General features: G+C 33.4%; 2 protein-coding genes and 2 long non-coding RNA genes across 17 annotated transcripts; 2 read left to right on the forward strand and 2 right to left on the reverse strand.

Annotated features, from left to right (window-relative positions):
- Positions 1–14,575: 14,575 nt before the first annotated feature.
- LOC127731254 (polypeptide N-acetylgalactosaminyltransferase 11-like) lies at positions 14,576–61,684 on the reverse strand. Its single transcript, XM_052240282.1, has 12 exons — positions 61,128–61,684; positions 58,832–58,913; positions 57,434–57,600; positions 52,794–52,921; positions 45,860–46,104; positions 43,078–43,195; positions 36,979–37,131; positions 35,494–35,625; positions 33,013–33,099; positions 27,715–27,828; positions 25,466–25,612; positions 14,576–22,206 (listed from the first exon to the last, which is right to left on the reverse strand). The coding sequence occupies exons 1-12, from the start codon at positions 61,444–61,446 to the stop codon at positions 22,072–22,074; spliced, it is 1,827 nt and encodes a 608-aa protein (XP_052096242.1). The 5' UTR covers positions 61,447–61,684; the 3' UTR covers positions 14,576–22,071.
- LOC127731255 (uncharacterized) lies at positions 47,002–50,271 on the reverse strand. 12 transcript variants are annotated; one of them, XR_007995576.1, is made up of 9 exons: positions 50,010–50,271; positions 48,615–48,753; positions 48,523–48,568; positions 48,337–48,382; positions 48,104–48,195; positions 47,870–47,915; positions 47,777–47,823; positions 47,503–47,688; positions 47,002–47,126 (listed from the first exon to the last, which is right to left on the reverse strand). It is a non-coding gene; the product is annotated as an uncharacterized LOC127731255 (long non-coding RNA). The 12 variants fall into 12 exon arrangements; XR_007995583.1 differs by lacking the exon at positions 48,337–48,382 and having other exon boundaries at positions 48,104–48,149; XR_007995579.1 differs by having other exon boundaries at positions 48,104–48,149; positions 48,523–48,753.
- An 11,965-nt stretch (positions 61,685–73,649) lies between the features above and the next one.
- LOC127731257 (integrin alpha-4-like) lies at positions 73,650–144,831 on the forward strand. 3 transcript variants are annotated; one of them, XM_052240286.1, is made up of 23 exons: positions 73,650–73,967; positions 82,594–82,730; positions 85,974–86,062; positions 91,255–91,467; positions 94,267–94,324; positions 95,042–95,158; positions 102,290–102,402; positions 104,145–104,213; positions 109,692–109,832; positions 110,393–110,504; positions 111,258–111,437; positions 112,997–113,203; positions 113,556–113,731; positions 119,311–119,445; positions 120,660–121,159; positions 122,612–122,783; positions 128,166–128,396; positions 129,924–130,052; positions 133,122–133,214; positions 134,355–134,550; positions 134,586–134,620; positions 135,143–135,177; positions 142,725–142,803. In XM_052240286.1, the coding sequence occupies exons 1-22, from the start codon at positions 73,819–73,821 to the stop codon at positions 135,164–135,166; spliced, it is 3,276 nt and encodes a 1,091-aa protein (XP_052096246.1). In that variant the 5' UTR covers positions 73,650–73,818; the 3' UTR covers positions 135,167–135,177; positions 142,725–142,803. The 3 variants fall into 3 exon arrangements, with proteins under 3 accessions (XP_052096246.1, XP_052096245.1, XP_052096244.1); XM_052240285.1 differs by lacking the exon at positions 134,586–134,620 and adding an exon at positions 134,898–134,932; XM_052240284.1 differs by lacking the exons at positions 134,586–134,620; positions 135,143–135,177 and having other exon boundaries at positions 73,654–73,967; positions 134,355–134,480; positions 142,725–144,831.
- LOC127731258 (uncharacterized) lies at positions 122,802–124,361 on the forward strand. The gene is made up of 2 exons (XR_007995587.1): positions 122,802–123,479; positions 123,688–124,361. It is a non-coding gene; the product is annotated as an uncharacterized LOC127731258 (long non-coding RNA).
- Positions 144,832–232,675: the final 87,844 nt, after the last annotated feature.

The raw sequence follows: 232,675 nt of genomic DNA on the forward strand, positions 1-232,675 counted from the left end.
GATTTCTTGATTAACAATATATTTGTTACGTTTGGAGGACGTGTTTTTCAACAGACTGTCGGAATTCCAATGGGAACCAATTGTGCCCCTCTTCTTGCCGACTTGTTTCTTTATTATTATGAGGCTGACTTCATACAGGAACTTCTTAGGAAGAAAGATAAGAAGTTAGCAATATCCTTTAACTCTACGTTCCGCCATATAGATGATGTTCTCTCACTAAATAATACAAAATTTGGTGACTATGTTGAACGAATCTATCCCATCGAACTAGAGATAAAGGATACTACAGATACACTTAAGTCTGCTTCATATCTTGACTTACATCTAGAAATTGACAATGAGGGTCGGTTGAAAACAAAACTTTACGACAAAAGAGATGATTTCAGCTTCCCAATTGTGAACTTTCCATTTCTATGTAGCAACATTCCAGCAGCGCCTGCATACGGAGTATATATCTCCCAATTGATACGATATTCCCGGGCTTGTGTTTCATATCATGATTTCCTTGATAGAGGATTGCTGCTCACAAGGAAGCTATTAAGCCAAGAGTTCCAAATGGTGAAGTTGAAATCATCCCTTCGTAAATTTTACGGAAGCCATCACGAGTTGGTTGACCGTTATGGAATAACCGTTTCACAGATGATATCGGATATGTTCCTTATGTCGTAACTACAATACCCTTCCCTTTTCACGAATGTGACTTACCGAATTATACTATTTACCGGATTTGTAATAACATAAGCAACACGACGGGTGCCACATGTGGAGCAGGATCTGCTTACCCTTCCGGAGCACCTGAGATCACCCCCAGTTTTTGGTGGGGTTCGTGTTGCTTATTCTTTAGTTTTCTATGTTGTGTCATCTGTACTATTATTTGTCTGTTTGTCTTTTTATTTTCGGCCATGGCTTTGTCAGTTTGTTTTCGATCTATGAGTTTGACTGTACCTCTGGTATCTTTCGTCCCTCTTTTATTAACTGGTAAAGAACAGAGCTTGGTTAATAGATAATGTCTACCGTTGTTTTTTGAAATAGAAATTAGGTCCGAAATATTTGTATTGTTGGTACGAAATTTTCTTTGATTGCGATTTATTCTATGCCCATGGACAGGGTTTTTACGAACTGGTTTAGAAATTATATCCAAAATATTAACATAATCTGTTCTTGATATATTACCAATTCCCATGATATTGTCATTAAGACCGAGTTTCTATCTGTAATTTTTTAATCCAATTTAATTCAATAATTTTCCGTGATCGTACAAATTTTGAATGAGATTCCCCAGGCTGCTTATTAACTACTTCTAAAGGTTGAACTGTTAAATATTTAAAAGGATGATTGTGCTTCTTAAGATGTTGATAAATGGTACTTTTGAATTTATTGGGTCTTTTAAAACGATAAAGGTGTTCTTGCGTGCGTTTAGATAAATATCGTCAAGTTTCACCTACGTACAGAATACCGCATCCCGGTTTTTTCCATGTGAGTAAATATATAATTTTATTAGTTTTTCAATTGATATCAGCTTCAAAATTTAAGGAAAATTTGCGACCATTAAACGTGGACAGTACCGTATTGTTGGTGGAAAGACGGGGACATGTAAGTCATTTTTTGGCATGACACTTATAGATAGAAGGGTAATTGCGATTTTTGTTATTAAAAATGTTAGCGATTGTAGTGTTTTTAGATAAGCGACTTTGAAGATTGAGACGTGTAGATACCATTTGAACGAGTTTAGTATTAAGTATTTTTCCATCTCGAAGTTTCATTATTTGTTCCAATTGAAAGTAACAAAGAATGGCGTCCAGAATTTAAACCAGCACACAGGAAGAGAATAAAGTAAAAAAAGATAAAACTGTTCGGCTAAAGACGTCATCAAGTACCCAACAAAATACGTTTAACAACAAAACACGAGGACAACAAACAAAAGACAGGGTATATCAGGGTAGCGCCTAACGTACGACACAATAGTATAATGGGGCTGAATAGTGAAAACTGTGTTTTAAATAAATATTCCTAAAGTAATGAACATAGAGATGTTCTCGCTCGGACACACACTCCATTAACTAGTATATTAGAGCATAAACCCGAAGCACGGGGAGGCACTCTACTGTCTCCATACGGCACTAAAGACAAAAAATTAAAATTGAGAATGGAAATGGGGGATATGTCAAAGAGACAACAACCCGGCCAAAGAGCAGATAACAGCCGAAGGCCACCAAACGGTCTTCAACGCAGCGAGAAAATCCCGCAACCGGATGTATTAATTTGTTTTTAAAACAGTTATCTGTTTGTGTTTTTCTGTATGTGTCTTTGATGATACGAATATCAGTTTGTTATAATACAGATACCTGTTTGTGGTTTTCTGTATGTATCTTTGTTGATACGAATATCAGTTTAATGTAATACAAATAGCTGTGTGTGTCAATATTGCTATCTGTTTTCTTTAAAATGGATATCCATGTATTCTAATATCGATATGAGTTTTTGTTAAACTTGATATATGTTTATGTTTAAACGGATGCCTGTTTATGTTAATACAGATGTCTGTTTCTGTAAATACGGATGTTTGTTTATGTTAATACGGATGTCTGCTTCTGTAAATACGGATGTTTGTTTATGTTAATACAGATGTCTGTTTATGTTGTGTTAATACCGATGTTTGTTTCTGAGAATACGGATGTCTGTATATGTTAATACGGATACTTGTTTATGTCAATACGGATGTCTGTTTGTCAATACGGATGCTTGTTTATGTTAATAAGTATGTCTGTTTAAGTTATGTTAATACGGATGTCTGTATATGTTAATACGGATATTTGTTTATGTTAATACGGATGTTTGTTTCTATGAATACGGATGTTTGTTTCTATGAAGACGGATGTTTATTTATGTAAATACGGATGTTTGTTTCAGTGAATACGGATGTCTGTATATGTTAATACGGATGTCTGTTTCTGTTAATACAGATGTTTGTTTCTGTGAATACGCAAGTCTGTTTATGTTTAAACAGATGCCTTTTTATGTTAATACGGATGTCTGATTATGTTAATACGAATATCTGTTTATGTTAATACGGATGTCTATTTATGTTAATACGGATGTTGATGTTTTTTTATGTTAATACGGATGTCTCTATCCGTGAATACGGATCTTTGTTTATGTTAATTCGGATGTTGTGAGCCTGTCGATGACCCAGTGGACTATGATTTTCATATAATCGTTTTTTCTTAATAATTTAATTCTGATTTCCAAATATATTCAACCTTCGTTATATCAGTTATCAGATAAATGTTTATAATATTTGTTTTAAAAATCAAAATAGATAATAGTTATCTAAACAAATATTTGTGTTTAATGTTTGTACAGATATGGTCTCAAGGTCGCCTGCTCATTTTTTTTCAATGATCAAAGCTGATATAAAAATAATCATTCTACAAAGTTCTGTTCAAGGCTGAAGTTGTTAGCACGAGAGAAATCTTTATCAATGTCTTTTCTTCTGTAGCCCCGACTTTTTAGGTGACAGCGAAGTTCTTGTAGTCGCCTTTTTGCAGTATCATTGGTGGAGCAAATCCGTTTTATTCGTATGGCCTGGCTATAGGGAATGCTCTTGGTGCAATGTTAAGGATGACAACTCAAAGGAGAAAGATATTGATGTTTGTATGTGGGCTTGCAATACAGATCAGTAAATATGATTCCATCCTTCACTTGCGTACCATTGTCAAGAAATGTGATCTTAGAGTAAGAGATTCCATAAGTGAATTTTATTGCGGGATGGGCATCGTTGGCATGTTGAATGAACACATTGAGTTCTTGTTCAGTATTATCCCACTTCATGTCAATATCGTCGATGAATCGGAACCAAGAGAGAGGTTGATAAAGAGAAGAATTGAGAATTTGCTGTTCTAATTTGCCCATAAAAATATTGGCATTAGACGGGGCCATCTTTGTTCCCATTGCTGTTCCATTAACCTGTAGAAAGTGTTCACCATTGAATGTGAAGTTATTGCATTTCAATACCAAAGTTAGAAGCTGGACTAGACATTCAGTTGGTGGGTGTAAGGTGTTGCGAGAGTTCCAGACTTCCCTACAGGCTTCAATACCATCGTCATGGGGGATGTTAGTATAGAGAGAGGTAACATCAAGAGAGACAAGGATTGTTTCAGGTGGGAGAGGGTTCAAGGATTCCATTTTCTAAAGATAATGTGTTGTATCTTGTAGCTCTGTAAAAAAGTCAAAGTTTTTAGTGGTGAAAGGGGACTTTATCGTCCAATAAGTAGTGGTTAAAAGCACTAGAACATTGTCCTTGTTTTATTGGCAAAATACAAAACTCTAATTACTGTATTCAGCGTTCGTCAACAGATTGACCACCGAGTCGGTCCGCTGCCATCTTGGAAAAAAGTCAAATCCAAGTACTAGTAAATATTTCCTTTTTACCGGAACAATATTAATTCAACCGGCAACATATATAATATCTTTTAAACTCATAAAGAACATATTCATCGTCACCCCCCAACCCCACCAAGCCCCAACGTAATTAACAACTATTATACATGTCTGAAAAGAAAATCCGAGATTACTTGCAACATGTGCAAACCCCAGGATTTGTAACAGTAGGAAAAAGGTAATTGAGACCTGTCATACTATCCGACAGCAAAGGGTTCTACCTAAAAGACCAAGTCCGTCATCCAGAGGAACGTCAAATTATCTGGTGGAACAAAAGAGTAACCAATATACAAAACTCCCTACACTGGCTGGAGAAAAACATCAAAAGCAAAATAAACGAATTGGGAAATATTCATCTCTATATTTGGCTCGGAACATGTGACCTTACAACCAAGAATAAAGACCGCACAATATCCTTAGCCAGTCAACACCCAGATACTTCAAAAATACTACAGCCATATCCTAATTCTAAAATAAATTTTATCGAAATTCCTCTCTATTCTATAACTAAATGGAACAATCAGAACAAGAAGTCACCATCCGAAGACCGAATCAACCAGGACCAAGAGCTACACCAACAAATTGTCAATTTAAATTCACAAATACAGGAATTAAACTCTTCTCTTCATGAATGATCTCCCTTGCTCAACCTACATCTTAAAGCAAGCAAACAAGTAAAAAGGGGAAAGAACAAACCATGCAAACAGTATATTAACTACCAGCTCTACTTAGACGGTATACACCCTAAACCAATCTTGGCCAAAGCTTGGCTATCAGAACTATCAACTGTTGGCACTAAACAACCAGAGAAAATTTGGTGTGGATCAGAAGGCATGGGATGACCAAGCCACGCTGTTGAAACACTAAATCTATATGAACATTGTAAACAAACAGAAGTGAACCTAACATTTATAGCCATGTCTTCCCTAGTACCAACAAATAAATCCCGTGCGAGATCTAGAACGGAGGTCAATGGAGAGACCCATGTGAAAAACTATACACTGAATATCACAAAAGCATTATACAAATAGCTTGAAGCGACTAAAAGAAATCTTAGTGTAGAATATAAACACAGAAAGGGTGGAATTGTATTAACAGCAGATGCAGTAACATTTGAATTACTTAGACCGGCAATTCTAAACTACTTTGAAAACCTTCTTGAGATCAAAGGACAAGCAAATATAAGGAAAATAACTGATAAATCGCAAACTACAATAGTGCAGCATATAACCAAAGTTGCCCTGAACAGCAATAGCTACAGAGTTAACATATATAACACAACCAGTCGTCTTCTAATAAATGGAACTGATGCTAACTAATTTTTAGCCAATGATATCAACAACATACATGAGATTGTCCTCAAGGGGCTGCAAGAACAAGGTGTTAAAGGATTGAACACTGAAGCGTTAAACAGGCAACTAGGCAACCAACTACAAAATCTCCTGGACAACAACGACCTTACCAAAGGAAGTAGGATGAATGAACAACTAAATACAGATGGCAATGAAACTTGTACCAAAAGAGGGACGAAAGATACCAGAGGGACAGTCAAACTCATAGATCGAAAACAAACTGACAACGTCATGACCAAAAATAAAAAGACAAACAGACAAATAATAGTACAGATGACACAACATAGAAAACTAAAGACTAATCAACACGAACCCCACCAAAAACTGGGGGTGATCTCAGGTGCTCCGGAAGGGTAAGCAGATCCTGCTCCACATGTGGCATCCGTCGTGTAACAAAAAGTGTAGAACTAGAAGCACTTACTGTGATACTAGAAATCACTGGATACACTATAAATGCCAGAAACTAACACAACAAGAGATCCAAGCAGCGATAACTCAACGGCGAGGAGTACTTTGATTGCAAGCTATGCTGTGAAGCAAAATCTAGCCTCCTAGCATTGAAGAGGTGTGCACAGAGTAACACCCATGCCCAACAACTACTTGAAGAAGAAACCGAATTATTGAATGTTTGCAACAAAGACAAAACATCAACAAACCGCCAACCAGAGAAGAATTGTGCAGTATGTGACACTATACTTACAGATCCAGCCTGGGACATATGTGAAGATTGCAACAACAAATGCCACATGAAATGTATGACCGAAATAAACGAAAAATACATATGCATACCCTGTATCATACTCCAAGAAGAACTTAAGCTACAAGAAAACATCAACAAAGATCTAGTTATTGTAACCCATAAACAACACAATGAAGAGTCAACACCACTAGCTACCACAAAGCCAATACCTAAACCCAGAAAAACCAAAATGAAACACCAAAACCTGGATGATCCAACACTACCTAAACTAAGTGAACTAAGAGCAATAGAAATTAAAAGTTAAACTAGAGGCTCTCAAGAGCCTGTGTCGCTCACCTGTATCTACTGTGGTTTTGGAAATCATGTAAAATAAGGTTTAAATCATAATTAATAGTATTAGTTACCCTAATAATGATTGAGGCCAAGTTTGGTTTAATTTGGCCCAGTAGTTTAATTAAAAGCAGGTCATCCCATTGTAGTCTTACAATAGTTACTGAAGACCCCTTATCATTATTTTAATTAGTTTTCAAGTTGTGACCATTTGCAATTAGTTTTATTTTACAATTTTCCCTTAGATTTCTATAGTAAACCCCTATCTTCCATTTTTAGCCATGGCGGCCATGTTGGTTGCATGGCAGGATCATCGGATACATTTTTCAATCAAGATACCCTATTAAAATTGTGGCTCAGTTTAATTCTATATGGCCCAGTAGATTAAGTGGAGAAGAATTTTGTAAAAGATAACAAAAATTTACGAAAACTTTACTATAAAGGGCAATAACTCCTTAAACTAGATACCCTAACGATGTTTATGGCCAAGTTTGGTTAAATTTATCTCAGTAGTTTCAGAGGAGAAGATTTTTGTAAAAGATTACAAAAATTGAAAAAAAATTTTTTTTAAATTGACTATACAGACAGTGGTTACAAGAGCTCATAAAAGAAGAGTCAATCAAAACAAAAGTTGCTACCGACTCCGAATTTAAATTCAAAGATAGAGAAGGAAAAATGGTACCAATAAAAATATTTTCCTCGAAAGATATCTACATCTCGCTTTTAAATAGATATTATGAGAAAGCAATAGGATTTCAAAAATGGAACAGAATTCTAAATTTAGATAACAATACAAGGAAAAGAGAACAAATGTTGTACTTCATCTTTAACTATATCCAAGATAATAAATTGAGAATGTTAAGATGGAAATTTCTACATTACATTTTACCAACCAAACAATTACTTTTCTCTTGGAAAATAACTAAAACTCCTCTATGTAATATATGTAATGTCATTGAAGATTATGATCATTACTTTCTGACATGCAAATATCTAAAATCATTTTGGGATCAAATAAAACTAATACTAGACAAACTTAAAATAGGACATCATATAATATCACTGGCATCACTTTTGTATGGATATAAGATAAACGATACAAATTATTACAATATCAACGGTTTTCTAACAATCGTACTTTTTACTATATATAAAGTGTATTACATATCCGAGCAGAAAACAAAACAAATTAATGTGTTTGAAATTTTTAAAGGTGAACTTTCCCAACATTACGAAATATTGACAAATAAACAAGGCAAATATAAAAACTTCTACAATTTGGTTGCAGAAAAAATTAATTTATCTTCTTAACTAAGATTTATAATATATCATAGTAATTTCTTTTTATTCTGTTATGCATTATTTATTAGCAAAATTGTATGTTGTGTACTAACAAGTACTAACCTTATGAAATGCTATATACTAACGTCAACGAGACCGGGATAAGGTACCGGTACTTTATGTATCTCTAACAAATGTACATTTCAAATAAAATTATACAGAATTAAAAAAAAAAAAAAAAAAAAAAAAAAAAAAAAAAAAAAAATTGACTATAAAGGGCAATAACTCCATAACAGGTCAATTAATAATTTTGGTCATTTGATTTATTTGTAGATCTTACTTTGCTGAACATTATTGCTGTTTACAGTTTATTTCTATCTATAATAATATTATAATTATTATAATTATGATAATAACCAAAAACTGCAAAATTTCCTTAAAACTACCAATTCATGGGCAGCAACCCGAAAACGGATTGTCTGATTTGTCTGAAAATTTCAGGGCGGATAGATCTCAACTTGATAAACATTTTTACTCCCATGTCAGATTTGCTCTAAATGCTTTAGTTTCAGAGATATAAGGCAAAAACTGCATTTTACCCCTATGTTCTATTTTTAGCCATGTCGGCCATGTTGGTTAGTAGGCGGGGTCATCGGACACATTTTTAAACTAGATACCCTAATGATGATTGTGACCAAGTCTGGTTAAATTTGGCCCAGTAGTTTCACAGGAGAAGATTTTTGTAAAAGTTAACGGACGACGACGACGACGATGGACGACGGACGCCAAGAGATGAGAAAAGCTCACTTGGCCCATTGGGCCAGGTGAGCTAAAAAATAGAAGAGCAACTTAAAATTAAGGAAAAATCACTAAATGAGATACGTAATGAGAAAATATTGCTAGAATCAAGATGTCAACAGCTAGTAGCCAGGAATTTCGAATTAGAACAAACTGTTAAAATACTCAAAAGAAGGCTTGAATCTGACTGCAACCTAGCTATGTCTGCTTCACCCAACACATGTGAAGCCCCAACCAGTAGTCAGGACGTCTATCATAAGATGAAACAAGAGCTTAATCAAAAACTAGCAAATATCCATACAAAAGATTAAGCCCTTTGATGGTAATCAGCAAGCAGCTACAGAATCACCAAAGACGGACAGTATTAGGCAAACTGAAAAAACTGTAAATCATACGAAAAAAGAAAATATAGCTCCAATAACACGAACCACAGTACAACATCTTACTGGGCAACCACTGAGCTACAAAAAATCAGCAGACCAGAATTTGCCAAAACAGAAAGATATGCATTATAATATCCCACCGCCAATGCAAATGCCGACATATGCAGGCAATAAGCCAAATAAAGACTATCATACTGCTTACCATCAACATATGTGGCCAAAGACTGCGTCATACTCTGCAACGCAAAATAAACAAGAACTTAGTGGCAATAGAAATATTATACCAACTTCAGCACAACAGTCTTTTTTAGCACTACAAAGCCTCAACCTGAACCGTATGTAACAGAAGAAACAGGCGTCGAAAAATCAGAGAGTTCTCAACTACAACTTGTCTCATTCAACTATAAAAACATAAAAACGTGTGGAGCAATCGTACATAAACTTTTACAAAGTAATGATATGATTCTCATTCAGGAGCATTGGTTGTTCCAAACACAGCTACATCTACTCGGTGAACTTAATGAACATATAAACTATATAGGCAAGGGGGTTGATATGAATGATCCGCTATTACCAATATATATGCCTCGAGGATACGGAGGAGTAGCCATACAATGGAAGAAAAAAATGATCACATGATAAAACCAATAGACCTAGGATCAGAAATAATACAGAATATAGAAATCAAGGAAAACTCCATCTTCGCTAGCCAAGGGTTACGATCCACTTCCCTCCTCTCCACCCTTGGCGGATTGAGATAGAATTTCAGAGACACAAGGTATTGATTGTCATTGGTTGCAGTCGAAACTCGCTGCATCCAATCAAAAAGCGCCTATAACATGATCACGTGTAAATGTAGAAAGTGTATGTAAACAATTGCCACGTGCTTATTGTGCAACAAGTCTTTACATCCCTAAACATACGACTATATTTAGTGACAATTTGAATGTTTTTAATCAACTAATAGAAGTTCCTGTGTATTTTTCTTGCACAAATGCATGAATGTCAACTTATATTTTCGTTTCCTGCTTTACCAAGTGTGTAGAATCTAGACGCTACCGTGTTTTTACCTCCAAATTGAAGAGTTCAAGTGCTACCATTGGTCAAGAATAATGTATTCGGAATGGGCGTGACTTTAATCTAACGATAGATGGCGCAACATTGTTATCACAAATGTTGGCTTAATCTGCCAAGGGTGGAGAGGAGGGAAGTGGATCGTAACCCTTGGCTAGCGAAGATGGGAAAACTCCAACTCCAACATACTCTTAACATCAGTATACCTACCAGCAAAAGGGAGTAAAAAACCATCTATCAGAATACCAAGACGTAATTTATCAATTATAGGAGCTCTACCAAAAATACAATGAAACCCATAAAATTATTATTGGAGATACAAACGAGGATCTGAATGTACATACAAGCACAAAAATCTATACCTGCGAGACTTTATAAACGAATGCGGCTTAAATATGACAACAAGGCAAACACTTTTGTTAATTCAATATGACAAGAATCCTCAGAAATTGATTACTTTTTGCATAACCTTGCTGATCAAGACTTTCAAGCAAAACAAGTCCTGAACGAACTGATAGAAAATACATCAGACCACCATTCTACCATACTGCCCACATTGATACACATATTGACAGTCTGCAAATAAACGTAAATATGGTAAAAAACAGCAGTAGAGGAAGCCATACTAAAATTGTGTGAACTACTTAAGGGGAGACAGCCGACCTCGCCTCATCATCAAGGGCAACATGCAATGCCAAAGCAAAACTGAAAGTGTGGACACCAGAAACACTGAAACAGCGAGGAAAAATTATCAGGTATGGAAAAATCATGGGAACCCAACAACAAAAATAATAAAATGCTTATGGAGAAGAAGCAATCTAAAAAGGACTTCAAACTTGCAGTACGAATTGAACTAGCTAAACAAACAAAAAACAAGAAGTAAACTATCCTCGAAACAAGGACAAAAGATGTGAAAATGTTTCATAAATTGGTCCGTAACAACAGGAAAAAAGGAAATGATGCGATAATGGAACTAGAGGTCAATGGTGAAAAATATGTTAAGAACGATAATATTATCTATAGATTTCAAGGACATTTTAGCAGTCTGGCAACATTCAATGAGAAACCACGTATAGACAGCCTGTATCACAATTAAGTTGAAGACGATATTCAATCAATAAACAAGCTTGTACAACAAAATAACACCAAAAAGTGACATCTGAAGAAATAACAAAAGCTATCCGTTCTATAAACAAAGGAAAATCGGCAGACTACCATGGTATAACAATAGAACATATCATCTACGCAGGATCTGATACAGAGAAACTTCTTGTTCTCCTGGTACAGTGCATATTTAAACATGGGAGAATATCAGAAACACTCAAAATGGGCCTTTTAACACCAGTATTTAAAAACAAGGGAACAAGGCAGCAAGCTATCAACTACAGAGGGACTACTGTGTTGCCAGTAATAGGAAAGATTATAGAAACTATCACCAAAGAACGAACAAATGACCGTGTCCTGGAAACACAAAACAAAAAGCAAAGATGTTTTACAGCAGGATCATCGCCACTGAATTCAGCCTTACTCTCTACCTTGTACTCCTAGATGCAAAAGCAGCATTTGACACAGTAATACATAGCCACATGCTTCGAAGGGTATTCTTGGCAGGGATTGATGATGGACATTGGGGACTGATTAAAGACCTGCACGAAAACGCCAAAAGTGTAGTCAAATGGGAAGGAAATATCTCTCAACAATTTGAAGTTAACCAAGGAGTCAGACAAGTAGGTTTACTCAGCACTAACCTGTATAAAGTCTACATCAATCAACTTCTTAATATGTACGAAACAACTGGAGCTGACTATAAAATAGTGTTAATAGTACAGCATGTGCAGACGATATCGCACTAATCAGTCAAGACCCTGATCAAGCACAAATACTCATTAATATGGCTTATGACTATACATATATGGAAGGCTACGAACTACAACCAACAAAAAGTGTAGTCCTGAACATCTCCCATAAACAGCGAAAACAGGAATCTAACAACCAGACCTTTAAAATGGGACCAAACGATATGCCATCAATTGAGAAAGCCACACATCTAGGAATCATGAGAACTACATCACGCAAGGGCAACATGAGAGCAAATGTGGAAGAAAATATTAAAAAAGCAAGACGAAGTGCTTAAAGCCTGCTTGGGGAGGATTCCATGGCAACAACGGTCTTGACGTAGAGACAATTGTGCACCTGTACAAATTTACATCTCTCCAGTACTACTATAAGGATTAGAGCTGATACTACCAACAACAAGCTCACTAACACTTCTTGAAAACTTCCAGAAGAAACTCCTAAAGCGAATACTTTCTCTACCAACCTGTGTAGCAGACATAACTGTTAACATCCTAACAGAATACTACCTATTGAGGCACAAGTACACATCCAAGCATTAGGCCTATTTAACAACATCTGCAACCAGCCTGACGACAGTGTAGAAAAATCACTTGCAAAACGCCAACTTCTTATAAAAAACGATGGAAGTTCTAGCTGGTTCATTGCTATTAAGCATATGCTACGAAAGTATGACCTGCAGGAGGCAAGCTGGTATTTGAACAACCCAGTTAGAAAGACCGTATGGACCTCAACTATCAAGAAGACAATATACAATCACTGGAAAAGGTCAATAGTTCAGTTACAGCCATTATATAAAGGGCTCAATTTCTTAACAACTGAAAATGTGAGAACCGGAAATATACACCCTCTACTCAAAATCAAATGCCACTCTACTATTGATACAGCAAGATTGCCAGTAAAATAAAGCTGCTTACAGGCTTGTATATCCTTCGGAGCAAAAGGATCAGAATGTACAAAGATGAGACTGCTCCGAAATGTCTGTTATGTGCAAAGTAAGAAGAAAATATAGAACACTTTATTTTGAAATGTGAAAGCTTGAGAATAGTGAGGAACGCAATACTTCATGAAATAACTACAATGCTGAACACAATGGGAATTCAATTTGATGAACTATCAACGAACGAAAAACTACAACATATTCTGGACTTAATGCCGGTAGCGAAAGCAAAGAAACTCTCTCCAGTCAGTGTAGTACAAATAGAACGCCTTAAGAACGCCTTACTCGACGCCTGCTATACCAACTTCATATAGCCTGTTACAAGATGGTATGTGGACAGTAATAAATCTAGTGCGAAGTGACAATAAAATAAGCGATTCCGTTATCTCAACATATATAAGGGCATGGTTGGAGGAACCACACAAATTTCTGGAATCAAGTGAACTAAACTGAAAAATAAAGGATTTTACGCAAATTATTTGGGGGTAGGACTTCAATTTAAATATGCGCACATCAGATATCGAATGGTGGAGGGAGTAACTGCACTGTATATAGAAAGCACCCGAGCTGAGCATGTAAATATGGTTAGATGCCCAATGGTGGAAGGAGTAGCAGCACTGTATATAAAGAGAGCACCTGTTCTACATATGAAAATATGGTTCCTCTACAAAGGGGGTTTAAAGATAAGTTAGATTAGATTAGATGGTATATTTTCTACATGTGGTCTTAAAAGAAGGTCAATAAATTCTGATATTTTCTCTGTAGGGTGTTCATTGGCAGAAACATTTGAAGATCTAACATTGCTGGGCCAAATTTTAGACGAATTATATATATATTATGGTGTTAGCCCGGTATAACCACGTGTTATCCGATAGAGAATGTCTGTCATAAAGTTGTCATACGTTTCGACGTGTATAATAAAATCAAAACTTGATGTGGCGGCATGGTTATTAACATTATCATCCTTTACGACAGACAAAATAGCTGATATGAAAAGTGCACCATCTAGTTGCCACTATACATCATGCACTGTATTACAACCTTAGATAAAGCCGACGAGGAAAGGTATTACATCGACCACTGAAAGCTATATTTGTATGTAGCCTAGGTGGTCGAGTGGTCTAGGGTCTAGGCGGTGTTGCCACGATGTCCCAGAAGCAAGGGTTCGAATCCCGCTGAGGGAAGAACAAAAATTTGCTAACGCAAATTTGAAGATCTAACATTGTTGGGCTAAATTTGAGACGAATTATATATATATATATATATATATGCACATTGTACCAGACTTTTAAAGGTAGTAAGTATTTCATTCTTGTTAAAAACTTGTAGTATACATTTATTTTTAAACTTAGGTTATTCAGGGATTTGTTAAATGAAAGTTCATTATATTCAAAACAAGATATCATTGTTTAATTAGAACAACTTAAGATTCATAATTTTATTTGAGTATATTATACATCGTCCACAAAGCACCATAACATCTCATGATAACGTTCAGATCTACATTCTATTTGAGTATATTCTCCAACATAGCACCGACAACTTCACAATACTTCACATGGTCAGGAGTATATTCTTGAGTGTCAACAGAATCAGATTACTGTTAATCAAAAATCTCAAATTAAACTTTGTAGTCTTCATTTAAATTATAACTATTGAAATTTCTGTCATTTCAAATATAATATAATGCTACAATTGATAAAAAAGTATGGTTTAAAATATCTTTAGATTTCAGTTAAATATGTAAATATATATTAAAACTTCAGAATCAATAGTGTATGATTCTGATATAACAAAAAAATACTATTTTCAAAAGAACTCTAATCAATAATGAGGAGCAAAATGCCTCTTTTTTTGGTTATGAACAATAACACAGCATCCTCAATAAAAAATCATTCAATGTAAGCATTTAATAAAAAAAACCCACACTAAAACTTTGGTTATTAAAACTTAACAGCAATATCTGATGATGATGATTATTTTCACTTTTTTTTAAAGGAAGGCATTAAATAGCCTAGTTTCAAGTAGCTGAGGAACTGTAGCTCTTATGGTCCTTATGATATTTTTTGACAATTTGCAGACCTCCAAATTGTCAAAAAATATCACCAGGACCATAAGAGCTATGGTCCCACAGCTATGTTTTAAGCTGATTGTCCATTTTTCACCCTGAATAATTATATAAGTCTAAAATTTGTCTAAAATGTGATTAGAATGGAAATTTAATTACTACAGAAAACAGATTCCTGAAAATCTCTTGTCAAGCTTACAGATATCTTTGGAACAAACAAGCACAAAACATTTCATTGAATACAGTTCTTACAGAGAACAACAATAAAAATTGATAACTTATCTTATAATATGTTGTGTTATATTTATTCTTCTATAGTTCATACCAGAACCATGTATCACTGAAATCAGAACCACAATATATCCAACATGTCATCACAGGAATTTTGTTTTTACAGACAAAGCAGTCTCAGTTTATATTTAGTCCATATTGTTTAGTAGAATAGACAACTAAAAGTTGACCTTGGAACAGAGAAATTCTGTAATAATGATTTTCATAGATGACAATCTAGGCCATTGTTTCCTTTTCTGATGTCGAAAATCTTCAAAATGAGCTGAGTTGAGATCTTTATTGGTTTCATCAAACAGTTTTAATGTTAAATGGTTGGAAGTCTTTTTCACATAACACTTAAAAAATATAATATAAGTTTGATTTATGTCTCAAAAGGTATTGTCTCCAAGCAAAACTTTTCCTGAACTTTACATTTACTGTGGCCATGACCTTTGACCTATGGACTAAAAAATTGTAAGGGTGTATTTATTCCTAGTAGCATTCTCAAGCTAAGTTTGGTGAAGGTTGGACATGTGTTCAAAACATGAAATCTCAAAACAAACCAAATGTTTTGCCCAAAGTTCAGTTTATAAATTGTTTTATCTTAAACCAAAATCTTGCCAAAATTTTGTTGACCTATTGACCCCATAATCAGTATATTGTTCTCTTCCCACAGGGCATAATAGAACCAAGCTTGGTGAAAGTTGGACATATGGCTCAGAAGATAATATCTGGAAACCAAAAATTTTCCAAAATTTCAGTCTAGCAATAGCTGCTGTAATCTTGACATATGGACCCTAAATCAATAGATATCTTCCTCCTTCCATCTGGATAAATTAAACCAAGATATTATTTATGACTTGAATGATTTTGTCAGGGATATATTAAACCAAGATATTACTGATGACTTGAATGATTTTGTCAGGGATATATTAAACCAAGATATTACTTATGACTTGAATGATTTTGTCAGGAATAAATTAAACCAAGATATTACTTATGACTTGAATGATTTTGTCAGGGATATATTAAACCAAGATATTACTGATGACTTGAATGATTTTGTCAGGGATATATTAAACCAAGATATTACTTATGACTTGAATCATTTTGTCAGGGATAAATTAAACCAAGATATTACTTATGACTTGAATGATTTTGTCAGTTAACTTTAATGTGGACATCGATCATCATATTATAAGTCAAGCTTGACTTTGTTGCAACTGAGCTATAAAATAAACCCAGAACCAGATTTAGCAGCGACCTTGGAACATTTATTTGTAAAATGGTGATATTCAGACACCTTTTCCAAAAAAACACAAATAGTTATTATAGAAAAAGCATGAAGTTACTAGATAATCCAAGGAGCCTATTAACGTTACTAAAAAAACACTTAAAAAGAAGAATGGATAAATTTGTCATATAAGGGCATTAATTTGTATATGGAGCTACAGAAAATTAGTCAAGGCCATATTAACTTAGTAGTAGATCTTGTTCATCTGATGATTTTTCCTACTCAAAATTTCTCTCTTTCTACTATAATTTTGACAAAAAACACAGAATTTGCTAAAAGTCATCATTTAAGACCAATAATTCCTATAACAGGTTTACTGGTCATATTAACTAATAAATATGGGTAAAAATGGTTATTCAAGGGCAGTAACTCCTATGAGGCACTGACAAATGATTTTGGCCATGTTGATTGAATTGAAGGTCTTGTCCTGCGAATTATACTTATTTATCTTTTTAAGTTTCTCTATTTCTATTAGTTTTCAAAATAAAGCCAAAATCACAAAAAATTGGTAAAATTCATCATTTAAGGGCAAACATTTCTACAAGAAGTTTTGAGTCATAATTGACAGTCTCTACATTCTGAAAATTTCTGTCAAGTTTTATAAGATTTTACAAGAAAATAGACAATACATTTGTACTTGCATATTAAACCTTTTTCTATTTTTAGCCTTAGCAGCCATGTTGGTAGGCAGATGGGATCATTGGAAACATTTTTAAAACTAGAAACCCCAAGGATGATTGTGGTCAAGTTTGGTTCCAATTGATCCATTTGTTTCAGAGTAGTTTTTGTAGAAGTAACTTAAAGTGGAAGATAGTGAGCTAAAAGTGGAGAAGAACAGACAAATTTTAAGTTGTTCAATGTTCCATAGTAATTTTGTAAATTACATCGGCTTAGCAATGTATAGTAAAATTAATCTTGATTAAGAGTAAACCAATACATTCACTGGTGAATATAAGATGTCATGGTATTAACTCATCATGAAGTAAGGCACCATGGTTTAAACTCCTGATGAAGTAAGGCATCATGATTTTAACTCCTGATGAAGTAATTAAGGCATCATTGTTTTTTAACTCCTGATGAAGTTAGGTGTCATGGTTTTAACTTTTGATGAAGTTGGGTGTCATGGTTATAACCTCAGATGACATAAGACATCATGGTCATAAAATGATTATACTACACAATTTACATCTAACAAAATTCTCTTCCTAGATTGTATAATACTTTCATATAAGAAAAATCAAAAGAGAATAAATTGTTCTGACATCAAAGTTGATCCATTTTTTACAAGTTTCTTTTAGGCTACCAAATAAATGATAATAAAAAGCCTTACATATAGCTGCATAATTATAATAACCAAAAACTGTATCTTATATGTTAGATTTAAACAATTCCATTGATGTTTGTTGCTGCATTCATAATTAACTTGAGTATAATACTTACATATTTCAAATCTTATTCTTGCAAAAAATTATTTCTATTTGAGGACGTATTAAAATTCATATTTTGATCATAACCTTTATACAAATTGCCATGGTAACATACTAATTGCTTTACAAACAACTTCTTACTTTTACATGATTTGTGCATTATTTGATCATCTTTATTACACTATTAAAATTCATGTCACTTAAATCAGTTAAATCAAAAGAAAACTTATATTCAATTTTTGATCAAACCTAAAGATTAAATTAAACTTGAAACTGACATGTTAGCAGGAGCCTTTCATATTTTTATGTAAGGCACAGACAATTTTTTAATACATTTTGAAAATGATCCCCAAAAGATATTTTTAAAATAGGAGACTATGGATTATTTTCAACAAGAAATCAATTCATATCATATTCTACTTGGATATCAAATTTAGTTTAAAATGTCTACATTTTTGGCAGAAATGTTCATATGGCAACTGACAAATGAATGTTGACACCTGGAATTAATTCAGGATATCATGTTATTTAAAGATATGAAATTTTGTTAAATTCAAATCATATGAATTTTTCCAGTCATTTTAAAAATGTTGTTCGATGGACAATTTAATTTGGTTTTCCATATTATACCTACATATCAATTATCATTTCAACCTTAACACAAAAAGATGTTTCAGAACATTTACAATCACTTTTTTTATGATCACTTGGTTGTATCCATAATATGTAATAAAACTATAAAAAAAACTTTAATAAAGAATCATATCATAATTATTTGGTCCCACGAACTACAGGGAGTTTTATTGCATAGACATATACTATATAAAATAGACAGCATCAAATATATTGCATACTTAAAACTCAGTATTATAAAAAATATGGCAATTTGGAGTATCATAAGGATTATGTTAAATAACATTGATGTGTCATCCTTTTATCACAAAAGATCTCTTATGTATTTGAGAGTTTGATTTATAAAATTAAACTCTGAATTCACATAAATTTTACATGTAAAAAACATTTAAAAAATTCACAACTGTTTACATTTGAATGTTAAACATAAAATTCATTATCAATATTTCAAGTTAACTGTGTATGTTTCCTATTTAAAATTCAAAGTATAAACATTTAATATTCACTTGAAATATCAACTTTTAACTGCATTACACTTACAATTCACAATAAAAGATACAAGTTTATGGTATGTTTTCTTAACGTCAAATTGACAATAAATGATACACAAATTATTATTGTGTATTATCAACAATGTTACAGATTCATTAAAAATAACATGAATACATTAAGTGGCCATTTTATATGCATACTCTTAAATAATAGTTCATCAATGTAATAATATAGTTGATAAGTACTGAACATGCAGTGGAAAGTATTTCACACATATTCAGGACAAATCCATTGATAAATGCTGTTCAAAATCTTATTGTATTATACCTCTGTAAACTTGAGGAGAGATCATAAAGAATAATGGAAATCTCATGAATACAATATCATATTATATCTCTATAAACTTGAGGGATAATTTACAATGACTAATGACAGCTCATGAAAGACAAAATCTGACTATATCCCTGTAACTTAAGGATGATAACATAGACTAACGACAGACTAGAAACAATTCAGACATCATACAATATACTGACTAGTAAACTGTGTCTTAATACATACATACACATTCAAATAATTAGTTTACCAAGATCTACTTGATCTATACAGTATCACATCTTTTTATCATGCACTCATTTACTATGCAATAAGACCTTCCTCAAAGACACTCATCATAATGTTTATCAGCTGTGTCCAGCTAGTATGCCCTATTACCAAATATTATCACCTGTGTCCAGCTTGTATGCCCTATCACCAGTGTCCCCCTAATGCGTCCAGTTAATATGCCTTATCAATAAGCTTTAACTTTATGAACTTTTAAATCACAACACAGAATTTACAGAAAGACAAGATCATGTTATAAACAAACAACCAAATATATATATATATACACAAGTCTAAAGATTTGTGTTATGATACAATAAAATATAATTATATATCAACAAAATTACATAATATACTGACAAATATTTCAGCACAACAAATGGCCTTCGTCAGTATCAATTGTTTTTTCCAAATACAATTATACAATATATATATATAGTATGAAATGAAGTTAAATGTGAATATAATTAAGAATGTTATATGGTCTATAGATAAACAAACTATGTACACAAAATTTTCTACTTGAAGATGAAGGAAAATAAGAAAACAAAAGGAGGAGATATGATGGTCAATACTTGGCCACATAAAATTGTAAAACAGTCAATTTTTTAAACCTTTCAATTATGTAAGTTTTATCAATAAATAAGACCCAGTTCACACTTGGACATTTAGATCAATTTAAACTAGATCAGTTCACTTTAGATCAATTTAAGACCAATGTGAACGCTTTGAATCCATCTTGAATCGGTCTTAATTAAAACACCAAAAGAGGTAGTTTAGTTTGAATCGATCTAAAGTGAACTGATCTAACTTTAAATGTGAACTCAGAGATCGATCTAAACTAGTATGATTACATCGAAATTAATTTGTGGGCATATATGGCGGCAAAACTACACGTAAAATTTATTACAAAATGTATGACCAGCATTATAGGGCTGAAAATTAACGAAAACTATATGAACAGCAGTATCTACAATAACTCCATCCATTATTTTTTTGCAAGTGTATGTATCAACACATTTATTTGATTAAATATTTCTATTTGTATACAGTGTTTACAATTTCACGGATAATTTGGGCAGATCGATTGCATTTTTACTTGTAGTGTGAACGCAGTGGTTCAGATTAAATCAATAGAGATCATTAGGATTAAACATAATGTGAAAGCAAACTGATTTTATTTAGATCTGATTCAAATTTAGATTGATTCAAAAAATGATAGAGTGAACGGGGTCTTAGTCATACCCATAATCTAAACACTTTAGTGTAGAAATGTTATGTGGTTTCACTTTAAGACAAAAACCTATCGTAAACGGGAATATTTTCCTGGGTTGTTATTTTTGCAACTTCAGTGCATAAATGTTTTGCACAGTGATACATTCCTGTAGCAACCATAAATGTTTTGCACAGTGATACATTCCTGTATCAACCATAAATGTTTTGCACAGTGATACATTCCTGTATCAACCATAAATATACTTCATGCCAATAGTTTGGCTCTCTGACAATAATTTGCACAGGGGATACTTTTTTGCAGATTTGAAGCATATGTGAAATAAGTGACAATAACCCAAGCATGAAAATTCTAATGCTTACAGTATTCAAATTAGTATATTGTTCTAAAATGGTTATTTTTCAAGTAATTTTGATAGCTTAACTATGTATTAGCCAAAATTATAGCCCCAAAAATTAATTAATCAAAATCAACAGCCTTGTTTTGACATCTCACAGTAAAGTTTAGGTTACTTTTGCATACATATATTTTTTAGTAATGCTGTTGCTAATATCCATTTTATAGGCTTCTGAACTGACATTTCAAATGCTGTATCTGTGTTGTAGGCTACTGAACTGAAATTTCAAATGCTGTATCTGTGTTGTAGGCTACTGAACTGACATTTCAAATGCTGTATCTGTGTTGTAGGCTACTGAACTGAACTGACATTTCAAATGCTGTATCTGTGTTGTAGGCTTCTGAACTGACATTTCAAATGCTGTATCTGTGTTGTAGGCTACTGAACTGACATTTCAAATGCTGTATCTGTGTTGTAGGCTACTGAACTGACATTTCAAATGCTGTATCTGTGTTGTAGGCTACTGAACTGACATTTCAAATGCTGTATCTGTGTTGTAGGCTACTGAACTGACATTTCAAATGCCATATCCGTGTTGTCTTGACATATATCTAATGTAAGATAGATACGTTTACTTTTGTTGGTTGCCTTCAGACATTTTCCTGTTGCAGGATTGTACAGCAAAGACACTCCACTCTGTAAAAGATTTAATATTTGAATAATTATACATTTGTCAAGTACCATTTAAGGCAATACAAATGTATAAATCAACTTTTGATGGATAAATATATATATATCAAATATCCTTCATCAGTATGAGCAGCCTGGTGTAAAATGATGTCAATAGCTATGCAAATTAAAAAAAAATCTTGACCATTATTATGCAAAATTAAACCTAAACATTGGAGAAAAGTTTAAGTTACAATTCAATAATCTGGAACCTCATACAAATTAAATAAAAACAAAAGATGGAAAGTTAAGAATTTTGTATTCTATAATCTATTGACTAAGCTACAAATTAAGTATTTAAATTAAACACCGAACATTGTAGAAAATTTACAATTTCAATTCAATAATCTTGAACTTCATACAAATTAATTAAAAACAAAAGATAGAAAGTTAAGAGTTTTAGTATTCTACAATCTTGTGAACTAAATATACATTAAGTATTAACAACTGCAGGGAGTGTGTAGTTATACATCTCAAAATGAAATAACACATCTAGTACTGCTTGATTTAAGCTTTCTCTTTACGTTGATCCCATTTGGTGCCTACGTTTTCAACTTTTGTATACAAAATCTTTCCTGAGAGCTAGACTCTCTCCTCTTTAGTCCATGAGTTTTGTGGTCAATGACAATGGTAATCAATCAGTTCAGATCTGCCTTAGAGTGACCAGGAGATCTCAAACATTGACTGAGAGGGAGAGGGAGTCATTGTCACCACAATGGGCATTCAAACATTTGCCACATTTATATTGAAGAATATATACAGTGTTTGTACTCTTACAATTAACATTGCAAAATATGGTGCATGTCATGTCAGTCGAGTGACTGTTGAAAGTCTGGGTGTGCAGCATTTGCTTGCAAGTCAGACATGGCTTGTTCCCACAACCCTTACAAGAACCTGCTGACGAAAATCCTGGTTTGGATGATAAATCAGCTCTCTCCAATCTATCTTTAAGGCTTTTGGGCCTACAGAAGCCAGTACGGGAGGCTCGGGAAAGATCTTTTTATTTAGATATATTTCCTGTTTTTGCTGATAAGGTGTGACAATTTATCAGATTGTGATTGATAAGTCAACACAAACTGAACTCTTGGGTTGACAGTTTTCTCTTTATACTGTAAAAGTTTGTCTCGGCTGATGTTCTTTATCCATTTATTTTCTTTTGTAGTCCCTGTTTATTAGGTGGCTGCAAAGTTATTGTAACCACTTTGTCATAGTATTTTTGGTGGAGCAAATCCACTTAATCCTAATGGTCTGACTGTAAGGAATGCTCCTGGTACAGTGTTTTGGATGACAACTTTGGGGAGAAAGATATTGATGTTTGTCTGTTGGCTTACAATACAGATCCTTAGATATGATTCCACCGTTCACTTGTGTAGAAGTGTCAATGAATATGATCTTACAGAGAGAAATTTCATGAGTGAATTCAATTGAAGGATGAGCGTTGTTTGCTAATGGTCTGACTGTAAGGAATGCTCCTGGTACAGTGTTTTGGATGACAAATTTGGGGAGAAAGATATTGATGTTTGTCTGTTGGCTTACAATACAGATCTGTAGATATGATTCCACCATTCACTTGTGTAGAAGTGTCAATGAATATGATCTTACAGAGAGAAATTTCATGAGTGAATTCAATTGAAGGATGAGCGTTGTTTGCATGCTCAATGAAAACATGAAGTTCTTGTTCAGTATTATCCCACTTCATGTCAATATCGTCAATAAATCTGAACGAAGAAAATAGTTGGTAAAGAAAAGTATCTATAATTTGCTGTTCAAATTTGCCCATAAAAATATTGGCATAAGACAGGGTCATCTTTGTTCCCATTGCTGTTTCATTAATCTGGAGAAAGATGGGTACACACACACCATTGCCTGCTGCCTGATCAGCTAGTACTAAGCCATGTTAATTATTTAAGTCTCTAAGTGTAGATCTTATTCTAAGTACAAACACACCATATTGTTTGCTGCTTGATCAGCTGGTACTCAGCCATATTATTTATTTAAGACTCTATGCATAGATCTTATTCTTGGTACAAACACACCATTGTTTGCTGCCTGATCAGCTGGTACTAAGGCACATTAATTATTCAAGAGAGAGGTGAAGTCCTTATTTTAGGAACAGAGAGCTTTCCAGTTTTAGTTTATACACAGTAATCTTTATATACAATTGAAGATTATTTTGAAGGGGTTTATGGATATTAAAGTAAACCTGGCTGACTCAATCATTAACTGAATAAAGTCTAAGAGAAAATTATGTTCAGTTTTTGACTGAAAGGCAGAGTTTACACATCAATAAATTACTTAAAAGTTACCTTTATAACTTACAATTCCAATAAGAAGGAACTTCTTCATTAAGTATGACCACTGGGATAATAGATATAAGGTGAATTTGAACAGTTGCATGTTGTGAAATAATTATTAAAAATATTTACACATGTTTAACATGAACAAGCATTCTGAGAGTATTGCATGGCAATACATAGTCCTCTACCGGTTAAAAATTCATTGTACTGGAACAAAATGCGTATTTGATCTATAACTTGTCATGGTGTAAACTATATAACAAATATCAAGTCAATTATTCTTAAGTAAGACTAAAAAAAAGTGTGGAAAACTGATTATTTAAGTGAATTTTCAAAGTCCAAGGACCATAACTCTGCACAAAATCTTCAGACCGGAAGAAAATTCGAACTTGATCTGTAACTTGTCATGATAAAACTATATAACAATTATCAAACCAATATCTTCAAGCAAGACGAAAAGTGCGGAAAACTGATTATCCGGACTGACGGATGGACAGACAGACAGACGGACGGAGTGCAAACCTAAAGTCCCCTTCGACTTCGTCGGTAGGGGACTAATAATTGAAGATATGACCTCTGCTTGCATTGAACATTTATATGAGTATAAAATTACTTGTAGACCAACATTATAAAAATATATAGGTATCAAATTTTGACCCTATAGTGGTTTAATTAATCATTTGATATTGTTTTTGAATACTGTGGATTCATTATTATTCGTTGGATACCAATTTTTTCGTGGGTTTCGTGGGTACAGGTAAACCACTAATTTAAATGTTTAACAAATAACAAAGTTTCTATGGGCTTGTATGCAGATATTGGCTAAACCAAATATTCAAATATCCATGAAAATGAGCAATATATAAACCTTGTTTGTCCAGACCCATGCTCAGATCCTTTAGAACCATGGCAATTCTGAGCAATATTACCTTCTTTGTCCAGACCCATGCTTGAGATCCTTTAGAACCATGGCACTTCATTAATCTGGCAAAAGAATGTCCCTGTTCCTTGGATTCTACATCTAAACATAGCACAGATGCTAGGATCAGTTCACTGTCAACTGTCTCGTGCCAAATCTAAAAAAAAACATTTAACCAAATATAGATGCTTATATCCCTTAGTGTTAGCAGCAATGTAGTATTTTACATTAATATAACCTGAGATTTCTTCTCTTTGCCAGCCTGCCCACAATGTAAGAATATTTATATCAATATAACCTGATAATTCCTCTCTGTGCCAGCCTGCCCACAATGTTAGAGTATTTTACATTACTATAACCTGATATTTCTTCTCGTTGCCAGCCTGCCAACAATGTAAGAATATTTATATCAATATAACCTGATATTTCCTCTCTGTGCCAGCCTGCCCACAATGTTGGAGTATTTCTATCAATATAACCTGATATTTTTTCTCTTTGCCAGCCTGCCCACACTGTAAGAGTATTTATATCAATGTAACCTGATATTTTTTCTCTGTGCCAGCCTGCCCACAATGTTGGAGTATTTATATCAATATAACCTGATATTTCTTCTCTTTGCCAGCCTGCCAACAATGTTAGAGTATTTATATCAATATAACCTGATATTTCTTCTCTTTGCCAGCCTGCCCACAATGAGTATTTTACATTGATATTACCTGATATTTCTGCTCTTTGCCAGCCTGCCAACAATGTTAGAGTATTTATATCAATATAACCTGATATTTCTTCTCTTTGCCAGCCTGCCCACAATGAGAATTTTACATTGATATTACCTGATATTTCTTCTCTTTGCCAGTCTGCCCACAATTTTAGAGTATTTACAATGATATTACCTGATATTTCTTTTCTTTGCCAGTCTGCCCACAATTTTAGAGTATTTACAATGATATTACCTGATATTTCTTTTCTTTGCCAGCCTGCCCACAATGTTAAGAGTATTTTACATTAACATAACCTGATATTTCTTCTCTTTGACAGTCTTCCCACAATGTTGGAGTATTTATATCAATATAACCTGATATTTCTTCTCTTTGCCAGCCTGCCAACAATGTTAGTGTATCTATATCAATATAACCTGATATTTCATCTCTTTGCCAGCCTGCCCACAATGAGTATTTTACATTGATATTACCTGATATTTCTGCTCTTTGCCAGCCTGCCTGAAAATGTTAGAGAATTTTACATTGATATTACCTGATATTTCTTCTCTTTGCCAGTCTGCCCACAATTTTAGAGTATTTACAATGATATTACCTGATATTTCTTTTCTTTGCCAGCCTGCCCACAATGTTAAGAGTATTTTACATTAACATAACCTGATATTTCTTCTTTTTGCCAGCCTGCCCACAATGTTAGAGTATTTTACATTAATATAACCTGATATTTCTTCTCTTTGCCAGCCTGACCACAATGTTAGAGTATTTATATCAATATAACCTGATATTTCTTCTCTTTGCCAGCCTGCCCACAATGTTAGAGTATTTATAACAATATAACCTGATATTTCTTCTCTTTGCCAGCCTGCCCACAATGTTAGAGTATTTATATCAATATAATCTGATATTTCTTCGCTTAGCCAGCCTGCCCACACTGTTAGAGTATTTATATCAATATAACCTGAATTTTTTTCTCTTTGCCAGCCTGCCAACAATGTTAAGAGTATTTATATCAATATAACCTGATATTTCTTCTCTATGCCAACCTGCCATAATTTTAGAGTATTTTACATAAAGGATTAAGTCAGGTCAGGTTTATGAGTTTTTGTCAGATGGTCAGACTATTAGATTTTTTTTCTCAATACAGGTTAAAATATTTGGCCCATATCACCGAATTTTCTTTTTATAGAATACTTCAATAGCTCATAAAAAGGTCATTACCAAAATTAAAGCAGATTCTAGATTTTTTTCTTAAAATATGAGACCCAAATAATGCCACGCTAAAAATAAGGTAAAAGTCCAAGTCAGCCTTTTCCCACCATTTTCTAAAAATCAAATATCTCAAAAAGGAGTTCCATAACCTATCAATATTTTTGTTTATTTTGTTCCTTAACCATGTTAACTAATGCTGTTCTGCCTTATAGTATCAATTTTAAATTCTATATCTTTTTTAATTTCCCCTAACTACATCCTCAATATAACCTGATATTTCTACTCTTTACCAGTCTTCCCACAATGTTGGGAGTATTTACATTGATATTACCTGATATTTCTTTTCTTTGCCAGCCTGCCCACAATGTTGAAGTATTAACATCGATCTTTTAGCATAAATATCTTTCTCCCCTTGAACACAAAGACCTGACGTTGTATGTACAATCTGAAAAGTAATAATTACTTACAACAGTTACAAGTACATACTACAATAAAATGTTTCGCTGAGCCCAGCCTTATACAGTTAAATAGGATTTAATAACCACACCAATTGGTTTTGTAGTTATAGATAATCTGAACAGTATCCCATCTTGATGAATATACCAGCCTTATACAGTTAAATAGGATTTGATAACCACACCAATTGGTTTTGTAGTTATAGATAATCTGAACAGTATCCCATCTTGATGAATATACCAGCCTAATACAGTTAAATAGGATTTAATAACCACACCAATTGGTTTTGTAGTTATAGATAATCTGAACAGTATCCCATCTTGATGAATATACCAGCCTAATACAGTTAAATAGGATTTGATAACCACACCAATTGGTTTTGTAGTTATAGATAATCTGAACAGTATCCCATCTTGATGAATATACCAGCCTAATACAGTTAAATAGGATTTAATAACCACACCAATTGGTTTTGTAGTTATAGATAATCTGAACAGTATCCCATCTTGATGAATATACCAGCCTTATACAGTTAAATAGGATTTGATAACCACACCAATTGGTTTTGTAGTTATAGATAATCTGAACAGTATCCCATCTTGATGAATATACCAGCCTAATACAGTTAAATAGGATTTAATAACCACACCAATTGGTTTTGTAGTTATAGATAATCTGAACAGTATCCCATCTTGATGAATATACCAGCCTAATACAGTTAAATAGGATTTGATAACCACACCAATTGGTTTTGTAGTTATAGATAATCTGAACAGTATCCCATCTTGATGAATATACCAGCCTAATACAGTTAAATAGGATTTAATAACCACACCAATTGGTTTTGTAGTTATAGATAATCTGAACAGTATCCCATCTTGATGAATATACCACCAGTTATTAATGACTACACAAAATTGTTTTTTGTGGTCAAGATTAAATACAATAGCTATTTTGACTGATATTGAAAAGGCATTTTACACATTATGTGTGAGAAGGATTACACAAACATAAGGAATGCAACAAGATTTTTGTGGATGTAGAAAAATTGAACAGCAAATTGGTGACATATGTACATGAATATAACTGTTTTTGGTAGCATTAACAGTGATAACACTACATGTATGTGACTGTATTGTTAGCATTAACAGTGGTAACACTACATGTATGTGACTGTATTGTTAGCATTAGCAGTGGTAACACTACATATATGTGACTTATCGTTAGCATTAACAGTAATAACACTACATGTATGTGACTGTATTGTTAGCATTAACAGTGGTAACACTACATGTATGTGACTGTATTGTTAGCATTAGCAGTGGAAACACTACATGTATGGGACTGTATTGTTAGCATTAACAGTGGTAACACTACATGAATGTGACTTATTGTTAGCATCAACAGTGGTAACACTACATGTATGTGACTTATTGTTAACATTAACAGTTATAACACTACATGTATGTGACTGTATTGTTAGCATTAACAGTGGTAACACTACATGTATGTGACTGTATTGTTAGCATTAACAGTGGTAACACTACATGTATGGGACTTATTGGTAGCATTAACAGTGGTAACACTACATGTATGTGACTTATTAACATTAACAGTGATAACACTACATGTATGTGACTGCATTGGTAGCATTAACAGTGATAACACTACATGTATGCGACTATATTGGTAGCATTAACAGTGGTAACACTACATGTATGGGACTGTTTTGGTAGCATTAATAGTGGTAACACTACATGTGTGTGACTGTTTTGGTAGCAATAGGTTGATAGGGTGTTTGTCCCTTTAATAGCCGACTTTTTCCTGTACATGTCCGGGGATACAGTTATCGTCTTTTGATTATTCGTTGTCTTCAAATAGTCCCTAGTGTTGACAGTGTATAACTTGCAAATTTTTTTCATACACCTTCCAAATTTATTTCTTTATGTTTTATGCATAAAATAATATAAAGTAGGGGGATCAAATCACATTTTAAAAAAAAAATTTGGGGCATGAATTTTTAGGTAAAGTAGTGATTTGGTCCAGTTTGAAAAGGTCAAAAATTAGTATGTCTGAAGCTGTAAAACTGAATTACAGATCCCCTTAACTTAAAATTGTCCAAATTTTGTGTTAAAGCTTTTTGACTTTTCTATAATTTTGACATGATTTCTCCCAAAAGTAGTACACTACACTGCCAAAATCTTTTTTGGATAGAGCAGGTGCAATTTTTATAATTTGCATTTTTTGTCTAAAAGAAATGCACTACGAAATAACTGTGTTCTCTGGCCGTTATGAATCATAGTTTATATGACCAAGCTCAGTAAATAACTGTGTTCTCTGGCCGTTATGAATCATAGTTTATATGACCAAGCTCAGTAAATAACTGTGTTCTCTGGCCGTTATGAATCATAGTTTATATGACCAAGCTCAGTAAATAACTGTGTTCTCTGGCCGTTATGAATCATAGTTTATATGACCAAGCTCAGTAAATAACTGTGTTCTCTGGCCGTTATGAATCATAGTTTATATGACCAAGCTCAGTAAATAACTGTGTTCTCTGGCCGTTATGAATCACAGTTTATATGACCAAGCTCAGTAAATAACTGTTCTCTGGCCGTTATGAATCATAGTTTATATGACCAAGCTCAGTAAATAACTGTATTCTCTGGCCGTTATGAATCATAGTTTATATGACCAAGCTCAGTAAATAACTGTGTTCTCTGGCCGTTATGAATCATAGTTTATATGACCAAGCTCAGTAAAGATCCACATTAGTTACATTTAATTGAACAACACTTACCGTTATTTTGATGACATTTTTTCGTTAAATTATCAAGAATTCTCTAAATATACTGCCGAAATTAACCCAAAAGTACTTACTTTAAATAAATCAAATATTAACAGCCATAACTGTCCTTTCCTAGATTTAGATATTTCAGTTTTGCACGGGAAACTCTAAAATTTATGATAAAAGGGACGATTGTTCATTTCCCTATTGTTATTTTCTATTTTTTGGACGTCTTATGGTGTTTATTTATCCCAACTAGTTACTTTTGCCCGTGTCTTTAGTGACATTTTTGATTTCAATGAATGTTATCTATGTATAGCTGGTAAATCATTAAGTCAAGGATTTCGTTACCACAAATTACTTAAAACCTTAACTAAATTCAATCATAGATACAAAGATTTGGTTTGAAAGTTTGGCTGTACTTATAGAAAACTTTACAAATGGTATATAGCACATCCTTATTTTTACGAAGATGTTGTTTACTGAACCCATAAATTTAGATACGATCAGGATAAAGTTATCAATCCTTTAAGTAAACTTATTCTATAAGGTTACAAATTCAACATTGTCATTAGATCTTTGAATATTGTTTTTATCGGTATAAATTATATATTGATTTAGTTATGACTAACTTAAATCCCAACTAAATGTTATTGTTATACACGCAAGTCCATACACGGTCCTACAAACTGTGGATACCTATATTTTGGCATTCACAAGGTCATGTTTTTATCTGACTGTTAATGACATCTTTAACCTAAATCCATTGGATGTGTGCTGATTGATATCTTAGTCTTAGATACATGTTTATAAGTTTTTATTGGCTTTGAAGTAGCTTTCAGTAACTGTGAGTACTCTCAGATCTGTACTTTGTGTATTTTGCATTTTTTTATTTTTTTTGTGTGCTTTGTATCAATCTGATGAGTTAAGCCCTATTCAACTGATTTTTATGGTTCATTCTTATGTTGTATTGTCACACCACTGTCACAGATTAGGGGAGGTTTTGGCACCAGATGTGCTTGTCCCAAGTCAACAACCTGTATTTCTGTGGTTGCTGGTTGATGCTGTATATCATATTTGTTTTTTGCTTATTGTTTTGTTCATAAATCAGGTTGTTAGTTTTCTCGATTGAACTGTTTTACATTTGTCATTTTGGGGTCTTTTATAGCTTACTATGCGGTATGAGTTTTGCTCATTGTTGATGGTGGCATGGTGACCTATAGTTTTTAACTTCCACATTATTTGGTCTCTGGTGGAGAGTTGTCTCATTGGCAATCATACCACATCTTCTCATTTTTATATCATATAACATATATTTTTTCTGAATACCATACAATATACGTGTTGCTGTCTTCCCATTTCACCTAAATAGAATATAACATACCGTTCTACATCTTAGTTAACATTCCATTCTACATCTTTGTCTACCCTATTTGCTTAGGACATAGAATATAACATACAGTTCTACATCTTAGTCTACCCTATTTGCTTAGGACATAGAATATAACATTCCATTCTACATCTTTGTCTACCCTATTTGCTTAGGACATAGAATATAACATTCCATTCTACATCTTTGTCTACCCTATTTGCTTAGGACATAGAATATAACATACAGTTCTACATCTTGATCCAAAGTGGGACCAACATCATGTAAATTTGGTAAAATCATTAAATAACCAGTTCATTTAGAGTCTTCTCTGTTATCCCAAGAGACGAACTTCAGAAAAAGTGAAAACCCACTAAATTTAAAATGTATTTGCTTAGGACATAGAAAATAACATACCATTCTACATCTTAGTCTACCCTATTTGCTTAGGACATAGAATATAACATACCGTTCTATATCTAAGTCTACCCTATTTGCTTAGGACATAGAATATAACATACAGTTCTACATCTTAGTCCACCCTATTTGCTTAGGACATAGAAAATAACATACAGTTCTACATCTTAGTCTAACCTATTTGCTTAGGACATAGAATTTAACATTCCACTCTACATCTTTGTCTACCCTATTTGCTTAGGACATAGAATATAACATTCCATTCTACATCTTTGTCTACCCTATTTGCTTAGGACATAGAATATAACATTCCATTCTACATCTTTGTCTACCCTATTTGCTTAGGACATAGAATATAACATACAGTTCTACATCTTGATCCAAAGTGGGACCAACATCATGTAAATTTGGTAAAATCATTAAATAACCAGTTCATTTAGAGTCTTCTCTGTTATCCCAAGAGATGAACTTCAGAAAAAGTGAAAACCCACTAAATTTAAAATGTAACATATATGTCCAACCACAACACTTTTGGCTATCCTCTTTTCTCTAGAAGAATGTACCACACCTTCTGAGCTTCATTATAATTTATAACATACCTGTCCTTTCCGTAACACTTTTGTCTTTAGTCTTTTCTCTGGAGGATGTATTACAGCAGGAGCAATCCCTTCTGAGTTTGGTAAAACCTGGATAGAGTATATTGTACAGGACCATCATCGTTTACTAATTAGTCTTACGTTTGTTAATTAGTATTTTTGACTCATTTTTTCAGATATATAATTTTTTTGAAAACATAATTTAATCAGCTAATCCAAGTTATAGGAAGTATGACTAATAATCAGCTACATTAATTATAAAACATGTGTTTAAACCTCTTGACATGATTATGTGTCTGTCCTACTTAAACCTCTTAAGGGTTGCACTTTGTAAATACAGCTATTTCATAAACCACACCTATTTTAGGGAGATATAATATTCATAGATATTTTGTTTTGTTTACCTACTGGTTCCCAGATATGATCTCTATGTTTCATCGCATAGAGACACAACTTGGGAATTTTACCAGTTTAAATACACATGGATAGCAGCCAAATTGAATTCTGAGGAAGAACCAAAGTGAAGGCATGGATAGTACAGAATTTTAGTATAAGTTTGAACTCTTAGAAGTTGGTTGCATATAAATGCTGAAATATGCCGTACAGACCTATGTTTTGACCTTTGAAAAAAATAGTAGTGCATACCGTATAAACTTTCCATTCTAGGATATACTTTTTTATGAAAACTTCATTGTAAAAGTGGCACAGTTTTAGCCGTAAAAGGAGTTTCTATGGGAAATTGCATTGTCTATATCTACAGAAGTGTCACCTTTTTTAAAAAACAGTTTAAGAGTCTGTCCTGCTTAAACATCTTCACAAATGTATGTGTCTGTCCTGCTTACACCTCTACTAATGTTTATGTGACTGTCCTACTTAAACCTCTACATAAGTTTATATGTCTATCCTACTTAAATTTCTACTCAAGTTTAAGTGTCTGTCCTACTGTCCTACTAAAACCTCTCCACAAGTTTATGTGTTTGTCTTGCTTAAACCTCTACACAAGTTAATATGTCTGTCCTACTTAAACCTCTACCCATGTTTATCTGTCTGTCTTACTTAAACCTCTACACAAGTGTATGCGTCTGTCCTACTTAAACCTCTACACAAGTTAATGTGTCTGTCCTACTTAAACCTCTACACAAGTTAATGTGTATGTCCTACTTAAACCTCTACCCATGTTTATGTGTCTGTCTTACTTAATCCTCTACACAAGTGTATGCGTCTGTCCTACTTAAACCTCTACACAAGTTAATGTGTCTGTCCTACTTAAACCTCTACCCATGTTTATGTGTCTGTCTTACTTAAACCTCTACACATGTTTATATGTCTGTCTTGCTTAAACTTCTTCCAATGTTTAGGTGTATGTCTTTCTTAAACCTCTATACATGTTTATGTGTCTGTCCTAGTAAAACCTCTACCCATGTTTATATGTCTGTCCTACTTAAACCTCTTCATATGTCATGTGTCTGTCCTACTTTAACCTCTTCACACATTTATATGTCTGTCCTATTTAAACCTCTACACATGTTTATGCATATGTTCTACTTAAACCTCTTCACATGTTTATTTGTTTGTCCTACTGTGTACAACTTGAAAAATAAATTGCTTTGCCGGGTGCAGCTGGATACGACCGCAGAGGTCCAACCCTGAACAGTTGGGGCAAAAATGGACACAATATTCGTGCTTGATACAGGTCTGAATTTGGATTGTAATTAAATATTTGACACATAATAGGTTTCTGACACAGAATAACTGTAGTCAAAGAACTTAGAATTGGTTATATGATTTGAATTTATATTCATTTTTTTGCTTAAGTGCAATACACTGAGCCTATGCAAATTGACCCCCCCCCCCCCCCCCCCAAAAAAAAAATATATAAAAATTAACCCATTTTTTTTTGTTGCTTTTGTGCAATACACTATGCTGTTGTGTATTGACCCCCCCCCAAAAAAAAAAAAATCCCCCCCCCCACCTTTTTAAAAAAAAAAAAAAATATGTGAAAAAATTATAATTTCTGAAATCTGAAATGAGAAAAAATTGCCCCCCTCCCCCCCCCCCCCTTTTTCAAAAAAAAAATTCTTTCCATCAAGATATGGTCATAATCTCAATTCAAATTACCAATGGAGTTTGCAACCATAATTACCCATTTAAATACATCATAAAAGTCTTAAATAGATAATTTAAAAGCAGTGTAAGGGAGGTAATCCAACATTGTACAATTTTGTTTTTGGATTACCTCCCTTACACTGCTTTTAAATTGTCCATTAACCGGGAAACCCTTGTTTTTCCCCCTTTTTTGCCCCTAATTCCTAAACGGTTTGAGTCATAACCCCCCAAAGCCAATCCTAACCATCCCTTTGTGGTATGGAAACTTGTGGTATAATTTCAGAGAGATCCATACAATTAAACACAAGTTATTGTCTGGAAGTTACAAAAATGCTTATTTTTGGCCCCTTTGTGCAGTCGTATAATAATAACACATACCTGTTCAGGATAAACATTACTGAGATACCATTCAAATGATTTACAATGAAGTCTTTTCCTTAATGCAACTCTGTCTGAAATATCCCCATAAGACACATCTGTAGGCTGTTGTCTCTGTTTATAAAAATATTTCTGAAAAAATATGTGAAAATACAATCAATAATGTATTATGATTTACCTATATATACATATATATACAGCTCACACCTTCTTCTTAGTCAACAATTGTAAAAATACAAAGGAAATTAAATACTGCCAAAAACAATAAGTTTACAGGAGACTGCATGTAAATTAGAATGACAACATGCCAAAGGTTACAGGAGATTGCAGGTAAATTAGATTGACAATATGTCAAAGGTTACAGGAGACTGCAGGTAAATTAGATTGACAATATGTCAAAGGTCACAGGAGACTGCAGGTAAATTAGTATGGCAACATGCCAAAGGTTACATGAGACTGCAGGTAAATTAGATTGACAATATGTCAAAGGATACAGGAGACTGCAGGTAAATTAGATTGACAATATGTCAAAGGTCACAGGAGACTGCAGGTAAATTAGTATGGCAACATGCCAAAGGTTACATGAGACTTCATGTAAATTAGAATGACAATATGTCAAATGTTACAGGAGACTGCAGGTAAATTAGATTGACAATATGTCAAAGGTTACAGGAGACTGCAGGTAAATTAGTATGGCAACATGTCAAAGGTTACAGGAGACTGCATGTAAATTAGAATGACAACATGTCAAAGGTTACATGAGATTACAGGTAAATTAGATTGAGACTGCATGTAAATTAGAATGACAATATGTCAAAGGTTACAGGAGACTGCAGGTAAATTAGTATGGCAACATGCCAAAGGTTACAGGAGACTGCATGTAAATTAGAACGACAACATGTCAAAGGTTACATGAGACTGCATGTAAATTAGATTGACAATATGTCAAAGGTTACAGGAGACTGCATGTAAATTAGAATGACAACATGTCAAAGGTTACATGAGACTGCAGCTAAATTAGAATGACAATATGGCAAAGGTTACAGGAGGCTGTAGCTAAATTAGAATGACAATATGGCAAAGGTTACAGGAGGCTGTAGCTAAATTAGAATGACAACATGCCAAAGGTTACAGGAGATTTCATGTAAACCAGAATGACAACATGTCACTGTTTTTTTTTTAACATTTTTGTTACCATCAACCTTTTGAAAGAATTACAAGTAGCTATGCACAACTTTCTTCTAGTGATTTGTTAAAGTTTTACATTTTTTAAATACATGACTATTTCATGTTTACATCAAACAAAATAAATCAGGAAACATGATGAAAGACATGTATCTCAGTAATCAAATCACCTTTAATGTGTTTCAACAGGTAGTAAATTTCCTGAATGTATCATTTTATATCAAAAAGATACAGTAGTATTCAATATATCAGTATGTTGAAATAATAATGTAATCATGGTTACAGAAGTATAAGCTTTACCTTGTAGTCATCCATCCAAACATTGGCCACTCTCAGAGAATTCTTCAACATTGTATCTCCTTCACCATAAGATCCATATGGACGTCGCTTCCTAAAAATATGTCCAACATGGGAGCAAGGTACTATCTCCAACCTCCCTCCACACTGCCAGATCTAAAAAAAATGAATAATCATGAAACTTTCTAAAATAGTAAGGTGTTGGTGGTTCATCATACTGTCCAGTATATTTGGTGGTTCATCATGCTGTCCAGTATATTTGGTGGTTCATCATGCTGTCCAGTATATTTGGTGATTCCTTGATGGCTGAACCAGTCGGAATGGCCCTTGGTAATGTCTGTTGTGGATATATTTACACAACAATGGGTCAGATAGATAAATCCATAATTTGTTTTACTTTCGCAGAAAAATGTAATAGGCACCAAATTTGGAAATTTTTCTGTTTTCTGATTCTTACTTGTGCTTGGAGTAAGTAATTGTGGGCTTTCTTTTTCTGTAGATTATAATAGAAAATATTATTAAAATTGGCCATCCAAAAGCAAATACGTTAAAAAATAATAAAATCTAAAAATAAAGAATTTAATACGAAATTGTCTGTTAGTTTTTCCCTCAGTTTTCACAGATACACTTACACCGTTAAGATTTTATATATTCTACAGAAGTAAAAAAATATAATATGCATGATATGTATCTCAACGTTAAAAAATATTTCATGTCTAGATAGCCATCCATTAAGAAACTCTGTTTTAACTAATAAGATTGAAGAACATTTAATGACATAATAGTTTTTGTGTCTCACACATCAATATCTACATCTGAATGTACACAAAGTTAGTTTGTTGCTAAATGCACAGCTGTTTGAAAGCAGTTGTGAATTCAGCTGTGAGTTTGTGTGGATCAATTCTTCACTTTCAGCATTGAACATGTTTTATCTCAAGTGAAACAAAAAGGTAAGATAGTTTTATACTGTCTGTGCACAAGTTAAAATAAAGATGAAAAAAAAAAAATCAAAATTCATTCATTGACACTACAAGATATTTTGGAAATAGAATAGTATATCTTGCATGCCCTTTAGTTTATTGATATCTATGCTGAACTTGAAAAAGTGTTTACTGTTAACTGTTAAAATAAAAGGGATAAATAAATTGCAATAAATTTTAAAGTATCTGTGATTGACACTTTTAGTTATTTGTTTAACAATTTTATTGATGTGGAAATATGTATTACTGTACTGATATAAATATTTTATGAATTTTGTGAATGATGACTACTGTAAAAGTTTCAAGTGAATACCAATATTGCATGTAAAATGGTAGAATAAAAGTCTTAGTCTTTGGATTTAAAACAATCTCTGTCAGACTTGCACTTTAACAACTCTTATTGAATGAAACTAGACTGGCATTTTCATAATTACAACAAAAAAAAAGTTCAGAACAGAAAAATTACTTAGCTCTAAAAATACCTCACTGAAATAGCCCTGTATATTTTTGTTAAATGGAAAAAAGGAGGTAAGATTGAATCTTTATTATTAAAATTTTTTTATCATTTATGTTTCGTTTTACAATTTGAGATAAGATTTATAAAATTTCAATTTAATTAGTTTAATATATATATATATCTATAAAAAAGTTTAAATTGAAAACAACAATCAAATCTATGATTGTAAACATACAGATTCCAAACAAATTTCATTTTATTCTACATTTGTTCTAAATTATATTTTTTATGAATAATTTACATAGCTTTGATTATTACTTCTCTTAATATATATATAGATATAAATATAGCAAGGGAATTCCACATTAAATCTGACATTTAAATAATTGTCTACATTAAGTATTTATGGATATTTTTGCTAATCCTAAACTTTATGCAGTAGAATTTTATTTGGTGTCATTATAGTACAAATATGTTCTATTATTGTCAACAAAGGGATGTAACCCATAAATTACTATCAGTACCACTTCGTCAGAAGTTCGACAGATCAAAGTGGTATATTTATTTATTACAGCATGTTAAGTGGCACAAATTGGACACAAACCCTTTCATAAAAAGCTCATCACATAATTTAAATTCAGCATTACTTTCCCAAAAGTTAAGAAAAGAATTTCAACTTTGTAAAAAAAATTGGTGCAATGGTTGACAGGCTCATGTTGATGTTTCATATTCTAGTTCAGAACATTAAAACAATTTTTACATTAGAACTTCTAAAAAATATTTAAATATTTACAATTGTCATGTATAATGTAGATCATGCTTTGATTTGAGAATTCAATTGCAGTGTCTGAGAAAGACAGTTGTAAATTCTATGGAGTGTTCATATATATATAAACTAAAAAAAATCAAATGACCACGTTATCTTGATGTATAAGAATAAATCAGCAAGACTCTACCCTGAAAGATAATTCTAAATTCTCTCCACCCAAGATATCTATTCCACACATTTACCCTGAAAGACAGTTCTAAATTCTCTCCACCCAAGATATCCATTCCACACATTAACCCTGAAAGACAGTTCTAAATTCTCTCCACCCAAGATATCCATTCCACACATTTACCCTGAAAGACAGTTCTAAATTCTCTCCACCCAAGATATCCATTCCATACATTTACCCTGAAAGACAGTTCTAAATTCTCTCCACCCAAGATATCCATTCCATACATTTACCCTGAAAGATAATTCTAAATTCTCTCCACCCAAGATATCCATTCCACACATTTACCCTGAAAGACAGTTCTAAATTCTCTCCACCCAAGATATCCATTCCATTCATTTATTCTGAAAGATAATTATAAATTCTCTCCATCCAAGATATCCATTCCACACATTTACCCTGAAAGATAATTCTAAATTCTCTCCACCCAAGATATCCATTCCATACATTTACCCTGAAAGACAGTTCTAAATTCTCTCCACCCAAGATATCCATTCCACACATTTACCCTGAAAGATAGTTCTAAATTCTCTCCACCCATTTACCTTGAAAGACAGTTCTAAATTCTCTCCACCCAAGATATCCATTCCACATATTTACCCTGAAAGACAATTCTAAATTCTCTCCACCCAATATATCCATTCCATACATTTACCCTGAAAGACAGTTCTAAATTCTCTCCACCCAAGATATCCATTCCATACATTTACCCTGAAAGACAGTTCTAAATTCTCTCCACCCAAGATATCCATTCCATACATTTACCCTGAAAGATAATTCTAAATTCTCTCCACCCAAGATATCCATTCCACACATTTACCCTGAAAGACAGTTCTAAATTCTCTCCACCCAAGATATCCATTCCATTCATTTATTCTGAAAGATAATTATAAATTCTCTCCATCCAAGATATCCATTCCACACATTTACCCTGAAAGATAATTCTAAATTCTCTCCACCCAAGATATCCATTCCATACATTTACCCTGAAAGACAGTTCTAAATTCTCTGCACCCAAGATATCCATTCCACACATTTACCCTGAAAGATAGTTCTAAATTCTCTCCACCCATTTACCTTGAAAGACAGTTCTAAATTCTCTCCACCCAAGATATCCATTCCACATATTTACCCTGAAAGACAATTCTAAATTCTCTCCACCCAATATATCCATTCCATACATTTACCCTGAAAGACAGTTCTAAATTCTCTCCACCCAAGATATCCATTCCATACATTTACCCTAAAAGACAGTTCTAAATTCTCTCCACCCAAGATATCCATTCCACACATTTACCCTAAAAGACAGTTCTAAATTCTCTCCACCCAAGATATCCATTCCATACATTTACCCTAAAAGACAGTTCTAAATTCTCTCCACCCAAGATATCCATTCCACACATTTACCCTAAAAGACAGTTCTAAATTCTCTCCACCTAAGATATCCATTCCATACATTTACCCTGAAAGACAGTTCTAAATTCTCTCCACCCAAGATATCCATTCCACACATTTACCCTGAAAGACAGTTCTAAATTCTCTCCACCCAAGATATCCATTCCATACATTTACCCTGAAAGATAATTCTAAATTCTCTCCACCCAAGATATCCATTCCACACATTTACCCTGAAAGACAGTACTAAATTCTCTCCACCAAAGATATCCATTCCATACATTTACCCTGAAAGATAATTCTAAATTCTCTCCATCCAAGATATCCATTCCACACATTTACCCTGAAAGACAGTTCTAAATTCTCTCCACCCAAGATATCCATTCCATACATTTACCCTGAAAGACAGTTCTAAATTCTCTCCATCCAAGATATCCATTCCACACATTTACCCTGAAAGACAGTTCTAAATTCTCTCCACCCAAGATATCCATTCCATACATTTACCCTGAAAGATAGTTCTAAATTCTCTCCACCCATTTACCCTGAAAGACAGTTCTAAATTCTCTCCACCCAAGATATCCATTCCACACATTTACCCTGAAAGACAATTCTAAATTCTCTCCACCCAAGATATCCATTCCATACATTTTCCCTGAAAGACAATTCTAAATTCGCTCCACCCAAGATATCCATTCCATACATTTACCCTAAAAGACAGTTCTAAATTCTCTCCACCCAAGATATCCATTCCACACATTTACCCTAAAAGACAGTTCTAAATTCTCTCCACCCAAGATATCCATTCCATACATTTACCCTAAAAGACAGTTCTAAATTCTCTCCACCCAAGATATCCATTCCACACATTTACCCTAAAAGACAGTTCTAAATTCTCTCCACCCAAGATATCCATTCCATACATTTACCCTGAAAGATAATTCTAAATTCTCTCCACCCAAGATATCCATTCCACACATTTACCCTGAAAGACAGTACTAAATTCTCTCCACCAAAGATATCCATTCCATACATTTACCCTGAAAGATAATTCTAAACTCTCTCCATCCAAGATATCCATTCCACACATTTACCCTGAAAGACAGTTCTAAATTCTCTCCACCCAAGATATCCATTCCATACATTTACCCTGAAAGACAGTTCTAAATTCTCTCCATCCAAGATATCCATTCCACACATTTACCCTGAAAGACAGTTCTAAATTCTCTCCACCCAAGATATCCATTCCATACATTTACCCTGAAAGATAGTTCTAAATTCTCTCCACCCATTTACCCTGAAAGACAGTTCTAAATTCTCTCCACCCAAGATATCCATTCCACACATTTACCCTGAAAGACAATTCTAAATTCTCTCCACCCAAGATATCCATTCCATACATTTACCCTGAAAGACAATTCTAAATTCGCTCCACCCAAGATATCCATTCCATACATTTACCCTAAAAGACAGTTCTAAATTCTCTCCACCCAAGATATCCATTCCACACATTTACCCTAAAAGACAGTTCTAAATTCTCTCCACCCAAGATATCCATTCCATACATTTACCCTAAAAGACAGTTCTAAATTCTCTCCACCCAAGATATCCATTCCACACATTTACCCTAAAAGACAGTTCTAAATTCTCTCCACCCAAGATATCCATTCCATACATTTACCCTGAAAGACGGTTCTAAATTCTCTCCACCCAAGATATCCATTCCACACATTTACCCTGAAAGACAGTTCTAAATTCTCTCCACCCAAGATATCCATTCCACACATTTACCCTGAAAGACAGTTCTAAATTAACTCCACCCAGGATATCCATTCCACACATTTACCCTGAAAGACAGTTCTAAATAAACTCCACCCAAGATATCTATCCCCAATATTTATCCTAAAAGACAGTTCTAAAAACTTTCCATCCAAGATATCCATTTAACATATTTACGATGAAAGACAGTTCTTAATTCTTTAACCTCCAGATATTTACCTTGAAAGACAGCTTTTTAATATTCTCCACCCAAGATATCCATTCCAGATATTAACCCTAAAAGACAGCTTTTAATATTCTCCACCAAAGATATCCATTTCAGATATTTACCCCGAAAGACAGTTCTAAATTCTACCCACCCCAGAAATCCATTCCAGATATTTACTCTGAAACAGTTTTAATTTCTCTACCTCAGATATCCATTCCAGATATTTACCCTACAAGACAGTTCTTAATATTCTCCAACTCAGATATATTCCTTCCAAATATTTACCCTGAAAGACAGTTCTAAATTCTCTCCACCCCAGATATCCATTCCAGAATCATATTCACCCAATTCAAAGTAGTAGCTTCTGTCCATAGCAAATAAACCTCCAGCCATAGTGGGGGACCTGAAATAAGATAACATTATGATGGTCCCTTGCTTTGTAAAAGTAACCTTGATCTGTTGACACCAAATCACTAGGTATCCTACTCTTCCCTTTATAAAAATAAGGAGATGTGGTATGATTGCCAAAAACTAATAAAATTGAGAATGGAAATGGGGCATATGTCAAAGAGACAACAAACCGACCAAAGAGCAGACAACAGCCGAAGGCCACCAATGGGTCTTCAATGCAGTGAGAAAATCCCGCACCCGGAGGTGGTCCTCAGCTGACCCCTAAATAAAATTGTGTGCTAGTTCAGTGAAAATGGACGTTACACTAAACTCCAAAACATATAAATGAACTAAAATTAAAAAACATACAAGACTAACAAAGGCCAGAGGCTCCTGACTTGGGACAGGCGCAAAAATGCGGCGGGGTTAAACATGTTTTGTGAGATCTCAAAACTCCCCCTATACCTCTAGTCAATGTAGAAAAAAGAAACATAGCAATACGCACAGTAAAACTCAGTTTAAAAGAAGTCCGAGTCCGATGTCAGAATAGGTAACAAAAGAAGTCCATTTATCAGTAATGAAATACAGAAAAATTAAAACTGTAATGTAAATGGCCAAAAACTCAGTCCATTTATCAGTTATAAAATACAGAAGAATTAAAACTGTAATGTAAATAGCCAAAAAATTCAGTCAGTTTATCAGTAATAAAATACAGTAAAATCAAAACAAACTATTTTTCACACGCTATTTTCTTTTATGAAGAAGAAACTTCTGTCCACATTTCATTAAGGTTTGACAGTTATTTATGTCTAAAATCCCAAACCGTGTGTAAATGTTAACTGCAAGCAAGCTTGTTTATTATAGGTAGTTTAATGTCCTTCACTACAATGTAATGCTCTTAGTCGGGACAGTTAAAAAAAACCAAGTTCATCCATCAGTCTAAAACCCCAGGACCAGGTTGTTCATCTCTTGGTTAAATATAACCCTTGGTTAAATTCAACCCTTTATTAAATCATTTAACAGAGGGTTACACATCTTCGCTAGCCAAGGGTTATGATCCACTTCCCTCCTCTCCACCCTTGGCGGATTGAGATAGAATTTCGGAAACACAAGGTAATGATTTTCATTGGTTGCAGTTGAAACTAGCTGCATCCAATCAAAAAGCGCCTATAACATGATCACGTGTAAATGTAGAAAGTGTATGTAAACAATTGCCACATGCTTATTGTGCAACAAGTCTTTACATCCCTAAACATACAACTATATTTAGTGACAATTTGAATGTTTTTAATCAACTAATAGAAGTTCCTGTGTATGTTTCTTGCACAAATGCATGAATGTCAACGTATATTTTCGTTTCCTGCTTTACCAAGTGTGTAGAATCCAGACACTACCGTGTTTTTACCTCCAAATTGAAGAGTTCAAGTGCTACCATTGGTCAAGAATAATGTATTGGGAATGGGCGTGACTTTAATCTACCAATAGATGGCGCAACATTGTTATCACAAATTTTGGCTTAATCTGCCAAGGGTGGAGAGGAGGAAAGTGGATTGTAACCCTTGGCTAGCGAAGATGAGGGTTACATAACCAAGGGTAAAAATTCTTTGGTTCAACTTCTTTTTAACCCTTGGTTACATAACTCATGGTTGAATTTTCAATACAATTTATATATTATATGATTAGTTGATAAAAATCAAAGCATAAAAGCACTGTAAAGGCAGTTACTTACAGGTTTTATGATTTTATAGTCCAGATTGATTATAATCAAACATATTACTTTTCAGGAAAGGCTAACAACATAAGAGATTTAGATATTTTTCAATTATTATGGCATGGAAAGGGTAATTTTACATTGCATTTCAAAAGAACATATTATTGCATGAGTATATTAATGCACTAATAACTCAAAAATGTTACCAGCTACAGAGCAACTTAGGATGGACTTTTTCTAGAAACAAATTGATTTTGATTTATACTAAACAAAGTGCAATTGAATATTTAGGGTCAATTTTGGTTTTCACTATTTGTGGATATTCACATCTAGGGTTTAAAAAAAAACAACACATCCCAGGTCATCAAGATGGCTTGGTGTGAATTTATCTCAAGAACATTGAGTTATATGATGCATCTACAAGTGTGCATCTTTTCCATGAAAATAGTTTTTCTTAAAAAATTAGTCCAAGCAAAATTAATTTCCAATTTAATAATTTTTTAATGTTTATTTATGTGTGAGTGACTGACCTAGTACAGTACATTTTGGTGTTTATTTATGTATGAATGACTAACCTAGCTAGTACAGTACATTTTGGTGTTTATTTAAGTGTGAATGACTGACCTAGTCCTGTACATTTTGATGTTTATTTATGTGTGAATGACTGACCTAGTACAGTATATTTTGGTGTTTATTTATGAGTGAATGACTTACCTACTTTGTCTTGTTTTGGTATTTTAAAATATTTGGGTTCATTTATATGTTTCAGAGTTTACAGTGACGTCCATTTTCGCTGAACTAGTATACATTATTGTTTAGGGGCCAGCTGTACCACGCCTCTGGGTGCGGGATTTTCTTGCTGCGTTGAAGACTCATTGGTGGTCTTGGGCGGTTTTCTGCTCTTTCCTCGGTTTGTTGTCTCTTTGACACATTCCCCATTTCCATTCTCAGTTTTATATAACTTACTTTACAGGATTTGAGGCTACATCAGGGTTATCTCGAACATGTACAGGTAGTTGATCCCATCTAAAATGTAGTCCCCAGTTAAATCCTCCAACCACCAGTGGTGAAGTTTGAAGCTCCATGGTGTCAGCATTGATAATATCAATAACTGGTACAACAACATTGACACGGTTGTCAATGATTCTGGTTAATAAAGGCTGTAACCAATCTGTATTAACTTCACAATGGCTGTCAAGGAATACTAAAACCTGGAAAAAAAAACAGGAAATTTCAATTGTTTACGAATGGGTAGTCTGAAATTGTATCAATGATTGTACTTGGTAGGGCTGAGGAGGATAATGTAACATACAATATCAATTTTTTTCAAATGATAACAATGTTAAGACTATATTGAAAATCCCTTCTACCTTTATAACCTAAAACAGCCTAACTCTGATGTGTCCTCATCTGACTTCATTCTTACCACACCTTCTGACTGATTACCAGTCCCCCATACATCCCGACTCTTACCCCACCCCATACATCCTGACTCTTACCACACCTTCTGACTGATTACCAGTCCCCCATACATCCCGACTCTTACCCCACCCCATACATCCTGACTCTTACCACACCTTCTGACTGATTACCAGTCCCCCATACATCCTGACTGTTACCACACCTTCTGAATTATTACCCTACCCCCATACATCCAGACTCTTACCACACCTTCTGACTGATTACCCTACCCCCATACATCCTGACTCTTACCACACCTTCTGAATGATTACCCTACCCCCATACATCCTGACTCTTACCCAACCTTCTGACTGATGAACCTTCCCCCATACTTCCTGACTCTTACCACACCTTCTGAATGATTACCCTACCCCCATACATCCTGACTCTTACCCCACCTTCTGAATGATTACCCTACCCCCATACATCCTGACTCTTACCACACCTTCTGAATGATTACCCTACCCCCATACATCCCGACACTTACCCAACCTTCTGACTGATTACCCTACCCCATACATCCTGACTCTTACCCCACCTTCTGACTGATTACCCTACCCCCATACATCCTGACTCTTACCACGCCTTCTGAATGATTACCCTACCCCATACATCCTGACTGTTACCACACCTTCTGAATGATTACCCTACCCCCATACATCCAGACTCTTACCACACCTTCTGACTGATTACCCTACCCCCATACATCCTGACTCTTACCACACCTTCTGAATGATTACCCTACCCCCATACATCCTGACTCTTACCACACCTTCTGACTGATTACCAGTCCCCCATACATCCTGACTGTTACCACACCTTCTGATTTATTACCCTACCCCCATACATCCAGACTCTTACCACACCTTCTGACTGATTACCCTACCCCCATACATCCTGACTCTTACCACACCTTCTGAATGATTACCCTACCCCCATACATTCTGACTCTTACCCAACCTTCTGACTGATGAACCTTCCCCCATACTTCCTGACTCTTACCACACCTTCTGAATGATTACCCTACCCCCATACATCCTGACTCTTACCCCACCTTCTGAATGATTACCCTACCCCCATACATCCTGACTCTTACCACACCTTCTGAATGATTACCCTACCCCCATACATCCCGACACTTACCCAACCTTCTGACTGATTACCCTACCCCATACATCCTGACTCTTACCCCACCTTCTGACTGATTACCCTACCCCCATACATCCTGACTCTTACCACGCCTTCTGAATGATTACCCTACCCCATACATCCTGACTCTTACCACACCTTCTGAATGATTACCCTACCCCCATACATCCTGACTCTTACCACACCTTCTGATTACCCTACCCCATACATCCTGACTCTTACCACACCTTCTGACTGATAACCCTACCCCTTACATCCTGACTCTTACCACACCTTCTGAATGATTACCCTACCCCCATACATCCTGACTCTTACCACACCTTCTTACTGATTACCCTACCCCATACATCCTGACTCTTACCACACCTTCTGACTGATTACCCTACCCCATACATCCTGACTCTTACCACACCTTCTGTCTGATTACCCTACCCCCATACATCCTGACTCTTACCCCACCTTCTGAATGAAAACCCTACCCCCATACATCCCTACACTTACCACACCTTCTGACTGATTACCCTACCACCATACATCCTGACTCTTACCACACCTTCTGTCTGATTACCCTACCCCCATACATCCCGACTCTTACCACACCTTCTGACTGATTACCCTACCCCATACATCCTGACTCTTACCACACCTTCTGAATGATTACCCTACCCCATACATCCTGACTCTTACCACACCTTCTGAATGAAAACCCTACCCCCATACATCCCTACACTTACCACACCTTCTGACTGATTACCCTACCACCATACATCCTGACTCTTACCACACCTTCTGTCTGATTACCCTACCCCCATACATCCCGACTCTTACCACACCTTCTGACTGATTACCCTACCCCATACATCCTGACTCTTACCACACCTTCTGAATGATTACCCTACCCCATACATCCTGACTCTTACCACACCTTCTGAATGATTACCCTACCCCCATACATCCCGACACTTACCCAACCTTCTGTCTGATTACCCTACCCCCATACATCCCGACTCTTACCACACCTTCTGACTGATTACCCTACCCCATACATCCTGACTCTTACCACACCTTCTGACTGCTTACCCTACCCCTTACATCCTGACTCTTACCACACCTTCTGAATGATTACCCTACCCCATACATCCTGACTCTTACCACACCTTCTGAATGATTACCCTACCCCATACATCCTGACTCTTACCACACCTTCTGAATGATTACCCTTCCCCCATACTTCCTGACTCTTACCATACCTTCTGAATGATTACCCTACCCCATACATCCTGACTCTTACCACACCTTCTGACTGATTACCTTACCCCATACATCCTGACTCTTACCACAACTTCTGACTGATTACCCTACCCCATACATCCTGACTCTTACCACACCTTCTGACTGATTACCCTACCCCAAACATCCTGACTCTTTCCACATCCTCTGAATGATTACCCTACCCCCATACATCCTGACTCTTACCACACCTTCTGAATGAGTACCCTTCCCCCATACTTCCTGACTCTACCACACCTTTTGACTGATTACCCTACCCCATACATCCTGACACTTACCCAACCTTCTGACTGATTACCCTTCCCCCATACATCCTGACTCTTACCACACTTTCTGAATGATTACCCTACCCCCATACATCCTGACTCTTTCCACACCTTCTGACTGATTACCCTACCCCATACATCCTGACTCTTACCACACATTCTGACTGATTACCCTACCCCCATACATCCTGACTCTTACCACACATTCTGAATGATTACCCTACCCCAATACATCCTGACTCTTACCACACCTTCTGAATGATTACCCTTCCCCCATACATCCTGACTCTTACCACACTTTCTGAATGATTACCCTACCCCATACATCCTGACACTTACCCAACCTTCTGACTGATTACCCTATCCCATACATCCTGACTCTTACCCCACCTTCTGAATGATTACCCTACCCCCATACATCCTGACTCTTACCACACCTTCTGACTGATAACCCTACCCCATACATCCTGACTCTTACCACACCTTCTGTCTGATTACCCTACCCCCATACATCCTGACTCTTTCCACACCTTCTGTCTGATTACCCTACCCCCATACATCCTGACTCTTACCACACCTTCTGACTGATAACCCTACCCCATACATCCTGACTCTTACCACACCTTCTGAATGATTACCCTACCCCCATACATCCTGACTCTTACCACACCTTCTGAATGATTACCCTACCCCCATACAACCTGACTCTTACCCCACCTTCTGAATGATTACCCTACCCCATACATCCTGACTCTTACCCCACCTTCTGACTGATTACCCTACCCCCATACTTCCTGACTCTTACCCCACCTTCTGAATGATTACCCTACCCCATACATCCTGACTCTTACCCCACCTTCTGAATGATTACCCTTCCCCCATACAACCTGACTCTTACCACACCTTCTGTCTGATTACCCTTCCCCCATACATCCTGACTCTTACCACACCTTCTGACTGATTACCCTACCCCATACATCCTGACTCTTACCACACCTTCTGACTGATTACCCTACCCCATACATCCTGACTCTTACCACACCTTCTGACTGATTACCCTTCCCCCATACATCCTGACTCTTACCACACCTTCTGACTGATTACCCTACCCCATACATCCTGACTCTTACCACACCTTCTGACTGATTACCCTACCCCAAACATCCTGACTCTTACCCCACCTTCTGAATGATTACCCTTCCCCCATACAACCTGACTCTTACCCCACCTTCTGACTGATTACCCTACCCCATAAATCCTGACTCTTACCACACCTTCTGAATGATTACCCTACCCCCATACAACCTGACTCTTACCCCACCTTCTGAATGATTACCCTACCCCCATACAACCTGACTCTTACCCCACCTTCTGAATGATTACCCTACCCCCATACAACCTGACTCTTACCCCACCTTCTGAATGATTACCCTACCCCCATACAACCTGACTCTTACCCCACCTTCTGACTGATTACCCTACCCCCATACAACCTGACTCTTACCACACATTCTGAATGATTACCCTACCCCCATACAACCTGACTCTTACCCCACCTTCTGAATGATTACCCTACCCCCATACAACTTGACTCTTACCAGTCTCCATCAATCTCAATTTAATTCTTACCTTCCCTTCTATCAAATAAGCCCAACACATCATGTCACTTACATGTATATGTCATTATATAATTATGAGTTATGGCTTATGTTCCTTCTGTCAAATAAGCACCATTACACTGGCCTTCATTAGCCATCACATATTTGAATTTATTGTATAGACACATGTCTATTGTTGAAGACTATGTTAACCTGTGACACATGTCTATTGTTGAAGAATATGTTAACCTGTGACACATGTCTATTGTTGGAGACTATGTTAACCTGTGAAACATGTCTATTGTTGAAGACTATGTTAACTGTGACACATGTCTATTGTTGAAGACTATGTTAACCTCTAAGTCATTTTTTTGTTGTTGGTTTTATTGTTCTAAACCTGTATAAGGCATTCCTCAACTTAAGAATAAATACCATTCCTGTCTTTATAAGCTAAAGACAACACATAACAGAATTTAGGCTTACCTCCCCTTCTGCCTGACAACCCCATACATCCTTGCCCTGATAAGTCCTTGTCTTGTGGCAGTCCTCATGTATCTTACTTTATTAGGCTTACCTCCCCTTCTGCCTGACAACCCCATACATCCTTGCCCTGATAAGTCCTTGTCTTGTGCCAGTCCTCATGTATCTTACTTTATTAGGCTTACCTCCCCTTCCGCCTGATTAGCCCATACATCCTTGCCCTGATAAGTCCTTGTCTTGTGGCAGTCCTCATGTATCTTACTTTATTAGGCTTACCTCCCCTTCCGCCTGATTAGCCCCATACATCCTTGCCCTGATAAGTCCTTGTCTTGTGGCAGTCCTCATGTATCTTACTTTATTAAGCTTACCTCCCCTTCTGCCTGATTAGCCCCATACATCCTTGCCCTGACAAGTCCTTGTCTTGTGGCAGTCCTCATGTATCTTACTTTATTAAGCTTACCTCCCCTTCTGCCTGATTAGCCCCATACATCCTTTTCCTGATAAGTCCTTGTCTTGTGGTAGTCCTCATGTATCTTACTTTATTAGGCTTACCTCCCCTTCTGCCTGATTAGCCCCATACATCCTTGCCCTGACAAGTCCTTGTCTTGTGGCAGTCCTCATGTATCTTACTTTATTAGGCTTACCTCCCCTTCTGCCTGATTAGCCCCATACATCCTTGCCCTGACAAGTCCTTGTCTTGTGGCAGTCCTTATGTATCTTACTTTATTAAGCTTACCTCCCCTTCTGCCTGATTAGCCCCATACATCCTTGCCCTGATAAGTCATTGTCTTGTGGCAGTCCTCATGTATCTTACTTTATTAGGCTTACCTCCCCTTCTGCCTGATTAGCCCTATACATCCTTGCCCTGATAAGTCCTTGTCTTGTGGCAGTCCTCATGTATCATACTTTATTAAGCTTACCTCCCCTTCTGCCTGATTAGCCCTATACATCCTTGCCCTGATAAGTCCTTGTCTTGTGGCAGTCCTTATGTATCTTACTTTATTAAGCTTACCTCCCCTTCTGCTTGATTAGCCCTATACATCCTTGCCCTGATAAGTCTTTGTCTTGTGGCAGTCCTTATGCATCTTACTTTATTAGGCTTACCTCCCCTTCTGCCTGATTAGCCCCATACATCCTTGCCCTGACAAGTCCTTGTCTTGTGGCAGTCCTCATGTATCTTACTTTATTAAGCTTACCTCCCCTTCTGCCTGATTAGCCCCATACATCCTTTTCCTGATAAGTCCTTGTCTTGTGGTAGTCCTCATGTATCTTACTTTATTAGGCTTACCTCCCCTTCTGCCTGATTAGCCCCATACATCCTTGCCCTGACAAGTCCTTGTCTTGTGGCAGTCCTCGTGTATCTTACTTTATTAGGCTTACCTCCCCTTCTGCCTGATTAGCCCCATACATCCTTGCCCTGACAAGTCCTTGTCTTGTGGCAGTCCTTATGTATCTTACTTTATTAGGCTTACCTCCCCTTCTGCCTGATTAGCCCCATACATCCTTGCCCTGAAAAGTCCTTGTCTTGTGGCAGTCCTCATGTATCTTACTTTATTAGGCTTACCTCCCCTTCTGTCTGATTAGCCCCATACATCCTTGCCCTAATAAGTCCTTGTCTTTTGCCAGTCCTCATGTATCTTACTTAATTAGGCTTACCTCCCCTTCCGCCTGATTAGCCCCATACATCCTTGCCCGGATAAGTCCTTGTCTTGTGGCAGTCCTCATGTATCTTACTTTATGCAAGTTGTTTTTCACATAGGCTTCTATCTGACATGACAGGTTGTCTAAAATTATAAAATTCAAATGAAACTAAATAAGATTTTCATTCTTTACTTATATAAGATAGGAACATTACTTCAACTACAATTATATTACACCTGTAAGGGCATTTCTAAAAAAAAAATTTATATTTCACTGGAATTTTCAGTATTGCAGTTGTTGTGTTTAAGATTTTAAGAGAACTTTGTGAAATTTTGAAATGATTCATAAAGTCTTAAATATGGCTGAAAGCTATAATTTTGGCAATTTTTAGTAGTTACATCAATCTACAATAAAATGAACAGGATTCAAAACCAAGAGTAGATTCTATCAAACATGTATCTAAACATCAATTATTTCCTGCAATATTACCTAACTTAATATGTGCTTCCTGGTTGTCTCAGTGTTTGAATTATTTCTTCATTTTGAGGTGAAATTATTGGGCAATTTATGACAGTATTTGTTAAATTATTTTTCCCTTTATGTATATAATTATATTCATAATTAGATGTCAGATATTATCAAATGTACAAATCGACAGATGTCACCTGGTCACTTGATTGACATGTAGCCAAGTTACCCCTAAAACTGGTGCTAGGGGCTGTGATGAACTTGCTGTGAGGTCAGTGTGACTTTCAAATGAAGAACAGCAAATGACAGTTGTTTCTTTGCTTTTGTTAGTTTCCGCATGTTTTGATTTTGTGCCAATATTAAATTCTCCTTATTAATATTTCCAAATGTGTGGTTATTTAAATACAAATAATTTGTTCATAAAAAAAAAGATCAATTTGTTATAAATTTATCTTGAGTTTAAAAACTAGAGGCTCTAAAGAGCCTGTGTTGCTCACCTTGGTCTATGTGCATATCAAACAAAGGACACTCTCCAACACTAGTACTGTAGACGAGAAAAGATTTCTATTTTTGTTGAGGTGTAGTACCACCAAATCATAGTACGTCACATCCGATTGCATCCGAAAAAGGGTCGAAAAAAAATATTCCCTTGAATTTGACAGTTGTAGGAAATTAATCCTACATTTCATTGCAGTAAAAAATTTCTGAGTCATAAACATATCTCTTGGGTGTTTCAAAGCACCCATATTTTTTAAAATCAATGGTGGTATTACACCTAATATGGGAAGCTGTACATGCACCTTTGATCTTGTGTGTACTCTCATTTGTTAAAATTTCATGCTATTTAAGTAAAATATTACAAAAAAGGAAATATTTTAAGTGGATTGAGTCTCAAAAACACATTTTATGAGAAAATTTCCTTGAAATAGGACTAGTACTCTACCATGAATATTAGTAGACAGAGCAAGCCATACTCAATGTTTTGGGGAGCTTTTTCTAAGTTTTTCTCCTTATTTCTTATATTTTGCTATATAAGAAAACTTTTTCCTAAGTAATGCTTTAATAAATATATAGTTATTAGTAAATGAAATTATTTTTGAAGCAGTTACAACAAATTATTCACTAAAAGGGAAGCTTTTTATGTCCCTCTCTGGAACGTGGCGTAAATTTAAGCTTTACGTAAAGACTTTTTGAAACCTCCATGGAGTCAGTAAACTTTTATATGGAAAGTTCATTCATCTTGAATACTTCAATTACTCATTTATTATCACATTTCTTTCATAAATGAGTGAAAGTCACCCCAAAATTTTTATTTATTGGCCTAAAAAGTTGAAATTTGAGGAAATGAGAGGCATACTGTGGATTCATTATTATTCGTTGGATACCAATTTTCGTGGATTTTGTGGGTACAGGGGAAGAACGAAATTAAATGTTCAACGAAAAACAAAATTTCTATGGTCTTGTAAGCAGATTTCGGTAAAACTAAGAAATTAAGTATCCACGAACATGTAAGTTTTCCTTAATCCACGAAAATTGGTACCCACGAAAATAAATGAATCCACAGTAAATGGACCAAAAGGGACCTTATAATGAAGACATAGAGGTCCATTAGTGGTATTTATCATCCTAGAGTAATCTTTTGTATCATATTCAACTGTTTGTAGGCAGATGAGATAAATGTTTGATCATTTATTGGTCCACACTACATTCTATCATGATGCACCTTGATTTTGATTTTTCGAAGAAATTTTGCTCGAATCGCTGTAGATGTCGTCATACATTATACTAGATTTTTCTCAAACTATTGAACTGATTATGACAAAACTTGACAGCAATGCTTGAAATAACCAGTTTTACGAAGGAAAAACGATCACATTCAGTTTATTCAACAAAAAAGTCTTCTTTAGGTGTAATACCACCAAATCTTAGTACGTCACATCTGGTTGCATCTGAAAAAGGGTTGAAAAAAAATATTCCCTTGAATTTGACAGTTGTAGGAAATTAATCCTACATTTCATTGCAGTAAAAAATTTCTGAGTCATAAACATATCTCTTGGGTGTTTCAAAGCACCCTTATTTTTTTATTTGGTGTTTCTATAGAATATTTTGGAAACTTAAGGTTACATGGTTTCTAAAGCTTGTACACAGGAAGAAAAGGGGTGAAAATTTGACTGGTTAACTTCCAGTGATGGTTATTTTCTTATATGCAATGAAATGTTACGTGAAATTTTGTCTATAGTACTGGACAGGATAAAACTTTACTCGTGCCAAGTAATTCTTTATTTGAAAGAAAGATAAATTTTGCACAATTTTTTGAAAAGTGCAAATTTAACATAGACTAATAGGGGAAAATCAATGGTGGTATTACACCTTGATCTTGTATAAGTGATCTTTTAGTCTGTTTAGTTTCTCTCTATCTTCTTTAGTTTTTGCTCAAAACACAAAAGACAGTAAGAAAAATTCCTCATTTAAGGGCAATCACTCTTATGAAGAGAGACAGTCTACTAACTATATTGGTAAAATTTGACTTTTTAATAGATCTTGCCTTGCTGATCATTTTTGTGATTTTAAGTGTTTATTTATCTATTATAATTTAAATCATATAAGACATAACGGAAAAAAATGTTTTCTCTCTAAATATCATAGTTTTCATGATAATAGACAAAAATGAAAAACTAGAGGCTCTCAAGAGCCTGTGTCGCTCACCTGTATCTACTGTGGTTTTGGAAATCATGTAAAATAAGGTTAAAATCATAATAAATGGTATAAGATACCCTAATAATGATTGAGGCCAAGTTTAGTTTAACTTGGCCCAGTAGTTAAATCAAAAGCAGGCCATCCCACTGTAGTCTTACAAAAGTTACTGAAGACCCCTTATCATTATTTAAATTAGTTTTCAAGTTGTGACCATTTGAAATTGTTTTTTTACAATTTTCCCTAAGACTTCTATAGTTAACTCCTATGTTCTAATTTTAGCCATGGTGGCAATGTTGGTTGGATGGCAGGGTCATCGGATATATTTTTCAATCAAGATACCCTATTGAAAATTGTGGCTAAATTTAATTCTATTTGGCCCAGTAGATTAAGTGAAGAAGATTTTTGTAAAAGATTTCAAAAATTTATGAAAAAAAAAATTGTTTAAAATTGACTATAAAGATTCAGGAGCAGCAACCCAACAATGGGTTGTCCAATTTGTCTGAAAATTTCAGGGCAGATAAATCTAAACCTGTTGAACATTTTTACCCATGTCAGATTTGATGTAAATGCTTTCGTTTCAGAGATATAAGCCAAAAACTGCATTCTACCCCATGTTCTATTTTTAGCCATGTTGGCCATGTTGGTTAACGTTGGCAGGCAGGGTCATTGGACACATTTTTTAAACTAGATACCCTAATGATGATTGTGGCCAAGTTTGGTTAAATTTGTCTCAGTTGTTTCAGAAGAGAAGATTTTTGAAAATTACACAAATTTACGAAAAATTGTTAATAAATTGTTATCACAGAGATATGTCTCGCCTTTTTGTAATTTTGATAATGCAAATGTTGAAATTAAAATAGCAATACTTTAACATGTAAGTTATGCAAATATTCAAAGTCGATGAACCATGACTGAAGGTACATGGCTGAACAATCTCCATGGAAATGAGATGTGCCAATGCAAAATTTCCTTAAAATTACCAATTCAGGGGCAGCAACCCAACAACAGGTTGTCTGATTTGTCTGAAAATTTGAGGGCAGATAGACCTTAACCTGATGAACATTCTTTTCTCCTGTCAGATTTGCTCTAAATGCATTAGTTTCAGAGATATAAGCCAAAATCTGCATTTTACCCCTATGTTCTATTTTAGGCCAGGTGAGCTAAAAAATGACAATTTCTGTCAAATGACCTTATCTATATATCATGTTATGATGATCAATTTTGCTGTACAAATTTTGTTGTTTTTTGTTTTGTCCATCTGTTACAGTTTCCAAGATAAAACATACTAAATTTGGTCAAAAATCATCATGTTATTTGTATTGTAAGAACCTTCAAGATTACTGTTATAGTCAACCAATAACATAGAATTGAGAATTGAGAAAATTCATGGTCCAATATATAGTCATGATAGAAATATAAGAAGTCTTATTGAAATCTCTTTTATGAAAACTGTTACATGCCATCTTACATGCTATAAACTACATACATACCAAGGTCACTGTTATCATCAACCAATAAAATCTCTTGTAACAAAAAAGCTGGTGTACGGTCCAACACACTGTGGACTGTACGTAGCAATGCTGAAGGAGCTTCATTGTAGAAGCATATTATAACACTTGCCCTGGGAAGCTTTGTTGAGTAGATCTTACTCTGACAACTGTAAAATATAATAAGATCACTGGCATGTAAAAATTGTCAATGATAAATAAAAATCTGACAACTGAAAATTATAATAAGATCAATGGAATGTAAAACTTGTCAATAATAAATAAAGATCTTACAACTGAAAAGTACTGTATTGTACTTTTCTTTGCAATTTGTGTGCACTCATTTTCATCAATTTGGTATTGCTGAAGAACTCCCATGTTTTTAATTTCTTGGTATTCAAAATCAAAGTGTCATCTGTGCTGTGGTCCAGCTAATTCTATAGCTCGTCAGATATTTTTTTCTTATCTCATTTTCAATATATTTTTCTATATATCATTATTTCTTATTTGTAACTTACTTTGGGTATCTGTTGTCTTGTAATCTTCTATGGTAACCCATTGTCTTACCCATGCAAGGCATGAGATTTGCCTGTATCAAAGACATGAGATTTGCTTGTATCTAAGGCATGAGATTTGCCTGTATCTAAGATATGAGATTTGCCTGCATCTAAGACATGATATTTGCCTGTATCTTAGACATGAGATTTTACTGTATCTAAGACATGAGATTTGCCTGTATCTAAGGTATGAGTTTTGCTTGTATCTAGGCATGAGATTTGTCTGTATCTAAGGCATGAGATTTGCCTGTATCAAAGGCATGATGTTTGTCTGTATCTAAGGCATGAGATTTGCCTGTATCTAAGGCATGAGATTTCGCTGTATCTAAGGCATGATTTTTGTCTGTATCTAAGGCATGAGATTTGCCTGTAGCTAAGGCACAAGATTTCCCTGTATCTAAAGCATGACATTTATCTGTATCTAAGGCATGATATTTGTCTGTATCTTAGGCATGAGATTTCCCTGTATCTAAGGCATGAGATTTTCCACATCTAAGGCTTGATGTTTGTCTGTATCTAAGACATGATATTTTTCTGTATCTAAGACATGAGGTTTGCCTGTATCTAAGGCATGAGTTTTGCCTGTATCTAAGGGATGAGATCTGTCTGTATCTAAGGCATGAGATTTCCTTGATCTAAGGCTTGATATTTCTTTGTATCTAAGGCATGATATTTGTCTGTATCTTAGGCATGAGATTTGCCTGTATCGAAGGCATGATATTTGCCTGTACCTAAGGCATGAGATTTGCTTGTATCTAAGGCATGAGATTTGCCTGTATCTAAGGCATGAGATTTGCCTGTATCTGAGGCATGAGATTTGCCTGTATCTATGGATATTACTTACTTTGGATGTCTGTTGTCTGGTAAAGCTCTATGGTAACCAAGGCGATCACTGATCAATACATTAAATGCATGAGATCTATAACCTATGAAGACAATAATCTATATATAATGGTAATCAGATATAATATCTTTACATAGGAAATAAAAGAAGAACATGTCCATGGGAAACAGATGCCCCCGCTTGTAAATATGCAAGAGCCAATGTACTAATTCAAACTTTCGAGCATGGAAATGAAACGTTCGGTCAGTACATACAACAATTAGAGGGTGGACATAACCCAAGAACAGTTAAATCAATAGAGTGTGTGCAAAACAGTAAATAGGGCTATTCTGTTTATAAAGGGACATAACTCAAGAACTAAAGGTGACGCCACCCTAACCTTGATCTGTGTTTGGTGGTAAAAATCATTGTGTATAAGTTTCAGAACATTTGGTTGAGGTTTAGTAAAGTACAATGTAAGAGTGTGGAATGACAAATTAAGCAATTTTTCCATTTATAAAGGGACATAACTCAAGAACAGTGAAAGTTATGCCACCTACATTTTTGTAAATTCAAACTTGATCTGTGTTTGTGGTAATAAGCATTGTTTAAAAGTTTCAGAAAACTTGGTTATAATGGCAAAGTAAAGTAAGAGTATGGAAACTGTAAATTCAGCAATTTTCCCATTTAAAAGAGACATAACTTATGACCCCCCCCCCCTAAATTGGAATAAAAATTAAAGGAAAAAATATATATTATAATCTTTTTTCTTTTTCATTTTTTATTTGTTTTTATCCTTACATGTATATATAATTATCATTATTCTTTAACCTGACTACAAATACAACTAATATAAATATCAACTTGCCATTCTTGATTATGAAAGAAAGTAAATAATTTTCCAATCTAGCAAGAGAAACAAAAACAAATATTAATACATACTTTTATAAAAATAAAAAAAAAATCATTTCATAACCTTTTTAGATATTTCAGAAATAAAACTTAATAGGAATTAATTGAAATAGTAATTAGAATATAAGTTGAAATTACATGTCACTGTAATTAATTCATGTCAGACCATACAGTTATGCTTTGTTGATTTTTATTACTTTTACCTGCAATCAATAGGTCATAAAATCCTCCCAGATGGGAGTAATTACTGGGAGTACTTTCTGAGAGAAATCTGTCTTTCACAGTGTGAAACTGTTTTACATATACCGGCCAACTTTTCAAAATCTCCATAGGGTATTTTAAGAGCAATAGGACCTAATTCTCCTCTTATATTGTCATAAGTGTCTTTAATCTATGTGCTTAAATACCCTTTAACTCATTTGAATGCTTGTTTTGTGGTTTTCAGTTTATATAATAAAGAATTTCAAAATTCATGTCAACACCTCTAATAGGGGATATCCCCCATAAATCAGGATAGTTGGCAGGGTGGTTACACCATTTGTACACCAGTCAGTGTTAGGAGTTAGAGAATCAGTCCTCTCTGTGGGTACTGTAAGTTGAAAATCACTTTCCAATTATTGTAACCACAATCCCAACCTCATTTTCTTGAATGTGACCTACTGAATGTACTTACATGAGTAACAGGATGGGTGCAACATGTGGAGCAGGATCTGCTTTCATCTGTTTTTCTAATCAGGAGATGTGATGTTTTTGACTTATGAGTTTGATTATTCCCTTCAAGGATGGGGTTGATTACAAAAATTGAAGTTAGTATCAAAAGTTTTCCATCAGGAAACACAAAATGTTCTCAAAACAGGCATCTTATATCTCAAGGACTCAATCAAACTAGATGTGTTGAAACGACATGAATGGCCCTGCTTGCAAAAAAAACTTGAAAGCCATTTTGTAGGAGTGGAAATTTGAGAATGAAAGTTTGTTTGTTTTTGAACTGTAAATTTTCAAAGTCCAGAAACCCTTAATTTTGGCACAAATCAGCGAAACTGAACCAAAGGTAGACTTGATCTCTCACCGTGGTACATTATACTAATCCTACTAAATTTCATTATTTACATTTTCAATGATTTTTGTACCAAGAAATATATATTTCAATTGTACTGATCCAAATTTGGCAAGACTTCCATTTGAAACCCTCTTACTTGTGAATATTTTTGCTTACAAAACGTATTTTATCAAAAAGGGAGGAGGGTGTTGAAATGGAAGTCTTTCACTAAATTTTCCTGTTGATAGGGGTTTACATGTATGCCTAGCATGTATGGCTGGTAAGCTGTCAGCCTAAAGTGTATGATTTTTCACAAAAACAAGTCATACCTTTATCTGTATTGTGAATGTGCATGATGAATCTCACCTTCATCTCTAACAATTTGATCTTCAGGTGTTTCGATGAAACCCAGCAAATTCAAAGTGGAAATGTCATAATGTAGTTCAACTTTCTCATTATGCTGATCTTTCAGGTCATGGCATTCTGAGTTATCATTGTTGGTACCTTTCTGTGTTACTTTTACAAATGGATATTTCCTTGGAATAAAATGCTGTCTATTCGCATTCTGTTCTGGTGGATAATTGTCAATGTGGTTAATCGTTGAATAAATAAGAATGAAAAATGAAAATAAAAATATGGCAAGTAGACATGATACACAACATTTTAAACTAAATTTGCGTCTCATTTCTCATCATGCTGATATTCACGTTGTTGGTGATCAGCTGCAACTTTTTACCTTTGGCTTTGAGACACGATGGAATTATGTGGTTTCATTTTCTCAGTCAGAAACACGTAAATCAAAGGTTCATTTGGTGAGCACAATATGAATCGTTAGTGCCAACACTTTCATATATTTAATGCACGAGCTGATTTTCAGAAATATTTTGTTATTGTATTTGCGACCAAGGTTAAAATTATGTGGCGCTGGATGGTTAAATTGATGTTATTGTAAAATTGTTAAAATTCCGTAATATTAAACGTTTTGTAGATAAAGATAGACCAATAAAGGAAACATACGCGGAATTAACATGCTATTTTTCCGGGGACATTTTGCATAATATTATCACTCAATTACTTCCATGATTTCATATCTAATTTAAAAGTTTATATCATGGAGATGACATTTGAAATCATGTATTTAATTTGAACTTCACATAACCTAATGCAGTACTAGCATCACGTATGCAGACGATTAAGTAGTAATGTCAGAATCTACATCTGGCCTGCAAAATGCTTTATATTTAATTTGTGATAAATGGAATATATCTGTTAATCTTAGTAAAACCAAGATTATAATATTCAACAAAACAAAGTAAAAAAAGATGTAAGTAAAACTTTATTTGGATTCGGCATATTTGACAAACATATTAAACATAAGCTCTAATGAGCTTTTCACCGAATATAAAAACGTATACAATAAGTTACAAATAAAACAAAGACATGTAGCATGCAAATAAATAGGAATAAAACAGCACCATATTAACTCTAGCATATACATATATCTTGCTAACTGCATTTTGGAAATGAGCAACTTTAGCTTCAAAAACATTGAAATTATGAAAATATAGATGGAGGTATACCCTATACGCTCATATTATCTATTATTCTATGAAGGCATGAATGAATATAATACATATAGTATTGCCGATAACCCAGCAAGTATAGTGGACAACGGAATTTATTAATTATTTACATATATGTATCCTAATATATATATATATATATATACATATGAAAAAACAATAATCTTAATTACCCCGAATGACGAAATCATGGATATACTATCAGGTACAACTTAGCTAGAATAATGTAGACCTAATACAAACAAAAACTATTATATGGTTGACATGAATGTAAACTGAATAACTGAATAAATGAATAACTCGATCATGAACGACCTCGCAGGCCAGGAACAACCAAACAAACCGTGGCCAGTAATGGGATAAACTGGAAACCTGGGTCCGACCCAATGCGACAAGTCGTCTCACGAGACATACTCGGACGTGTAAAGTTTTGAAAACATATAAATACATGTATCATAATATATTCATAATATGAATGGAACTTGAATGTTCCCCTGTCTGTGGCGCGCTAGAAAGTGATAGTCTCTGGGAAAAAAATTCCCTGCTATAAAATTAGTCACCTGTCTTATACCTAGTGACGTAAACTTATAAAACTATACGCTAGTACCGTACATACAATAATTTCTCCCTATACTAACGAAACGTGAGAAATTGTACTTATATATCACCCGCTGAAAGGTTCCAGTTAAATACAGAAGGCGTTGCTTAATTGTTCTAAGCCGATTGTGTGTTGAAAATATATTAAAAGCATTTCGAATGCTACATCAAAGAACTTAAAAAAACAAAATCAAAACACCTGCAAAATTATTAATATCAGTACAGGTTTATGAAATACATATATTATTAATTATGCTGATATATAAACACCAGTTCTAATTTTAACTTAAATAATTGTCCACTTTCGAGGGTAAATTGGTCCAACAATAAGGTATGGCGTAACTATTCGCGTCCACCTTGGAGGGTAGACTTGTCGAACAATAAGGTATGGCGTCTGCGTCCCGTGTCCAGCTTCAAGGGGTTTACAGAATGGAGAATAATGGGGGGGATAAAAGAATAGAGAAAAATGGGCAAGAAAAATAAAGAAAAGAGAAATATGGGCAAAAAAAAAAAAAAAAGAATAGAAAATAATGGGGGCTAAACTATAAAGAATAACTGCAAAAATTACAGAATAGGGTAAAAATATACTGATTACAGAAAAAAACAATTTGCAGACAACAGTAAGCAAGTAATTACAGAATTGCCATTGTTTTTAAGGATAAAGAATAATGAGCGAAAAATTAAAGAATACAGAAATGAAAGACCCCCATCCATACCCTCATATAGTGACCACAGGGAAAATACAACATGTACAACAAGTATTACTTATATTAATGCATATACAGGTAACAATGTTTATGATTATAACTAAAACAATAAAACAATTCAAATTATCATTATTAATATATTAGTAACATTTTATCTCTTTTTTTTTTAATTTAATCCTCCATTTTTAAAAATTTGTGTTGAAGTTTTAGGTGCACGAAAAGGAATTATTTCCGTGCAGAGAAACGAGAACCGGTTTGAATAAGACGATACTGGCTTGGTATGTAGGCGGCTCTTGGTAAGAAATAAGCAATAATGATATATATCATACGGTCCAATCAAAATAAATTTATGTCTTTATAAAGTAAAATATTACCTTTTCTCCTATAAATAAAGGACTTATTCTTCAATAGTCAACAAATGCTTATATTATTTTATGATCGATACAAGGACACCATTCGTAAATATAAATTAACATGCAAACATCTTATACGTTCAGGTATTTCACATCCAACCTTTTATGGTAATATTCTTTACAAAGCACAATGTCGGCATTCACCTCAAAAGCTAACCAAACCTTTAAACAGACTTATTCGGAAGGGATATAGTTACAATACTGTTGTCAAGTCATTAAGGATTGCATATTTTGGTATTAATGTTGATTCACTCATAGGGTCTTTGCATCGGAAATAAACACATTTATTCTAAAACCAGTTGTTGGCATGATACGGGTTATGTTCTTCTAATATAACGGGAAGGATTGTACTTGATTTTTATATGAAGAAGACATAATCTTTCAATCAGTTTAATTGAGGTCTGGAGCTGGCATGTCAGTAACTGCTAGTAGTCCTTTGTTAATTTATGTATCATTTTCATTTTGCTTAGTTTCTTTTGTTACCTGTTCTGACATCGGACTCGGACTTCTTTTAAACTGAATTGTACTGTGCGTATCGCTGTGTGTTTCTTTATTCTACAATGGCTAGAGGTATAGGGGGAGGGTTGAGATCTCACAAAACATGTTTAACCCCGCCGCATTTTTGAGCCTGTTCTATTTCAGGAGCCTCTGGCCTTTGTTAGTCTTGTATGTTTTTTAATTTTAGTTCATTTATATGTTTTGGAGTTTAGTATGACGTCCATTTTCACTGAACTAATACACATTTTTATTTAGGGGCCAGCTTAGGACCATCTCCGGGTGCGGGATTTTCTCGCTGCGTTGAAGACCCATTGGTGGCCTTCGGCTGTTATCTGCTCTTTGGCCGGGTTGTTGTCTCTTTGACATATTCCCCATTTCCATTCTAAATTTTATTATATAGTCAACTTATGATTCCGAATAAATGACGAACATAACTAAATGCTTAAGGAACAGAGATATTAAAGGAAGATTCACTCATGAGACATTGACTTTATACAGAAACGACAAAAGTTTTATAGACGTCTACACAAATTGAGTTATAATATAACCTGCACAAATATATTCATTCACAACACTATTTACGATTATTTCTTAAATGCGGTTTTCATAGGCGGATACAAAGGGTGGGGAGTGGGGCCACTCTCACCCCTAATCTAAGAAAATTTTTAAAAATCACTGACATTTTTGGACAAAATTGGGTCCGGGCCCCCCTTTACAAATTCAAAAAATGTAGCGGGCCTAGTGGGCCCCCGTTTCGGACAGTCTGGATCCGCCTCTGGTTTTGAGGTAAACTATATGTATAATAAAGCTATAAGAGTAAACTAAAGGTTAAACTGGAATTAACACTATGGACGAGTTTTACTTATTTATAAATAGCGAAGACTCGCTTTCAGCGTTTGAACATAACGTAGGTGGCAATTTAAAAGTGTACCTTCCTAAACGGTATACTTTGGATGGATCGTGGGAATTTGCATTATTGGAGTTGTTGTTCGTACCAGAATTCGACGACTCAACGAGACGCATTTACCTCTGTTCAAATTTCGAGGACAAGTCGTACGTTAGGGAAACGTCTCTTCCTATTATACAGTCGATAGGCTTATTGAATGAAGATATAACGGACGTCACGTTAATTTGATAAAACCAATCAATATCACAGTGAACAGGAACGAATTGTATTACGGTGAATTTGTTTTGAGAGACGATAGTCTGCAAATATGCCGTCTAAAAGATGAGCACGTATTTCTCTTGCTACACTTTCGAAGGAAGTGAAGTAAAATATCTATAAGAGAAAACTACACACTCTTATTAGGGAAAATATGAATATGTATAATTGCAATCTTTGTCGAAGCGTGTATGTGAGGCCGCACGATCTTCGAAGACATATGAGTTGTAAACATTCTTCCAATGAGCAAATATACCACCAAGATCTAGACCAGCAGCAGCAGCAGTAACAACAACAGCAACAGCAGCAACAGCAGAAGCATCAGTAGGAAGCTTTCCTGTTTAGACACCCTTTCACCATGATCGTGTCCGGTCCAACATCCTGCGGAAAAACTCATTTCATGAAAAATATGCTTCAACAAATAAAAAGGTTGTGTAGTCCAAGTCCAGGAAGGATCGATTGGTTGTATAAAAGGTGGCAACCCCTTTACGAGGAAATACAACGAGCAGTACTTCCACGCGTTGAATTTTATTCTTAGAATTCCTTTCGATCTCGAGAGTGACGTTTTCGATCCCGACATTCGAAACATTAGACGACCTCATGTCCACATCGGCCAAAGACTCAAGAATAAATGATTTGTTTACGGAAGGGAGTCACCATAGAAATTTATCGGTAGCCGTTTTAAATCAGAACTTATACTTTGACCCAAGCCAGAGATTAAACTGTCATTATCTCGTTCTCTTTAATAACACAATTGATCGACAGCCAATAATGACTCTTAACCGACAGATGTATCCTTCTCGAGCGGACTTCTTTATCCGGGAATTCGAAGAGGCAACGAAGAAGCCTTTTGGGTACCTTCTTGTTGACCTTAAAGGTAGAGCCCCGGAATCATCAAGATTGCGCACAGAGGTCTTGCATATCGGTAAAGGAGATTCCGCGACATAAGACGGAAAGATAGAGGACAACCTTCTCACCGATACATTAGAAGACGATATATCGGTCTCATCAGAAGAAGACATTACCGACAGGACAAAAAACTCACCTATTTCGTCTGAAGATTCTGAGACACAAGAAGATCTCATAGCATGTCGGGATTGTGGAGTAGTGTTTGCTCACATTCATGGATTGGAAGCCTATAGTCAGCAAGGATGTGGGATGAAAAACGTCATTGCTCTCCCAATGACCGGTAAGGAATCTGCATTGACCACAAACTGTCAATCACATAGGTAGGCAAGTCGTCTGCACAGCAAACGATCACGGGTATTCCGCTCAAAGTATCCACTACGGATAACTGTGATCAAAAGGATCATAGTAGTCATTGGGTTGCATTTCATTTTCCCGCATCGGGTCCACCCGAATTGATCGACTCCTTAGGACAATTACCAGAAACGTACTGAAACTGTTTTAGAAATGTACTCATCGTTAATGGACCGCAATACTGTTTTCAGCAATCAAAATCAACCGGATGATTCAGATACCTGCGGCCTGTATTGCATTTATTACGTCAAAATGAGATGTCGGGGCATCAAGATGGAGGACATTTTAAACGACTTTTCTATAACTTTCTTAATTAAGAATAACAGCAAACTCGTAACCATATTTAGTTAAACAAAAATAATAATACAAATAAAAAAAAATTTAGAAAAAAACAACAAGGAAAAAAAAAACAGAAAAGAAAAAAAAAATAGAAAAAATTCTTAAATCACCTACATGTATGTGTAGCAGGTCTCAAGTCCTGAACCAGATCTAATGTCTGGAAGAATGAGAGAGATTTCAGGTATTCCGAAAAAAATGAGTCCGTTTTCAAGGTTGTGCCGTCCACTTAAGGGTATCCATCTATCTTGGAGGGTAGACTTGTCCAACTATAGGTTATGACGTGGCTATTAGCGTCCACCTTGGAGGGTAGAATTGTTTGACTACAGGGTATGCCGTCACTATTCGCGTCTCTTTGTCTACTTTCAAGGGTAAATTGGTCCAACATGGCGTAACTATTCGCGTTCTGTGTCCAGCTCCAAGGGGCCTCATTCGATTATATATAACTACTTTTAAACCAACTTTCATTGTCAGCCCTTAAAACTTCAATTAATTTCTAAGTTCATATTATAAATATGAATAGTGACAGTATGAAAGATAACATACAGTAAAAACTTACACCTTCCTAATGAGTTTCTGTAGTAAAAATTTTATTAGGTAAACTTGGTTTTCAGCATGTTTGGGAAAATCAAAATACCATGTCAAAAACAAAATTACTTTTTTTTCATTTCAAAAGTAATTATAAGAAGAATTCATAAAATCCTTGAAACAAGCTATTTTTTGTGACTCTGATAAAGATAGTCATGTTAAAAAAATAAGAACGTATCGCAAAGTTAAAAATAATTTCGAATTAGCAGTTGGTAGATATGCTAGAACGTCTTTAGAACAGAGAATTTGTCCACTCTGCAAGGATGAAATTGAAGACGAAAAAAGTAAATTAACAAAAATACCGAACTCCAAGGGAAATTTAAAACGGAAAGTCCAATATAAAATGGCAAAATCAAAAGCTCAAATACATCTAACGAATGGAAAACAACTATCATATTCCTGACTTGGTACAGGCATTGAATTACAAGTGATATAGTCCCATCTTTTGTTAATATGTCTGAACAAGATTAATTTAGTTTCATTTTGGAAAGTAATGATACTGATATATGTACTGTATGTGTAGCTGGAATAAGCGATATGTATGATAAGAAAATTTATTTAAAGCAAACCTAATGTTGTTAAAAACTGTTGTAGTATTAACGCTTATTGTAATAGCTTGATAACAAAGTATGAATAATACCTCCACGCAGTGCATATATAAAATATGTGTCTCTTATCATTGAGATATATGTCTGTTTATATTTGTCTTTGATTTTTGTTTATTTCTGTATTCGTTTTTTGTAAATGTCGGCTGGTATCATTCCTGTAATTTACACCAATAAAATTGATTTTATTTGATTTGATTCGTACTGCAATATTCACATCATGTATTAAAGCTTTCGCATCATGTACCATGTTTTTATTTTCACATCATGTAACGAAATTATCACATCAGTTAATGAAACAACCACATCAAGTAATGAAGTATCCACATCACATAATGAAGTAACCGCATCACATAATGAAGTTACCACATCACGTAATGAAGTAACAACATCACATAATGAAGTTACCACATCACGTAATGAAGTAACCACATCACGTAATGAAGTAATCACATCACATAATGAAGTTACCACATCACGTAATGAAGTAACCACATCACATAATGAAGTAACTACATCACGTAATGAAGTAATAAGTAAAATAACAAAAATACCGAACCCCAAGGGAAACTCAAAACGGAAAGTCCTTTATAAAATGTCAAAATCAAAAGCTCAAACACATCTAACGAATGGAAAACAACTGTCGAATTCCTGACTTGGTACAGGCATTTCCTTATGTAGAAAATAGTGGATTAAACATGGTTTTATAACCACATCACGTAACAACTGAGTAATCAGCCTGATCTTATCCTAAGGTCAAAATTGACATAATTTGTCTGTCTGTACTACTTAGTACTTTTTTTCCTCTTATGGTACGTAGTTCATGGTAATTTTTCGCGGTACTTTAGAATATTTGTTTAGGCGCTGGATCGGGGTTCAGGGCTTGCCAGTTCTTATAATCGCCATGATCTAGCTTTATATTCCCCTACAATTTGAGCAGTTGCTTCGTAAGTTCCTTTCTTTGTTGGTAACAATATTGATCGTATGTCTGTGGGGATGTTCAGTATTTCCATTTGTCTTAGCGTGTCTTCTCTTTCCTGTTTGTGTCTTGGGCAGTATAGTAAGAAGTGTTCTGTTGTTTCTCTTTCGCCGCATTCACACCATGGCGTGAGGGATTGACCTATTTGGTTTCTGTATTTATTTAATCTACTGTAACCTGTTCTCAGTTCTGACAATATTCTTCTTATTTGGGGGTTTGGTGTGTCAATTTCAACATCCCTCCCAACAATAGGTACTAGATCGAAAAGTTGTCTCCCAGTTTCACTAATTGTCCATCTACTTTTCCATTTCAATTTTGTAGACATCTTGACTGCACTTCTTACATCTGACATTGTTATGACTTTAAATTGATTTAGTGATGAGGCCTCCTTTGCAGCATATTTTGCCAACTGGTCCGCTATCTCGTTCCAGGCTATATTAGCATGGCCTGGGATCGAATAAAGGAAACAAATTAAGTTCCATATATGAACAGGGAACTGAGAAAAGCTAGATACGAGAAGAAAATGCTTTATTCTGAACTTTTGAAAAACAAAAATTCTTTTACTTGGGATCAATTTCGAGTTAGAAGAAACTTGATTAATAATTAATATAATGATTAATAAACTGAAACGCAAGTCAGAGAACACTGGTAGATGCAAGCAAAAAGACTTTTGGCAAAATCATTTAGCATTATTTTTCAAAACAAAAGAAGAAGAAGAAGATTATATTTTTGACAAAACATTCATACAAATTTACTAGAAATAGAAGAAAAATCTTTTGAGAATATCCTCTTTAATTTTCAATCAACCAGTGAGGAAAAAGTAGCCAAAACGATAGATAAATTAGATGTAAAAAAGGCTACATGTGAAGACAAAATATCTGTGAAACTAATATGATGTTGTAAACTAGCAATTGTTAAACCTAGAAAATACTTGATTAATTCATCTATTGAAATATGTTCTTTCTCAGATAAATTAAAGGAGGCACAGGTTACACTAGTTTTTAAGAAGAGTGATCCTTTCCTTAATAATAACAACAGGGACCTTTTAGATTCTCTCTATCTCCTCTAAATATTTTGAAAAAAGTGCTAGCAGAGAAGTTATCAGAATTCCTTGAAAACATCTGTGATAGTTTTTAATGTGCATTCAGGAAAGGACATGGCTGTCAAGCAACCATACGCAAGCTTCTGGGAGGTTGGAAACGAAAGTTTAAATCAAATACGTTGTTACATACACGAGCGAATTGAACAAGCTGCGATATATAAACACCACAAGATGATGCCAAGTGAACATCACAATCTAAAATTGATGATTAACAATAGGAAATGAAAAATCATCTCTTTTATTGTAAATTTTAGTATTATCTGCGGGATTTTCTCGCTGTTTTGAAGACCCATTGGTGGTCTTGGTCTGTTTTCTGCTCTTTGGTCGGGTTGCTGTCCCTTTGACACATTCCCCGTTTCCATTCTCAATTTTAAAGAAACTTTGTAACAACGATACAACTATAACAAGGTCATCAGTAAGCGAGATGAAATTCCTTCCAACAACGATAAAATTATAACAACGTCCTCAGTAAGCGAGAGAAAATCCCTGCTAACAACGATAAAACTAAAAAGTAAGTGGGATGATCTGTTTTCCACAAACGTTGAAAAAACGTAACTGGGATGATGTCTTGCACAAACGATAATGAAAAAACTATGGCATGTCATCCACAAGGATGAAAATATGTAACACATTCCTTGGTACAAAGGATGATATGTATTCCACAAACGAATGAGAAAACTGTAACAACTTTCTAAGAAAATGTTTTGACATTTTTTCCAAAAACGAGGAATTAAAAAAAAAACTGTTACATTTTCATAGCTTTTGTTTGGTAGTCTTTCTTTTTCTGCCATGGCCACGCATTGACAGTTCGGTTTCGGCTTATGAGTTTGAATATTCCGTTGGAATCTTTCTCTTCTCTTTTATAGTTTTAAGAGCTGTTCAGATCGAAATGACCGTTTGAGATCAAAATGGTTTCACTAGTCTTTTACAATCTATTTAAAAAAACAAAGTATAAAGAATTAATAAGTAAATGAGATGACGTGTCTTCAAAGGGGATATTCAAACTCGTATAACAATTATTATTATATAGCGAGACGACATGCCTTCAAGGAACACAATGAAAAACTTTAATAACTTCCTCAGTAAGAAACAAGACGATGAAAAAAGCATAACAACTTCCTTGGCAAGGAACACGAAACGTCTCCACAAACGATGAAAAAAGCATAACAACTTCCATAGTAAGAAACAAGACATGTCTTCCACAAACACAATGAAAAAACGCAAACAACTTCCGTAGTAAGAAACAAGAAAATGCAAACAATGAAAAAACTAAAACAACTTTCTAAGTAAGTGGGATGAAACGTCTTCCACAAACGATGAAAAACTAAAACAACTTCCTTAGTAAGCGGACATCATGCTTTCAGCGAACGATGAAAAACATATAACAACTTCATTAGCTTGAGTCTTCCACAAACAATGAAAAAACGTTAACAAATTCCTTAGCTAGTGAGACGACACGTCTTCTGCAAACGATGAAAAAAGTATAACAACTTCCTTAGCAAGTAATACGACACGTCTTACACAAACGATAAAAATAATTAACTACTTCCTTAGTACAAAACACGACATGCCTTCTACAAACTATTAAAAAAACTATAACAACTTCCTTAGTAAGTGAGACGGCATGCCTTAAACAAGTGATGAAAAACTATAGCAACTCTCTTAGATGCGAGAAGACACGTTTTCCGCCAACGATGCAATGGCAAGCTTATTTCTTGAAAATACAAGAAGAGAACTTTTCGCAGTTATAGTGTTATAATTTTATCATAAATATACTTTTTATTTAAGTCAATGGTATTTGTCTACCTGTTCTATATAATTATGTGCTCTTGTATACAGTATATTAGTATGATTTTGCTTTCTAGTACCCTTTTCTCTATGTATATTTATCTTTTAGAAATTGTGTTTTCTTACATGTAGACGTAGATGGCCGCGGTGAGGATTAAATATATATAAGAAGATGTGGTATGAGTGCCAACGAGACAACTCTCCATCCAAGTCAAAATTTATGAAAGTAAACCATTATAGGTCAAAGTACGGTCTTCAACACAGAGCCTTGGCTCACACCGAACAGCAAGCTATAAATGTTTTGTTAACTATGTAACCTTCTAAAAATAAAAAAAAAAATAATTATTATTATGAAAAACTATAACGACTTCCTAAGCTAGTGCGACGACACGTCTACCTCAAACGAGGAAAAAACTATAACAGCTTCCTTAGCAAATGAGACCTACGACAAATGAAATTATCCAGTCATACGTGACACAAACATTTTCGACAAATAGAAAGTATCTATGGTCATCTATGAAGGGACATGCTGTAAAGTCAAAACCAAATTATCATCCCACCCATAAAACCTTTGAGGAAAATGACCTTTACTTTAACATCGTTTACATCAAGAATCCTTATTTCAACAGCTCTCTTAAGAATAGTAAGCATGTCTCTCATCCATAGTAATCATGTTAGAAAGTAGTTTGTACTACTAAGATATGACCTCTTTAATTTAAAGTTTCTTTTGAACAATAGCTACACATATACCCCAACTGCAATGATAAGAAATAACAAAGAAGATATTACACAAAACCAATCTATGAATAATTCACAACATACAATTTGTAATGAAAAACGGCCTTTACAAATGAGAACAACGACCCTATAGATAAGAATTGGGGAACCATACGATCAAGAAAATTATATAAATATAAATCATGTAGGTAAGAAATGTTAGTCTCGACTAGAGACCAGCAGACTAATTAACCTACGCCCTATTAAATTGTGAATATATAATATTATTGGTCACGCAATTCGTTACATTATGTTTTATTTGAAATGTATAGAAGAATTTCCGAGCGGTGAGACATTGTAGTTTAATGTTGTACAAAAGTAAACTGATATATATATATTGAAAGTATCAGCTTTTAGTTATAAATACATACAATGAATATACAAAATTATACCCTTTCCAAACCCTCAAATATATATTCTACTGACGAATGTGCGTAACATCAAGTTTGAACTCAGGTATGACATATCGATTCAAATTTCAAAAACGTAAGTTGCTTCCTGATTATGTATAAGAATGTAAAAGATAAAAATAAATGAAAAGGACTTTTTTAAAGACAATCGTAGTTGAAAGTTGAATTTATTATTTCCTACATGACTAATACAAAAGTAAATAAGTGATAAATATTTCCTCAATAAAATTATAAAAACTGTGTTTGATAACAATGAACGTGGTAACATTTATGATGATGATTATTGGAGGAATAGACTGCTTCAATATTGATACAAACAATATAGTTAATATTCTGGGACCAGAAGGAACACATTTTGGATATTCTGCTGTAATGTTTAGCAATGAGGACGGTCAGAAATGGTCAGTATGTCTAATACTATAATATGAGGTTATACATACACTTTATATCATATACATTTCAAAATTAAATTAAAAGGGAAAAATGGGAAAACGAAACAGCATATCATTTATCTAGGTAGATCGTGTTTCTAACACAGAGATAAAGTGAAGAAGGCTTATTTGTTTTTTTTATTTTGAAAGATATATTTTCGAGTCTGAACGCAACGTACAAGTAAGACTTTAAACTGAGCATTTAAAGAACAGTTTTAGAGTTGACTAATATTGACTATTTGTAAATAAGATTAGAAAGTGAGTTGATGTAAAAAAAAAAGTAAATTAACAAAAATACCGAACTCCAAGGAAAATTCAAAACAAATTTCTAGCTTGTTTAAAAAAATAGTTTTTTCTTAACCTTTGTAGACTTAATACAATGTATAGACATTTAATTGATCACAAAATCAATCTTAACGGCTATTAAGAAACGACTTTACTTTGATTTGCAAAGCTATTTTAATTGTTAAAAAAATACTAATGCATTTAAGTGTATCTAGCAATAAAACCTTCGATCGAACTATTGTTTACTCGAGGAAATTGAAACAGACGTGAGAATGTACAAAACTGCACAAAAGTGAAACAAGACTGATTTGTCAACTCACAATATTAATACTGATTTATCTACTCAGAGCTGTGATACTGATTTTTCCTATCAGAACAACAATACTGATTTGTCCACTCAGAACAAGAAAACTGATTTGTACACTCAGAACAAGAAAACTGATTTGTACACTCAGAACAATATTATTGATTTATCATCTCAGAACAAAAACACTGATTTGTCCTCTCAGAACATTAATACTGATTTGTTCACTCAGAACAACAATACTGATATGGCCACTCAGAACCAGATACTGATTTGTCCACTCAGAACCATAATACTAATTTGTCCACTCAGAACAATAATACTGATTTGTCCACTCAGAACAATAATACTGATTTGTCCACTCAGATCAATAGTTCTGATTTGTCAACTCAGAACATTAATACGGGTTTGTCCACTCAGAACAATAATATTGATTTGTCCACTCAGATCAATAGTACTGATTTGTCCACTCAGAACAATAATACTGATTTGTCCACTCAGATCAATAATACTGATTTGTCAACTCAGAACATTTATACGGGTTTGTCCACTCAGAACAATAATACTGATTTGTCCACTAAGAAACAATAATACTGATTTGGTCACTCAGAACAATAATACTGATTTGTCCACTCTGATCATTAATACTGATTTTTCCACTCAGATCAGTAGAACTGATTTGTCCACTCAGAACAATAATACTGATTTGTCAACTCAGAACAATAATACTGATTTGGCCACTCAGAACAATATTTACTGATTTGTCCACTCAGAGTATTAATACTGATTTTTCCACTCACAACAATAATACTGATTTGTACACTCAAAACATTAATATTGATTTGTCAACTCAGAACAATCATACTGATTTGGCCACTCAGAAAAAATAAAACTGGTTTGTGCACACAACATAGAATTATACCAATACTGATTTGATAGCTATAAAACCAGGTTTAACCACCGTTGTCTTCTGAAAATGCTTGTACAAGTCAGGAATATGGCAGTTGTTTTTCATTTGTTCTGTTCATTGATAGCTTTTGATTTTGTCAGTTTTTATGGACTTCCCCTTTTTGAATTAGCCTTGGAGTTCAGTATTTTTGTTACAATTTTTTGTCCACTCGTAACATTCACTTAGAATATTAATATTGATTTGTCCACTCAGAATATTAGTATTTATTTGTCCACTGCAGTGAACTACAGGAAGATTATACCACCTTGGTCAATACTTTAGACGGAAGTATTGTTTAGTGTTGATAAGAGTAAGTCGGATACTCAGGTCAGATGCCTAGGTATCTTGACGTTATTTGAGAGATCCTAATCATACAAGCCGGTCACGTGTTCTATAAACAAAATAAAGAAAACAATCAATTCATTTATAGTGTTGATGTCATTTTACAAGCTCTATTAAACCTGGGACTATTAAACTGACAATATATTATGTCCCAGATTAAACTTAATCCTACTTTATTCAATGTTCTTGTACATTCAACTGTTTATTTCCTTATTCATAACAATTATGTCAAGTTTATGTGAACAGCCTGTTCAAGTTATACGATATCCTATATTTGCTTACAACCACGTCATTTGGACTGTAGTGGATAGTTGTATCATTTGCAATCGTGCCACATCTTCTTATTTTTATTTGGAAAGACGCATAGTACCGACAAAAGAGGTAAAATATATTTTCCCAGGCTAAAATATGAATCAGTGCACATTCAACAGATTTAGGGTAAATACGTCACAAGCAGTCCGAGAAAAAAACCCACCCCAAAACATGACCTTGTGCAATGCCAAACTATCAGTATCGATAGAATGTAGGACCATAAATGTTCATAACTGTATAGCAATAATAAAACATATTAAGTTAAAGTTTTTTTTCAATAACAACATTAATATTATTACCGATAAAGACAATATTAAAATGTCTTATTACACTTACATTGATAAATTTTTAGAAGAATTTTTTCAAGGATCAATAAGTTTACATGGTTCATATGTAAATTTACGGACTCACAGTAAACATTGGGATGTGATATCCCGTTTGTGGTAACTAAATTGCTCATATAATAATATACCAAACAATTATATATTTGATTACTTTCATTGAAATCTTCAATTCAGATTACACAAAACTATCACCAAAGTAACGGCATTTTTTGTTGTTGAATTTATTATCAATATGGATGGGTTCGTGTTGCTCAATATGGATGGGTTCGTGTTGCTCAGTATGGATGGGTTCGTGTTGCTCAGTATGGATGGGTTCGTGTTGTTAGGTATGGATGGGTTCGTGTTGCTCAGTCTGGATGGGTTCGTATTGCTCAGTATGGTTGGGTTCGTGTTGCTCAATATGGATGGGTTCGTGTTGTTCAATATGGATGGGTTCGTGTTGCTCAATATGGATGGGTTCGTGTTGTTCAGTATGGATGGGTTCGTGTTGCTCAATATGGATGGGTTCGTGTTGCTCAGTATGGATGGGTTCGTGTTGCTCAATATGGATGGGTTCGTGTTGCTCAGTATGGATGGGTTCGTGTTTTGAATGGGTTCGTGTTGCTGAGTATGGATGGTTTCGTGTTTTGGATGGGTTCGTGTTGCTCAGTATGGATGGGTTCGTGTTTTGGATGGGTTCGTGTTGCTCAATATGGATGGGTTCGTGTTGCTCAGTGTGGATGGGTTCGTGTTGCTCAATATGGATGGGTTCGTGCTGCTCACTATGGATGGGTTCGTGTTATGGATGGGTTCGTGTTGCTCAGTATGGATGGGTTCGTGTTTTGGATGGGTTCGTGTTGCTCAGTGTGGATGGGTTCGTGTTGCTCAATATGGATGGGTTCGTGCTGCTCACTATGGATGGGTTCGTGTTATGGATGGGTTCGTGTTTTGGAAAGGTTCGTGTTTTGGATGGGTTCTAGTTGCTCAATATGGATGGGTTCGTGTTGCTCAGTATGGATAGGTTCGTGTTTTGGATTGGATCGTGTTGCTCAGTATGGATGGGTTCGTGTTTTGGATGGGTGCGTGTTGCTCAGTATGGATGGGTTCGTGTTGTTCACTTTGGATGGGTTTGTGTTATGGATGGGTTCGTGTTTTGGATGGTTTCGTGTTTTGGATGGGTTCGTATTGCTCAGTATGGATGGGTTCGTGTTTTGGATGGGTTCGTGTTGCTCAATATGGATAGGTTCGTGTTGTTCAGTATGGATGGGTTCGTGTTGCTCAGTATTGATGGGTTCGTGTTTTGGATGGGTTCGTGTTGCTCAGTATGGATGGGTTCGTGTTGCTCACTTTGGATGGGTTTGTGTTATGGATGGGTTCGTGTTTTGGATGGTTTCGTGTTTTGGATGGGTTCGTGTTGCTCAGTATGGATGGGTTCGTGTTTTTGATGGGTTCGTGTTGCTCAGTATGGATGGGTTCGTGTTGCTCAGTATGGATGGGTTCGTGTTTTGGATGGGTTCGTGTTGCTCAATATGGATGGGTTCGTGTTGTTCAGTATGGATGGGTTCGTGTTGCTCAGTATGGATGGGTTCGTGTTGATCAGTATGGATGGGTTCGTGTTGCTCAGTATGGATGGGTTCGTGTTGCTCAGTATGGATGGGTTCGTGTTTTTGATGGGTTCGTGTTGCTCAGTATGGATGGGTTCGTGTTGCTCAATATGGATGGGTTCGTGTTGTTCAGTATGGATGGGTTCGTGTTGCTCAGTATGGATTGGTTCGTGTTTTGGATGGGTTCGTGTTGCTCAATATGAATGGGTTCGTGTTGTTCAGTATGGATGGGTTCGTGTTGCTCAGTATTGATGGGTTCGTGTTTTGTATGAGTTCGTGTTTTGGATGGGTTCGTGTTGCTCAATATGAATGGGTTCGTGTTGTTCAGTATGGATGGGTTCGTGTTGCTCAGTATAGATGGGTTCGTGTTGCTCAGTATGTATGGGTTCGTGTTGCTCAGTATGGATGGGTTCGTGTTTTGGATGGGTTCGTGTTGCTGAATATGGATGGGTTCGTGTTGTTCTGTATGGATGGGTTCGTGTTGTTCAATATGGATGGGTTCGTGTTGTTCAGTATGGATGGGTTCGTGTTGCTCAGTATGGATGGGTTCGTGTTGCTCAGTATGGATGGGTTCGTGTTTTGGATGGGTTCGTGTTGCTGAATATGGATGGGTTCGTGTTACTCAGTATGGATGGGTTCGTGTTGTTCAATATGGATTGGTTCGTCTTTTGGATGGGTTCGTGTTGCTCAGTTTTCTTTTCTATGTTTTGTTGACTTGTTTATCGTTCGGTCTTTGTTGCCATGGAGTTGTCAGTTTGTCTTTGACTTATGTGTGTGAATCCCAGTTTGGTTTTGCCTCTCTTTTAATTAGAATTAAAAATTAGCTGTGATTCATAATAATATGTAAGGTCTCTTTTCCTTTTACATATGATTTTTCTCGTTATCATATATGAATGATAAAGTAACTGAGTTAAAACTTATATGGGGTATATGTGAATGGAAAAACAACTGAGTTAAATAACATATGGGGTAGATGATAACGAGAAAGCAACTTAGTTGTTTTTTCATTCACATATACCCCATATGTTATTTAATGCAGTTGCTTTCTCATTCACATATACCCCATATGTTATTTAACTCAGTTACTTTCTCATTCACATATACCCCATATGTTATTTAACTCAGTTACTTTATCATTCACATATACCGCATATGTTATTTAACTCAGTTGTTTTTCAATTCACATATACCCCATATGTTATTTAACTCAGTTACTTTCTCATTCACATATACCCCATATGTTATATAACTCGGTTACTTTCTCATTCACATATACCCCATATAAGTTTTAACTCAGTTACTTTCTCATTCACATATACCCCATATGTTATCTAACTCAGTTACTTTCTCATTCACATATACCCCATATGTTATCTAACTCGGTTACTTTCTCATTCACATATACCCCATATGTTATCTAACTCAGTTGCTTTCTCATTCACATATACCCCATATGTTATCTTACTCAGTTACTTTATCATTCACATATACCCCATATGTTATCTAACTCAGTTACTTTCTCATTCACATATACCCCATATAAGTTTTAACTCAGTTACTTTATCATTCACATATACCCCATATGTTATTGACCTCAGTTGTTTTTTCATTCACAGATACCCCATATAAGTTTTAACTCAGTTGTTTTCTCATTCACATATACCCCATATATTGCTTTTATTGCTGTTCTTCATCTCAAAATCACAGTGAGGTCTTCAACACGGACCTAAAAAAACTCTCATCTCACTGCAAGTTTAAGACTGCCACTAGCACCGGCTTGAGCGGAATTCTTTGCAAAAATAATTTTGATAGACTTTGTAAGACGTAACACCACCCAATCGTGCCCGGTCCAAAAAGAACATACTGGAAAGTAGTACCTATTTAAAACAAAATAGTTCCTACGCATAGTTGTAAATCTTAAACTATGCAGCATATATTTTAGTAATTAAGGTATGAGATGAAAGGTGAAGGACTGGTGATCCTTGTAGAACACACGATTTACTGATAATTTTAAATAATGATAAAAAAATTATGAATGAATTCTAAAAATGAGGGTATATATATATATATTCTCAGATATAAAGTGCTGGTTTGGTGTATCCAAAATTCCGGTAACCAGTGAAGTACGGTCTGATGTATAAATACAGGTATATTGATCCCACTTCCATAAAATGTTTTGAAGTGAAAAAAATAACGTGGATAGGAATGAGGACCAAGAGTAGGTGGTGTGCGTCTTATTAAAATTTTAGTATACAAACTCTCCTAAAATTGAGAGAATGATGTGGCACACATGAGAGAAGTTATCTCAAGAATAAATACACCATAACTTTAAAAATACAGAAGAGCATACATATCAAGAACGGGGAAACATATATTATTTAAAGGGGCATTTGCTTTGATTTTAATATTTGATTTATAACATACAAAAAAGTATATTCAAATTACAAAAACTCCAAAAAGAAACAATTTACAAAGCATGGACTCGTTATAATGGATCAGCATTTCGTGTGTATTTTAGACTAGACGACATCTAATGAACCATCGAGACGCTCCTCCGAAGAATGCCGATTATCATACGAATCACACACATACATATGAATACACAGGCACGTGTACTCGCATAATCGTCTGTTTGAGTTCATGCCATTGATGAAAAAATGTGTAAATCATCGTTTCACCTCAATACGAATGATTTTATTTATGCATGCAGCATCAGTCTACGAAATGGATTCACTTTTCATTGTTGACATGCCTTTCTTTTTAATAGCTAAACATTCTTTACACATTCGTAACCCATCTTAACTGAGGGTTAAATTGAAAGTCGGATAAATACGTATTCAAATGAGTTGAATTATTGACTTGCAAGCCAATAACACATTACCGATGTTTTTGAACTTATTTGACGAAGTTGAATCAAGCTGACTGCTAATAGTGAAATAGTATTTATCAAGTCCGCTGTTATAAATGTTTGAAACAAAAGAAAACTTAGAGAACTTCGGACACTCAAAATTTAAAGTGCTATTATCATTTTTATCGTCAAGTGAAATGATTTTATATAAAAAACTATTTATAAATTGTAACCTTGCTCAACAAAGTGATGAGATAATTGTTGTTGCTGTTCTTTACACGTACATATGTTCTCCTGCATGTAATAAATGTCCATGATAACATTAATCAGGCACAGATTGCAGAATATTGAAACTTGGCACTTAACACTATACAAGTGAATCGTGCCATGGGTTTCGGAATGTTTTGTCCTAGTGACAGAATTATGTGCGTTAAAGAAATTCATGATCACCAGTAAATCACTAAAATTTTCTAAAATACGAACCCTAGATTAAAAAAAAAAAATCAAAAGTCGTATTATAAATGCAAATTTGGAAAATAGAATCGGAGATTTCATAAATGCCTGGGAAAAATAATCATGAAAGGGTTAAAAAAAACATTGCCCTCAAACTCAACTTACTCCATTTGCTATAGGATCATGAAAATTGTTGTCCAACTAATAATAGAGGATTATACCTGTGTCGACGGTATTTGCCCATAGATCAGATTAAATACAATCAGTACATTGTGAAGTATGTTGGAAAGTACGTGGTGAAACTTGAGTCATAGCTTACATTATATGATATATAGGTCTAACTGGAGGTATTGGAGATTTTGCATGACCCTAAGTGCATTATCTACGAAAGGGGGCTTTCGAAGACCAAGCGACTGATTCTCCCAAAACGTCCCTTATACACTACTAAAGAAAGAAAATTGATATTAGGTGTATAATCAACACTACAACACTTGTTTATGATCAAGGAAATTTATCCTCGAGAAGAACGAAAGCATATCTAGTGTATAGTAAAATACTGCAAAGTATCAAGGACAGGAAGTTTGTATTATACATTTATGCATGTGAATTAAACAGATGGTGTTGGAATTTTTTTTTAAGCCTCATGACATCGTCTCCAGAGATTCTATGCAAACAATGAGGAAAGGGACCAATATTTCAAAACCATACCTCCCACTTTTAAATGCCTTAAAAGTATTGTAGTGTTGTCATTTTAGCGGTATTTTAACATTGTCATATGAGCGGGAGGTTTGGCTAGCCATAAAGTCAGGTTCAACCCACCATTTTTTTCTTAAAATGTCCTGTACCAAGTCAGTAATATGGCAGTTGTTATCAGACAGTCCGTTTCTATGTATGTTTGCGTTTGCTTTTGTTGTAGTTCAGTGTTTCTGTTGTTCCGTTGTTTCCCTTGGTTTAAGTTTGTTACCCGGATTTGTTTTCGCTTAATCGAATAATGACTGTTGAACAGGTTATGCTATTGTTGACTTTATTAATAACTATATTTATAATAAAAAATGTATTGTACGGTATATGAATATTTCCGGACTTACATGTCTTTCTCTATCCTTGATGTACTCGTATCAACATAGATATAGTTCGCTTATTGATTTTTTAATATTCTTATTTTAATTATTACAGGGTTGTAACAGGAGCTATAAAGGCAAACTTTACAAACGACCAAAATATAAAGACACCAGGCAATATATATAAGTGTAAACTGAACTTCACTCAATCCACACAAGACACGTGTGAACCAATGAACATCAAAACTACTGGTAGGTAAAAAAAAAACCCCATTCAGGAAGAGTGTGAATGAACATCAAAACTAATGGTAAGTAAGCCAATCTCATACAGACGTGAGTGTGTGTGAACCCGTGAGCATCAGAACAAATCGTAAATTTGTTTTCTCTTTCCTGACGAATGAAAAAGAATGAACATCAGAACTTATGGAAGATAAAAAAAATCCATTCAGGACGAGTGTGAACCAAAGAACATCAGAACTAATGGTAGGTAAAAAAAATCCATTCAGGACGAGTGTGAACCAATGAACGTCAGAAATAATGGAAGTTAAAAAAATCCATTCAGGACGAGTGTGAACCAATGAACATCAGAACTAATGGTAGGTAAAAAAACCAATTCAGGAAAAGTGTTAACCAATGAACACTAGGACTAATGGTAGGTAAAAAAAACACCCATTCAGGACGAGTGTGAACCAATGAACACGAGAACATATGGTAGGTAAAAAAATCCATTCAGGACGAGTGTGAATCAACGAACATCAGAACTAATGGTAGGTAAAAAAATCTATTCAGGACGAATGTGAACCAATGAACATCAGAACTAATGGTAGTTAAAAAAAAATCCATTCAGGACGAGTATAAACCAATGAATACAAGAATTAATTGTAGGTAAAAAAATCCATTCAAGACGAGTGTGAACCAATGAACATCAGAACTAATGGTAGTTAAAAAAATCCATTCAGGACGAGTATGAACCAATGAACACCAGAACTAATGGTAGGTAAAAAAAATCCATTTAGGACTAGTATGAACCAATGAAAACCTCAGAATAAATGGTAGGCACAGGGCGAATGAAGAACGATCATAGGCCTATAAAAGTACAAAAATGTGTCTGGGATCTGCCTGTAAATGGAAGTTTACATACACCCAGGACAAACAGATGAATTTATAACTTAGAATATAAGGTTTTGTTGGGAATTTCTTTTTAAAATTTTTTGGATAGATAATGAAAATCTTCTTATTACTTATATTATTAATCCTTAAGAGTCCGTAATCAAGTTTATTTATTAAATAATTTAAGAATCACCAAGTGGGCATGTAAAACTACCATACGAAGAATTTTAGTAAAGATTGAAAGCCTTTGACCATCATGACTATTGTGCAAATAAATTCATTGGATATGTTCGATTTAACTATTATGCAGAACATAATGATTGTAAATATTGTATATATGGATTGTTGTTGCAAAGTTTGTATTTAAACTAAAGAAATCTTTACGTTAATTAAATGGCACTTACCAAAGGCTTTTATATTTATGAATCATAAGTTTTATTGTAAAATATCAATCAAATCAAATCCTACACACACGAGATTTTCGTGTTTTTCCTTTCAACAGTAATGGTGATAAAGCAAACATCAAATTCTCTAAAAACCTTGAAAACTTTAAAATTGTGAGTGTAACATAATGAATGGTTTTCAGAACAAAGTCATACAGCATTCTCGCTACTTTTCATTTTTGATCCATGGTTTATAATAGAAGTATTTTAAGTCATTATATCCTTTCCATAGTGGATTTTAATTTCCGAATTTGGTGATATCCTTCAAGTATTATTTTAAATTACTTCCTACAAATAATTATTTCTTTAAACATCTCTTCTATTTAATTTGTATGAAATTTATAACCAGTGATATTATTAATAAAACGTAGTAGCAAACAGGAAGTAGTGGTTAGACATCTTCTAAATGAAACAAGTGGTAAATCATAAGTTATAAACAATCAGATATTTTCACCAGTATAATTGCATTGTAGTCATAATATGTTCTGAATTTCTTTTATATCGAAATTTGATCCTAAAAAAGATACATTAAATTCAGACAAGTCAAATTTTAAGCTACAATATTATAAAAGCGTGTTAAAAAAGGTTTTCAAATGAAAAATTGCTAACCATTAAAATGTTATCAATTCCATTTACTTGCCTTTTATCGGTTTTAAATTTTAAAAGACAAGTCAAGTGAAATTTAGAACCTGAGACAAAAGCAACATATTGAAAATTGTTTGAAACATAACAAATTATTATTGAACATTTCAAGGGTTTTGTTTACTGTCGATTGTCATTTTTTACATGGTATTGTTGGTTTTTCTTCAAATTATGATTGTTGGTTGTCCTTTTACTGTCTTCTTCCTATTTTAACGTAGATCATTATAAAAATATCAAACGGAATGGAGACGATCTTTTTATCCCCAGAATCTTTATTTTTTTTGTATGTGTACAGTTATTCGAAAAGAGTAGAGAAGATACCAAATGATATAAAAGTTTAATAATGTTGTGATTTACCTCCACCAGAAAACTAATCTAAATATTTGAAAATCAAAAATGTATACACATTTAAAAACGTTTGAAGCTGAGTGACCGAAAGAGACATAAAAAAGAATTTCAAGTTCGGTGGAATTTTCAGAAAAGAATGTTATAAATAAATTTATTACCGAAGCACTGCATCATGCGATGGTGATAACCTTGTGGACTATTAGGCCACCAGCAATGGTATTGACCCGGTTCTAGTAAGTAAAAATAACACTTAATGAATTTCTGGCGTCCGAAGCGTTTTTCTGGATAAACTATCATCAGGAACGATCAATCTTAAATATCCGAAAGCCATTGATATATTCATACGATCAGTAGAAGCTAAGTGACCACAAGGGACCGAAAAGAATAGTCAAATCCCTCTTGGTCAATTTTCCCTGAGGGAGGTGGAACTTTGTTATTTGATAATTTCTGGATTTTTCACTGGGGAATTTGTTTAAGAAACGTTTGCTATAACTCATGTCAGTACCTGAGCCGAACTGTCCACATAATTCTTGGTTGTTACAAGTGGCTGACCAACATTGTGATATCCTCATAAATTATTGCGAACCAACACTGTTTAACAGCTTTCCTCGGACTCAAACATATCTTTTAACTTATTACACCCCTCTACTGAGACTATCATATAATTACCATCTACTGTGAAAAATTTACAATTAAACGTTGGCAGTCATTTAGGAGGTTCAATCGATCAGCTAAAATAAACATCATCTCATCAAAACATATTACAAACTAATCTTATTAACACTCATATTCCCTAGGTTTTAAGGTTCATTAGTGAAATTTTAAAAATTAATACTGCAGTAAAAAAATATCGAACTCCAAGGTAAGTTCAAAAAAGGAATTTCATAAAAAATGACAAAATCAAACGTTATAAACCGATCGATTTCATTCCGACAAACTATATACTTTACAGATAAAATAAGATGGCCCAGCCTTCCTGGGTACGAGGAAGATAACGAATTACTTGGAGCTGCAATGTCTATTTTTGATGACACCATAATTGTAAGTAAACCACAGTTACCAAACATAGAAAAACTGCAATAATTATGGACATTGATAAAAACAGACTTTTAAACCCTAGACATCTTCTTCTTATCTGGAATAAGCCTGAACAGGAATTAAAATAAAAAGGACGATATAAACTCCCGTCGCAGTGACACAAACGTATCATACTGGTCAGCCGATTCGTGATGCTGTTTTTTTGTTTATAGTCGATTTCAGTCGTTCTTATTCATAATTCTGTTGGAGCAGGTTTTTTGTAAAAAGCACATCCCAGCTTATGAAAACCAAACAGTGTGAACATGCACGAGCGTAACGTTTTAATTTGGATATTTAAACGCAACATGGTGGGGCAGAAAGCATATTACTGCTGATAATGGAAATAACACTTTATAGATTTTGTTTGTTCGAAGAGCTTTTCTGTATTTATCTTCATCAGTAATATCAAACCCAAACATTTGAAATCCAAGGATATGTAAATACTTAAAAAATTGAGGAGTTATATAGATATAAGATGTGGTATGAGTGCCAATGAGACAACTCTAAGGGTAACAAAAAAATATAGCCAAATTTATCTGAGGTCAATTTTGCCTTTGAGGTTTGGAACTAGATTTGTTTTATAAATAGCTGTTTATAATACATTATATGGGAAATTATCGGACACATGACTTACTTGATTTCTTGATCGTCAACATATTTATTACGTGTGGAGAACGTGTTTTTTAAATAACCATCGACTTTCCTGTGGAACCAATTGTGCTCCTCTTCTTGTCGACTTGTTCTTTTATTCATATGAGACTGACTTCATACAGCAGCTTCATAGGAAGAAAGAAAAGATACAAGCATTATCCTTCAACTTTACTTAGCGCTATGTAGAAGAAGTTCTTTCACTAAATATTTCAAAGTTTCGTGACTATGTTTCACGCATCTATCCCTTCGAACTTGAGATAAACGATACACCAGACACATTTAAGGCTGCTTCATATCTTAACTTGCATCTAGAAATTGACAATGAGGGTCGGTTGAAAATAAAACTTTACGACAAAAGAGATGATTTTTAGCTCCTCAATTGTGAATTTCCACTTCTATGTACCAACATTCCAGCAGCACCTGCATACGGAATATATATCTCAGCTGATACGATATTCCAGGGCTTGTATTGCGCTCCAGGAAGCTGTGAAACCAAGAGTTCCAAGTGGTTTAGTTGAAATCATGCCTTCGTAAATTTTACGGACGCCATCTCGAGTTGGTTGAGCATTGTAAAATATTTTTTACAGATGACGACAGATATGTTCCAATTGTCGTAAACACAACCCCGTCCTCTTTTTCCCGAATATGACCTACCAGATTAGACTTATCACTGGGTTTGTACTTAAATGAGCAACACGACGGATGCCACATGTGGATCAGGATCTGCTAACCGTTCCGGAGCACCTGAGATCACCCCTGGGTTTTGGTGGGGCTCGTGTTGTTCAGTCTTTAGTTTTCTATGTTGTGTTTTATGTACTGTTGTTTGTCTTTTGGTCTTTTTTTTTAGCCATGTTGTTGTCAGTTTATTTTCGACTTATGAATTTTAATGTGGGTATCTTTCCCCTCTATTTTACTTGTGATTAAGTGTCGATTTTTGTTGTTTTTTCTCATAGCTCTGTCTAATTATTTATTCTGTAAAGAGCACATCCATCAATTAAAGTTCCTATACCAGGTTCAACCCACCATTTTTTCTTAAAATGTCCTGTACCATGTCAGGAATATGGCTGTTGTTATCAGAGAGTCCGTTTCTATGTATGCTAGAGTTTGCTTTTGTTTTAGTTCAGTGCTTCTGTTGTTCTGTTGTTTTCCTCTAAAACTAGTAGTTGATGTGTTTTCTCTCAGTTTTAGCTTGTTACCCGGTTTGTTTTCGCTTAATCGAATTATGACTATTGAACAGCGGTATACTACTGATGCCTTTAATTAGTGAACATGTATGACCGTACAAGAGAGACCAGTGTTCTCTTAGATCTTTGTAGTTTCATGTATTGTATACTTATCGTAATGTATCAGTTGAGATATGTAAAAAGAGGTGGAAGATACCAAGGGAACATTTAAAACACATAAGTCGAGAAAAAGAACAACGCTATCGCAAAATGCCATACGATGGGGACAGAGAGCATGTTACTCCTGAGAAATAGACAGACGACGATCTGAAAGTTGTAAGCATAACGGTATGTCACAGTTAAGTTATACATGTACACAAAAACATGGTAGTTTAACGCCTCTCAGACTAGTAAGATTCAAAGAAACAGGCTAGAACAAAAGAAATAAATGATTTGCGTTATAGAGAATAGAGAAAACATGATACATTCTCCAAATAGGGAACGATAAATACAGTCTATAAAAAAAGGCCACATTTATTTACCGATGTTTAAATCTCATCGATTAAGAAGATAAACCAGTCTATAACAATTCTATGAAAAGAGATATAAAGAAATTAATCATAAACGACAAAGTACGATGCACCCGGTCTCTCTCCTTTTGGAGTTCATGTGATTTTCTGTATGTTACCTTGATGTGTCTTTTTCTTATCGATGTACGAGATTTGAATTTAATTTATATATCTTGCAATTATGTAGGTTTCGTTCTATATTAATGTTGACTATTACATTTACTTTCTATTGGACCTCTTTACTCGTCAATCTTGGACAGATAGACCGAAACGGAATTATTCTCAGCCCTTTAATATTTCTCATTTATTTTGAATGTTCCACTATAAGGCGATTCACCTATTATTTAGCAACAATTCATATTATGAAGTTCCATTGAAGTGGAGATGTATATATTAGACTTATTGGTAAGAACATCAAATAACCTATGCAAGTTATATTGAAAACGAGGCTTTTTAAATATTGCTTATTTACTATTAAGTTACTTTTTTAAATTTCATTTACATAGGTGTCCGTTCATACATGGTTTACTAGCATTCAAATTTTCCCTGACATGTTGTTGTTTTCCCATGATGTATAAAAAAACTATCGTCATAAAACAATAATTTGTTTAAAACGCACTTACACTTGATATTGACGCTTCGGAGTTAAATAATGGTCTTTTGTGTATATTTTATAAATACGTCTAAACAAGTGACAACTCTACGACAGATCATGTATTGGATCACCAGTGAAGGTGATACACGGCTAAAAAGACATTATATTCATAATTACTCAAAATATCAGCATAACAATGTTAAATCTGCAAATTTGCGGAAGCAAATATTTGTTCTTCCCTCGCCGGGATTCGAACTCATGCTATTGGGATATCGAGACAACACCGCCTGCACTGTTTCCAACGCTCTAGACCACTCGACCACCTAGACTGCACTAATAATTCAGCTTTCGTTGGCCTACTGTTACCTTTCCTCGTCAGTAAAATCTAGAGTTGTAACACAGTTCATGATATATTAGGCATGAAGATGGAAGAGAAAAGATGGACGAAAGATAACAGAGGGACAGTCAAACTCATAGATCGAAAACAGACTGACAACGCCATGGCCAAAAATAAAAAGACAGACAAATAATAGTACAGATGACACAACATAGAAAACTAAAGACTAAGCAACACGAACCCCACCAAAAACTGGGGGTGATCTCCAGAAGGGTAAGCAGATTCTGCTCCACATGTGGCACCCGTCGTGTTGCTTATGTAATTACAAATCCGGTAAATAGTCTAATTCGGTAAGTCACATTCGTGAACAGGGAAGGGTATTGTAGTTACGACATAAGGAACATATCCGATATTATCTGTGAAACGGTCATTCCATAACGGTCAACCAACTCGTGATGGCGTCCGTAAAATTTACGAAGGGATGATTTCAACTTCACCATTTGGAACTCTTGGCTTAATAGCTTCCTTGTGAGCAGCAATCCTCTATCAAGGAAATCATGATAGGAAACACTAGCCCGGGATAATCGTATCAATTGGGAGATATATACTCCGTATGCAGGCGCTGCTGGAATGATGCTACATAGAAATGGAAAGTTCACAATTGGGAAGCTGAAATCATCTCTTTTGTCGTAAAGTTTTGTTTTCAATCGACCCTCATTGTCAATTTCTAGATGTAAGTCAAGATATGAGGCAGACTTAACTGTATCTGTAGTATCTTTTATCTCTAGTTCGATGGGATAGATTCGTTCAACATAGTTGAATTGATTGCAGATTAGCTAAATATCTATCGTAAAGGGTCGTAGGATACAGTCACAGAAATCATAATTTTGATAAATACGTCTAAACAAGTGACAACTCTACGACAGATCCATTAATTGGATCACCAGTGAAGGTGATACACGGCTGAAAACACATATTATATTCATAATTACTCCAAATACCAGCACAACAATGTTAAATCTGCAAATTTGCGGAAGCAAATATTTGTTCTTCCATCTCCGGGATTCGAACTCATGCTATTGGGATATCGAGACAACACCGCCTGTACTGTGTCCAGTACTCTAGACCACACGACCACCTAGACTGAACGTATAAATTTATATATATATGAATGGATGGAAAAAAATAAAGGCAACAGTAGTATACCGGTGTTCAAAAGTCATAAATCGATTGAGTGAAAACAAATCCGGGTTACAAACTAAAACCGAGGGAAACACATCAACTATAAGAGAAAAACAAAGGAACAACAGGAACACCGAAGTGCAACAAAAACAAACGCCAACATACATAGCAACGAACTATTTGATAACAACTGCCATATTCCTGACTTGGTACAGAACATTTAAAGAAAAAATGGTGGGTTGAACCTGGTTTAATGGCTAGCAAAAACCTTTGATTTAATTGAGACTTGGAAGTTATCTATAATTTGTATCCCAAAACAAATACATATATTCCATATTAGATTATTTAAAATATGTATTATAACTTTTTAAAGAAACCTTTTATCTTTAAATTCTTTTCGGCTTTAATTTATTTTCAATCTTATGACATGAAATAATGCAAAATTCATAAAAGCTTGAAAACTCCGTGCGTTTATTGAAGTTTACACACATTATGATGTTTTTGTATTGTGTATTTAATTGTTATACACTCTTTTTTCCAGATAACAGAACATGAAAAAGAAAAAAGAGTGTATAACAATTAAATACACAATACAAAAACATCATAATGTGTTACTTCTTAAACTAATTAGATTTACAATTTTTGTTTATTTGTTGTAGACTTGTGCTCCTCTCTGGAAGAATATGATTCCTCTGGCAAACGTTAAGTTTGTCCATCCTATTGGAAGGTGCTTTAACATAGATAGAAATTTGCAATCCTTTACAACGAAACAATTTAAAAACAGCTTCTTCGATGCCAAATACACAGATAAAGATTCAAATCAATTAAATTTCGAAGTTGCTCAGATAGGATTTTCAATATCTAACAAAAAGGTAAGGACATAAGACAAAAAGATATTTAAAGTATTGTAACATCTGAATCTTGCTTAACAAGAATTGTAACGGATAATTGACAAACTCATCATAGATACCAGGATTGAAATTTTGTTCACCATACGCGCATTTCGTCTATAAAAGACTCATCAGTGACGCTCGAATCACTAAAAGTTAAAAAGACCTATAATTATGATAAGATTTGAACTTGTCACCAGAAACACTAGTCTAATAAAGCAGAAACTGTTTGGCTTTCTGAAGCACATGGAATCCCCTCAAGTTTTAAATAGGGTTTGTGTTACTTTTATGTGTATCATTGTGTTAGCTATTGTTTGTTTTGTCTTGTTCCTTAGAGCTTGCTTTGTCTGTCTTTTGACGAGGGGTTTATTTGTGTGCCATTAGTATCGTTTATAATTGTTTTGCAGAGTATGAAATTTTTATCTTATTAAAACAAATCATTCAACATAAAAAAACAAAGTTATTTCTTTTATTTTACAATCGCCTTTTACTTTCAAGTTCTAGCTTTATTTCAAGCGAGAAGTATAGATTCGAACAATTTATTCAATAAAGTTATACTCCCTGTTAACAAATTAAAAAAAATCTTTAATAAACTTAGGTTTCAACTCCCTCCAAATTTGGATTTTCTATTTCGGTCCCTGTTAGTCATGTTGTCTCATTGGCACTCATACCACATCTTCTTATACCTATGTAGCTGCTAACATTTCTACAGATTTATACATGCATAGCTTTTAAATGTTTGTGTTTGAGCGTTCCTGTTTAAATAAAACAAGAAAAGCGCTTCGGACGCGCGAAATTACTAAAGTATTATTTTTATTATTTTCAACACTACAATGAGTAGATATCGTTTATACAACTAAAAAGGCGGAGACCCTCTGAGGTTATTTTCACATATTTTTTTATAAACCGAATGAGTGAAGGAATAAAACTATCTAAGACATAGCATAATGACGCAAGCGATTTAATGAAGAAGGAAAACATGTATACTTGAATGAATGATGTGTCGCATTTAGAAAATCCTCATTTAAAACCATTTTAAACATTTACTCACTGAATTAAGCCTTTCGTTTTAAAGGCGATTTGAATTATGTCGTAATCAATCTAACCAACAATAGAAACCTTTCGAAGTTAATAAAGACAGGGATTCAGGACTGTTTTTATCATTGTTGTACAATATGAAATGAGACATCTATTTCAAATTTGTAACAGTTATGCAAAGTAAAAAACAAATGCTTTAAGAATTATTCCAAACGCAAAACCTGATGTATCACCTCTTAAATTTGAAAATTTTAAATCCAGTAGTGTATCACTCGCGCTATGATTCTTTTCCGGGTTTCGATTTACTTTTTATCCTTTAAGGTTTTATCAGCTATTATGTTTCGTTTTTTTCAAATATGTTGGACTCGAGTATCGCAAAAGATACATTACTTGTCGAAATGCGCATCTGGAGCAGTACAATTTGCACCGTTAAGGTTATTCCGGTTGGCTATTATGAAGAATCAAACTGATTATCGTTGAGGTGAATTTACGTATTAATTTATAAACAATTGCACTACAGATCATTTATGGGATATTATCTCGAGTAAGTGAATTTTCTCTAAGATGATTAGGTGTCTAAAACAAAATCTAGCTTCATGAAGAAAACATTTTATTATTCATATATAACTTTATGTAACAATTTACCCTTAGCATTGCGCTCAATTTCAACTATAGTTACATTTAAGGACAAATATTATAACGATCTGTTTCTGAATGGAAAAGCTAGCCCTATGCATTTTGTCTCTTGAAACCGTGATTATTAAATATGTTCAACACATACATCTAAACAAACACATTGTACATAAACAGACAGACTATCAAAAATTCTCTAAATATACTGCTGAAATTTACCCAAAGGAACTTACTTTAAATATATCAAATATTGACAGCAATAACTGTCCTTTCATAGATTTAGATATTTCAGTATTACACCAGAAACTCTACACAAAAATTTACGACAAAAGGGATGATTTTTTCTTTCCCTATTGGTTATTTTCCTTTTTGGGACGGTGATGTACCTGTTGCACTATCTTACGGTGTTTATATATCCCAACTCGTTCGCTATGCCCGTATCTGTAGTGACGTTTTTGGATTGCAATGAGCGTAATCTATGTTTTATAAATAAATTATTAAGTCAGGATTTTCGTTACCACAAATTAGTAAAAAACTTTACTAAATTTTTCCATAGATACAAAGATTTGGTTTGCAAGTTTGGCTGAAAAACTTATTTCAAAAGGAAATGGACCAAAACAGACAAAAGACAAACAGATAAACAACATTACACAAAACACAACATAGAAAACAAAAGACTGAGCAACACGAACCCTACCAAAAAATGGGGGTGATCTCAGGTGCTCCGGAAAAACATCATCAGTGTTTTCTGTAAAATCGTGTCCAATGCCCTCGACCATTCGGCCGCAAAACGAAAAATATTTGATTCCATGGTCTGCATTAAAACTAAATAGATAATTTTGAAAATGAATAGCATAGGTACAGACTGCTGAAAGCGTCGGTAAAAAAGTCAAAACATTTATATACCATATTGTAAAACCGATTTGCATACTCAGTATGAGCTGCTCTGCTACAGTTAGATGTTCTGTGTCATGTTTATCTATTTGTAGAAAACTTACCTGTCTGCTAACAAAATGTTCATCTTCCCATAGTTTAGTTTGTATTCGATTTAAAGTTTTGCCCTTATGGATGCCTGTGCTGACTAAGATTGTTTATATTTCTATTGAATAGTATGAAGATTCATTGTTAAACATACTAATAGGAGCTCCAGGATTCTTTGAAAATAAAGGTTTGTTTATGACATATTCCTATTTTATGACATATACACATTTATTTCTGCCACACGTCAGTTATATTTTTAACAATATTAAATGTTATGTTTTATTATTCCTTTTACAATTAAGTAATGCGTGTTTAATAATGTTCCATATCATGTTGTATAAATAGTTATTTCTGAAACAAATCTGTCATATTTTGTACACTTACCGCTGCCGGTTGATATCATCAGTAGTATGACAAGATTTGTAACTTTTTTTAAGTTCTCCTTTGATAAATCAGAAAAGCACACCGGTTTACATACTTGGATGTATGGCATTATATATTTTAGAACTCAGGAGTGATATTTCTCTGATAATTACTTAAAGTGAGTTTCGACAGATATTTATATTACCAGGTTATTATGAATGTTACGGATATTTGTATCATTACTCCAGGGTTTTAAAATTACTTTTTTGGAGATGACCTGGTGAAAGTATATCAGCTATATAAAGGTATTTACCTTTATTGTTACACCAATTCATTACACCAGCGCTTTAAAATTACCTTTTGGAGATGACCAGGTGAAGGAATGTCAGCTATATAAAGGTATTTACCTTCATTGTTTTGCTCTTTGATGTAGGAATCATACAAGTATTTTATAGATTCATAACAAGATGTATTTTACCAATAAAGGGTTTTTTATATATAGTTGAAATGATACTATTAAAAACACTTTTGATACCAACAGGTGGCTTTTTACAGTATACTGGTAATAAAACGATTGAGAAGTTTTTTGATAGCTTCACCCAATATGAATTTGCCCAGGAAGCCCAGAAGCAAGGTCTACAGCAGGGGAGCTTAATGGGTAAGACATTATTTCATCATTGCATTAATCAGTTTATTATATATCCATATTAACAATCACAAATGAATGAGATAATAAGAACACACCCTGCCCCCCTCCCCCTTTTTTCTTTTAGAGTTATCTATATAATCCCACATTCGACAAAAACCTAAAAAGATTTTTTTTTTTTTTTTGCAGACTGCTTAAGATAAGCATTACACTTAATCCGTTGTGTTCTTTAGTCTGAAAGATCATGATTTATTTATTAATTGTAATTGGCGTTGAACTAGTTTTTAATATATCTGAGCCCTCTTTGTTTTTTGTTTTTTTTTCTTTAGTTAGTTGTTTCAAAACAAAATTCTAGATCGTACGAGTTAAGCCATTTCCAAATATTTTTTTACAGTTTATTCTTATTTTGTGCTGTTTCACTACTGTCCAAGGTTAGGGTGATGATGAGCGCTCAAAAACATGTTAAACCCCACTAGCCACATATCAGGTCGTAGTTTTTCTTGTTTATATTGTTTTAGGTAAAATTGTCAAATTAATGTCTTTAGAGAACAATGACAAAATATTTATAAAATTAAATCTAACTTTCTTGGTTACAATGGTGTAATATCAGCAATAAAATCATATAAACAATCTCTCAAAAATAAAATCTCTTTAGACAGTCTTTGTAAAATTCATTGACCAATTCTTTCAAATAATATAGAACATTTATTTATCAAATAAAAGCTCAAAAGATATGTATAATGTTTTATTAGAAAACAAATAGTACTAGACTTATCTGTGAAGATAAATGGTCCCTAGATTAAATAATAATTTTGTTTGGAAAAAAATGCAAAATATGTCTTTTTACACAACAAAAAGCTCAAAACTTCATTGGTTCTAATATAGAATAATGCACAGAATCATAGGCACAAATGAATTTTTATTCAAAATTAAGATAAAACAAATAGGTAATTGTACTTTCTGCAATGAAGCTATTGAAGATATTGATCAAATATTTTGGACTTGCTATGAAATATCTGATTTATCATGTATTAAACTCAGTGATTGGATTTATCACCAAACACAAATTATAATTCCACTAAAGATGGATATCATTTTATTTGGAAATTGAGAAACACAGGAAATAATAAGAAGAAAAGAAACAAACTTAATAACATTCCTGACAAAATTCTATATTTATAGAACAAAACTTTGTAAAAACAAGTTAACTTTACAAGACTCAAAAAATACCTAAAAGAATCTCTTATTCTAGGAAAGAATATATTTTTTAAAAATAACCCTTTTTCACGTGACCAATATCTGCTGGGATCCCTGGTTTCCAATACTAGAATAACCTTTTATTATAAAATACTAGGTACTTTGTATTGCCTAACTTATTTTCATTTGTTTACCTCATTCACATCACCATATATGTTATAAATCTAATATTGTTATATGTTGTTTTTTGTTTGTTTTATGTTTTATGTGTTGTCTATGTTTATAACTGCATTTATGTTTCTCTTAGCTACATGTAAAAATATAATCCAAAAGAATAATAAAAAAAACATCCTTGTGAGCTGTAATGAATGCTGTCAGTAAGACATTTTTTTTGCTGTTGCCAAAACTCCAAATTTCTGTGATTTTTATTTTTTTAATTTGTTTTTCTTCTTCTTTTTTCAAAAATATAGATCATTCTTTATTGATATTGTTATTACTGCTAATGTTTAACGACGCAGGGATAAGGTACCAGTATTTTTGTATCCTACTCACAAATATCAAAATTATCAATTAATTATGGTACACATAAAAAAAAAGAAATTGTGTAAAAATGTTCAATTATATATCAAATATTAAGTTGTTAGAGATCGTTCCACAAAACATAATTCGATGTGTCAAAATGCGTGAGCTTTTGTTAGATTTAGATTAAAATAAGATGAACATTCTTGATATTTTTGAATTGTGACTTATATCATTTTAGGTACACATTTGAAATAGCTGTTTTACGCATTTTAGGTAGTTTTAAACACGTGCAAAGTATAAGTAACCTTGAATGCTATAAATATTTAATGTATCCACCAATTTTGCATTAGCTCTTGTTTCTTATATATTTGTTTTGATCAGTATTAGATAATCGCTGAGAGGGAACAATTTTAATTTCGATATATTGAAGTTTTACTTTTTAACAAGGAATCGTTTCTTATGTTTTGTCCATAACACTACAAAACCAATGTTGAACCAAAACGGCACTCTTGATCTAAACAGCTCTTAAACAACTGAAAATATATTATTAAGTCTTGTTCAGTCGTTCAGCTCATTTTCAGACTTCTGAACTTGTGTATATTCAGTATTGTTCACACAGTTCACTTGCAGTCAATTAGATCTGTTCAGTCTATTAGAAATAATCTATAAGATTCTGATGCTATAAAATGAACATACCAGGTTATACAAACAAAGTTTGCCAAAGTGTATAGAACTGTATATAATTTTACAGCTACGAGAAACAGTATTAAGTCATTGTTACATACTTGGGCTTACAGAGAACTAACATATATTGGAAGGTTTAAAGTTATTAATACTTTAGCACGTCCACTACTGGTTCAACTTCTGACTGTCCTTCCTTACGCACCGTTTTTTAACGTAAAGGTAAACCTTAAAGAGTAAAGAGATCAGTGGTTATATCCGAGGTATTAAGATGCCTAATATTTACAGAGTTTTTAAGAAAGTATAATATCAATACCAATTTTGTGGAGTGTTATGGTATTATTAGTCCAATGCTAAATAGCTTTTCATATCTTTTGGGAATGTAATGTTTGATATCCATGATAGACTGAGTATTATGACAGTGTGTTGCCTTTTAGCACACAAGAAGTATTTTTTTGTTGTGTACGAATTATTGGTAAATAGTAAATAATATCTTGTTTCTATTTGAATACTATATATACAAATGTAGATACATATTACCCAAAAAATATCGGGGATAGAATATTTGAAATTATGGATAAGTGTCGAAAAATACTTTGTAAGTTTCTTAACCCTACACAAAAAATTAGAATGCATCAGTTAATTGATTGATTGATTGGTGTTTAACGCCACTTTCAGCACTATTGCGCTATTTCGTGGCGGTCAGTTTGTACTGGTGGAGGAAGCCGGAGTGCCCGGAGAGAATCACCGACCTTCCGTAGGAAAACTGACAATCCTAGTCAATTAAGATTGGAGTCGAGCGCACCTGCCACCTGCGGGATTCGAACTCACAATTTCAGTGTTGACAGGCTACACGGGTGTCCTTCGGTATATCGAGAAAAATGATCGTGAAAGAATAACTAACGGTGGTCAAGCATTGCGATCGGATCGTGAAAGATCTGGTATCGGATCGTGAATGCAATTAAGTGTAATTCTACTTCAAAATATGTGAAAAAATCTGCTCTATTTTCAAAAGGCGGAACAAATCAGAAAATAAGAAATATGTCTGGCAAAATAATTCAACTTCCTTATTATTACTATGCACTACGTTTTAGTGTTGTACTTTTAAAGAAACACAAAAGGCGACACACGATCCTATAAGAATCATTAAGAAAGATCAAGTTTTGTATCTATAATGGTCACATTCCAAAATATCGTGATATATTTGAAACTAAATCTTTTGTGTGTTAGATAGTTCAGTAAATTAAAGTATATTATAATTTGAAAAAGTTCATATTCATAATTTTGTTGTTTTTTTAATTAAGATTGATCGTGAAAGATGAGACAACGCATTATTTTGATCGTGAAAGACAAGGCGTGACCAGGCTTAAAGATCAGAAAACAACATTTCTTTTACCAATTGATATACTTGTAATTGGTTGAAGCGTGTGATTACTTACATAGAATTAATGCGTTCTTCTCTTTTTTTTTGTGATATATATATATATTAGATATACATATAGACCCATATGTAGACCTCTTTTCATTTAAGAGGCAATGCTAACTAGGTATCCAAGATAATAAGACCCCCAAGAGCGTAAATTGTCGGAAATTAAATATCTTTGTATCTATAATGTAAAATGTATCCACAAATGAGTGAAGCGAGAGGGGGTCTAGTGGTCATCCCCTCTTATTAATGTGTACGTTTTTGTTTGATCAAAGAAGCTATATCATTTAATTTAACATACAAGTCTATTGAAGATATTTTTTCTATTAACAATACAAACTTTTCTGATTGAGTCTCAGTAATAGTCCTGAACTAGAGATTAATTACAGACACCACAAAAACAGCTTCCCTCAGTCTCATTATTTAGACATATACACCCCGAATTTGATTACAGCGGTCATCTCAATACCCGAGTCTATGACAAACGAAATAATCTCAATTTTGAATTTATAAATTTTCCTCACTTTAGCAGCAATTTACCAACTTCATCCGCGTATGGATTATACATTTCTCAACTCATACGATATTCAGGAGCTTGCATCTGCTACTCAGAATATGTAAAAAAAACTCATCATAGATACCAGGATTGAAATTTTGTATTTGCGCCAGACGCGCGTTTTGTCTACAAAAGACTCATCAGTGACGCTCGAATAAAAAAAAAGCTAAAAAGGCCAAATAAAGTACGAAGTTGAAGAGCATTGAGGACCAAAGATTACTAAAAGTTTTGCTAAATACAGCTAAGGTAATCTATTCCTGAGATAGAAAAGAAACGTCATCAGTATCTGAGCAAAAGATTAATAAGCCAGGGTTTTGTGAACGAACGTCTCGTCCTGTTTCTCAAAAGGTTCTTTGGAAAGTACCAAGACCTAATAGATAAATATTCAGTGTCTACTTAACAAATAATACAAGATGGTCGTGAGTAATAGATTCTAAGGGCTGACTCTGTGTAGAATTTCAATGAGACAGCTTTCACCAAAGTTCAAGTGAAGTGGATGGAAGCAATTATAGGCCTTCAACAATGAGAAAAACCCATATCATATAGTCGGCTATAAAAGGGACCCGACATGAAAAATATGAAACAATTCACTTGAGAAAACTAACGGCTTAATTTATAAAAAAAGACAATTTACGAAAAACAACTTGACAGACATGAACCAACGAAAACCACTGAACTACGGGCTCCTGACTTGGGGCAGGTACACAAAGAATGTGACGGGGATAAACATGTCTGAAAGCGCCAACCCTCCCCTAACCTGGAACAGTGATGTATCAGTACACCATAAGAACAAACTATAAAAATCAGTTGAAAAGGGCTTAACTCATCAGATCGACACAAAGCAGAAAAACATTTAACAAAAACACAGACTGGACGTGGTAGTGTATTTATACATCTCTAACGACCAAAAAAGACACAAAGCACAGATCTGAGAGTATTCGCAGTTATTGACAGCTATCTTAAAGCCAATAGCAAGTAATAAAAAAATCATGACAATAAGACATAGCCCTATTCACAAACGAAAGTGAAGCAAAATAAGTCATGCAAATCCAATCTTTTGCTATACCAATTACTAATATAAAATATCATGTAAACCCTTTAAAAAATGATTTGATCGTTTTCGTGGATTTTTGCCATAACGAATAAAAAGTAAAATAACAAAAATACCGAACTCCGAGGAAAATTCAAAACGGAAAGTCCCTAATCAAATGGCAAAATCAAAAGCTCAAACACATCAAACGAATAGATAACAACTGTCATATTCCTGACTTGGTACAGGCATTTTCTTATGTAGAAAATGGTGAATTAAACCTGGTTTTATAGCTAGCTAAGCGTCAACAGATCTTTCACGATCCTTTTCACGATCATCAAAAAGCGGTACCAGATCTTTCACGATCCGAAATATCAAATATTTACATTTATTTTCATTTGTGCAAAGTTTTTGATAATCTAAAACAAAATAATTTTAAGAACACATTTTAAACAGTAATATAGAACGATATTTTTAAGAGAAAAGTAGTTCATAAATTCAAAATATGAAATAAAAATCATGTTTGTTTATATTTTTATTTCTTTCAAATTTCGAGGAGCAATTTGCCTTTTGTAGTTTAGTAAAAATGGTGTACTTTTGAAACTTGATTTTTCTCAGAAACTGATCACAATGTTGAACCATTTTGACAGACAGTTTTATTTTTCCAATATTTGTCATTATAATTAATTAGATTCGATTATTTATTGACGTTACTTGTGTCTTCACGATAAGAATTCATTCACGATCCTATACCAGATCTTTCACGATCCAATCGCAATACTTGACCACCGTTTCTTTTCTTTCACGATCATTTTTCTCGATATACCAAATGACAGCCGTGGGCTAGTGATACAGTAGTTCGACTACTTAAACCACTCGACCACCGAGACCCCCGAATAAATCAGAAGTGGCAATTGTTAGAAGCAGCTTTTAATTAGCCAAATTAATTGTAATATCTTTTCTTTTCTTATATTCTCATAACTTGATCAATTTTACAAAAGTTACGTAATTTTTATACATAGTACCTACTAAGGTATTATGTAGTTTTGCATGCTTCATTCGGAAAAATGATAAAAGAAATAATATAAAAAATAGTGTATACAAACAACAATGATTTTTTAACTATCCTAGTGTGAAAACATAACAAAGATTTCTTATTTTATACCAGGTTATACAATCAACACTATCCTAGTGTGAAAACATAACAAAGATTTCTTATTTTATACCAGGTTATACAAACAACACTGTCCTAGTGTGAAAACATAACAAAGATTTCTTATTTTATACCAGGTTATACAATCAACACTGTCCTAGTGTGAAAACATAACAAAGATTTCTTATTTTATACCAGGTTATACAATCAACACTGTCCTAGTGTGAAAACATAACAAAGATTTCTTATTTTATACCAGGTTATACAATCAACACTATCCTAGTGTGAAAATATAACAAAGATTTCTTATTTTATACCAGGTTATACAATCAACACTGTCCTAGTGTGAAAACATAACAAAGATTTCTTATTTTATACCAGGTTATACAATCAACACTGTCCTAGTGTGAAAACATAACAAAGATTTCTTATTTTATACCAGGTTATACAATCAACACTGTCCTAGTGTGAAAACATAACAAAGATTTCTTATTTTATACCAGGTTATACAATCAACACTGCAGTATTTAGACTGTCCTAGTGTGAAAATATTATAAAGATTTCTCTTTCTATACCAGGTTACTCTGTGAGCACAGGACAGCTTTCAGATTCAGAATCTGATGCAGATTGCCCAAGAGTTATTGTATTAGGTTCCCCACACTCTATATGGGAAAATGGAATAGTAGGGGCAGTAAGTTGTTTTCATTCTTTATCTTTACGATCTGATTATCAAGAAAAGTCCCTTCGTTTTCATCCAATGTTTTGCAGGCCCATTCAACTGATTTCGTTAGTGTTCAACACTATTTTATTCGTTTATTAGTAAATTACTGTAAGGAACTAATTTGAATAGTATAAATCCATTAAAAGATACAAATCGGAAAAGAATCAGAAATAGGAGCGAGACCGAGTGCGTCCACAGGTTAAGCGTCTCCAGCTACTTATATGCTAGCATCAACCCCAATGCGAATCCACTCTCAGAAAATTGTCTTAATCGGTAAATTCACAGATCAGACGACAGTTCTAAAGACCTAAGACTACGAACACATGTCGCTAGTAAATTGAGACACGAAAACATTTTATCAGTCAACTAATTCATGATGGTGACCGTTTTTAATGTTGATTTCAGTGGTTCTTCTTCATAACTATGTTTGCGCATTTTTGCGTCTTGATATGAACATGCACGATCGTAACGTATCAATGGGAAGTTGACTTTTGGAAAGTTGAAATCATCAAAAAGATCCATATATCAATCAGACCTTCTGGTTTAGGAAGTATCATTATAATTTTAATAATTTGAAAGCACGCATTGATATATAATACAGTTATTTAACAGTATTGAGGGATATAGCCATTTTATTTTATAATGAGACACTGGCTATTTTTTTGTTTTTAAGTTCGTGTCGAGGGAAAAAATGGCTATATCCCGAAATAACTGTTTTATTATATCGAACTATCAAACAAAAAGTATTAATCCTATTCAAAGAGATACAAAAGTATATCAGCTTTGGCGTCTGATAAAACGGTATTTGTAAATCTCGAATATCGAAGTTACTTAACGTCAAAACTAGAAACACCCGAAAAATGAAAAAGTGCGGAAATACGTTTGCTTCCGGTGAACTATTATCCCTAGGGAAAATAGTAATTGAAACAATTTCCCTAGGGAAAATAGTGATTTTATTCGTATTTGATATGATATAGAAAATACATACTGATGCATAATAAGGGTTATTGAGTGACAGAATATCATCAAAATATCTGAAAGTGATATCAATGAATTTGGCAAGACGCTTTTTCGTTTTGTCTTTGAGAAATTTTTGCATTAGGTCTGTTTAAAATGATTACAAAAAAATAAATTCAACAAGTAGGTTGCACAAAAAGTATCGTTTGAAATACCGGCTGTCCGCTGAATATTAATTAACCTAACTAAACAAATAAATTGTGGATAAAATGGTTAAGAATTTTGATGATATCGTCTTCGGTGTATTATTTGTTTGAGTCTGTGAGGGTCTTCACAAAGTCAGATTTTTAAGGACATAAAATAAGGAATCTACGGTTCCCCTTTTTTGTAAAAAAAATACTGTTTAATGTAGTCTATCTTTCAATTTAGCATGTGCAACCGCAGTGTGGATCGTAAATATATCAAAATTTCAAATATTGCTTCAAAATTGTAATGATTGTGATCAAAGGTTTTATACCTGTAGTTATAAAAATGGACGTAGATGTCAGCAACAGTTACTATAAACAATAAGCAAAACCTTTAACGTACAGTAAGCTATAAAAGACAATCTTGTATTAATGACTTTAATTGCACTTCAAAAGAAACAATAATCACTCGACTGTATGTATACAATTAAGATATTTCATACTTTATATTATTTATATCAATATCTGTTTTCATGCAATCTTGACATCAAGTGAATGTGTTTTTTATAGGTTTTTGTTTTTTGTTTAAAACTGACCGACAAGAAGTTACATTTGAAGAAACAGTTTACAGGTGAAAAGGTACTATTTGGTTTATTCAATATATAAGTAGAATTTAATGGTACCTTTTAGTGTATACAATATGTACAGTATAATGCAAGGTACAATTTTGTTTATACACTATTCAGTAGAATTGAATGGTACTACATTCATACACTATCTTTCATTGTGTGTTAATTTACGTTTTTTGATTGAGTTCAGCCTTCCAATTGATATTTTATAGTGTGTCTTTCTATGTTGTGATGTTATAGTATTGTTTCAGAAAAGGGAGAACGTTTGGTACCATTAAAACGTTTAAATCCGCTGCAAATGTTTGCACCTGTCCTAAGTCAGGAGTCTGATGTACAGTAGTTGTCGACTGTTTATGTAGTTCATATGTGTTTCTCGTTTCTCGTTTTATATAGATTAGACCGTTAGTTTTCCCGTTTAAATGGTTTTACACTAGTAATTTTTGGGGCCCTTTATAGCTTGCTGTTCGGTGTGAGCCAATGCTCCGTGTTGAAGACTGTACTTTGACCTATAATGGTTTACTTTTATAAATTTTGACTTGGATGGAGATTTGTCTCATTGGCACTCATACCACATCTTCTTATATCTACTATGTAAAGTAGAATTAAAATGTACTATTGAGTTTATACATGATGCACTGACGCATTTAATGGTCATATTTGATAAGCACACTATGTACAATATTGAATAGAACTCTTTGGTTTATAAACTATGTACTGCGGAATCTAAAGGTAATATTTGTTTTAAACACTTTGTAAAGTAGAATTCAATGAATCTGATTCATACTGTGGCACTGTATACCAAAATAGTATTTAATGTAGATTCGCACATCTATCGCATTGTTTTTAGACAATCTCCGTCATATATATTCCACTGGTTTTGAGTTTTTGTGTGAACTGTGTCGTTCATGTATAAGCCACTATATTTTAAGTTTTCGTGTGAACTTAGTCGTTCATGAATATGCCACTGGATTTTGAGTTTTCGTGTGAACTGTGTCGTTCATGTATAAACCACTAGAATTTGAGTTTGCGTGTGAGCTGTATTGTTCATGTAAAAACTACTAGATTTTTAGTTTGTGTGTCAACTGTGTCGTTCAGGTATACATGTAAGCCACATGATTTTGAGTTTTCGTGTGAACTGTGTCGTTGATGTATAAGCCACTGGATTTCAAATTTGTATTTGAAATTTGTCGTTCATGTATAAGCCACTGGATTTTGAGTTTTCGTGTGAACATTGTCGTTCAGGTATAAGCCACTGGATTGTGAGTTTGTGTATGAAATGTGTCGTTCATGTATAAGCCACAAGATTTTAAGTGTGTGTGTGAACTCTGTCGTTCAGGTATGAGCCACTAGATTTAGAGTTTGTGTGTGAACTGTGTCGTTCAGGTAAAAGCCACTAGATTTTGAGTTTTCATGTGAACTAAGTCGTTCAAGTATTAGCCACTGGTTTTTGAGTTTTCGTGTAAACTGTCTCCTTCATGTATTAGCCACTGGATTTTGAGTTTTCGTGTAAACTGTCTCGTTCATGTATTAGCTACTGGATTATGAGTTTGCGTTTGAACTGTCTCTTTCATGTATTAGCCACTGGATTTTGAGTTTGTGTGTGGACTGCCTCCTTCATGTTTTAGCCACTGGTTTTTGAGTTTTTGTGTAAACTGTCTCGTTTATGTTTAAGCCACTGGATTTTGAGTTTGCGTGTAAAGTGTCTCGTCCATGTATACACCACTGGATTTTGAGTTTGTGTGTGAAATGTATCGTTCATGTATAAGTCACTGAATTTTGAGTTTGTGTGTAAAATGTGTCGTTCATGTATTAGCCACTGGATTTTGAGTTTGCGTTTGAACTGTCTCTTCCATGTAATAGCCACTGGATTTTGGGGTTTCGTGTGATCTGTCTCGTTCATATATTAGCCACTGGTTTATGAGTTTTCGTGTAAACTGTCTCGTTCATGTTTAAGCCACTGGAATTTGAGTTTGCGTGTAAAGTGTCTCGTTCATGTATACACCACTGGATTTTGAGTTTGTGTGTGAAATGTATCGTTCATGTATAAGTCACTGAATTTTGAGTTTGCGTGTAAAATGTGTCGTTCATGTATTAGCCACTGGATTTTGAGTTTGCGTTTGAACTGTCTCTTCCATGTAATAGCCACTGGATTTTGGGGTTTCGTGTGATCTGTCTCGTTCATATATTAGCCACTGGTTTATGAGTTTTCGTGTAAACTGTCTCGTTCATGTTTAAGCCACTGGATTTTGAGTTTGCGTGTAAAGTGTCTCGTTCATGTATACACCACTGGATTTTGAGTTTGTGTGTGAAATGTATCGTTCATGTATAAGTCACTGAATTTTGAGTTTGCGTTTGAACTGTCTCTTCCATGTATTAGCCACTGGATTTTGGGGTTTCGTGTAAACTGTCTCGTTCATGTATTAGCCACTGGATTTTGAGTTTTCGTGTAAAGTGTCTCGTTCATGTATTAGCCACTGGATTTTGAGTTTGCGTTTGAACTGTCTCGTTCTTGTATTAGCCACTTGATTTTGAGGTTTCGTGTTAACTGTCTCGTTCATGTATTAGCCACTGGATTTTGAGTTTTCGTGTGATCTGTCTCGTTTATGTATTGGCCACTGGATTTTGAGTTTGCGTTTGAACTGTATCTGTCATGTATTAGTCACTGGATTTTAAGTTTGTGTGTGAACTGTATCGTTCATGTATTAGCCACAGGATTTTGAGTTTATGTGTGAATTGTATCGTTTATGTATAAGGCACTGAATTTTGAGTTTGCGTGTAAATTGTATTAGTCATGTATTAGCCAATGGATTTTGAGTGTGTGTGTGAATTGTCTCGTTTATGTTTATGTTTAAGCCACTGGATTTTGAGTTCGCGTGTGAACTGTCTCGTTCATGTATTAGCCACTGGATTTTGAGTTTATGTGTGAATTGAATCGGTCATGTATAAGGCACTGAATTTTGAGTTTGCGTGTAAAGTGTCTCGTTCATGTATATACCACTGGATTTTGAGTTTGTGTGTGAATTGTATCGTTCATGTATAAGTCACTGAATTTTGAGTTTGCGTGTATTATGTGTCGTTCATGTATTAGCCACTGGATTTTGAGTTTGCGTTTGAACTGTCTCTTACATGTATTAGCCACTGGATTTTGAGGTTTCGTGTAAACTGTCTCGTTCATGTATTAGCCACTGGATTTTGAGTTTTTGTGTGATCTGTCTCGTTCATATGTGAGCCACTGGATTTTGAGTTTTCGTGTAAAGTGTCTCGTTCATGTATTAGGCACTGGATTTTGAGTTTGCGTTTGAACTGTCTCGTTCATGTATTAGCCACTGGATTTTGAGGTTTCGTGTTAACTGTCTCGTTCATGAATTAGCCACTTGATTTTGAGTTTTCGTGTGATCTATCTCGTTTATGTATTAGCCACTGGATTTTGAATTTGCGTTTGAACTGTATCCTTCATGTATTAGTCACTGGATTTTAAGTTTGCGTGTGAACTGTCTCGTTCATGTATTAGCCACTGGATTTTGAGTTTATGTGTGAATTGTATCGTTCATGTATAAGGCACTGAATTTTGAGTTTGCGTGTAAACTGTATTAGTCATGTATTAGCCAATGGATTTCGAGTGTGTGTGTGAATTGTCTCGTTTATGTTTATGTTTAAGCCACTGGATTTTGAGTTCGCGTGTGAACTGTCTCGTTCATGTATTAGCCACTGGATTTTGAGTTTATGTGTGAATTGTATCGTTCATGTATAAGGCACTGAATTTTGAGTTTGCGTGTAAACTGTCTTGGTCATGTATTAGCCACTGGATTTCGAGTGTGTGTGTGAATTATCTCGTTCATGTTTATGTTTAAGCCACTGGATTTTGAGTTCGCGTGTGAACTGTCTCGTTCATGTTAAGCCACTTGATTTGACTCTCTATCGTCTCATTGATTTTGAGTTGACATTTCAACATGTTTGTTAATGTAAAGTCCCCTTGATTTTGAGTTTGCTTTCGAAATATTTCATTCGTATATAGTCCCGGGAGTTTGCTTTTGTCCTTAGTGCAGTTGATTCATTTATCATCTACTTTTATGAATGCACATATTTTCCCTTGACCGCATCACTGAAAAAGGGGGAGGAGTTACTAAGGAAGCAACCAAAAGCAACACGGTCGAAGAAAACAGCCAAATCAAGGCAACAGTACTTGTTCAAATCTCATAAATCGACTAAAGTCATATACACACATACTGGGGAAATCTCACGAACCCTAAAAGGAGCGAGATCGGGTGCGTCGAAAGGGTAGACATCTCCTGCTATACATGCATTGACTGGATGCGAATCCACTCTCAGTTAAAATGTCACAATCGGGAAAAGAACACAATTGGTAAAATTCCAGATTATACAACTATTTCTGGTTTCTAAAGATGTAAGACGGATCGGACTGTAGTCCAATTTCCATCAGAGAGCAAAGACAAAAATTTGCAAAATAACAGTTTCACCGTATACTAGATAATTACCGGGCTTGTACTAACTAACTGTCAGGAGACTGTTGTTCAGTGGTTGTCGTTTGTCGGTTTGGTTCATAGGTGTTTCTCGTATCTCGTTTTTTATATAGATTAGACCGTTGGTTTTCCTGTTTGAACTGTTTTACACTAGTCATTTTGGGGCCCTTTATAGCTTGCTGTTCGGTGTGAGCCAAGGCTCCGTGTTGAAATCCGTACTTTAACCTATAATTGTTTTCTTTTTATACATTGTGACTTGGATGTAGAGTTGTCTCATTGGCACTCATGCCACATCTTCTTATTTATATTACATAAGCAAATCGACGGGTTCCACATTTGGAGCAGTATCTACTTACATTTCTGGAGCACCTGAAATCACCCCCAGTTTTTGGTGGGGTTATTGTTTTTCAGTGTTTTGTTTTCTATGTTGTGTTTTGTGTACTGTTATTTGACTTTTCGTTTTTCGTTTTTTGTCATGCCATTATCAGTTTCTTTTCGACTTTTGAGTTTGAATATCCCTTTGATATCTTTCACCTTTCTTTTAAATACAAAAAAAACTAATTATGTCAGCCATCAGATAATCACTGGTTCATATGCAACCGGCTTAAAAAATGCTCAAAATAAATGCTGTGGGATTCAACAGGTTTTCTTAAACTACCACCAGCTGTCTGTGACAGTGGTGCAACAAGACAGCATTAGAAAATACTGTAAAAATCGGATGGAAAGGGCCTGAGTTATCAGATCAGTGAAAAATACAAACCCTACCAAAACAGTGGCCGATTATATTACCTTGCATTTATTATTGGTCATGCTATACCGATTTATGTGGATTTTGTGGATGCTTGTGAACTACGAATTATTAGTTTAACGAAGTACATTTTTTTATAGGCTTATGCAAACTTGTTTAAAACCACGAAATCATTTAATTTCTCCTTTACCCACAAAAATAAATGAACTCACAGTAACCTGCCTACATGCTCTACTATATTATGCATTTTTTGTTCCAGTCTGGAAGTGGATTTGGTAGTTCTATTGCCTTTGAAGATATTAATGGTGATGGATTAGATGATTTACTTATCGGAGCACCTCTTCAATATAGTGATGTACTAGATTCAGGCGTTGTCTACATATACTATGGGGACACAGATGTAAGTAGATTTAAAGTTTGGAAAGATCGTATCATTGTTTTAACAATAAATTTACACACACACTGCATCAATGATATTTCATATCAGTACAGCAGCGCTGACTTTTGAGTTCTTAACACATGGGAATGAAACGTCCATCGGTGGTGGCATCTTCAATATTGTTGTAAAATATAATCATTAAAGCAATTGGGAGACCAGATCAGTTTCGTTGTTGGAAAACTTTGGAATAACAAATATTCCAAAAACGTGTTTCACACCAAAGCATTTTAAAACATTTTCAACTAAAATTATATTTACTGACTTCGAATTATATACAAGCCATCCATCCCAGAAAACGTAAATAATGATATCTTGTGTTTTTTTAATCCAAAATGAAATAAGCAATAGATTATAAGCATATTGTATTCCAACATAATACTTTTTCTATCTTCTCATATTATGTAATTAATGATATTTGGCAGGGAGTAACCCCTAAGTGACCCCGTATTGGAAACCGTCCATTTTTGTATTCAACAAATATAGTCTAAATCTATGGATGATATTTCTTTATATATGAACAGAAAGACAAACTACTCAGTGTGAGTGGACAAAAATTACAAGGAATGTCGAAATGGGGACGATTTGGTACAGCATTGCAGTGTATAGGAGATATAAATAAAGATGGATATAAGGGTACGTATGCGTGAAGCGCTGATACAGATAAAAATGAATATGAGGGTGCGTATTTTGAAATGTGAGCTATTTGGTACTGCACTGCAGATATATAAACAAGGACAAATATAAGGGTATGTAAGTCAGAATTGGGACGGTTTAATACAGCACTGCAGAGTATCAGAGATATAAACAAGGATAAATATAAGGGTACGTAAGTCAGAATTGGGACGGTTTATCACAGAAATGCAGAGTATCAGAGATATATACAAGGATAAATATATGGGAACTTAAGTTATAATTGGGACAGTTTAGTACCGCACTGCAGTGCAAAGGAGACATAAATAAAGATGGATATGAGAATACGTATATCAGAATGGGGACGGGTTGGTTAGGACTGCAGTATATCTCAGATACAAATAAGGAGGTATTTGCCTGAAGGAGTTAGGACTTAAGAATCTTAATAATATGTAAATGTAATTGTCTCTTGTTATACATACATCAAACGACATGCTAAGCCACACCAAAAGATTAGATGACGATTCTGGTATCTTAAGAACTTAGACATTATGTCTTTTGTTGGATGAGATACTGACACATCGTATCGTAGTTCATGTTTGAACTTTTCTGATGCATTTTGTCCTTAACACGGAATGTGTTGATGCGAAATTGTAATATATTGATACAAAAGGGACATGCAATACATGTATTTAAACAAAAAGTAGCATCCACTATGTTCATTTCTAAACAATTTAAAATATTATCTTTACACAGATGTAGCCATTGGTGCACCATATGAGGAGAGCAATAAAGGAGCTATTTATATCTACCACGGTGGTTATACCAAACTAACATTCACACAGAAAATTAAAGCTCAAGATATAAGTAGTAACCTACTGTCGTTTGGTTGGTACATTTCTACTGCTTATGACATCGACAATAACAATTACCAAGGTAATAAAGTAAGATGTTTCCATCATTAATTTAATCATTATTATTTATTCATAGTTATTCATTACTACTAAAGTAAAATAACAAAAATACCGAACTCCAAGGAAATTCAAAACGGAAAGTCCTTTATCAAATGGCAAAATCAAAAGCTCAAACACATCAAAACGAATGGAAAACAACTGTCATATTCCTGACTTGGTACAGGCATTTCCTTATCTAGAAAATGGTGGATTAAACCACACGTTGATTAAATAAAAATGATTAACCAGTCAGGAAAAGGATCAATCTGCTAAGAATTAGAGAAAAACAATTATGATCCTGCATTCAGGAGATACTTTTGTTTTACCGAAATTTGATATATATTGGAATATAACAGTTGTAGTCATATCGGTAATTTATGTCTGTTGTCTATTGTGTTTTTGTTATTTGTTTTGTGTGCGTAGGAAAGTACCGGTTTGATGGGATAAGTCTTTTCAAAGTGATTTTACCGTTTTCTCTGATGATTTTTTTATTTCATCAATGTCCCGGGGTAATAAGAGGTCTGACCATTCACAGACGTGTTAAACCCCACAACATTCGTTTTGTAAATGTCCCAAGCCTGGAGCCAATGGTTGTTGTTAGTTTCTGTTTGTTGTTGTAGTTTTAATCAGACAGTTAGTTTTTCTATTTTGAATAGTTTCAAACTTTGTCCTCCCTGGACATGTGTTACTTACTATATGTGATAGATATTGCTCAATGTTGAAGCCCATTGACCTTGGGATAACATGTTATTGTTAGTATCATTGGCTTTTGATTTTTTTTATATATTATTGTTTCATTAGCAGTCATATCATATCTCCTTATTTCTATAAAGATATATTATACTGTAATCTGTATAAGGATTGCAAAAATACTTGTTAAGTGTCTTGACGGCAGTTGTTTTGAGAGAAAAGACAAACATTTTTCTTGTTTTTCTTATTTTTTGTCAGTTTATCAGAGTTAGTAGAATTATTCGTTCAGTTCTTCTTGTTCCTGTTTGCGATATTCAATTACATACCCAGTTCTACAGTAAGCCAGCGTAGAATTCCAATTGTACTGAACAAATATTGTATGTGCTTGAGACAATTAAGGACACTTCAAGGAAAAATTTGGTTTGCTACAGAATTCTGAGAGTATTTCTGTAATAGTGTTACAATATAATTTGATGAATAACCCGAAATGCATGTGAGTAAATATACATCATTCATATATATTTTTTATTTTGTCTAAGAGGAAAATTATTGCATTTGAGGCTCAAGAGGTTGAAATGACCATTTTATCTTTTCAAAATTGTTCATCTATTTTTCTGGGCGGTTGATCAAAAGACCTTCGAAGACAAGAATGAAGAACCCCTTACCATGTTTTATTTGCCTACAAAAGGGACTTTTCAAGAGGAGTACAAATAACATAAACCAAATTATTTGTCAGCAGTCTCATAAGGTAAACTTATCTTTAAAAATGTCTGATGTTACCACTATGAAGTCCTCATGGTCAGTTGTGTTTGTGTGGAAGACAGTAGTTTATAATATATTTAATGTTTTTAGATATTCTAGTTGGATCCTACATGTCTAATACTGTAAATGTATTAAGAGGCAGACCTATTATAAAGCTTAATAACACCATTGAAGTTTTTCCATCTGATATACCTCTGAACTCTTCTGAACTGAAATGTCGAGACAAATTATACAAACCATGTGTGACTGTTAGACTGTGCTTTTCCTACTCTGGAGATTCAGTTCCAGATTCAATTTGTGAGTATTAAAAGTTTACCTTTAGACTATCTATTAATGCTAATGATGAAAATAGTTACAAACGAATTGAAAAGGATTACAGAATGCCACCTAACCCCTGGTTTTTGATGTGACTCGTGTTGTTCAATATTTAGTTTTATAGGCTATTGTTGCCTTTTCGTCTTATTCATTAGCACATGGTATTGTCAGCTTTATAAATTTCACAGATTTACTTACACCAGCTTTTGATTAAAACAAATCGTATAATAATGAATGTACTAATGCACAAATGATAACAATTTAACATCTTTACCCATTGATACAGCATGGAGTTTTTTTAATCAAATGTCTTCTTTGCATTTTTAATTCCTAGTGGTTGATTATAATCTAAGCTCGGATATTCGAAGAACTTTGTCAACACCAAGTAAACCAACTCGGGTTCATCTTTCATCAGAAACAGAAGAGTTTGGAAGTGGTAACTTAGAAGGAAAAAGATTTCAAGTTAGAAAATTGTCAGAATCATGTACGGAGTACTACGCTATTGTGATGGTTTGTGAAACTCTTTATTTTTACAGAAAGGAAGTAAATGAAACCAAATTTAATCATGGCAATATCAAAAAGATTACATAAAGTTAAGATTGATCTGGTGCTCCGGAAAGGTAAGCTGCTTTCGCGATTGTGACACCACCAAATGATTGGTTGATCACATTATGAATACTTGCATGAGCAGCCCTGCCAGACCCCTGGTTTATTTGGGTTGTGGAATGGTTGCTCAATCTTCAGTTTTCTATGTAGTGTTTTGTTAATTTGTTCGTCTTTTGGTCGTTCTTTTATTTATTGACAAGGCGTCGTCAGTGTTTCATCCTCTTATGAGTTTAGAATCTTGGTATCTTTCTCCTCTGTTCAAAACTTGAAGATGGAATAAGAAAAGATAATTCTCCCCAGGTATGTCTGAAAAATGAATGCAAATCGAATAATCTTAATTCAAATTAAGAAGATTGTTTATTTTAAACCTTTTTCATTGGCTTAATTTTAGTAAAATGATAAAAAAAAGAATAGATAAGACACAAGTAAGTCATACTTATAAAGTTTTCTCCATGATACAATATGATGATTGACATACACAGTCATCTCAGTACCAGAATCTATTACAGACGAGACGATTTTAATTTTGAAAATTTTGCAAATTCACACTCAGTCAAAATGTCATAACCAGGAATAAAAAAGCATTGACAAAAATACCGAACGCCAAAGTAAACTCAAAAATGTAGGATTCAATCAAATTCTCGACTTTACCAGCCAACGGAACGAATGGAAAACAACTGTCATATTCCTGACTTGATGTAGGAACTTTCCGATGAAAATGGTGGGTTAAACCTGGTTTTATTTGGTGTTAGACATCCCACTTGTTTAAAGTCCCATTATATTAAAAATAAAATTAAATGAGAAATCCAAACAGACGTTATTGCTTTACGTGATAATAACGTGATGGATTCAGCAACCAAACTGTTTGAACATACATTACAGACATACCTATTCTAACATCGGACCGGGACTACTTTTAAACTGAGTTTTAGTGTGCATTTTGTTATGTTTTTTTATATTCCACATTGACAAGAGGTATAGGTGGAGGGGTGAGATCTCACAAAACATATAGCCGCAATTTTGCACCTATCCCAGGTCAGGAACCTCTAGTTTTTGATAGTCTTGTGTGTATTTTAAATTTTGGTTCATTTGTATGTATAGTGTGGCGTCCATTTTTCTGAACTAGTATACATTAATGTTTAGGGGCAGCTTAAGCCCGCCTCCGGGTGCGGGATTTTCGAGCTGCATTGAATACCCATTGGTGGCCTTGGGCTGTTTTCTGTTCTTTGGACGAGTTGTTGTCTCTTTGACCATTTCCCGTGTTTCTATTCTCTATTCTAAATAAGTGAGGCGAAAGATATAAAAGGGACATTAAAACTACCTGAATTGTTAATTTAAACAAACAAATAAATCTGATAAAGATGCTAGCAGAAAAAAAATGTTGGTAGCTGATAGTTTAAACCGTATAATAAAACGTAATGAAATATACTGAGATCACCCCAGGTATTGAGTGGGGTTATTGTTGTGCTCAGTTTTTAATTTTTTATGTTTTATGTGTTTTATATATTGCTAGTAGTCCATTCGTCGTTTTTCGTTTTGTGCCATGGCGTTGCCAATTTGTTTTCAACTTGAATCTTACCTCTAGACCCACCGGCACTAGCATGTTTTATATTCTTTATAGATTGAATTAAAGGAAGAAAATGTTAATTTGTATATACGACAACATATACAGACCGTAGCTACAATAATGTTTGCATAGTTAAACATATAACAAAATGGGCTAAATGAAACACTTAAGTAGACGAACAACACAAAATCATTTCTTTCGTTTTTAAAGAAAATCATGATTTAGTCTAGAAAATTAACTATGAAATGTTTCTTTCAAATCTGAAAGAAAAACCGGTTACACTCGATCCACGTTTCTGTAGTTATTTTGATTTACACTATTCAGGCTGTGTTCGTTACACATTCCTTGAGGTAATTTCGTTTTTGCTCATTCGGGGACACACGTAGTTACCATTTGATTCATACAACTTTACTGGTCATCTATATTACTTGACATGAGGCCAGCAAAGTTCAAGAAAACCTTTATCAATTTGGTAGAAAAACAGAGGCAAAAGACACCATAGTGACATTCAAACTCACAAGTCGAAAATAAACTGACAACGCCATGGCTAAAAAAGAAAAAGACAAACAACAGTACACAACACACAACATAGAAAACTAAAGACCGAACAACACGAACCCCACAAAAAACTTGGGGTGATATCACGTGCTCCGGAAGGAAAAGCAGATCCTGCTCAACATGTGGCACATTGTTAGAAAAATTCAGAGATACGCTTCACATTTCCGAGGTTACTTTATAAGAACTGTTTAGACTTTTGAAAGCTATTCCACTCCTCACTGAATTTATTTCAATAAAGATAAGATTCATAACCCAGCGACCAGCTTGAAGATGATCTTTTTTATGATATTCTATCTATGTTATTTGATGTATTCATAAATTATATCCTGCCAAAAAATCATTTCTTGATGTACCTCCGTAGTTGTCGCAATGCAAGTATTGGTTTTATTTCTGTATTTGTGCTGAGATTTAGGCTTCTTATGGTAGTTTTCGATTTTTTTGGCGGAATATGATTTATTAATTGCTTATAATACACTGCAGATTTGATTTGTATGTCACATATTGAACATTTTCTATCAAACATGTGTTAGAGACCGTTTTAAACTTCGTTGAGTTGTGATCATTGGCTCCTTTGTGACCACCTTACTAAAGTTGAAGTAATCTCTACGGACATCAGCATGAATCAAGTGACCGATTTGAAATATCAGTGCAACACTTGAACCAAGATAAATTACATTTGTCTGAATACTAATTTCGTTTTTGTTCTTGATAGTAAAACCAACAAATGTATCAGCGAATATTGACATGCAATGAGTACATTAATGAGTGTCACGAGTAAAGTAGGAGCTAACCTCTCATCTGATTTCAATACTTACATGCAATGAATACATTAATGAGTGTCACGAGTAAAGTAAGAGCTAACCTCTCATCCGATTTCAATACTTACATGCAATGAATACATTAATGAGTGTCACGAGTAAAGTAAGAGCTAACCTCTCATCTGATTTCAATACTTACATGCAATGATTACATTAATGAGTGTCACGAGTAAAGTAAGAGCTAACCTCTCATCTGATTTCAATACTTACATGCAATGAGTACATTTATGAGTATCACGAGTAAAGTATGAGCTAACTTCTCATCTGATTTCAATACTTACATGCAATGAGTACATTTATGAGTGTCACGAGTAAAGTAGGAGCTAACCTCTCATCTGATTTCAATACTTACATGCAATGAGTACATTAATGAGTGTCACGAGTAAAGTATGAGCTAACTTCTCATCTGATTTAAATACTTACATGCAATGAGTACATTTATGAGTGTCACGAGTAAAGTAGGAGCTAACCTCTCATCTGATTTCAATACTTACATGCAATGAGTACATTAATGAGTGTCACGAGTAAAGTATGAGCTAACTTCTCATCTGATTTCAATACTTACATGCAATGAGTACATTTATGAGTGTCACGAGTAAAGTAGGAGCTAACCTCTCATCTGATTTCAATACTTACATGCAATGAGTACATTAATGAGTGTCACGAGTAAAGTATGAGCTAACTTCTCATCTGATTTCAATACTTACATGCAATGAGTACATTAATGAGTGTCACGAGTAAAGTATGAGCTAACTTCTCATCTGATTTCAATACTTACATGCAATGAGTACATTTATGAGTGTCACGAGTAAAGTAGGAGCTAACCTCTCATCTGATTTCAATACTTACATGCAATGAGTACATTAATGAGTGTCACGAGTAAAGTATGAGCTAACTTCTCATCTGATTTCAATACTTACATGCAATGAGTACATTTATGAGTGTCACGAGTAAAGTAGGAGCTAACCTCTCATCTGATTTCAATACTTACATGCAATGAGTACATTAATGAGTGTCACGAGTAAAGTATGAGCTAACTTCTCATCTGATTTCAATACTTACATGCAATGAGTACATTAATGAGTGTCACGAGTAAAGTATGAGCTAACTTCTCATCTGATTTCAATACTTACATGCAATGAGTACATTTATGAGTGTCACGAGTAAAGTAGGAGCTAACCTCTCATCTGATTTCAATACTTACATGCAATGAGTACATTAATGAGTGTCACGAGTAAAGTATGAGCTAACTTCTCATCTGATTTCAATACTTACATGCAATGAGTACATTTATGAGTGTCACGAGTAAAGTATGAGATAACTTCTCATCTGATTTCAATACTTACATGCAATGAGTACATTTATGAGTGTCACGAGTAAAGTAGGAGCTAACTTCTCATCTGATTTCAATACTTACATGCAATGAGTACATTAATGAGTGTCACGAGTAAAGTATGAGCTAACTTCTCATCTGATTTCAATACTTACATGCAATGAGTACATTTATGAGTGTCACGAGTAAAGTAGGAGCTAACTTCTCATCTGATTTCAATACTTACATGCAATGAGTACATTTATGAGTGTCACGAGTAAAGTAGGAGCTAACCTCTCATCTGATTTCACCTCTGTATTTTGTTTGGGTTCCTGTTGCGCAATCTTTCGTTTTCCATGTTTTAGTTACTGATGTTTGTTTTTCGTAATTTTTTAACATGATATTGGTTGTTTTCATTCGACTATGGACTTTAATTACTCCATTTCTTCTTTTAACTATGCCTTTGGGGTGATTAACGGCATTGCATACGCCGGTTTTATTGCCTTCTGGTTTTGTCTATTAAAATGCATAGAAAGATATTGTGTCATGAAAATAAACACAATATCATTTATTTCCCCTGTCAAAACATTGCTGTACAACAGACAGTTTAATTTAGAAGTTTATTTTGAAGTGGATCAGGTGGTGGGTATAAATCTAAGTAGAACCGGTGGTGAGTGTGAATCCTAGTGGATCCAATGTGGGTGTTAGTCTTAGTGAACCCGATGGTGGGTGTATATCCTAGTGGACCAGATGATGGGTGTAAATCCTAATGGGCCTTATGGTGGGTGTAAATCCTAGTGAATGAGATAATGGGTGTAAATCTTAATTGCCCTGATTGTTGGTGTAAATCCTAGTGGACCCGGTCGTGGGTGTAAATCCTAGTAAACCCAATGGTGGGTATAAATCATAGTGAACTCGGTAATTGGTGAAAATGGGGACACGATGATGAGTGAAAATCCTAGTCGATCCGGAGGTGTGTGTAAATCTTAGGGGACCCAATGGTGTGTATTAATCCTAGTGGACCCGCAGGTTGATATATATCCTATTGTACCCGATGATGTGTGTAAATCCTAATTAACTCGATGTCGAATTAAAATCCTACTCGATCTGTGTATATCAACCCTTACGCGTTTAGGACGAAAATTCCAGGCTATCCTGCATTGTTAAGGTTCATTTACATTTACAGTTGTATAAAATTAGTGAATAAAAAGACTGTTGTTTCTATTAGGCAGTTGACAGACAGTTTTTTGCATCACTTGAAGAAGAATTGGTTATGGAAACAACGTACAGACTTAGCGATACACCACTACTGGGAGAAGTTCAACCTATACTGGACAATGCTCTTACAATCAACAGAGACTCTGTATGTAATTTATGTCAATAGGTGTAGGTGTAGGGGATTGATTTGATTAAAATACAAGTGATGCAGATAATTGTTAACATTTCAAACAAGATGACAACTGGTTTAGGCAGCAATAACAAAATAAGCACATTTTTAAACTTTAGTTTTCGCTGCTCTAGATAAAGACGAGCGATGTTCAAATCGTGAAATCAATTCAGAAGAAACATTCATGCAAATCTAGAAAAAAACGAATGAATCCCGTGAGTTCCAAATCGGGGTGAAATGGGTTCGTAGACAAGATACGCGTCTCATGCTATGCATGCATTGCCTGACATACCAATCCATACTCTCTAAACATGTGACAGTCGCTAATAAGACACAATCTGTGAAAATACAGATCAGATCTAAGTCAGATTTTCCAAAGAAGTTATTAAAGATTAAGCATTTAATTCAGAACAACACAAATCTTCTCCCTTTTTGAATTTAACTTGGAGTTCGTTATTTTCCTGATATGTTTTTAATTTATATCAACGAAAATGATCAAAGAAACATCACTCCAGAACAACATCATTGAAATTGGAATACCGTCGGAAACTCTAAGTGGCGTCGACAAAGTAGTTAAATGCATGCGTTCCAAGCGCTTTTCTGGATTTAACTTCATCAGAAACACTGAAACCTTACTTTTTAATACTTATAAATTCATAAATGCAAAAGAAAAGTTGTTATAAATCATGTCAGTACCGACGAACTGACTACTTAGCTAATGATACCCTCGGGGACTGATAGTCCATCAGCAGCGGTATCGACCAAGTGCTGTAAAAAATGAAAACAACATTTTATAAATTTCATGCGTCCAAAGCGCTTTTCTGTATGTAACCGTCCCACGTCAGGAAACTGTAATTCAGTGGTTGTCATATATTTCTGTATGTTATATTTGTTTTTCGTTCATTGGTTTGTACATAAATCAGGCCATTAGTTTTCCCCTTTAAATGTTTAACATTTGTCATTTCGGAGCCTTTTATAGCGAACTATGCGGTAAGGGTATCGCTCATTGTTAAAGGCCGTACGGTAACCTATGGTTGTTAACTTTTATGTCATTTGGTCTCTGGTGGAGAGTTGTCCGATTGACATTCATACCACATCTTCTTATTTTTATATAAACCAATTAATGGAAAACAGTTACTAGTAAACAAAGAAGCTAGAAACTATTATAAAAGATATTTGTTTTGTTTCAGGCTAACTTTTCAACGGGTTGTAATGGAACATGTCATCCTGATCTGCGGATTGAAGCCACATTAGATCCACAAGAAATTATACTAGGGGTAACTTCTGAAGTAGATGTTACCGTTAAAGTCACTAACAAAGGGGATCAGTCACATGGGACTCAGATAAATATTGATATATCTAACAATACCAGATATATTGGATTCAGCCAGCCGACAAATGAAGTTACAGAGCCTGTAGACTGTAGAAACATTGCTGACGAAAACAATGAGACACATGTTCAGTGTGATCTCAGAAATACATTATTTCAGCAGCAAATCGTCATCTTCAATGCTCGCTTTACAGTGTCACGTGACTTGTTGATTAAAGATGGAGAAAATCTTGGTAATTTTGAACAGAAGCTAGTCTTCAACACATTAGTAGAAGCCACCAGTGCCGATATGGATATATCGGACAATTCTTGGAAACTCATTGCAAGTGTGAAATTACATGTCAGTGTACAACTAAATGGGTAGGTGATTATTTTACGATGTGAATATGACACAAGCAATGTGAAGTTGTATATCGATGTTTATCGTAATGGGTTCGTGATTATACAAATTAGCAACTCAATCATATCCATGTGTGTCAGGAGGGAAAATCTTAAGTGTAAGTGATTTTTTATAACTCCGTGATTCAAACAGCGTATCATTTTATTGTATGTCCTAATTAGTAAGTAATTAAACCCAGCCGTGACTCAGACAATATCTGGTATGTCATCTAATAATCACGAAAACACAAAAACAGTATTTTTCAGGTTTCACTTAGGAAGGTCAATTACTAGCTTAACATTGAGGGGTATTTATTTTCTAGTGTAAAAGGAAATTATTTTTATATTATGAAAATCAGATGATGTGTTATGATTGCTAATGCATAACTATCCAAAGGACAATAGACAAAGATGTGAAATATTAAAGGTTTCAGTACAGCCTTCAATAATTAGCAAAACCAATACTGCAAACAAACTAAACGGCTTTGGATTGACATAATGCGAAAGAATTCAAAATTGAAATTTTGTTTGTGTATACATCCACCATTGTATACAGCATTTTGTTTTGTTTGTGTTTGTATACACCAGTGTATTCAACATATTGTTTTGTTTGTGTATACATACGCCAGTTTAAACAGTAAATTGTTTTGTTTATGTATACATACGCCAGCTTATACAGTATATTGTTTTGTTTGTATATACATACGCCAGTGTATACAGTTTATTTTTTGTTTGTGTATACATACGCTAGTGTATACAGTTTATTTTTTGTTTGTGTATACATACGCCAGTGTATACGATATATCGTTTTGTTTGTGTATACATCTGCCAGTGTAAACATTATATTGTTTCGTATACCGAATATTTTGAAACATGCTACTTTTTATATCTATCAAATCAAAATCAAAATTAAGATTAGAACAGGTCGGGATATTTATTATTTTGAACCAGAAAATGGGAAATGAAAATAAGATTAAAAGTTGAACAAAGGTGGAATACACATCATATCTACACTGTTACTTACAACATCATTGGATTATTTTGTAAGATCTACATATTCTGTTCTGAAAACTGATTTACATAATATATTCATTCATTAATTGCACATAACATATGCTACGTATATTGATAAAAAGATTACCATTTCTTTTGAAATCTTCCAGAACAACACTTCGAAAGCATACAATTTATACATCCTCGGCTTTCAAATAGCTAATAAAAAGTAAAATAACAAAAATACGTAACTCCAAGGGAATAACGTGTTGTTTTCATTTTTTATCGTGTGTCAACAGTGAGTAAAATAATTTATGAGCAATAGAGTGGAATATGACACCAAAGTTCTGTCTCATGGTTTCTTGCTACCAATATAAAAGAGCTAAGGATTAATAATTTTCATTAACTGAATCAAATTATAAACTATTTTATTTCGTACAGAATATCAAGACCAGATCAGTTAACTATCTCAGAGAACGAAATAGTTAATTTCGTTCATACCTATGATGTAAAGAATGATGGTCCTAGCCCGCTGTATAATGGATCTTTAGAAATCTGTTTACCTGTTATATCAGATGTAGAGATAAGTATGATGACAAAAGAAATGATACAGGTAAGTGAAAGTGTCTTAATCTGCCGAGCAATGGATCAATACAAATCTGTCTATTTGTAATACCATATATACGAAAACCTCTGATGACATAAACGGTGACACAGGTAATTCCAGAGGTCTGAATCCCCTGTAAAATGGATGTATAGAAATCTGTCTCCCTGTCATACCAGATGTAGGAAAACTAATGATGACTGGAACGATGACACATGTACGCCCTGAAGTCGGAATCCACTGTATAATGGATCTATAGAAATCTGTCTACCTGTCATACCAGATATACGAAAACTAATGATAACTTGAACGGTGACACATGTACGCCCTGAAGTCTGAATCCACTGTATAATATATCTATAGAAATCTGTCTTAACGTTGTATCATACAAAGAGTTAAGTATGATGACAAGAGGGTCAATCTTGCTAAGTCCTTAGGTCTGAATCCCCTGGGTAATATATCTATAAAAATCTGTCTTCCTGTGATATTATAAAAAGGGTTAAGTATGATGACAAGAAGGTCAATGTTGCATAGTCCTGAGTTCTGAATTTCCTGTATAATGGATCTAAAGAAATCTGTCTTAACGTCGTATCATACAAAGGGTTAAATATGATGACAAGAGGGTCAATGTTGCTAAGTCCTTAGGTCTGAATCCCCTGGATAATATATCTATAGAAATCTGTCTTCCTGTGATATCATATAAAGGTTTAAGTATGATGACAAGAGGGTCAATGTTGTATAGACCTGAGTTCTGAATTTCCTGTAAAATGGATCCAAAGAAATCTGTCTTAACGTCATATCATACAAAGGGTTAAGCATGATGACAATGGGGTCAATGTTGTTAAGTCATTAGGTCTGAATCCCCTGTGTAATGGATTTATATAAATTTGTCTTCCTGTGATATCATATAAAGGGTTAAGTATGATGACAAGAGGGTCAATGTTGCATAGTCCTTAGGCCTGATTCCCCTGTATAATGGATCTATAGAAACATGTCTTAACTTCGTATCATACAAAGGGTTAAGTATGATGACAAGAAGGTCAATGTTGCTAAGTCTTTAGATCTGAATCCCCTGTATAATGGATCTATAGAAATCTGTCTTCCTGTGATATCATATAAAGGGTTGAGTATGGTGACAAGAGGGTCAATGTTGCATAGTCCTTAGGTCTGATTCCCATGTATAATGGATCTATAGAAATATGTCTTCACGTCGTATCATACAAAGGGTTAAGTATGATGACAAGAGGGTCAATATTGATAAGTCCTTAGGTCTGAATCCCCTGTATAATGGATCTATGGAAATCTGTCTTGCTGTGATATTATAAATGGTTAAGTATATTGACAAGAGGGTCAATGTTGCATAGTCCTTAGGTCTGATTCCCCTGTATAATGGATCTATAGAAATATGACTTATCGTCGTATCATATAAAGGGTAAGTATGATGACAAGAGGGTCAATGTTGTTAAAGCCTTAGGTGCGAGTTTGCTGTATAATGGATCTATATAAATGTGTCGACCTGTCATACTAGATGTAAGAAAAATTATGATGACAAGATGGACAATATAGGTAGCGTTAGATATAGAGAAATGTATAATGACAAGATTGACACTACAGGTAGTTTCAGAGGCCAATAAGGTAACTGAAGCGGTCCGAATTCCCTGAATAAAGGATCTATAGAAATCTGTCTACCAATCATATCAGACATAGGGAAAGGTATAATGATAAGACGGCCAATAAGGTAATTGAAGAGGTCTGAATCCACTGTATAATGGATCTGTAGAAATCTGTCATATCAGATATATAGAAAAGTATGATGACAAGAAGGTTGACACAGGTAATTCTAGACTTTCGAGTCCGTTGTATAATTGATCTAAAGATGTCCGCTATAAAATGGATCTATAGAAATCCGTCTTGTTATCATATCAGATATTGGAATAAGTATGTTGACAATAAGGACAATAAAAGTAAGTCCAGAGGTCCGAGTCCATCTTGTTTGTAAGCACTATTGTTATAACCATAACGTAACGTTTTCACAGCTACAATCGTTTTTGCAGTCAGCCATGATTATCTTGTAAGAGTTGAAACCGGTTGGAAAAGTATTGTTTTAATTGATATATATTGAAAGTTACCATACAATGTAAGAGTATTTTCATCTTAGCCTTTTTATATGTAACTGGAGAGCAGGATTTGTATTATAAAATCACATTGTCTCCTCTTGTACCTATAAGTTTGAGGTCAGCACATTACCCGGCTGAGATAAAGAAGTATTACCAAATCTCAATCGCTTACATCTGGCGAAGTATCTAATATACAAGGGAAGCATTTATTTATATAATGTGGAAAGTTACAAAAAACTTTTCTTTATATACAAGTAGGACTTTGAACTGCGATGATCACGCTGAACTGCGATGCGTTGACGCTGAGGTGCGTTTTGATTACTCTGATGGCAATTGGACGCTATCTTGTCGATAGCTACGCCGAAGTATGTTGGTTGTAACTCTGAAGTGCGAAGCACTACGGTATCTATGTTTTCATTGTTTTTCATGTTCATAAGTCGATGTGGAAGTCAATTTGTTTGTAAGAAACTGCTTTCATCGAGAGTATTACCCGTTCAATTTAATATGGAGTTTTCTTTAAAATCGGTACTGATTTCAAAGACTGAAAACCATTGATAGATCATTGTAGATGGTTTTGATGGAGTGTTTGGAATTTATACACTAACTAATAAAAGAAACTTCTCATAATAATTGCACATCTGTAGATTTAAAACTAGCCATCACGCGTCATATAGACCATTGCACATCAGCAAAAGGATCATCGCACTTTACCGTGACCATCGCACTTCAACGTCCCAATCACACATCCGAGTCCTACAACTATATATATATATATATATATATTCATAAAAGTAATAAAAGATGATAACGGTTTCAATTCAACGAAATTACAAACGCTTTCACAGCTTTCACAGATCTTCAGGTACAATGTGACTTGTATAAATATATTAAGTGTTGTAAAATAAATGATTGTTGTTAACAATGGTGTGACGTTAACAAATACAAGAGAGACTACTAAAGTAATTCTGAAATTGGGTACCCTCTTGAAAATAAAACTGAATTTTATTTTAGTAAATCAAAATATCATTCATCATTCAATTTCGGGCTTAGAATGTTTAATAATACCATTTTTTCCCGGCGAAAATCATTTTAGCGATTGACCATATATAATGGGAGTGAACTGAAATTATTTTTTATTGCTGATAATGACCATTTGAATACCTCCATAATGTTTATATGAATGTTCACATCTTAAAAGTGTACGTTTTTCCGTCAGTAAATTTGTTTATTTTTATGATGCGTATGGCGAAAAATAGCATGGGAAGATACATTCTAGTATAGTTTGTATTGAATATCAAACATTTTTCCACTGGTAAATATATTCTTTTATAATAAAAAGTTATTTATCAAGAATTTTTAAATTATACCATTGTTATAAAAGAGGGACGAACGATACCAGAGGGACAGTCAAACTCATAGATCGAAAACAAACTGACAACGTCATGGCCAAAAATAAAAAGACAAACAGACAAATAATAGTACAGATGACACAACATAGAAAACTAAAGACTAAGCAACACGAACCCCACCAAAAACTGGGGGTGATCTCAGGTGCTCCGGAAGGGTAAGCAGATCCTGCTCCACATGTGGCACCCGTCGTGTTTCTTATGTTATTACAAATCCGGTAAATAGTCTAATTCGGTAAGTCACATTCGTGAAAAGGGAAGGGTATTGTAGTTACGACAGATAAGATAGATTTTATCACAGATATCTTTATTTAAAACTACCACCTGCTGTACACTAAGAAATATTAAACAAACGCATGTTCGAACACCAACAATGACATCTTTTTCGTCAAATCAGAAAACAGGTCGGCGGCAACACCCACGCTGTTACAATAGTTTAGCCTCATTTAGATCAAACAGGAATGATATATAGAAAGTAATATACATACAAAAAATAAGAAGTTGTGGTATGATTGCCAATGAGACAACTCTCCACAAGAGACCAAATGACACAAAAATTAGCAACTATAGGTTTTGACCATGAGGAAAACCCATACCACATAGTCAGCTATAAAAGGCCCCGAAATGACAAATGTAAAACAATTCAGACGATTAAACTAACGGCCTGATTTATGTACAAAATAATGAACGAAAAACAAATATGATATACAACAAGAAATGACAACCACTGAATTACAGGCTCCTGACTTGGGACAGGTACATACCTCCCCCTAACCCAGGACAGTGGTGTAACAGTACAACATAAGAACAAACTATAAAAATCAGTTGAAAAGGGCTAAACTCATCAGATGGACACAAAGCAGAAATACATCTAACAAAAACACAGAGTGGACGTGGCAAGGTACTTATATATCCCAACAACAAAAAGACACTAAGTACAGATCTGAGAGTACCCTCAATTACTGACAGCTAGTTCAAAGCCAATAACAACTAATAAAAAACTCCTGCATCTAAGACTAAAATATCAATCAGTACACATCCAACATCCAATGGATTTAGTGTAAAGACGTCTTTAACAGTCAGAGAAAAACACGACCTTGTGCAATGCCAAGATACAGGTATGCACATATATGTATAACATGACGACCTTCTTTGCTTGTGCATATGAATATCCGATATATATGTAGATCATCAAACATACAAGCTATAAGATTGATATTGTTGCATATTAGATTGCTGAAAATGTGAAAAAAGAAAATATAAAGATAAGAAGATGTGGTATGATTGTGCCAATCAGACAACTATCCTCCAGAGACCAACCGATGTAGAAGTATAGAACTATAGGTCACCATACGGCCTCAAAAACGAGTATAACCCATATCACGTAGCAAGCTATAAAAAGCCCCAGAGTGGTAAATGTAAAACAATTCAAACGAGAAAACTAACAGCCTGATTTGTGTACAAAACAATAAACGGAAAACATCACAACATAAGAACAAACTTTAAATATCAGTTAGAAAGGACTAAACTCATCTGATCGATACAAATCATCAAAAGAACTTACAAAAACACAAAAGACATAATGTACAGTTATGACAATACTTGAAGTTACTGAAAGCGAGTTGTCAAAGCCAATAACAAATAATTAAAAACATCATATATCTAAGATTAAAACTATAGCTTCTATTATCATTTCTTGGACAAGATTATCAATTGTATCTAGAACAAAATTCAACCACTGTGAAACATGGCCGTCAACTACTGAATCATAACAGATATAATAGTTTTAAGAAAATATACGAACAAACAAAAACAAATAAAAATATCAAATCGAGAAAGTAAGTTTACAAGTTAACGTTATATTACAGATATCAGGACAAAGTTCGAGGATTACATGGAGTGTGGTTGAATTTGCCGGCGAAAAATTTAATGGACATGATAATAGTAATTTCACAACATCTGAACCCTTTACAAATCAAGTATCAACTATATCGTCTACTAGTAATACAACACAACAATCAACACACAGTCGAAGGCGTAGAGAAACTAATCAGATGCTCAGCCAAGAACAACAATCAAAACGAACAATTAAGGAAATTGTAAGTGATAAAAAGCATAACCAACGTCTACACTTTACTTTTTATTAAACATGTTTGTTTGATTTAGAGTTTTAAGTATCATGATATATTTGTATTTCTTTTAACATCATGTTACAGTTTGGTATTATTTCTACTGTTCAAATGATCGAGAAAGATCTCATTTCCTATTAAACAAACAAGATGTATAGAATATATACCTATTTTGACAACTTTAGTTTTTAACTTATTGGTGCACGCATTATTCAATTCAATTTAATGTCTTTTTAAAGTCTCATCTCTCAACAAGTACAATCGATATTCATAAATTGTAAAACAATACTACATAAGATGAGAGTTTTTCTATACAGAATAAGAGACTATTAAAATGCATAGAGATACTACATTAAACAATATGATATAAAGTATTATTTACAAAACATAAAATTTCTACGTCTTCTTAAAATTAAACAATAGGATTTGGCACACACACGGATCATATTTACCTCTGAGAATAAAAACACTAATTTTTGGTTGTCATCTAAAGTATCAAAATTGTCATTAAAAAATTCAGCAACATAACTAAAAATATATATCACAAAATATTCATTCCATTTGTTTTTGATATTACAATCAAGATTTCGGTAAATGAACCCCGTACTTATTTGGTTCAGAATTATGGTATATATATTTTAATCATATCCATCAGTCATACTGAATTTGAAAAAGAAATTAATAAAAAATTACCAAACAAAAACTAAGAAAAAGAAAAGAAAAGAAAAATACTTTAGAAAATACAAATTTATTTAGAGGAAAATTGCTGTCTTACTTTACGAGAATGATATGAAGAATCGAAGCCTTAAGACACTTGATATTATCATTAATATCAAATATAAATCTTTATATTGGATGATAAAGTTTATTTCGACAGCTGAAGCTCGTTGACGACCCTTTGGTGGCCGTGTGGTGTTTTCTCGCTGTGTTGACGACCCTTTGGTGGCCTTGTGCTGTTTTCTCGCTGTGTTGAAGACCATTTGGTAGCCTTGTGCTGTTTTCTTGCTGCGTTGAAGACCCTTTGGTGGCCTTGTACTGTTTTCTCGCTGCGTTGAAGACCATTTGGAGGCCTTGTGCTGTTTTCTGCTAGTTGGTGGGATTGTTGTCTCTTTGACACATTACCCGTTTCCATTCTCTATTCTATTCGACGAATTAGTTTTGTTTTAGTTGTTCATTGAGAGAACTTCTACGACGGTCGAACTTATTAATCCCAATCTTAATTATTTCGAGAATATGATTTAACATTACTGGAACTCATATTGAGCTCCTGTATACAGATGCAAAGTGAGTGATACAGGGTATTGGGACTCTGGATGACATGATTTAATATTACTGGTACTCAAATTGAGGTACAGTTTATAGATGACAGGTGAGTGATACAGGCTTGGACTTTCTTGTCGATTTGTTAATAAAATTTCTATTTCTGCTTTTTTAATGTTTTATAACGTTTGTTATTATCCATCATTCCTTGCTAATCAAATGAAACTTATGTTGCAGTCATGTAACACAGTGGATTCGAGTAAATGGGCGATCATTGAAATAAAGATTGATTTGTTAGAGAAAGACGAGACGGAAGCCTTTGATGTTTTTGTGAATATATCAGAAGATTCACTAAGTTTTACAAAGGTAAGTACAATGAAAATAAACCCTAATCCATATCTAGTCGTCTTTGTTATTTGTACTTAATTTGCCTTTTGCAATGGTAAGTTGTAATTAGAGATTATTCTACAAAAGCAAGTCCGTATAAGTTAGCCAAAGTTAGCTGTTTGTTTAATTAAAAAATAATCTTGTAAACAACCGAAAAAGAAATTTTTAAAAGGAAACACAAATTTTAAAACATAGTGAAAACTGAGAAGCAAATGCTCTATTAAGTTGCCGTAAAGCTTCTAATAAATACAGCAATTATTAAGCCTTCTCTATGAACAATGGTATGTATAATGGATTGATCAAATACATATGTGAACATATTGATATATATGTGAAGTGAACTGGATCAGCTGTGTTACACAGACAAACGGTATCAGAATACGAGACAACACGCATGTCAACTGTTACCGGAAAAACAGCACAAACTAATCCACTCAGGTGGAAACAACAAACAACTCCGGTATTGTAATTCTGAAAAAAAATATTGAGATATATCAAGAGAAAGGGTCCTGTATTGCAGAGTGAAATTTTAGTATCGCTCCCTGTTTCACGGGAAACATACCTAGTTATCATATATTATTTCAAAGGACTAATATCAAGTTATCATATCCTGTTACTCGGGATTGATAATAATGGATCTTATTCGATCTATCCCTTGGAAGTGATATTAAGTTATCATATCCTATTATCGTATTTTGAGTCTGTGGGATGGCTCTCATGTTATTGTACCTTGTACTGTGGGATAAATATTTGGTTATCGTTTTCTGTCCTCCGGAGCGTTTTTCAAAATATCATATCATGTTCCGCTGTGGTAAAATCAGTTTATCGTATCATGTTTCACTAAAGTGATACAAAGTTGTACATAATTGTATCAAGTTATTGTTACCTGTTCAGCGAGACTGTAATCTAGTGTCTTGATGATTTTTTTACGATTTCGCAAGCTTCATTTCAAATATATTCGACCGGAAATTCCTTTTACGGTATTTAAAGTTTTGTGTCAAGATCCCAGACTATAATGTTATCGTGTCCTGTTCTGCGGAATACAGATCAGCAAATGAAAACTCTTTTTTAAGAAATATCAGATTATCGCATCATTTTAGAGGGAATGGACCAATTTCGAGTTCTTGGTCCTTGGAAAAAGAGAGGCGAAGGATACCAAAGGGACATTCAACACGTTGCTCAACACGTTGCTTATGTTAGTACAAACCAGTGATAAGTCTAATTCAGTAGGTCACATTCGGGGAAAATGGGACAGGATATTCCATAACGGTCAACCAACTCGTGATGGCGTCCGTAAAATGTACGAAGGGACGATTCTTCACCACTTGGAACTCTTGATTTAATAGCTTCCTTGTGAGCAGCAAACCTCTATCAAGGAAATCATGATAAGAAATACAAGCCCTGGAATATCGTATCAAATGGGATATATATACTCCGTATGCAGGCGCTGCTGGAAGGTTGCTACATAGAAATGGAAAATTCACAATTGGGAAGCTGAAATCATCTCTTTTGTTGTAAAGTTTTGTTTTCAACCGACCATCTTTGTCAGTTTCTAGAAGTAAGTCAAGATATGTGAGATACTTAACTGTATCGGTTATATCCTTTGTTTTAGGAACGATGGGAAAGATGCGTTCAACATATCATCAAAAATTATTTAGTGGGGGTACATCATCTTTATAGCGGATTGTGAAGTTAAAGGATACTGCTAACTCTTTTCTTTTTTCCTAAGAAGTTCTTGTATGAAGTCAGCCTCATATGCATAAAGGAATAAGTCGACAAGAAGAGGAGCACAGTTGGTTTCCATGAGAATGCCGATTGTTTGTTGAAAAACACGTCCTCCAAACGTTACAAATATGTTGTCAATCAAGAAATCAAGCATCTTGATAATGTCAGTTTCAGAAAAAATTTTGTTTGAATCAGAGTGATTTTTTTACAAATTACGATTTATCCCCCCTATGACAAGATACTTGTATTTTCGTTGGCCATTCTTTTTTATGAAACAAAGCAGGACCAACTCTTTCAATTTGTCTTTTAGTCTGGGAGCAAATTAAAGTATCCTGTTTCGATGAGATATAATGGTGTTATTGACTGGTTGTTCTGTATTGGTCTTAAGTCCGAAGAGTCGAGGGCCAAAATAGTTGATCTAGGACCTATACGAGGGCCAATACAGAAACAGCCAGTTCATAACACTTTTATTAAATGATTCTTATTTTTCGATAAACTAAGAAACTCACCGCGAAGCAGGTACAGGAGATCATATTTGTTAAAAAAAACCATCAGAGTGAAATTTGTTGATAGTATACATACTTTTAAGTATTCTACGGCTATATGTCAGTTAAATCGAATTATATCATATTCAGCTGCCTATGTTGTTGACTTGCAGTTCAAATTGCGTAATTGTGAATGATGTTTTTCAAATAGAACATTTTAATACAATGCTTTTTTTGCAAGTGGAAGTATATGAATAAAAATACCGAATTCCAAGGTAAATTAAAAAAGGAGAAAGTCCATAAAAACTGACAAAATCAAACGTTTTTGTAGTTGATAGCAAAAAGATAGTACATACCGTATATAGAATACACTTTCTCGATAAAGTATAAATTAAGAAAAATATAGATACAAGGGTAAACAAAATAAAAACAACAGTGTTTAAATCTCTTGCGTCCGAATCGCATCACAGGACCCATCTGCACCACGAAAGCCCAAAGTCAAAAACGCGAAAGTCACGTTAAAAGTAGGACGACAAACAAAAAACCCAAAAAAAAAAACCATCATAGCACGAAGACTTCGGCTAATGTGCTAATATCTTTTGACCATTGACTGATATGAAAACTGTCATGTAATAATCTGATATTAATATTGTTTTCTGTATCACGAAAGGACTATCAAGTAAAACTTTCCTGTTTCTTGGGATGGATACTAAGTATTTGTATCCTTGTCTGGGTAAATACTAATACCGATCATTCGTAAACTTTTCTGCGTTAAACATTTAAGATCATATATTATAACAATGTCTACCGCTATTAACAATAACAATAATTGTTTCAGGTGTCTGGTATAGTTTATAAAAGTATAGCTACACTAAAGAGCGAGAACAATAACAGACAACTCATCGTCGCTACCAATTCTTCGAGTATAGAAGTAAGTCCTAGTATATATGCATGTAATTCATCGTCGCTATCAATTCTTCGAGCCAAAGAGTATGTTGGGTATATATGCATGTAATTCATCGTCGCTACAAATTCTTCGAGCCTAGAAGTAAGTCCGGGCATATATGCATGTAATTCATCGTCGCTACAAATTCGTTGAGCATAGAAATAAGTCCGGGTATATATACATGTAACTCGTCTTCGCTACCAATCCTTCGAGCATAGGAGTAAGTCCGGGTATATATGCATGTAACGCAACGTCGCTATCAATTTTTCGAGCCTAGAAGTAAGTCCGAGCGTATATGCATGTAATCATCGTCTCTATTTATTAGTAGAGCCTAGAAGTAAGTCCGGGTATAGTGTAAACCAACTTATTTTCGCGGATACTTTATTTCGCGTTTAACACTTTCTAGTCCACTTCGAGGCTATTTAATTTCGCGATTTTCTAATTAAATTGATGTAGTTTAATAAGGAAAAATCCAAGTTTTACATGTTCGCGACGATTTATATTCGCGTTATTTTTCTACTCGCGAAAGTCGCGAAAATAAATCGCTCGCGAAAATTAGTTGGTTTACAGTATATGCATGTAATTCATCGTCGCTATCAATCCTTCGAGCATCGATTTAAGTTTTGAGTCCGGGTATATATGCATGTAACTCATCATCGCCAACAATTCCTCGACAATAGAAGTAAGTCCGAGTATATATGCATGTAACTCATCGTCGCTATCAATCCTTCGAGCATCGGATATATATGTATGTAACTAGGATGAAAAATTTTGTCCTGCCTTTTTTTTTTTGTTGTTGTAATCTCTGTCCTGCATATTTATTTTTCACTCTATTTGGTCCTGCCTTTTTTTTATTAGTTTATCCTGACTTTGTTTTTACATAAATTGTCATACTGTCTATTTTTTTTTTGCCAAGTTGCTCATCCTGCCTTTTTTTTACTCAAAACTCCTGTCCTGCCTTTTTTACAAGTTTTAAAAAGCCAATACAAACAAATAAATAGAACATTTACCCCCGATAAAGTCTTCCAGTTAAGTAAAGAATTAGCGTCATCTTAAACCCTTTGTTTTTTTTATCATCAATCAAGTAAATGAACCATTAACATGTTTTACGTGATCATCTTACAGGTTCCAAGTGAAATATTTCCTACAGAAGTTACAGTAGAGTCAGAAAAAATCAATTTATGGATTATAATTGGTAGCAGTGTTGGTGGATTGGTCCTGCTTGTTTTACTGGGTGTAGGTCTATGGAAGGTGGGTATGTTTTACTGGGTGTATGTCTATGGAAGGTGGGTATGTTTTACTGGGTGTAGGTCTATGGAAGGTGGGTATGTTTTACCGGGTGTTGGTTTATCGAAGGTGGGTATGTTTTACTGGGTGTAGGTCTATGGAAGGTGGGTATGTTTTACTGGGTGTAGGTCTATGGAAGGTGGGTATGTTTTACTGGCAGTAGGTCTATGGAAGGTGGGTATGTTTTACTGGGTGTAATTCTATGAAAGGGGGTATGTTTTACTGGGTGTAGGTCTATGGAAGGTGTATGTTTTACTGGGTGTAGGTCTATGGAAGGTGGGTATGTTTTACTGGGTGTAGGTCAATGGAAGGTGGGTAAGTTTTACTGGGTGTATGTCTATGGAAGGTGGGTATGTTTTACCGGGTGTAGGTTTATCGAAGGTGGGTATGTTTTACTGGGTGTAGGTCTATGGAAGGTGGGTATGTTTTACTGGGTATAGGTCTATGGAAGGTAGGTATGTTTTACAGGGTGTAGGTCTACGGAAGGTGGGTATATTTTACTGGGTGTAGGTCTATGGAATGTGGGTATGTTTTACTGGGTGTAGGTCTATGGAAGGTGGGTATGTTTTACTGGGTGTATGTCTATGGAAGGTGGGTATGTTTTACCGGGTGTAGGTCTATCGAAGGTGGGTATGTTTTACTGGGTGTAGGTCTATGGAAGGTGGGTATGTTTTACTGGGTGTAGGTCTATGGAAGGTGGGTATGTTTTACTGGGTGTAGGTCTATGGAAGGTGGGTATGTTTTACTGGGTGTAGGTCTATGGAAGGTGGGTATGTTTTACTGGGTGTAGGTCTTAGGAAGGTGGGTATGTTTAACTTTTACTGGGTGTAGGTCTATGGAAGGTGGGTATGTTTTACTGGCAGTAGGTCTATGGAAGGTGGGTATGTTTTACTGGGGGTAGGTCTATGAAAGGTGGGTATGTTTTACTGGGTGTAGGTCTTAGGAAGGTGGGTATGTTTTACTGGGTGTAGGTCTAAGGAAGGTGGGTATGTTTTACTGGGTGTAGGTCTTAGGAAGGTGGGTATGTTTTAGTGGGTGTAGGTCTATGGAAGGTGGGTATGTTTTACTGGTAATAGGTTTATGGAAGGTGGGTATAGTAATAACTGCAAGTCTATTTATGACTGAATTGATAAGCGGACTGAAGTAACTTAGTTATAAAAATAAGGAGATGTTATATGATTGCAAATGAAACAGCTATCCACCAAAGAATAAATGCAGTGGATGTAAACAACTTTATGTCCAATTGTTTAAATATCAATTATAAATTGATATTGTAATTAACATAATCCACAACAAACAACTTTGCAGTTTATTTAAAACAATTTTTGTTGTCCAATCCATAAGCTTCAGAATGCAGTAAGTGTCTTGTTTCTAATTAGTCACTTATAAACTTGTCGATTTGAATAAAACGATAAAGAGAGGGTAAATCACTCAAACAGCTACCAAAAGACACATCAAACAAACCAAAAGACACAAAACGATGGAGAGGGGGTAAATCACTGAAACAGCTACCAAAAGACATACCAAACAAACCAAAAGACATGAAACGATGGAGAGGGGGTAAATCACTGAAATATCTACCAAAAGACATATCAAACAAACCAAAAGACATAAAACGATGGAGAGAGGGTAAATCACTCAAACAGCTACCAAAAGACATATCAAACAAACCAAAAGACATAAAACGATAGAGAGAGGGTAAATCACTCAAACAGCTACCAAAAGACATAAAACGATAGAGAGAGGGTAAATCACTCAAACAGCTACCAAAAGACATATCAAACAAAGTAAAAGACATAAAACGATGGAGAGAGGTGAATCACTCAAACAGCTATCAAAAGACATAAAACGACAGAGAGAGGGTAAATCACTCAAACAGCTACCAAAAGACATATCAAACAAACCAAAAGACATAAAACGATGGAGAGGGGGTAAATCACTCAAACAGCTACCAAAAGACATATCAAACAAACCAAAAGACATAAAACGGCGGAGAGGGGGTAAATCACTCAAACAGCTACCAAAAGACACATCAAACAAAGCAAAAGACATCTATTGGTCAACATTTAGTCATCAAATTCCGCCAATAACAAAAAAACAAAAAAAAAAATACAAGCAAAAAAAAAATAAGAAAGGAAAGAAAATATGCGAACACAATCACTGACTGAATCATTCAAAAACTAAGAATGTCCTCCATAATGACTGTATACAGTCCGTTTTCTATAAACATTTAAGTGACGTATACGGCATAATTGTAATTGGTAGATTGGAGGTCTTGCCAAAAATTCTTTTGATTGTCGGAGAAATTTGGCGGTGCGTAAGATTGTTTATTATAAATATGTTTGTACTCTTCAGAGATATTGCGTTTTAAGTGTAATTATCGGATTTTCCAAGTTTTTCACGTGCATCTTTTACATTTATTTACTGGTTTTCAGACAATTATAGTTTGGGTTTCAGTAGGTTACAAGGTCGTGTTTAAGATTTTCCTAGGTCAGTTAGTCAAATTTCAGCAAACTAAAGATACGTATGTGCCTTGTTTATATGCCATTTTGTTTTTCTTTGTTGGCATATTTGTATGTTTTTATAGTGATGGAGATTATAACACAATGTTGACTGCTGTACCCCTATTTTTGACACTTTTACCTATTATGTCTGTTTGTTTTGTTCACACATTGTTGTCAATATAATGGAATTTTATGCGAGTATTATTTTACAAGTGAGAGGTTTAGCTAGCTATAAAACCAGGTTTAGTCCACCCTTTTCTACATAAGGAAATGCCTGTACCGAGTCAGGAACATGACAGTTGTTTTCCATTCGTTTGAGCTTTTGATTTTGCCATTTGATAAGTGAATTTCCGATTTGAATTTTCCTTGGAGTTCGGTATTTTCGGTTATTTTACTTTTTTTTCATACGAACTGTGTTTTTTTTATAGAAAATAAAACATAAATACGTATCTGTGTATACAACACAAGATATTTTCGTATCTGTGTATACAACACAGGATATTTTCGTATCTGTGTATACAACACAGGATATTTTCGAAAGTAATCCTGTTACGTGTATAACTATTTTCTTCGGTTAACCTTTGAAAATTCTTGACATATCAGAATGTCAAAATGACATGAATTTAGTCTATTAATAAATATTTACGAAATAAGAGATGTGGGACTGAATGTCATTAGCTAGAGCTTCTGTCATTCCAAACCATTTCTCAAAACGTTCGAACCCGTCCTTAAATAAACGTAAAATGGGTTGTGGACTGGTTTGAACGTATAGTTTTGGCCGGACAATGTCTATAATGCGACACCAGTTAGTTCTTAAACAGTTCTCGATACGTCCATCTCGTCTTTATCCCGTCTACAGTCCGTATATATACAGTTCAGATCGGGTAAAATTGCCCATTTAGCTCATGATTACAGCATTTGTAAATAGTTCTATCCAGTCTGTAGGCCGATAAAACCGGTTCGTAACTAGTTCTACTTCGTTTCTTATACGTCGAAATCCGTTATTTCTGGTTCCTTACTCGATCACCTCGTACACAGATAGTTTAAATTGTTCTTACCAGGTCCCCATCCCATCCCTAGTGCGTTCAGAACGTTATTGTCATCACGTCCTGGTATGACTGCTATAAAAAACCAGCACGTTAACGTTTCTGCCAGTTCTCATTCTCGTTTGCCGTATTGTTGACACTTGTGTATTAATAATAATAATACTACATATGGTGACATGCTTTATGATCGTCTGGTATTTCGTTTGATACATATTTGTGTTTTTTTTAAATGATGATACTGCATATGGTGACATAGTTTATGATTGTATGACCGGACTATTTGGACTGTGCAGTGTGAAAATAGTTTTAAACAACATTTTATGAATTCAATTGTTTTAATGTATATTCTTGTTTTGCATTTATTTTATTATTCTGAACTTTGTCGTAAATTTAGGCATAAGTGTTTTACACGGATTATGTGTCAAAATCTTGGACAAAGGACTTAAATTCATTTACTCTATCCATTTAATTATTTATTCTCTGTAACAGTTTAGACAATAATTTACTTATACGTGTCGGACATTAATTACTCTTCTAATCTATTGTTATTTCTATTTGGCATATGTTAATCTTCTTAATCCTTTAATTGCTTGTGCTTATATATATTGTTATTGTTTGTATGTCACATTACATTTGGTTTAGAGCTTGTTGTTCGGTCTTGCCGGACTGCTAAAATAAAAGTTTAAGGAGCGAAATATTCCTTCTTGATTTCTATTTAGCCGGAACGCCATTTTACCCGGACATATCTGGTGTTAGGACATCCGGGCAACGCATCTATCGGATACCTTGTTCTACCTGTGAAGCTGATTTCCCAGCAAACAGAAAAATGGATACGCTGAGAACCAGAAATTTTGGCCGAGACTGGAGATACCAGATGTCTGATCATGGAACTACCTTTCAGACAAAAAATTTTCAACATATGAACAACTACCTATGTAAGTTTTGTGGAAAGACTGTGAACAATCAATTTCATTTTAGACAATGTATAGCAAAAAAGTCATTTTGCTATAAGTGCAGAAATTTTGGACATTTCGCCAGAATGTGTAACTTTCACAGACAACCGGACGTGAAAGTTGTTAAGGTTAAATCGAAATCCAAGTTACGTCGTGACGCAGAAAGAATGAGAAAATTCAAAGAACAGAAAGCTATGTCAATTTTTCCTTGTGCGGAACTCAATACTATTGAACTGATGGACTTCTTTCCAACCTTAGAATATAACAAGGAATTCATAGATAACGTAAGACTCAGGCACGACCGAGTGAATTCAGAGAGAGTAAAGTTTAAAATTAAAAGTGTACACTATGAAAAGAAATTTAAAGAGTTAAATCAAAAGCATACCAGTGTTGTTAGCAATCTAGAAAAACTTCAAAAACAAGGTGCAGATGATAAAAAAGATATGGAAAAATTACGGGAACGCATTACTGATCTTGAAGAAGCTAATTTTCGGATTTACGATCAAAGATGTGAAGCAATCGACCAGCAATACCAATTACAACGCGACAAAGAACATATGCGGGATCGAATCACTAAACTAGAAGACGAATTGGACAATTTTAGGAAAAATACAAGAGAAGATAACTATTCAAACCAAAATTATCGTTACAGAGGACGCCACAATCACAGAAGAAACTTTCGGAACAATTTTAGATGAACATTAAGACCCGGGTCGTGTCTTCAAGGGCCGCGGGAATATATGACCGGACTATTTGGACTGTGCAGTGTGAAAATAGTTTTAAACAACATTTTATGAATTCAATTGTTTTAATGTATATTCTTGTTTTGCATTTATTTTTTTATTATTCTGAACTTTGTCGTAAATTTAGGCATAAGTGTTTTACACGGATTATGTGTCAAAATCTTGGACAAAGGACTTAAATTCATTTACTCTATCCATTTAATTATTTATTCTCTGTAACAGTTTAGACAATAATTTACTTATACGTGTCGGACATTAATTACTCTTCTAATCTATTGTTATTTCTATTTGGCATATGTTAATCTTCTTAATCCTTTAATTGCTTGTGCTTATATATATTGTTATTGTTTGTATGTCACATTACATTTGGTTTAGAGCTTGTTGTTCGGTCTTGCCGGACTGCTAAAATAAAAGTTTAAGGAGCGAAATATTCCTTCTTGATTTCTATTTAGCCGGAACGCCATTTTACCCGGCTATATCTGTCTGATATTCCGTTTGATGCATATGATGCTATGTTGATTTCTTCATTGTTATAAGCTGATGTACAGCATGAAAGTAATGTTAATACATTGTATAAAATTATTTTACTTCCCCTCTATACAAACTAACACTGTGATCACACTCACTGAAGATACTCCCATCCCCCCTCCCCGAGCTACAAGGTTATCCATGTTTCTGGGCATATACGTAACCAAATAATGAACCAGCAGGAAAACGGTTTCGTTTTATGCCTGATTGTACTGCAGTCGTGGGTGTACGTTTTAAGAGCTGTCGTACTCAAAACGAGTAGGGCGTACTCAGAACCTACCTAGAACTTTTAGAACTGTGTTGAAACTTGTTGCTATCTTGATCAGAACTTGTTATTTTGTTTTAATCGTATTTAGACGGAATAAAGACGCACTAAGGAAGTAATGATCAAAGATCCATGTACAATTTGAGTTCTTAATATCGATTAGTAGAAATAAGGTATATAAAAGATTCCATGCACAATTAAAGTTCTTAGTCTCGATCAACAGAAAGAAGGTTTATAGAAAGACAAATGCACAATATGTGTTCTTCATCTCGATCAGTGGATATAACTTCTATAGAAAGACCCATGCAAAAGGAAAAGGTACGACAAGGGGACAACTTAGCATTAAAAAGAATTGTATTTGAATGTATTTTAATTATTTTCAAATTTGCAGAAGTAAATTTTGAACCTATGTACTTAAGTAAAACATTGCGGTTTTGGTTTGAAATATTTGCAAGACATTGGTAATACAGCCTTGAAAAGACAGTAAATTCAGTAGAACGGTGAATTTGCCAAAATTTGGGACAATTTGACTTACACATGCTTACAACCAATTTGTTTTATAATCCAATAATTTGATTTCGGACAATTTACAGAACCAAATAAGCACAACATCGTACTTTCTCCTTTTATTTATCTCTTATCTTCCGGATGGAAAGATTAATGTGGTAGATAAGTTCTATAAGTGCTGTCCGCATTAAATTAATTATAAATACAGAAGATCTCAATCACACAGAAGTGTTTTCGTCATTGTATTTAACAATACTTTTGAATTACAAAAAGATGCTGACATTCTTTAAATTCATGTTGCTATTCAAAACGAATACACATATGCAAAATATATATATATATATATATTTAAGACATGCAAATCAACCGAGACCAATAATATGTTTCCTCGTTGTTGTTTTGACAGTGATTGTTGACTGACCTATAATCTAGGTATTGTTTCAATAAAGATTTATCCACTGTTTAACTTTTGCGCCAGTTAGCATTTTATTTGCACCAAAGAAATCTTTCATTTGCACCACGAACCATATTTCATTTGCGACTAAATAGTACATTTCATTTGCGCCAATAATAAAGGTAAATAGTATAAATAATAGATCTATATTGAAAAGAGACTTCTAATACTAATGTTAAAACAAAGTTTTGATAGCATATATTCATAATATAATATAATTCTTAAACATTTCGTGAACGAGCCCCGTATTCAGGATACAATCTATATCAAATCCGTTATATATTTTACCTGTTAATTAGATTTCTGCAATCTAGCTGCAAACATCCCTTATACTCTAGTTTTTCCTGCAATTTAGCTGCGAACATCCCTTATATTCTAGTTTTTCCTGCAATATCGCTGCAAACATCCCTTATACTCTAGTTTTTCCTGCAATCTAGCTGCAAACATCCCTTATACTCTAGTTTTTCCTGCAATCTAGCTGCAACATCCCTTATACTCTAGTTTTTCCTGCAGTCTAGCTGCAAACATCCCTTTTACTCTAGTTTTTTCTGCAATCTTACTGCAAACATAATTTTTTCTGCAAACTTGCCGCAAACTTACAGCAAAAAGCTGCAATGTTTGCAGGAGGTTTAGCTGTAAACGTCTGCAAACATTATTTAAAGGGTTCCTGCAAACCTGCAGCAGATCTGCTTCAAATATTTCAGTTCTGTAAGGGATACCTTAGGTTTTTCTATGCTGATCTGCTTCCAACATTTCAGTTCTGTAAGGGGTACCTTAATTAAATTTTTCTCTGCAGATCTGCATCAAACATTTCAGTTATGTAAGGGGTTCCTTAGGTTTTTCTTTTTCAATACGTTATAAAGAATCTTTCTTGTTACATGATTTTACTTAAATACGATTGCCGAAATTCAACAAGACTTACAACTATTGCAATACAGTTTTTGAATGTTGTTGTGTTGATAGAATATACACAATATCTTAATAGTCGGGTGAGCTATGTGTATGATTAAAAACATTGTGCTGTGTATCCTCATACAGTGTCTCAAATTTATATTTTTTTTTTACTCTATAAAATATATTCATACCACGGAAATGTCCACTTTTTCTCTTAATATAACAAAATGTCCTATTATTCCCCCAGTAGTACATGTATTAGATTATGGGTATAATTTGCATCTATATATTAATTTTATGCTATTTTCTTACAGTGTGGCTTTTTCAAACGACAAAAGAAAGAAGAGGTTAAAGAATGGAAACGTAAAAGTAATTATTATGAAAAAAGAAAAACTGAGAGAATTTCAAAAGCAAACTTTAGAGCATCACAAGCAGCAGCTTTAAAGAACAAGAAAAAGAAAAAAGTCACTGAATGATATAACTGTCTATACACTGATTTAAATAATACTATCTTGTTATCACAATAATATCACTGACTATACGCTGATGTCAATAATAATATGTTATCATCACAATAATGTCACTGACTATACGCTGATATAAATAATACTATCTTGTCATCACAATAATGTCACTGAATTTACGCTGATGTAAATAATACTATCTTGTCATCACAATAATGGTCACTGTAGTGGATTGACAATTCAAGAAAAAGCTGCTTATTCTAAGAGTTTAATGGACCGCCATACCTCACGGCTGAAAATCAACATGATGATAGAGTAAACATTATACTATCATTTTAGCCCTGTCGTAGATTTTTCCCACGGTGCAGTTTTTTGTAATATCTCGGTAAAGCGTGATTTTCCGATTTTTTTCTTTTTCATTATCAAACACGGGAATGCTTATAATCAATTCCTGAATGAAGATATCAGCAAATATTTGTTATAAAACGAAAGAGTAATGTATCAGCTTTTATTTAGTATCAAACTTGAATATCATATGAAAATACATATGGAGTGAATTTGAAGGATTTCAATTGCATGTGACATTTTTTTCAATCTTACCGTCTGTCAAAGTATATTAAATTTCTTACATACATTTCCCGTAGTTGATTTTGACCAAAAAATGTGGAACAAGCAATACTTCAGAAGTTTTAATATATCAAAGTTTGACAGAACATACACATCAACTATTGCAAACCTTTTTAGCTCACCAGGCCCGAATAGCCCCATGTGAGCTTATGCCATCACTTGGCGTCCGTCGTAGTCCGTCGTCTGTCGTCGTCATAAACTATTTCAAGAATCTTCTCCTCTGAAACAACAAGGCCAAATACCTTCAAACTTTAACTGAATGTTCCTTAGGGTATCTAGTTCATAAATTGTATCCGAAGTTTTGATCCATCAACAAACATGGCCGCCATGGCTAAAAATAGAAAATAGGGGACAAATACAGTTTTTGGCTTATATATCAAAAACTACAGCAGTTAGAGCAAAAGTGACAGGAGTTAAAGTGATAATTGGGTCATGATCTATCTACTATGAAATTTTCAGACAAGTTCGACAGCCCATTGTTGGGTTACTGTTGGAAATGGTTTATTTTTATTAAATTTTACTGTTTTTGGTTATTTTATTTAATATTATAATAGATAGAGAGAAAGTATAAATGGCAATAAATGTTCAGCTAAGTAAGATCTCCAAATAAGTCAACATTATCAAAATAGTCAATTCACCCCTTAAGGAGTTATTGCCTTTAAAACGTTTTTTTTTACATTTTTTGTGAAAGTCTAATTACTTTTTCAAAAATCTTCTCTGAAACTACTTGGTCAAATACTTAAAAATTTTAATGGAATGTTCCTTAGGGTATCTAGTTTTAGATAGTATTCGGGGATTTGATCCATTCAAAAAGATGGCGGCAGTTTCTAAAAATAGAACATAGGGGTCAAATAAAGATTTTGGCTTTCATCTCAAAAACTAAAGCAGTAAGAGCAAAACTGACATAGGCGAAAGTGTTAAGGTTTAGATCTACCTTTCAAGTAATCTTCAGACCAATAGGACAACTTATTGTTTGGTAACTGTCCAGAAATAGTTAATTTTTAGGAAATTTTACAGTTTTGGGTTATGTTTTATCTTTAATATTATTATAGAAAGAGAGAAAGTGTAAATGACAAAATTGTTCAGGAAAGTAAGATCTACAAATTAGTCAAATGCCTGAAACTGAAATTACAGGTGAGCGATATCAGGCTCTCATGAGCCTCTTGTGACAATACTCATCATATAGCAGTTTTACTATTCAATATTCACCTCAATAAGTCATATCGCGCTCCCTTTTCCTATTTTCCCCTGACTTTTAAATTGCTGTGTTTTTTGTAATGAATTAAATGTGCATTTTCTTATTTTTTGTAAATAAAAATATAGATTTGAATCAATGTTTGTGTCTAGATGTTTAACTTAGTACATATGTTAAAGTTTAATAGCTGTTGAGGTGTTTTTATTCTTGTTGAGTTTTTCGTATAGACTAATTTTAAACAACACTGGAACACATCCGAATTAATCCGGAAAATGATTGGCAGTGCTGATTCCTTTAAATAAGAACAAGTACATGTAAAGTAGCATAGGTCGTGTTATAAAGCCTATACATGTACAAGAAGAATAACTTTTGATACATTTGAATTAGGGAAAAACCAATGACCAAACAGCGTGTGATGATGAATCAACTTGCGTTAAAACACGCTCCGTGGCTATACTATTAGATATATATGCAAAGTCATTGGACCAACGATGTCTGACTCAGCTACTCACGCTCTTACATGTTCAACACGTCTTCTTTAATCGGAATTGACAAAAAAGGCAGTAATAAGGCGTCGAAACAAAACACAAACATGTATCAAAGTTTGTCAATCTAGCTGGTTCTAATATTGACACATCTGTTGCGGTGAAAAGTCAATTCATCGCAGATCTCAATCAGTACATGGTGATCGCAATAAACTCAAGAGTGAAGTCGGCGCTTTCTGAGGATGCTTCCTTAGTGAGACTACCTCCTTCAGAGGCATCATTCAGACAGCATATTCTTCGAGTTTTACTCTAAGTGTACGTCTGGATGAATGTTTATTTCACCAAACACCCCCTAGACCACCTTTGAAATATGGATATGGGGAATAACTCCATAGTTTCAGTATATTTTTAATCCAATGTCCTCTGACGTTTTACAGGACCTTGTGTGTACATGTAAAGGCAAAACTATTTGTAGAAAATCTTGCGTATGCTACAAACAGAATTTTCCGTGTACTAGCATTGTTGTTGTCAGAGCAGTGGTGATTATTAATCTCAATACCCAATATCTCATGATTCTGCTGCTTGTCGCATCAGACTTGATGTGGTTCGGGAGCTCTCTCTCTCTAAAAAAAACTCAAAACCAAAACCAAACAAACAAACCTGCCAGTTGTATCGGACCTTGATGCGGTTGGTGCGCGTTCAACCCAACTGGAAATACTTTTGTATCGAATATTTCGGAAGTATTACATACCATTACATACGCATATTTTTTTCTTAGTATTCCGTTACTTTTTCAAATGGACGTGCATATTGATGTCTAGTGTTAGTTTAATATATACCTAGTCAGCTTCCAAAGACGCAAAATGAAGCGTAATGTGTCTGTAAATCGTGTTTGTTTGTAATTCACATATTAACGGGCTTTAAAATTGGGTTTAGTCAAGTCTGCTATATATTCCATTGTTTGTGTTGTTTTATAAAAAGAGGGGTACAAGTGTTGAATGTGCTATTGCTCTTGTACTGATTGACCTTTTTACTTTAAAAAAAAACTTCATATACTATCGTGTTCATGCTGAAATTCATGCATCAAGACTATTATAGTTCTAACATTCTTTTGGGTTTAAATAATCAATAATGAATTTCTTCATTTTTTCATTGAATCATGGACCGGGTGTTAACTTTACGGTACTAATTTCTCCTTTGTTGTGTATGGCATGTTAACAAAACTTTCCCAAAAACATATTTATATATTGTCATATAGTATTGCATAGCTAAATATAACATATAAATATTTTTTGTCGATAATTTCTGTAGATAAAGATATTTTACTTCATTTTCTTACATGTTAGAAGCGGGGGTATACATCACTAATCTGTGGCAATCAGGCATAAATATGACAAGCTTAATTTGTGCAACATTCCCAGAGCATGATTCCATAGAATGTTTTTTCTCAGTTATCATGAGGGACGACCGAGAAATTGTACAAAATGTCCCAAAATTTTCCAATTTTAGCCCCCCCCCCCCCCCTTTTGACCTTTGACCACAGTTTTCAAAAAATTGGACCACTCTACGACATACTTTAATCAAAGGGTATTATATTTATCTTCAAAATAAGACCAAAATTAGCCCTGAGGTATTTCGGTCCATTATTTTTTTAATTTACCTTACTTGTGACCGTACTACTGACTATACCAGGGGTGTCATTCGGTATATCGAGAAAAATTATCGTGAAAGAATAACTAACGGTGGTCAAGCATTGCAATCAGATCGTGAAAGATCTGGTATCGGATCGTGAATGCAATTAAGTGTAATTATACTTCAAAATCTGTGAAAAAACTGTTGTATTTTCAGAAGGTGGAACAAATGAGAAAAAAAAATTATGTCTGTCAAAATGATTCAACTTCCTGAATAGTACTTAGTTAAAGAAAAAAATCAGTACTTTTTAAGAAAACACAAAAGGCGACTCACAATCCTTTCAAAATCATTAAGAAAAAATCACGTTTTGTATCTATATTGATCACATTCCAATATATCATATTATATTTGAAACTCAATCTTTATTGTGTCAAATAGTCCAGTAAAGTAAAAGTGTATTATTACTTGAAAAATTTCACATTGTTTTTGAAAAAAGTATAATTTTGTTGATTTTAAATCAAACTTGATCGTGAAAGATCATTCAACGCATTATTTTGATCGTGAAAGACAATGCGTTACCAGACTTAATGATCAGAAAACAATATTTCTTTTACCAATTGATATACTTGACATGTAATTGGTTGAAGTGTGTAGTTACTTACTAAGAAGTAAATAAATGCATTCATTTTGTTTGGTTATATCATGGAAATAATATTACTTCCATGGTTATATATATATATATATATATATATAGAAGTCTATAAAAAGGACCAACCAGCAAATTTACTATGTACCGGATCGTCTAGAATAGACGATACTGTGCAGATAAGGAAAAAAATTATATAAGTCTAGAGATTTGCACAACGATACTAATATAAGATGGTATTATACGAAGATGTTGTTAATAAATCGTGTTGACAAATATTTCTGCTTAACAAATAGCCTTCTTCGGTGTCAATTATTTTAACAATACTGATAATATGTATAAAAATAGCTCAATAATACAGGTAAGTTTTGGTCTATTGATTTAATCCAAAATCCTGAACATCATAATATAAAACAAAACTCAATACTCAAATATACGTGACTGTGTATATTTACAACCCAAAATGAGTGAAAAATAAAACTTAGTATTTTTTATTGATGCCGTTTGGATGATGTACATTTAGTTCCTTTATCCAAAAGCTTTCCCGAACCTGTCGCTGGGCATCACTCCATGTCCTTTTGGATATATATATATATATATATACAAGTCTAAATTGAAAACAACGTTCAAACCTATGATTGCGTTGGATAAAAACCGCAATTTTTATACGTGTGCATGCAAAACAAATTTCTTGTTAGAGGGGTCTAAATACAGCACAAACAACATTTTCCAAAAGACCAAAAAAGTGAAAAAGTATATTTTAACAAAACGCATTTGACTAACAGGTCGAACAACAAATGTTCTTAAACCCTGCCGACTGCCATTGGCGATTGCCAAATAAACGGATCACCAGGTGTAATAAATGGATCTTATTTATAAATTAATACCAAACAGAAAACAATAAACTTGCGGCAAAGATGGTATACCGCAAACAAAAGGTGCAAAGATTTTTGTACACCATATCCGGATTTCGACAATTAATGTCTCTTCAGTGATGTTAGGAATCGAAACGGTATTTGGAAGGCCATATAATTTACCTCAATTTAGGAAAGACTCTTCAATTTTGAGGAGTCAAAATAGGATGAACTATAAATATTTCGGATAACAGATATCCTTCATCAGTATGAGCACGATGTAATTTTGGAATTTTAGAGTTGTGCCAGTTCATATCTCTAATTACTATTTTCATTTTAGGCATGAATTTGAGTCGTTTTTTGGAAATTTTAAAAAATTATTAGCGTCTCTACATGATGTTCGGGTGAAACTGTTTCACTTTTTTTATTGTATAGAATTCAAGATTCCTATAGTTTAATAATCAGAATAGATTGATCTGATTCATTTTACATCGTGCTCATACTGATGAAGGATATCTGTTATCCGAAATATTTATAGTTACATTTGTTCGTTTATTGTCATTTTTTGGTGATGTTGTACCCTTTTAGACTGGTTATATATTATATTTTGTAGTGTACTGTATCATATTTATATGATCCATCGCCCCGTAAGATTTATCGTTGGCTATTATTCAGTCATTTTATATATATATATATATATATATATATATATATATATACCCATATCTAGACCTGTTTTCATTTAAGAGCCAATGCTACATGTAACTAGGCATCTAAGATAATAAAACCTCCAAGAGAGTAAATTGTCGAAAAGTAAATATATTTGTATATATAATGCTAAATGCATCCACGAATGAGTGAAGCGAGAGGGGGTCTGGTGGTCTTCCCCTGGAAATATCTTAATGTGTACGTTTTTGTTTTCGTTAGGGTTAGATCAAATAAGCTATATCATTTAATTTTACATACAGGTGTATTGAAGATGTTCTTTCCATTAACAATACAAACTTTTCTGATTGGGTCCATTAGTAGTCATGAACTAGAGATTGCAGACACCACTTATACAGCTTCATCTGCCTCATATTTAGACATAAACCCCGAATTTGATTACAGATGCCATCTCAATACCAAAGTCTATGACCAACGAGATAATTTCAATTTTGAAATTATAAATTTTCCTCAACTTAGCAGCGATTAACCTGCTTCATCCGCGTATGGGGAGTATATTTCTAAATTCATACAATTTTAAGGAACTTGCAGCTGCTACTCATAGTTTGTAAAACGTGACTAGAGCCTGAGCAAAAGATTAATGATCCTGCAGGGTTTCCATTCTCAATTTTATTTTCTGAAAAAAAAAAACGTCTCGTCCTATTTCTCAAAAAGTTCATTGGAAAGTACCAAGACTTAATAGATAAATATTCAGTGTCCACTTATCAAATGATACAGGATAGTCTTGAGTTATACATTCTAGGTGCTGACTCTGTGTAGCATTTTATCTACTTTACAGTTTTACCTGTATTTGTCTTTGTACTGTTATTTTCCGTTTAATCGTATGCGTTTTGACGTGGTTTTGTATATGTGCATCCCAGCTTTCAGGTTTTTTGGCTTTTTGGCATTCTTTATGCGGGTGGGTCCAGAGATGCGATTCGGAGACATCAGGTTTTTATAGTTTTGGTTTTATTGTGTTTACCCTTGTATTCATATTTTAATTACTTTGCATTTTATCGGGAAAGTGTGTATGTCATTATGTAAGGAGCCGCTTACGGGGCCCCTTAAGTGCCATGTAAACATAAATACTTTCGTTTGCCGGAGATCTAATCGGGTACGCACTAGTTTGAAAAATCGTGCGCAAGACTTTTAATCTCATGCGAACGAATTTTAATCTCGTGCGCTAGACATATAATCTCGTGCGCACGACATTTAAAAACTTTTGCACACAACTTTTAAACTGGCGCGCAGGACTTTCAAAATGGTGGGCATGACTTTCAATCTCTTGCTCACGACTTTTAAAATAGTGCGCACGAGTTTCAAAGTCGTGCGCACCAGTCCTTGAAAGTCATGCGCACCAGTCCTTGAAAGTCATGCGCACCATTTTGAAAGTCCTGTGCGCCAGTTTGAAAGCTGTGCGCAAAAGTTTTTGAATGTCGTGCGCACGAGGTTAAAAGTAGTGTGCATGAGATTAAAAGTCGTGCGCACAAGTCTGAAAGTCGTGCGCACAAGTCTGAAAGTCGTGCGCACCATTTTGAAAGTCGTTCGCGCCAGTTTGAAAGCCATGCACACCATTTTGAAAGTCAGGCGCACAAGTTCGAAAGTTGTGTGCAAAATTTTTTAAATGTCGTGCGCACGAGTTGCAAAATCGTGTGCACGATTTTTCAAACTGGTGCGCACCATATTAAATCTCCATGTATACGCTAAGGTAAATAATACTATCTTGTCATCACAATAATGTCACTGACTATACGTTAATGTAAACAATACTATGTTGACACCACAATAATGTCACTGACTATACGCTGATGTAAATAATACTATCTTGTTATCACAATAATGTCACTGACTATACGCTGATGTCAATAATACTATCTTGTTATCACAATAATGTCACTGACTATACGCTGATGTCAATAATACTATCTTGTTATCACAATAATGTCACTGAATACACGTTGATGTCAATAATACCATGTTTTAATCACAATAATGTCACTGATTATAAGCTGATGTAAATAATACTATGTTTTCATAACAATAATGTCAATGACTGTATGCGGATGCGAATAATATTCTTTTAGATTCAGATTCAATATTTTATTATAGTCTCACCTCATTCAATTACATTATATTTACGCAATAAAATATTCATACAGGTACATAAAACAGATAACAAGAAACATTAAATTTACATTTTTTACATTAACTTTTATGGTGATGACCTGTTATCTATTTCTTGCATGCAGAGATATTTCTCGTATCACACTACACGGAGTGTGATACGGAAACTGCGTTAATTTAATTAGCTTATCCAGCACCATGACATGCCCCAGACAGTGGCGGATCCAGAAATTTTTATAAGAGGGTGCCCACTGACTGCCTAAGAGGGGGCCCGCTCCAGTCACGCTTCAGTGATTCCCTATATAATCAACCAAATTTTTCCCGCAAAAGGGGGGCCCGGGCCCCCTGCCCCCCCCCCCTAAATCCGCCTCTGCCAGAAAGCGAATAAGGTGTTTTGACCCTATGTTAAGGGTTTTATTTACGTTTTCAAGTCTTAATGCATTCTACGTCTATTAAAACATATATATATATATATATTCTACATTATGAAAAGGAAAGACGTCTCATTGTTCACAAACAATTGACATTTTACTTATTATTATTATTATTATTATTATGCTGGTATTTGGAAAAGACTAGATCAACGATTCGCGGATTTTTTTAATTTAACACAATGAGAGTGTTGAACATAAGAGAAATATGTTTAACAACTCGTGTGAATTGGATATCGCTTGATATCAACTCTTGTTATTTAATCTAAATAGTAATAACAAGCTCGTTTATTATTATTTGAAATTAAATAACTCGAGTTGATATATCAAGCGATATCTAATTCTCACTCGTTATGAAACCTATAACTGTCATCCCAAACCTTTTAACAGTACATGTTTTACCTGGACAAGTGAATTGCTTTAGTGTTTTCAAACTGTTAGATATAACACTACCTTTTAGTTTAATCTAACTCATATAGGAATATTCAGGAAAAACCAGTTTTCGAGTGTAGAAACTTTTGCATTTGGCCTTTTTTGTTTGAACTTTGAATACTGTAGAAAATTATTAAGGAGGAAACTTAATTAATAATTGAATTTAAAACACAAAAGGAATGTCATAAATATCAAAGTTCCGATAACCCGTCTGACCATGAACATTGTAAGCGCAGGGATTTCTACGGCTGTACGAGTATTTAAGAAACTATGCCCATTGTAGAATACTTCGTGAGGATTTGAATAAAGAAAAATAATCGAATGAATGAATGAATCTTTATTGCAAAAGCATAGACATGCTATGGCAAAATTAACAACATATATTACATAATTACATAATATAAAACATGGATGGACAGCAGAGAACAATAGTATAATACAATGACATATATAGTTATGAGACTATATCTAATCGAATATTCCATGCAGTTTTTACATAATTACATAATTTTATAGTAAGAGACTTATTAGACGCTTGTAGTAAATACAAAAAAAATTGAATATTATGCCAAGAACAATAATACTTTGGTAAAAAATGTGTTCGTACAGATTTATAAGCTGGACAAACAAGAACAAAATGGTATTTATCTTCAATAGCACACATTTTACAGCATTCACATAAACGATTTTCTCACGGAATATTATTATAACGACCAACTTCAATATTTAACTTTAATGTTCCACTACGCATCTTTGTAAACAGACAAACATTATTGCTATAAGAAACATAGTTTTCAATACAAAAAATTAATTTAAATCTACAGTAAAAAGACAGTTTACTACATTCTTGAACAGTTGTTGACCAATTCTGCAAGTATTGATCTTTAATGCGAGTTTTAATATCATCTGTACAGATTGTGCTAGCATCTTGATAAAACCATACATAATTTAACCCAAGATCATATAAGATATCACGTATATTTGAAGCCCAGTTAACATAAACATTGTTAGCATCGTCATACAATAGTTGATACACATCGTATACAACTTTTGGTTTATTTGTAATAACATGTAACCAATATTTCAATATTTTCTGTTTTGTAAAAATAAAAAGAGGTAAATGGCCAAGTTCGCCATATAAAAAACATGTTGGTACATTTCTACCCAATGTTAACACAAATCTACAAACACGATTATGGATAAGTTCGATATCTTTAGCACGATGGAAATCCCCTATAACTGATGCATAGCATAAGACGGATCCAACCATACTGTCGAAAAGAAACATCTGTTCTTCTGGAGTGATAAAGAACTGTTTGAGAGAGTTCATTAGAGATGACATGGCTCTAGATCCTTGTTGTGCTAAACGTTTTTGAGTATGTAAAAACTTTCCGTTGTAATGTAATAATATACCAAGGTACACATATGAATTAACAACTTGCAGTTCATTGTTATCATAGAAAAAATGAGTGTCTACTGGTCTAAATTCATTTCTTAATACCACTAATTTGGTTTTTCAGTGTTTACTTCGATATTCCATTTATTGCAGTTAATATAAAAGTTTATCAAATAAGTGTTGCAGAACAGTCGGCGTTTATCAAATAAGTGTTGCAGAACAGTCGGCTGATCAAAAAGTATTAGATAAATAAGAAGCCCATTCAAAGATACGACATCTTCGTCTACATCAGTGGAGATATCTTCAATAATGTCATTTATAAAAAAGAAGAAAAGTAAGGGAGATAAGAGTTCGCCTTGTTTTACACCAAGATGGTTATCAAAAGCCTCTGATAGTACTCCACCAGACCGCACACGTAAACGCACAGATGAATAAATAGAACTTACCATTGATACGAATTTACTGCTAACTCCAGATTTGAAAAGTTTATATATCAAAATTCTTCTGTCAACCTTATCAAAAGCCCTTCGGAAGTCTACGAAACCACAGTATAATTTTAATTTATGCTTAAGAGTATGTGAAATAAGTCCATGCAGAGTAAATATAGCGTCAATAGACGAACGTCGAGGAAAGATAAACTTACCTACTTCAATATTGTAATTGTAATATGATGTAACAGTCTTTCGTACGAGCAACCCCTACTAACGGGATGGGCAGATATTGTTAAAACTTTGATAACACAGTTTTGAAAACTACCATAAGGGGATATAACTGGAAAGGAGAGATAATGGAACTTTCTACTTCTTCATTGGTCGCATGTGAACGCACCCCATCCTAAGTGACTTGATTGATATTTCAAAGGTTTAATATGCATTCAATACAAATTACCTTTATACATACTGATCTATACTTACATTCTCGGCCCAATAAATCTTCGATGTAAAACAAGTATACATATCGATAGTTCTTCGATATAAAACATATGCATTCCGATAGTTATTTGATGTAAAACATATACATTTCGATGGATCTGCGATGCAATACATAAACGTTCTGATAGTTCTACGATGTAAAACATTTACATTCTGATATTTCCTCGATATAACATATACATTCCGATTGTTCTTTTGTGAATAACAGATAAATTACGATAGTTCTTCGATGAAAAACATATACATTTCGATAGTTCTTCGATGTAAAAAAATATACATTTCGATAGTTCTTCTATGTAAAACATATTTATATTCCGATAGTTCTTCGATGTAAAACATATACACTCTGATAGTTGTTTGGTGTCAAACATATACATATCCGATACGTTTTTGATGTATAATATTTACATTTCGATAGTTCGTCGATGTAAAACATATACATTCTGATAGTTCTTCCATGTAAAAGATATACATTCCGATAGTTCTTCGATGTAAAACATTTACATTCCGATAGTTCTTCAATAAAAAAACATATTGATTTTACTATAAAACAAGTGTACGTGGACATCTTGTAAAACAAAGTTTTTTATCTTATCAAAATCTTCAGAAATGTACTGCTATTGAATTATTGTCTTTTCGTAAACTAATTCACCGATATTTTTCTGTATGCAGTGACCTTAATTACGAGACCTTTCGTTAGAACTTCAGCCACCTCACATCGCAAGTGAATGGGAAAACCGTGATTGTAAACAATTGTGCCGAAAAAAAACAACATCGCTCTATCAATTTTGAGGGCCTCGGGGAAGATTAGTTTGTTGTAACTAACTGTGTTTACCCTCTTTAAATAAAATATTTATTATTATATATTATTATTATTATTATTATTAATTCACTTATTTTTCAAGTGCTCCACGATTTTGTATTGATTGTCTATCAATGTTTATCCCGCAAACTTCGGTAACAAACTCGAAAATTAATCAACTTGTGATCAACAATCACTGATTAAATATTATTTGTCGATAATACGTTGTAGATTCGTAATAAATGTAAAAAACGTGTTTAGAGAACTTAGTTTAGTATATATACTTGCATTGTTTCAAAAAATTCCTCAACATTAAAATTACAAATAAATCATTTCATGTGACTTAAACTTAATTTGCAGAATGTGTGCTGGGGATTTTCAACTAATTTAACTTTTTGAAGTCAATGGTTCATGTGCATACAACATAATTTATGTCTAGACTTGTTACTCCCAATGTGACTGAGTGCATAATGGAGATGGATGCATGTAACAAAGTCGCCTGTTGTTTATTGAATGTCGGATTATTTTCATCATGCAGTACTAGTAAGATAAGACCCCATGAATCTGATGATCAATGAGTATTATAAACTTAACAAAAACATTCTTCAGATGTTCATAATACGTCAGTCTACCATTACAAGATCAACTATGTAATCTCTTATGGGAGCAGGACTACACGGAATAAACAGAATTAATCCATTAATATCATACAAACTTTGTCCTCTCTTATGGGAGCAGGACTACACGGAATAAACGGAATTTATCCATTAATATCATACAAACTTTGTCCTCTCTTATAGGACCAGGACTACACGGAATAAACGGAATTTATCCATTAATATCATACAAACTTTGTCCTCTCTTAAAGCTTACAGCAGCAGGACTACACGGAATAAACGGAATTTATCAATTAATATCATACAAACTTTGTCCTCTCTTATGGGAGCAGGACTACACGGAATAAACGGAATTAATCCATTAATATCATACAAACTTTGTCCTCTCTTATGGGAGCAGGACTATACGGAATAAACGGAATTAATCCATTAATATCATACAAACTTTGTCCTCTCTTATAGGAGCAGGACTACACGGAATAAACGGAATTAATCCATTAATATCAAACAAACTTTGTCCTCTGTTATGGGAGCAGGTCTTCACGGAATAAACGGAATTAATCCATTAATATCATACAAACTTTGTCCTCTCTTATTGGAGCAGGACTACACGGAGTAAACGGAACTCATCAACTAATATCATACAAACTTTGGAGAACATATTATGTAATACCCTGAATGATTAATTGAATTTAAATTCTCAACATAAGTAAAACTGATATCCAAAACTAAAAAAAAATAAAAAAAAAAGACATACAAGTAACTTCTGTCTTCACCACAAAGAACTGATGATGCTGCAATTTATATCGAACTTTGAGCAGAATCTGTTTTACAACTTATTCACACAGCAGCAATCTCCCTTTTCCTCAGAATATCAAAAGATGAAAATTCAATTGAACATAGGATAGGAATTAGATAACTGACAACAAAAGATGATAAATCTAATAGTTGGTATATAAAAGTGGACGATTTTCTCAAATCCTATGATTTGCCTACATCACATAAAATTATTCTTAATCCAAAGAAAAATTGGAAAAAATGACCCACGATATGATTGACTCAACCTGAAAAAAGAGATGGATAGAAATAATTGAAACTAAATCTACACTTGAACACACAGAAATACACAATTGGAATTTTCGGAAACCAAATATTTGTTGGAGCAGTGTCAGAGACCACGAAAGAGATATCAGTAAAGGAATAATTAAATCTAGAGTACTCACAGGGACTTATAAAAACCAAAGTGTTGTTTTTCTTTTTGATAAAACAAAGTCGGCTGAATGCAAGTTATGTATGAAAGGCGCTGAAGATCACAAACATTTCCTAGCTACTTGCAAACGTCTAGGTAATGTGAGAAATACTCACCACAACAGATTAAAACAGATTAGAGATTTTAAGATTAAATTGTGTATTTAAAATCATACAATACTCAGATTTTGAATAATTAAATTTTATGCTAATTAGAATTTTAGATTTTGGAATCACTCAAAGAAGAAGAAGAAGAAGAAATTGTCACTATGAACAACTCTTCAAAACCTCAATTGTGTCAGTTTTTTGTAAAATGAGATATGATAGAAAATGAATATTGACTGTTTTAAAAAAATACACAGGTTCTGAGCAGTTATTGTATCATTTGAAATCTGAATAAATGGAGATGTAGGGTATAGGTAATGAATCAGTAACAACGCAACAGGTTATAATAACCCTCTTTTACATTTTTAATATCCAAATCAATGTGATGAAAATTTTACATAAACTTATGAAGTTACTTAGATTTATGTTTCATTTCTTATATGGAACAGTCATCGCTGTGTTTTGAAAAAGAACAGTCAATCTGACCTAATCAACATGAACAAGACAATTGTATTTTTGCCAAACAGCTCTTCAACCAAACTAATACCTTGCTATGGAGTAATCGTATGCCTTTCCAAGCCAAACAGCTCTTCAACCAAACTAATACCTTGCTATGGAGTAATCATATGCCTTTCCAAGCCAAACAGCTCTTCAACCAAACTTATACCTTGCTATGGAGTAATCATATGCCTTTCCAAGCCAAACAACTCTTCAACCAAACTAATACCTTGCTATGGAGTAATCATATGCCTTTCCAAGCCAAACAGCTCTTCAACCAAACTTATACCTTGCTATGGAGTAATCATATGCCTTTCCAAGCCAAACAGCTCTTCAACCAAACTTATACCTTGCTATGGAGTAATCATATGCCTTTCCAAGCCAAACAGCTCTTCAACCAAACGTATACCTTGCTATGGAGTAATCATATGCCTTTCCAAGCCAAACAGCTCTTCAACCAAACTTATACCTTATTATGGAGTAATCATATGCCTTTCCAAGTCAAACAGCTCTTCAACCAAATTAATACCTTGCTATGGAGTAATCATATGCCTTTCCAAGCCAAACAGCTCTTCAACCAAACTTATACCTTGCTATGTAGTAATCATATGCCTTTTCAAGCCAAACAGCTCTTCAACCAAACTAATACCTTGCTATGGAGTAAGCATATGCCTTTCCAAGCCAAACAGCTCTTCAACCAAACTTATACCTTGCTATGGAGTAATCATATGCCTTTCCAAGCCAAACAGCTCTTCAACCAAACTTATACCTTGCTATGGAGTAATCATATGCCTTTCCAAGCCAAACAGCTCTTCAACCAAACTTATACCTTGCTATGGAGTAATCATATGCATTTCCAAGCCAAACAGCTCTTCAACCAAACTAATACCTTGCTATGGAGTAAGCATATGCCTTTTCAAGCCAAACAGCTCTTCAACCAAACTTATACCTTGCTATGGAGTAATCATATGCCTTTCCAAGCCAAACAGCTCTTCAACCAAACTTATACCTTGCTATGTAGTAATCATATGCCTTTTCAAGCCAAACAGCTCTTCAACCAAACTAATACCTTGCTATGGAGTAAGCATATGCCTTTCCAAGCCAAACAGCTCTTCAACCAAACTTATACCTTGCTATGGAGTAATCATATGCCTTTCCAAGCCAAACAGCTCTTCAACCAAACTTATACCTTGCTATGGAGTAATCATATGCCTTTCCAAGCCAAACAGCTCTTCAACCAAACTTATACCTTGCTATGGAGTAATCATATGCATTTCCAAGCCAAACAGCTCTTCAACCAAACTAATACCTTGCTATGGAGTAAGCATATGCCTTTTCAAGCCAAACAGCTCTTCAACCAAACTTATACCTTGCTATGGAGTAATCATATGCCTTTCCAAGCCAAACAGCTCTTCAACCAAACTTATACCTTGCTATGGAGTAATCATATGCCTTTCCAAGCCAAACAGCTCTTCAACCAAACTTATACCTTGCTATGGAGTAATCATATGCATTTCCAAGCCAAACAGCTCTTCAACCAAACTAATACCTTGCTATGGAGTAAGCATATGCCTTTTCAAGCCAAACAGCTCTTCAACCAAACTTATACCTTGCTATGGAGTAATCATATGCCTTTCCAAGCCAAACAGCTCTTCAACCAAACTTATACCTTGCTATGTAGTAATCATATGCCTTTTCAAGCCAAACAGCTCTTCAACCAAACTAATACCTTGCCATGGAGTAAGCATATGCCTTTCCAAGCCAAACAGCTCTTCAACCAAACTTATACCTTGCTATGGAGTAATCATATGCCTTTCCAAGCCAAACAGCTCTTCAACCAAACTTATACCTTGCTATGGAGTAATCATATGCCTTTCCAAGCCAAACAGCTCTTCAACCAAACTTATACCTTGCTATGGAGTAATCATATGCATTTCCAAGCCAAACAGCTCTTCAACCAAACTAATACCTTGCTATGGAGTAAGCATATGCCTTTTCAAGCCAAACAGCTCTTCAACCAAACTTATACCTTGCTATGGAGTAATCATATGCCTTTCCAAGCCAAACAGCTCTTCAACCAAACTTATACCTTGCTATGGAGTAGTCATATGCCTTTCCAAGCCAAACAGCTCTTCAACCAAACTTATACCTTGCTATGGAGTAATCATATGCCTTTCCAAGCCAAACAGCTCTTCAACCAAACTTATACCTTGCTATGGAGTAACCATATGCCTTTCCAAGCCAAACAGATCTTCAACCAAACTAATACCTTGCTATGGAGTAATCATATGCCTTTCCAAGCCAAACTGCTCTTCAACCAAACTAATACCTTGCTATGGAGTAATCATATGCCTTTTCAAGCCAAACAGCTCTTCAACCAAACTAATACCTTGCTATGGAGTAATTATATGCCTTTCCAAGCCAAACAGCTCTTCAACCAAACTAATACCTTGCTATGGAGTAATTATATGCCTTTCCAAGCCAAACAGCTCTTCAACCAAACTAATACCTTGCTATGGAGTAATCATATGCCTTTTCCAGAAGATTTCAGCAAGACTAGAAGGTGTTTTATCTCTAAAAATTGAATGATCAAAATGATACAATGTTCTTCTAGTTTAAATCATGCAGACTCAAATAAGCCTAAAAATGATACTGAAAACTAAAGAGTCATGTAATAAAGCAATTGTTGACTTTCAATATATTCCTTTTCGTTTGAATTAGGGATTTCCTACGTGTTTAATATAATTATTATACTATCTATGGGTTTAAAACTGGTTAGAGCAGTTGTAAAACGGGTTCTTGCTATTTTGGATTTAGCACATACTTACAACTTCTCGTCCAATCAAATTGCTTATATTTGCCTTCTAATTTTCATAGTACATACTTTTCCTGTGTACTAAGTAACTACGCATGAATGACCACAAGGGTAAGATTTCATTGTGTCGTAATCAAGATATTTAAAACAAAAATTGCCACTGGCTATTTTGAAATAAAATGCTGTGTTCCAAATTAAATTAAATAGTTTGTAATTAGTTTTCACATTGATTTTTAAATATCCTGCTATTAAAATCTTTGGATCTAAAAATGTTTTTGACAATTGCAAATTTTATCATTTAAATAAAGGGTAATACATATGGTTCTTTATACCTTGATAAGAGTACAACGATATCTTAAAATTATGATAATGTATCATCCATGCAATTACTTTGTACACAGAAAAGTGTGTACTATGAAACCTTGTGAAGGAAAATTAAAGCAACTTGGTGATAATTTTTTAAACTTTCTTAAGGAAAGTGATCTATTTCGTCATGAATTGATTGATTTTTTGATTATTGGTTGCTTAATGTCCAGTGGCAAATATTTCATGCATGTTCAGGACGATGTCATGAATTGAAAAACTGTGATGATGTCTGAAGATAATGTGCCACCTATATATATATATATAAACATATTCTGATAAATCTTTTAGTTTTTACTTTGAACTAATAAAAAAAAAAAACCACACAAAACCTATAATCTCTGATCTATTTGTAGTTGCTTTTTAATGCCTATCTGCTAGACTATATCTTTGGGGACAAACTATCTAAATGTTTCAAATTTATTATAGCTTTAGTTTTACTGTGAAATTAAAAAATGTTTTGAAAACATGTAAAGCTTCCACTGCAATTTAAGGTTCATCATAACAAATGGACAAATATGGCCGTATTTTCACCTCAAAAACTACTCTGTGTACAGACTTACCTGAGCAGTTTGGAAAGTTTTAAGGCCTGGCATCCACTAGATATATAAAAGTTAAATGTATTTTGTATATCAGAAAGGTAAAATCTTTTTTGGATTTTAATGGGCATTTTTTTTCCTTCCTGCAGAAGGTGTAAAAATAAACTAAGTTGGGATACAACTTTGAGATGCTCCCTCTCAGGTAACAACTGGTTTGTATTGTATTGATTGTACTTGATTGGCATGGACAATAGATATCTACACATCTATAGGTGAGTTAAAGGTAGTAACTGAGTGGACAGTATCAAATGCAATTCAGGTGTATGTTTATTTTTACACCTTCTGCAGGAAGGAAAAAAAATGCCCATCAAAATCCAAAAACGATTTTATCTTTCTGAAACACAAAATGCATTTAACTTTTATATATCTAGTGGATGCCAGACCTAAAAACTTTCCAAACTGCACAGGTAAGTCTGTACACAGAGTAGTTTTTGATGTGAAAATACGGCCATATTTGTCCATTTGTTATGATGAACCTTAATTATTGCCTGCTTTTGGTCAATTTATTTTGTCATCTTACCTTGTAAGAAGAACATGTATAGTAAAACACCGCTTTATATCAGTATACATACTTACACCAGCAGCTACCATCTTTTCATTCTGGAGTCAAGGGCCTTTTGAAATCACATATATTACAATGATACTAGTGAGTAGATTTACAAAATTCGTTAATGAGCTCCGTTTTACAAACACCTGTGATACAAGTAGTCAGCCAAAATAAACTATCAATAGATCAATTAAAAGATTACTCGAGTTGTAAATATGTGCTAAATTGGATAGTCTATGGAAAGGTATATACTATGAAATTAAGAGCTTGGGGCAAGCCCCTCGCTCTAAATTTCATAGTATATACCTTTCCATAGACTAACCTAGACTTAGATATATGGATTATATATGCACGTGAAATCCTTTGGCGGTTTAAAGGATGGGGTTCCGTTATATTATATAAAGAAAGTGGTGAGCTGTTAGTTCATCGAAGGTGATCACAGTAAATACAACGATCAGTTTGCCGTTTATTGTCATATTTATGTCAATGTCAATTTTAATATTGTAATTAAATTCGACATATATTAGATTATTATGTTATTAAATATTATTTGCAAGAGAAAAGAACAACTTACTGCCAGCAACCAAATCTATATTTGAGTTTTGTCTTCTATATACTAATGAAATTAGTAAAGAATATACTTAAAATTCGGACGAGCATGGCGAGGGAGAATTTGAATTGATTTATCAATCCCATAGATGTGATATTTACCTCGGCTGTTGGACTTGGTAAATATCACATCTCGGGGGGGGGGGGGGGGGGGGGGGGGGGGGGTTGATTAATCATTGTATCAACCTCATCAAAAGTCATATCATATTTTGGCAATGCACAAGGTCATGTTTTTCTTAGACGATTGGTGACGTCTTCACACTGGAGTAAGTACTTTTAGATCGGTACTTTGTGTATTTTGTCTTTATGTTTTTGTGCTTCGTGCCGATTTGATTATAGAAAACCATTTCCAACTGATTTTTACAGGTTGTACTTATATATATCTTTATTCTCACAAACCAAATTACAAAGGTATAGAGATAATTATACATATTTCAATACAATTACATAGATAGTGTACGAAAGTAGATAGAGAGGTATTTTCAATTGTTCACCCAGAAAAGTTCAAATTGTTATTGATCTCCTTAATTAGTTTACACAGCTCATTCAGTTCTAAACATGTTTTAGAATTCATTAAATCATGAAACTTCAAAGTGTTAGGTATATTCCTATAATGAAATGTAACACATTGTTTTCTATTATCAAAATCTGAACAATCAAAAATGTAATGGTATTTATCACCAATAGTATATCTAAATTGCACAATACACACTTTCTGTTTTCTCTTTCTAAGTTTTGCCATCTTCCAGTTTCAATTGGAAATTTCATGTTCAGAGTTGGAAATTTTAAAAATAAAGATATCTGTCTGTCATTCAAAATACTAAAATGTTTCTCAAACTCCAAAGTATCCTTAAATAAACGACAATTTAATGCATTTGGTGATTCCTGTGGGCTTGCTAGCCAATTTTGTTTAAACTGATCTATTACATATAAGTTCTGTTTAATGGTTACATGTTACCATGTTTTGTTAAGAAAAAATATATTGTTCCAAATATATGACAAGCCACACGTGTCTAAAATTGATTTGGCGTGTTTTTAACCATAAAATATTTGTACAAATTTGGCAGTGGCTAAATTATACAAAACAACATGTCATTTGTCAGGTTTTCCAGTTACCAACTTAAACCATAATTAATCATTTTTAATTTGATTGACATTTCTAATGGATATCTTCCCAATTCACCATAGATCATTAAATCAGAAGTAGACTTTTTTTACTCCAAGTAATATATTACAAAATCTAATGTGAACCCTTTCGATTATTGAATTATTTCCAAAACCTCAAACTTCACACCCATACAGCAGTATCGGTTTGACAATTTTATAAAATAAATCAAGTTGGCATTCAATTGACAGATTATGTACTCTTCCTTTTCGAATGACATCGTACATAGCATGTGTTGCTTTTTCACACTGCCTTTTTTAGCTCTGGAAAAATTTCCTGACCTAGACAGTAATACACCAAGATAAGTTAATTCACTGACAATATCTAATATTATATTATCATACTTAAAAACAATATTCTGCGGAAGACTTCCTTGTTTAAAAATTGCAATCTTACTCTTTTGCACATTTACTCACAATTTTCATATAAAGAGATATAGGAAGATGTGGTATGAGTGCCAATGAGACAACTCTCCATCCAAGTAACAGTTTATAAAAGTAAACCACTATAGGTCAAGGTACGGCCTTCAACACGGAGCATTGGCTCACACCGAACAGCAAGTTACAAAGGGTCCCAAAAATCACCAGTGTAAAACCATTCAAACGGGAAAACCAACGGTCTAATCTATATAAAAACGAGAAACGAGAAACACGTATGAACTACATAAACAGACGAGTCCATTTGTCTTTGTAAATCTGTATGAGATTCTGTCATTAAGACAGTATAACCTTGGCTAGCATTATGTAAGATATCATATATCTTATAAGATATTTATAAGATTTTTTTTTTTATTCGAATTAAAGGGCCCATGAAGAGAAAAGTAATTTATAACAATGATTTTGATAATCATACATAAATACGAATATAATCATCTCAATTCTAAGATCTTAAACCAAAGCCAGATCAGAGCCATAGGTTACAATACACCATTAGATTGTATGGGCGCAGCCATTTTATGAGCATAACATGGTATTCAGAATTAAGAGTATGGCTAATCCTGATTGGTTGATATGTGCGCCCGTTATTTTTTATTATTAGAGACTTCGTGCATTCTGCATTATATCAAAGGCCAAACAAATTATTTTCCTTAGCCCTAACGGAAATGAGATGTCTTTTTAACGCTAGGACGAGACACGTATTTTTAAGTGCAAAATTGATAGGCATGGGAGATAAGTACAAAATACGTTAAGAAAAGCAACGCGAACCTATATTTTTTGGACCAAAAAATACTGTCCGAATAACTTTTCTGTAATTCTAGCAAGGTTTCGTTAAAAAAATCAACTTTCTAAAGTCTGTATCTCAAAAAAGGCTATCATTGTCGCCCATGGGGAAATTAATTGTTTATTTCAACCTATACAGAGTCGACATTGCTTAATCATAGTGCTCAAAAAGTGTCAAAAACAGTTGTTTTATTTGAAATTTGATGTGAAACCGTATTTTTTGGTGATAAATGAATTATTGATTAACTAGTTTTTAAGCTATAGTCTGTTTCATATTTGTATTGCGTTTTACCTTGGAAACAAGGGTGGGCTCGACTTTTGACTTACTGTGTAGAGAATATGTCATTTTCTGAACTTCTGCTGATTTGTTTGAAAAAAGCACGTACACATCTAGAGTTTAGATATAAAAATCGATTTTTAAACATGACAATATCGACCCAAGTGCTGTTATCGAAATTACCAAATTTAGTGAAAATGTACAGAAATGGTCCCCTTCGAACATTGAAATGTTCACACGAATGACAAACTATAAAAATTAGAATAGACATGACATTTTGTAGTTAACGAATAGTTTTCGATGTTTAAACACCAATATTTACACATTTTTCATATTTTGAAATGCTATAGTCTGTTTCAAAAATGTACTTTTATACGAAAATGGTTTCATTTAAAACTGTTGTTCAAAATTTACCGTAGTAGTTACATATTGGATCGGTTTTGGTATCAATATAATCAGTACTTGATGACATATAAAGAATCATTCGAGAAAGTGGACATTATCTTCAGGCCCTTTTTAGCAGTACCGCATTTACTAAAAAAATCAGATTTTTTTTCTCACATTTTTCGACTGGGGTGACCTCTGAAAAAAAAATTGTGAAAATTCAGAGAGTAATGCCAGAACGGTTTGAAGCTGATTTATATGTGGCATATATATTTGTGCGTCTAACGCACTATGAATTGCACGATTCTAGAAAGTATTAAATACCGTATACAGAGTCGACATTGCTTAATCATAGTGCTCAAAAAGTGTCAAAAACAGTTGTTTTATTTGAAATTTGATGTGAAACCGTATTTTTTGGTGATAAATGAATTATTGATTAACTAGTTTTTAAGCTATAGTCTGTTTCATATTTGTATTGCGTTTTACCTTGGAAACAAGGGTGGGCTCGACTTTTGACTTACTGTGTAGAGAATATGTCATTTTCTGAACTTCTGCTGATTTGTTTGAAAAAAGCACGTACACATCTAGAGTTTAGATATAAAAATCGATTTTTAAACATGACAATATCGACCCAAGTGCTGTTATCGAAATTACCAAATTTAGTGAAAATGTACAGAAATGGTCCCCTTCGAACATTGAAATGTTCACACGAATGACAAACTATAAAAATTAGAATAGACATGACATTTTGTAGTTAACGAATAGTTTTCGATGTTTAAACACCAATATTTACACATTTTTCATATTTTGAAATGCTATAGTCTGTTTCAAAAATGTACTTTTATACGAAAATGGTTTCATTTAAAACTGTTGTTCAAAATTTACCGTAGTAGTTACATATTGGATCGGTTTTGGTATCAATATAATCAGTACTTGATGACATATAAAGAATCATTCGAGAAAGTGGACATTATCTTCAGGCCCTTTTTAGCAGTACCGCATTTACTAAAAAAATCAGATTTTTTTTCTCACATTTTTCGACTGGGGTGACCTCTGAAAAAAAAATTGTGAAAATTCAGAGAGTAATGCCAGAACGGTTTGAAGCTGATTTATATGTGGCATATATATTTGTGCGTCTAACGCACTATGAATTGCACGATTCTAGAAAGTATTAAATACCGTATACAGAGTCGACATTGCTTAATCATAGTGCTCAAAAAGTGTCAAAAACAGTTGTTTTATTTGAAATTTGATGTGAAACCGTATTTTTTGGTGATAAATGAATTATTGATTAACTAGTTTTTAAGCTATAGTCTGTTTCATATTTGTATTGCGTTTTACCTTGGAAACAAGGGTGGGCTCGACTTTTGACTTACTGTGTAGAGAATATGTCATTTTCTGAACTTCTGCTGATTTGTTTGAAAAAAGCACGTACACATCTAGAGTTTAGATATAAAAATCGATTTTTAAACATGACAATATCGACCCAAGTGCTGTTATCGAAATTACCAAATTTAGTGAAAATGTACAGAAATGGTCCCCTTCGAACATTGAAATGTTCACACGAATGACAAACTATAAAAATTAGAATAGACATGACATTTTGTAGTTAACGAATAGTTTTCGATGTTTAAACACCAATATTTACACATTTTTCATATTTTGAAATGCTATAGTCTGTTTCAAAAATGTACTTTTATACGAAAATGGTTTCATTTAAAACTGTTGTTCAAAATTTACCGTAGTAGTTACATATTGGATCGGTTTTGGTATCAATATAATCAGTACTTGATGACATATAAAGAATCATTCGAGAAAGTGGACATTATCTTCAGGCCCTTTTTAGCAGTACCGCATTTACTAAAAAAATCAGATTTTTTTTCTCACATTTTTCGACTGGGGTGACCTCTGAAAAAAAAATTGTGAAAATTCAGAGAGTAATGCCAGAACGGTTTGAAGCTGATTTATATGTGGCATATATATTTGTGCGTCTAACGCACTATGAATTGCACGATTCTAGAAAGTATTAAATACCGTATACAGAGTCGACATTGCTTAATCATAGTGCTCAAAAAGTGTCAAAAACAGTTGTTTTATTTGAAATTTGATGTGAAACCGTATTTTTTGGTGATAAATGAATTATTGATTAACTAGTTTTTAAGCTATAGTCTGTTTCATATTTGTATTGCGTTTTACCTTGGAAACAAGGGTGGGCTCGACTTTTGACTTACTGTGTAGAGAATATGTCATTTTCTGAACTTCTGCTGATTTGTTTGAAAAAAGCACGTACACATCTAGAGTTTAGATATAAAAATCGATTTTTAAACATGACAATATCGACCCAAGTGCTGTTATCGAAATTACCAAATTTAGTGAAAATGTACAGAAATGGTCCCCTTCGAACATTGAAATGTTCACACGAATGACAAACTATAAAAATTAGAATAGACATGACATTTTGTAGTTAACGAATAGTTTTCGATGTTTAAACACCAATATTTACACATTTTTCATATTTTGAAATGCTATAGTCTGTTTCAAAAATGTACTTTTATACGAAAATGGTTTCATTTAAAACTGTTGTTCAAAATTTACCGTAGTAGTTACATATTGGATCGGTTTTGGTATCAATATAATCAGTACTTGATGACATATAAAGAATCATTCGAGAAAGTGGACATTATCTTCAGGCCCTTTTTAGCAGTACCGCATTTACTAAAAAAATCAGATTTTTTTTCTCACATTTTTCGACTGGGGTGACCTCTGAAAAAAAAATTGTGAAAATTCAGAGAGTAATGCCAGAACGGTTTGAAGCTGATTTATATGTGGCATATATATTTGTGCGTCTAACGCACTATGAATTGCACGATTCTAGAAAGTATTAAATACCGTATACAGAGTCGACATTGCTTAATCATAGTGCTCAAAAAGTGTCAAAAACAGTTGTTTTATTTGAAATTTGATGTGAAACCGTATTTTTTGGTGATAAATGAATTATTGATTAACTAGTTTTTAAGCTATAGTCTGTTTCATATTTGTATTGCGTTTTACCTTGGAAACAAGGGTGGGCTCGACTTTTGACTTACTGTGTAGAGAATATGTCATTTTCTGAACTTCTGCTGATTTGTTTGAAAAAAGCACGTACACATCTAGAGTTTAGATATAAAAATCGATTTTTAAACATGACAATATCGACCCAAGTGCTGTTATCGAAATTACCAAATTTAGTGAAAATGTACAGAAATGGTCCCCTTCGAACATTGAAATGTTCACACGAATGACAAACTATAAAAATTAGAATAGACATGACATTTTGTAGTTAACGAATAGTTTTCGATGTTTAAACACCAATATTTACACATTTTTCATATTTTGAAATGCTATAGTCTGTTTCAAAAATGTACTTTTATACGAAAATGGTTTCATTTAAAACTGTTGTTCAAAATTTACCGTAGTAGTTACATATTGGATCGGTTTTGGTATCAATATAATCAGTACTTGATGACATATAAAGAATCATTCGAGAAAGTGGACATTATCTTCAGGCCCTTTTTAGCAGTACCGCATTTACTAAAAAAATCAGATTTTTTTTCTCACATTTTTCGACTGGGGTGACCTCTGAAAAAAAAATTGTGAAAATTCAGAGAGTAATGCCAGAACGGTTTGAAGCTGATTTATATGTGGCATATATATTTGTGCGTCTAACGCACTATGAATTGCACGATTCTAGAAAGTATTAAATACCGTATACAGAGTCGACATTGCTTAATCATAGTGCTCAAAAAGTGTCAAAAACAGTTGTTTTATTTGAAATTTGATGTGAAACCGTATTTTTTGGTGATAAATGAATTATTGATTAACTAGTTTTTAAGCTATAGTCTGTTTCATATTTGTATTGCGTTTTACCTTGGAAACAAGGGTGGGCTCGACTTTTGACTTACTGTGTAGAGAATATGTCATTTTCTGAACTTCTGCTGATTTGTTTGAAAAAAGCACGTACACATCTAGAGTTTAGATATAAAAATCGATTTTTAAACATGACAATATCGACCCAAGTGCTGTTATCGAAATTACCAAATTTAGTGAAAATGTACAGAAATGGTCCCCTTCGAACATTGAAATGTTCACACGAATGACAAACTATAAAAATTAGAATAGACATGACATTTTGTAGTTAACGAATAGTTTTCGATGTTTAAACACCAATATTTACACATTTTTCATATTTTGAAATGCTATAGTCTGTTTCAAAAATGTACTTTTATACGAAAATGGTTTCATTTAAAACTGTTGTTCAAAATTTACCGTAGTAGTTACATATTGGATCGGTTTTGGTATCAATATAATCAGTACTTGATGACATATAAAGAATCATTCGAGAAAGTGGACATTATCTTCAGGCCCTTTTTAGCAGTACCGCATTTACTAAAAAAATCAGATTTTTTTTCTCACATTTTTCGACTGGGGTGACCTCTGAAAAAAAAATTGTGAAAATTCAGAGAGTAATGCCAGAACGGTTTGAAGCTGATTTATATGTGGCATATATATTTGTGCGTCTAACGCACTATGAATTGCACGATTCTAGAAAGTATTAAATACCGTATACAGAGTCGACATTGCTTAATCATAGTGCTCAAAAAGTGTCAAAAACAGTTGTTTTATTTGAAATTTGATGTGAAACCGTATTTTTTGGTGATAAATGAATTATTGATTAACTAGTTTTTAAGCTATAGTCTGTTTCATATTTGTATTGCGTTTTACCTTGGAAACAAGGGTGGGCTCGACTTTTGACTTACTGTGTAGAGAATATGTCATTTTCTGAACTTCTGCTGATTTGTTTGAAAAAAGCACGTACACATCTAGAGTTTAGATATAAAAATCGATTTTTAAACATGACAATATCGACCCAAGTGCTGTTATCGAAATTACCAAATTTAGTGAAAATGTACAGAAATGGTCCCCTTCGAACATTGAAATGTTCACACGAATGACAAACTATAAAAATTAGAATAGACATGACATTTTGTAGTTAACGAATAGTTTTCGATGTTTAAACACCAATATTTACACATTTTTCATATTTTGAAATGCTATAGTCTGTTTCAAAAATGTACTTTTATACGAAAATGGTTTCATTTAAAACTGTTGTTCAAAATTTACCGTAGTAGTTACATATTGGATCGGTTTTGGTATCAATATAATCAGTACTTGATGACATATAAAGAATCATTCGAGAAAGTGGACATTATCTTCAGGCCCTTTTTAGCAGTACCGCATTTACTAAAAAAATCAGATTTTTTTTCTCACATTTTTCGACTGGGGTGACCTCTGAAAAAAAAATTGTGAAAATTCAGAGAGTAATGCCAGAACGGTTTGAAGCTGATTTATATGTGGCATATATATTTGTGCGTCTAACGCACTATGAATTGCACGATTCTAGAAAGTATTAAATACCGTATACAGAGTCGACATTGCTTAATCATAGTGCTCAAAAAGTGTCAAAAACAGTTGTTTTATTTGAAATTTGATGTGAAACCGTATTTTTTGGTGATAAATGAATTATTGATTAACTAGTTTTTAAGCTATAGTCTGTTTCATATTTGTATTGCGTTTTACCTTGGAAACAAGGGTGGGCTCGACTTTTGACTTACTGTGTAGAGAATATGTCATTTTCTGAACTTCTGCTGATTTGTTTGAAAAAAGCACGTACACATCTAGAGTTTAGATATAAAAATCGATTTTTAAACATGACAATATCGACCCAAGTGCTGTTATCGAAATTACCAAATTTAGTGAAAATGTACAGAAATGGTCCCCTTCGAACATTGAAATGTTCACACGAATGACAAACTATAAAAATTAGAATAGACATGACATTTTGTAGTTAACGAATAGTTTTCGATGTTTAAACACCAATATTTACACATTTTTCATATTTTGAAATGCTATAGTCTGTTTCAAAAATGTACTTTTATACGAAAATGGTTTCATTTAAAACTGTTGTTCAAAATTTACCGTAGTAGTTACATATTGGATCGGTTTTGGTATCAATATAATCAGTACTTGATGACATATAAAGAATCATTCGAGAAAGTGGACATTATCTTCATGCCCTTTTTAGCAGTACTGCATTTACTAAAAAAATCAGATTTTTTTTCTCACATTTTTCGACTGGGGTGACCTCTGAAAAAAAAATTGTGAAAATTCAGAGAGTAATGCCAGAACGGTTTGAAGCTGATTTATATGTGGCATATATATTTGTGCGTCTAACGCACTATGAATTGCACGATTCTAGAAAGTATTAAATACCGTATACAGAGTCGACATTGCTTAATCATAGTGCTCAAAAAGTGTCAAAAACAGTTGTTTTATTTGAAATTTGATGTGAAACCGTATTTTTTGGTGATAAATGAATTATTGATTAACTAGTTTTTAAGCTATAGTCTGTTTCATATTTGTATTGCGTTTTACCTTGGAAACAAGGGTGGGCTCGACTTTTGACTTACTGTGTAGAGAATATGTCATTTTCTGAACTTCTGCTGATTTGTTTGAAAAAAGCACGTACACATCTAGAGTTTAGATATAAAAATCGATTTTTAAACATGACAATATCGACCCAAGTGCTGTTATCGAAATTACCAAATTTAGTGAAAATGTACAGAAATGGTCCCCTTCGAACATTGAAATGTTCACACGAATGACAAACTATAAAAATTAGAATAGACATGACATTTTGTAGTTAACGAATAGTTTTCGATGTTTAAACACCAATATTTACACATTTTTCATATTTTGAAATGCTATAGTCTGTTTCAAAAATGTACTTTTATACGAAAATGGTTTCATTTAAAACTGTTGTTCAAAATTTACCGTAGTAGTTACATATTGGATCGGTTTTGGTATCAATATAATCAGTACTTGATGACATATAAAGAATCATTCGAGAAAGTGGACATTATCTTCAGGCCCTTTTTAGCAGTACCGCATTTACTAAAAAAATCAGATTTTTTTTCTCACATTTTTCGACTGGGGTGACCTCTGAAAAAAAAATTGTGAAAATTCAGAGAGTAATGCCAGAACGGTTTGAAGCTGATTTATATGTGGCATATATATTTGTGCGTCTAACGCACTATGAATTGCACGATTCTAGAAAGTATTAAATACCGTATACAGAGTCGACATTGCTTAATCATAGTGCTCAAAAAGTGTCAAAAACAGTTGTTTTATTTGAAATTTGATGTGAAACCGTATTTTTTGGTGATAAATGAATTATTGATTAACTAGTTTTTAAGCTATAGTCTGTTTCATATTTGTATTGCGTTTTACCTTGGAAACAAGGGTGGGCTCGACTTTTGACTTACTGTGTAGAGAATATGTCATTTTCTGAACTTCTGCTGATTTGTTTGAAAAAAGCACGTACACATCTAGAGTTTAGATATAAAAATCGATTTTTAAACATGACAATATCGACCCAAGTGCTGTTATCGAAATTACCAAATTTAGTGAAAATGTACAGAAATGGTCCCCTTCGAACATTGAAATGTTCACACGAATGACAAACTATAAAAATTAGAATAGACATGACATTTTGTAGTTAACGAATAGTTTTCGATGTTTAAACACCAATATTTACACATTTTTCATATTTTGAAATGCTATAGTCTGTTTCAAAAATGTACTTTTATACGAAAATGGTTTCATTTAAAACTGTTGTTCAAAATTTACCGTAGTAGTTACATATTGGATCGGTTTTGGTATCAATATAATCAGTACTTGATGACATATAAAGAATCATTCGAGAAAGTGGACATTATCTTCAGGCCCTTTTTAGCAGTACCGCATTTACTAAAAAAATCAGATTTTTTTTCTCACATTTTTCGACTGGGGTGACCTCTGAAAAAAAAATTGTGAAAATTCAGAGAGTAATGCCAGAACGGTTTGAAGCTGATTTATATGTGGCATATATATTTGTGCGTCTAACGCACTATGAATTGCACGATTCTAGAAAGTATTAAATACCGTATACAGAGTCGACATTGCTTAATCATAGTGCTCAAAAAGTGTCAAAAACAGTTGTTTTATTTGAAATTTGATGTGAAACCGTATTTTTTGGTGATAAATGAATTATTGATTAACTAGTTTTTAAGCTATAGTCTGTTTCATATTTGTATTGCGTTTTACCTTGGAAACAAGGGTGGGCTCGACTTTTGACTTACTGTGTAGAGAATATGTCATTTTCTGAACTTCTGCTGATTTGTTTGAAAAAAGCACGTACACATCTAGAGTTTAGATATAAAAATCGATTTTTAAACATGACAATATCGACCCAAGTGCTGTTATCGAAATTACCAAATTTAGTGAAAATGTACAGAAATGGTCCCCTTCGAACATTGAAATGTTCACACGAATGACAAACTATAAAAATTAGAATAGACATGACATTTTGTAGTTAACGAATAGTTTTCGATGTTTAAACACCAATATTTACACATTTTTCATATTTTGAAATGCTATAGTCTGTTTCAAAAATGTACTTTTATACGAAAATGGTTTCATTTAAAACTGTTGTTCAAAATTTACCGTAGTAGTTACATATTGGATCGGTTTTGGTATCAATATAATCAGTACTTGATGACATATAAAGAATCATTCGAGAAAGTGGACATTATCTTCAGGCCCTTTTTAGCAGTACCGCATTTACTAAAAAAATCAGATTTTTTTTCTCACATTTTTCGACTGGGGTGACCTCTGAAAAAAAAATTATGAAAATTCAGAGAGTAATGCCAGAACGGTTTGAAGCTGATTTATATGTGGCATATATATTTGTGCGTCTAACGCACTATGAATTGCACGATTCTAGAAAGTATTAAATACCGTATACAGAGTCGACATTGCTTAATCATAGTGCTCAAAAAGTGTCAAAAACAGTTGTTTTATTTGAAATTTGATGTGAAACCGTATTTTTTGGTGATAAATGAATTATTGATTAACTAGTTTTTAAGCTATAGTCTGTTTCATATTTGTATTGCGTTTTACCTTGGAAACAAGGGTGGGCTCGACTTTTGACTTACTGTGTAGAGAATATGTCATTTTCTGAACTTCTGCTGATTTGTTTGAAAAAAGCACGTACACATCTAGAGTTTAGATATAAAAATCGATTTTTAAACATGACAATATCGACCCAAGTGCTGTTATCGAAATTACCAAATTTAGTGAAAATGTACAGAAATGGTCCCCTTCGAACATTGAAATGTTCACACGAATGACAAACTATAAAAATTAGAATAGACATGACATTTTGTAGTTAACGAATAGTTTTCGATGTTTAAACACCAATATTTACACATTTTTCATATTTTGAAATGCTATAGTCTGTTTCAAAAATGTACTTTTATACGAAAATGGTTTCATTTAAAACTGTTGTTCAAAATTTACCGTAGTAGTTACATATTGGATCGGTTTTGGTATCAATATAATCAGTACTTGATGACATATAAAGAATCATTCGAGAAAGTGGACATTATCTTCAGGCCCTTTTTAGCAGTACCGCATTTACTAAAAAAATCAGATTTTTTTTCTCACATTTTTCGACTGGGGTGACCTCTGAAAAAAAAATTGTGAAAATTCAGAGAGTAATGCCAGAACGGTTTGAAGCTGATTTATATGTGGCATATATATTTGTGCGTCTAACGCACTATGAATTGCACGATTCTAGAAAGTATTAAATACCGTATACAGAGTCGACATTGCTTAATCATAGTGCTCAAAAAGTGTCAAAAACAGTTGTTTTATTTGAAATTTGATGTGAAACCGTATTTTTTGGTGATAAATGAATTATTGATTAACTAGTTTTTAAGCTATAGTCTGTTTCATATTTGTATTGCGTTTTACCTTGGAAACAAGGGTGGGCTCGACTTTTGACTTACTGTGTAGAGAATATGTCATTTTCTGAACTTCTGCTGATTTGTTTGAAAAAAGCACGTACACATCTAGAGTTTAGATATAAAAATCGATTTTTAAACATGACAATATCGACCCAAGTGCTGTTATCGAAATTACCAAATTTAGTGAAAATGTACAGAAATGGTCCCCTTCGAACATTGAAATGTTCACACGAATGACAAACTATAAAAATTAGAATAGACATGACATTTTGTAGTTAACGAATAGTTTTCGATGTTTAAACACCAATATTTACACATTTTTCATATTTTGAAATGCTATAGTCTGTTTCAAAAATGTACTTTTATACGAAAATGGTTTCATTTAAAACTGTTGTTCAAAATTTACCGTAGTAGTTACATATTGGATCGGTTTTGGTATCAATATAATCAGTACTTGATGACATATAAAGAATCATTCGAGAAAGTGGACATTATCTTCAGGCCCTTTTTAGCAGTACCGCATTTACTAAAAAAATCAGATTTTTTTTCTCACATTTTTCGACTGGGGTGACCTCTGAAAAAAAAATTGTGAAAATTCAGAGAGTAATGCCAGAACGGTTTGAAGCTGATTTATATGTGGCATATATATTTGTGCGTCTAACGCACTATGAATTGCACGATTCTAGAAAGTATTAAATACCGTATACAGAGTCGACATTGCTTAATCATAGTGCTCAAAAAGTGTCAAAAACAGTTGTTTTATTTGAAATTTGATGTGAAACCGTATTTTTTGGTGATAAATGAATTATTGATTAACTAGTTTTTAAGCTATAGTCTGTTTCATATTTGTATTGCGTTTTACCTTGGAAACAAGGGTGGGCTCGACTTTTGACTTACTGTGTAGAGAATATGTCATTTTCTGAACTTCTGCTGATTTGTTTGAAAAAAGCACGTACACATCTAGAGTTTAGATATAAAAATCGATTTTTAAACATGACAATATCGACCCAAGTGCTGTTATCGAAATTACCAAATTTAGTGAAAATGTACAGAAATGGTCCCCTTCGAACATTGAAATGTTCACACGAATGACAAACTATAAAAATTAGAATAGACATGACATTTTGTAGTTAACGAATAGTTTTCGATGTTTAAACACCAATATTTACACATTTTTCATATTTTGAAATGCTATAGTCTGTTTCAAAAATGTACTTTTATACGAAAATGGTTTCATTTAAAACTGTTGTTCAAAATTTACCGTAGTAGTTACATATTGGATCGGTTTTGGTATCAATATAATCAGTACTTGATGACATATAAAGAATCATTCGAGAAAGTGGACATTATCTTCAGGCCCTTTTTAGCAGTACCGCATTTACTAAAAAAATCAGATTTTTTTTCTCACATTTTTCGACTGGGGTGACCTCTGAAAAAAAAATTGTGAAAATTCAGAGAGTAATGCCAGAACGGTTTGAAGCTGATTTATATGTGGCATATATATTTGTGCGTCTAACGCACTATGAATTGCACGATTCTAGAAAGTATTAAATACCGTATACAGAGTCGACATTGCTTAATCATAGTGCTCAAAAAGTGTCAAAAACAGTTGTTTTATTTGAAATTTGATGTGAAACCGTATTTTTTGGTGATAAATGAATTATTGATTAACTAGTTTTTAAGCTATAGTCTGTTTCATATTTGTATTGCGTTTTACCTTGGAAACAAGGGTGGGCTCGACTTTTGACTTACTGTGTAGAGAATATGTCATTTTCTGAACTTCTGCTGATTTGTTTGAAAAAAGCACGTACACATCTAGAGTTTAGATATAAAAATCGATTTTTAAACATGACAATATCGACCCAAGTGCTGTTATCGAAATTACCAAATTTAGTGAAAATGTACAGAAATGGTCCCCTTCGAACATTGAAATGTTCACACGAATGACAAACTATAAAAATTAGAATAGACATGACATTTTGTAGTTAACGAATAGTTTTCGATGTTTAAACACCAATATTTACACATTTTTCATATTTTGAAATGCTATAGTCTGTTTCAAAAATGTACTTTTATACGAAAATGGTTTCATTTAAAACTGTTGTTCAAAATTTACCGTAGTAGTTACATATTGGATCGGTTTTGGTATCAATATAATCAGTACTTGATGACATATAAAGAATCATTCGAGAAAGTGGACATTATCTTCAGGCCCTTTTTAGCAGTACCGCATTTACTAAAAAAATCAGATTTTTTTTCTCACATTTTTCGACTGGGGTGACCTCTGAAAAAAAAATTGTGAAAATTCAGAGAGTAATGCCAGAACGGTTTGAAGCTGATTTATATGTGGCATATATATTTGTGCGTCTAACGCACTATGAATTGCACGATTCTAGAAAGTATTAAATACCGTATAGGTTACAATACACCATTAGATTGTATGGGCGCAGCCATTTTATGAGCATAACATGGTATTCAGAATTAAGAGTATGGCTAATCCTGATTGGTTGATATGTGCGCCCGTTATTTTTTATTATTAGAGACTTCGTGCATTCTGCATTATATCAAAGGCCAAACAAATTATTTTCCTTAGCCCTAACGGAAATGAGATGTCTTTTTAACGCTAGGACGAGACACGTATTTTTAAGTGCAAAATTGATAGGCATGGGAGATAAGTACAAAATACGTTAAGAAAAGCAACGCGAACCTATATTTTTTGGACCAAAAAATACTGTCCGAATAACTTTTCTGTAATTCTAGCAAGGTTTCGTTAAAAAAATCAACTTTCTAAAGTCTGTATCTCAAAAAAGGCTATCATTGTCGCCCATGGGGAAATTAATTGTTTATTTCAACCTATACAGAGTCGACATTGCTTAATCATAGTGCTCAAAAAGTGTCAAAAACAGTTGTTTTATTTGAAATTTGATGTGAAACCGTATTTTTTGGTGATAAATGAATTATTGATTAACTAGTTTTTAAGCTATAGTCTGTTTCATATTTGTATTGCGTTTTACCTTGGAAACAAGGGTGGGCTCGACTTTTGACTTACTGTGTAGAGAATATGTCATTTTCTGAACTTCTGCTGATTTGTTTGAAAAAAGCACGTACACATCTAGAGTTTAGATATAAAAATCGATTTTTAAACATGACAATATCGACCCAAGTGCTGTTATCGAAATTACCAAATTTAGTGAAAATGTACAGAAATGGTCCCCTTCGAACATTGAAATGTTCACACGAATGACAAACTATAAAAATTAGAATAGACATGACATTTTGTAGTTAACGAATAGTTTTCGATGTTTAAACACCAATATTTACACATTTTTCATATTTTGAAATGCTATAGTCTGTTTCAAAAATGTACTTTTATACGAAAATGGTTTCATTTAAAACTGTTGTTCAAAATTTACCGTAGTAGTTACATATTGGATCGGTTTTGGTATCAATATAATCAGTACTTGATGACATATAAAGAATCATTCGAGAAAGTGGACATTATCTTCAGGCCCTTTTTAGCAGTACCGCATTTACTAAAAAAATCAGATTTTTTTTCTCACATTTTTCGACTGGGGTGACCTCTGAAAAAAAAATTGTGAAAATTCAGAGAGTAATGCCAGAACGGTTTGAAGCTGATTTATATGTGGCATATATATTTGTGCGTCTAACGCACTATGAATTGCACGATTCTAGAAAGTATTAAATACCGTATACAGAGTCGACATTGCTTAATCATAGTGCTCAAAAAGTGTCAAAAACAGTTGTTTAATTTGAAATTTGATGTGAAACCGTATTTTTTGGTGATAAATGAATTATTGATTAACTAGTTTTTAAGCTATAGTCTGTTTCATATTTGTATTGCGTTTTACCTTGGAAACAAGGGTGGGCTCGACTTTTGACTTACTGTGTAGAGAATATGTCATTTTCTGAACTTCTGCTGATTTGTTTGAAAAAAGCACGTACACATCTAGAGTTTAGATATAAAAATCGATTTTTAAACATGACAATATCGACCCAAGTGCTGTTATCGAAATTACCAAATTTAGTGAAAATGTACAGAAATGGTCCCCTTCGAACATTGAAATGTTCACACGAATGACAAACTATAAAAATTAGAATAGACATGACATTTTGTAGTTAACGAATAGTTTTCGATGTTTAAACACCAATATTTACACATTTTTCATATTTTGAAATGCTATAGTCTGTTTCAAAAATGTACTTTTATACGAAAATGGTTTCATTTAAAACTGTTGTTCAAAATTTACCGTAGTAGTTACATATTGGATCGGTTTTGGTATCAATATAATCAGTACTTGATGACATATAAAGAATCATTCGAGAAAGTGGACATTATCTTCAGGCCCTTTTTAGCAGTACCGCATTTACTAAAAAAATCAGATTTTTTTTCTCACATTTTTCGACTGGGGTGACCTCTGAAAAAAAAATTGTGAAAATTCAGAGAGTAATGCCAGAACGGTTTGAAGCTGATTTATATGTGGCATATATATTTGTGCGTCTAACGCACTATGAATTGCACGATTCTAGAAAGTATTAAATACCGTATAGGTTACAATACACCATTAGATTGTATGGGCGCAGCCATTTTATGAGCATAACATGGTATTCAGAATTAAGAGTATGGCTAATCCTGATTGGTTGATATGTGCGCCCGTTATTTTTTATTATTAGAGACTTCGTGCATTCTGCATTATACCAAAGGCCAAACAAATTATTTTCCTTAGCCCTAACGGAAATGAGATGTCTTTTTAACGCTAGGACGAGACACGTATTTTTAAGTGCAAAATTGATAGGCATGGGAGATAAGTACAAAATACGTTAAGAAAAGCAACGCGAACCTATATTTTTTGGACCAAAAAATACTGTCCGAATAACTTTTCTGTAATTCTAGCAAGGTTTCGTTAAAAAAATCAACTTTCTAAAGTCTGTATCTCAAAAAAGGCTATCATTGTCGCCCATGGGGAAATTAATTGTTTATTTCAACCTATACAGAGTCGACATTGCTTAATCATAGTGCTCAAAAAGTGTCAAAAACAGTTGTTTTATTTGAAATTTGATGTGAAACCGTATTTTTTGGTGATAAATGAATTATTGATTAACTAGTTTTTAAGCTATAGTCTGTTTCATATTTGTATTGCGTTTTACCTTGGAAACAAGGGTGGACTCGACTTTTGACTTACTGTGTAGAGAATATGTCATTTTCTGAACTTCTGCTGATTTGTTTGAAAAAAGCACGTACACATCTAGAGTTTAGATATAAAAATCGATTTTTAAACATGACAATATCGACCCAAGTGCTGTTATCGAAATTACCAAATTTAGTGAAAATGTACAGAAATGGTCCCCTTCGAACATTGAAATGTTCACACGAATGACAAACTATAAAAATTAGAATAGACATGACATTTTGTAGTTAACGAATAGTTTTCGATGTTTAAACACCAATATTTACACATTTTTCATATTTTGAAATGCTATAGTCTGTTTCAAAAATGTACTTTTATACGAAAATGGTTTCATTTAAAACTGTTGTTCAAAATTTACCGTAGTAGTTACATATTGGATCGGTTTTGGTATCAATATAATCAGTACTTGATGACATATAAAGAATCATTCGAGAAAGTGGACATTATCTTCAGGCCCTTTTTAGCAGTACCGCATTTACTAAAAAAATCAGATTTTTTTTCTCACATTTTTCGACTGGGGTGACCTCTGAAAAAAAAATTGTGAAAATTCAGAGAGTAATGCCAGAACGGTTTGAAGCTGATTTATATGTGGCATATATATTTGTGCGTCTAACGCACTATGAATTGCACGATTCTAGAAAGTATTAAATACCGTATAGGTTACAATACACCATTAGATTGTATGGGCGCAGCCATTTTATGAGCATAACATGGTATTCAGAATTAAGAGTATGGCTAATCCTGATTGGTTGATATGTGCGCCCGTTATTTTTTATTATTAGAGACTTCGTGCATTCTGCATTATATCAAAGGCCAAACAAATTATTTTCCTTAGCCCTAACGGAAATGAGATGTCTTTTTAACGCTAGGACGAGACACGTATTTTTAAGTGCAAAATTGATAGGCATGGGAGATAAGTACAAAATACGTTAAGAAAAGCAACGCGAACCTATATTTTTTGGACCAAAAAATACTGTCCGAATAACTTTTCTGTAATTCTAGCAAGGTTTCGTTAAAAAAATCAACTTTCTAAAGTCTGTATCTCAAAAAAGGCTATCATTGTCGCCCATGGGGAAATTAATTGTTTATTTCAACCTATACAGAGTCGACATTGCTTAATCATAGTGCTCAAAAAGTGTCAAAAACAGTTGTTTTATTTGAAATTTGATGTGAAACCGTATTTTTTGGTGATAAATGAATTATTGATTAACTAGTTTTTAAGCTATAGTCTGTTTCATATTTGTATTGCGTTTTACCTTGGAAACAAGGGTGGGCTCGACTTTTGACTTACTGTGTAGAGAATATGTCATTTTCTGAACTTCTGCTGATTTGTTTGAAAAAAGCACGTACACATCTAGAGTTTAGATATAAAAATCGATTTTTAAACATGACAATATCGACCCAAGTGCTGTTATCGAAATTACCAAATTTAGTGAAAATGTACAGAAATGGTCCCCTTCGAACATTGAAATGTTCACACGAATGACAAACTATAAAAATTAGAATAGACATGACATTTTGTAGTTAACGAATAGTTTTCGATGTTTAAACACCAATATTTACACATTTTTCATATTTTGAAATGCTATAGTCTGTTTCAAAAATGTACTTTTATACGAAAATGGTTTCATTTAAAACTGTTGTTCAAAATTTACCGTAGTAGTTACATATTGGATCGGTTTTGGTATCAATATAATCAGTACTTGATGACATATAAAGAATCATTCGAGAAAGTGGACATTATCTTCAGGCCCTTTTTAGCAGTACCGCATTTACTAAAAAAATCAGATTTTTTTTCTCACATTTTTCGACTGGGGTGACCTCTGAAAAAAAAATTGTGAAAATTCAGAGAGTAATGCCAGAACGGTTTGAAGCTGATTTATATGTGGCATATATATTTGTGCGTCTAACGCACTATGAATTGCACGATTCTAGAAAGTATTAAATACCGTATACAGAGTCGACATTGCTTAATCATAGTGCTCAAAAAGTGTCAAAAACAGTTGTTTTATTTGAAATTTGATGTGAAACCGTATTTTTTGGTGATAAATGAATTATTGATTAACTAGTTTTTAAGCTATAGTCTGTTTCATATTTGTATTGCGTTTTACCTTGGAAACAAGGGTGGGCTCGACTTTTGACTTACTGTGTAGAGAATATGTCATTTTCTGAACTTCTGCTGATTTGTTTGAAAAAAGCACGTACACATCTAGAGTTTAGATATAAAAATCGATTTTTAAACATGACAATATCGACCCAAGTGCTGTTATCGAAATTACCAAATTTAGTGAAAATGTACAGAAATGGTCCCCTTCGAACATTGAAATGTTCACACGAATGACAAACTATAAAAATTAGAATAGACATGACATTTTGTAGTTAACGAATAGTTTTCGATGTTTAAACACCAATATTTACACATTTTTCATATTTTGAAATGCTATAGTCTGTTTCAAAAATGTACTTTTATACGAAAATGGTTTCATTTAAAACTGTTGTTCAAAATTTACCGTAGTAGTTACATATTGGATCGGTTTTGGTATCAATATAATCAGTACTTGATGACATATAAAGAATCATTCGAGAAAGTGGACATTATCTTCAGGCCCTTTTTAGCAGTACCCGCATTTACTAAAAAAATCAGATTTTTTTTCTCACATTTTTCGACTGGGGTGACCTCTGAAAAAAAAATTGTGAAAATTCAGAGAGTAATGCCAGAACGGTTTGAAGCTGATTTATATGTGGCATATATATTTGTGCGTCTAACGCACTATGAATTGCACGATTCTAGAAAGTATTAAATACCGTATAGGTTACAATACACCATTAGATTGTATGGGCGCAGCCATTTTATGAGCATAACATGGTATTCAGAATTAAGAGTATGGCTAATCCTGATTGGTTGATATGTGCGCCCGTTATTTTTTATTATTAGAGACTTCGTGCATTCTGCATTATATCAAAGGCCAAACAAATTATTTTCCTTAGCCCTAACGGAAATGAGATGTCTTTTTAACGCTAGGACGAGACACGTATTTTTAAGTGCAAAATTGATAGGCATGGGAGATAAGTACAAAATACGTTAAGAAAAGCAACGCGAACCTATATTTTTTGGACCAAAAAATACTGTCCGAATAACTTTTCTGTAATTCTAGCAAGGTTTCGTTAAAAAAATCAACTTTCTAAAGTCTGTATCTCAAAAAAGGCTATCATTGTCGCCCATGGGGAAATTAATTGTTTATTTCAACCTATACAGAGTCGACATTGCTTAATCATAGTGCTCAAAAAGTGTCAAAAACAGTTGTTTTATTTGAAATTTGATGTGAAACCGTATTTTTTGGTGATAAATGAATTATTGATTAACTAGTTTTTAAGCTATAGTCTGTTTCATATTTGTATTGCGTTTTACCTTGGAAACAAGGGTGGGCTCGACTTTTGACTTACTGTGTAGAGAATATGTCATTTTCTGAACTTCTGCTGATTTGTTTGAAAAAAGCACGTACACATCTAGAGTTTAGATATAAAAATCGATTTTTAAACATGACAATATCGACCCAAGTGCTGTTATCGAAATTACCAAATTTAGTGAAAATGTACAGAAATGGTCCCCTTCGAACATTGAAATGTTCACACGAATGACAAACTATAAAAATTAGAATAGACATGACATTTTGTAGTTAACGAATAGTTTTCGATGTTTAAACACCAATATTTACACATTTTTCATATTTTGAAATGCTATAGTCTGTTTCAAAAATGTACTTTTATACGAAAATGGTTTCATTTAAAACTGTTGTTCAAAATTTACCGTAGTAGTTACATATTGGATCGGTTTTGGTATCAATATAATCAGTACTTGATGACATATAAAGAATCATTCGAGAAAGTGGACATTATCTTCAGGCCCTTTTTAGCAGTACCGCATTTACTAAAAAAATCAGATTTTTTTTCTCACATTTTTCGACTGGGGTGACCTCTGAAAAAAAAATTGTGAAAATTCAGAGAGTAATGCCAGAACGGTTTGAAGCTGATTTATATGTGGCATATATATTTGTGCGTCTAACGCACTATGAATTGCACGATTCTAGAAAGTATTAAATACCGTATACAGAGTCGACATTGCTTAATCATAGTGCTCAAAAAGTGTCAAAAACAGTTGTTTTATTTGAAATTTGATGTGAAACCGTATTTTTTGGTGATAAATGAATTATTGATTAACTAGTTTTTAAGCTATAGTCTGTTTCATATTTGTATTGCGTTTTACCTTGGAAACAAGGGTGGGCTCGACTTTTGACTTACTGTGTAGAGAATATGTCATTTTCTGAACTTCTGCTGATTTGTTTGAAAAAAGCACGTACACATCTAGAGTTTAGATATAAAAATCGATTTTTAAACATGACAATATCGACCCAAGTGCTGTTATCGAAATTACCAAATTTAGTGAAAATGTACAGAAATGGTCCCCTTCGAACATTGAAATGTTCACACGAATGACAAACTATAAAAATTAGAATAGACATGACATTTTGTAGTTAACGAATAGTTTTCGATGTTTAAACACCAATATTTACACATTTTTCATATTTTGAAATGCTATAGTCTGTTTCAAAAATGTACTTTTATACGAAAATGGTTTCATTTAAAACTGTTGTTCAAAATTTACCGTAGTAGTTACATATTGGATCGGTTTTGGTATCAATATAATCAGTACTTGATGACATATAAAGAATCATTCGAGAAAGTGGACATTATCTTCAGGCCCTTTTTAGCAGTACCGCATTTACTAAAAAAATCAGATTTTTTTTCTCACATTTTTCGACTGGGGTGACCTCTGAAAAAAAAATTGTGAAAATTCAGAGAGTAATGCCAGAACGGTTTGAAGCTGATTTATATGTGGCATATATATTTGTGCGTCTAACGCACTATGAATTGCACGATTCTAGAAAGTATTAAATACCGTATACAGAGTCGACATTGCTTAATCATAGTGCTCAAAAAGTGTCAAAAACAGTTGTTTTATTTGAAATTTGATGTGAAACCGTATTTTTTGGTGATAAATGAATTATTGATTAACTAGTTTTTAAGCTATAGTCTGTTTCATATTTGTATTGCGTTTTACCTTGGAAACAAGGGTGGGCTCGACTTTTGACTTACTGTGTAGAGAATATGTCATTTTCTGAACTTCTGCTGATTTGTTTGAAAAAAGCACGTACACATCTAGAGTTTAGATATAAAAATCGATTTTTAAACATGACAATATCGACCCAAGTGCTGTTATCGAAATTACCAAATTTAGTGAAAATGTACAGAAATGGTCCCCTTCGAACATTGAAATGTTCACACGAATGACAAACTATAAAAATTAGAATAGACATGACATTTTGTAGTTAACGAATAGTTTTCGATGTTTAAACACCAATATTTACACATTTTTCATATTTTGAAATGCTATAGTCTGTTTCAAAAATGTACTTTTATACGGAAATGGTTTCATTTAAAACTGTCGTTCAAAATTTACCGTAGTAGTTACATATTGGATCGGTTTTGGTATCAATATAATCAGTACTTGATGACATATAAAGAATCATTCGAGAAAGTGGACATTATCTTCAGGCCCTTTTTAGCAGTACCGCATTTACTAAAAAAATCAGATTTTTTTTCTCACATTTTTCGACTGGGGTGACCTCTGAAAAAAAAATTGTGAAAATTCAGAGAGTAATGCCAGAACGGTTTGAAGCTGATTTATATGTGGCATATATATTTGTGCGTCTAACGCACTATGAATTGCACGATTCTAGAAAGTATTAAATACCGTATAGGTTACAATACACCATTAGATTGTATGGGCGCAGCCATTTTATGAGCATAACATGGTATTCAGAATTAAGAGTATGGCTAATCCTGATTGGTTGATATGTGCGCCCGTTATTTTTTATTATTAGAGACTTCGTGCATTCTGCATTATATCAAAGGCCAAACAAATTATTTTCCTTAGCCCTAACGGAAATGAGATGTCTTTTTAACGCTAGGACGAGACACGTATTTTTAAGTGCAAAATTGATAGGCATGGGAGATAAGTACAAAATACGTTAAGAAAAGCAACGCGAACCTATATTTTTTGGACCAAAAAATACTGTCCGAATAACTTTTCTGTAATTCTAGCAAGGTTTCGTTAAAAAAATCAACTTTCTAAAGTCTGTATCTCAAAAAAGGCTATCATTGTCGCCCATGGGGAAATTAATTGTTTATTTTAACCTATACAGAGTCGACATTGCTTAATCATAGTGCTCAAAAAGTGTCAAAAACAGTTGTTTTATTTGAAATTTGATGTGAAACCGTATTTTTTGGTGATAAATGAATTATTGATTAACTAGTTTTTAAGCTATAGTCTGTTTCATATTTGTATTGCGTTTTACCTTGGAAACAAGGGTGGGCTCGACTTTTGACTTACTGTGTAGAGAATATGTCATTTTCTGAACTTCTGCTGATTTGTTTGAAAAAAGCACGTACACATCTAGAGTTTAGATATAAAAATCGATTTTTAAACATGACAATATCGACCCAAGTGCTGTTATCGAAATTACCAAATTTAGTGAAAATGTACAGAAATGGTCCCCTTCGAACATTGAAATGTTCACACGAATGACAAACTATAAAAATTAGAATAGACATGACATTTTGTAGTTAACGAATAGTTTTCGATGTTTAAACACCAATATTTACACATTTTTCATATTTTGAAATGCTATAGTCTGTTTCAAAAATGTACTTTTATACGAAAATGGTTTCATTTAAAACTGTTGTTCAAAATTTACCGTAGTAGTTACATATTGGATCGGTTTTGGTATCAATATAATCAGTACTTGATGACATATAAAGAATCATTCGAGAAAGTGGACATTATCTTCAGGCCCTTTTTAGCAGTACCGCATTTACTAAAAAAATCAGATTTTTTTTCTCACATTTTTCGACTGGGGTGACCTCTGAAAAAAAAATTGTGAAAATTCAGAGAGTAATGCCAGAACGGTTTGAAGCTGATTTATATGTGGCATATATATTTGTGCGTCTAACGCACTATGAATTGCACGATTCTAGAAAGTATTAAATACCGTATACAGAGTCGACATTGCTTAATCATAGTGCTCAAAAAGTGTCAAAAACAGTTGTTTTATTTGAAATTTGATGTGAAACCGTATTTTTTGGTGATAAATGAATTATTGATTAACTAGTTTTTAAGCTATAGTCTGTTTCATATTTGTATTGCGTTTTACCTTGGAAACAAGGGTGGGCTCGACTTTTGACTTACTGTGTAGAGAATATGTCATTTTCTGAACTTCTGCTGATTTGTTTGAAAAAAGCACGTACACATCTAGAGTTTAGATATAAAAATCGATTTTTAAACATGACAATATCGACCCAAGTGCTGTTATCGAAATTACCAAATTTAGTGAAAATGTACAGAAATGGTCCCCTTCGAACATTGAAATGTTCACACGAATGACAAACTATAAAAATTAGAATAGACATGACATTTTGTAGTTAACGAATAGTTTTCGATGTTTAAACACCAATATTTACACATTTTTCATATTTTGAAATGCTATAGTCTGTTTCAAAAATGTACTTTTATACGAAAATGGTTTCATTTAAAACTGTTGTTCAAAATTTACCGTAGTAGTTACATATTGGATCGGTTTTGGTATCAATATAATCAGTACTTGATGACATATAAAGAATCATTCGAGAAAGTGGACATTATCTTCAGGCCCTTTTTAGCAGTACCGCATTTACTAAAAAAATCAGATTTTTTTTCTCACATTTTTCGACTGGGGTGACCTCTGAAAAAAAAATTGTGAAAATTCAGAGAGTAATGCCAGAACGGTTTGAAGCTGATTTATATGTGGCATATATATTTGTGCGTCTAACGCACTATGAATTGCACGATTCTAGAAAGTATTAAATACCGTATACAGAGTCGACATTGCTTAATCATAGTGCTCAAAAAGTGTCAAAAACAGTTGTTTTATTTGAAATTTGATGTGAAACCGTATTTTTTGGTGATAAATGAATTATTGATTAACTAGTTTTTAAGCTATAGTCTGTTTCATATTTGTATTGCGTTTTACCTTGGAAACAAGGGTGGGCTCGACTTTTGACTTACTGTGTAGAGAATATGTCATTTTCTGAACTTCTGCTGATTTGTTTGAAAAAAGCACGTACACATCTAGAGTTTAGATATAAAAATCGATTTTTAAACATGACAATATCGACCCAAGTGCTGTTATCGAAATTACCAAATTTAGTGAAAATGTACAGAAATGGTCCCCTTCGAACATTGAAATGTTCACACGAATGACAAACTATAAAAATTAGAATAGACATGACATTTTGTAGTTAACGAATAGTTTTCGATGTTTAAACACCAATATTTACACATTTTTCATATTTTGAAATGCTATAGTCTGTTTCAAAAATGTACTTTTATACGAAAATGGTTTCATTTAAAACTGTTGTTCAAAATTTACCGTAGTAGTTACATATTGGATCGGTTTTGGTATCAATATAATCAGTACTTGATGACATATAAAGAATCATTCGAGAAAGTGGACATTATCTTCAGGCCCTTTTTAGCAGTACCGCATTTACTAAAAAAATCAGATTTTTTTTCTCACATTTTTCGACTGGGGTGACCTCTGAAAAAAAAATTGTGAAAATTCAGAGAGTAATGCCAGAACGGTTTGAAGCTGATTTATATGTGGCATATATATTTGTGCGTCTAACGCACTATGAATTGCACGATTCTAGAAAGTATTAAATACCGTATAGGTTACAATACACCATTAGATTGTATGGGCGCAGCCATTTTATGAGCATAACATGGTATTCAGAATTAAGAGTATGGCTAATCCTGATTGGTTGATATGTGCGCCCGTTATTTTTTATTATTAGAGACTTCGTGCATTCTGCATTATATCAAAGGCCAAACAAATTATTTTCCTTAGCCCTAACGGAAATGAGATGTCTTTTTAACGCTAGGACGAGACACGTATTTTTAAGTGCAAAATTGATAGGCATGGGAGATAAGTACAAAATACGTTAAGAAAAGCAACGCGAACCTATATTTTTTGGACCAAAAAATACTGTCCGAATAACTTTTCTGTAATTCTAGCAAGGTTTCGTTAAAAAAATCAACTTTCTAAAGTCTGTATCTCAAAAAAGGCTATCATTGTCGCCCATGGGGAAATTAATTGTTTATTTTAACCTATACAGAGTCGACATTGCTTAATCATAGTGCTCAAAAAGTGTCAAAAACAGTTGTTTTATTTGAAATTTGATGTGAAACCGTATTTTTTGGTGATAAATGAATTATTGATTAACTAGTTTTTAAGCTATAGTCTGTTTCATATTTGTATTGCGTTTTACCTTGGAAACAAGGGTGGGCTCGACTTTTGACTTACTGTGTAGAGAATATGTCATTTTCTGAACTTCTGCTGATTTGTTTGAAAAAAGCACGTACACATCTAGAGTTTAGATATAAAAATCGATTTTTAAACATGACAATATCGACCCAAGTGCTGTTATCGAAATTACCAAATTTAGTGAAAATGTACAGAAATGGTCCCCTTCGAACATTGAAATGTTCACACGAATGACAAACTATAAAAATTAGAATAGACATGACATTTTGTAGTTAACGAATAGTTTTCGATGTTTAAACACCAATATTTACACATTTTTCATATTTTGAAATGCTATAGTCTGTTTCAAAAATGTACTTTTATACGAAAATGGTTTCATTTAAAACTGTTGTTCAAAATTTACCGTAGTAGTTACATATTGGATCGGTTTTGGTATCAATATAATCAGTACTTGATGACATATAAAGAATCATTCGAGAAAGTGGACATTATCTTCAGGCCCTTTTTAGCAGTACCGCATTTACTAAAAAAATCAGATTTTTTTTCTCACATTTTTCGACTGGGGTGACCTCTGAAAAAAAAATTGTGAAAATTCAGAGAGTAATGCCAGAACGGTTTGAAGCTGATTTATATGTGGCATATATATTTGTGCGTCTAACGCACTATGAATTGCACGATTCTAGAAAGTATTAAATACCGTATACAGAGTCGACATTGCTTAATCATAGTGCTCAAAAAGTGTCAAAAACAGTTGTTTTATTTGAAATTTGATGTGAAACCGTATTTTTTGGTGATAAATGAATTATTGATTAACTAGTTTTTAAGCTATAGTCTGTTTCATATTTGTATTGCGTTTTACCTTGGAAACAAGGGTGGGCTCGACTTTTGACTTACTGTGTAGAGAATATGTCATTTTCTGAACTTCTGCTGATTTGTTTGAAAAAAGCACGTACACATCTAGAGTTTAGATATAAAAATCGATTTTTAAACATGACAATATCGACCCAAGTGCTGTTATCGAAATTACCAAATTTAGTGAAAATGTACAGAAATGGTCCCCTTCGAACATTGAAATGTTCACACGAATGACAAACTATAAAAATTAGAATAGACATGACATTTTGTAGTTAACGAATAGTTTTCGATGTTTAAACACCAATATTTACACATTTTTCATATTTTGAAATGCTATAGTCTGTTTCAAAAATGTACTTTTATACGAAAATGGTTTCATTTAAAACTGTTGTTCAAAATTTACCGTAGTAGTTACATATTGGATCGGTTTTGGTATCAATATAATCAGTACTTGATGACATATAAAGAATCATTCGAGAAAGTGGACATTATCTTCAGGCCCTTTTTAGCAGTACCGCATTTACTAAAAAAATCAGATTTTTTTTCTCACATTTTTCGACTGGGGTGACCTCTGAAAAAAAAATTGTGAAAATTCAGAGAGTAATGCCAGAACGGTTTGAAGCTGATTTATATGTGGCATATATATTTGTGCGTCTAACGCACTATGAATTGCACGATTCTAGAAAGTATTAAATACCGTATACAGAGTCGACATTGCTTAATCATAGTGCTCAAAAAGTGTCAAAAACAGTTGTTTTATTTGAAATTTGATGTGAAACCGTATTTTTTGGTGATAAATGAATTATTGATTAACTAGTTTTTAAGCTATAGTCTGTTTCATATTTGTATTGCGTTTTACCTTGGAAACAAGGGTGGGCTCGACTTTTGACTTACTGTGTAGAGAATATGTCATTTTCTGAACTTCTGCTGATTTGTTTGAAAAAAGCACGTACACATCTAGAGTTTAGATATAAAAATCGATTTTTAAACATGACAATATCGACCCAAGTGCTGTTATCGAAATTACCAAATTTAGTGAAAATGTACAGAAATGGTCCCCTTCGAACATTGAAATGTTCACACGAATGACAAACTATAAAAATTAGAATAGACATGACATTTTGTAGTTAACGAATAGTTTTCGATGTTTAAACACCAATATTTACACATTTTTCATATTTTGAAATGCTATAGTCTGTTTCAAAAATGTACTTTTATACGAAAATGGTTTCATTTAAAACTGTTGTTCAAAATTTACCGTAGTAGTTACATATTGGATCGGTTTTGGTATCAATATAATCAGTACTTGATGACATATAAAGAATCATTCGAGAAAGTGGACATTATCTTCAGGCCCTTTTTAGCAGTACCGCATTTACTAAAAAAATCAGATTTTTTTTCTCACATTTTTCGACTGGGGTGACCTCTGAAAAAAAAATTGTGAAAATTCAGAGAGTAATGCCAGAACGGTTTGAAGCTGATTTATATGTGGCATATATATTTGTGCGTCTAACGCACTATGAATTGCACGATTCTAGAAAGTATTAAATACCGTATAGGTTACAATACACCATTAGATTGTATGGGCGCAGCCATTTTATGAGCATAACATGGTATTCAGAATTAAGAGTATGGCTAATCCTGATTGGTTGATATGTGCGCCCGTTATTTTTTATTATTAGAGACTTCGTGCATTCTGCATTATATCAAAGGCCAAACAAATTATTTTCCTTAGCCCTAACGGAAATGAGATGTCTTTTTAACGCTAGGACGAGACACGTATTTTTAAGTGCAAAATTGATAGGCATGGGAGATAAGTACAAAATACGTTAAGAAAAGCAACGCGAACCTATATTTTTTGGACCAAAAAATACTGTCCGAATAACTTTTCTGTAATTCTAGCAAGGTTTCGTTAAAAAAATCAACTTTCTAAAGTCTGTATCTCAAAAAAGGCTATCATTGTCGCCCATGGGGAAATTAATTGTTTATTTCAACCTATACAGAGTCGACATTGCTTAATCATAGTGCTCAAAAAGTGTCAAAAACAGTTGTTTTATTTGAAATTTGATGTGAAACCGTATTTTTTGGTGATAAATGAATTATTGATTAACTAGTTTTTAAGCTATAGTCTGTTTCATATTTGTATTGCGTTTTACCTTGGAAACAAGGGTGGGCTCGACTTTTGACTTACTGTGTAGAGAATATGTCATTTTCTGAACTTCTGCTGATTTGTTTGAAAAAAGCACGTACACATCTAGAGTTTAGATATAAAAATCGATTTTTAAACATGACAATATCGACCCAAGTGCTGTTATCGAAATTACCAAATTTAGTGAAAATGTACAGAAATGGTCCCCTTCGAACATTGAAATGTTCACACGAATGACAAACTATAAAAATTAGAATAGACATGACATTTTGTAGTTAACGAATAGTTTTCGATGTTTAAACACCAATATTTACACATTTTTCATATTTTGAAATGCTATAGTCTGTTTCAAAAATGTACTTTTATACGAAAATGGTTTCATTTAAAACTGTTGTTCAAAATTTACCGTAGTAGTTACATATTGGATCGGTTTTGGTATCAATATAATCAGTACTTGATGACATATAAAGAATCATTCGAGAAAGTGGACATTATCTTCAGGCCCTTTTTAGCAGTACCGCATTTACTAAAAAAATCAGATTTTTTTTCTCACATTTTTCGACTGGGGTGACCTCTGAAAAAAAAATTGTGAAAATTCAGAGAGTAATGCCAGAACGGTTTGAAGCTGATTTATATGTGGCATATATATTTGTGCGTCTAACGCACTATGAATTGCACGATTCTAGAAAGTATTAAATACCGTATACAGAGTCGACATTGCTTAATCATAGTGCTCAAAAAGTGTCAAAAACAGTTGTTTTATTTGAAATTTGATGTGAAACCGTATTTTTTGGTGATAAATGAATTATTGATTAACTAGTTTTTAAGCTATAGTCTGTTTCATATTTGTATTGCGTTTTACCTTGGAAACAAGGGTGGGCTCGACTTTTGACTTACTGTGTAGAGAATATGTCATTTTCTGAACTTCTGCTGATTTGTTTGAAAAAAGCACGTACACATCTAGAGTTTAGATATAAAAATCGATTTTTAAACATGACAATATCGACCCAAGTGCTGTTATCGAAATTACCAAATTTAGTGAAAATGTACAGAAATGGTCCCCTTCGAACATTGAAATGTTCACACGAATGACAAACTATAAAAATTAGAATAGACATGACATTTTGTAGTTAACGAATAGTTTTCGATGTTTAAACACCAATATTTACACATTTTTCATATTTTGAAATGCTATAGTCTGTTTCAAAAATGTACTTTTATACGAAAATGGTTTCATTTAAAACTGTTGTTCAAAATTTACCGTAGTAGTTACATATTGGATCGGTTTTGGTATCAATATAATCAGTACTTGATGACATATAAAGAATCATTCGAGAAAGTGGACATTATCTTCAGGCCCTTTTTAGCAGTACCGCATTTACTAAAAAAATCAGATTTTTTTTCTCACATTTTTCGACTGGGGTGACCTCTGAAAAAAAAATTGTGAAAATTCAGAGAGTAATGCCAGAACGGTTTGAAGCTGATTTATATGTGGCATATATATTTGTGCGTCTAACGCACTATGAATTGCACGATTCTAGAAAGTATTAAATACCGTATACAGAGTCGACATTGCTTAATCATAGTGCTCAAAAAGTGTCAAAAACAGTTGTTTTATTTGAAATTTGATGTGAAACCGTATTTTTTGGTGATAAATGAATTATTGATTAACTAGTTTTTAAGCTATAGTCTGTTTCATATTTGTATTGCGTTTTACCTTGGAAACAAGGGTGGGCTCGACTTTTGACTTACTGTGTAGAGAATATGTCATTTTCTGAACTTCTGCTGATTTGTTTGAAAAAAGCACGTACACATCTAGAGTTTAGATATAAAAATCGATTTTTAAACATGACAATATCGACCCAAGTGCTGTTATCGAAATTACCAAATTTAGTGAAAATGTACAGAAATGGTCCCCTTCGAACATTGAAATGTTCACACGAATGACAAACTATAAAAATTAGAATAGACATGACATTTTGTAGTTAACGAATAGTTTTCGATGTTTAAACACCAATATTTACACATTTTTCATATTTTGAAATGCTATAGTCTGTTTCAAAAATGTACTTTTATACGAAAATGGTTTCATTTAAAACTGTTGTTCAAAATTTACCGTAGTAGTTACATATTGGATCGGTTTTGGTATCAATATAATCAGTACTTGATGACATATAAAGAATCATTCGAGAAAGTGGACATTATCTTCAGGCCCTTTTTAGCAGTACCGCATTTACTAAAAAAATCAGATTTTTTTTCTCACATTTTTCGACTGGGGTGACCTCTGAAAAAAAAATTGTGAAAATTCAGAGAGTAATGCCAGAACGGTTTGAAGCTGATTTATATGTGGCATATATATTTGTGCGTCTAACGCACTATGAATTGCACGATTCTAGAAAGTATTAAATACCGTATAGGTTACAATACACCATTAGATTGTATGGGCGCAGCCATTTTATGAGCATAACATGGTATTCAGAATTAAGAGTATGGCTAATCCTGATTGGTTGATATGTGCGCCCGTTATTTTTTATTATTAGAGACTTCGTGCATTCTGCATTATATCAAAGGCCAAACAAATTATTTTCCTTAGCCCTAACGGAAATGAGATGTCTTTTTAACGCTAGGACGAGACACGTATTTTTAAGTGCAAAATTGATAGGCATGGGAGATAAGTACAAAATACGTTAAGAAAAGCAACGCGAACCTATATTTTTTGGACCAAAAAATACTGTCCGAATAACTTTTCTGTAATTCTAGCAAGGTTTCGTTAAAAAAATCAACTTTCTAAAGTCTGTATCTCAAAAAAGGCTATCATTGTCGCCCATGGGGAAATTAATTGTTTATTTCAACCTATACAGAGTCGACATTGCTTAATCATAGTGCTCAAAAAGTGTCAAAAACAGTTGTTTTATTTGAAATTTGATGTGAAACCGTATTTTTTGGTGATAAATGAATTATTGATTAACTAGTTTTTAAGCTATAGTCTGTTTCATATTTGTATTGCGTTTTACCTTGGAAACAAGGGTGGGCTCGACTTTTGACTTACTGTGTAGAGAATATGTCATTTTCTGAACTTCTGCTGATTTGTTTGAAAAAAGCACGTACACATCTAGAGTTTAGATATAAAAATCGATTTTTAAACATGACAATATCGACCCAAGTGCTGTTATCGAAATTACCAAATTTAGTGAAAATGTACAGAAATGGTCCCCTTCGAACATTGAAATGTTCACACGAATGACAAACTATAAAAATTAGAATAGACATGACATTTTGTAGTTAACGAATAGTTTTCGATGTTTAAACACCAATATTTACACATTTTTCATATTTTGAAATGCTATAGTCTGTTTCAAAAATGTACTTTTATACGAAAATGGTTTCATTTAAAACTGTTGTTCAAAATTTACCGTAGTAGTTACATATTGGATCGGTTTTGGTATCAATATAATCAGTACTTGATGACATATAAAGAATCATTCGAGAAAGTGGACATTATCTTCAGGCCCTTTTTAGCAGTACCGCATTTACTAAAAAAATCAGATTTTTTTTCTCACATTTTTCGACTGGGGTGACCTCTGAAAAAAAAATTGTGAAAATTCAGAGAGTAATGCCAGAACGGTTTGAAGCTGATTTATATGTGGCATATATATTTGTGCGTCTAACGCACTATGAATTGCACGATTCTAGAAAGTATTAAATACCGTATACAGAGTCGACATTGCTTAATCATAGTGCTCAAAAAGTGTCAAAAACAGTTGTTTTATTTGAAATTTGATGTGAAACCGTATTTTTTGGTGATAAATGAATTATTGATTAACTGGTTTTTAAGCTATAGTCTGTTTCATATTTGTATTGCGTTTTACCTTGGAAACAAGGGTGGGCTCGACTTTTGACTTACTGTGTAGAGAATATGTCATTTTCTGAACTTCTGCTGATTTGTTTGAAAAAAGCACGTACACATCTAGAGTTTAGATATAAAAATCGATTTTTAAACATGACAATATCGACCCAAGTGCTGTTATCGAAATTACCAAATTTAGTGAAAATGTACAGAAATGGTCCCCTTCGAACATTGAAATGTTCGCACGAATGACAAACTATAAAAATTAGAATAGACATGACATTTTGTAGTTAACGAATAGTTTTCGATGTTTAAACACCAATATTTACACATTTTTCATATTTTGAAATGCTATAGTCTGTTTCAAAAATGTACTTTTATACGAAAATGGTTTCATTTAAAACTGTTGTTCAAAATTTACCGTAGTAGTTACATATTGGATCGGTTTTGGTATCAATATAATCAGTACTTGATGACATATAAAGAATCATTCGAGAAAGTGGACATTATCTTCAGGCCCTTTTTAGCAGTACCGCATTTACTAAAAAAATCAGATTTTTTTTCTCACATTTTTCGACTGGGGTGACCTCTGAAAAAAAAATTGTGAAAATTCAGAGAGTAATGCCAGAACGGTTTGAAGCTGATTTATATGTGGCATATATATTTGTGCGTCTAACGCACTATGAATTGCACGATTCTAGAAAGTATTAAATACCGTATAGGTTACAATACACCATTAGATTGTATGGGCGCAGCCATTTTATGAGCATAACATGGTATTCAGAATTAAGAGTATGGCTAATCCTGATTGGTTGATATGTGCGCCCGTTATTTTTTATTATTAGAGACTTCGTGCATTCTGCATTATATCAAAGGCCAAACAAATTATTTTCCTTAGCCCTAACGGAAATGAGATGTCTTTTTAACGCTAGGACGAGACACGTATTTTTAAGTGCAAAATTGATAGGCATGGGAGATAAGTACAAAATACGTTAAGAAAAGCAACGCGAACCTATATTTTTTGGACCAAAAAATACTGTCAGAATAACTTTTCTGTAATTCTAGCAAGGTTTCGTTAAAAAAATCAACTTTCTAAAGTCTGTATCTCAAAAAAGGCTATCATTGTCGCCCATGGGGAAATTAATTGTTTATTTCAACCTATACAGAGTCGACATTGCTTAATCATAGTGCTCAAAAAGTGTCAAAAACAGTTGTTTTATTTGAAATTTGATGTGAAACCGTATTTTTTGGTGATAAATGAATTATTGATTAACTAGTTTTTAAGCTATAGTCTGTTTCATATTTGTATTGCGTTTTACCTTGGAAACAAGGGTGGGCTCGACTTTTGACTTACTGTGTAGAGAATATGTCATTTTCTGAACTTCTGCTGATTTGTTTGAAAAAAGCACGTACACATCTAGAGTTTAGATATAAAAATCGATTTTTAAACATGACAATATCGACCCAAGTGCTGTTATCGAAATTACCAAATTTAGTGAAAATGTACAGAAATGGTCCCCTTCGAACATTGAAATGTTCACACGAATGACAAACTATAAAAATTAGAATAGACATGACATTTTGTAGTTAACGAATAGTTTTCGATGTTTAAACACCAATATTTACACATTTTTCATATTTTGAAATGCTATAGTCTGTTTCAAAAATGTACTTTTATACGAAAATGGTTTCATTTAAAACTGTTGTTCAAAATTTACCGTAGTAGTTACATATTGGATCGGTTTTGGTATCAATATAATCAGTACTTGATGACATATAAAGAATCATTCGAGAAAGTGGACATTATCTTCAGGCCCTTTTTAGCAGTACCGCATTTACTAAAAAAATCAGATTTTTTTTCTCACATTTTTCGACTGGGGTGACCTCTGAAAAAAAAATTGTGAAAATTCAGAGAGTAATGCCAGAACGGTTTGAAGCTGATTTATATGTGGCATATATATTTGTGCGTCTAACGCACTATGAATTGCACGATTCTAGAAAGTATTAAATACCGTATACAGAGTCGACATTGCTTAATCATAGTGCTCAAAAAGTGTCAAAAACAGTTGTTTTATTTGAAATTTGATGTGAAACCGTATTTTTTGGTGATAAATGAATTATTGATTAACTAGTTTTTAAGCTATAGTCTGTTTCATATTTGTATTGCGTTTTACCTTGGAAACAAGGGTGGGCTCGACTTTTGACTTACTGTGTAGAGAATATGTCATTTTCTGAACTTCTGCTGATTTGTTTGAAAAAAGCACGTACACATCTAGAGTTTAGATATAAAAATCGATATTTAAACATGACAATATCGACCCAAGTGCTGTTATCGAAATTACCAAATTTAGTGAAAATGTACAGAAATGGTCCCCTTCGAACATTGAAATGTTCACACGAATGACAAACTATAAAAATTAGAATAGACATGACATTTTGTAGTTAACGAATAGTTTTCGATGTTTAAACACCAATATTTACACATTTTTCATATTTTGAAATGCTATAGTCTGTTTCAAAAATGTACTTTTATACGAAAATGGTTTCATTTAAAACTGTTGTTCAAAATTTACCGTAGTAGTTACATATTGGATCGGTTTTGGTATCAATATAATCAGTACTTGATGACATATAAAGAATCATTCGAGAAAGTGGACATTATCTTCAGGCCCTTTTTAGCAGTACCGCATTTACTAAAAAAATCAGATTTTTTTTCTCACATTTTTCGACTGGGGTGACCTCTGAAAAAAAAATTGTGAAAATTCAGAGAGTAATGCCAGAACGGTTTGAAGCTGATTTATATGTGGCATATATATTTGTGCGTCTAACGCACTATGAATTGCACGATTCTAGAAAGTATTAAATACCGTATACAGAGTCGACATTGCTTAATCATAGTGCTCAAAAAGTGTCAAAAACAGTTGTTTTATTTGAAATTTGATGTGAAACCGTATTTTTTGGTGATAAATGAATTATTGATTAACTAGTTTTTAAGCTATAGTCTGTTTCATATTTGTATTGCGTTTTACCTTGGAAACAAGGGTGGGCTCGACTTTTGACTTACTGTGTAGAGAATATGTCATTTTCTGAACTTCTGCTGATTTGTTTGAAAAAAGCACGTACACATCTAGAGTTTAGATATAAAAATCGATTTTTAAACATGACAATATCGACCCAAGTGCTGTTATCGAAATTACCAAATTTAGTGAAAATGTACAGAAATGGTCCCCTTCGAACATTGAAATGTTCACACGAATGACAAACTATAAAAATTAGAATAGACATGACATTTTGTAGTTAACGAATAGTTTTCGATGTTTAAACACCAATATTTACACATTTTTCATATTTTGAAATGCTATAGTCTGTTTCAAAAATGTACTTTTATACGAAAATGGTTTCATTTAAAACTGTTGTTCAAAATTTACCGTAGTAGTTACATATTGGATCGGTTTTGGTATCAATATAATCAGTACTTGATGACATATAAAGAATCATTCGAGAAAGTGGACATTATCTTCAGGCCCTTTTTAGCAGTACCGCATTTACTAAAAAAATCAGATTTTTTTTCTCACATTTTTCGACTGGGGTGACCTCTGAAAAAAAAATTGTGAAAATTCAGAGAGTAATGCCAGAACGGTTTGAAGCTGATTTATATGTGGCATATATATTTGTGCGTCTAACGCACTATGAATTGCACGATTCTAGAAAGTATTAAATACCGTATACAGAGTCGACATTGCTTAATCATAGTGCTCAAAAAGTGTCAAAAACAGTTGTTTTATTTGAAATTTGATGTGAAACCGTATTTTTTGGTGATAAATGAATTATTGATTAACTAGTTTTTAAGCTATAGTCTGTTTCATATTTGTATTGCGTTTTACCTTGGAAACAAGGGTGGGCTCGACTTTTGACTTACTGTGTAGAGAATATGTCATTTTCTGAACTTCTGCTGATTTGTTTGAAAAAAGCACGTACACATCTAGAGTTTAGATATAAAAATCGATTTTTAAACATGACAATATCGACCCAAGTGCTGTTATCGAAATTACCAAATTTAGTGAAAATGTACAGAAATGGTCCCCTTCGAACATTGAAATGTTCACACGAATGACAAACTATAAAAATTAGAATAGACATGACATTTTGTAGTTAACGAATAGTTTTCGATGTTTAAACACCAATATTTACACATTTTTCATATTTTGAAATGCTATAGTCTGTTTCAAAAATGTACTTTTATACGAAAATGGTTTCATTTAAAACTGTTGTTCAAAATTTACCGTAGTAGTTACATATTGGATCGGTTTTGGTATCAATATAATCAGTACTTGATGACATATAAAGAATCATTCGAGAAAGTGGACATTATCTTCAGGCCCTTTTTAGCAGTACCGCATTTACTAAAAAAATCAGATTTTTTTTCTCACATTTTTCGACTGGGGTGACCTCTGAAAAAAAAATTGTGAAAATTCAGAGAGTAATGCCAGAACGGTTTGAAGCTGATTTATATGTGGCATATATATTTGTGCGTCTAACGCACTATGAATTGCACGATTCTAGAAAGTATTAAATACCGTATACAGAGTCGACATTGCTTAATCATAGTGCTCAAAAAGTGTCAAAAACAGTTGTTTTATTTGAAATTTGATGTGAAACCGTATTTGTTGGTGATAAATGAATTATTGATTAACTAGTTTTTAAGCTATAGTCTGTTTCATATTTGTATTGCGTTTTACCTTGGAAACAAGGGTGGGCTCGACTTTTGACTTACTGTGTAGAGAATATGTCATTTTCTGAACTTCTGCTGATTTGTTTGAAAAAAGCACGTACACATCTAGAGTTTAGATATAAAAATCGATTTTTAAACATGACAATATCGACCCAAGTGCTGTTATCGAAATTACCAAATTTAGTGAAAATGTACAGAAATGGTCCCCTTCGAACATTGAAATGTTCGCACGAATGACAAACTATAAAAATTAGAATAGACATGACATTTTGTAGTTAACGAATAGTTTTCGATGTTTAAACACCAATATTTACACATTTTTCATATTTTGAAATGCTATAGTCTGTTTCAAAAATGTACTTTTATACGAAAATGGTTTCATTTAAAACTGTTGTTCAAAATTTACCGTAGTAGTTACATATTGGATCGGTTTTGGTATCAATATAATCAGTACTTGATGACATATAAAGAATCATTCGAGAAAGTGGACATTATCTTCAGGCCCTTTTTAGCAGTACCGCATTTACTAAAAAAATCAGATTTTTTTTCTCACATTTTTCGACTGGGGTGACCTCTGAAAAAAAAATTGTGAAAATTCAGAGAGTAATGCCAGAACGGTTTGAAGCTGATTTATATGTGGCATATATATTTGTGCGTCTAACGCACTATGAATTGCACGATTCTAGAAAGTATTAAATACCGTATAGGTTACAATACACCATTAGATTGTATGGGCGCAGCCATTTTATGAGCATAACATGGTATTCAGAATTAAGAGTATGGCTAATCCTGATTGGTTGATATGTGCGCCCGTTATTTTTTATTATTAGAGACTTCGTGCATTCTGCATTATATCAAAGGCCAAACAAATTATTTTCCTTAGCCCTAACGGAAATGAGATGTCTTTTTAACGCTAGGACGAGACACGTATTTTTAAGTGCAAAATTGATAGGCATGGGAGATAAGTACAAAATACGTTAAGAAAAGCAACGCGAACCTATATTTTTTGGACCAAAAAATACTGTCCGAATAACTTTTCTGTAATTCTAGCAAGGTTTCGTTAAAAAAATCAACTTTCTAAAGTCTGTATCTCAAAAAAGGCTATCATTGTCGCCCATGGGGAAATTAATTGTTTATTTCAACCTATACAGAGTCGACATTGCTTAATCATAGTGCTCAAAAAGTGTCAAAAACAGTTGTTTTATTTGAAATTTGATGTGAAACCGTATTTTTTGGTGATAAATGAATTATTGATTAACTAGTTTTTAAGCTATAGTCTGTTTCATATTTGTATTGCGTTTTACCTTGGAAACAAGGGTGGGCTCGACTTTTGACTTACTGTGTAGAGAATATGTCATTTTCTGAACTTCTGCTGATTTGTTTGAAAAAAGCACGTACACATCTAGAGTTTAGATATAAAAATCGATTTTTAAACATGACAATATCGACCCAAGTGCTGTTATCGAAATTACCAAATTTAGTGAAAATGTACAGAAATGGTCCCCTTCGAACATTGAAATGTTCACACGAATGACAAACTATAAAAATTAGAATAGACATGACATTTTGTAGTTAACGAATAGTTTTCGATGTTTAAACACCAATATTTACACATTTTTCATATTTTGAAATGCTATAGTCTGTTTCAAAAATGTACTTTTATACGAAAATGGTTTCATTTAAAACTGTTGTTCAAAATTTACCGTAGTAGTTACATATTGGATCGGTTTTGGTATCAATATAATCAGTACTTGATGACATATAAAGAATCATTCGAGAAAGTGGACATTATCTTCAGGCCCTTTTTAGCAGTACCGCATTTACTAAAAAAATCAGATTTTTTTTCTCACATTTTTCGACTGGGGTGACCTCTGAAAAAAAAATTGTGAAAATTCAGAGAGTAATGCCAGAACGGTTTGAAGCTGATTTATATGTGGCATATATATTTGTGCGTCTAACGCACTATGAATTGCACGATTCTAGAAAGTATTAAATACCGTATACAGAGTCGACATTGCTTAATCATAGTGCTCAAAAAGTGTCAAAAACAGTTGTTTTATTTGAAATTTGATGTGAAACCGTATTTTTTGGTGATAAATGAATTATTGATTAACTAGTTTTTAAGCTATAGTCTGTTTCATATTTGTATTGCGTTTTACCTTGGAAACAAGGGTGGGCTCGACTTTTGACTTACTGTGTAGAGAATATGTCATTTTCTGAACTTCTGCTGATTTGTTTGAAAAAAGCACGTACACATCTAGAGTTTAGATATAAAAATCGATTTTTAAACATGACAATATCGACCCAAGTGCTGTTATCGAAATTACCAAATTTAGTGAAAATGTACAGAAATGGTCCCCTTCGAACATTGAAATGTTCACACGAATGACAAACTATAAAAATTAGAATAGACATGACATTTTGTAGTTAACGAATAGTTTTCGATGTTTAAACACCAATATTTACACATTTTTCATATTTTGAAATGCTATAGTCTGTTTCAAAAATGTACTTTTATACGAAAATGGTTTCATTTAAAACTGTTGTTCAAAATTTACCGTAGTAGTTACATATTGGATCGGTTTTGGTATCAATATAATCAGTACTTGATGACATATAAAGAATCATTCGAGAAAGTGGACATTATCTTCAGGCCCTTTTTAGCAGTACCGCATTTACTAAAAAAATCAGATTTTTTTTCTCACATTTTTCGACTGGGGTGACCTCTGAAAAAAAAATTGTGAAAATTCAGAGAGTAATGCCAGAACGGTTTGAAGCTGATTTATATGTGGCATATATATTTGTGCGTCTAACGCACTATGAATTGCACGATTCTAGAAAGTATTAAATACCGTATACAGAGTCGACATTGCTTAATCATAGTGCTCAAAAAGTGTCAAAAACAGTTGTTTTATTTGAAATTTGATGTGAAACCGTATTTTTTGGTGATAAATGAATTATTGATTAACTAGTTTTTAAGCTATAGTCTGTTTCATATTTGTATTGCGTTTTACCTTGGAAACAAGGGTGGGCTCGACTTTTGACTTACTGTGTAGAGAATATGTCATTTTCTGAACTTCTGCTGATTTGTTTGAAAAAAGCACGTACACATCTAGAGTTTAGATATAAAAATCGATTTTTAAACATGACAATATCGACCCAAGTGCTGTTATCGAAATTACCAAATTTAGTGAAAATGTACAGAAATGGTCCCCTTCGAACATTGAAATGTTCACACGAATGACAAACTATAAAAATTAGAATAGACATGACATTTTGTAGTTAACGAATAGTTTTCGATGTTTAAACACCAATATTTACACATTTTTCATATTTTGAAATGCTATAGTCTGTTTCAAAAATGTACTTTTATACGAAAATGGTTTCATTTAAAACTGTTGTTCAAAATTTACCGTAGTAGTTACATATTGGATCGGTTTTGGTATCAATATAATCAGTACTTGATGACATATAAAGAATCATTCGAGAAAGTGGACATTATCTTCAGGCCCTTTTTAGCAGTACCGCATTTACTAAAAAAATCAGATTTTTTTTCTCACATTTTTCGACTGGGGTGACCTCTGAAAAAAAAATTGTGAAAATTCAGAGAGTAATGCCAGAACGGTTTGAAGCTGATTTATATGTGGCATATATATTTGTGCGTCTAACGCACTATGAATTGCACGATTCTAGAAAGTATTAAATACCGTATAGGTTACAATACACCATTAGATTGTATGGGCGCAGCCATTTTATGAGCATAACATGGTATTCAGAATTAAGAGTATGGCTAATCCTGATTGGTTGATATGTGCGCCCGTTATTTTTTATTATTAGAGACTTCGTGCATTCTGCATTATATCAAAGGCCAAACAAATTATTTTCCTTAGCCCTAACGGAAATGAGATGTCTTTTTAACGCTAGGACGAGACACGTATTTTTAAGTGCAAAATTGATAGGCATGGGAGATAAGTACAAAATACGTTAAGAAAAGCAACGCGAACCTATATTTTTTGGACCAAAAAATACTGTCCGAATAACTTTTCTGTAATTCTAGCAAGGTTTCGTTAAAAAAATCAACTTTCTAAAGTCTGTATCTCAAAAAAGGCTATCATTGTCGCCCATGGGGAAATTAATTGTTTATTTCAACCTATACAGAGTCGACATTGCTTAATCATAGTGCTCAAAAAGTGTCAAAAACAGTTGTTTTATTTGAAATTTGATGTGAAACCGTATTTTTTGGTGATAAATGAATTATTGATTAACTAGTTTTTAAGCTATAGTCTGTTTCATATTTGTATTGCGTTTTACCTTGGAAACAAGGGTGGGCTCGACTTTTGACTTACTGTGTAGAGAATATGTCATTTTCTGAACTTCTGCTGATTTGTTTGAAAAAAGCACGTACACATCTAGAGTTTAGATATAAAAATCGATTTTTAAACATGACAATATCGACCCAAGTGCTGTTATCGAAATTACCAAATTTAGTGAAAATGTACAGAAATGGTCCCCTTCGAACATTGAAATGTTCACACGAATGACAAACTATAAAAATTAGAATAGACATGACATTTTGTAGTTAACGAATAGTTTTCGATGTTTAAACACCAATATTTACACATTTTTCATATTTTGAAATGCTATAGTCTGTTTCAAAAATGTACTTTTATACGAAAATGGTTTCATTTAAAACTGTTGTTCAAAATTTACCGTAGTAGTTACATATTGGATCGGTTTTGGTATCAATATAATCAGTACTTGATGACATATAAAGAATCATTCGAGAAAGTGGACATTATCTTCAGGCCCTTTTTAGCAGTACCGCATTTACTAAAAAAATCAGATTTTTTTTCTCACATTTTTCGACTGGGGTGACCTCTGAAAAAAAAATTGTGAAAATTCAGAGAGTAATGCCAGAACGGTTTGAAGCTGATTTATATGTGGCATATATATTTGTGCGTCTAACGCACTATGAATTGCACGATTCTAGAAAGTATTAAATACCGTATAGGTTACAATACACCATTAGATTGTATGGGCGCAGCCATTTTATGAGCATAACATGGTATTCAGAATTAAGAGTATGGCTAATCCTGATTGGTTGATATGTGCGCCCGTTATTTTTTATTATTAGAGACTTCGTGCATTCTGCATTATATCAAAGGCCAAACAAATTATTTTCCTTAGCCCTAACGGAAATGAGATGTCTTTTTAACGCTAGGACGAGACACGTATTTTTAAGTGCAAAATTGATAGGCATGGGAGATAAGTACAAAATACGTTAAGAAAAGCAACGCGAACCTATATTTTTTGGACCAAAAAATACTGTCCGAATAACTTTTCTGTAATTCTAGCAAGGTTTCGTTAAAAAAATCAACTTTCTAAAGTCTGTATCTCAAAAAAGGCTATCATTGTCGCCCATGGGGAAATTAATTGTTTATTTCAACCTATACAGAGTCGACATTGCTTAATCATAGTGCTCAAAAAGTGTCAAAAACAGTTGTTTTATTTGAAATTTGATGTGAAACCGTATTTTTTGGTGATAAATGAATTATTGATTAACTAGTTTTTAAGCTATAGTCTGTTTCATATTTGTATTGCGTTTTACCTTGGAAACAAGGGTGGGCTCGACTTTTGACTTACTGTGTAGAGAATATGTCATTTTCTGAACTTCTGCTGATTTGTTTGAAAAAAGCACGTACACATCTAGAGTTTAGATATAAAAATCGATTTTTAAACATGACAATATCGACCCAAGTGCTGTTATCGAAATTACCAAATTTAGTGAAAATGTACAGAAATGGTCCCCTTCGAACATTGAAATGTTCACACGAATGACAAACTATAAAAATTAGAATAGACATGACATTTTGTAGTTAACGAATAGTTTTCGATGTTTAAACACCAATATTTACACATTTTTCATATTTTGAAATGCTATAGTCTGTTTCAAAAATGTACTTTTATACGAAAATGGTTTCATTTAAAACTGTTGTTCAAAATTTACCGTAGTAGTTACATATTGGATCGGTTTTGGTATCAATATAATCAGTACTTGATGACATATAAAGAATCATTCGAGAAAGTGGACATTATCTTCAGGCCCTTTTTAGCAGTACCGCATTTACTAAAAAAATCAGATTTTTTTTCTTACATTTTTCGACTGGGGTGACCTCTGAAAAAAAAATTGTGAAAATTCAGAGAGTAATGCCAGAACGGTTTGAAGCTGATTTATATGTGGCATATATATTTGTGCGTCTAACGCACTATGAATTGCACGATTCTAGAAAGTATTAAATACCGTATACAGAGTCGACATTGCTTAATCATAGTGCTCAAAAAGTGTCAAAAACAGTTGTTTTATTTGAAATTTGATGTGAAACCGTATTTTTTGGTGATAAATGAATTATTGATTAACTAGTTTTTAAGCTATAGTCTGTTTCATATTTGTATTGCGTTTTACCTTGGAAACAAGGGTGGGCTCGACTTTTGACTTACTGTGTAGAGAATATGTCATTTTCTGAACTTCTGCTGATTTGTTTGAAAAAAGCACGTACACATCTAGAGTTTAGATATAAAAATCGATTTTTAAACATGACAATATCGACCCAAGTGCTGTTATCGAAATTACCAAATTTAGTGAAAATGTACAGAAATGGTCCCCTTCGAACATTGAAATGTTCACACGAATGACAAACTATAAAAATTAGAATAGACATGACATTTTGTAGTTAACGAATAGTTTTCGATGTTTAAACACCAATATTTACACATTTTTCATATTTTGAAATGCTATAGTCTGTTTCAAAAATGTACTTTTATACGAAAATGGTTTCATTTAAAACTGTTGTTCAAAATTTACCGTAGTAGTTACATATTGGATCGGTTTTGGTATCAATATAATCAGTACTTGATGACATATAAAGAATCATTCGAGAAAGTGGACATTATCTTCAGGCCCTTTTTAGCAGTACCGCATTTACTAAAAAAATCAGATTTTTTTTCTCACATTTTTCGACTGGGGTGACCTCTGAAAAAAAAATTGTGAAAATTCAGAGAGTAATGCCAGAACGGTTTGAAGCTGATTTATATGTGGCATATATATTTGTGCGTCTAACGCACTATGAATTGCACGATTCTAGAAAGTATTAAATACCGTATAGGTTACAATACACCATTAGATTGTATGGGCGCAGCCATTTTATGAGCATAACATGGTATTCAGAATTAAGAGTATGGCTAATCCTGATTGGTTGATATGTGCGCCCGTTATTTTTTATTATTAGAGACTTCGTGCATTCTGCATTATATCAAAGGCCAAACAAATTATTTTCCTTAGCCCTAACGGAAATGAGATGTCTTTTTAACGCTAGGACGAGACACGTATTTTTAAGTGCAAAATTGATAGGCATGGGAGATAAGTACAAAATACGTTAAGAAAAGCAACGCGAACCTATATTTTTTGGACCAAAAAATACTGTCCGAATAACTTTTCTGTAATTCTAGCAAGGTTTCGTTAAAAAAATCAACTTTCTAAAGTCTGTATCTCAAAAAAGGCTATCATTGTCGCCCATGGGGAAATTAATTGTTTATTTCAACCTATACAGAGTCGACATTGCTTAATCATAGTGCTCAAAAAGTGTCAAAAACAGTTGTTTTATTTGAAATTTGATGTGAAACCGTATTTTTTGGTGATAAATGAATTATTGATTAACTAGTTTTTAAGCTATAGTCTGTTTCATATTTGTATTGCGTTTTACCTTGGAAACAAGGGTGGGCTCGACTTTTGACTTACTGTGTAGAGAATATGTCATTTTCTGAACTTCTGCTGATTTGTTTGAAAAAAGCACGTACACATCTAGAGTTTAGATATAAAAATCGATTTTTAAACATGACAATATCGACCCAAGTGCTGTTATCGAAATTACCAAATTTAGTGAAAATGTACAGAAATGGTCCCCTTCGAACATTGAAATGTTCACACGAATGACAAACTATGAAAATTAGAATAGACATGACATTTTGTAGTTAACGAATAGTTTTCGATGTTTAAACACCAATATTTACACATTTTTCATATTTTGAAATGCTATAGTCTGTTTCAAAAATGTACTTTTATACGAAAATGGTTTCATTTAAAACTGTTGTTCAAAATTTACCGTAGTAGTTACATATTGGATCGGTTTTGGTATCAATATAATCAGTACTTGATGACATATAAAGAATCATTCGAGAAAGTGGACATTATCTTCAGGCCCTTTTTAGCAGTACCGCATTTACTAAAAAAATCAGATTTTTTTTCTCACATTTTTCGACTGGGGTGACCTCTGAAAAAAAAATTGTGAAAATTCAGAGAGTAATGCCAGAACGGTTTGAAGCTGATTTATATGTGGCATATATATTTGTGCGTCTAACGCACTATGAATTGCACGATTCTAGAAAGTATTAAATACCGTATACAGAGTCGACATTGCTTAATCATAGTGCTCAAAAAGTGTCAAAAACAGTTGTTTTATTTGAAATTTGATGTGAAACCGTATTTTTTGGTGATAAATGAATTATTGATTAACTAGTTTTTAAGCTATAGTCTGTTTCATATTTGTATTGCGTTTTACCTTGGAAACAAGGGTGGGCTCGACTTTTGACTTACTGTGTAGAGAATATGTCATTTTCTGAACTTCTGCTGATTTGTTTGAAAAAAGCACGTACACATCTAGAGTTTAGATATAAAAATCGATTTTTAAACATGACAATATCGACCCAAGTGCTGTTATCGAAATTACCAAATTTAGTGAAAATGTACAGAAATGGTCCCCTTCGAACATTGAAATGTTCACACGAATGACAAACTATAAAAATTAGAATAGACATGACATTTTGTAGTTAACGAATAGTTTTCGATGTTTAAACACCAATATTTACACATTTTTCATATTTTGAAATGCTATAGTCTGTTTCAAAAATGTACTTTTATACGAAAATGGTTTCATTTAAAACTGTTGTTCAAAATTTACCGTAGTAGTTACATATTGGATCGGTTTTGGTATCAATATAATCAGTACTTGATGACATATAAAGAATCATTCGAGAAAGTGGACATTATCTTCAGGCCCTTTTTAGCAGTACCGCATTTACTAAAAAAATCAGATTTTTTTTCTCACATTTTTCGACTGGGGTGACCTCTGAAAAAAAAATTGTGAAAATTCAGAGAGTAATGCCAGAACGGTTTGAAGCTGATTTATATGTGGCATATATATTTGTGCGTCTAACGCACTATGAATTGCACGATTCTAGAAAGTATTAAATACCGTATACAGAGTCGACATTGCTTAATCATAGTGCTCAAAAAGTGTCAAAAACAGTTGTTTTATTTGAAATTTGATGTGAAACCGTATTTTTTGGTGATAAATGAATTATTGATTAACTAGTTTTTAAGCTATAGTCTGTTTCATATTTGTATTGCGTTTTACCTTGGAAACAAGGGTGGGCTCGACTTTTGACTTACTGTGTAGAGAATATGTCATTTTCTGAACTTCTGCTGATTTGTTTGAAAAAAGCACGTACACATCTAGAGTTTAGATATAAAAATCGATTTTTAAACATGACAATATCGACCCAAGTGCTGTTATCGAAATTACCAAATTTAGTGAAAATGTACAGAAATGGTCCCCTTCGAACATTGAAATGTTCACACGAATGACAAACTATAAAAATTAGAATAGACATGACATTTTGTAGTTAACGAATAGTTTTCGATGTTTAAACACCAATATTTACACATTTTTCATATTTTGAAATGCTATAGTCTGTTTCAAAAATGTACTTTTATACGAAAATGGTTTCATTTAAAACTGTTGTTCAAAATTTACCGTAGTAGTTACATATTGGATCGGTTTTGGTATCAATATAATCAGTACTTGATGACATATAAAGAATCATTCGAGAAAGTGGACATTATCTTCAGGCCCTTTTTAGCAGTACCGCATTTACTAAAAAAATCAGATTTTTTTTCTCACATTTTTCGACTGGGGTGACCTCTGAAAAAAAAATTGTGAAAATTCAGAGAGTAATGCCAGAACGGTTTGAAGCTGATTTATATGTGGCATATATATTTGTGCATCTAACGCACTATGAATTGCACGATTCTAGAAAGTATTAAATACCGTATACAGAGTCGACATTGCTTAATCATAGTGCTCAAAAAGTGTCAAAAACAGTTGTTTTATTTGAAATTTGATGTGAAACCGTATTTTTTGGTGATAAATGAATTATTGATTAACTAGTTTTTAAGCTATAGTCTGTTTCATATTTGTATTGCGTTTTACCTTGGAAACAAGGGTGGGCTCGACTTTTGACTTACTGTGTAGAGAATATGTCATTTTCTGAACTTCTGCTGATTTGTTTGAAAAAAGCACGTACACATCTAGAGTTTAGATATAAAAATCGATTTTTAAACATGACAATATCGACCCAAGTGCTGTTATCGAAATTACCAAATTTAGTGAAAATGTACAGAAATGGTCCCCTTCGAACATTGAAATGTTCACACGAATGACAAACTATAAAAATTAGAATAGACATGACATTTTGTAGTTAACGAATAGTTTTCGATGTTTAAACACCAATATTTACACATTTTTCATATTTTGAAATGCTATAGTCTGTTTCAAAAATGTACTTTTATACGAAAATGGTTTCATTTAAAACTGTTGTTCAAAATTTACCGTAGTAGTTACATATTGGATCGGTTTTGGTATCAATATAATCAGTACTTGATGACATATAAAGAATCATTCGAGAAAGTGGACATTATCTTCAGGCCCTTTTTAGCAGTACCGCATTTACTAAAAAAATCAGATTTTTTTTCTCACATTTTTCGACTGGGGTGACCTCTGAAAAAAAAATTGTGAAAATTCAGAGAGTAATGCCAGAACGGTTTGAAGCTGATTTATATGTGGCATATATATTTGTGCGTCTAACGCACTATGAATTGCACGATTCTAGAAAGTATTAAATACCGTATAGGTTACAATACACCATTAGATTGTATGGGGCCAGCCATTTTATGAGCATAACATGGTATTCAGAATTAAGAGTATGGCTAATCCTGATTGGTTGATATGTGCGCCCGTTATTTTTTATTATTAGAGACTTCGTGCATTCTGCATTATATCAAAGGCCAAACAAATTATTTTCCTTAGCCCTAACGGAAATGAGATGTCTTTTTAACGCTAGGACGAGACACGTATTTTTAAGTGCAAAATTGATAGGCATGGGAGATAAGTACAAAATACGTTAAGAAAAGCAACGCGAACCTATATTTTTTGGACCAAAAAATACTGTCCGAATAACTTTTCTGTAATTCTAGCAAGGTTTCGTTAAAAAAATCAACTTTCTAAAGTCTGTATCTCAAAAAAGGCTATCATTGTCGCCCATGGGGAAATTAATTGTTTATTTCAACCTATACAGAGTCGACATTGCTTAATCATAGTGCTCAAAAAGTGTCAAAAACAGTTGTTTTATTTGAAATTTGATGTGAAACCGTATTTTTTGGTGATAAATGAATTATTGATTAACTAGTTTTTAAGCTATAGTCTGTTTCATATTTGTATTGCGTTTTACCTTGGAAACAAGGGTGGGCTCGACTTTTGACTTACTGTGTAGAGAATATGTCATTTTCTGAACTTCTGCTGATTTGTTTGAAAAAAGCACGTACACATCTAGAGTTTAGATATAAAAATCGATTTTTAAACATGACAATATCGACCCAAGTGCTGTTATCGAAATTACCAAATTTAGTGAAAATGTACAGAAATGGTCCCCTTCGAACATTGAAATGTTCACACGAATGACAAACTATAAAAATTAGAATAGACATGACATTTTGTAGTTAACGAATAGTTTTCGATGTTTAAACACCAATATTTACACATTTTTCATATTTTGAAATGCTATAGTCTGTTTCAAAAATGTACTTTTATACGAAAATGGTTTCATTTAAAACTGTTGTTCAAAATTTACCGTAGTAGTTACATATTGGATCGGTTTTGGTATCAATATAATCAGTACTTGATGACATATAAAGAATCATTCGAGAAAGTGGACATTATCTTCAGGCCCTTTTTAGCAGTACCGCATTTACTAAAAAAATCAGATTTTTTTTCTCACATTTTTCGACTGGGGTGACCTCTGAAAAAAAAATTGTGAAAATTCAGAGAGTAATGCCAGAACGGTTTGAAGCTGATTTATATGTGGCATATATATTTGTGCGTCTAACGCACTATGAATTGCACGATTCTAGAAAGTATTAAATACCGTATACAGAGTCGACATTGCTTAATCATAGTGCTCAAAAAGTGTCAAAAACAGTTGTTTTATTTGAAATTTGATGTGAAACCGTATTTTTTGGTGATAAATGAATTATTGATTAACTAGTTTTTAAGCTATAGTCTGTTTCATATTTGTATTGCGTTTTACCTTGGAAACAAGGGTGGGCTCGACTTTTGACTTACTGTGTAGAGAATATGTCATTTTCTGAACTTCTGCTGATTTGTTTGAAAAAAGCACGTACACATCTAGAGTTTAGATATAAAAATCGATTTTTAAACATGACAATATCGACCCAAGTGCTGTTATCGAAATTACCAAATTTAGTGAAAATGTACAGAAATGGTCCCCTTCGAACATTGAAATGTTCACACGAATGACAAACTATAAAAATTAGAATAGACATGACATTTTGTAGTTAACGAATAGTTTTCGATGTTTAAACACCAATATTTACACATTTTTCATATTTTGAAATGCTATAGTCTGTTTCAAAAATGTACTTTTATACGAAAATGGTTTCATTTAAAACTGTTGTTCAAAATTTACCGTAGTAGTTACATATTGGATCGGTTTTGGTATCAATATAATCAGTACTTGATGACATATAAAGAATCATTCGAGAAAGTGGACATTATCTTCAGGCCCTTTTTAGCAGTACCGCATTTACTAAAAAAATCAGATTTTTTTTCTCACATTTTTCGACTGGGGTGACCTCTGAAAAAAAAATTGTGAAAATTCAGAGAGTAATGCCAGAACGGTTTGAAGCTGATTTATATGTGGCATATATATTTGTGCGTCTAACGCACTATGAATTGCACGATTCTAGAAAGTATTAAATACCGTATAGGTTACAATACACCATTAGATTGTATGGGCGCAGCCATTTTATGAGCATAACATGGTATTCAGAATTAAGAGTATGGCTAATCCTGATTGGTTGATATGTGCGCCCGTTATTTTTTATTATTAGAGACTTCGTGCATTCTGCATTATATCAAAGGCCAAACAAATTATTTTCCTTAGCCCTAACGGAAATGAGATGTCTTTTTAACGCTAGGACGAGACACGTATTTTTAAGTGCAAAATTGATAGGCATGGGAGATAAGTACAAAATACGTTAAGAAAAGCAACGCGAACCTATATTTTTTGGACCAAAAAATACTGTCCGAATAACTTTTCTGTAATTCTAGCAAGGTTTCGTTAAAAAAATCAACTTTCTAAAGTCTGTATCTCAAAAAAGGCTATCATTGTCGCCCATGGGGAAATTAATTGTTTATTTCAACCTATACAGAGTCGACATTGCTTAATCATAGTGCTCAAAAAGTGTCAAAAACAGTTGTTTTATTTGAAATTTGATGTGAAACCGTATTTTTTGGTGATAAATGAATTATTGATTAACTAGTTTTTAAGCTATAGTCTGTTTCATATTTGTATTGCGTTTTACCTTGGAAACAAGGGTGGGCTCGACTTTTGACTTACTGTGTAGAGAATATGTCATTTTCTGAACTTCTGCTGATTTGTTTGAAAAAAGCACGTACACATCTAGAGTTTAGATATAAAAATCGATTTTTAAACATGACAATATCGACCCAAGTGCTGTTATCGAAATTACCAAATTTAGTGAAAATGTACAGAAATGGTCCCCTTCGAACATTGAAATGTTCACACGAATGACAAACTATAAAAATTAGAATAGACATGACATTTTGTAGTTAACGAATAGTTTTCGATGTTTAAACACCAATATTTACACATTTTTCATATTTTGAAATGCTATAGTCTGTTTCAAAAATGTACTTTTATACGAAAATGGTTTCATTTAAAACTGTTGTTCAAAATTTACCGTAGTAGTTACATATTGGATCGGTTTTGGTATCAATATAATCAGTACTTGATGACATATAAAGAATCATTCGAGAAAGTGGACATTATCTTCAGGCCCTTTTTAGCAGTACCGCATTTACTAAAAAAATCAGATTTTTTTTCTCACATTTTTCGACTGGGGTGACCTCTGAAAAAAAAATTGTGAAAATTCAGAGAGTAATGCCAGAACGGTTTGAAGCTGATTTATATGTGGCATATATATTTGTGCATCTAACGCACTATGAATTGCACGATTCTAGAAAGTATTAAATACCGTATACAGAGTCGACATTGCTTAATCATAGTGCTCAAAAAGTGTCAAAAACAGTTGTTTTATTTGAAATTTGATGTGAAACCGTATTTTTTTGTGATAAATGAATTATTGATTAACTAGTTTTTAAGCTATAGTCTGTTTCATATTTGTATTGCGTTTTACCTTGGAAACAAGGGTGGGCTCGACTTTTGACTTACTGTGTAGAGAATATGTCATTTTCTGAACTTCTGCTGATTTGTTTGAAAAAAGCACGTACACATCTAGAGTTTAGATATAAAAATCGATTTTTAAACATGACAATATCGACCCAAGTGCTGTTATCGAAATTACCAAATTTAGTGAAAATGTACAGAAATGGTCCCCTTCGAACATTGAAATGTTCACACGAATGACAAACTATAAAAATTAGAATAGACATGACATTTTGTAGTTAACGAATAGTTTTCGATGTTTAAACACCAATATTTACACATTTTTCATATTTTGAAATGCTATAGTCTGTTTCAAAAATGTACTTTTATACGAAAATGGTTTCATTTAAAACTGTTGTTCAAAATTTACCGTAGTAGTTACATATTGGATCGGTTTTGGTATCAATATAATCAGTACTTGATGACATATAAAGAATCATTCGAGAAAGTGGACATTATCTTCAGGCCCTTTTTAGCAGTACCGCATTTACTAAAAAAATCAGATTTTTTTTCTCACATTTTTCGACTGGGGTGACCTCTGAAAAAAAAATTGTGAAAATTCAGAGAGTAATGCCAGAACGGTTTGAAGCTGATTTATATGTGGCATATATATTTGTGCATCTAACGCACTATGAATTGCACGATTCTAGAAAGTATTAAATACCGTATAGGTTACAATACACCATTAGATTGTATGGGCGCAGCCATTTTATGAGCATAACATGGTATTCAGAATTAAGAGTATGGCTAATCCTGATTGGTTGATATGTGCGCCCGTTATTTTTTATTATTAGAGACTTCGTGCATTCTGCATTATATCAAAGGCCAAACAAATTATTTTCCTTAGCCCTAACGGAAATGAGATGTCTTTTTAACGCTAGGACGAGACACGTATTTTTAAGTGCAAAATTGATAGGCATGGGAGATAAGTACAAAATACGTTAAGAAAAGCAACGCGAACCTATATTTTTTGGACCAAAAAATACTGTCCGAATAACTTTTCTGTAATTCTAGCAAGGTTTCGTTAAAAAAATCAACTTTCTAAAGTCTGTATCTCAAAAAAGGCTATCATTGTCGCCCATGGGGAAATTAATTGTTTATTTCAACCTATACAGAGTCGACATTGCTTAATCATAGTGCTCAAAAAGTGTCAAAAACAGTTGTTTTATTTGAAATTTGATCTGAAACCGTATTTTTTTGTGATAAATGAATTATTGATTAACTAGTTTTTAAGCTATAGTCTGTTTCATATTTGTATTGCGTTTTACCTTGGAAACAAGGGTGGGCTCGACTTTTGACTTACTGTGTAGAGAATATGTCATTTTCTGAACTTCTGCTGATTTGTTTGAAAAAAGCACGTACACATCTAGAGTTTAGATATAAAAATCGATTTTTAAACATGACAATATCGACCCAAGTGCTGTTATCGAAATTACCAAATTTAGTGAAAATGTACAGAAATGGTCCCCTTCGAACATTGAAATGTTCACACGAATGACAAACTATAAAAATTAGAATAGACATGACATTTTGTAGTTAACGAATAGTTTTCGATGTTTAAACACCAATATTTACACATTTTTCATATTTTGAAATGCTATAGTCTGTTTCAAAAATGTACTTTTATACGAAAATGGTTTCATTTAAAACTGTTGTTCAAAATTTACCGTAGTAGTTACATATTGGATCGGTTTTGGTATCAATATAATCAGTACTTGATGACATATAAAGAATCATTCGAGAAAGTGGACATTATCTTCAGGCCCTTTTTAGCAGTACCGCATTTACTAAAAAAATCAGATTTTTTTTCTCACATTTTTCGACTGGGGTGACCTCTGAAAAAAAAATTGTGAAAATTCAGAGAGTAATGCCAGAACGGTTTGAAGCTGATTTATATGTGGCATATATATTTGTGCATCTAACGCACTATGAATTGCACGATTCTAGAAAGTATTAAATACCGTATAGGTTACAATACACCATTAGATTGTATGGGCGCAGCCATTTTATGAGCATAACATGGTATTCAGAATTAAGAGTATGGCTAATCCTGATTGGTTGATAAGTGCGCCCGTTATTTTTTATTATTAGAGACTTCGTGCATTCTGCATTATATCAAAGGCCAAACAAATTATTTTCCTTAGCCCTAACGGAAATGAGATGTCTTTTTAACGCTAGGACGAGACACGTATTTTTAAGTGCAAAATTGATAGGCATGGGAGATAAGTACAAAATACGTTAAGAAAAGCAACGCGAAACTATATTTTTTGGACCAAAAAATACTGTCCGAATAACTTTTCTGTAATTCTAGCAAGGTTTCGTTAAAAAAATCAACTTTCTAAAGTCTGTATCTCAAAAAAGGCTATCATTGTCGCCCATGGGGAAATTAATTGTTTATTTCAACCTATACAGAGTCGACATTGCTTAATCATAGTGCTCAAAAAGTGTCAAAAACAGTTGTTTTATTTGAAATTTGATGTGAAACCGTATTTTTTTGTGATAAATGAATTATTGATTAACTAGTTTTTAAGCTATAGTCTGTTTCATATTTGTATTGCGTTTTACCTTGGAAACAAGGGTGGGCTCGACTTTTGACTTACTGTGTAGAGAATATGTCATTTTCTGAACTTCTGCTGATTTGTTTGAAAAAAGCACGTACACATCTAGAGTTTAGATATAAAAATCGATTTTTAAACATGACAATATCGACCCAAGTGCTGTTATCGAAATTACCAAATTTAGTGAAAATGTACAGAAATGGTCCCCTTCGAACATTGAAATGTTCACACGAATGACAAACTATAAAAATTAGAATAGACATGACATTTTGTAGTTAACGAATAGTTTTCGATGTTTAAACACCAATATTTACACATTTTTCATATTTTGAAATGCTATAGTCTGTTTCAAAAATGTACTTTTATACGAAAATGGTTTCATTTAAAACTGTTGTTCAAAATTTACCGTAGTAGTTACATATTGGATCGGTTTTGGTATCAATATAATCAGTACTTGATGACATATAAAGAATCATTCGAGAAAGTGGACATTATCTTCAGGCCCTTTTTAGCAGTACCGCATTTACTAAAAAAATCAGATTTTTTTTCTCACATTTTTCGACTGGGGTGACCTCTGAAAAAAAAATTGTGAAAATTCAGAGAGTAATGCCAGAACGGTTTGAAGCTGATTTATATGTGGCATATATATTTGTGCATCTAACGCACTATGAATTGCACGATTCTAGAAAGTATTAAATACCGTATAGGTTACAATACACCATTAGATTGTATGGGCGCAGCCATTTTATGAGCATAACATGGTATTCAGAATTAAGAGTATGGCTAATCCTGATTGGTTGATATGTGCGCCCGTTATTTTTTATTATTAGAGACTTCGTGCATTCTGCATTATATCAAAGGCCAAACAAATTATTTTCCTTAGCCCTAACGGAAATGAGATGTCTTTTTAACGCTAGGACGAGACACGTATTTTTAAGTGCAAAATTGATAGGCATGGGAGATAAGTACAAAATACGTTAAGAAAAGCAACGCGAAACTATATTTTTTGGACCAAAAAATACTGTCCGAATAACTTTTCTGTAATTCTAGCAAGGTTTCGTTAAAAAAATCAACTTTCTAAAGTCTGTATCTCAAAAAAGGCTATCATTGTCGCCCATGGGGAAATTAATTGTTTATTTCAACCTATACAGAGTCGACATTGCTTAATCATAGTGCTCAAAAAGTGTCAAAAACAGTTGTTTTATTTGAAATTTGATGTGAAACCGTATTTTTTTGTGATAAATGAATTATTGATTAACTAGTTTTTAAGCTATAGTCTGTTTCATATTTGTATTGCGTTTTACCTTGGAAACAAGGGTGGGCTCGACTTTTGACTTACTGTGTAGAGAATATGTCATTTTCTGAACTTCTGCTGATTTGTTTGAAAAAAGCACGTACACATCTAGAGTTTAGATATAAAAATCGATTTTTAAACATGACAATATCGACCCAAGTGCTGTTATCGAAATTACCAAATTTAGTGAAAATGTACAGAAATGGTCCCCTTCGAACATTGAAATGTTCACACGAATGACAAACTATAAAAATTAGAATAGACATGACATTTTGTAGTTAACGAATAGTTTTCGATGTTTAAACACCAATATTTACACATTTTTCATATTTTGAAATGCTATAGTCTGTTTCAAAAATGTACTTTTATACGAAAATGGTTTCATTTAAAACTGTTGTTCAAAATTTACCGTAGTAGTTACATATTGGATCGGTTTTGGTATCAATATAATCAGTACTTGATGACATATAAAGAATCATTCGAGAAAGTGGACATTATCTTCAGGCCCTTTTTAGCAGTACCGCATTTACTAAAAAAATCAGATTTTTTTTCTCACATTTTTCGACTGGGGTGACCTCTGAAAAAAAAATTGTGAAAATTCAGAGAGTAATGCCAGAACGGTTTGAAGCTGATTTATATGTGGCATATATATTTGTGCATCTAACGCACTATGAATTGCACGATTCTAGAAAGTATTAAATACCGTATAGGTTACAATACACCATTAGATTGTATGGGCGCAGCCATTTTATGAGCATAACATGGTATTCAGAATTAAGAGTATGGCTAATCCTGATTGGTTGATATGTGCGCCCGTTATTTTTTATTATTAGAGACTTCGTGCATTCTGCATTATATCAAAGGCCAAACAAATTATTTTCCTTAGCCCTAACGGAAATGAGATGTCTTTTTAACGCTAGGACGAGACACGTATTTTTAAGTGCAAAATTGATAGGCATGGGAGATAAGTACAAAATACGTTAAGAAAAGCAACGCGAACCTATATTTTTTGGACCAAAAAATACTGTCCGAATAACTTTTCTGTAATTCTAGCAAGGTTTCGTTAAAAAAATCAACTTTCTAAAGTCTGTATCTCAAAAAAGGCTATCATTGTCGCCCATGGGGAAATTAATTGTTTATTTCAACCTATACAGAGTCGACATTGCTTAATCATAGTGCTCAAAAAGTGTCAAAAACAGTTGTTTTATTTGAAATTTGATGTGAAACCGTATTTTTTTGTGATAAATGAATTATTGATTAACTAGTTTTTAAGCTATAGTCTGTTTCATATTTGTATTGCGTTTTACCTTGGAAACAAGGGTGGGCTCGACTTTTGACTTACTGTGTAGAGAATATGTCATTTTCTGAACTTCTGCTGATTTGTTTGAAAAAAGCACGTACACATCTAGAGTTTAGATATAAAAATCGATTTTTAAACATGACAATATCGACCCAAGTGCTGTTATCGAAATTACCAAATTTAGTGAAAATGTACAGAAATGGTCCCCTTCGAACATTGAAATGTTCACACGAATGACAAACTATAAAAATTAGAATAGACATGACATTTTGTAGTTAACGAATAGTTTTCGATGTTTAAACACCAATATTTACACATTTTTCATATTTTGAAATGCTATAGTCTGTTTCAAAAATGTACTTTTATACGAAAATGGTTTCATTTAAAACTGTTGTTCAAAATTTACCGTAGTAGTTACATATTGGATCGGTTTTGGTATCAATATAATCAGTACTTGATGACATATAAAGAATCATTCGAGAAAGTGGACATTATCTTCAGGCCCTTTTTAGCAGTACCGCATTTACTAAAAAAATCAGATTTTTTTTCTCACATTTTTCGACTGGGGTGACCTCTGAAAAAAAAATTGTGAAAATTCAGAGAGTAATGCCAGAACGGTTTGAAGCTGATTTATATGTGGCACATATATTTGTGCATCTAACGCACTATGAATTGCACGATTCTAGAAAGTATTAAATACCGTATACAGAGTCGACATTGCTTAATCATAGTGCTCAAAAAGTGTCAAAAACAGTTGTTTTATTTGAAATTTGATGTGAAACCGTATTTTTTGGTGATAAATGAATTATTGATTAACTAGTTTTTAAGCTATAGTCTGTTTCATATTTGTATTGCGTTTTACCTTGGAAACAAGGGTGGGCTCGACTTTTGACTTACTGTGTAGAGAATATGTCATTTTCTGAACTTCTGCTGATTTGTTTGAAAAAAGCACGTACACATCTAGAGTTTAGATATAAAAATCGATTTTTAAACATGACAATATCGACCCAAGTGCTGTTATCGAAATTACCAAATTTAGTGAAAATGTACAGAAATGGTCCCCTTCGAACATTGAAATGTTCACACGAATGACAAACTATAAAAATTAGAATAGACATGACATTTTGTAGTTAACGAATAGTTTTCGATGTTTAAACACCAATATTTACACATTTTTCATATTTTGAAATGCTATAGTCTGTTTCAAAAATGTACTTTTATACGAAAATGGTTTCATTTAAAACTGTTGTTCAAAATTTACCGTAGTAGTTACATATTGGATCGGTTTTGGTATCAATATAATCAGTACTTGATGACATATAAAGAATCATTCGAGAAAGTGGACATTATCTTCAGGCCCTTTTTAGCAGTACCGCATTTACTAAAAAAATCAGATTTTTTTTCTCACATTTTTCGACTGGGGTGACCTCTGAAAAAAAAATTGTGAAAATTCAGAGAGTAATGCCAGAACGGTTTGAAGCTGATTTATATGTGGCATATATATTTGTGCATCTAACGCACTATGAATTGCACGATTCTAGAAAGTATTAAATACCGTATAGGTTACAATACACCATTAGATTGTATGGGCGCAGCCATTTTATGAGCATAACATGGTATTCAGAATTAAGAGTATGGCTAATCCTGATTGGTTGATATGTGCGCCCGTTATTTTTTATTATTAGAGACTTCGTGCATTCTGCATTATATCAAAGGCCAAACAAATTATTTTCCTTAGCCCTAACGGAAATGAGATGTCTTTTTAACGCTAGGACGAGACACGTATTTTTAAGTGCAAAATTGATAGGCATGGGAGATAAGTACAAAATACGTTAAGAAAAGCAACGCGAAACTATATTTTTTGGACCAAAAAATACTGTCCGAATAACTTTTCTGTAATTCTAGCAAGGTTTCGTTAAAAAAATCAACTTTCTAAAGTCTGTATCTCAAAAAAGGCTATCATTGTCGCCCATGGGGAAATTAATTGTTTATTTCAACCTATACAGAGTCGACATTGCTTAATCATAGTGCTCAAAAAGTGTCAAAAACAGTTGTTTTATTTGAAATTTGATGTGAAACCGTATTTTTTGGTGATAAATGAATTATTGATTAACTAGTTTTTAAGCTATAGTCTGTTTCATATTTGTATTGCGTTTTACCTTGGAAACAAGGGTGGGCTCGACTTTTGACTTACTGTGTAGAGAATATGTCATTTTCTGAACTTCTGCTGATTTGTTTGAAAAAAGCACGTACACATCTAGAGTTTAGATATAAAAATCGATTTTTAAACATGACAATATCGACCCAAGTGCTGTTATCGAAATTACCAAATTTAGTGAAAATGTACAGAAATGGTCCCCTTCGAACATTGAAATGTTCACACGAATGACAAACTATAAAAATTAGAATAGACATGACATTTTGTAGTTAACGAATAGTTTTCGATGTTTAAACACCAATATTTACACATTTTTCATATTTTGAAATGCTATAGTCTGTTTCAAAAATGTACTTTTATACGAAAATGGTTTCATTTAAAACTGTTGTTCAAAATTTACCGTAGTAGTTACATATTGGATCGGTTTTGGTATCAATATAATCAGTACTTGATGACATATAAAGAATCATTCGAGAAAGTGGACATTATCTTCAGGCCCTTTTTAGCAGTACCGCATTTACTAAAAAAATCAGATTTTTTTTCTCACATTTTTCGACTGGGGTGACCTCTGAAAAAAAAATTGTGAAAATTCAGAGAGTAATGCCAGAACGGTTTGAAGCTGATTTATATGTGGCATATATATTTGTGCATCTAACGCACTATGAATTGCACGATTCTAGAAAGTATTAAATACCGTATAGGTTACAATACACCATTAGATTGTATGGGCGCAGCCATTTTATGAGCATAACATGGTATTCAGAATTAAGAGTATGGCTAATCCTGATTGGTTGATATGTGCGCCCGTTATTTTTTATTATTAGAGACTTCGTGCATTCTGCATTATATCAAAGGCCAAACAAATTATTTTCCTTAGCCCTAACGGAAATGAGATGTCTTTTTAACGCTAGGACGAGACACGTATTTTTAAGTGCAAAATTGATAGGCATGGGAGATAAGTACAAAATACGTTAAGAAAAGCAACGCGAAACTATATTTTTTGGACCAAAAAATACTGTCCGAATAACTTTTCTGTAATTCTAGCAAGGTTTCGTTAAAAAAATCAACTTTCTAAAGTCTGTATCTCAAAAAAGGCTATCATTGTCGCCCATGGGGAAATTAATTGTTTATTTCAACCTATACAGAGTCGACATTGCTTAATCATAGTGCTCAAAAAGTGTCAAAAACAGTTGTTTTATTTGAAATTTGATGTGAAACCGTATTTTTTGGTGATAAATGAATTATTGATTAACTAGTTTTTAAGCTATAGTCTGTTTCATATTTGTATTGCGTTTTACCTTGGAAACAAGGGTGGGCTCGACTTTTGACTTACTGTGTAGAGAATATGTCATTTTCTGAACTTCTGCTGATTTGTTTGAAAAAAGCACGTACACATCTAGAGTTTAGATATAAAAATCGATTTTTAAACATGACAATATCGACCCAAGTGCTGTTATCGAAATTACCAAATTTAGTGAATATGTACAGAAATGGTCCCCTTCGAACATTGAAATGTTCACACGAATGACAAACTATAAAAATTAGAATAGACATGACATTTTGTAGTTAACGAATAGTTTTCGATGTTTAAACACCAATATTTACACATTTTTCATATTTTGAAATGCTATAGTCTGTTTCAAAAATGTACTTTTATACGAAAATGGTTTCATTTAAAACTGTTGTTCAAAATTTACCGTAGTAGTTACATATTGGATCGGTTTTGGTATCAATATAATCAGTACTTGATGACATATAAAGAATCATTCGAGAAAGTGGACATTATCTTCAGGCCCTTTTTAGCAGTACCGCATTTACTAAAAAAATCAGATTTTTTTTCTCACATTTTTCGACTGGGGTGACCTCTGAAAAAAAAATTGTGAAAATTCAGAGAGTAATGCCAGAACGGTTTGAAGCTGATTTATATGTGGCATATATATTTGTGCATCTAACGCACTATGAATTGCACGATTCTAGAAAGTATTAAATACCGTATAGGTTACAATACACCATTAGATTGTATGGGCGCAGCCATTTTATGAGCATAACATGGTATTCAGAATTAAGAGTATGGCTAATCCTGATTGGTTGATATGTGCGCCCGTTATTTTTTATTATTAGAGACTTCGTGCATTCTGCATTATATCAAAGGCCAAACAAATTATTTTCCTTAGCCCTAACGGAAATGAGATGTCTTTTTAACGCTAGGACGAGACACGTATTTTTAAGTGCAAAATTGATAGGCATGGGAGATAAGTACAAAATACGTTAAGAAAAGCAACGCGAACCTATATTTTTTGGACCAAAAAATACTGTCCGAATAACTTTTCTGTAATTCTAGCAAGGTTTCGTTAAAAAAATCAACTTTCTAAAGTCTGTATCTCAAAAAAGGCTATCATTGTCGCCCATGGGGAAATTAATTGTTTATTTTCAACCTATACAGAGTCGACATTGCTTAATCATAGTGCTCAAAAAGTGTCAAAAACAGTTGTTTTATTTGAAATTTGATGTGAAACCGTATTTTTTGGTGATAAATGAATTATTGATTAACTAGTTTTTAAGCTATAGTCTGTTTCATATTTGTATTGCGTTTTACCTTGGAAACAAGGGTGGGCTCGACTTTTGACTTACTGTGTAGAGAATATGTCATTTTCTGAACTTCTGCTGATTTGTTTGAAAAAAGCACGTACACATCTAGAGTTTAGATATAAAAATCGATTTTTAAACATGACAATATCGACCCAAGTGCTGTTATCGAAATTACCAAATTTAGTGAAAATGTACAGAAATGGTCCCCTTCGAACATTGAAATGTTCACACGAATGACAAACTATAAAAATTAGAATAGACATGACATTTTGTAGTTAACGAATAGTTTTCGATGTTTAAACACCAATATTTACACATTTTTCATATTTTGAAATGCTATAGTCTGTTTCAAAAATGTACTTTTATACGAAAATGGTTTCATTTAAAACTGTTGTTCAAAATTTACCGTAGTAGTTACATATTGGATCGGTTTTGGTATCAATATAATCAGTACTTGATGACATATAAAGAATCATTCGAGAAAGTGGACATTATCTTCAGGCCCTTTTTAGCAGTACCGCATTTACTAAAAAAATCAGATTTTTTTTCTCACATTTTTCGACTGGGGTGACCTCTGAAAAAAAAATTGTGAAAATTCAGAGAGTAATGCCAGAACGGTTTGAAGCTGATTTATATGTGGCATATATATTTGTGCATCTAACGCACTATGAATTGCACGATTCTAGAAAGTATTAAATACCGTATAGGTTACAATACACCATTAGATTGTATGGGCGCAGCCATTTTATGAGCATAACATGGTATTCAGAATTAAGAGTATGGCTAATCCTGATTGGTTGATATGTGCGCCCGTTATTTTTTATTATTAGAGACTTCGTGCATTCTGCATTATATCAAAGGCCAAACAAATTATTTTCCTTAGCCCTAACGGAAATGAGATGTCTTTTTAACGCTAGGACGAGACACGTATTTTTAAGTGCAAAATTGATAGGCATGGGAGATAAGTACAAAATACGTTAAGAAAAGCAACGCGAACCTATATTTTTTGGACCAAAAAATACTGTCCGAATAACTTTTCTGTAATTCTAGCAAGGTTTCGTTAAAAAAATCAACTTTCTAAAGTCTGTATCTCAAAAAAGGCTATCATTGTCGCCCATGGGGAAATTAATTGTTTATTTCAACCTATACAGAGTCGACATTGCTTAATCATAGTGCTCAAAAAGTGTCAAAAACAGTTGTTTTATTTGAAATTTGATGTGAAACCGTATTTTTTGGTGATAAATGAATTATTGATTAACTAGTTTTTAAGCTATAGTCTGTTTCATATTTGTATTGCGTTTTACCTTGGAAACAAGGGTGGGCTCGACTTTTGACTTACTGTGTAGAGAATATGTCATTTTCTGAACTTCTGCTGATTTGTTTGAAAAAAGCACGTACACATCTAGAGTTTAGATATAAAAATCGATTTTTAAACATGACAATATCGACCCAAGTGCTGTTATCGAAATTACCAAATTTAGTGAAAATGTACAGAAATGGTCCCCTTCGAACATTGAAATGTTCACACGAATGACAAACTATAAAAATTAGAATAGACATGACATTTTGTAGTTAACGAATAGTTTTCGATGTTTAAACACCAATATTTACACATTTTTCATATTTTGAAATGCTATAGTCTGTTTCAAAAATGTACTTTTATACGAAAATGGTTTCATTTAAAACTGTTGTTCAAAATTTACCGTAGTAGTTACATATTGGATCGGTTTTGGTATCAATATAATCAGTACTTGATGACATATAAAGAATCATTCGAGAAAGTGGACATTATCTTCAGGCCCTTTTTAGCAGTACCGCATTTACTAAAAAAATCAGATTTTTTTTCTCACATTTTTCGACTGGGGTGACCTCTGAAAAAAAAATTGTGAAAATTCAGAGAGTAATGCCAGAACGGTTTGAAGCTGATTTATATGTGGCATATATATTTGTGCATCTAACGCACTATGAATTGCACGATTCTAGAAAGTATTAAATACCGTATAGGTTACAATACACCATTAGATTGTATGGGCGCAGCCATTTTATGAGCATAACATGGTATTCAGAATTAAGAGTATGGCTAATCCTGATTGGTTGATATGTGCGCCCGTTATTTTTTATTATTAGAGACTTCGTGCATTCTGCATTATATCAAAGGCCAAACAAATTATTTTCCTTAGCCCTAACGGAAATGAGATGTCTTTTTAACGCTAGGACGAGACACGTATTTTTAAGTGCAAAATTGATAGGCATGGGAGATAAGTACAAAATACGTTAAGAAAAGCAACGCGAACCTATATTTTTTGGACCAAAAAATACTGTCCGAATAACTTTTCTGTAATTCTAGCAAGGTTTCGTTAAAAAAATCAACTTTCTAAAGTCTGTATCTCAAAAAAGGCTATCATTGTCGCCCATGGGGAAATTAATTGTTTATTTCAACCTATACAGAGTCGACATTGCTTAATCATAGTGCTCAAAAAGTGTCAAAAACAGTTGTTTTATTTGAAATTTGATGTGAAACCGTATTTTTTGGTGATAAATGAATTATTGATTAACTAGTTTTTAAGCTATAGTCTGTTTCATATTTGTATTGCGTTTTACCTTGGAAACAAGGGTGGGCTCGACTTTTGACTTACTGTGTAGAGAATATGTCATTTTCTGAACTTCTGCTGATTTGTTTGAAAAAAGCACGTACACATCTAGAGTTTAGATATAAAAATCGATTTTTAAACATGACAATATCGACCCAAGTGCTGTTATCGAAATTACCAAATTTAGTGAAAATGTACAGAAATGGTCCCCTTCGAACATTGAAATGTTCACACGAATGACAAACTATAAAAATTAGAATAGACATGACATTTTGTAGTTAACGAATAGTTTTCGATGTTTAAACACCAATATTTACACATTTTTCATATTTTGAAATGCTATAGTCTGTTTCAAAAATGTACTTTTATACGAAAATGGTTTCATTTAAAACTGTTGTTCAAAATTTACCGTAGTAGTTACATATTGGATCGGTTTTGGTATCAATATAATCAGTACTTGATGACATATAAAGAATCATTCGAGAAAGTGGACATTATCTTCAGGCCCTTTTTAGCAGTACCGCATTTACTAAAAAAATCAGATTTTTTTTCTCACATTTTTCGACTGGGGTGACCTCTGAAAAAAAAATTGTGAAAATTCAGAGAGTAATGCCAGAACGGTTTGAAGCTGATTTATATGTGGCATATATATTTGTGCATCTAACGCACTATGAATTGCACGATTCTAGAAAGTATTAAATACCGTATACAGAGTCGACATTGCTTAATCATAGTGCTCAAAAAGTGTCAAAAACAGTTGTTTTATTTGAAATTTGATGTGAAACCGTATTTTTTGGTGATAAATGAATTATTGATTAACTAGTTTTTAAGCTATAGTCTGTTTCATATTTGTATTGCGTTTTACCTTGGAAACAAGGGTGGGCTCGACTTTTGACTTACTGTGTAGAGAATATGTCATTTTCTGAACTTCTGCTGATTTGTTTGAAAAAAGCACGTACACATCTAGAGTTTAGATATAAAAATCGATTTTTAAACATGACAATATCGACCCAAGTGCTGTTATCGAAATTACCAAATTTAGTGAAAATGTACAGAAATGGTCCCCTTCGAACATTGAAATGTTCACACGAATGACAAACTATAAAAATTAGAATAGACATGACATTTTGTAGTTAACGAATAGTTTTCGATGTTTAAACACCAATATTTACACATTTTTCATATTTTGAAATGCTATAGTCTGTTTCAAAAATGTACTTTTATACGAAAATGGTTTCATTTAAAACTGTTGTTCAAAATTTACCGTAGTAGTTACATATTGGATCGGTTTTGGTATCAATATAATCAGTACTTGATGACATATAAAGAATCATTCGAGAAAGTGGACATTATCTTCAGGCCCTTTTTAGCAGTACCGCATTTACTAAAAAAATCAGATTTTTTTTCTCACATTTTTCGACTGGGGTGACCTCTGAAAAAAAAATTGTGAAAATTCAGAGAGTAATGCCAGAACGGTTTGAAGCTGATTTATATGTGGCATATATATTTGTGCATCTAACGCACTATGAATTGCACGATTCTAGAAAGTATTAAATACCGTATAGGTTACAATACACCATTAGATTGTATGGGCGCAGCCATTTTATGAGCATAACATGGTATTCAGAATTAAGAGTATGGCTAATCCTGATTGGTTGATATGTGCGCCCGTTATTTTTTATTATTAGAGACTTCGTGCATTCTGCATTATATCAAAGGCCAAACAAATTATTTTCCTTAGCCCTAACGGAAATGAGATGTCTTTTTAACGCTAGGACGAGACACGTATTTTTAAGTGCAAAATTGATAGGCATGGGAGATAAGTACAAAATACGTTAAGAAAAGCAACGCGAACCTATATTTTTTGGACCAAAAAATACTGTCCGAATAACTTTTCTGTAATTCTAGCAAGGTTTCGTTAAAAAAATCAACTTTCTAAAGTCTGTATCTCAAAAAAGGCTATCATTGTCGCCCATGGGGAAATTAATTGTTTATTTCAACCTATACAGAGTCGACATTGCTTAATCATAGTGCTCAAAAAGTGTCAAAAACAGTTGTTTTATTTGAAATTTGATGTGAAACCGTATTTTTTGGTGATAAATGAATTATTGATTAACTAGTTTTTAAGCTATAGTCTGTTTCATATTTGTATTGCGTTTTACCTTGGAAACAAGGGTGGGCTCGACTTTTGACTTACTGTGTAGAGAATATGTCATTTTCTGAACTTCTGCTGATTTGTTTGAAAAAAGCACGTACACATCTAGAGTTTAGATATAAAAATCGATTTTTAAACATGACAATATCGACCCAAGTGCTGTTATCGAAATTACCAAATTTAGTGAAAATGTACAGAAATGGTCCCCTTCGAACATTGAAATGTTCACACGAATGACAAACTATAAAAATTAGAATAGACATGACATTTTGTAGTTAACGAATAGTTTTCGATGTTTAAACACCAATATTTACACATTTTTCATATTTTGAAATGCTATAGTCTGTTTCAAAAATGTACTTTTATACGAAAATGGTTTCATTTAAAACTGTTGTTCAAAATTTACCGTAGTAGTTACATATTGGATCGGTTTTGGTATCAATATAATCAGTACTTGATGACATATAAAGAATCATTCGAGAAAGTGGACATTATCTTCAGGCCCTTTTTAGCAGTACCGCATTTACTAAAAAAATCAGATTTTTTTTCTCACATTTTTCGACTGGGGTGACCTCTGAAAAAAAAATTGTGAAAATTCAGAGAGTAATGCCAGAACGGTTTGAAGCTGATTTATATGTGGCATATATATTTGTGCATCTAACGCACTATGAATTGCACGATTCTAGAAAGTATTAAATACCGTATAGGTTACAATACACCATTAGATTGTATGGGCGCAGCCATTTTATGAGCATAACATGGTATTCAGAATTAAGAGTATGGCTAATCCTGATTGGTTGATATGTGCGCCCGTTATTTTTTATTATTAGAGACTTCGTGCATTCTGCATTATATCAAAGGCCAAACAAATTATTTTCCTTAGCCCTAACGGAAATGAGATGTCTTTTTAACGCTAGGACGAGACACGTATTTTTAAGTGCAAAATTGATAGGCATGGGAGATAAGTACAAAATACGTTAAGAAAAGCAACGCGAACCTATATTTTTTGGACCAAAAAATACTGTCCGAATAACTTTTCTGTAATTCTAGCAAGGTTTCGTTAAAAAAATCAACTTTCTAAAGTCTGTATCTCAAAAAAGGCTATCATTGTCGCCCATGGGGAAATTAATTGTTTATTTCAACCCATAAGCATATACGTAAACAAAGCATAACTTTATATATAATATTAACAGGCAATTATTCTTAATGGGTTACATATAAACAGATCTGTACTATATTGATAGTTTTCTGAGTTCAAAACATTTATTAATATATATTGCAGTAATTTTCAATACCTCTACGTTTTCTTGAATAAAAAGCCAATTAAACTTGGCACTTGTGTCTAACATTTCACAATTTTTACAACTTAGCAAAATTTTATCATATAACTCTTTTCTCAAAAGATTACAAAGGGAATATTGACATATAAAATGTTCTTCGTCCTCAACTTTATCCAACGCCCATTTTTTACATAATCTTTGTGATTTATCTATATAGTTTTTTGCATATATATCCGTCTCTATTTAGTGGGTGTGTACTTATTCTTATCTTGCACAGTGCTTGTCTATCTTTAAATTCTTTTAATTGCAGATATTTTTCTGTACCAAAAAATTGTTTAATTGAAAAATAAGTCAATAGTTTACCTTTATCTGATTTAACAGTCTTTTTTCTAAAATCTCTCCAGTAATTCAGAAAAC

Source organism: Mytilus californianus, unplaced genomic scaffold, assembly GCF_021869535.1.
Source record: "Mytilus californianus isolate M0D057914Y unplaced genomic scaffold, xbMytCali1.0.p SCAF_2, whole genome shotgun sequence".
NCBI classification, from domain to species: Eukaryota; Metazoa; Mollusca; class Bivalvia; order Mytilida; family Mytilidae; genus Mytilus; species Mytilus californianus.

What these genes read in the sequence shown, in the direction of transcription:
- LOC127731254 (XM_052240282.1), bottom strand. Translation starts at nt 61,446, where the DNA reads ATGAGACGCAAATTTAGTTTAAAATGTTGTGTATCATGTCTACTTGCC. An exon ending in TTTGGATGGATGACTACAAG is followed by an intron (nt 35,626 to 36,978) that starts GTAAAGCTTATA and finishes ATATTTTTTCAG; the next exon opens with AAATATTTTTATAAACAGAG. An exon ending in CATGGGTCTGGACAAAGAAG is followed by an intron (nt 22,207 to 25,465) that starts GTAATATTGCTC and finishes AATCTTTTACAG; the next exon opens with AGTGGAGTGTCTTTGCTGTA.
- LOC127731257 (XM_052240284.1), top strand. Translation starts at nt 73,819, where the DNA reads ATGAACGTGGTAACATTTATGATGATGATTATTGGAGGAATAGACTGC. An exon ending in TTTCAATATCTAACAAAAAG is followed by an intron (nt 91,468 to 94,266) that starts GTAAGGACATAA and finishes TCTATTGAATAG; the next exon opens with TATGAAGATTCATTGTTAAA. An exon ending in AAAATGGAATAGTAGGGGCA is followed by an intron (nt 102,403 to 104,144) that starts GTAAGTTGTTTT and finishes TGTTTTTTATAG; the next exon opens with GTTTTTGTTTTTTGTTTAAA.